The 288358-nt window shown below is 32.6% G+C and overlaps 5 protein-coding genes across 6 annotated transcripts; 1 reads left to right on the forward strand and 4 right to left on the reverse strand.

Annotated features, from left to right (window-relative positions):
- Positions 1–1426: 1426 nt before the first annotated feature.
- Positions 1427–225947, reverse strand: twin (CCR4-NOT transcription complex subunit 6-like twin). Of its 2 annotated transcripts, none has more exons than XM_075295332.1 (7): positions 225445–225947; positions 211363–211491; positions 211097–211283; positions 210790–210965; positions 3057–3125; positions 2668–2980; positions 1427–2595 (listed from the first exon to the last, which is right to left on the reverse strand). In XM_075295332.1, exons 1-7 carry the CDS (start codon positions 225452–225454, stop codon positions 1818–1820), a joined length of 1662 nt encoding a protein of 553 aa, XP_075151447.1. In that variant the 5' UTR covers positions 225455–225947; the 3' UTR covers positions 1427–1817. The 2 variants fall into 2 exon arrangements, with proteins under 2 accessions (XP_075151447.1, XP_075151512.1); XM_075295397.1 differs by lacking the exon at positions 225445–225947 and adding an exon at positions 215583–215613.
- LOC142225444 (uncharacterized) lies at positions 181517–186779 on the reverse strand. The gene has a single exon (XM_075295233.1). The coding sequence runs from the start codon at positions 185163–185165 to the stop codon at positions 182091–182093; it is 3075 nt and encodes a 1024-aa protein (XP_075151348.1). The 5' UTR covers positions 185166–186779; the 3' UTR covers positions 181517–182090.
- Positions 225948–231461: 5514 nt separating the features above from the next.
- Spps (Sp1-like factor for pairing sensitive-silencing) lies at positions 231462–240941 on the reverse strand. The gene is made up of 2 exons (XM_075295505.1): positions 237932–240941; positions 231462–233506 (listed from the first exon to the last, which is right to left on the reverse strand). The coding sequence occupies exons 1-2, from the start codon at positions 240488–240490 to the stop codon at positions 232196–232198; spliced, it is 3870 nt and encodes a 1289-aa protein (XP_075151620.1). The 5' UTR covers positions 240491–240941; the 3' UTR covers positions 231462–232195.
- A 2398-nt stretch (positions 240942–243339) lies between these two features.
- On the reverse strand, positions 243340–245040 carry Cdk8 (cyclin-dependent kinase 8). Its single transcript, XM_075295580.1, has one exon. The coding sequence runs from the start codon at positions 244941–244943 to the stop codon at positions 243543–243545; it is 1401 nt and encodes a 466-aa protein (XP_075151695.1). The 5' UTR covers positions 244944–245040; the 3' UTR covers positions 243340–243542.
- Positions 245041–282836: 37796 nt separating this feature from the next.
- LOC142225823 (metallothionein-2-like) lies at positions 282837–283294 on the forward strand. The gene is made up of 2 exons (XM_075295666.1): positions 282837–282995; positions 283062–283294. Exons 1-2 carry the CDS (start codon positions 282971–282973, stop codon positions 283163–283165), a joined length of 129 nt encoding a protein of 42 aa, XP_075151781.1. The 5' UTR covers positions 282837–282970; the 3' UTR covers positions 283166–283294.
- Positions 283295–288358: the final 5064 nt, after the last annotated feature.

Below are 288358 nucleotides of genomic sequence, written 5' to 3' on the forward strand. Positions count from 1 at the left end.
TGTTTCATAGAGTTTGTTTTTTTTTTTTCTAAATTAATAATCATTAATTTTAGTTAAATCACAATAAAACTTAAACATTTTTTTTTGTTTTGTAAAAATATCCATAACTCATCTCAACTGTTTGTTTTACTATTTTGTTTGTTAGTCTGAATAATGCTAAAGTAGGTAGTTATAGGTTATAGGAAACGTGCTGGGACTTGGAAATATGAAATATATAGGATAATAAATTATTACAATTTCTAGTAGAAGATGAAAAAAAAATCGGCTAAAAGAATATAAATGAACACTTTGTTTTTCGAATAGGTGGAAAAAGATTGTGCAGCAGAAATAGAAAGAAAGAAAATATGCATAGAAAAATATTACTTATCAACTTTGGATATTTAAGGACAAATTTATCTATAAGGATATAATTTTGAAAAGTTTTCTTTTCGAGTACAACTCTTGATGGGGGGATGGATGTATAAATGAAATAGGAAAATATATATTAAAAGAAAAAAATTAAGCAAATTGGAAGCAATTAGAAAATGATTTAGAAATACATATATATAAAATATAGAAGAAAAAAATTTATTAAAAAAAAAAATATTCCAAAAGGAAATTAGAGTAAAGACTTAATATTGCATTTAACAAATTTTAAAGCTTTTAAGAATATGTAAAGTTGGCAATTTTGAAAAAATAGATTTAAAATTATTATTTTCTTTTTGTTTTATTTTTTAATAATTAAAATAGGCTCTATAAGAAATTTGTACAACATCGGCCCCTATTTCGACTTTATTTTATATATTAAAAAAACTGTTTAATGTATGTGACTTTTTTATTGCCATAATTTATGAATTGCCATGATGTCCAAAAACTCTAATTTGGGAAATTAGGGACAAGACTGAAATAAGTTTTTTATCAAAATACCCATAACGGAGATAATTTAATATATTCCCTACCCTTAAGAAAAATATTAAATATTCTTGTTTAATTCTATTGACAGTGTATTGTCCTTAAAAAAACTGATTCATTATATCCTGTATTGAAAAATTTGCCCTAGATGAGTGGGATAAGAGGAAATATGAAAAAATTGTTTTTTTTGTTTTGTATAAAGAAGAAAATTAGAGTAGAGAAACTAAACAATTAAGATTTAAATTGCTACTTTTTGTGTTTTTCTTATGTTTGTTTGTTTTGTTTAATTAATTAAATCTTTAAAACTTAAAAAATAAATTATGTTTTTTGTTGTTTAAAGTTGGATTTTGTTGTTGTTGTGGTTTTGTTGTTTTCCATTATGATCATGACATCAGTTGTTTTTCTTGTTGTTTTATAAAGATTGTTCTTGTGGTCCTTGTGTTGAAGGTGGTTGTTGTTGTATAAGTTGATGTTGTTGTTATTGTTACTAAAATTATTATATTGATGATGATAACGACGACGACGACTATGATGGTGACTGCGACAACATAGAAATATATGATAAAGGCTACAGCGATATGAGCTTTGTCGAAATGATGATGGTGGACAACGACGATGACGGCAGCTTCTCCAGGATGATTACCAGAATCTTGTTGCTCCTTTGATATGGCCATGGCAATTAAACTAAACGATGGGTGTACAAATTTCCCATGATTTTCTCTCCTTTGATTATTCTGGTGGTTATTGTTGACGTTCGGTGTAAGGGAGGTTTGGGAAATGGAAGAGGAGATTTTATTTGTGTTGTTATTGCTATTGCTGGTGGTGATGAGATTGATGTTAGTTGTGTTGCTGGTATAAAAGGCTGTTAATGTTGTTGTTGTGTTTGTCTTACTACTGCTGTTTGCTGCTGTTGCGCCGTTTTATTGCTACCGCCTTGTAATCAAACCATTTGGAGGCAATTGTTGACTTGCCGTATGCATCAGTTCCAATTCCACCAATAGTGGAAAATGATCGGAGGGTATATGGGGATGCGGACAGCCTACTACTTTATTTTCACGTAGCCAATCATTTGATATGGGCCCCAAGAGGCCCAACGGCACCATGCCCGTCTTTGTATAGAATATATAGTCGATGATTCCCTTGAAATCAAATGTATAATTCGTATGCGGCATTATGTCCTCACTGTAGGCCGAGGCCAATTTAAAGGAATGCGTGAATTCAGTGGTATCATTCGAGAGTAAACGTTGCAGGCATGATTTATAGCCCATATCCTTAAAATCACTATGATCCATATTAACACGACCCTTGCTCAAGAATTCAATGACGCCCGAATCGGGCAATGAATTGAAATCACCACACAACAATAGTTGAACACTATTCACATCGTTTTTGTGGCCAGGACGAAAACTGTGACTGGCCTCGTCAATTATGGTTTTCAACTCATTGCTTAACATCATCGTCTGTATAAGTTTGACATCGCAAAATTCCGGATCCCAATGAATGTGAGCGGTGCACACCAATAGGGCTTGTGAGGTTTGTGATACATCCAATTCGGGATCCCAAGCATTCTCTTTTACCTTAAGCAAAGCGGCCAGACCAATATTGTCTTTGGGCATTACACGATTCAACATGTTGTCCGAACCTTCAGCATTAGCCATGGCCAATTGATTGAATTCAATCAAATGCTCCTTAATAAGAGAGAACCTGGAAAATGCAAAAACACAAAAAGAGAACGTTAAAAAACTGGTCAATTTTTTTTACTATTCAACAACTGACTTCAAGGTTCTAAAGAATATAGCACATCCATCCACATATTTACGTTCCACCTCGGACATTGTCTTTGCTCTGGATTTGGGTGAGAAAATACCCTCGTAGCCATCGTTCTTTAGTTCGGGCAAAAAGAAATTGTAAAATTGTTCCGTTTCGATTTCTTGCAAACTTATGATATCTGCCGAATAATGACGTATCTCATCAAGAATAGCCTTTTTGCGATACTCCCAACTAAGTGCCCAGGAGGGACAATAGCCATACATTTGGCGTGTAGCATATTTGTCACACAAGACATTGTAACACATGACAGTGAATAAGCCTAGAAATGTAATTGAAAACAAAAATTTATTAATTCCATTGTCATTCGCGGAATCTTGTAGAGAATTTATACGTACATGCTGGTCTGGTTTTGTTGGGTTTCGCCAAAGGTATCCATGGCCTTTGGGGAGGTGGTGTTACGGTAACTGAAAAAGAAAAAAATAAAATAGATTATAATTCAATAAATAAAACAAAAATATTTTTACAGGATACTTCAAAGAAATAGTAGCGTATTTTCAAAGGAAGTGGAAGCAAGATTCCATTGCGGAGGAAAAAGAACCGATCATGCCCCTATTTTGTTGGTGTCCTGCATCATGTGTAAGGCTTAAGAGAACTTTGAGGGCTTATCGCTTTCTATAACGGAGGGACATGAACTTATACCAATGGATTAGGGTTTCGAAGAACTGAAGTTGGTGGATAATATTGGGTCGAAAGTTACCTATACATATTTACTACACACACAGAAAACAAAGTCCGTTGCTAAACAAACTAAAATTATTAAATTAAAAAAATATATTAAATTAAAATTATTTTTATTACAAAAAAATATTTGTTTGTAGTTAAATTTTATTATTTTCGAAATTTTCCACAGTCCATGAAATTTTTCTTTTTTAAGATTGCCTCAAACAATTTTAGAACTAAACGTGGGTATAAAGTTCAACGCATAAGTTGAGTATGAACTAAAACAGAAGAACATTTTCGTACAAATCAAAAACGTAGGATTTTTTGTCTTTACTTTTTTTTAGTTCATTTTTTTTCTTCTATTAAAGGGTGTAATTTCGTGAATAACAGTTAAAAAGTACACCAGAGCATTACAATTTCTTTGGTTTAACATCTTGTGGACATCTCAAAATGTGGAGTAAATGTAGTTCACGAAGTATTTCATTCTTCCTATAACAGTTTACTTTTATCCCTTTTGCCCTTTGTTATGAAATATTTTATTTAATAACAGATAAACCCTTTTCTCATAACTGATGCAATGTTTGTCTATAAGATTTCTCATTTCCTTTTAAAGGATATGTTAGCATCAAAAGTAAATTTCGTTTGTGTGCAGTTTCGTTCCTCAGAAAAGGAAGCTGTTAAGTGTAGATATTTTTAGTTTAAAAAACATACTTTTCTCCCAAACGAAATTTTAGACCAACGAAAATCGTTTGAAAATATCTTTTCGCGGTGAAAAATTGTATGGAAGATTTGTATTTTTATTATTTTTGTGATAAATATTTACGTCTTTTAAAAGTTATATTCCTTAAAACTCAGATTTCACAAATTAATTTAAATTTAACCTCTTGACCGTACGGAGAATCGAAACGCGGACCATCCCATTTCCCATAAGCCAACATATCCAATGGGTCATGTAGCTCTTATACCCATCAACACACAAATATCGCTACAGCTATCAGCACGCAAATAATGCATACAGCCAAACAGATGTATTTATAGACAAGTAAGGAAAGTCTAAAGTCGTGCGGGGCCGATTATATTATACACTGCACCACTTTGTAGATCTAAATTTTCGATACCATATCACATCCGTCAAATGTGTTGGGGGCTATATATAAAGGTTTGTCCCAAATACATACATTTAAATATCACTCGATCTGGATAGAATTTGATAGACTTCAGCACAAAATCTATAGACTCAAAATTTAAGTCGGAACACAATGTTAGTAAAAAATATCGGAAACATTTAAATCTGAAGCAATTTTAAGGAAACTTCGCAAAAGTTTATTTATGATATATCGCTCGATATATATGTATTAGAAGTTTAGGAAAATTAGAGTCATTTTTACAACTTTTCGACTAAGCAGTGGCAATTTTACAAGGAAAATTCAAATATTTTGACCATTTTTGTTGAAATCAGAAAATCATATATATGGGAGCTATATCTAAATCTGAACCGATTTCAACCAAATTTGGCACGCATAGCTACAATGCTAATTCTACTCCCTGTGCAAAATTTCCTCTAAATCGGAGCAAAAATTGGCCTCTGTGGTCATATGAGTGTAAATCGGGCGAAAGCTATATATGGGAGCTATATCTAAATCTGAACCGATTTCAACCAAATTTGGCACGCATAGCTACAATGCTAATTCTACTCCCTGTGCAAAATTTCAATTAAATCGGAGTAAAAGATTGGCCACTGTGGTCATATGAGTGTAAATCGGGCGAACGATATATATGGGAGCTATATCTAAATCTGAACCGATTTCAATAAAATTTGGCACACTTGACTACACTACTAATTGTACTCTTAGTGCAAAATTTCAACCGAATGGGGGTAAAACTTTGGCTTCTAGGACCGTATTAGTCCATATCGGCCGAAAGATATATATGGGAGCTATATCTAAATCTGAACAGATTTCAATAAAATTTTGCAAACTTGACTATAGTACTAATTGTTCTTCTTGTGTAAAATTTTAACCAAATTAGGGTAAAACTCTGGCTTCTGGGGCCATAAAAGTTCATAACGGGCGATATATATAAATATAAATATAAATAATAAATATAAATAATTAAATAAATATATGGGAGCTATATCTGAATCTAAACCGATTTCTTTTAAAATCAATAGGGTTATATTCTGACCCAAAACACATAATTGTCCAAATTTGAAGTCGGTTGGACTAAAACTGCGACCTAGACTTTGATTACAAAAATGCGTTCACGGACAGACGGACATGCTTATATCGACTCAGGAGCCCACCTTGAGTATTTTTGCCAAAGACACCATGTGTCTATCTCGTCTCCTTCTGGGTGTTGCAAACATATGCACTAACTTATAATACCCTGTTCCACAGTGTGGCGCAGGGTATAAACATTGTATAATGCAAATACAAAGCACATTTAAAGAATCTTCGTTTAAAGAAAACAAACAACTTTAGTTGTAAACGTATTATGATACGTTTCATACAAACGTTTCAACTTTCGGGTCGAACAAGGAACCACAAGGGTGCATGGTTATCATGTCCGCTTTGCATACAAAGGATAATGGGTTCAATCCCACTTTCGACCAAACAACAAACAGTTTTTCGGCGGTGAATAATCCCCTTTCAGCACACAAAGAAAATTTCATTAAAATTCATTAATTTCATTAAACGAAAGTGCAAACTGAGAGTTAAACTTGAGTAAAACATATAATAGGGCAGTACTTATTGATAAGGGAGAAGTTCACCACTTGTGGTATTCTAATCAGTGCTGCCGCTACTACTTCAATCGAAGTATTTTGCTTCATTTTCACAAAATTTACTTCGTCACTCCTTCTTCCAAAAATCTGCTTCACTTTTTGTTCTGCTTCAAATTTTAAAATTTTTCCCCATATACGATGAACATAGCGGTTTTAATCATTGAATATCATATGAAGTATGAGGGCCATATACAATTATGAACTTGATATGGACCAATTTTGTGTGATTGGGGATCGATTTATCTGAGGGCTATATATAACTATAGACCTATATGGACCTAGTTAGACATGGTTGTTAACGGCCATATACTAGCACAATGTACCAAATTTCAACTGACTCGGATGAGGAGAGGAGAGGCTACAAAACCAAATCTCGGGATCGGTTTATATGGGGGCTACATATGATTATGAACTGATATGGACCACTTTTGGCATGATTGTTAAATATCATATACTACCACCACGTAACAAATTTCAACCGAATCGGATGAATTTTGCATCTCCATAAGGCACCGGAGGTCAAATCTGGGGATCGGTTTATAAGGGAGCTATATATAATTATGGACTGATATGAACCAATTCCTGCATGGTTGTTGGATACAATATATTAACACCACGTACCAAATTTCAACTGAATCAGATGAATTTTGCTCTTCCAAGGGGCTCCGGAGATCAAATCTGGGGATCGGTTTATATGGGGGCTATATAAAATTATTAACCGATGTGGACCAATTTTTGCATAGTTGTTAGAGACCATATACTTACACCATATACCAAATTTCTATAATATTTCTAATATTTCGATGTGTTACAAACGGAATAACAAAGTTAATATACCCCCAACCTATTGTGGAGGGTATAATAAAATGAATTCTATTGCTTTGTTTTCAAAAATGAATGCTACTTCAATTTCATTCAATCTACTCCACTTTTTTCCAAAATCTACTTCACTCAATTTTTCACTAGCGGCAGCACTGATTCTAATTATCCAATGTCAAGTTTTTCATTTAAAGTTGATTAATGTCAAAATTCGATTAGTCGATTTTCAAAAGCATTGAAAGTCATTAGTCGAATTGGAAGATTATAAAAAGTTGACATTTTTTGATTTCGACTTTTATATCCCTAATATGTACTAAATTTAAGAAATTCTTAGGATTCGGCTATTTTTTTTTAACCCTGGTAAACCATCCTTATTTTTTGTACACTAACGTCATCCTTCGTCATTTTAACTACGGCTTATTTTAAGGCGCTATAATTTGCATTGTTAGCAAAAATGAGAACCAAAATTTGAGTTTATTTTCTTATTCAATTTACTTTTCATTAATATAAAACAATTCATTCACTGAAAAAAACAGTGAACCCACCAGGAAGAAGAATTTCGGTTAATTTTAGAAAATTTTGAATATTTTTAGAAAATTTTAACTAAACAGTATAACAAACGCTGGCATCACGCCGATGTCATAAAAATAAGTAAATATTTTTCGACAAATTCAAGAAAATTTATTAGACATAATTAAGCTTTTTCACTTGTTAAAGAAAATTTTGTAGTTTGAAGGAAAAAATTGGAGTTCAAAATTGGAAGAATGTCTTTAGTGACATACGAAGTTCATGACACGAATTTAGTTAATCTTTATCCTTCATTTGTGTATATTTTTTCCTCGGTTTTAGTTAATTTAACTAACGTACACAAAAAATTATTAGAGTAGAGGAAACTTTCTCCAAACATAATAATTCCATGAACTAAACGAAAGTTAAATTGGCTTTAGTGAAATAGAGAGTTCACTTTTTTTTAGTGTTGTGAGTCGTGAATAAAATCTGGAGCAACTCTCGTGAATGTGCACCCAAAAAAAGTGAACCCACCGTGGAAGAAAATGTAGGTTTATTTTAGAAAATTTTAACTAAAATAGTTTTCTAATTGCAACATGTTAATACTTTTTGTCAAATTGAAGAAAATTTATTAAAAATAATTAATTTTTTTTTCTGGTGTTTAAGAAAATTTCATATGTTGAAAGAAAAAATTGGATTTAAAAATTGTTAAAATGTCTTTAGCGCTATACGAAGTTCATGACAGATACAATTTTAGTAAAATTTACTCATTTGAGATACTTATGAACACAATTTAAGCAAACTTCTGTCATTTTAGGAAAATATGAACTATTTTATTTTTTAGTAAAATTGTGCACTATATTTGTATACAACTTTTTTTTCTTAGTTTTAGTTAGCAAAAAAATATTCAAATAAGGAACATTTACTCATATTGTGCAAAATTTAACTAAAATCAACTAATCTTCATGAACTACAATAAAGTTCGGTTGGCATTAGAGCCCCTTTTTTCTGGGTGTGCGTGAATGGGACTAAAATAAATATGTCGTGCGTGAGTACTAAAATCGGTTCGTGAATGTGCGTGAATAAAATCACACTCACGAAAAAAATCAAGATTTAACTCTTACTCGTATGTTAACTGAAATTGATTTAGCTGTCGAACTATATTTTATTTATGAATTTTGTTACCTTTGCTCATTCCCTTTTGGAAAATGTCGTGAGTTTCGTGAATTTGTCGTGAGTCACGGGAATTGTCGAGAATCGTGCGTGAGCGTGAGCCTGTAAAAATAGTTCGTGCGTGAGTACTGCTTTTCATTTGGCTTCGTGAATGTGCGTGAGTGTGAGTGAAATTTTACTCACGCGCACACCTCTACTCTAAACAAAGTCACTTGTCACTACTTTATTTGCCCAATGTCCCTATATGAGGACACCCTTTTTTCTTAAAAAAAAGTCAGTTTTTTATTTAAATCGTTTTATGTAGTCGTTACTGAGTTAAGAAAAATCCATAAAATTAATTTTTGTCGGGTAGTTCCATTTTAGGCGTTAATGGGTTAAAACAAAACATAATTTTACCAATTATTTTTTTAATTGTATCAATTTATTTTTTACTTAAATCAATTAGATCAAAATTTTTAATTGACGTTGGTGATTGATACTATCATTTCTTTGATTAAAGAAATTTCAATAAAATTTAATTGATACAATTAGTTTCGTGATTGAAGACAAAAAAAATTGTTTTTCTCTTTACCCTCTTAGTTTCAAATTTTAAGCCTTATGCATTGACATATAACAAATATTTTTATTAAAATGAATTTTTAATTGTTCTTCAATTCTTCAAAAAAAATTGTCTCCTTAAATTAACTAAGCCCTCCTTTGTAGCTGAAACTCATCTAAGGTATTTAATTTACACCAATGTTGAAATGCAAATCACATTCACCTGTGTATTTGTATGCATATCAGAATGTAACCATCTATCAATTTCTATGGAAATATGTATATCAATACAAACGAGTACTCTCTATGATTAAGCATATGAACGTAAACATAATAAAAACAAAATCCAAAGAAAAAAACAAGTACATTAAACCTGTTGTTGTAGACTTTTTATTGATCGTAAATGCAAATGCAAAGCAACAACGAAAACAATCAACAAAACCAAAGTGTTGCTACAACAAAACAACCTGTTTTGTTTTTATCCAATGGACACCTTCCTCCCCACCAAAACAATCCATAAACAAAAAGAGAGCAAGTTGAACACTCCACCCAACTCCCTCTCTCAATCTCTCTGTTTATATTTTTATCGTCATCAAGATTACACAAATGAAAACGACAGTGTTAATCATTGCCTTTTGTTGTTGGTGTTTTATCTCTCCCGTTTTTTGTTTACATTTTGTATTGTAAATATCCAAGAAAATACTACAGTATAATGGGGAAGAAAAAGCGCGTGCGCGAACTGCTATGAATATGAAGTACCTTATAGTTATTGATTGCAACAGCAACAACAACTACCAGGCATTAATATACATATTGGAGTTGTGAATTGCGAAAAGCAATGGGTAGGTAGACGGACCCCCATTTTTTCTGGGAGAAATTATTTGTCAATTCAATGCACGGCTATAAAAAAAAAACAATTATGAATTGATATAGAGTCGAGTGATCCGACATTATAAGGATTATACAATAATAATGACAATGTACTCGAGTACCTCTTAAGTTATATGAGGAATTTTAATTTTTCGTTTACTTTTTTGCAAATTACAACACAACCACAAATTAGTAAAGTAATTCAATTCAAGTGATCATTTGCAATTCACTTTCGTTTAATATTGTATTGAGCAAAATGTATAAGAATTAGCTAAGGTTTATGTTAACCTTTAGCAATTGGTTTTTGAACAATAAGCTTGGAGTGTCGGTAAATTTGTAGGTGTCGGAAAAGACATTCAAAAGTCGCCTTTCGACTGGGGATAGTGATCAGAATCAAAAAGCCGATTATTTGGCTTGTTTAAAATTCATACAAGACGACTATTCGACTATTCGTGTTTTCAGTTTTTATACCCTCCACCATGGGATGGGGGTATATTAACTTTGTCATTCCGTTTGTAACACATCGAAATATTGCTCTAAGACCCCATAAAGTATATATATTCTGGGTCGTGGTGAAATTCTGAGTCGATCTAAGCATGTCCGTCCGTCTGTCCGGCTGTCCGTCCGTCTGTGGAAATCACGCTAACTTCCGAACGAAACTAGCTATCGACTTGAAACTTGACACAAGTAGTTGTTATTGATGTAGGTCGGATGGTATTGAAAATGGGCCATATCGGCCCACGTTTACGTATAGCCCCCATATAAACCGATCCCCAAATTTGGCTTGCGGAGCCTTCCGGAGCAGCAAATTTCATCCGGTCCGGTTGAAATTTGGTACGTGGTCTAAGTATACGGTCTCTAACAACCATGCAAAAATTGGTCCATATCGGTCCATAATTATATATAGCCCCCATATAAACCGATCCCCAGATTTGACCTCCGGAGCCTCTTGGAGGTGCAAAATTCATCCGATCCGGTTGAAATTTGGTACCTGATGTTAGTATACGGTCTCTAACAACCATGCAAAAATTGGTCCATATCGGTCCATAAATATATATAGCTCCCATATAAACCGATCCCCAAATTTGACCTCCGGAGCCTCTTGGAGGAGCAAACTTCATCCTACCCGATTGAAATTTGGTACGTGGTGTTAGTATATGGTCTCTAACAACCATGCAAAAACTGGTCCATATCGGTCCATAATTATATATAGCTCCCATATAAACCGATCCCCAGATTTGACCTCCGGAGCCTCTTGGAGCGGTAAAATTCATCCGATCCGTTTGAAATTGGGTACCTGATGTTAGTATACGGTCTCTAACAAGCATGCAAAAATTGGTCCATATCGGTCCATAATTATATATAGCTCCCATATAAACCGATCCCCAGATATGAACTCTGGAGCCTCTTGGATGAGCAAAATTCATCCGATCCAATTGAAATTTAGTACGTGGTGTTAGTATATGGTCTCTAACAACCATGCAAAAATTGGTCCATATCGGTCCATAATTATATATAGCTCCCATATAAACCGATCCCCAGATTTGACCTCCGGAGCCTCTTGGAGGAGCAAAAGTCATCCGATGCGGTTGAAATTTGGTACATTTCGTTAGTATATGGCCTCTAACAGCCATGTAAAAATTGTCAAATTTTATTACTATAGAAAGTTTTGTCAAAATTTCATTTCTATAGAAAGTTTTGTAAAAAGTTTATTTCTATAGCAATGTTTGTCAACATTTTATTTCCATAGAAAATTTTGTCAAAATTTTATTTCTATAGAAAATTTTGTAAAAAATTTATTGCTATAGAAAATTTTGTCAACATTTTACTTCCATAAAAAATTTTGTCAACATTTTATTTCTATAGAAAATTTTGTCAAGTTTTTATTTCTATAGAAAATTTTGTCAAAATTTTATTTCTATAGAAAATTTTGTCAAACTGAATTATATACGTATTTAATCGGCCTTTTTTTTTTGTTTAATATATACCCCTTATGGACTAACTTACAATTTAGAAGACAGTGTTAAAAAGTTTTACGATACCTTGCCATCGGCAAGTGTTATCGCAACCCAAGTAATTCGATTGTGGATGACAGCCTTTAGTAGAAGTTCCTACGCAATCCATGGTGGAGGGTACATAAGATTCGGCCTGGCCGAACTTACGGCCGGATATACTTGTTTTTTTTTATTTTATATTGTCGTGTTTGAGTATTGACTTCTCCTGAGTGAGGAGTTTCGATTATCACATCGCACCCAGACAAAAATATGCTCAAAATATTTCCATGTAAAAAGTTAATTGGATTTGAAAACATAATCACACATAAAAAATATCACAAAAATGTTTGCAACTACAATTTTAACTGAATATTAAAACATATTGAATTAAAGATTTAATGGATTCAAAAAATTTAAAAATAAAAATTAATCACAAAAATTTTAAAATTTTTTAATTGGATCAATTCATAAGATTCTCTGATTGAATTAAAAATTAATTGGATAAACTAATATCGTGATTGAAGCCAAAAAATATTTTATAAATATTAAAATTTTTTATTGAATTAATCAAACAAAAAAAATAATTGAAAAAGTAAGTAAAAGAAAAAAATAATTGAGAATTGGCAACAAAATCAAAATTTTAATTGGATCGACTAAAACATTTCATGAAACTGTAGACATAAATTAATTTTAATAAAGAATATTTATTTCTAATTAATTCTGTGATTTATACTATCATTTAAATACTAATAATTTAATAGCATCAATTAATTTTGTGATTGTATCCGAAAAAAACAATAAAAACAAGTATATACGGCCGTAAGTTCGGCCAGGCCGAATCTTATGTACCCTCCACCATGGATTGCGTAGGAACTTCTACTAAAGGCTGTCATCCACAATCGAATTACTTGGGTTGCGATAACACTTGCCGATGGCAAGGTATCGTAAAACTTTTTAACACTGTCTTCTAAATTGTAAGTTAGCCCATACGGGGTATATATTAAACAAAAAAAGGCCGATTAAATACGTATATAATATAGTTTGACAAAATTTTCTATAGAAATGAAAACTTGACAAAATTTTCTATAGAAATAAAATGTTGACAAAATTTTCTATGGAAGTAAAATGTTGACAAAATTTTGTATAGAAATAAAATGTTGACAAAATTTTCTACAGAAATAAATTTTTTACAAAATAAAATTTTGACAAAACTTTCTATGGAAATAAAATTTTGACAAACATTTCTATAGAAATAAACGTTTGACAAAACTTTCTATAGAAATGAAATTTTGACACAACTTTCTATAGTAATAAAATTTGACAAAATTTTCTATGGAAATAAAGTTTTAGTAGATTATTTTTGGCGATATGGACCAATTTTTGTGTAATAAGTCATCGGCTATATATAACTAAAGACCGATATTGACCAATTTTTACATGGCTGTTAGAGGCCATATATTGACAAAATGTACCAAATTTCAACCGCATCGGATGACTTTTGCTATATATAATTATGGACCGATATGGACCAATTTTTGCATGGTTGTTAGATACCATATACTAACACCATGTACCAAATTTCAACTGGATCGGATGAATTTCGCTCCTCCAAGAGGCTCCTGAGGTCAAATCTGGGGATCGGTTTATATGGGAGCTATATATAATTATGAACCGATATGGACCAATTTCTGCATGGTTGTTAGAGACTATATACTAACACCACGTACTAAATTTCAATTGGATCGGATGAATTTTGCTCCTCCAAGAGGCTCCGGAGTTCAAATCTGGGGATCGGTTTATATGGGAGCTATATATAATTATGAACCGATATGGACCAATTTTTGCATGTTTTTTAGAGGCCTTATACTAACATCAGGTACCAAATTTCAACAGGATCGGATGAATTTTGCCCCTCCAAGAGGCTCCGGAGGTCAAATCTGGGGATCGGTTTATATGGGGGCTATATATAATTATGGACCGATATGGACCAATTTTTGCATGGTTGTTAGAGACCGTATACTAACATCAGGTACCACATTTCAACCGGATCGGAGGAATTTTTCCCCTCCAAGATGCTCCGGAGGTCAAATCTGGGGATCGGTTTATATGGGGGCTATATATAATTATGGACCGACATGGACCAATTTTTGCATGGGTGTTAGAGACCGTATACTAAGACCACGTACTAAATTTCAACCGGATCGGATGAATTTTGCTCCTCCAAGAGGCTCCGGAGGTCAAATCTGGGGATCGGTTTATATGGGAGCTATATATAATTATGGACCGATATGGACCAATTTTTGCATGGTTGTTAGAGGCCGTATACTAACATCAGGTACCAAATTTCAACCGGATCGGATGAATTTTGCTGCTTCGGGAGGCTCCCCAAGCCAAATTTGGGGATCGGTTTATATGGGGGCTATACGAAAACGTGGTCCGATATGGCCGATTTTCAATACCATCCGACCTACATCAATAACAACTACTTGTGCCAAGTTTCAAGTCGATAGCTTGTTTCGTTCGGAAGTTAGCGTGATTTCCACAGACGGACGGACAGCCGGACAGACGGACGGACGGACGGACATGCTTAGATCGACTCAGAATTTCACCACGACCCAGAATATATATACTTTATGGGGTCTTAGAGCAATATTTCGATGTGTTACAAACGGAATGACAAAGTTAATATACCCCCATCCTATGGTGGAGGGTATAAAAATAAAGAAAGTGAAATTCAATAAACAATTAATTAATTGCCTCAATACCAAATCTTAATTGAGCGTTGCAATCAAACTCAATAAAAATATTAATTGAATAATAAATTAATTTAAAGTGGCAAAGAAATCAATTAATTGTTTAATCAAGTATATTTATTTCTATATATTTATATATATATATAAAAAAAAAATAAAAGAACAAGAGAGTAAAGTAGAAAGTTGGGCGGGGTCGACTATATCATACCCTAAACCACCCCTACTTAATTAGTAAACGTTGTTTGTGGGGTATCAATGGTATAAGTTTGGGAGATAAACCGCATTTCTATATATAAGAACTCTAAGGGTTACATGGTTAGGGAGTTTTATCACAATCTGAAAAGAAACGTCTGCTATTAAGAGCTATAGTGGATTCTGTACATACAGAGTTAGTATGCCACTAATATTGAGTCCATTATGGAAAAAAAGAGGAAATCGCGAAATTAGTGTTGGTAATAAATGAAAATTTGTGAAACTCGAGAATGTAAGAGTTACATGTTCGGATCGGCTAATACTTCAATATTAGAAACATTAATTAATAAATAAGAGTCTTATGGCCAAATTTGGGAAAATCGAGCGATGCATATAACAGTTTGGCTGATAAGTCCCCGGTCTGACACATAGATGGCGTCGCTAGTATTAAATGCATATAATTTTTATATAGTACCAACCTTCAAATGATTCGTGTCAAAATTTGACGTCTCTAAGTCAATTAGTTTGTGAGATAGAGCGTCTTTTGTGAAGCAACTTTTGTTATTGTGATAAAAATGGGAAAAAAGGAATTTCGTGTTTTGATAAAATACTGTTTTCTGAAGGGAAAAATAGGGTGGAAGCAAAAACTTGGCTTGATAATGAGTTTCCGGGCTCTGCCCCAGGGAAATCAACAATAGTTGATTGGTATGCAAAATGCAAGCGTGGTGAAATGAGCACGGAGGACGGTGAACGCAGTGGACGCCCGAAAGAGGTGGTTACCGACGAAAACATCAAAAAAAAAATCCACAAAATGATTTTGAATGACCGTAAAATGAAGTTGATCGAGATAGCAGAGGCCTTAAAGATATCAAAGGAACGTGTTGGTCATATCATTCATCAATATTTGGATATGCGGGAGCTCTGTGCAAAATGGGTGCCGCGCGAGCTCACATTTGACCAAAAACAACAACGTGTTGATGATTCTGAGCGGTGTTTGCAGCTGTTAACTCGTAATACACCCGAGTTTTTCCGTCGATATGTGACAATGGATGAAACATGGCTCCATCACCACACTCCTGAGTCCAATCGACAGTCGGCTGAATGGACAGCGACCGGTGAACCGTCTCCGAAGCGTGGAAAGACTCAAAAGTCCGCTGGCAAAGTAATGACCTCTGTTTTTTGGGATGCGCATGGAATAATTTTTATCGATTATCTTGAGAAGGGAAAAACCATCAACAGTGACTATTATATGTCGTTATTGGAGCGTTTGAAGGTCGAAATCGCGGCAAAACGGCCCCATATGAAGAAGAAAAAATTGTTGTTCCACCAAGACAACGCACCGTGCCACAAGTCATTGAGAACGATGGCAAAAATTCATGAATTGGGCTTCGAATTGCTTCCCCACCCACCGTGTTCTCCAGATCTGGCCCTCAGCGACTTTTTCTTGTTCTCAGACCTCAAAAGGATGCTCGCAGGCAAAAAATTTGGCTGCAATGAAGAGGTGATCGCCGAAACTGAGGTCTATTTTGAGAAAAACTGAAGGAGTACTACCAAAATGGTATCAAAAAATTGGAAGGTAGTTATAATCGTTGCATCGCTCTTGAAGGGAACTATGCTGAATAATAAGAACAAATTTTGACAAATAAATGTGTTTTTCTTTGTTAGACCGGGGACTTATCAGCCAACCTGTTATATGAGAGCTATATCTAAATCTTAACCGATTTGGATGATATTTTCCAGTTTTAGTTGATATTACAGGAGATTACCTTGTGTTGAATTATAGAAAGATGGGTTAATAAATGATCACACTATGGTAAAAAATAAGGTTATACGGGGTAATTCTTCCAAATCGGGCACTACATATATATGGGAGTTATATGTAAAACCGTAAATCCGTGGAGTCACCGTCAAGGCCGTAGTCAGGATTTTAATTCGGGGGGGGTTCAACTTAAAAAAAAATATTCATATAATCTCATGTGTAGAAAATTTTATTTATGCATAGGTATGTATACAATATTTTTATAATATTAAATTGAGCCGACGGGCTTTTTGGGCAGCAAATAAATCAATTACTTTTTCAGTCGGCACATTTATTCGGCAATGAACCGACATTAATGCCAATCCATTGAGTCTACTCTCGCTAGTCGAATTTCTAAGATACGTCTTTAATCTGTTCATTGTTGAAAATGAAAGTTCGGATGAGTACGTAGTAACTGCAGGAATGTAAAATGCAGTACTATAGTACTTTTTTCAATACTTTTTCACCCCGGTCAGTACCGTAGTACCCCCGCGAATGATTTAGTACCTTTTGTGTAGACATTTTTGAGTCGATATCAGATTTATGGTACAATAGCTTTGACAAAATATTTTAATATTTTGAGAAAGTCTTTATCAACCTTATTTGCTAATAGTCTTTTACAAATATGGCAAAACAGACATGTCCATGTGGGAAGAAAATCTCGATTTTGTAAAAGACTAGTCAAAAACAGGATTTTATTGAACTTCAAGAATGTTTTAGTCGAAAAAAGTATGCGATTCTATATTATCGATTTTTTATTTCGGTAGAAAATGTTGTCAAAATTTTATTTCTATATAGAATTTTTGTAAAATTTTATTTTTATAGAAAATTTTGTCAAAATTTTATTTCAATTGAAAATTTTGTACAAATTTTATTTCTATAGGAAATTTTTGCAAAATTTTATTTCTATAGAAAAAATTTTGCAACATTTTTTTTCTACAGATTTTTTTTTTTGCAAAATTTTATTTCTATAGAAAATTTTTGCAACATTTTATTTATACAGAAAATTTTGTCAAAATTTTATTTTCTTTAAAATTTAGTCTCGTGACAATAATTTTCCAGTGAAATTTTTGTTGAAATTTAGTAAAAAGTACCTTTCCGCTCAAAAAATACCTTTTTTGTACTTTCTTAAAAATTGTATTTTCCATCCCTGAGTAACTGGCAAAGTGACCAAAATTTTTAAAAGGATATGCACGTTTGGAAATATCTCTTTATTGCACTCTCCAAGTGCTTCCATCGCTGAAATATGCAGGTTCTTTTCGCAGGTTTTGCGCCATTTCATTTACACATGTGTGTTTGGCTTTTTCGTTGTTGTCGCTATGGCCAAACAAAGCGAGTCATGTTCACAAAAAGAACAACAAACACAAATAAAAAGCAGAAAGACATTTTCCAAAAATGAAATTTGTGGTGCGAGAACAAAAACAATTTGTTTTTTCGACCGTCGTTTGACGGGCTTTTCAACTAGTATTCTATGATTTGTGCAAGTTTTATAGGTAAGCGTTTTTCAAAATAAAACCTCCAGTTTTCCTTCAACATCTTCGATAAGATTTTTCTATGCAGCTAAAAATATATATTTATTTATATAAAAATATTCATTCATTTCGGGGGGGGGGGGGTTTGATCCCCCTCATCACCCCCCTGAATACGGCCTTGGCCACCGTGGTGCAATGGTTAGCATACCCGCCTTGCATACACAAGGTCGTGGGTTCGATTCCTGCTTCGACCGAACACCAAAAAATTTTTCAGCGGTGGATTATCCCACCTCAGAAATGCTGGTGACATTTCTGAGAGTTTCAAAGCTTCTCTAAGTGGTTTCACTGCAATGTGGAAACCAGTTCGGACTCGGCTATAAAAAGGAGGTCCCTTGTCATTGAGCTTAACATGGAATCGGGCAGCTCTCAGTCATAAGAGAGAAGTTCACCAATGTGGTATCACAATGGACTGAATAGTCTAAGTGAGCCTGATACATCGGGCTGCCACCTAACCTAACCTAACCTATATGTAAAACTAAACCGATTTGGATGATATTTTGCACTTATAGTCAGTACTATAGAAGATTAGAGTAAGCAAAATTTGCGATGCATGTATATGGGAGCTATATCTAAATTTGAACCGATTTCAATGAAATTTGGCACACTTAAAGGGTGGTCAATTAGATTACATTGTGGCAAATTTGACGCCGATCGGTTAGTAAATGAATGCAATCTGACCCCATTTATCGAAATCGGGCGATTTTATCCAATAGCGTTCGTGCTTGTGTCAGAAAAACACTCCTTACCAAATTTCATAGAAATAGGTTAATAAATGCGACCGGAATCCTGCGAACACCAATACATGGACGGACGGACCCCAAGGCTAGATCGCCTCAGGAGGTGATTCTGATTCGATCGGTATATATTTCATGGGGTCTAAAATCAATATTTCTAGTAGGCACATTTCTTTGGCAGAACAAAGTTATTATACCCTGACCGCTATGTGGTTTAGGGTATAATAATTTGAAAGTGCCAAAGATATCAATTATTTTTTAATCAAGTATAGTTTTTTTCTAATTATTTCTGTGATTGATATAATTATCAATCACAGAAATTCAATTAAAAAATTAGATCAATGATTGTAGGATTGAATCAGAAGAATCAATCAACAATTACTAAAAAACTGAAAAAAAACTTTAATTGAAGGCTGTGATCAAATTCAATTGCATTTTTAATAGAAACAATTAATAAATTAATTGTAAGTGTCACAGAAATCAATTAATTTCTTTAATCAAGTATATTTATTTATAATTAAAAATGAATTGCATAAATTAATTTTTTGATTGAATAGAACAAAAAAATTCTGTGCATTTCATTTATCTTATCAGTTAATTGCCTTATCATTTAATTGCCCAAAGGCATTTTGAAAACTTAAAATATTTGTTCAAAATATTGTTATACTAGATATAAAAATGCCATAATATATAACGAATAAAAAAAAAATAAACTAATTAGTATGACATTTTGTAGTAACAACCAAAAAAAAAAACTTTCAATCATTCTAATGTTAAGCGATTTGTCAATTATGAATACGGGATAATTTACAAACAGCCATGTGAAGATTTTATGACTTCCTACTTCAACTATTTCACTAAAGCTGGTGGTGGTGGTGGTGGTGGCATTGAATTATGTGAATGTGAGTGCTAATAAATTTAAGGTGTATCCCCGCCATAAAAAATATATACGGACGGTCAACCGGTTATAATAATGTTACCCATTTGTAACAATTTACGATAAGTAGTAAATAAAGCCAGGCCCGAATCGTTAAATTTGTCGAGTGAATCATAATCTAATAGAGTAATGGATTGCGATGAATCTACCAAGGGGAAATGTTTAATTTTATTCTAGTGTATTTACACTGAAAGAACAGTGTAAATACACTAGAATAAAAGAAGGAATTTAACCCTCTAATGCCCCAATTTTTTGCCAGCTGATTAAATTTTCAATGTTAACGACACGAAAGCAAGAAAACTAAACAAGAAAAACTTACACGGTAAAATTCAGTACATGCTGCAAAGCCTCTTGAACAGTTTTAGCTAAGTTTTCTTTTTATTTTACCCATTTTTGTTGTCTTAAGTAAAATTTACATTAAAAGGGAATTTCGTTTCTGTGGATAGTTTTTTTCTTTGGGTGTAGTTGTCTTTATAGTTTAGTATTTGCCTTCGCTTATTTGGATCGTTTGTGATTTGAAACATTCATAATGTTCAGATGATTATCCATACCTATAACACCTTTTACTTTTGCTTCCAATTGAAGTCACATGTACATACGATTAAAAATAACAAATGCAAATAATACGTTTGTATTATAATAATGACATGATATTTATATATGCGGAAAACTTACAGTGATGTGGTCTTTAATTTTAATATTATAAAAATATCAATATCAAAATCATTAAATGGAATGGAATTTTTTAGTTTACCACTTATTTTAAAATCATAATATATTATGATGATAAATACAAATATGGTACTAACTATTAATATTTTAGGGCTAGAAGTTTTTTTGCATTCATAGAAAAAATATCACTAAAATATTTGCAACCATCAGTGAATTTTTAAATTGAACCAATTTTAAATTTTTAATTGGACCAATGAAAAAATTATTGAATGATCCGAAAAAAACTAATTAATCTTTCCAATTAACTCTATGATTTATACTATCATTTCAATTAAAAAATCGATTCAAGCAATCAATCACTGTTGCCAGAGAGATCCCCAAAATATCGAAAGTATATCCCCAATTTGGGGAAAATCCCCTAATCTGACAACACTGCTCGTACCATTGGTACTGGCAGTGTTGCATCGCGTTAAAAAAATGTGGACGAAAAAGCCGGTAACGCCTAGATTTGATTGTAGAAAATTTGCTCGTGAGGCGAACATATCGCAACACATATTTTAAAAACAGCCAGGGGCTCACAGATGCACAAGAAACATTTGAATAGGAAAGAGCCAAGGAGTTGGTTCGCTTGCACGAAAGTGGCCAGATTCCGAATTTGGTTTTCCATTCCAATGCCATTCCAAATAGGAAGTTGAGGGTAACATCTTCCTCACAAGTTGAGGGTAACTCTTCCTCACAAGTTGGGGGTAACTCTTCCTCACTCGATGAGGGTACATTATTTTCCATTATATTTCACAGGTAATGGACACCTTATAATTCACCCAGCCAGCGCCGTGACCGTATTACCGGCGAATCTGTATACATGAACCGTACTATCGATGTATATAGGAACCGCACTACCGATTAAGCTGAATCGCCGCATTACCGTTTGTGATGACCGAACCGTATTACCGATGAAGTTGCAGACACCGATGAAGCTGTAGAGATGACCCGATTTACCGACCTATCTAACTGTTTCCAATTTACCTATCAACTCTACCAGCGATAGCATCTTGATTACCGACATTGACTGTGCAACCGACCGTTATCAAAGTTTACGATCATCTACAAATCGTCACAAAGAAAAGTTCATGATTAACTCGAAATTGTTCAACCCAACAACCAGGACCCGAATCAACACCCGACCGCCTTTGTCTTACGTCTGTTTAATCATTTACCCTAGTCAAGGTTTGTTGGTTCTTAGATCGACCTTGGAAACGACTGAACGTACCTCAGCCCTCCAGACTAAAAAACCACGTTACAGCAGTTTATATTTATAGTTTAATTCAGATTAAATTTAATCATTTTAATTCAATTCAATTCAATCCATTTTAAATTAAATTAAATTAAATTAAATTAAATTAAATTAAATTAAATTAAATTAAATTAAATTAAATTAAATTAAATTAAATTAAATTAAATTAAATTAAATTAAATTAAATTAAATTAAATTAAATTAAATTAAATTAAATTAAATTAAATTAAATTAAATTAAATTAAATTAAATTAAATTAAATTAAATTAAATTAAATTAAATTAAATTAAATTAAATTAAATTAAATTAAATTAAATTAAATTAAATTAAATTAAATTAAATTAAATTAAATTAAATTAAATTAAATTAAATTAAATTAAATTAAAGTAAAATAAATTAAATTAAATTAAATTAAATTAAATTAAATTAAATTAAATTAAATTAAATTAAATTAAATTAAATTAAATTAAATTAAATTAAATTAAATTAAATTAAATTAAATTAAATTAAATTAAATTAAATTAAATTAAATTAAATTAAATTAAATTAAATTAAATTAAATTAAATTAAATTAAATTAAATTAAATTAAATTAAATTAAATTAAATTAAATTAAATTAAATTAAATTAAATTAAATTAAATTAAATTAAATTAAATTAAATTAAATTAAATTAAATTAAATTAAATTAAATTAAAATTAATTAAATTAAATTAAAATTAATTAAAATTAATTTAATTAAATTAAATTAAATTTAGTTTAATTTAATTTAGTTTAGTTTAGTTTAGTTTAGTTTAGTTTAGTTTAATTTAATTTAATTTAATTTAATTTAATAAAATTTAATTAAATTTAATTAAATTTAATTTAATTTAATTTAATTTAATTTAATTTAATTTAATTTAATTTAATATAATATAATTTAAAGTTATATTTAAAATTAAATAAATTGAATTTAAGTAAACTTCACTTAAGATTATTTTATTTCATATAATTGCAATAATTTCACTTTTAAATTATATTTAATGTACATATATATATATTTATATATATATATATATATATATATATATATATATATATATATATATATATATATATATATATATATATATATATATATATATATATATATATATATATATATATATATATATATATATATATATATATATATATATATATATATATATATATATATATATATATATATATATATATATATATATATATATATATATATATATATATATATATATATATATATTTTACATTTATTTTTAATAGAAAAAACTATTTTGTGAGCAAACTTCCTTTCTATATACATATGTATATTACAGATTAATGCATGCAAATACAATTTTGGAGTGCCATTAAAACAATGATTTGTTTAGTTTTATTAAAATGGGCTTTTTGTTTTGTTTTCGCGTCGGTTTGTTGAGGCGGCAGTTTTTAGGTGCTGCTTATACATTTGCCCGTTTTTTTTTTTGGTGGTGCGGGAAAAACTTTCACTTTTAACGAAATAAAACTGATGCATCAGTATGTAAGTTTGTTTCTCTGTAGTTTTTTCCCCCACTTGAGTTGATTTTCGCTGTTGCGATCGCAAATGTAGTTGATCTTGTGATGTTGCGGAGGAGCTGCTCTTGTGGACTTTTCTTTAAAACAAAAGATCAAACCACTAACATGAAACATGATAGTCTGCGTTGTTTTTTTTTTTTTTTTGTTTAAAATGGCAACTATTGTTTTATCATTGTTCATCGTCATTGTTGAGTGTAATTATACAATCATGCACTGGGGGAAAAATTGTGTAAATACGACAAATTTGTTTCAAACAGTTTCCATGGAATATAAGGTAGCGTTGGTAACTAAATTTTTTAAAGTTCCATGGTATCTTTGGACAGGCACTAGTATTAGTTGAACATTCAACTGCTTATCCATCTCTTTGAGAGATGTGCGGCATTCTACGGTAGTTTTCGAGATGCGGATTTGACTGCATCTTGGCTATTATGCTCATGTCTTCAATTTATTTTGTAATGATAGTTATTACTGGATAATTATGTTTCTATTGTCTAAGTGCTCCAAATTGCCATATTTTCTAAACGGCAACCTTCAAACCTATCACTAAATGAGTTAAACTATGAACTTGGTTGTGTTATAAGAAATAAGTTTTTTTTTCTCGGTGTACTTTTTCTGGCTTTTTTTTAATACCAACAAAATTTTACATAATTGATCTTAAGATTAGTTCACAGTAAAAAACAAAATAACTAACAGCTAACCCCCTCTAGGAGTTCACAATGACAAAGTTTTTCTTTTTATTAAAAGTACTACACACGCAGTTTTGTACGTAATTATGTGTTTCTTATAAATTTCGCCTTTTTTAAAAGAAAATTTGCAGTTACTCATAAAAAGGGAAATTCGTATGAACTGTTTGGGGGGCTTGGTTTTTTCTTTTGTTACACACTCCAGGGAGTTGAAGTGGGAGAGAGAGCGTATACAAATAACATCAATTGACTGCAGTAGCATTTCTTAAAGCTAATGGAAAATTGGTTGGCTAGAGTGGATGGTTGGATGACCAATAATTACCATGATAAGTAGCATCATTACCACCAAAATACACTACCACCCGACCATGAGAAAGAATTAATTTCTTAATTACAATTAAAAGTGAGTATAATATTTTTCGAGGCTGATTACTTTCTTGTAATTATTTTCTCATTACTACCATCATATTAGTTTAAATTTAAATGTTTGTCAAAATAGTAAAAACGAAATTTATAGGAAAATTTTGTCAAAATTTTATTTCTATAGACAATTTTGTTAAAATTTCATTTCTATAGAAAATTTTGTTAAAATTTTATTTCTATAGAAAATATTGTCCAAAATGTATTTTTATAGAAAGTTTTTTCAAAATTTTATTTCTATAGAATATTTTGTCAAAAATTTATTTTTATAGAAACTTTTGTCAAAATTTTATTTCTATAGAAAATTTTGTTAAAATTTTATTTCTATAGAAAATTTTGTCAAAAATTTATTTTTATAGAAACTTTTGTTAAAATTTTATTTTTATAGAAACTTTTGTCAAAATTTTATTTTATAGAAAATTTTGTCAAAATTTTATTTCTATAGAACATTTTATCAAAATTTTATTTCTATAGAAATTTTTGTCAAATTTCATTTCTAAAGAAAATGTTGTAAAAATTTTATTTCTATAGAAAATTTGGCCAAAATTTTATTTCTAAGAAAATTTTTTCAAAATTTTATTTCTATAGAAAATTTTTTTCAAAATTTTATTCCTATAGAAAATTTTTTCAAAATTTTATTCCTATAGAAAATTTTTTCAAAATTTTATTTCTATAGAAAATTTTGTCAAAATTTTATTTCTATAGACAATTTTTCAAAATTTTATTTCTATAGACAATTTTTTCAAAATTTTATTTGTATAGAAAATTTTTCAAAATGTTATTTCTATAGAAAATTTTTTCAAAATTTTATTTCTATAGAAAATTTTGTCAAAATTTTATTTCTATAGAAAATTTTTCAAAATTTTATTTCTAGAGAAAATTTTGTCAACATTTTATTTCTATAGAAATTTTTGTCAAAATTTTATTTCTATAGAAAAGTTTGTCAAAATTTTATTTCTATAGAAAATTTTGTCAAAATTTTATTTCTATAGAAAATTTTGTCAACATTTTATTTCTATAGAACATTTTGTCAAAATTTTATTTCTATAGAAAAGTTTGTCAAAATTTTATTTCTATAGAAAATTTTGTCAAAATTTTGTCAAAATTTTATTTCTATAGAAAATTTTGTCAAAATTTTATTTCTATAGAAAATTTTGTCAACATTTTATTTCTATAGAACATTTTGTCAAAATTTTATTTCTATAGAAATTTTAATTCTATAGAAAATTATGTCAAAAATTTATTTCTATAGAAAATTTTGTCAAAATTTTATTTCTATAGAAAATTTTGTCAAAATTTTATTTCTATAGAAAATTTTGTCAAAATTTTATTTCTATCAAAAATTTTAACAAAATTTTATTTCTATAAAAAATTTTGACAAAATTTTATTTCTATAAATAATTTTGACAAAATTTTATTTCTATAAAAAATGTTGACAAAATTTTATTTCTATAGAAAATTTTGTCAAAATTTTTTTTCTATAGAAAAGTTTGTCAACATTTTATTTTTATAGAAAATTTTGTCAAAATTTTGTTTTTGTCTAATTTTGTCAAATTTTATTTTCTATAAAGATAAACTTTTGTCAACATTTTATTTTTTAGACAATTTTGTCAAATTTTATTTTCATAGAATTTTTTTTTTTTCAAAATGTTATCTTTATAGAAAATTTTGTTAAAATTTTAATTTATGTTTTATTTTGTAAAGAAATAAATCTATTCTAGTCAAATATATGGTAATAGTACTATTATGCTTGAGTTCCAGCTAATTCTGCAGAGACCATCTAGAATGACTCTTCTATATGGGTTTTTTTAGGACTAAGTGCTTTGTACTTTATGTACTTAATAAGTACCAAAAAAAAAAACACAAAAATTCAAATTTATAAACGCTCACACAAAAAAATTTTTTTCTGATTCAATCACGAAATTAATTGATCCAATTAATTTTTTAATTGAAATGTCTTCAATCACGAAAATGATAGTATCAATCACAGTTTTAATTGGGCATAGAAAAAATTCTTGATTAAAAAATTAATTGATTTCATTACCAAATATCAATTAATTTTTTAATTGATTCAATTAAAATTTAATTGATGTTGATTGCAAAACTCAATTAATTTATTAATGAAAAAAGGTAACTATTTTCAATTACATTCTGAATTGGCTTAGAATTTTTATTTGGATTAACAATTGATTGTTTGAAAAAAAAAATTTAATTAAAAATTTAAAAAAATGTTCATCGCTTTTTTAACTGACTTAGTCTTCCGAATTTGATTAAAAGTTAATTGTATCAATTAACTTTTTAATTAAAAATTTTAAAATGTTCAATCATTGACTTAATTAACTTAATGTTTCTATCTTGATTAAAAAGTTAATTGTACCAATTAATTTATTAATTGAAAAAAATTTCAACTTCAATTAACTTTTTAATTGGAAATATTTTGGTGATATTTTTTTCTGTGCTGATATGGACTGGTTTAATATTTGAATAAATGAATTTAAAGAAGATTATGGCAATTGCGTAACGGGAGTACCATGATAGTTTGTCTACTCAAAAGGTTCCAAAAAAGGGAAAAAAGTATTAAATTTACCATCCCTGCTGTGTGGCGACCCCCTAGTACCAATTATGATTTATCATATGGAATCCATCCATCCGTTTTGCACAAAAACATTATGAAATTTAAAAATGAAAGTAAAATTTGGGCTAACACGAACAACGCAAAGCCTACACATAATGGTTGCATAGACATATTTCTTTGTCATTAAATATTACATGGGCGTTATGGCGTGAACCCAATTTATAAAAATTAAAAATAAATTACAAAACCAAAACCAAGACATGTGGGGTTGCTCCTTTACAAAACCAAAAGTAAGAGAAATAGAAAAAAAAATTGAGACAGTATTAACATGTGGCGTTGTTTGACAAACATCTATTTTTTGCTTCTGCATTACAAACCAATTGCCAACTTCGAAAGTGTTTGGTGAGACATAAGGCAACAAGCCATTTAAAATATTAAAAAAAAAATCAAATAAAATGTTTAATTTATGATTTCACCGTTTTAAAACGCGTGTAGCCTAATGGGCAATTGGAATTGGGGTTGATCAGAGTATTAAACTAAAAAAAATAAAGCTAAATACTCGATATTACCTTCATCTTCTCCTTGCTTTCTTAACTCGCCATGGCTCCGCTTAAAATTAATTGATGTGTATTTTTTTTGTCATGGACATGGCTAGTAGTCAGAAAGATATGACTTAAGTAGTTGGGAGTTAAACAACTACCATGGTCAAAACTTTGCATTAGGCCTAAAAACATTTGACTTTGTTTGTTTTTTTCCTATGAAATTTTAAGTTTAAACTAGCCATTAACTTAACGACAGAGAACTTAACTGCCTTCAAATACAAATCATGTCGATTTTTTTCGTTTTAAAACAAATAATATCAAGGTTTGGATAAGAGCAACCAACCGGCCACTAGACGCACTCTGTCTGACATAACAAATTAGAAAAACAAAAGCGAACAAATTTTTTTCAAGAAAAAAAAATAACAAAATTAAATCTAAATACGAGGTCTTACTATGATTCCAATCACACTCTAAAGGAGAATATTTCATTATGAAGCAGAAGTAGTACCGGCAATAACCTTAAAACAATTTGAATGTTGTTTCATTCAGTATTTTCTACACTAAAAAAATCTTTGATACAAAGTTTTGAATCATCCGTTAAGGATTTTGGGATTTTTTTTATTATAAACATTTAAAAAAATACATTTTTTACGAAGCTATCTGAATCTAGGCTCTGCAAAAATAAAAATTAAGATACAGATCTCATTTATCAATTTCCATTCTACCCATGCGATATGTTAAAAGAGTAAAACAAAAATAACAAATACTTCAAACCAAAAAAGTTTCCTTATTAAAAAACCCCAGATGCAATATTAAAAAAGTTACAATATATTTTTTTATAAATAAAATTTTAACATATATTCAATAAAAATAAAACTTTGGCTACATTTTTTATCAAAGTCAAATTTTGACAAAGGTTAGGTTAGGTTAGGTTAAAGTGGCAGCCCGATTAAGATTCAGGCTCACTTAGACTATTCAGTCCATTGTGATACCACATTAACTAAAAGTACCTATTACATATGGGCACTTCTAGTTTTAACCGCTGAACCTTCTTGATTATTTTTCTTTGTTGAACCAACCAGATTGTTCCAAAAATATTAGCAGACTGCTTAAGTTAACGTTTTCCAGATCCGCCAGTAATCTGAAGCTATATGCTCCTAAAAGTTGCTTGCGCTTTACACAAAATGCAGGACACTCACACAAGAGGTGTTTAATTGATTCTTTTTCCTCCGCATCATGACAGCTCATACAATAGTCATTATACTTCGCGCCAATAGTTTTTGCAAAATCTCCTATCAGGCAGCGACCCGTTATAGCAGATATCAGGAGTGATACCTGACGTCTCGAGAACATTAGCATATCTAGTGTGCGGTTTAAGTTGAAATGGGGCCATATTTGCTTGGTGTCGTTACAACCCTTGCAATTCTCCCATCGAACATTTGCCATCATAACAGCCTTCTCACGCAGCATGAGCTTGCAGGTAGCTAGGGGCATACCAACAAATTCTAGTTCCCCTGGAATATGTAAGGTAGTCCCTAGCCTTGCCAACTCATCCGCTTCGCAGTTCCCCGGAATGTTCCTATGGCCAGGCACCCATATTAGGTGAATATTGTACTGCTCAGCCATCTCATTGAGAGATTTGCGGCAATCAATGGCCGTTTTCGAGTTGAGGAACACAGAGTCCAAGGATTTTATTGCAGGTTGACTGTCTGAGTATATATTAATGCCCACATTTTTTGGAACATTACTTCTCAGCCAATTCGCCACCTCTCTTATTGCTAATATTTCAGCCTGAAAAACACTACAGTGATTAGGTAATCTTTTCGATATTTGAAGTTCCAGATCATTAGAATATACTCCGAAACCCACTTGTCCATCCAATTTGGAGCCATCAGTGTAGAAATCTATATATTCTTTATTCCCCGGGGTATGTGTGCACCACGCCTCACTGTTGGGGATTAGAGTCTCAAACTTTTTGTCGAAAAGTGGACTCGCCAAAGTGTAATCCACTACGTTAGGCACATCTGACATTATTTTGAGGACAGAACTGTGACCGTAACCATTTTCCGACCACAGCGATAGCTCGCGCAACCGCACAGCCGTTGTTGCAGCTGACTGTTTGGCCAAAATGTCTAAAGGCAATAGATGCAGTATGACATTAAGGGAGTTTGTTCCTGTCTTGCTGAATGCACCTGAGATACACAAGCACGCCATACGCTGAACTTTGTCTAAACTTGTCGGCTGGTGAAGTGCCGGCCACCAGACTACAACACCATATAGCATTATAGGTCTAACCACTGCCGTGTATAGCCAATGTACAATTTTTGGTTTTAGTCCCCACTTTTTCCCTATTGCCTTTTTGCACGAGTATAAAGCTACCGTTGCTTTCCTCGCCCTTTCTTCAATATTAAGCTTAAAGTTCAGCTTCCTGTCCAAAATAACGCCAAGGTATTTTGCACACTCCCTAAAGGGAATTTCAATACCCCCTAAGGAAATGGGCCTAACCGTGGGAGTTTTGCGATCTTTGCAGTACATGACTAATTCTGTCTTTGCAGGATTTACCCCAAGACCATTGTCTTTCGCCCATTTCTCAGTCATCCGGAGGGCCCTCTGAATAATATCTCTGATTGTGGATGGGAATTTTCCCCTGACTGCCAGAGCCACATCATCTGCGTATGCCACCACTTTTATCCTTTCTTTTTCTAGAGTAACCAGAAGGCTATTTATAGCAACATTCCAAAGAAGAGGTGATAGGACTCCTCCTTGGGGAGTGCCTCTGTTCACATACCTTTGTATGTTTGCTTGTCCTAGTGTGGCTGAAATACGTCTCTTCATTAGCAGTTCGTCTAACAGCCTGAGTATACATGGATCAACATTCAGAGTTGTCAGTCCATTTAATATCGAGCTCGGATGGACATTATTGAACGCCCCTTCGATGTCTAGAAACGCCACGATTGTGTATTCTTTGACAGATAGTGAGCTTTCAATAAAGCTGACTAGTTCATGTAGTGCGGTCTCAGTAGACCTGCCCTTCGAGTATGCATGCTGTCGTTTCGAGAACAAACTTGAATCGATGCTAGTTCTAAGATAAATATCTATCATCCTCTCCAGAGTCTTAAGTAGGAATGAGGATAAGCTGATTGGTCGGAAATCCTTCGCCCTCGAGTGAGAGGCTTTTCCCGCTTTAGGTATGAAAACGACTTTTGTTTCCCTCCACTTTCCTGGGATATATGATAAGTTGATACATCCTTTATATATCACCGACAACCAGGGGATAATTTTGTCAGTTACAGCTTGTAACTCCGCCGGAGTAATTCCATCAGGTCCAGGGGATTTGAATGGTCCAAAGCTATTTAGCGCCCATCTTATTCTAGTTTCCGATACAATTTCCTCGACAGGAAACGACCGCTGAGCAACTGTGGCACCGCCAGTACATGGTTCAACCGTCTGATTTCCAGGAAAATGTGTGTCCAATAGTACCTCCAGCGTCTCCTTACTGGACGTTGTCCAATTGCCCTCCGATGTTTTAATGAAACCTGGAGCGGAGTTGGTGGATGCTAGAACCTTCCGTAGTCTGGAAGCCTCGGACGTATTCTCAATACTGCTGCAGTAAGCATTCCAAGAGTTATGCTGAGCCTTTCTCAGTTCTCGCTTGTATCCTCTCAGATTCTTCTTGTAAGCGTCCCAGTCCTCAGGGGCTCTGGTGGACTTTGCCTTGTTAAAGAGCTTCCTGCAGGATTTCCTCATATTACTTAATTCCGTAGACCACCATGGTGGTCGATGTTTCCCCCTTGGCTTTCCTCTAGGGCATGCAGCTTTCAGTGAGATGTTGAAGGCCTTAGTAATCCGCTCCACTGCGTGTTCGATATCTTGCACATTTCTCATATTTGTCTCTGTTATTTCCGGTATCATCATATTGAACGATTCCCTATACCTATTCCAGTCAGCTTTCCTAACATTTGGCGGAAATATGATCTTGGTGATATGAACATCAAATTTGAAACTGATGTAGCGATGATCTGAGAAGCTGTGTTCACTTAAAACCTGCCACTCAGATATCATTTCATTCAGTTCTTGCGAGGCCAAGGTGATGTCCAAAACCTCTTGCCTGTTTTTAGTGACAAAGGTTGGGACATCTCCCTTGTTGCAAACTACCAGATTAGTACGCAAAATAAACTCTATTAGCGACTCTCCCCTTGCATTAGTATCACTACTTCCCCATATACTATGATGCGCATTCGCATCGCATCCCATAATGAGTTTCGTCTTTGTTTTCAGTGACTCCTCCACTAAGGTCTTAACGGCATATGGAGGCATCTCCCTGTCATGTCCCATGTAGACCGAAGATACCCAATATTTGCATTTGGCTATTTCTAAACTTGCAACGACAGTGTCTGTATTGCACATTGAAGGAAGCAGAAACAAGTTGAGCTCGTTTTTAGCAACTATACAGGCTCGATTTACATCATTACCAGTATACTGCATTAGTTTGAACCCCGGAGTACTTAATTCACATATTTTGTTTCTATAAACATATGGTTCTTGAATAAGAACTATGTCTATGTCCCCTTTCATCAGGAGAACTTTTAAGGCAGCACATGCAGCCTTACAATGATGAAGATTTATCTGGAGGATCCGTAGGACCATCGAGATTTTCAACAACCGTCACATCAGCCGTTTCAATCGAGTCATCAAGAATGTCCTCTTCAGAGATATCGGTGACTCTCGCAATAGCCATAGGTTCAACTTTGGTGAGTTCTGAGGCAGTAGAAGCCTCCTCACGCATACGGTATCTATCCATGTCTTCAAATGTCTTGGTATCCCCCTCGACTTCGCAAGAGGATCCGCTTACTTCTGATTCAGACAGAGGCTTGTCCATTTCTGAATCCTTTAGCTGATCGTTTTTATACACCTTCATTTGGATATAATGAAAGCCATAACATACACGGCCCTGGGACTTTGCTAGATGTGGCAAAGACTGAGTGTTCAATATAAACACTGCATGCCGTCTTGGCCCATCCACTTCATCCAAACGGCCAACCTTCCAATCAGCTGTTGGAAGATCTGGATTGCATTGTTTCAGTCTATTTAAAATAGATTCAGGGTCAGGAGGGTTTGCAGGTATCCACGCATGTGCTCTTGGTCTAGCCGGTATGTCTTTCTTCTCGACTAACTCTAGAGCAGCTCCTTCCCAAACTTCACCAATTAGTATCAGAGCAGCTTTAAAACATTCTATAGACCTCTGGTCCTCAAATGCGACTAGCTTAAATCGTCCTTGATACCAACCAGCCTCTTGGTGTCGAGGATCTGGGCCGGGAAACTTTTCCAGCACCTGTGAGTAGACGCCAGACAAAGCATTCTCAATTTCCCCCCATTTTTGCTTTGGAACCATACCGTCCAATGCTCCTTTATTTATGATAGCCATCACAAGGCTGTCTTTAGCAACTGAGGCAAACGATCGTTGATCCCTTTTGGAGGATGGCAGCTCATCCGGTGATCGTTCCCTTTTTCCAGCCTCAAGAATTCCTTGAGCCCATTTTAAGGAATCGCTTTGTTTAGCCGACAACGTGCTTGGGTCGACTGATCCTAATTTCTTTAGGATAAACAAAGCATTTCTGCGTTCTTTGAATCTCTTTCGTGAGGGATTACCTCCTTTTGATGCCGTTACCTTGGAAAAGGTCCGACTTGTCAAATTGTCGCCACCTGTCGACCCGTCTACAGGTCGACTAATTGGGCCTAACTCTTGGTCATTGCCCAAATTTATAACTCCAGTCGATACCCGTCCACTGGGCCCTGAAGTTAGCAACCCAGTGGATGTCTTTGAATTTCTCTGCATGGTGGTCTAATATCCCACCACACTTGAAATTCGTAGTAGGTACTTATTACGATGATTTTATCCGCTATTAAAAAACACGTCCGTTCCGTTCGACGGTTGAACAATTTTGACAAAGTTTTCTATAGAAATAAATTTTGACAAAATTTTCTATAGAAATAAAATTTTTGACATAAGTTTCTATAGAAATAAAATTTTGACATTTTCTATAGAAATAAAATTTTGACAAAATTTTCTATAGAAATAAAATTTTGACAACATTTTCTATAGAAACAAAATTTAGACAAAATTTTCTATAGAAATAAAATTTTGACAAAATTTTCTATAGAAATAAAATTTTTACAAAATTTTCTATAGAAATAAAATTTTGACAAAAATTTTAATCGAAATTAAATTTTGATAAAATTTTCTATAACAATAAAATTTTGACAAAATTTTCTATATAAACAAAATAGACAAAATTTTCTATGTAAATAAAATTTTGACAAAATTTTCTATAAAAATATAATTTTGACAAAACTTTCTATAGAAATAACATTTTTGACATAAATTTCTATAGAAAAATAAATTTTTGACAAAATTTCTATAAAACTAAAATTTTGACAAAATTTTCTATAAAAATAAAATTTTGACAAAATTTTCTATAAAAATAAAATTTTGACAAAAATTTCTATAGAAATAAAATTTTGACAAAATTTTCTATAAAAATAAAATTTTGACAAAATTTTCTATAGAAATAAAATCTTGACAAAATTTTCTATAAAAATAAAATTTTGACAAAAATTTCTATAGAAATAAAATTTTGACAAAATTTTCTATAAAAATAAAATTTTGACAAAATTTTCTATAGAAATAAAATTTTGGCAAAATTTTCTATAGAAATAAAATTTTGACAAAATTTTCTATAAAAATAAAATTTTGACAAAATTTTCTATAGAAATAAAATTTTGACAAAATTTTCTATAGAAATAAAATTTTGACAAAATTTTCTATAGAAATAAAATTTTGACAAAAATTTTAATCGAAATTAAATTTTGATAAAATTTTCTATAACAATAAAATTTTGACAAAATTTTCTATATAAACAAAATAGACACAATTTTCTATGTAAATGAAATTTTGACAAAATTGTCTATAAAAATAAAATTTTGACAAAATTTTCTATAGAAATAAAATCTTGACAAAATTTTCTATAAAAATAAAATTTTGACAAAATTTTCTATAAAAATAAAATTTTCTATAGAAATAACATTTTCTATAGAAATAAAATTTTGACAAAATTTTCTATAGAAATAAAATTTTGGCAAAAATTTTAATCGAAATTAAATTTTGATAAAATTTTCTATAACAATAAAATTTTGACAAAATTTTCTATATAAACAAAATAGACACAATTTTCTATGTAAATGAAATTTTGACAAAATTGTCTATAAAAATAAAATTTTGACAAAATTTTCTATAGAAATAAAATCTTGACAAAATTTTCTATAAAAATAAAATTTTGACAAAATTTTCTATAAAAATAAAATTTTCTATAGAAATAACATTTTCTATAGAAATAAAATTTTGACAAAATTTTCTATAGAAATAAAATTTTGGCAAAATTTTCTATAGAAATAAAATTTTGACAAAATTTTCTATAAAAATAAAATTTTGACAAAATTTTCTATAGAAATAAAATTTTGACAAAATTTTCTATAGAAATAAAATTTTGACAAAAATTTTAATCGAAATTAAATTTTGATAAAATTTTCTATAACAATAAAATTTTGACAAAATTTTCTATATAAACAAAATAGACAAAATTTTCTATGTAAATGAAATTTTGACAAAATTGTCTATAAAAATAAAATTTTGACAAAATTTTCTATAGAAATAAAATCTTGACAAAATTTTCTATAAAAATAAAATTTTGACAAAATTTTCTATAAAAATAAAATTTTGACATAATTTTCTATAGAAATAAAATCTTGACAAAATTTTCTATAAAAATAAAATTTTGACAAAAATTTCTATAGAAATAAAATTTTGACAAAAATTTCTTTAGAAATAAAATTTTGACAAAATTTTCTATAAAAATAAAATTTTGACAAAATTTTCTATAAAAATAAAATTTCGACAAAATTTTCTATAGAAATAAAATTTTGACAAAATTTTCTATAGAAATAAAATTTTGACAACATTTTCTATAGAAACAAAATTTAGACAAAATTTTCTATAGAAATAAAATTTTGACAAAATTTTCTATAGAAATAAAATTTTTACAAAATTTTCTATAGAAATAAAATTTTGACAAAAATTTTAATCGAAATTAAATTTTGATAAAATTTTCTATAACAATAAAATTTTGACAAAATTTTCTATATAAACAAAATAGACAAAATTTTCTATGTAAATAAAATTTTGACAAAATTTTCTATAAAAATATAATTTTGACAAAACTTTCTATAGAAATAACATTTTTGACATAAATTTCTATAGAAAAATAAATTTTTGACAAAATTTCTATAAAACTAAAATTTTGACAAAATTTTCTATAAAAATAAAATTTTGACAAAATTTTCTATAAAAATAAAATTTTGACAAAAATTTCTATAGAAATAAAATTTTGACAAAATTTTCTATAAAAATAAAATTTTGACAAAATTTTCTATAGAAATAAAATCTTGACAAAATTTTCTATAAAAATAAAATTTTGACAAAAATTTCTATAGAAATAAAATTTTGACAAAATTTTCTATAAAAATAAAATTTTGACAAAATTTTCTATAGAAATAAAATTTTGGCAAAATTTTCTATAGAAATAAAATTTTGACAAAATTTTCTATAAAAATAAAATTTTGACAAAATTTTCTATAGAAATAAAATTTTGACAAAATTTTCTATAGAAATAAAATTTTGACAAAATTTTCTATAGAAATAAAATTTTGACAAAAATTTTAATCGAAATTAAATTTTGATAAAATTTTCTATAACAATAAAATTTTGACAAAATTTTCTATATAAACAAAATAGACACAATTTTCTATGTAAATGAAATTTTGACAAAATTGTCTATAAAAATAAAATTTTGACAAAATTTTCTATAGAAATAAAATCTTGACAAAATTTTCTATAAAAATAAAATTTTGACAAAATTTTCTATAAAAATAAAATTTTCTATAGAAATAACATTTTCTATAGAAATAAAATTTTGACAAAATTTTCTATAGAAATAAAATATTGGCAAAATTTTCTATAGAAATAAAATTTTGACAAAATTTTCTATAAAAATAAAATTTTGACAAAATTTTCTATAGAAATAAAATTTTGACAAAATTTTCTATAGAAATAAAATTTTGACAAAAATTTTAATCGAAATTAAATTTTGATAAAATTTTCTATAACAATAAAATTTTGACAAAATTTTCTATATAAACAAAATAGACAAAATTTTCTATGTAAATGAAATTTTGACAAAATTGTCTATAAAAATAAAATTTTGACAAAATTTTCTATAGAAATAAAATCTTGACAAAATTTTCTATAAAAATAAAATTTTGACAAAATTTTCTATAAAAATAAAATTTTGACATAATTTTCTATAGAAATAAAATCTTGACAAAATTTTCTATAAAAATAAAATTTTGACAAAAATTTCTATAGAAATAAAATTTTGACAAAAATTTCTATAGAAATAAAATTTTGACAAAATTTTCTATAAAAATAAAATTTTGACAAAATTTTCTATAAAAATAAAATTTCGACAAAATTTTCTATAGAAATAAAATTTTGACAAAATTTTCTATAGAAATTAATATTGACAAAATTTTTTATAGAAATAAAATTTTGACAAAATTTTCATAGAAATAAAATTGTGACAAAATTGTCTATAGATATAAAACAAAGTTTAATTTAACTCGATAGAAAATTTCCTATAGAAATAAAATCTTGATTTTTAATATTTGTAATTTAATTAATTTTTTATAGAAATTTTAGATTTTTCTCAAAATTTAATTTGTTTTTTATAAAAAAAATTGACAACATTTTCTAAAATTTGACAAAATTTTCTATAAAATTAAATTTTTTTATATAAAACTAAAATTTTTACAAAATTTTGTATACAAATAAAATTTTAACAAATTTTTCTATAGAAATAAAATCTTGATTTTTAATCTTTAATTTAGGTCAATATTTTTCTCAATGTAGAAGATGCGACCAGAAAAAATTACTGTACAATGAAAAAAAATTAATGTGATACAAATAATTCCATGTCATCTAAACTTTTGTTAATTAATTGAATTAAAAAATATATTTATTTAAGAAATTCTCTTAATTTTTTAATAAAAACAACAATCAATCTCCTAAAACTAAAGTAAAGATATTTCAAAACAAGATACATTTTTTTGTGAATCAATGGCGATTGCTAAAGTTCGGAGCTTTTATCTTAAAAAATGTTTTAGATAAAATAATGCTTGTGAAATTTTCGTAATAAGAAAGTATTTTAGTTATTTGGACGAGGAACAAATGTTTAGTCCATAAATCCAATTCATATCTTTTCTACAATTTGAATGCAATGATTTGAATGCATAAATTGATTAAAATTTTATTAATTTAAAAATATGTAAATAATACTGGTTGAAAATGCAATGCAAGTTGCATGCAATCCAGTTAGTGTGTATGAGTGGTGCGCCCCTTCAAGTTAATATGGTAATAACGTTATTGGTTCACCACCTGACCACTTCATTGTAAAAACAAGGACAGTCAGACTGACAGAACAGATTTGATTACGATACCAACCGTCACAATCAACGCCAACCACCTTCAACTAATTCGGTTTCTTTGGCTGACAATAAATGTTGGTTAAGCGCGTGTTCGCACTTTCAAAGCCTGAAGCACCTTTTAAGCCATATTTCTGTTTCTGTTTTGTGTAACAACAACAACAATAATAATGATGGTCAAATGCCTGAAATCTAAAAACCCAATTGGAATGGTGCACCGAAGTGCATGCGTGAGTGCGTGTATCGAACACCCCCTTGAGTAAACCATGCACTTTAGGACTAATGCAGCTTTCTGCCCATTCCGATGGCAGTTGAAAGTGTGGGCCGCCTATAGAGGTGCTGGCATTTTTTGGCTTTAATATCTATTGGGTCTATAGGCTAACATGTTATCTAATGGCAATAATTGTCCATTCAAAACTGGCAGCAATGAAAAAATTGAAATATGTATTATCAATTTCCAGGTTAACACAAAGTGGCAGGAACAATGGGATATTTTTTGAATTTCTTACAAAAAAATTGTTTTTTGTTTTGTTTCTATAAAAATTTTTTTGTTTCTATAAAAATGCAAATTTGATAAAATTTTCTATAAAAATGCAAATAGGCTTATATTTTCTATAAAAAAGAAAATTGTACAAAATTTTCTACAAACAATACATTTTTGACAAAATTTTCTATGAAAAAGAACATGTTACAAAATATTCTATAAAAATTAATTTTTTGCAAAATTTTCTATAAAAATTATATCTTGACAAAATTTTCTATAAAAATACAATTTTGACAAAATTTTTTATAGATAAAAATTTGACAAAAAATGTTCTATAAGAATAAAATGCTGACAAATTTTCTATAAAAATAAAATTTTGACAAAATTTTCTATAAAAATACAATTTTGACAAAATTTTCTATAAACAAAAATACAATTTTGAAAAAAATAAAAATAAAATTTTGACAAAATTTTCTAAAAACGAATTTTTTGACTACATTTTCTATGAAAATAGAATTTTGACAAAACGTTCTATAAAAATAAAATTTTTACAACATTTTTTATGAAAATAGAATTTTGACAAAACGTTCTATAAAAATAAAATTTTGACAAATTTTTATAAAAATAAAAATTTGGAAAAAATTTCTATAAAAATAAAATTTTGACAAAATTTTTTTATAAAAATAAAATTTTGACAAAATTTTTTATAAAAAAATTTATAAAAAAAATTCTTTAATAATAATAAAATTTTGACAAAATTTCTATAAAAATAAAATTTTGACTAAATTACTTTACATATATAAAAATAAAAATTTGAAAAGATTTTCTTTAAAAATAAAATTTTGATAACAATTTGTATAGAAATATAATTTTGACAAATTTTTCAATAGAAATACAATTTTGAGAAATTTTTCCATAGAAATAAAATTTTGAATAAATTTTCTATAGAAATAAAATTTTGAATAAATTTTCTATAGAAACAATAGAAATAAAATTTTGAAAAAATTTTCTTTAAAAATAAAATTTTGATAACAATTTCTGTAGAAATAAATGCAAATTTGATAAAATTTTCTATAAAAATGCAAATAGGCATATATTTTCTATAAAAAAGAAAATTGTACAAAATTTTCTACAAACAATAAAATTTTGACAAAATTTTCTAAGAAAAAGAACATGTTACAAAATATTCTATAAAAATATTTTTTTTGCAAAATTTTCTATAAAAATTATATCTTGACAAAATTTTCTATAAAAATACAATTTTGACAAAATTTTTTATAGATAAAAATTTGACAAAAATTTTTCTATAAGAATAAAATGCTGACAAACGTTCTATAAAAATAAAATTTTGACAAATTGTTATAAAAATTTGTAAAAAATTTCTATAAAAATAAAATGTTGGCATTTATATAAAATTTTCTATAAAAATAAAATTTTGACAAAATTTTTTTATAAAAATAAAATTTGACAAAATTTTTTATAAAAAAAAATTATAAAAAAATTCTTTAATAATAATAAAATTTTGACAAAATTTCTATAAAAATAAAATTTTGACTAAATTACTTTACATATATAAAAATAAAAATTTGAAAAGATTTTCGTTAAAAATAAAATTTTGATAACAATTAACAACAATATTGAAATAAAAATAACAATATAGAAATAAAATTTTGACAAATTTTTCCATAGAAATACAATTTTGAGAAATTTTTCCATAGAAATAAAATTTTGATTAAATTTTCTATAGAAATAAAATTTTGAAAAAAATTTCTTTAAAAATAAAATTTTGATAACAATTTCTATAGAAATAAAATTTTGATAAATTTTTCCATAGAAATACAATTTTGAGAAATTTTTCCATAGAAATACAATTTTGATTAAATATTCTATAGAAATAAAATTTTGATTAAATTTTCTATAGAAATAAAATTTTGCCTAATTTCCAATAAAAATACTATTTTGAATCACTTTTCTATAAAAATACAATTTTCACAATATTTTCTATAAAAATAAAATGTTGACAAAATTTGCTATAAAAATAAAATTTTGACAAAATTTTCTATAAAAATAAAACGTTAACAAAATTTTCTATAGAAATAAAATTTTGACAAAATGTTCAATAAAAATAAAATTTTGACAAAAACTCTATAGAAATAAAATGTTCACAAAATGTTCTATAAAATAAAATTTTGAAAGAAAAAATCTATAAAAATGATGCAACTATTAATGCATGATGCCGGCGCCAACTACCAGCATGTAAGCATTATGATTACTACACACAATAAATTTTTTTTCTGATTCAATCACGAAAATAATTGATCCAATTAATTTTTTAATTGAAATGTCTTCAATCACAGAAATGATAGTATCAATTAAAAAATTAATTGATCCAATTAAAAATTAATTAATACTATTAATTTTTGTGATTGATTTTAGTTTCAATTAAAATATTTGTTGAATCAATTAAATTCTTAATTGAATATTTTTTAAAACTCAATTAAAATTTTAATTGGAAAATTTTTCGTGATATTTTTTCTGATTCAATCACGCAATTAATTGATCCAATTAATTTTTTAATTGAAATGTCTTCAATCATAGAAATGATTGTATCAATTAAAAAATTAATTGAAAGTCAATTAAACAATTATATGATCCAATTAAAAAATTAATTGATACTATTAATTTTTGTGATTGATTTTTGTTTCAATTAAAAAATTTGTTGAATCAATTAAATTTTTAATTGAATATTTTTTAAAACTCAATTAAAATTTTAATTGGAAAAATGTTGGTGAAATTTGTTTTCTGTGTACTGCTAGTGGTTACCCAGTAGTATTCTCCACATATTAACGATGCCACTTTTGATTTTATCATATCCACTTTTCTCCAAGTGTGTCTGTTTTCGAGGCTATTTTAATGACATTTTTTTCGGGGGATTGAGATTTGCGATTGAGCCATTGTAAGTAAGTAAATCTCCTTTTTGTTTTGAAGAGACCTCCCCCTCTTTGGTACGATTTTAATTCGTCTTGAGGTTTTCAAGACGTGACTGGCGGTTTGTCAACTTAAGTTTGGATTACATTTGTGGCTTAACCACCTTACTAGGTTTCTTTTTGTTACGGTTGTTGTGAATGAGTGTGCGCGGTTTCGTTTTGGCTTTTTTTGGAAGAGGGAAGTTTTGGTCTGTTGTAACGTTGCATACAAATCAAAATTAAAATTAAGCTAAATTCGAAATGTTACTATAGGAGGTTGTACAGAGAGCAACGGGTGACGACGATGGTATGGATGTGTGGTGGGGCCCCACTGAGGTATAATGTGTCAGCTGGGCGAATCGGGTCTAATTTCAGTTTCGGTTTTTGAGGTTTTGTTGTGATATTTGAATTTCACTTTCTTTTTCGTTACGCTTGCCTAACTTGCAAAGCTGAAAATATGTTTGCGTATTTTTTCATGCCCAATGCCCAAACATAGGTCAAACATTAAAAAAAGAGTGGATAGTAGTTTCAGCAGGAAAGTGGAACGAAAACCACACATATGGGGAAATGTTACATATTTTGCGAGTATGATTGAAAATTCCTCAATTTTTTATTTGAAATAGGACTAAACTGTTGTTTGTAATTAATATCTATTACTCTGAAATATACTTCATAAAAGTAGAATTAAAATTCAATAATTAAGATCGATATGTGTATCCTAATCTTATCCAGCATACAAAAAAAAATACTCTCCTCCGGTACGAAATTTTGGACAAACGAAGAGGTACTTCGTTTGTCCAAAATTTCAATAAACTATTTTCTTTTAGAGCAAATAAACCAGAATTTGCGATTAGCGATTCGACGATTGTTTCTAAATGTTTTTATTTGTTTAAAAAAAAATTGAGTTTTTGTCAACGATTTCGTTCTTCACAGAAGAAATCTCTTCCTTGTGTAGATTTAAAGCTAGATAGCTTCATTAGCTCGGAAACAATACCAATATCCTTAAGGAAAGGTCAACATCTTTAAAGCCAATTAGTTACAATTGTTGCAGCATACACTAAAACAAGTTTAATTTAATCCAAAGATTTCGACCTTCCCAAAGATGCTGCTTCTTTAAAATAAAAAAATTTTTTAAGTAGCTACACTGAAAAAATATTGACCTAATATGAAAGATTATGCAATCTAAATTTTAAGATCCGCAATTTACGCAATATTAAGGACATTTGTTTCTTAATAAAGAAATTTTAATTAAAAGAAAGTTCATAATCTTTGCTTTATAAAAGGTTTTTTCCAATTCAGAGCACGAATCTTTTCTTTACTTTAAGGAATATTGGCCTTATTTCAAGACAATATTGACCTAAAATGAAAGAAATTGCCATCTATACAATTTACACCCCTATTATATCAGGCCCTGGGTAATACGAGCATAGGGTCGAAGGTAGTCAGCCCCTGTCGTAGAGAGCTTACGGTTCTTACTGAACAGCATAATGTAACTCTGTGCTGGGTAACTGGACATTATGGCATAACTGGGAATGAAGAGGCAGATCTACTGCTAAGGAAGGCGCAGGTGGCACGGATAACGTCATTACGGACGTTTTTCCTCCACTTTCTTTATTAATTTACAGGATCAATAGCAAATATGAAGATTTATGGAAGAGACAATGGGCTTCTACTATAGGCTGTGAACAAACGAAACTGATATGGGACAAGTATAATATTAGGATCTTGATGTCATTGCAAAGAGAGGATGTGAGGGCGATAACAGGCATCATAACAGGACACAACGCTCTGGGAAAACACATGGTAAGGATCGGTCCAGCGAATGATGATATGTGTAGGTAGTGTCTGGACCCCAAGGCTACGGAAGATTCATTTCACTTCCTGTGCCACACTGAAAAAAAAGCATACTCTGTTTCAAAGATTTTGTCTTTACTTTAAAAAATTTGGTGTTGATTCCGAGCCAAAGAAGCGGAGAATACAAGTAAGGATACTTTTAAGACACAATTCTCTTTTAAATTTAGGTTTTGTGTACTTGCTTCTAGGAAGCAAATTTTAATTTTTCGCTTTCTCAGCTTTTTTTCTTCATATGCTATCAAAGTCCTTTAAAAAGGAGTTAACGGCAACTTTATTTTCCAAATTAGGACTCGACTTCCAGTAGAAATTATGCTATGTTTGAAGTAAAAAACTTCTTTAAAATAAAGTTTTGAAAAACATGTCCTATATTTGAACGATTTTTTGCTTTGTAGTCAAGATGCAAAAAGACAACAAATTTAAAGACAATTTCATTAAATTTAAAGAATTTTTCTGAATTATTAAAGTCAAGTTGACCTTGGCCTATAAATTTTTTCTTTCATGTTAAGATACCCATTTTTAAGTCAAATCACTTAATTATAAGGACAATACGACTTCATTGAAAAGTTTATCGACTTTTGGACAAGGAAAATAACTTTATTTTAGAAAAATGCGTCTTCTATGCCAAGCAAAATTTGTATTCGTATTTTAAAGACATGAAATCTTTGACCTCACGACAATATTTTTTTCAGTGCAGTGTCCAGCACTATCTTTCAGAAGAAACAAGATACTGGGCTCTTATTTCTTTCAGACAATGACCGACTTGCGAGAATGCAGTCTGAGGAGTATTCTCGCCTTCATCAAGGCATCGGGGTGGAGGACCTACGGGGCATCCAAAGACACATTATCATAGAATGGGCTCATTTCGGCCGGAGCGAGACAGACACGAAGAGGAAGATGGAAAGAAGTCTGCGGAAATCTTAAATCTGTAGATTTTCACCCGAGAAGTAAAATCTGGACATTTTACATTGAGTTTCAAGCAATTTTCATGATCAGTGCGCCTTCTATACCCTCAAGAAGTGAAGTCGGTCTATATGGAGGCATTACCAAAAGGACCGATAAAAACTTAATCCGATACATGTTTTTGTGAGCCTAAAATACCAGAATATTTAAAATTTCAAGCAAATCGGATAAAAACTACGGTTTCTAGAAACCCAAGAAGTTAAATCGGGAGATCGTTATTATGGGGGCTATACTAAAATATGGACCGATATTCACCGTTTTCGGCACACCTCTTTATGGCCCGAAAATACCTCTAGATTTCCAATTTCAGGCAAATTGGATAAAAACTCCAGATTCTAGAAGCCCAAGAAGTAAAATCGGGATATCGGTCTATATGGGGGCTATATCAAAACATGGACCGATACTCACCATTTCTCGTAAACCTCTTTATGGTCCTAAAATACCTATAAATTTCCAATTTCAGGCAAATTGTATATAAACTACGGATTCTATAAACCCAAGATGTAAAATCGGGAGATCGGTCTATATGGGGGCTATACCAAAACATGGAACGATACGGACCATTTTCGGCACACATTTTGATGGTCCTCAAGTACCTCAAGCAAATTGTATAAAAACTACGGTTTCTATAAGCCCAAGACCCCAAATCGGGAGGTCGGTTTATATGGGGACCATACCAAAACATGGACCGATGCTCACCATTTTTGGCACACCTCTTTACGGTTCTAAAGTACCTCTCGATATCCAATTTCAGGTAAATTTAAGAAGTAAATCGGGAGATCGGTCTATATGGGGGCTATACCAAAATATGGACCGATACCCACAATTTTTGGCACACGTATTTGTGGTCCTACAATACCTCTAGATTTCCAATTTCAGGTAAATTGAATAAAAACTGCGGTTTCTATAAGCCCAAGAAGTAAAATCGGGAGATCGGTCTATATGGGGGCTATACCAAAACATGAACCGATACTCACCATTTTTGGCACACCTCTTTATGGTCATAAAATACCTCTAGATTTAAAATTTCAGGCAAATTGGATAAAAACTACGATTTCTATAAGCCCAAGACCGCAAATCGGGAGGTCGGTTTATATGGGGACTATATTAAAACCTGGACCGATATAGCCCATCTTCGAACTTGGCCTGCCTGCAGACAAAAGACGAGTTTGAGCAAAATTTCAGCACGATTGCTTCATTATTGAAGACTGTATCGTGATTACAACAGACAGACGGACATCGTTATATCGTTTTATCGGGCATCGTTATATCGTTATATCGTATTTATACCCTGCTCCACAGTGTGGCGCAGGGTATAAATACGTGATATTAAATATTACGCAATCTACATTTAGGATGTGCAATTTAAAAACTATTAAGGACAAATTTCTTTAAAATAATGATAGTTTAATTAAAATAAAGTTAATTATCGCATGTTCAAAGACAAAAGCAAATATTCCTTAAAGTAAAGAAACACATTTTTGATTTAAAGAAATCGCCACTAAAATAACTGAAATATTGAATCTTTATGGTGGGTATTAAGTTCGAGTTTAGCCGCTAAAATCGTCATTTTTTCACGATTACTTTTCTTTAATAATCCATTTTAAGGAATACAAACTTTGTGAAAATTTGCTTTGGGATATTCCCCATCAAGTTATAATGAAATCTGCAACAAATATGTATAATTTTATGGCTTTTTTTACTGATTTAGTTTTCATTTTAGTGAAATTTAGCGGCTAAACTCGAACTTAATACTCACCTTTAGATTTAAGATAAAAAACGCTTCAAATACACGCTCACAAAAAATCGCTTCTGTAACATATACTCCCAAACATATTTTGCTTCAAGCATATATATTTTTGGGTATTGCCCAAACATTTATATGTTTGATCTCTTCCAATATATAATATGTTTGAAAGCATATTGGTCTAAACAATATATGTTTGGATAGTCTAAGTTCCAAACATTTTGTATTTTTGCATCCAAATTCAATAATGTTGTCTTCCAAAAAACAATATGTTATTATGTGAACATATAATATGTTTGGAAGCATTTTGCACCCAAAAATATTATATGCTTAAAAAAATTCTCCCAAACAATATTGTGCTCAAAATTTTATTTATTTATATATTTACAATCATAATGAATTATGAAAATAACAGGTAATATAGGTGCTAACAACATAGGTTTTCGACCTGAATGCTCAAAATTTTGTTTCTGCCTAATTGTATATTCCCCCACATCTTTCTCACTTCCACGAGATTTTTTAGTTCTTAGCACCTTTTTCTGTAATACAAACATTGTAGAAGAAATTATTCAATTGTATGATTTTTTTTTATTTTAATTTTACCTTTTGCCGGACGGGGATTCGAACAGCGGACCACACAGTTTGTAAGGATCAAAGAAGTAGCTGATCAATTGCCCAAGGAAAAATAAAATGTTAATTTTGTAATAACAAGCAACAACCACCAACTTAATTCAATATCGCTCCCTGTTAAATAGCGCGCCAAGCTACTAAACACATATATGTTTATAGGCTATTTCTAAATTAATATATGTTTGCATCCAAGCATATTATATTTACAAACATTTTATGTCCCAAACATAATATGTTCTAACATATTAACATATATGTTCCAAACATGTTATGCTAGTTTATGAACATTATATGCTTGCACTCAAAAATATTGTGTTTAAAAATTTGTGTTCCAACATATAATGTTTATAGCCAAACACATGAACAGCAGTCTTTTTCATCCGTGTATAAGTTAAGATTTATTTTGAGGATTTAGCGTCTTTGGTTTAATTTTTTTTGGCATTTGGATAGCTTTATAAATATGCCGTCCTAATTTTAATTTTATTGATCCTAGATTTAACCCTCTAATGCCCAAGCCTGCCTTTAGGCGGGTTTCATTTTATAAGGAAGCTTTTAGTAAAACACACCTTAAGACAACAAAAATGGGTAAAATAAAAAGAAAACTTAGTTGCAACTGTTCAAGAGGCTTTACAGCATATACTGAATTTTACCGTATACATATTTCTTGTTTACTTTTCTTGCTTTCGTGTCGTTAACATTGAAAATTTAATCAGCTGGCAAAAAAATTGGGGCATTATGTTAGATGGTTAAAGGTTGATAGGTCCCTAAAAAATATCTTTACATTAAAGAAGCCGCAAGTTTTGGCTGGGAATCAATATCAAAATTCTAAAGATCGGTTAAATTCTTTGGATCCAAGTAAACTTTTTGTTTTGAGTGTAAGGGAAGGTCAAAATCTGTGGATCCAGGCACAGATTATTGACTGCAGATCAAATTTATAGTCATAATGTGTAATTATTTAGCTATAATAAATTAGCATTATTATGTCAAAATTATGAACTTGTTACCAATTAGCAATGGTGTTCTTCACGGTAGATTAACTTTCTTTAATTATGTTGACTTTGCCATTATAACATTATTTTTATAATTAATATTTTAATTGAATATTCCGTAAAACACAATTAAGTTTTAAGTTTTATTTTTTTTTTGTTAAAACAAAATAGGCAACATATTCTTCATATTACTTTTGTTTTTTTTTTTATCTTGTCAAAGGGGACTGGATATGTACCCTGCTTTAGTAGTAACATCTGTTTATTATTGTATAATTATGACATTAACTATAACAATGCTTTAAAGCTAATTTGATCTTAATCCATTCATCGTTTGTCTAGTCTCTCTCTCTCTATGGGTTAATTAAAAAACAAAAACTACAATCCATTGGCAAGACACGAGTATGCAAACATTCAATGAACGTTGTAGTCTCATTTGAAGAGAGAAAGTACTTTAAATTAGTTCAAATATCCACAACAAACATCCTACATACAAACAAACATACTTTTGCTGTTATGATTATTAAAGATGGGGAAAAAAGTTCAAATCATAAGACCAAATAAGCCAGCTACAGCAACATTGGTGATTGAGGGTCTCCTACGTAAAAAAAGAAAAAAAAAAGCCATCCAACAAAAACTACACACTCCTCTCCACTAAGTTCAAAGAAAGATCTATCCAAATGAAGTGATTTGGATTTTCATAAAAACACAATCATAAAAAGAAAAAACAATCATAACCAACCGTTTGCTTTGTGACAACAAACATTAGAGATATCAGTTGGGAGAACAATATCTGGTCGATTATATTTGGAGAATTTTGATGGATTTTTATCTATATAAATATACACAAAATAGGTACAAAAAATATTTAGAAGTCCCCAAATGTTCAAATTCTTCTCACCAATAACATACATCTAAAAGTGAGGTACCCTTATATTACCTACGAGGGTTAACTTTTATCTTTTTGAATTGGGTAAGCCCAGTATTGCAATCTCCCAATTGACACACGTAGAGAAGCTATATGATAACCCTCCAATCATGTTACAAGAGCAACATGTTATTTTTGTACGGACGTTTTGACATACGAGCGAAATTCAACTCGACCAAAAAAAAAATGGAATTAAATTGTGAACATTTTCATGCGAATATTTTTTACAACTTTGAACGAGGATTAACTCAACCACAGTGCATCGATGAATTAAATTCAATTTTTAGGGATATAGCTCCCTCAAGGATGGCATGGAATGGTGAAGTCAACCGATGTCTTAATTCACTCAAAAACGAATTTTGTAAAGATTATGCACAATAAGTTGTTGTTCCGGAAACCATTGATGATGTTGAAGATCGCCATGTGATCTATCGTGAAGTTGAGGCAACCTTAGGTATTAGTGGAATATAGCATGAAATCAAAAAAATGTTTAGCGGGTCCACGGTTGCCACAGAAGGTAGAATTCTACCAAAAATGGTAGATTTTTTACTGTTTGGTAGAATTCTTGACGTTCTGGTAGATTGTTCAAAATATTTCTCTCCCACGAAGAGACACATCACAAATTCTATAAAATAAAATTTTGACAAAATTTTCTATAAAAATAAAATTTTGAAAAAATTTTCTAGAAATAAAATTTTGATGAAATGTTCTATAGAAATAAAATTTTGACAAAATTTTCTATAGAAATAAATTTTGACAAAATTTTCTATAGAAATAAAATTTTGACAATATATTCTATAGAAATAAAATTTTGACAAAATTTTCTATAGAAATAAAATTTTGACAAAATTCTCTATAAAAATAAAATTTTGACAAAATTTTCTATAGAAATACAATTTTGACAAAATTTTCCATAGAAATAAAATTTTGAAAAAAAATTTATAGAAATAAATTTGACAAAATTTTCTATATAAACAAGTAAGGAAAGTCTAAAGTCGGGCGGGGCCGACTATATTATACCCTGCACCACTTTGTAGATCTAAATTTTCGATATCATACCACATCCGTCAATTGTGTTGGGTGTTATATAAAAGGTTTGTCCCAAATACATACATTTTAATATCTCTCGATCTGGACAGAATTTGATAGACTTCTACAAATTCTATAGACTCAAAATTTAAGTCGGCTAATGCACTAGGGTGGAACACAATGTTAGTAAAAAAATATGGGAAACAATTAAATCTGAAGCAATTTTAAGGAAACTTCGCAAAAGTTTATTTATGATTTATCGCTCGATATATATGTATTAGAAGTTTAGGAAAATTAGAGTCATTTGTACAACTTTTCGACTAAGCAGTGGCGATTTAACAAGGGAAATGTTGGTATTTTGACCATTTTTGTCGAAATCAGAAAAACATATATATGGGACCTATATCTAAATCTTAACCGATTTCAATCAAATTTGGCACACATGACTATATTACTAATTGTACTCCTAGTGCAAAATTTCAACCAAATTGGGCCAAAACTCTGGCTTCTGGGGGCCATATAAGTCGATATCGGGCGAAAAATATATATGGAAGCTATATCTAAATCTGAACCGATTTCAATCAAATTTGGCACACATGACTATTCTACCAATTGTACTCCTTGTGCAAAATTTCAAGCTAATCGGGATAAAACTCTGGCTTCTGGGTCCATATAAGTGCATATCGGGCGAAAGATATATATGGGAGCTATATCTAAATCTGAATCGATTTCAATCAAATTTGGCAGGCATAGCTACAATGCTAAATCTACACTCTGTGCAAAATTTCAACCAAATTGGGCCAAAACTCTGGCTTTTAGGACCATATTAGTCCATATCGGGCGAAAGATATATATGGGAGCTATATCTAAATCTGAACCGATTTCAATCAAATTTTGCACACATGACTATACGACTAAGTGTTATGTTTGTACAAAATTTCAAGCAAATTGGTATAAAACTCTGGCTGCTGGGACCATATTAGTGCATATCGGGCGAAAGATATATATGGGAGCTACATCTAAATCTGAACCGATTTCTTCCTAAATCAATAGGGTTCTATTCTGACCCAAATTAGGAACATGTGCCAAATTTGAAGGCGATTGGACTTAAATTGCGACCTAGACTTTGATCACAAAAATGTGTTCACAGACAGACGGACGGACGGACAGACGGACATGGTTATATCGACTCAGGGACTCACCCTGAGCATTATTGCCAAAGACACCATGTGTCTATCTCGTCTCCTTCTGGGTGTTACAAACATATGCACTAACTTATAATACCCTGTTCCACAGTGTGGCGCAGGGTATAAAAAAATTGATAAAATTTTCTATAGAAATAAAAGTTTGACAAAATATATATAGAAATAAAATTGTGAAATTTTTTTAAAAAATTTTATTTCTATGGAAATAAAATTTAGACAAAATTTTGTATAGAAATAAAATTTTGTCAAAATTTTCTACATATATTTTTCAATGGTAAAAAAATGCTTCAAAAATACGATCGCAGTGCTTCGAAGTACATCTATGTGACAGGAGATGAATCGTGGATTGACGCGTATGAGCCCGAAAGTAGCAACAGACGGCTGTTCGATCTCTGAAGAAGCGGTTGATGCGTTCAGAATGCATGTTTTAGAGATACCTCAATCAGAGTGACAAAAGTGCTTCAACAATTGGCTCAACACATGCAAAAAGTGTATAGTTCTTAATGGGGAATAGTTAAAAAAATAAACAATAACAATAAATCTCGAAATATAAATAGCAACTAACGTATATACAGATTTTAATTGTAAAGGGCCTAGATTGAAAGCTATTAAGCTCCCTAAACAATGTCTTTATTTTAAAGAATCAGCATCTTAGGTTCGAAGTCAATACCAAGGTCAAAATCTTTGAAGTCAAGTAAACTTCTTTTGGGTGCAGTGACAACATTTTATGTTCCTTAAAAAAGTCGGATTTGATCCAGTGCAACTTTCGTTTGTTTCGAAAAATTTTCCATTTTTTGAATGTCCGCATATGACAACCCTAAAAAAAGACAACATCAACTAGCTAACATTAGCGAGTGAGCAGTTTGCCACTCATTTCTTCTTCACAATGGATGGGGAAAAGAAATAGTCAACCTTTCAACCTACGCTGCAATAAATTTTTCTAATAAACATAAATATCAAACATTTGAAATGACAGCTTCAAAAAGTAAAAATTAAAAGAAAGCTAAACAACAAACAAAATTCAGGGTGATCTCGGTGGGAGGACTAGACTAGGAAGGTAAACAGATGGATGGATGTATGGAGGAACCGACAGACAGACAACTTATGGACCGTTTAAATATGATACGATTTTGTTGTCAGGCGTTCATGGTGTTTGATGGCGGTGGAGGTGGTGGTATTGGTGCCATAACGCAGTACATTACCAGTGTTAAAAGAGAAGAGAAGGGACCCCCAAAACGCAACTAGGCAATCAAAGATAGATCGAGGCACATAATACCTCCAACTATAAAGCCTTTTTGCCTTCTCCTATAACTTGGTTTGTTACCCAAGCAAATGGGTGAATGTAAACAGAAAGTTCGAACACCCGCGCTTTCTTTACGACAGCCACTCGACAACACAAACAATTGGGGAATGGGCCAGCCTTCACTCTGGATGCACACATATCATACAAATGAAATCTTTTTGTTGTTTGGAGTTTTTTTTTTTTGGAGTTTGATGACTTCTATGTTTGGTCGGGCTAATGCATTTTTCTCTTGCCCTGCCCCTGTAGGGCTTACAGATGATTGCTGTCTGTAAAATGTGTCCAATATGTAGCGATCTGTATCGAATCAAATGAAATGAACTGCATTTTGAATATGAATAGTGAGTGTGGGTGGGTGGAATATTATATATGAAAAAAAAAATGAAAGTTTTTCTAAACTCAATGCTATAACAATATCAAATTTCGTACGGGAGGAGCTTTTCGTATTATGGGACCTTTACATTAAGATCCCCAAGATATATGCGATTGAAATAAATATGGACAACAATTTTACAAAATTTATATTTTTGCCGTAAATAAAAACATTTTTGTTATAAAACCAAAATAAATTTCGTTTATATCCAGCTTTTTTTTCTTTTCTAAAGATTGAATATGAAGTATAATACACACAGAAAAAGTACACCGAAAATTTTTATATCCGATTTAAATTTATTTTACATCATGAAAACTTGTTGATCTTAGTTCATTTTTTCCAAATGTGAGAAATTATTTTTATTTATTTATTTTCCTTACTTTAATGACGTGAACTAGTAAAAGTAGTACACAATTTTACTAAATATAAAAAAGATCGTATGTTCTTAAAATGGGTAAAGTGTGATTAAAATGAATTTATAAGTTCCCCAAAATTGATTAATTTTTCTTAAATTATGTCTATATTGAACTTCAGATAGCCATTTTAATAATTTTTAATTCAGTTTTTTTTCTTCCAAAATATATTTTCTTCAATTTGACAAAAATATTAACTTATTTGTATCAAGTTGCATTTACTAAAATATTTTAGTTAAAATTTTCTAATATAAACCTCTATTTTTCATGATAGGTTCACTTTTTTCTGGGTGTATGGTACTATATAATGTCACAAATCCTAAATTTAATGTTTCGAAAGTGTACGAAAAAATTTTGGAATATATTGAAAAATTACATTACGATAGTTGCCTCTTATTTGGCCGCTATTGCAAAATGTTCTATAAAGAAATTAAAATTTTGAGAAAATTTCATAGAGAAACAAAATTTTGATCAAATTTTCGATAGAAATAAAATTGTGACAAAATTTTCTATAGAAGTAAAATTTTGCCAAAACTTCTATATAAAATAAAATTTTGACAAAATTTACTATAGAAATAAAATTTGGCAAAATTTTCTATAGAAACAAAATTTTTACAAAATTTTTCTATAGAAATAAAATTTTGACAAAATTTTCTACAGAAATAAAATTTTGAAAAAATGTTCTACAGAAATAAAATTTTGAAAAAATTTTCTATAGAAATAAAATTTTGACAAAATTTTCTATAGAAATAAAATTTTGGCAAAATATTCTATAGAAATAAAATTTTGACAAAATTTTCTACAGAAATAAAATTTTGAAAAAATTTTCTATAGAGATAAAGTTTTGAAAAAATTTTCTATAGAAATAAAATTTTGACAAAATTTTTTACAGAAATAAAATTTTGAAAAAATTTTCTATAGAAATAAAATTTTGACATTTTCTATAGCAATAAAATTTGACAACATTTTCTACAGAAATAAAATTTTGACATTTTCTATAGAAATAAAATTGTGACAAAATTTTCTATAGAAATAAAATTTTAAAAAAATTTTCTATAGAAATAAAATTTTGACAAAATTTTCTATAGAAATAAAATTTTGACAAAATATTCTATAGAAATAAAATTTTGAAAAAAAATTTTCTATAGAGATGAAATTTTGAAAAAAATTTTCTATAGAAATAAAATTTTGACAAAATTTTCTACAGAAATAAAATTTTGAAAAAAATTTCTATAGAGATAAAATAATGACAAATTTGTTAGTGGAAAAAAAATTTTGACAAAATTGTGTGTAAAAATAAAATTTTGGCAAAATTTTCTATAGAAATACAATTTTGACAAAATTTTTATAGAAATACAATTTTGACAAAATACTCTAGAGAAATAAAATTTTGACAACATTTTCTATAGAAATAAAATTGAGACACAATTTTCTATTTAAATAAAATTTTGACAAAATTTTCTACAGAAGTAAAATTTTGACAAAATTTTCTATAGAAATAAAATTTGCACAAAATTTTCTATAGAAATGAAATTTTGACAAAATTTTCTATAAAAGTAAAATTTTGACAAAATTTTCTATAGAAATAAAATTTTGACAACTATTGAACTATTGAAATAAAACTTTGACAATTTTTTTTTATAGAAATAAAATTTTGTATCGAAATAAAATTTTGACAAAATTTTCTATAGAAATAAAATTTTGCCAAAATTTTCTATAGAAATAAAATTTTGCCAAAATTTTCTATAGAAATAAAATCTTGACAAAATTTTCTAAAGAAATAAAATTTTGACAAAATTTTCTATAGAAATAAAATTTTGACAAAATTTTCTATAGAAATAAAATTTTGACAAAATTTTCTAAAGAAATAAAATTTTCGTTTTGTTTTGTTATTGTTGGTTTGTGCTTCAATCATATTTGTTGTTTTGATCTCAGCTTAAAAACTATTGCGTTGACTAAACTACAAGAGTAGCTTAACCAACAGAGAAAAAGAATGTTTATCAAATTTATTTGGGCAAATCCCTATAGACTGCAAGATGGTTGGATGGACGCACGTTTCGGAATTACCACATACCTCATCAGCATCCTCTACTTGCAGCAAAACTTTCAACCAATTATCAGACGGACGAAACAACACGTACACTGAAGTGACAGCCGCTGGCCGATGAGTTAGACCCATCGGTTCAATGCGGTACAGAGAATCCGACGCCGTGGGCAAGTGCAGCCGCCTTAATTCCTACTTATCAGTGATTAATAGCAGCGTAGCTGACGTATGTCCAATTTGCAACCAAGGGCCACACGACACGCGTCATCTTTCTCTTGCCCTGCTAAACCAACCAGACTTACCACCAGATCACTCTGGACGCACTCCACCTTAGTGGCAGAGTTCCTCGATCTGGCCACAAGCTGAAGTACCAGAGCGTATAACATAAAAATGGATGAAATCACAATAAACTGTTACAACAACAACAACCAATTATCAGAACAAATTCTGGTAGTTCACGAAACCCAAAGTGAACCACACTTGAACCTTCTGAAAAAAGGTTTATTATAGACGGCTTTTGCCGAAATAAATCTTTGTACAAACATTTCTCTTTTCCTTTGCCACCTTCAAATCATCGATTTGAGTGCAGTTGGCTGTGTTTATTTTTCAGCGTGCTTCCTCTTACTTCATTCGTTTTGCTTTGTTATTGTTGGTTTGTACTTCAATCAAAAAATAATAAAATGTTGCCAAAAATAATAAAATTTTGACAAAATTTTGCATAGAAATAAAATTTTCATAAAATTTTTTATAGAAATAAAATTTTTGCAAAATTTTCTAAAGAAAGACAAAATTTTTGGGGAGTTGAACCCGCCTTCAGGTTAGTAAAGCCTATTTAACTTTAATTTTGTTTATGACAATTCTCATGTTTTAGACAGAATTTTCACAATATGAGAAAGATTCCTTGACTTTAATAAATTCTTGTCTACGTCAATTAAATGAACTATACAAGAGAAAAAATAAAAATAAAATAATATTTTTTGAGTGTATACACGGATGAAAAAGACTGTTTTTCATATGTTTGGCTATAAACATTATATGTTTGGAACACAAATTTTTAAACACAATATTTTTGAGTGCAAGCATATAATGTTCATAAACTAGCATAACATGTTTGGGACATATATGTTAATATGTTAGAACATATTATGTTTGGGACATAAAATGTTTGTAAATATAATATGCTTGGATGCAAACATATATTAATTTAGAAATAGCCTATAAACATATATGTGTTTAGTAGCTTGGAGCGCTATTTAACAGGGAGCGATATTGAATTAAGTTGGTGGTTGTTGCTTGTTATTACAAAATTAACATTTTATTTTTCCTTGGGCAATTGATCAGCTACTTCTTTGATCCTTACAAACTGTGTGGTCCGCTGTTCGAATCCCCGTCCGGCAAAAGGTAAAATTAAAGTAAAAAAAAAAAATCATACAATTGAATAATTTCTTCTACAATGTTTGTATTACAGAAAAAGGTGCTAAGAACTAAAAAATCTCGTGGAAGTGAGAAAGATGTCGGGGAATATACAATTGGGCAGAAACAAAATTTTGAGCATTCAGGTCGAAAACCTATGTTGTTAGCACCTATATTACCTGTTTATTTTCATAATTCATTATGATTGTAAATATATAAATAAATAAATAAAATTTTGAGCACAATATTGTTTGGGAGAATTTTTTTTAAGCATATAATATTTTTGGGTGCAAAATGCTTCCAAACATATTATATGTTCACATAATAACATATTGTTTTTTGGAAGACAACATATTGAATTTGGATGCAAAAATACAAAATGTTTGGAACTTAGACTACCCAAACATATATTGTTTAGACCAATATGCTTTCAAACATATTATATATTGGAAGAGATCAAACATATAAATGTTTGTGCAATACCCAAAAATGTATATGCTTGAAGCAAAATATGTTTGGGAGTATATGTTACAGAAGCGATTTTTTGTGAGCGTGTAGTAAGTCCATATTTCTGAGTGTAGCTTTTTGGGTTATGAGGAAAACTTTCCTCCTTCTTATCTATTTTTTTTTTTTTTTTCAATTTATAAGTTGAGCTGACAGAGTATTTTTTTTTTTCACTCTTGATCAATTACCTCGGACACAAATTGGTGAAGAATGAAAGCCTATATCTATAGCACATATCGTTCCATGGAGGAGTATGTAATTGGAAACTATGGATAAAAGAATTTATTTTACAATTGACCTAAATCTACTGACATTTAAATCTGCCTTATCCCGAATTAATGGAATGGGTAAATTGAAATTTCAACTACAATGATTGATCGTATATGACATTCGTGTAATTTGTTGAAGATTTTCAATTTCCCCCAAATTGAAATGGAAAACGATGTAAAGAAAATTTGTCGTTATCCATGAAGACTTTGAGGCTCATATAAATTAAAGCGAAGTCAATTCTCAAATTGACAAAAACAAATAAACAAAAAGGCCAAAACAATAAATTAAAGTTCATACGAATATGGATAGATGGGCTCGGATTGCATTGCATTGAATGGGATTGGTTTGGTTTGGAATGGATTGAATTGCATCCATTGGCGGTAGTAGTTGTAGTGATGGCCATGCTGGTAATGTTAGTGATCGTTGTCATCATCAACATCGCCATCGTCGCCGTTGTCATGGTATTATAAAAATAAACATTAGAGGGGGGCCACAAAAAACAAAAAAAAAACGACAAAAACTAAAAGCTATTATTATTTTTACCCCCCAGTTGTTTAGCGAAACAACAAAACCAAAATAGATGCATTGGAGCGAAGCGAAAAACAAAAAATAAAAAACAAAATAATAATAATAATGATCGGAGGGAAAAATGCCGTATAACTGGTTTCTTCTTTGCGCATGTGCAACAGCAGCGTTACCACCATTAATGCTGTGAATTATCAACAACGCTAACTTAACGACTGTTTCCATTACATTACAGTGCAATGCCATTAATTCAATTTGCAGATCAAGAAGACGGACTTTTAAATTTGTGGTCGCCTCTATTTTATTTGAAACACAATTTTTTTTTATTTTTTGCTAAGTAACATATTTGCCTGCCAATAAATGACATTAAAACTTTGAACAGAAATGAAGTAAATTTGTGTAAAATATTAGTCATAGAAACGTGAGAAAATTATTAACTTCATAGGAACTAAATGTGTTGGATTTAAGATCTTTATTTCAAGGTAAGGCAGTAGTGGACCCATAACACAATAATAACATTTTATATTGAAAATCATGTCAATTGGACCACGAACGTATTATGGAATCAGTGTTCCATGAAATTTTCAAAAAAACCGTAGAATTATTTTTTTAAAGGCTGCTCAGAATTAGGACTTGTTCGAACTCAAAGAATCATCACAGCACTGTCTCTCTCTCTCTCTCATTATCGCAGAGAAGCAACATGTGCCAATGTAAAATAATGAAAAAAAAAACCAAAATCGGTTCAGATTTAAATATAGTCCCCATATACGCTAATAGAAAAAATACTTTCCAAAATCGTGAACGGACGGTAACAAAATGAAACGGAAACGTTCACGAAAAATCAAAACGGAATGGTCATGGTTTCGTCAACGGCGTTTACGATTTCGCCAACGGATTTCGTTCTTATGGCAACTTCGTGGGTGATGCAATGAGCAAAGGCGACTGTTAGCGCGTATGGAGCAGACAATTCAGGTTCGAGTCACGCTCAGAGAATGAAGCCGACCCATTTTTGTCGGCGGCGGCTGACACTAAAGTTTTACCTCTGGCGGCGGCGGCTTGACGGCTAAGCCGATATAAATTTGTCCATTCGGCGGCGCACAATCATCCATTATAAAATCAATCTGAAGTTATTCGAATGGTAATGAGATTAGTTGTACAACAAATCTTATAATCAAATTTACATTTAGTTAAAAATTTCTGAGCTAAATATTTCCAAAAATGTTATAGCAGTTTGAAATTGATTGATTGTGGGTGGAAGGTTCAACATTTTGGCAAAAATACTACAATTATTATTATATTTTTCAGATTTAAATCGATATTTTTGATTAATTGGCGGCTTAAATTGAGTCGAGATGAGTCGACATATTCGGCGGCGGCGTCGACTGGCAAAAAATGATCGGCGGCGACTGAAATCAGCGGCGCGACTCGGCGGCTTCATTCTCTGGTCACGCTAGCGGATTTTGTTGTTGTTGTTTTGACAACGCATGGTGTCATTTTATCGTTGTCAGATATTTATTTTAAAAAGGCTGCTCAGAAAAAGGACTTGTTCGAAGTCAAAGAATCATCACAACACTGTCTCTCTCTCATCATCATCGCAGAGAAGCAACATGTAACAATGTAAAATAATGAAAAAAAATACCAAAATCGGTTCAGATTTAAATATAGTCCCCACATACGCTAATAGCAAAAATACTTTTCAAAATTGTGAACGGACGATAAAAAAATGAAACTGAAACCTTCACGAAAAATCAAAACGGAATGGTCACGGTTTCGTCAACGGGCGTTCACGATTTCATGAACAGCTTTCGTTTTTCTTTTGCCATGAAAAGTCTTAAAATATTCGTTAGACATTCTTATGGCAACTCCGTGGGTGATGCAATACGCATAGGCGACTGTTAGCGCGTATGGAGCAGACAATTCAGGTTCGAGACACGCTAGCGGATTTTGTTGTTGTTTTGACAACGCATGGTGTCATTTTAGCGTTGTCAGATTGGCACCGTCTGTTCTCCGTTTGACACCACATATGTGTTGATTCACTTTCATGAACGGATCGTTTTGAAATAAGCACACCGTTCATGATTTTTTTATGGATGTATATGTTTGACCGATGGGGAGAAATGAGGCCCACATTTAGATCAGGGTTGGCCTGTCACAAACTGTGACTTTTTCGACATACATTTGCGACGGTATAATACGTATGTCGCAAAAGTCGTAAACCTACTGTAGAAAACCAAATTTTGAATAGAAGAAATCCTGAACATTTTTTAATTTAGTTTGACAGCATTCGCTGTGAGTTTCTGCAGAAATTTGTGAAAGTTTTCCCATGGTCAAGCCTATTTTCTTAGGTGGTATCGAAATTCCCGTTGGTGAGTGTGCAAAATACCTTGGGGTTATATTGGACAGAAGACTGAACTTAAAGCTAAGAAAGGACGAGAAAATCCACGGTTACCCTGTACTCGTGCAAAAGGCAATAGGGAAAATGTGGGGACTAAAACCGAAAATTGTGAACATTCCTAAGAATTGCAAATTCTTCGCACATAACATCGTCTGGGATATCATCGAATTCGCTGCCTAGCTGGCGCGACTAAAGTATTTTGAGTTTGCGACTTTTGTTACTTTTTCCACATTTACGACGCGTATGTGACGTTTACAACTTTGCGACAGTCGCAAACCTAAAAATGTTTGATACAGACCATCTCTGATTTAGATGAGACATAGATTAGGCTTTAGATTTAAATAATTCTGATGTTTTGTAATTAATCTTGACGGAGCTCAAGGCTTTAGTAGGTTTTAATTTTAAACCTAGAGATTTTGTGGGAGTGCAAAAAAATCCAAATCGGTTCAGATTAAAATATATGTATATGGGAATATAAACCTTTGTATATATTTACCAACGCATTTGAAGAATATGAGGTTGTATTGAAAATTTTGATCTATCAAGTGGTTTAGGGTCACGGCCCGACTTTAGATTTTCTGTACTTGTTTTTATCCGGCAAGTTCGCTTCCCCCCCTTTTACACATATACGCAAAAAAAAATAATTCTTTCCTCCCAAACGAAATTTTAGACTAACAAATATCGTTTCCCATTTGCTTTTCGCTGTAAGGAAATTTGGAAGACAAGTATATACTTTTTGTGATAAATTTTGATTCTTATACAGGATACAAAAACAATTTCATAAAGTAACAGGTTGGCTGATAAGTCCCCGGTCTGACACATAGATTGCGTCGCTAGTATTAAATGCATACTATTTTTATATAGTACCAACCTTCAAATAATTCGTGTCAAAATTTGACGTCTGTAAGTCAATTAGTTTGTGAGATAGAGCGTCTTTTGTGAAGCAACTTTTGTTATTGTGAAAAAAATGGAAAAAAAATTTCGTGTTTTGATAAAATACTGTTTTCTGAAGGAAAAAAAAATACGGTGGAAGCAAAAACTTGGATTGATAATGAGTTTCCGGACTCTGTCCCAGGGAAATCAACAATAATTGATTGGTATGCAAAATTCAAGCGTGGTGAAATGAGCACGGAGGACGGTGAACGCAGTGGACGTCCGAAAGAGGTGGTTACCGACGAAAACATCAAAAAAATCCACAAAATGATTTTGAATGACCGTAAAATGAAGTTGATCGAGATAGCAGAGGCCTTAAAGATACAAAGGAACTTGTTGGTCATATCATTCATCAATATTTGGATATGCGGAAGCTCTGTGCAAAATGGGTGCCGCGCGAGCTCACATTTGACCAAAAACAACAACGTGTTGATGATTCTGCAGCTGTTAACTCGTAATACACCCGAGTTTTTCCGTCGTTATGTGACATTGGATGAAACATGGCTCCATCACTACACTCCTGAGTCCAATCGACAGTCGGCTGAGTGGACAGCGACCGGTGAACCGTCTCCGAAGCGTGGAAAGACTCAAAAGTCCGCTGGCAAAGTAATGGCCTTTGTTGTTTTGGATGCGCATGGAATAATTTTTATCGATTATCTTGAGAAGGGAAAAACTATCAACAGTGTGGCGTTACTGGAGCGTTTGAAGGTCGAAATCGCGGCAAAACGGCCCCATATGAAGAAGAAACAAGTATATACAGCAGTAAGTTCGGCCGGGCCGAATCTTAAATACCCACCACCATGAACCAAATATTAGGATTTCCTTTGAAATTTCAGGAGGGCTTGAGGACTTGAGGACACTTCCCGAAGATAAATTTAAACATTTTACCTATGAAGACTATATCAGATTCTGGATTTATAAGAACCATTTTTGTTTGATTTTTAGAGGAATCATTAACATCTCTTGTAAGTGTGCAAGAAAATTATAAAATAACGTCTTGATTTGAAATTTTAAATCTGTAGATTTTCACCCGAAAAATAAAATCTGGAAATTTTACATTGAGTTTCAATCAATTTTCATGATCAGTGCGCCTTCTATACTCACAAGAAGTGAAATTGGTCTATATGGAGGCATTACCAAATGGACCGATAAAAACTTAATCCGATACACGTTTTTGTGAGCCTTAAATACGAGAATATTTACAATTTCAGGCAAATCGGATAAAAACTACGGTTTCTAGAAACCTAAGGAGTTAAATCGGGAAATCGTTCTTATGGGGGCTATACTAAAATACCGACCGATACTAACCGTTTTCGGCACACCTCTTTATGGCCCAAAAATACCTCTAGATTTCCAATTTCAGGCAAATTGGATAAAAACTACGGTTTCTATAAGCCCAAGAAGTAAAATCGGGAGGTCGGTTTATATGGGGGCTATACCAAAACATGGACCGACACTCACCATTTTTGGCACACCTCTTCAAGGTCCCAAAATATCTCTAGATTTTTAATTTCGCGCAAATTGGATGAAAACTACGGTTTCTATAAGCGAAAGACCCAAAATCGGGAGGTCGGTTTATATGGGGGCTATAACAAACCATGGACCGACACTCACCATTTTTGGCACACCTCTTCAAGGTCCCAAAATACCACTAGATTTTCAATTTCGCGCAAATTGGATGAAAACTACGGTTTCTATAAGCGAAAGACCCCAAATCGGGAGGTCGGTTTATATGGGGGCTATACCAAAACATGGACCGACACTCACCATTTTTGGCACACCTCTTCAAGGTCCCAAAATATCTCTAGATTTTCAATTTCGCGCAAATTGGATGAAAACTACGGTTTCTATAAGCGAAAGACCCCAAATCGGGAGGTCGGTTTATATGGGGGCTATACCAAAACATGGCTCGATATAGCCCATCTTCGAACTTGACCTGCGCGCAGACAAAAGACGATTTTGTGCCAAATTTCAGGACGATAGCTCCATTATTGAATGCTGTAGCGTGATTACAACAGACAGCCAGACAGACAGACAGACGGACAGACGGACATGCTTATATCGTCTTAGAATTTCTCCCTGATCAAGAATATATATACTTTATATAGTCGGAAATCGATATTTCGATGCGTTACAAACGGAATGACAAACTTATTATACTCCGTCACCATTCTATGGTGGTGGGTATAAAAAGTGTTGTTCCACCAAGACAATGCACCGTGCCACAAGTCATTGAGAACGATGGCAAAAATTCATGAATTGGGCTTCGAAATGCTTACCCACCCACCGTATTCTCCAGATCTGGCCCCCAGCGACTTTTTTTTATTCTCAGACCTCAAAAGGATGCTCGCAGGGAAAAACTTTGGCTGCAATGAAGAGGTGATCGCCGAAACTGAGGCCTATTTTGAGGCAAAACCGAAGGATTACTACCAAAATGGTATCAAACAATTGAAAGTTCGTTATAATCGTTGTATCGCTCTTGAAGGGAACTATGTTGAATAATAAAAACGAATTTTGACAAAAAAATGTGTTTTTCTTTGTTAGACCGGGGACTTATCAGCCAACCTGTTATAACCCAAAAAAAAAATATTTTGTGGCACATCTTTCCCACTTTAACGAGTTTTTTTTTTTTATTGTTAGCACCTTTTTCTGTAATACAAACAATTTAGAAGAAATTATTCGATTTTATATTTTTTTTCAATTTTCACCTTTCCCGTGGACGGAGAATCGAATCGAGGACCATACAGTTTGTAAGCCAACACACTATCCACTGGGCTGCGTAGCTGTTATTGTTATCGACAGACAACCATCGCTATTGCCAACAACGCCCAAGCAACGCAAACAGTCAAGCTGTTATATTTATAAAGCATAGTTTTGGGCGCCCACGAGCCGATGTAAAGAAACTTTATTTGACAGAAACATACATTTAGTTGGTCACCGTGGAGCAATGGTTAGCATGTCAGCCAGCATGCAAAGGGTCATGGATTCCTCCCTGCTTCGACCGAACACCAAAAGTTTGTTTTTTACACATATTTTTACATATATTCCAAAAATGTTCGGAAGATTCCGAAAAGATGTTTGACATTACATACTACTATATTAATTGTTTACCATGAAACTTCAAAATGTCTCTTATTATTAAAGACTTAAAATCAGAAAAGAACAGTGCTTGATATAAATTAATATAAACGAAATTTTTGTAACAAAAAATTGTTTTCCTAATAAAAGTTTGAATTTTTCGAAGAAATTAAAAAAACTCTAACAAAAAAAAAATATGTTTTCGATACACGTTTTTTACTTTGTGTGTAGACTTGTGTGATGATTATTTAACATTTTTCGCATTATACTAATTTCTTTCGCCGTCATTTGTCACCAACTCTTTGAAATAATTTACAAAATTTGTTAAATGAATATGAACTTACCTACATGGACGAATAATGGAGTAATATGAAAATAGAAGAGAAGATAAATGTTAGAAAAATATTTTACAAAATGATATTGGATAAATCAAAAAAAAAAAAAAGAAATCTTCTATATTATTGATCTAAAAATAAAATCTGGCAGCACAAAAATATAGAATAGAGCAGACGTTCACCGCAAAAAAAAAAAAATTGTCAGTATATATGTATATACCAACATTAAATGGACAAGAAGTGAATTATTTCTCGTTTTTATTTCCAAATGAAGTACGGAAATCTTTCAGATGGTTTCTAAATCTTTGGGTTACAGTTAACTTTGTTGCGTGTGAACTATTTTAGTGAAAATATTCATGGTCATGGTTTAATCGTTACATGGTCATAGAAATCACGACCCTACATAATTCTGAAATCTTTTTGGGATACGTAAATTTATTATTTATTACTGCTATCAGTTTTTTTTTTTCATTTCGAAATTAAAATATGTAAAATATGAAGTAATTTCTTTTTTTTTTTGTTGTCTTCCCTTCATTTGTTGAGGTAGAAGAATAATGAATGTTGTTAATGTTAACACCATTAATAACATCATTTACTTAATGTGAGAACTCGTTGATTTATTAAGCTAGTTCCATATATAAACATTTTTGAATCGTTGAGTAATGGGGAATATAATCAAATATCAGATGATTATATCTAACCAGAGATTCATAGGGGCTTCTGTTCTTATTTTTTATACCCTCCACCATAGGATGGGGGGTATATTAACTTTGTCATTCCGTTTGTAACACATCGAAATATTGATCTAAGACCCCATAAAGTATATATATTCTGGGTCGTGGTGAAATTCTGTGTCGATCTGAGCATGTCCGTCCGTCCGTCCGTCCGTCCGTCCGTCCGTCTGTTGAAATCACGCTAACTTCCGAACGAAACAAGCTATCGACTTGAAACTTGGCACAAGTAGTTGCTATTGATGTAGGTCGGATGGTATTGAAAATGGGCCATATCGGTCCACTTTTACGTATAGCCCCCATATAAACGGACCCCCAAATTTGGCTTGCGAGGCCTCTAAGAGAAGCAAATTTCATCCGATCCGGCTGAAATTTGGTACATGGTGTTATTATATGGTCTCTAACAACCATGCAAAAATTGGTCCATATCGGTCCATAAATATATATAGCGCCCATATAAACCGATCCCCCGATTTGGCTTGCAGACCCTCTAAGAGCAACAATTTTCATCCGATCCGGCTGAAATTTGGTACATGGTGTAAGTATATGGTCTCTAACAACCATGCAAAAATTGGTCCATATCGGTCCATAATTATATATAGCCCCCATATAAACCGATCCCCCGATTTGGCTTGCAGACCCTCTAAGAGCAACAAATTTCATCCGATCCGGCTGAAATTTGGTACATGGCGTTAGTATATGGTCTTTAACAACCATGCAAAAATTGGTCCATATCGGTCCATAATTATATATAGCCCCCATATAAACCGATCCCCCGATTTGGCTTGCAGACCCTCTAAGAGCAACAATTTTCATCCGATCCGGCTGAAATTTGGTACATGGCGTAAGTATATGGTCTCTAACAACCATGCAAAAATTGGTCCATATCGGTCCATAATTATATATAGCCTCCATATAAACCGATCACCAGATTTGACCTCCGGAGCCTCTTGGAAGACCAAAATTCATCTGATTCAGTTGAAATTTGGTACGTGATGTTAATATATGGCCTCAAACACTCATGCAAAAATTGGTCGATATCGGTCCATAATTATATATAGGCGCCATATAAACCGATCCCCAGAGTTGACCTCCGGAGCACCTTGGAAGAGCAAAATTCTTCCCATTCGGTTGAAACTTGGTACGTAATGTTAGTATAGCGTATCCAACAACCATGCAGGAATTGGTTCCTCTCAGTCCATAATAATATATAGCTCCCATATAAACCGATCCCCAGATTTGACCTCCGGTGCCTTTTGGAGAAGCAAAATTCATCCGATCTGGTTGAAATTTGGTACGTGGTGGTAGTATATGATATTTAACAACCATGTGGGTTGAAATTTGTGGATGGCAGTCTTTCGTAGAAGTTTCTACGCAATCCATGGTGGAGGGTACATAAGATTCGGCCTGGCCGAACTTACGGCCGTATATACTTGTTTTTCTTTAGAAAAGATTTCAATCAAAAACAAAACAAAAAAAAAAAAAACAAAAAAACAAGATGGATGAGATGAATATTAAAAAACTCTTACATCCCATCCATCCATCGTTATGATAGTTCGTTCATTCAACTGTGAATATTATAATTAATAAAAACAATAACCTATTAAATTTCATGATGGGAGCTTTAGAGAATTTTGGGTAATAAAAAACTGTTGAATTGCTGTTATTATCTATTCGCAAATAGTGGCGTTAATATATGTATATCAAAAATATATGTATGTTTTCCCATCAAACGTTGAATTAAAGACCAGATAGTTTGTTAAAATATGATTGTAAAGAAATAAAAAATAAGAATTGAAAAAAAGTCCCAAACATTTTGTCTTTAATTAAATTATTATGATATTGATTCGAACTACAAAACCGAGAAATTGAACTTGATTCTAGGACACAAATCGATTTTCTCATGTAATATCAAATGTAATGCAATTTTAAACTCCATTTTTATCCTTAAAACTACGAAATTTTCTTTAACAAGTGAAGACAAATAATTATGTCTAATAAATTTCCTTAAATTTATAGAAAAATATTTACTTAGTTTTGCGAAATCGGCATGCGTTTGTAATACAGTTTAGTTAAATCTTTCTAAAATTAAAAAAGAACATTAAACCAAATAACAGGTTGTCTGATAAGTCCCCGGTCTGACACATACACGGATGAAAAAGACTGTTTTTCATATGTTTGGCTATAAACATTATATGTTTGGAACACAAATTTTTAAACGCAATATTTTTGAGTGCAAGCATATAATGTTCATAAACTAGCATAACATGTTTGGGACATATATGTTAATATGTTAGAACATATTATGTTTGGGACATAAAATGTTTGTAAATATAATATGCTTGGATGCAAACATATATTAATTTAGAAATAGCCTATAAACATATATGTGTTTAGTAGCTTGGAGCGCTATTTAACACGGAGCGATATTGAATTAAGTTGGTGGTGGTTGCTTGTTATTACAAAATTAACATTTTATTTTCCCTTGGGCATTTGATCAGCTACTTCTTTGATCCTTACAAACTGTGTGGTCCGCTGTTCGAATCCCCGTCCGGCAAAAGGTAAAATTAAAATAAAAAAATCATAAAATTGAATAATTTCTTCTACAATGTTTGTATTACAGAAAAATGTGCTAAGAACTAAAAAATCTCGTGGAAGTGAGAAAGATGTGAGGGAATATACAATTAGGCAGAAACAAAATTTTGAGCATTCAGGTCGAAAACCTATGTTGTTAGCACCTATATTAGCTGTTTTTTTCATAATTCATTATGATTGTAAATATATAAATAAATAAATAAAATTTTGAGCACAATATTGATTGGGAAAATTTTTTGTTAAGCATATAATATTTTTGGGTGCAAAATGCTTCCAAACATATTATATGTTCACATAATAACATATTATTTTTGGAAGACAACATTATTGAATTTGGGTGCAAAAATACAAAATGTTTGGAACTTAGACTACCCAAACATATATTGTTTAGACCAATATGCTTTCAAACATATTATATATTGGAAGAGATCAAACATATAAATGTTTGGGCAATACCCAAAAATGTATATGCTTGAAGCAAAATATGTTTGGGAGTATATGTTACAGAAGCGATTTTTTGTGAGCGTGTAGATGGCGTCGCTAGTATTAAATGCATATTATTTTTATATAGTACAAACCTTCAAATGATTCGTGCCAAAATTTGACGTCTGTAAGTCAATTAGTTTGTGAGATAGAGCTTCTTTTGTGAAGCAACTTTTGTTATTGTGAAAAAATTAAAAAAAAGGAATTTCGTGTTTTGATAAAATACTGTTTTCTGAAGGGCAAAAATACGGTGGAAGCAAAAACTTGGCCTGATAATGAGTTTACGGACTCTGCCCCAGGGAAATCAACAATAATTGATTGGTATGCAAAATTCAAGCGTGGTGAAATGAGCACGGAAGACGGTGAACGCAGTGGACGCCCGAAAGAGGTGGTTATCGACGAAAACATCAAAAATATGCACAAAATGATTTTGAATGACCGTAAAATGAAGTTGATCGAGGTAGCAGAGGCCTTAAAGGAACGTGTTGGTCATATCATTCATCAATATTTGGATATGCGGAAGCTCTGTGCAAAATGGGTGCCGCGCGAGTTCACATTTGACCAAAAACAACGTGTTGATGATTCTGAGCGGTGTTTGCAGCTGTTAACTCGTAATACACCCGAGTTTTTCCGTCGATATGTGACAATGGATGAAACATGGCTGCATCACTAAACTCCTGAGTCCAATCGACAGTCGGCTGAGTGGACAGCGACCGGTGACCGGTCTCCGAAGCGTGGAAAAACTCAAAAGTCCGCTGGCAAAGTAATGGCCTCTGTTTTTTGGGATGCGCATGGAATAATTTTTATCGATTATCTTGAGAAGGGAAAAACCATCAACATTGACTATTATATTGCGTTATTGGAGCGTTTGAAGGTCGAAATCGCGGCAAAACGGCCCCATATGAAGAAGAAAAAATGTGGTGTTTCACCAAGCCAACGCACCATGCCACAAGTCATTGAGAACGATGGCAAAAATTCATGAATTGGGCTTCGAATTGCTTCCCCACCCACCGTATTTACCAGATCTGGTCCCCAGCGACTTTTTCTTATTCTCAGACCTCAAAAGGATGCTCGCAGGGAAAAAATTTGGCTGCAATGAAGAGGTGATCGCCGAAACTGAGGCCTATTTTGAGGCAAAACCGAAGGAGTACTACCAAAATGGTATCAAAAAATTGGAAGGTCGTTATAATCGTTGTATCGCTCTTGACAAAAAAATGTGTGTTTCTTTGTTAGACCGGGAACTTATCACTTAAAATATATATATATATATATATATATATATATATATATATATATATATATATATATATATATATATATATATATATATATATATATATATATATATATATATATATATATATATATATATATATATATATATATATATATATATATATATATATATATATATATATATATATATATTTTTTTTTTAATATATTATTAATAAGAACTTGAGCTTCAAAAAAAAAACACCTGAATATGATTTTATCACTACGAAAATTATTAAGAAACTAACTCCAACATCATTACGAAAATTTTTATACATAATAAATGCGTGTTTTCGTTTGAGATACGTTCCCCTGGAATGGAAAATTGCTGAAGTAATAGTAATTACCAAACCTGGAAAACCTCCAAACGAAACAACGTCGTATAGGCTATATCAATTCTACCAATCTTGTCCAAAATATTTGAAAAACTTTTGCTGAAAAGACTTCAACTAATGATCTCACGAAGAGAACTGATTCCAAGTCATCAATTTGGATTCAGGAATAAACATTCTAATGTACAACAAGTCCATCGTATAATTGATGTTGCAGAAAAGGCAATTGATGGCAAAAACGTTTGTTCGGTTGTCTTTGTAGACATAGGTCAAGCTTTTGATAAAGTATGGCACAAAGGCCATACGGCTATGGCTATTCAAACTCTACAATGATTTTCCAAAAGAATACTATGAAATTTTGAAATCATATCTTGAGAATAGACACTTTCGAGTCAAAATAGAGAATCAATATTCAGATCTAAATCCAATTGAAGCACGAGTTCCAATTGAAGCATGAAAGAGCACGTGAAGAAGAAAAATAAAGAGATGAAAATAAAATGTGGCCAAATTTTTTGGATTCTCACCGACAATAGAGTATCTACTGAAAATAAATTATTGCTCTACAACCAAATTAAAAAGCCAATATGGACTTATGGTATACAACATTGGGGTTGCGCTGCACAAAACGACATTGAAAAAATACAAAAGACGCAGAATCAAATTTTTCGCACTATAGTGAATGCACCGTGGTACGTTAGAAATAGTGAACGGCACAGAGACCTCAATATAAAAACAATTATTGAGGATATATCCCTCAACGCCCAGAAGCATGCAGCTAATCTACACACGCATGTGAACTCTGACCTGAAGGATATTTTCAATGGCTATGTAACGTCAAGAAGACTTTTAAGGACTGTCCCCATGGACCTAGCCAACTAATTCAGAAAATTGTAAAACTAGAGTGTAATTATTGAATTATTCCTGAACCATGTGCTTGCTAATGTTAAATTATAGTGATAAGCTGTATATAATGATAATCTAAAATTACTAGATGGTTTTTACTCAGTTGTAGTAAATTGAAATAAATAATAAAAAAAAATATATATATATTTTTATTATAAAAATTATTTGCATTACATTAATTAAACTAAACTAAATTATGTACATGATTAGTTAGGTTAGGTTAGGTTAGGTGGCAGCCCGATTTATCAGGCTCACTTAGACTATTCAGTCCATTGTGATACCACATTGGTGAACTTCTCTCTTAAAGGGTGATACGGTCAAAATTTGGTCAAGGGAATACGCGTGTAAATCGGTGAAATCGTTTATTTAAAAAATCAAATTAAATTTCTTTTTCATGTTCAATTAGTATAAAATTCAGGAAAAATATTCAGTTAGGCTTTCGCTTTTCCAAATCCGAATTGCCGGGCCTCACGCTTGACACCTGCCATCAGATTTTGTACAACCACCTTGTCCACCTTCTTCGCCGCAGAAAGCCAGTTTGCCTTGAACTGCTGCTCGTCCTTAGCAGTTTTTTTGGTCTTCTTTAGGTTCCGCTTGACAATAGCCCAGTATTTCTCAATTGGGCGGAGCTATGGCGTGTTGGGAGGGTTCTTGTCCTTGGGAACCACCTGCACGTTGTTGGCGGCGTACCACTCCATGGCCTTTTGTTTCTTCAGGAAAGGCAGCAGACGTTAATTCAAACACTCTTTCACGTACATTTCTTGGTTGCTTTTCAAGCCACAGGTACAGATGGCTTGCCAACCCAGATATTTCTTTGCGAACTTTGACAGTTTTATGTGCTTGAAAATATCTGCTACCTTTCCCCTTCCTTTTGCCGTATAAAACTCCTGTCCCGGAAGCTGCTTATAGTCGGCTTTGACGTAGGTTTCGTCGTCCATTACCACGCAGTCAAACTTCGTCAGCATCGTCGTGTACAGCCTCCGGGATCGCGCTTTGGCCGTCGTACTTTGTTTATCATCGCGATTTGGAGTCACTACCTTCTGGTAAGTCGATAGTCCGGCTCGTTTTTTGGCTCGATGCACGGTTGTAGACGATACACCCATCTCGGAGAGAGAGGTTAGGGTTTCGCTTGAAACTACCGGCAACTCTCTTTGTCGTCTCAGCGGCTTCCGTTTTTCGATTTCCCCCCGATCCAGACTTCCCGGCTGTCAACAAACGTTCCCCAAACACTTTAATTACATTTGTAACGGTTGATTTGGCAACTTTAAGCGATTTTGCCAGCTTTGCGTGCGAGTAGCTCGGATTTTCGCGATGCGCGAGCAAAATTTTGACACGCTGCTCTTCTTGCTTGGACGGCATTTTGACAACTGAAGAGTGAATTCCAAAATCAAAATAGGAGCAACATTCTACACACACACACCTTCAAAATGAGGGGTGTTCAGGTTTTTTAAATACAAAATTGAAAGAAATACGTCAAGTTTATATTGACCAAATTTTGACCGTATCACCCTTTATCACGGAGTGCTGCCCGATTCCATGTTAAGCTCAATGACAAAGGACCTCCTTTTTACAGCCGAGTCTGAACGGCGTTTCACATTGCATTGAAACCCTCAGAAATGTCACCAGCATAACTGAGGTGGAATAATCCACCGTTGAACAACTTTTTGGTGTTCGTTCAAAGCAGGAATCGAACCCACTTGTGTATGCAAGGCGGGCATCCCAGCAAAAAAAATTGGAAGTTGTTCCACAAACATTTCTTTTAAAGCCCATCCCAGAATCCCCCAATGATTTTTTTCCACTTCCGATGCAGTCCTTCTGGACAAGTACACAAACATTTCTTCTAAAGCGCATCTTGGGATCCCCCAATGATTTTTTTCTACTTCCGATGCAGTCCTTGTGGACAAGTATTAGAAAGAACGCAATCAGGCCATTTTAAGTGCAAATTTTGGACAATAAAATTTTACAAAATAATAGAAAACTAATAAAAAAACAAAAAATTAATAAAAAAGTAAAAAAATAATAATAATAAAAAATGTTATCTCCGCTGGGATTTGAACCTGTGTCGTTTGACTTTTTCGCTTCCATGGAAGTTCTTTTGAGAAGGTTTTGCAAATTACGAGAATTTTTTTTTTTTTGATTTTTAATGGAAAAAATATATTTATACGAAAATATATGCCGAAAATAGAAAATAAAAACGATGCATAGCATAAAAAAATATTTTTTTACAAAAATATTTGATAAAAAAATTGCCGCTGGTGAGATTTGAACCTGCGTTTCTTATTTTTGCGTTCATACTAATAAAGAACATATCGAGAAGCAATTAGAATGTTATTCCTTGGTGTCGTATTACGATCATATCACAAACATTTGAATTGACCTTTCGACGCTTTATGTTCAATGGCGTTTGTGGTAGAGTGTGCTAAGGCGTTCTGTTATGGTGCCAGCAAACCCAGGTTCAATCCCTGGTCGGAGCGAAAAAGTTTTTCAAATTGTAAAAATTAGATAATAGAAAAATAATAGTGTAATAAAACATATGGATAAAAGAAAAAGTGAAATTGGTTGAAAAAAAATTTTTTTTTCGCCTTTTAAATTTCTTCATTCAAATTAACTTCCAGGGCACAACTTCTAAAGCAATGCAAAGGATCCAAAAAGGGAGTACTTCCGTCCTATGACAAGCCCATGTAAAATTCATTGGAGATGATCCAAGTTTGCACTACTTCCGGATCACAGATTGGGGATCCAAACTACTTTTTTGGAAGCTCTTTTTTTGCTGGGATGCTAACCATTGCACCACGGTGGCTCTCTACATGATTAGTTACATAGTATTCTTTTAACGTATTTTTAGTGATGAGCATGCCCACTTGTTTTATTTCCACCAAAATTTAGGTTATCTTTTAATCAAATAAATCTTCTTGTTATATTTTTACATGGAGTAAATTATCTTCAGTGGAACCAGTTTTTTTTATGTCAACCGATTCTGTAGGTTTGGTTTTTTTTTTTACTATGACGAAATATATAAAAAATATAATAAAATGAACTACATTTCAGTTATTTTAGATACAGTATCTGTGTGTATGTATTTGTGACACAATACTCGTATTACCTAATTGTGTAATTGGATTTGACCAAACCAAAATGACTTCAAAAAAAAAAAAAAACAAAAAGTGAACATTGTGCTATATTTTGTCATTATTAGTATTATCTTGAACGAACGACGAACCAACTACACTGAAAAAAAAGCATACTCGGTTCCAACGATTTTGTCTTTACTTTAAAAAATTTGGTATTGATTCCGAGCCAAAGAAGCGGAGAATACAAGTAAGGATACTTTTAAGACACAATTCTCTTTGAAATTTAGGTTTTGTGAACTTGTTTCTAGGAAGCAAATTTTAATTTTTCGCTTTCTCAGCTTTTTTTCTTCATATGCTATCAAAGTCCTTTAAAAACGAGTTGACGGCAACTTTATTTTCCAAATTAGGACTCGACTTCCAGTAGAAATTATGCTATGTTTGAAGTAAAAAAACTTCCTTAAAATAAAGTTTTGAAAAACATGTCCTATATCGTTCAAGATTTTTTGCTTTGTAGTCAAGATGCAAAAAGACAACAAATTTAAAGACAATTTCATTAAATTTAAAGAATTTTTCTGAATTATTAAAGTCAAGTTGACCTTAGCCTATAAATTTTTTCTTTCATGTTAAGATACCCATTTTTAAGTCAAATCACTTAATTATAAGGACAATACGACTTCATTGAAAAGTTTATCGACTTTTGGAGAAGGAAACTAACTTTATTTTAGAGAAATGCGTCTTCTATGCTAAACAAATTTTGTATTCGTATTTTAAAGACATGAAATCTTTGACCTCACGACAATATTTTTTTCAGTGTATGACGATGAAGAAGTCATCATCAACATCAACATCATCCACATTGTCATATTGATGTCATGATGTTGATAATGATGAAAAAGATCATGGTAGATTTGCCATAGTGGTCTGAGCGGAAAGATCAACAATAGTGATTTATCAACAAAATATCACCGTAATAATGATCTATGCTTTTATTTTGTTAAAGCCTTTATGAAATGAAGAATACCCCCCGACAAAAAAAAACGAACTAAAATAAAATAAATCGAATATGAAAAAAAAAACATAACTACAAAAATAAAGCAAACCCTCAGACCTAAATAATCAAGATAATACCGTTGTTGTCCATTTTCTTTCGATGGACAAATAATTTATTTATGTTCGTCCGGTTTTTTTTTTTTATTTTAAAATTTTTTATATGTTTTTTTTTTAATATACAAAAGCATATCGCATCATCTTTTCTTCGAAACATAAAATGAAAGACTTTTCTTGTTAACCTTACTTTTTAGATAACTTCCTTTGTTTTCTTGATTTTATTTGTGAAGAGTTTTTTTCTCTCTATTATCTCTTAACTATTTTATTTGTTCATAATTAGTTTAAAGTTTGTTTTTTTTGTGGTGCTTCCTCCTCCTTTTCCATTCATTGGTAAACGTAACAATTATGGCAAAAATTGGACCCCTAACTGGGTTATATTAATGATTGCATTTGTGGGTAATTGAATATGGTTTTCTTCAAGTTTATTTTGTTTACATGATGACCTTGATTTTGTTTTTTGTACTAAATTTTTGAAAACAAAGTTAGATATTCATTATATTTAGGACAAATGAGGTAATATATTTTTCGTCAGTGAACTTATAAACAAAGAAAATGTCGTTATGTAAATGAAAATATTAGTAACGAAGCAGTTTCATTGAAACAATGAAAATATACACTGATGAATAAGTTGACTTAACCGACATTATTTTATTTAAATTTAAGGGAGCAGAATTTACTCTAACTTACAAGCAAAAAAAAAAACGTTTGGAAAACGTGTACCGAAAACGTTTTTCTTTTGTTAGAGTTTTTTGAATTGCTTCGAATATTTTAAACTTTTATCACCAAAAAAATTCGTTTGTTACAAAATTTTTATTTTTTCCATAAAAAAAAAATTATTTTTGAAACAACAACACAATCCGTTTCGTTTATATCAAACACTGTTCCTTTGTGACTTTAGGTCTTTAATAAGACACATTTTACAGTTCAAAATTTAATATCGTACAATGTAATGTTCAACATTTTTTCGGAATCTTCCGAACATATCTGGAATATATGTAAAAAAAAACAAAAAAAACTTTGGTCGAAGCAGGGATCGAACCCACGACCCTTGGCATGTAAGTCAGACGTAGCAACCACTGCTCCACGGTGCCAAACTAACTGTATGTTTCTGTTAAATAAACTTTGTTTATTCGGCTCGTGGGCGCCGCAAGCTATGCTATATAAATATAACTTATATGGATAATTATCTATTGATGACCATAACAGGTACATAGCTCAGTGGTTAGTGTGTTGGTCCGCGATTCGATTCTCCGTCCAGGCGAAAGGTAAAAAAATTTAAAAATTTATAAAATCGTATAATTTCTTCTACATTGTTGGTATTACAGGAAAAGGTGTTAAGTACTAAAAAACCTCGTGGATGTGAGAAAGATGTGAGGGAAAATGCAATTAGCAAGAAAACTTTTTTTTTTCGAGTTAGCCTTTATGAAATTGTTTTACATCCTGGAAAAGAATAAACGTTTATCACAAAAAGTATATACTTTTCTTCCAAATACACTTCCTTACAGCGAAAAGCAAATTAGAAACGAACTTTGTTTGTCTAAAATTTCGTTTGGGAGGAAAGAATTATTTTTTTGCGTGTAAGGACAAGCTTGCTAAAATCAAAGATTATAGAAGAGGAAGATGGGAGATTGGCTACTGAGCACATCAAACCATTTACCACATTAGTTTAATACTCGAACCAAACGCGTATACGACAAGTATTGACATAGCATTAAAATGCAAATAAACAGAAATTAAGAGCACGAAATAAATTTCCATAAAGGGGAAAATTTAATTTTTTTTTGTTGTTGCCTAAAATTTAACATTGTTTCATTAAGAAAATTAAATTTTTCATTTAAAAAATAAAAACTAAAAACAACTAAAAGATTACAAACATGTATTAAACTAATCTGGTAAATGCAACATTTGGTATGACGCAGGGCAATTTCCTATCTTCCTCGAGTTTATTGTCTTTGGCTAAAATGATTTGTAATTTAATATATAATTGTTCTTGAAATTTTCTTATTTCTGTTAATATCAAATATTTTTTTATACCCTCCACCATAGGATTGGGGTATATTAACTATACCCCAATCCTATGGTGGAGGGTAACACATTGTAACACATCGAAATATTGCTCTAAGACCCCATAAAGTATATATATTCTGGGTCGTGGTGAAATTCTGAGTCGATCTGAGCATGTCCGTCCGTCCGTCTGTTGAAATCACGCTAACTTCCGAACGAAACAAGCTATCGACTTAAAACTTGGCACAAGTAGTTGTTATTGATGTAGGTCGGATGGTATTGCAAATGGGCCATATCGGTCCACTTTTACGTATAGCCCTCATATAAACGGACCCCCAAATTTGGCTTGCGGGGACTCTAAGAGAAGCAAATTTCATCCGATCCGGCTGAAATTTGGTACATGGTGTCAGCATATGATCTGTAACAACCATGCAAAAATTGGTCCACATCGGCCCATAATTATATATAGCCCCCATATAAACCGATCCCCCGATTTGGCTTGCGGATCTTCTAAGAGAAACAAATTTCATCCGATCCGGCTGAAATTTGGTACATGGTGTTAGTATATGGTCTCTAACAACCATGCAAAAATTGGTCCACATCGGTCCATAATTATATATAGCCCCATATAAACCGATCCCCCGATTTGGCTTGCGGAGCCACAAAGAGAAGCAAATTTCATCTGATCCGGCTGAAATTTGGTACATTGTGTTAGTATATGGTCTCTAATAGAGGTCTGCACAATTCCATTTGTAAATGCAGAGTACACGTGTACTTGCTACATGAGTACTTCTATTTGAGAGAGCCGCAAAACAATTGGTACACATTTTGATGAACACCAAAAGCCACGAGTAACTTCTTGTTGCTACTCTGATATCTTCGCTACCAACAAACACATATTCCTCTTTCTGTCTTATTGAAGTGTACTCAGAGCGATCACGTCGAGTATGTTGCGAGAACAAAACTTTATAGAGTACTCCATGTACCACGTGCAGTTTCAGAAATACAAAAAAAAAGCAGTTACTCTCCATAATATATGTTTTCGGTTTGTTATAAAGAACGGCAAACGTTAAGGTAAGTGTGTGACATACATAAATATATGAAATATGTGACATACATACATATCTATGATTAATAATAATGGAAAGTTTTGCTTCGCACATAACTGAGAAATACTTGTGGTACCACGTGAAGTGAAGAGAATCCATGTTGTACTTTTTGTCAAGCACTTGCATTTTTATTGTTCCTTTTTTTCGGAACACATATTGTTTCGGATAAGTACTTGGTGGTATTTGACAAGCAAGTGTTCTCTTAACTTCACTACTTGCGCTCTGAGAGAAAGACAGTGTATGTACTATATTCGACAGCGAATTGCATACATGTAGTGAAAAGTTATTCGATGCAGACCTCTAGTCTCTAACGACCATGCAAAAAATGGTCCACATCGGTGCATAATTACGTGGTGTTAATATATGGCCGCAAACACCCATGCAAAAATTGGTCGAAATCGGTCCATTATTATATATAGCCCCCATATAAACCGATCCCCAGATTTGACCTCCAGAGCCCCTTGGAAGAGCAAAATTCATCCGATTCGGTTGAAATTTGGTACGTCATGTTAGTATATGTTATCCAACAACCATGCAGGAATTGTCCCATATAAACCGATCCCCAGATTTGACCTCCGGTGCCTTTTGGAGAAGCAAAATTCATCCGATCTGGTTGAAATTTGATACGTGGTGGTAGTAACAGGTTGGCTGATAAGTCCCCGGTCTAACAAAGAAAAACACATTTTTTTGTCAAAATTCGTTTTTATTATTCAACATAGTTCCCTTCAAGGGCGATACAACGATTATAACGACCTTCCAATTTTTTGATACCATTTTGGTAGTACTCCTTCGGTTTTGCCTCAAAATAGGCCTCAGTTTCGGCGATCATCTATTCATTGCAGGCAAATTTTTTCCCTGCGAGCATCCTTTTGAGGTCTGAGAACAAGAAAAGTCGCTGGGGGCCAGATCTGGAGAATACAGTCGGTGGGGAAGCAATTCGAAGCCCAATTCATGAATTTTTGCCATCGTTCTCAATGACTTGTGGCACGGTGCGTTGTCTTGGTGGAACAACACTTTTTTTTTCTTTATATGGGGCCGTTGTGCTGCGATTTCGTCCTTCAAACGCTCCAATAACGGCATATAATAGTCACTGTTGATGGTTTTTTCCCTTCTCAAGATAATCGATAAAAATTATTCCATGCGCATCCCAAAAAATAGAGGCTATTACCTTGCCAGCGGACTTTTGGGTCTTTCCACGCTTCGGAGACGGTCGCTGTCCACTCAGCCGACTGCCGATTGGACTCAGGATTGTAGTGATGGAGCCATGTTTCATCCATAGTCACATATCGACGGAAAATCTCGGGTGTATTACGAGTTAACAGCTGCAAACACCGCTCAGAATCATCAACACGTTGTTGTTTTTGGTCAAATGTGAGTTCGGGCGTCACCTATTTTGCACAGAGCTTCCGCATATCCAAATATTGATGAATGATATGACCAACGCGTTCCTTTGATATCTTTAAGGCCTCTGCTATCTCGATCAACTTCATTTTACGGTCATTCAAAATCATTTTGTGGATTTTTTTTATATTTTCGTCGGTAACCACCTCTTTCGGGCGTCCACTGCGTTCACCGTCTTCCGTGCTCATTTCACCACGCTTTAATTTTGCATACCAATCAATTATTGTTGATTTCCCTGGGGCAGAGTCCGGAAACTTATTATCAAGCCAAGTTTTTGCTTCCACGGTATTTTTTCCCTTCAGAAAACAGTATTTTATCAAAACACAAAATTCCTTTTTTTCCATTTTTTCACAATAACAAAAGTTGCTTCACAAAAAACGCTCTATCTCACAAACTAATTGACTTACAGACGTCAAATTTTTTCACGAATCATTTGTATTGTTGGTACTATATAAAAATAATATGCATTTAATACTAGCGACGCCATCTATGTGTCAGACCGGGGACTTATCAGCCAACCTGTTATTTCTTCGCTGATATGATGGACTCTATATCTGTTTAAAGGAGTGAAGTGACATAGATAGTGCTCCACAGTATATTCATCCTCAAAATACGACTTACATGAACCATCATCCACGGTTCAGCGATACGAATTGGACTATATAGAATGGAAGAGCGTTCATACTCCTTAGACTATCCAGCCCAAAATACCGCACTGACATTATAATTAACCTAATTCATCCTAAGTGCTAGGCTATTGAATACGTTTTTTTAAGACAATTGATGGAATCTCTCATTTCTTTGTGTGTCGTACTTCAACTTTGTTGTCTTTGAAATGTGCATATTGGAATCATAGGAATATCGTACTTCATAGAAATTTCCGAAGGGCTTTTATTATTTTTACTATCGTCAAATATTCCTTGTTACAGGGTATTCGTTAAACAGAGTTTCGACTGTATATTCTAGATCAGGGAGAAATTCTAAGACGATATAACCATGTCCGTCTGTCTGTTGTAATCACGTTACAGCTTTCAATAATGTCGTTATCGTCGTGCAATTTGGCACAGATTCGTTTTTTGTTTGTAGGCAGATCATTTTCGATGATAGGCTATATCGGGTTAGGTTTTGATATAGTCCCCATACCGATCTCCCGATTTTACTTCTTGGGCTTCTAGAAACTGTATTTTCTATTCGATTTGCCAGAAATTTGAAATCTAGGTATTTTAGGACCACAAATATGTGTGCCGGTCCATGTTTTCGTATAGCCCCAATATAGACCGATCTTAAGATTTTACTTCTTGGACTTCTAGAAGCCACAGTTTCCCTGAAATTGGAAATTTAAAGGTATTTTAGGTGTATCGAATATGGTGTTCATCAGTCTTTGGGTTACGGTGGTTTCCGAAAAAAAGTACAATTTCCAGCTTTTAGTTCTTCTTATCATTTGAATAATGGAGGTAAAAATCTAAAAAGTTTAGATTTCAAATCAAGGCGTTACTTAATTATTTTCTTGCACACTTACTCGAAATGTTTATGGTTCCTCCAAAACTTCAAACAAAAATGGTTCTTACAAATCCAGAATCTTATCTAGTCATCATTGGTGGAATCTTTAAATTTCTCTCCGGGGAGCGTACTGGTTGAACTGATCTGCTGGGGAGAATATCTGTCATCAAACCCCACTGAAATTCTAAATATTATCCAGTAACCCGCTACGACGAAGAGTTTTCAAAGGAATCTATTATATTTGAAGATTACGAATTGCTTTCTTTAAATTCTTTTTTTATACCCACCACCATAGAATGGTGACGGGGGTATAATAACTTTGTCATTCCGTTTGTAACACATCGAAATATCGATTTCCGGCCATATAAAGTATATATATTCTTGATCAGGGAGAAATTCTAAGACGATATAACCATGTCCGTCTGTCTGGCTGTCTGTCAGTCTGTCTGTTGTAATCACGCTACAGTCTTCAATAATGAAGCATCGTGCTGAAATTTTGCACAAACTCGTCTTTTGTCTGCAGGCAGGTCAAGTTCGCAGATTATCACAATGGACTGAATAGTCTAAGTGAGCCTGATACATCGGGTTGCCACCTAAGTTCGAAGATGGGCTATATCGGTCCAGGTTTTGATATAGTCCCCTTATAAACTGACCTCCCGATTTGGGGTCTTGGCTTATAGAAATTGTAGTTTTTATCCAATTTGCCTAAAATTTGAAATCTAGAGGTATTTTATGACCATAAAGAGGTGTGCCAAAAATGGTGAGTATCGGTCAATGTTTTGGTATAGCCCCCTTATAGACCGATCTCCCGATTTTACTTCTTGAGCTTATAGAAACCGTAGTTTTTATCCAATTTGCCTGAAATTGGAAATCTATAGGTATTTTTGGACCATAAAGAGGTGTGCCAAAATTTTTGAGTATCGGTCCATATTTTAGTATAGCCCACATATAGACCGATCTCCCGTTTTTATTTCTTAAGCTTCTAGAATCCGCAGTTTTTATTCAATTTAACTGAAATTGGAAATCGAGAGGTACTTTACAACCATAAAAAGGTGTGCCGAAAATGGTGAGTATCGGTTCATGTTTTGGTATGGTCCCCATATAAACCGACCTCCCGATTTGGGGTCTTGGGCTTATAGAAACCGTAGTTTTTATCCAATTTGCCTGAAATTGGAAATCTACATGTATTTTAGAACCATAAAGAGGTGTGCCGCAAATAGTGAGTATTGGTCCATATTTTGGTAAAGCCCCCATATAGACCGTTTTCCCGATTTTACTTCTTGGGCTTCTAGAATCCAAAGTTTTTATCCTATTTGCCTGAAATTGGAAATCTAGAGGTATTTTCGGGCCATAAAGAGGTGTGCCGAAAACGGAGAGTGTCGGTCCATATTTTAGTATAGCCCCCATAAAAACGATCTCCCGATTTAACTCCTTGGGTTTCTAGAAACCGTAATTTTTATCCGATTTGCCGGAAATTGTAAATATTCTGGTATTTTAGGCTCACAAAAACGTGTATCGGATTAAGTTTTTATCGGTCCATTTGGTAATGCCTCCATATAGACCGATCTCACTTCTTGAGGGTATAGAAGGAAATGGAAATTGCTTGAAACTCAATGTAAAATTTCCAGATTTTACTTCTCGGGTGAAAATCTAAAGATTTAAGATTTGTAATCAAAACGTTATTTTATAATTTTCTTGCACACCTGCAAGAGATGTTAATGATTCCTCTAAAACTCAAACAAAAATGGTTCTTATAAATCCAGAATTTGATATAGTCTTCATAGGTAAAATGTTTAAATTTATCTTCGGGAAGTGTACTGGTTGAACTGCTCTGCTTGATCTGTCCTTAATCCTCCCTGAAATTTCAAAGTCCGACTGAACATAGGTTAGGTGGCAGCCCGATGTATCAGGCTCACTTAGACTATTCAGTCCATTGTGATACCGCATTGGTGAACTGCTCTCTTATCACTGAGTGCTGCCCGATTCCATGTTAAGCTCAATGACAAGGGACCTCCTTTTTATAGCCGAGTCCGAACGGCGTTCCACATTGCAGTGAAACAGCTTAGAGAAACTTTGAAACTCTCAGAAATGTCACCAGCATTACTGAGGTTGGAGAATCCACAGCTGAAAAACTTTTTTGGTGTTCGGTCGAAGCAGGAATCGAACCCACGACCTTGTGTATGCAAGGCGGGCATGCTAACCATTGCTCCCCCGACTGAACTTGCTGCTGTATATAAAGAGTGGTTAAATTGTAAGGGCCGATGTTGAATGTGAACCACACCTAAACGCCAAGTTTTTTTCCGAATTTTATTTGACATTTCTCTATTTCAGACTTACTCAATTTGAACCATGGAGAGATACACAATCCAACAACGTGTTAAATGGTTCCAAGAAATGGCAACAGTGGATGATTAATTTCCGAAAAAATCATCTTCAGTGATGAGGCACATTTTCACCTCAGTGGATTCGTCAATAAACAGAATTGGCGCATTTGGGCGAATGAGAATCCAAGAGTGATTGTCGAAAAACCAATGCACCCACAAAGAAAGACTGTTTGGTGCGGTTTATGGGCTGGCGGCATCATCGGGCCGTATTTTTTCCAAAATGAGGCCGGTCAGGCAGTTACTGTGAATGGTGTTCGCTATCGTGAGATGATAACGAACTTTTTATGGCCCAAATTGGAAGATATGGATGTGGACGATATGTGGTTTCAGCAGGACGGTGCCACTTGCCACACAGCTAACGAAACAATGGCTCTTTGCGCAACAAATTCAATGGCCGTGTTATCTCACGTAATGGCGATGTCAATCGGCCGCCAAGATCATGTGATTTGACACCGTTCGACTTTTTTCTTTGGGGTTATTTGAAAGAAAAGGTGTACGTCGGATGAGATAATTCGGCACATTAACGGCATAGAACCTCCATTATGCCTCAGCGTCATCGAAAATTTGAACCATCGGATGAAGGTGTGCCACAGAGGTCGCGGCGCCCATTTGACCGATATTTTGTTCCATACATAATTAAGTAATACCAATATATCATAATAAAATAAAATTACAATAATTTCCTAAATAGTTTGTGTTTTATTCAAAATCAACATCGGCCCTTGAAATTTTAACCACCCTTTATATGTTTATATTAAAGAAATATAACCATAAGCGTAGGAAGGCCTCTGGGGAGGGGGCTTAGACCCCCCCAGAAAAATTTTAGCCCCCCCCCAGAATTTGAAACTCTATTTATGATTTTACATTTATCAATAAATGTCAATAGTTTTTTTAATTTTTATAAAAATTAAACAAGTATATACAATCGCACAAAGTCCCGCTAAAGACTTTCATGAACAATCGAATGTTTGAAGTCAGATATTTATGAAATAAAGCTGTGGTTGAACTTATGATTGACTTAGTTTAGTCAATTTAATTTAAAAAATAGTAATTGATATTATTATCAATTCTTTCATAAATTAATATCTTAATAACGCTGCGAAAAAGCGTCACCAAAAAAGTAGTGAAAATGTTCTTTTTGTGTCTAGAAGTGGTGCAAAATTGGCGGAGAAGCAATGAATATAATATGAGCTTGTAATGTCCACCGTTTCAACAGCCGTTGCAATGAATTTGCATCACTTCTTAAGGTGAGATCCGAATTCAGTGTTTTGAATGTGAATTAAAAAATTTTGTGATATTTTCCCAAACAAATAATTTTTATACTGTTTTTATGACTTTTAATGCATTCTGACGCTTGTTTGAAACGTTCTTCCTCGAGTAATAAAATTATCGATTTTTCTATAATGGATTTAGCAGTTTTGTGGTAAATTGGTACAAATTTTAAATAATTTGTACCAATTTGTTTATTCTTACTCTTTTTTAAACTATTTGAAAAAAAGAAAACAAAAAATTACACATTAAAATATGAAAAAATGAAGTAAAAAAACTTCCTGTGTAGTTAAAATAATTGAGGACATTTTTGGAAGTACTTTTAAAGTTGTGCCTTTAGAACAACTCACAACTTTTTTGCTGGGAAAAGTGTGGAACTACTTTTATTTGCTTTATTATAAATTAATTGTCGAGTTATTTTGATGCCTAATTTTTTATTCAATTTTATGAAATAAAACTTTAATTGAACCTATAAGTTCAGTCTATAAATTTTTATCTAGGGGGGCTATAGCCCCCCCTAGGAAAATTGTCTAGCTACGCTAATGAATATAACCTTAATAATGTGAAAATTTCGTATCCCAAAATTTAGGTTCACATTAGGACAATATATTATTTAAAATTTTGTTTGAATTTGAAACATTTCCCCCATATAAGATAGCTTAATTGTTAAGCTTTACATTTCACAACCGATAATAATATTTCCCCTTGTGAAGGCAAATATACTTTCCTCTTCACCTAAAAGATTCCCATCAATTGGTTAGCCAATATTTATTGTGAGAAAATACCCATCGATCATGTTTCCTCATATTAATGTCGAAAGATTTAAGCCGGAATTGATCTAATTATTCGCCTCAGTAAATGTGTGGCAATGCATCGTTGCATTTGTGGCTAATTAGACTACATTTGTACATCATTTGAGATCTCAAGCAAATAAACTGTTCTTAATGACTTCTCCAATAAATAAAGCACTTGGAAAACAATACCGAAGGTGAAGTGGTTTTTCTGTTGCTCGTTTGTTGTCTCTGTTTTTTTTTGTCTGTTTTCGAACTAATGGCTCCTACACCCATAATAAGAACGAAACTGAAAATGCCACACATTTTTTTATGTCTTTATGGGGGTTTCTTTCTGTTTTTGTTCGTTTTGTTGTTAAAAGGCAAAGTTGACGATGATTTCGAAATTTTGTAATTTTTCCAGCAAGTTTTCGAAAACAAAACCAAAATAGATTCAAACAACGTAAAGTATCTCCCATATTTTCTGGTTGAGGGAAGTGCAAACAAAAATTAAACCTAAAGCCAAACAATAAACTCAACTCCACCAATAAGCTCCAAGACACACACACAACTCGATCAAGTTGGCTCTAATGGTTGGTTTTGCTTTGGGAGTCTTAATATCAAAATGTGGAAAATAGAAGAAGTCAAACTAAAAGCGAAATGCAGCTAGCCAATCGGTTCAACCTAAAAATCATCAGCTTCCAACCAGAGAGTGTGTGTTTATGTCTTTACCTTATAAAAAAATCTACCTACCATCTATACATCTCTCCTCTTTCTGCCATCGCCACCAAATTTTCCAAGAAGATTTTGTAAAATGTCAAACAGTTAAGAATCTAACGGCTTCAAACCTAATTTGAGAAAATACCACAATTAAGTCATTGTGTTTTCCTTAAAAGCTGTTCAAACAAAAGTCTGAAACTTCAAATGCGGCACCGTGGTTTTCATTCAGAATAATGGTCATATTTTACCAAAATTAATGAAACCCTCAGTCCAATGAAACACAGTGGAATGGGATACACAGAAAAAAATTTCCGTAGTTAAACTAATGCTAAATTTAACTTATTTTTATTGGAAAAAAATTATTTGCTTGTAGTTAAATTTTATTATTTTTATCGAAATTTTCCACAGCTTAAGGAAATCTTACTTTTTTTTAAGTATGTCTCAAAAATTTTATGAACTAAACGCGAGTATAAAGTTCAATGACCCTACACATAAGTTCAATATGAACTAAAACAAATGAAAATTTACGTACGATTCCCAAAAAATAGTAAAAATTAACTACTGTATGGTTAGAATGGTCATGATTTGGCGCCAATGATTTTCTTCTTTACTTTTAGTTAATTTTTTCTTCTATGCGATGATGTAATTTCGTGAACTACAGTTAAAAAGTACAACAGGGCATTAAAAAAGTTCAACAGGGCATTAAAATTTCCTGGTTTTAACAACGCTTTGTGGAAATATCAAAACGTGGAGTAAAATTTAGTTCAATTTTCGTTCGTGGTAGTTCATTCTTCCTATGAAACAGTTCACTTTTTTTTTCGGTGTACAAAAACTAGTCCCATTTTCCAATGTCGGCCGTATATGCTTTCCAAATCCCAAATATGTTAGAACATATGGATGCAAATATATAGTAAATTTAGATTTTTTATAAACATGTATATATTTAGAAATGTCAGAGAGAGAGAGAGCGCGAGAGAAAATAGATGAAAAAGATAAAAATGACGATGGTGATAGATAACGAGAGACTTGTAAATATTTGTAAAAAAATTAAAACAAATAAAACTGTAGGCTACTTAGTAAACGTTCATTATTGCGTATCGACTTACATATTTTGTATATAAACACAAAATGTTTTTTTCAGATTCAATCACGAAATTAATTGATCCAATTAATTTTTTAATTGAAATGACTTCAATCACAGAAATGATAGTATCAATTAAAAATTAATTGATCCAATAAAAAAATTAATTGATACTATTAATTTTATTAATTGATTTTTGTTTCAATTAAAAAATTTTAATTGGAAAAATGTTCGTGAATTTTTTTTTCTGTGTAAATAAATGTTTGGGATATAATATTAAAATAAATTACAAACATTGTATGTTTTTATTTGTATACCAACATAATTATATTTAACACATTTTGCTGCAAGTCAACAAATGGTTAGAAGTGGAATTAACTATTTGGAGTCCTAAAAAATCAATACCCAAATCATATTTCATATAGTTCATGTATTTCATATTTTGATATATTTATTGACATAATAGTACAAAAAGACTGAACTTATATAATGTTCTACAATCATTAGTGCAATGACAAAATTTTTGGATCCGGACATGCCTTTTTTTCGGATTCAATCACGAAATTAATTGATCCAAATAATTTTTTAATTGAAATGTCTTCACTAAGTTCGGCCGGGCCGAATCTTAAATACCCACCACCATGAACCAAATATTAGGGTTTCCTTTGAAATTTCAGGAGGGCTTGAGGTCTTGAGGACACTTCCCGAATATAATTTTAAAGATTTCCCCTATGAGGACTATATCAGATTCTGGATTTATAAGAACCATTTTTGTTCGAGATTTAGAGAAATCACTAACATCTCTTGTAAGTGTGTGAAAAATTATAAAATAACGTCTTGATTTGAAATCTTAAATGTGTAGAAGTAAAATCTGGAAATTTTACATTGATGGTGATTTCGATTGGGAAAAAAGGTGCAACATTCTCCAAATTGATTGCAAACTATGAAGGACACTGTCATAGATTTTTGATCCTGTATCTCTCACAATATTATGAGTTAACAATAACTTTGGAATGACTCTGTCATTTGAGCGAAAATACAACGAGGGAAGAAGTAGTGTAACACCAGGGCAACATATTTTTTGCGAAACGAAAACGCCCTGAGTTTCAAGCAATTTTCATGATCAGTGCGCCTTCTACACCCTCAAGAAGTGAAGTCGGTCTATATGGATGCATTACCAAATGGACCGATAAAAACTTAATCCGATACACGTTGTTGTGAGCCTAAAATATCACAATATTTACAATTTCAGGCAAATCAGATAAAAACTACGGTTTCTAGAAACCCAAGGAGTTAAATCGGGAGATCGTTCTTATGGGGGCTATACTAAAATATGGACCGATACTCAGCGTTTTCGGCACACCTCTTTATGACCCGAAAATACCTCTAGATTTCCAATTTCAGGCATATAGGATAAAAACTTCGGATTCTAGAAGCCCAAGAAGTAAAATCGGGAAATCGGTCTATATGGGGGCTATACCAAAATATGGACCGATACTCACCATTTTCGGCACACCTCTTTATGGTTCTAAAATACCTCTAGATTTCCAATTTCAGACAAATTGGATAAAAACTACGGTTTCTATAAGCCCAAGACCCCAAATCGGGAGGTCGTTTTATATGGGGACCATACCAAAACATGGACCGATACTCACAATTTTTGGCACACGTATTTGTGGTCCTACAATACCTCTAGATTTCCAATTTCAGGTAAATTGAATAAAAACTGCGGTTTCTATACGCCTAAGAAGTAAAATCGGGAGATCGGTCTATATGGGGGCTATTCCATAACATGGACCGATACTCACCATTTTTGGCACACCTCTTTATGGTCGTAAAATACCTCTAGATTTCAAATTTCAGGCAAATTGGATAAAAACTACGATTTGTATAAGCCCAAGACCCCAAATCGGGAGGTCGGTTTATATGGGGACTATATCAAAACCTGGACCGATAAAGCCCATCTTCGAACTTGACCTGCCTGCAGACAAAAGACGACTTTGTGCAAAATTTCAGCACGATTGCTTCATTATTGAAGACTGTAGCGTGATTACAACAGACAGACAGCCAGACAGACAGCCAGATAGATAGACAGACGGACATCGTTATATCGTCTTAGAATTTCTCCCTGATCAAGAATATATATACTTTATATAGTCGGAAATCGATATTTCGATGTGTTACAAACGGAATGACAAACTTATTATACCCCCGTCACCATTCTATGGTGGTGGCTGTAAAAATAATTGATAACAGGTTGGCTGATAAGTCCCCGGTCTGACACATAGATGGCGTCGCTAGTATTAAATGCATATTATTTTTATATAATACCAACCTTCAAATGATTCGTGTCACAATTTGACGTCTCTAAGTCAATTAGTTTGTGAGATAGAGCGTCTTTTGTGAAGCAACTTTTGTTATTGTGAAAAAAAAGGAATTTCGTGTTTTGATAAAATACTGTTTTCTGAAGGGAAAAAATACGGTGGAAGCAAAAACTTGGCTTGATAATGAGTTTCCGGACTCTGCCCCAGTGAAATCAACAATAATTGATTGGTATGTAAAATTCAATGTGGTGAAATGAGTACGGAGGACGGTGAACGCAGTGGACGCCCGAAAGAGGTGGTTACCGAGGTGGAAAACATCAAAAAAATCCACAAAATGATTTTGAATGACCGTAAAATGAAGTTGATCGAGATAGCAGAGGCCTTAAAGATATCAAAGGAACGTGTTGCTCATATCATTCATCAATATTTGGATATGCGGAAGCTCTGTGCAAAATATGTGCCGCACGAGCTCACATTTGACCAAAAATAACAACGTGTTGATGATTCTGAGCGGAGTTTGCAGCTGTTAACTCGTAATACACCCGAGTTTTTCCGTCCATATGTGACAATGGATGAAAGAAACATGGCTCCTGAGTCCAATCGACAGTCGGTTGAGTGGACAGCGACCGGTGAACCGTCTCCGAAGCGTGGAAAGACTCAAAAGTCCGCTGGCAAAGTAATGGCCTCTGTTTTTTGGGATGAGCATGGAATAATTTTTATCGATTATCTTGAGAAGGGAAAAACCATCAACAGTGACTATTATATGGCGTTATTGGAGCTTTTGAAGGTCGAAATCACGGCAAAACGACCCCATATGAAGAAGAAAAAAGTGTTGTTCCACCAAGACAACACACCGTGCCACAAGTCATTCAGAAGCAGTGACGGTTTAACAAGGAAAAAGTTGGTATTTTGACCATTTTTGTCGAAATCAGAAAAACATATATAGCTATATCTAAATCTGAACCGATTTCAAAAAAATTTGGCACACATGACTATATTACTAATTGTACTCCTACTGCAAAATTTCAACCAAAGTGGGCCAAAACTCTGGCTTCTAGGGCCATATAAGTCCATATCGGGCGAAAAATATATATGGGAGCTACATCTAAATCTCAATCGATTTTCGATGGAAGCTATATCTAAATCTGAACCGATTTCAATAAAATTTTGCACACTTGACTATACGACTAAGTGTTATGTTTGTACATAATTTCAAGCAAATCGGTATAAAACTCTGGCTTCTGGGTCCATATAAGTGCATATCGGGCGAAAGATATATATGGGAGCTATATCTAAATCTCAATCGATTTCTTCCTAAATCAATAGGGTTCTATTCTGAGCCAAAACACATACTTGCACCAAATTTGAAGTCGATTGGACTAAACTGCGACCTAGACTTTGATTACAAAAAGTGTTCACAGACAGACGGACATGGCTATATCGACTTAGGGACCCACCCTGAGCATTATTGCCAAAGACACCATGTGTCTATCTCGTCTCCTTCTGGGTGTTACAAACATATGCACTAACTTATAATACCCTGTTCCACAGTGTGGCGCAGGGTATATTTAATTGATACTATTAATTCTATTAATTGATTTTTGTTTCAATTAAAAAATGTGTTGAATCTATTAAATTTTTAATTGAATATTTTTTAAAACTCAATTAAAATTTTAATGGGAAAAATGTAGGTGATTTTTTTTTCTGTGTAAATAAATGTTTGGGTGCAATATAAAAACGATAGGCGAATACTAGTTTACGTGTATTTCTTAAGGGAAGACCAAAATCCGTGGCGGAATACACTGACGGCAAATTAAAGTCTATTCTAATTCCTTAGCGTAAAATGGTATAGTTTTTCCATCGCTTATCAAATTTTTGAACTCACCACTTAGGCATTGTTACTGCCAGACCACATGGACATTCTTTTGTCTTCCAATAGATATTACATGTTTTTTATTCAACTCCAACACATTAAATATTGAAAAAATCATGCTACATTGACATTAAAAACCCTCGAAATCAGAAAAAAGAGAAAATTTTTGACAATAACAAACTATGCTGAAAAAAAAGTAATTTTAATCATAAAATTTTCTTCTTGTATAAAAATTATAAAAATTACATAACAAAGACAGCAACAAACAAAAATCTTAATGTCAATAATTTAATACAGTTACAAAACCCTCTCCATTGAAAATATTAACCATTTATGCCATTAATATTTGTATAGTATATTGCAAATTACATGAATTTTATTTATGTCATCTGCAACTAAACCACAAAATTATGTTGCCAAAAAGCTAATTTGCCGTTAAGTACCCGCATTAGTCATCATCACCATCATCGTTATCATCATCACAATGATCGTCGTCATTACACCGCACAATGAGATTAGTAAAACAAAGCCAAAAAATATATTATAAAGTTCGCAAATCGTCGTCATTGTGGCAACACCATTAAAATGTAAACGTAATACTTCCACTAACCAACCAGTCTAACTGACTGACACCAATAATAATTACAGCTAATGTCGTCGTCCATTTTAAACGTGTGTTGCAGCACCATATTATAATAATAATTTTATATTTCAAAATATCCAAGACAAGACAAATAACAAATTATTGTTCAAATCTTCATAATTTCGGTAGTAGTGAACAAAACAATAGCAAAAAAAAAAAAAATAATAAAAATAAAAATGTGGTAAATGTCAGATTTTCAAATAGCCAACCTACAATGCTTGGATGTGGAAGGATGGATTGATAAAAAAAAAACACAGATAGTGAAGATAAAAACGATGGGCCGATTTTTTTTACACCCTCCACCATAGGATGGGAGGTATATTAACTTTGTCATTCCGTTTGTAACACATCGAAATAAGACCCCATAAAGTATATATATTTTGGGTCGTGGTGAAATTCTGAGTCGATCTAAGCATGTCCGTCCGTCCATCTGTCCGTTCGTCTGTCTGTGGAAAATATGCTAACTTCCGAACGAAACAAGCTATCGACTTGAAACTTGGAATAAGTAGTTGTTGTTGATGTAGGTCGGATGGTATTGCAAATGGGCCATATTGGATCACTTTTACATATAGCCCCCATATAAACCGACCCCCAGACGCTCCGCAACTCTTAGAGACGCAAATTTCATCCGATCCGGTTGTAATTTGGTACGTGGTGCTAGTATATAGTATCTAACAGGCGTGCAAAAATTGCTTTATATCGGTCCATAATTCTATATAGCCCCCATATAAACCGATCCCCAGATTTGACCTCCGAAGCCTCGTGGAGGAGCAAAATTCATCCGATCCGGTTGAAATTTGGTACGTGGTGGAAGTATATGGTCTCTAACAACCACACAAAAATTGGTCCATAATTATATATAGTCCCCATATAAACCGATCCCCAGATTTGGTTTTGGAACCTCTTGGAGGAGCAAATTTCACCCAATTTAGTTGAAATTTGGCACATTGTGCTAGTATATGGCCGCTAACAACCATACCAAACTAGGTTCATATCGGTCTGTAGTTATATATAGCCCTCAGATAAACCGACCTCCAATCACACCAAAATTGGTCCATATCCCCAAAAATATTCTACCAAAATTTTATTTCTATAGAAAATTTTGTCACAATTGTATTTGTCAAAATTTTATTGCTATATAAAATTTTGTCAAAATTTTATTTCTATAGAAAATTTTGTCAAAATTTTATTTCTATCGAAAATTTTGTCAAAATTTTTTTTTCTATAGAAAATTTTATCAAATTTTTTTTTCTATAGAAAATTTTATCAAAATTTTATTTCTATAGAAAATTTTGTCAAAATTTTATTTCTATAGAAAATTTTGTCAAAATTTTATTTCTATAGAAAATTTTGTCAAAATTTTATTTCTATAGAAAATTTTGTCAAAATTTTATTTCTATAGAAAATTTTGTCAAAATTTTATTTCTATAGAAAATTTTGTCAAAATTTTATTTCTATAGAAAATTTTGTCAAAATTTTATTTCTATAGAAAATTCTGTCAAAATTTTATTTCTATAGAAAATTTTGTCAAAATTTTATGTCTATAGAAAATTTTGTCAAAATTTTATTTCTATACACAATTTTGTCAAAATTGTATTTCTATAGAAAATTTTGTCAAAATTTTATTTCTATAGAAAATTTTGTCAAAATTTTATTTCTATAGAAAATTTTGTCAAAATTGTATTTCCATAAAAAATTTTGTCAAAATTTTATTTCTATAGAACATTTTGTCAACATTTTATTTCTATAGAAAATTTTGTCAACATTTTATTTCTATAGAAAATTTTATCAAAATTTTATTTCTATAGACAATTTTGTCAAAATTTTATTTCTATAGAAAACTTTGTCAAAATTTTATTTCTATAGAAAATTTTGTCAAAATTTTATTTCTATAGAAAATGATGTCAAAATTTTATTTCTATAGAAAAGTTTGTCAAAATTTTATTTCTATAGAAAATTTTGTCAAAATTTTTTTCTATAGAAAATTTTGTCAAAATTTTATTTCTATAGAAAATTTTGTCAAAATTTTATTTCTATAGAAAATTTTGCCAAAATTTTATTTCTATAGAAAATTTTGTCAAAATTTTATTCCTATAGAAAATTTTGTCAAAATTTTATTTCTATAGAAAATTTTGTCAAAATTTTATTTCTATAGAAAATTTTGTCAAAATTTTATTTCTATAGAAAATTTTGTCAAAATTTTATTTCTATACACAATTTTGTCAAAATTGTATTTCTATAGAAAATTTTATTTCTATAGAACATTTTGTCAACATTTTATTTCTATAGAAAATTTTGTCAAAATTTTATTTCTATAGAAAATTTTATTTCTATAGAAAATTTTGTCAAAATTTTATTTCTATAGAAAATTTTGTCAAAATTTTATTTCTATAGAAAATTTTGTCAAAATTTTATTTCTATAGAAAATTTTGTCAAAATTTTATTTTTATACACAATTTTGTCAAAATTGTATTTCTATAGAAAATTTTGTCAAAATTTTATTTCTATAGAACATTTTGTCAACATTTAATTTCTATAAAAATTTTTTCAAACTGAATCAAAATTTTATTTCTATAGAAAATTTTGTCAAAATTTTATTTCTATAGAAAATTTTGTCAAATTTTTTTTCTATAGAAAATTTTGTCAAAATTTTATTTCTATAAAAAATGTTGTCAAAATTTTATTTATATAGAAAATTTTGTCAAAATTTTGTTTCTATAGAAAATTTTGTCAAAATTTTATTTCTATAGAAAGTTTTGTCAAAATTTTATTTCTATAGAAAATTTTGTCAAAATTTTATTTCTATAGAAAATTTTGTCAAAATTTTATTTCTATAGAAAATTTTGTCAAAATTTTATTTCTATAGAAAATTTTGTCAAAATTTTATTTCTATAGAAAATTTTGTCAAAATTTTATTTCTATAGAAAATTTTGTCAAAATTTTATTTCTATAGAATATTTTGTCAAAATTTTATTTCTATAGAAAATTTTGTCAAAATTTTATTTCTATAGAAAATTTTTTCAAAATTTTATTTCTATAGAAAAATTTTGTCAAAATGTTATTTCTATAGAAAATGTAACTGAATTATATACGTATTTAATCGGCCTTTTTTTGTTTAAGAAGACGGCAAGTACCCAAGTAATTCGATTCTGGATGACAGTCATTAGTAGAAGTTTCTATGCAATCCATGGTGGAGGGTACATAAAATTCGGCCTGGCCGAACTTACGGCCGTATATATTTTTTTTTCATGATATGTCGATCGAATATTATGACGAATATGGGTAGCTAGCCCCATTTACGATAAAAATTTGGGTTTTAGGTTTTTTTTTGTGTCAGTTTGACTGGTTTCTTTTTAATGACTTTGTACTTTTCACAGTTCCAACTCGATCGTCATTGTTGTCTTCTTTTTCGTCTTCTCTTCCATCTTTTCGTTTTTGGCTGACTTCTTATATATTTTACAAAATACAACAAAAATGTTTGTGTGTTAACGGTTATGATGTGTTACGAAATTTTTGTATGATATTAGTGGCAACATTTTTACTGGGTTATTGTGACGGTTTCATTGTTTGGGTTATTTTAAATGGTCATGGCATCTGATGGCAGCCTATTTCAGTTGCTGCTAAACTTTTGAGTTCAAATTTAATGTTTTTGTTATGATCTTCTGTGGTCCCTTTCTTAGTCTTGTACATGTTAGTGTTAATTTCTAAATAAGAACTAATTTTCACCATTAATTCCGGTTTTAATGGTCTGGTGTGTTTGGAATCATTTAGGTTAGGGGACCACAATTGCCTTACATAAAAAAACAAAAACAACAATAAAGCCCATATCAGTCGGTTAGACCGATGACTATTCACTGAGGAGTTTTATGATCCCTGTGTACAGATACAATTATTTATGATACAAGTCAATATTTGCGATGTGATTTAGAAAATTAAACAAAATTTATAGTTGTTAAAATTTATAATTGACATATTTAGCAAGATGTTATAAACTCGTGATAAAAAGGACTATTTAACTAAACATTCTATTTTTATGATAGAAACATATACTATCAATTTTGTCTTATTTTTCTAAATCATAAAGTTTTTTTGTTTATAATGAAGTTCTCTGCATTCATTCATGGAATTAACTAATGCAGCACAAACACCATAGCTAAAAAAAAAAAAAACAATTATATACAGCAGTAAGTTTGGCTGGGCCGAATCTTAAATACCCACCACCATAAATCAAATATAATAGTTTCCTTTGACGAATATTCTCCAAAGCAGATCAGTTCAACCAGTACACTTCCCGAAGATAAATTTAAAGATTTTACCTATGAAGGATAGATCAGATTCTGGATTTCTAAGAAACATTTTTGTTTGAGTTTTAGAGGAATCATTAACATCTCTGGTAAGTGTGCAAGAAAATGATGAAATAACGTCTTTATTTGAAATCTAGAATCTGTAGAAATCGGTCTAACAGGTTGGCTGATAAGTCCCCGGTCTGATACATAGATGGCGTCGCTAGTATTAAATTTTTATATAGTACCAACCTTCAAATGATTCGTGTCAAAATTTGACTTCTGTAAGTCAATTAGTTTGTGAGATAGAGCGTCTTTTGTGAAGCAACTTTTGTTATTGCGAAAAAAATGGAAAAAAAAGGAATTTCGTTGGCTTGATAATGAGGCTTGATAATGAGCTTCCGGACTCTGTCCCAGGGAAATCAACAATAATTGATTGGTATGCAAAATTCAAGCGTGGTGAAATGAGCACGGAGGACGTTGAACGCAGTGGACGCCCGAATGAGGTGGTTACCGACGAAAACATAAAAAAAAATCACAAAATGATTTTAAATGACCGTAAAATTAAGTTGATCGAGATAGCAGAGGCCTTAAAGATATCAAAGGAACGTGTTGGTCATATCATTCATCGATATTTGGATATGCGGAAGCTCTGTGCAAAATGGGTGCCGCGCGAGCTCACTTTTGACCAAAAACAACAATGTGTTGATGATTCTGAGCGGTGTTTGCAGCTGTTAACTCGTAATACACCCGAGTTTTTCCGTCGATATGTGACAATGGATGAAACATGGCTCCATCACTGCACTCCTGAGTCCAATCGACAGTCGGCTGAGTGGACAGCGACCGGTGAACCGTCTCCGAAGCGTAGAAAGACTCAAAAATCCGCTGGCAAAGAAATGGCCTCTGTTTTTTTTTATTTTGATCGATTATCTTGAGAAGGGAAAAACCAACAACAGTGACTATTATATGGCGTTATTGGAGCGTTTGAAGGTCGAAATCGCGGCAAAACGGCCCCATATGAAGAAGAAACAAGCATATACGGCCGTAAGTACCCTATACTAACATCACGTACCAAATTTCAACCGAATGGGAAGAATTTTGCTTTTCCAAGGTGCTCCGGAGGTCAAATCTGGGGATCGGTTTATATGGGGCCTATATACAATTATGCACCGATATCGACCAATTTGTGCATGGGTGTTTGAGGTCATATATTAACATCACGTACCAAATTTCAACTGAATCAGATTAATTTTGGTCTAAGAAGCTCCGGAGGTCAATCTGGTGATCGGTTTATATGGGGGCTATATATAATTATGGACCGATATGGACCAATTTTTGCATGGTTGTCAGAGACCATATACTAACACCATGTACCAAATTTCAGCCGGATCGGATGAAATTTGCTTCTCTTAGAGGCTCCGCAAGCCAAATCGGGGGATCGGTTTATATGGGGGCTATATATAATTATGGACCGATGTGAACCAATTTTTGCATGGTTGTTAGAGACCATATACCTACACCATGTACCAAATTTCAACCGGATCGGATGAAATTTTCTTCTCTTAGAGGCTCAGCAAGCCAAATCGGAGGATCGGTTTATATAGGGGCTATATATAATTATGGACCGATATGGACCAATTTTTGCATGGTTGTTAGAGACCATATACTAACACCATGTACCAAATTTCAGCCGGATCGGATGAAATTTGCTTCTCTTAGAGGTCTCGCAAGCCAAATTTGGGGGTCCGTTTATATGGGGGCTATACGAAAAAGTGGACCGATATGGCCCATTTGCAATACCATCCGACCTACATCAATAACAAATACTTGTGCCAAGTTTCAAGTCGATAGCCTGTTTCGTTCGGAAGTTAGCGTGATTTCAACAGACGGACGGACGGACGGACATGCTCAGATCGACTCAGAATTTCACCACGACCCAGAATATATATACTTTATGGGGTCTTAGAGCAATATTTCGATGTGTTACAAACGGAATGACAAAGTTAATATACCCCCCATCCTATTGTGGAGGGTATAAAAAGTGTTGTTCCACCAAGACAACGCATCGTGCCACAAGTCATTGAGAACGATGGCAAAAATTCATGAATTGGGCTTCAAATTGCTTCCCCACCCACGGTATTCTCCAGATCTGGCCCCCAGCGACTTTTTCTTGTTTTCAGACCTCAAAAGGATGCTCGCAGGGAAAAAATTTGGCTGCAAAGAAGAGGTGATCGCCGAAACTGAGGCCTATTTTGAGATAAACCGAAGGAGTACTACCAAAATGGTATCAAAAAATTGGAAGGTCGTTATAATCGTTGTATCGATCTTGAAGGGAACTATGTTGAATGATAAAAACGAATTTTGACAAAAAAATGTGTTTTTCTTTGTTAGACCGGGGACTTATCAGCCAGCCTGTTATATGGAGGCCTTACCAAATGGACCCATAAAAACTAAATCCGGTACACGTTTTTGTGAGTCTAAAATACCAGTAGGGAGCCACCGTGGTGCAATGGTTAGCATGCCCGTCTGGCATACACAAGGTCGTGGGTTCCATTCCAGCTTCGACCGAACATCAAAAAGTTTTTCAGCGATAGATTATCTCACCTCAGTAATGCTGGTGACATTTCTGAGGGTTTCAAAGCTACTCTAAGTGGTTTCACTGCAATGTGGAATGCCGTTCGGACTCGGCTATAAAAAGGGGGCCCTTTTCATTGAGCTTAACATGGAATCGGGCAGCACTCAGTCATAAGAGAGAAGTTCACCAATGTGGTATCACAATGGACTGAATAGTCTTAGTGAGCCTGATACATCGGGTTGTCACCTAACCTAACCTAAACTAAGGTCATAGGTAGTCAACCGCTGTCGTAGAGAACTCAAGGTTCTCACTGAACAGCTGGGTACTAATAGGATAATAGGAAATGATGGAAAAGACGCTGGGTCTCTTCGGATGGTGCCAAGCAAACCAAGTTGAAATGAGACGAAAAGAACCGAAGGAACTGCGAAATTTCAACGTCGATGAAGAGAGAGGAATTACGGCCATTGATTGGCATCATAAAAGGAAATAACACACTTGGGAAACACATGGTAAGAATAGGACTTAAAGACGATGATATCTGTAGATGGTGCCTGGACCACTTCGTGTGCCAGTGTCAGCATTATCCTTTAGAAGAAACAAGATAATGGGCTCCTTCTTCTTTCAGGCTCTCACTGATCTGCGATAGTGCAGGTTAAGGAACATATTTGCATTCATCAGGGCCTCTGGTTGGTTGTTCTGAGATTTCATTCAAAGAAAATGAGCAGGTAGAAGTTCTGGAACAAAGCGGACTGCATCGGAGGGAAGAAGATGGAAAGATCACATCGAGGAATCACAATGGACCTATACTGGTCTAAGTGGACAACAATTCAATTCAATTCATCTACAACCTAACCTAATATTAATTTTATTAGTTCTAGATTTAAATCTGGCTTTAAATCTAGGACCAATAAAATTAATATTAGATTAGGTTGTAGATGAATTGAATTGAATTGTTGTCCTAAAAAATTTCTTTATTTTAAAGAAGCCGCATCTTTGGCTCGGAATCAATACACAAAATCCTTAAGGGAAGGTCAAAATCTTTGGATCCAAGCAAACTTTTTGTTTTTGAGTGTAAGTCACGTTCCTTTCAATCTTTTCTATAATGTCATAGTTTTTTGCACAGTGGTTCCAAATCGCTTTTTTGGAAATTATTCTGCATCGTTTGAACGGATAAAGATATCAACATAATAGATATGTATGAGAGCTATGTAAATCTAAACCGATTTCCACCAAATTTAGCATACTTGTCTATACTACTATTTAGACTCATCGTGCAAAATTGTAAGCAAATCAACGTAAAACTCTGGCTTCTGGGGCCAAAATGCTGGAACACCTGATTTTTCAAGTATTTTATATGGCCCCAAAAACCAGAGTGATTTGCTTTAAATTTTGCACGAGGCTTTTACAACGCAGCAAAAAAGCGTCGCCAAAAAAGTAGTGAAAATGTTCTTTTTGGATTCGGAAGTGGTACAAAATTGGCGCAGAAGCGATGATTTTAACATGGTCTTGTCATAGGACGGATTTCCACCATTTCAACAGCCATTGCACTGAATTTGCATCACTTCTTGAGGTGTGATGCGAATCCAGTGATTTGGATGTGAATAAAGAAATTTTGTGATATTTTGACGAAAAATTAATTTTTAAAAATTTTTTATGATATTTTAATGCATTATAACGCTTTTCTGGAACGTTTGACATCAAATATTTTCAAAAATTCGCAATTTTTCTAGAAAGGATTTAGCATTTTTTTTCGGCAAAATTTAAATAATTTGCACTATTTTATTATTTTTTAATCTGTTTTTAACCCATTTGAAACAATAAAATTTTAAATTTCCCATTAAAAATATGAAAAAAGCGAGTTATAAAAAATTGACTCAAATGAACTTCCTGTGCAGTTAAAATAAAGAACAGTTGTGCCTTAAGAAGAATTTCCAAATTTTTTTGTGGCGAATATCTTTCCAACAAAAAAAAATCATCGAAATCGGTTCATAATTGCGGATATAGCAGCTAAAACAAAATTTCATACACCCGAGGTGACCAACTTTCAACGCCAACAGGTCAGCCCGTGGACCAACTTTTAGCTTTAACACAAAGAAAAAATTATGTTGATATCTTTATCCGTTCAAAAGTTCGAAAATTTTATTGGTGTATTGAGTGACATTCTTCCCTCTTATAGAACAAAAAAAAAACAATTATTCTTCATTATATTCACTGATTTTTGAATAGCCATAAGTATTCTAAAATAAAATTTAAAAAAACGCCATTTTCACAATTACTTTTCTTTAATAATACAAAAATATAAACTTTGTTAAAAGTTGTTTTGGGCTATTCCCCCATTAAGTTCTAATACAATTTGCATCAATGAGGTATAATTTTATATCGATTTTACTTATTTATTTTTAATTTTAGCGGCTAAACTCGAATTTAGTGCCCATCTTCTACCTAAATTTATTTTAATGGTGGGTTCAGTTTTTTTTGTGATACCAATCCATTAGCCATCGGTGATCATGTTTCATAGTGCTATAAGAGCTGACCAAAAATTGTTTAATTTTCTTCCCCACTTTAATATTTCGAGGACAATTGCTATAAAGCGCCGAACACATGTTTTGATGAAAATAGATCAAATTGAACTTAATTTTATTTATTTCCGCATTACGACATAAAAATTATAATTAAAATAAAACCCATTATTCTTGGCATGCTTAAAACAATATCGAACGAATATATCTTTTGTTTGCCCATTTGGTAACACACAAAAGCTTTTCGATCTTTGCCTGAGGGGGATACACGACAACAAATTATCAAAATATATTTGCTTGGCTTCTTGCCTATTGAACCACTTATTAAAAATCGTCCAATTTAGAAGAAAAACAAAAACTATCAAAAAAAAGGTTCAGTACTTCTCATTGGTAAATTGAGGCATTCTGACGTCCGTCCGGCTTACTTAAATGCTTAATGTGTGATTTTATATCGTAAATGATTTTTGGTTCGTATTTACCATTTGCCATTTCCAAACAAACCATTTACGGAAGTGGCGATAACTACACCAAATAATGCCATAAAGCCCATAGTGGTAACAATGACAAAACAAGAGTTTTGGGTAGTATCATCAAGGTTAGATGATGGAGGGGGTAGAGTAAACGAATTTGTATGGCTGTCGTTTAGCTGAAATCAGTTCCAGTATTATTTACTAAATTTTTTTTTCAGATTTTATTTTTTTTCTTACGTATTTGCGGCACGCTTTTTTTGACCCTCCAATTTCGCTGTGTTACTTGAAATTCTAGTCTGTGCTTATTATATGAAACGATATTATTAAATTTGATATATTTATTTTTTCCGCATTCACTTTGATTTTATATATCCTACGCCACTACAGTGGCTCAGAGTTAGATTGTGGGACAAAAAAGGTATTGGCTAACAGGCCATCGGTCCAAAATAATTCTCCTTATTAATTTAACAAAGTCCATTCGTCCGATTATTATTAATATTAGGTCCAGTAGGACACGAAATTTTCGTGACACGCGGGAATTACGTGAGTCGTGAATGAAATTCAAACTAAATCAGATTTTGTTCGTGAGCGTGCGTGAATAAAATGTACTCAAATTCACGCTTACGAAAAAATACGTTTACGATTCATATTCACGATAAAATTAACGGTAAACAAATATATACAGTAGTAAGTCCGGCCGGGCCAAATCTTAAATACCCACAACTATGGATCAAATATAATAGTTTACTTTGAAAACTCTTCGTCGAAGCGCAGGAGCCACCGCGGTGCCTTGCATACACAAGGTCGTGGGTTCGATTCCTGCTTAGACCGAACACCAAAAAGTTTTTCAGCGGTGGATTATACCACCTCAGTAATGCTGGTGACATTTCTGAGGGTTTCATAGCTACTCTAAGTGGTTTCACTGCAATGTGGAATGCCGTTCGGACTCGGCTATAAAAAGTAGGTACCTTGTCATTGAGCTTAACATGGAATCGGGCAGCACTCAGTGATAAGAGAGAAGTTCACCAATGTGGTATCACAATGGACTGAATAGTCTAAGTGAGCCTGATATCACAATGGACTGAAGTGAGCCTGAATCTTAATCGGGCTGCCACTTTAACCTAAGTGAGCCTGATACATCAGGATGCCACCTAACCTAACCTAACCTTCGTCGTAGGCGGTTACTTGATAATAAAGGGTGATACGGTCAAAATTTGGTCAAGGGAAAACGCGTGTAAATCGGTGAAATCGTTTATCAAATTAAATTTCTTTTTCAAGTTCAATTAGTATAAAATCCAGGAAAAATATTCAGTTAGCCTTTCGCTTTTCCAAATCCGAATTGCCAGGCCTCACGCTTGACACCTGCCATCAGATTTTGTACAGCCACCTTGTCCACCTTCTTCGCCGCAGAAAGCCAGTTTGCCTTGAACTCCTGCTCGTCCTTAGCAGTTTTTTTTTGTTCTTCTTTAGGTTCCGCTTGACAATAGCCCAGTATTTCGCAATTGGGCGGAGCTCTGGCGTGTTGGGAGGGTTCTTGTCCTTGGGAACCACCTGCACGTTGTTGGCGGCGTACCACTCCATGGCCTTTTTACCGTAATGGCAAGATGCCAAATCCGGCCAAACTTTGCGAACTTTGATAGTTTTATGTGCTTGAAAATATCTGCTACCTTTCCCCTTCCTTTTGCCGTATAAAACTCCTGTCCCGGCAGCTGCTTGTAGTCGGCTTTGACGTAGGTTTGCCTCCGGGATCGCGCTTTGGCCGTCGTATTTTGTTTATCATCGCGATTTGGAGTCACTACCTTCTTGTAAGTCGATAGTCCGGCTCGTTTTTTGGCTCGATGCACGGTTGTAGACGATACACCCAGCTTATTTGCGGCATCTCGGAGAGAGAGGTTAGGGTTTCGCTTGAAACTACCGGCAACTCTCTTTGTCGTCTCAGCGGCTTTCGGTTTTCGATTTCCCACCGATCCAGACTTCCTGGCTGTCGACAAACGTTCCCCAAACACTTTAATTGCATTTGTAACGGTTGATTTGGCAACTTTTAGCGATTTTGCCAGCTTTGCGTGCGAGTAGCTCGGATTTTCGCGATGTGCGAGCAAAATTTTGATACGCTGCTCTTCTTGCTTGGACGGCATTTTGACAACTGAAGAGTGAATTCCAAAATCAAAATAGGAGCAACATTCTACACACACACACCTTCAAAATGAGGGGTGTTCAGGTTTTTTAAATGCAAAATTGAAAGAAATACGTCAAGTTTATATTGACCAAATTTTGACCTTATCACCCTTTATATAGAATTTCAGGAGGTTTGATGACAGATATTCTCCAAGACAGATCAGTGCAACCAGTACGCTTTCCGAAGATAAATTTAAAGATTCTACCTATGAAGACTAGATCAGATTCTGGATTTATACAAACCAATTTTGTTTGAGTTTTAGAGAAATCATAAAAATTTCGTGTAAATGATGAAATAAAGGCTTGATTTGAAATCTTAAATCTGTAGGTTTTTACCGCCATTATTTAAATGATTACGAGGATTAAAATCTGGAAATTTTACTTTCAGTTTCAAACAATGTTTATGATCAGTGCACCTGCTACCTCAAGAATTACCAAATGGACCGGTAAAAATAAATGCGATACAGATTTTTAAGGGACTAAAATACCAGTATATTTACATTTTCGGGCAAATCGGATAAAAACTACGGTTTCTAGAAGCCCAAGGAGTTAATTCGGGAGATCGGTCTATATGGGGGGTATACCAAAACATGGCTCGATACACACCATATTCGGCTGAAATATTTGTGGTCCTAAAATACCTCTAGGTTTCCAATTTCAGGCAAATTGGATAAAAACTACAGATTCTAGCAGCCCAAGAAATATATTCGAGATGTAGGTCTTTATGGAGGCTATACCAAAACATGGACCAATACTCACCATTTTCGACACACCTCTTAATGGTCCTCAAATACCTCTAGAATTCCAATTTCAGAAAAATTGGGTAAAAACTACGGATTGTAGAAGCCTAAGAAGTAAATTTGGGAGATCAGTCTATATGGGGGCTACACTAAAACATGGACCAATTCACCTCATTTCCGACACACCTATTTGTGGTTTCAAAATACCTCTAGATTTTCAATTTCAAGCAAGTCGGATAGAAAATACAGTTTCTAGAAGCCCAAGAAGCAAAATCGGGAATTCGGTCTATATGGGGGGGCTATACCAAAACATGGACCGATACGGGCCATTTTAGACATACCTCTTTGTGGTCCCGAAATACCTCTAGATTTCCAATTTCAGGCAAATCGGATAGTAAATACAGTTTCTAGACGTCCAAGAAGCCGAATCGGGAAATCGGTCTATATGGGGGCTATACCAAAACATGGACCGATAGGCATTAATTTCGGCACACCTTTTGATGGTCCTAAAATACCTCTAGATTTCAGACAAGCGTTAGATTGCATTAAAAATCATAAAAAATTATAAAAATTAATTATTTGTTAAAATACCACAAATTTTTTTAATTCACATCCAAAACAGAATTCGGATCACATTTAAAGAAGTAGTGCATATTCAGTGCAACGGCTGTTGAAATGGTGAACATCCGTCCTATGACAAGCCCATGTTAAGTTCATCGCTTCTGCTCCAGTTTTGCACCACTTCCGGATCCAAAAAGAACATTTTCACTACTTTTTTGGCAACGCTTTTTTTGCTGGTTTTTTTGTAAAGCCCTCCCTCCTCAGAAAAGAAAAAACATATAGTATTTTCGGCGTAAAGTTTCATAAAAAAATATTGTTTGCACAGGGAGCCCCTTGACGGCAGCCAATTTTTCTATCACACTGCAAGTAAAGCATCAATTAATCCTTAGTTGATTTAAAATATTCTTTTTATTACAATAAATTATAATTTTTTATTTATTTATTTTTATTTTCGCGATTTAAACCGGTTTTGAGCAAAAAAAAACCAAAACAGGTTTTTAAAAAAATGCAATTTTCGGATAAACTGAAAGCTGACTTAAAGAAAGGGAGCCACCGTGGTGCAATGGTTAGCATGCCCGCCTTGCATACACAAGGTCGTGGGTTCGATTCCTGCTTCGACCGAACACCAAAAAGTTTTTCAGCGATGCATTATCCCACCTCAGTAAGGCCGGTGGCATTTCTGAGGGTTTCAAAGCTTCTCTAAGTGGTTTCACTGCAATGTGGAACGTCGTTCGGACTCGGCTATAAAAAGGAGGTCCCTTGTCATTGAGCACCTTGTCACAATGGACTGAATAGTCTATGTAAGTCTGATAAATCTGGCTGCCACCTAACCTAACCTAACTTAAAGAAAACGGTTATTTGGACAAGCTAGTGTGGTGGCTTTGAAGGCCATAATTCGTGCCGAAGGTTATTTATTTCCCACATTTTGGCCTTTTGAATAACAAAATTAAAAAACAAGTATATACGGCAGTAAGTTCGGCCAGGCCGAAGCTTATGTACCCTCCATCATTCAACCGGATCGGATGAATTTTGCTCCTGCACGAGGCCGCGGAGGACATATCTGGGGATCGATTTATATGGGAGCTATATATAATTATGGACCGATATGGGCCAATTTTTGCATGGTTGTTAGAGACCATATATTAATACCATGTACCAAATTTCAGGCGGATCGGATGAAATTTGCTTCTCTTAGAGGATCCGCAACCCAAATCTGGGGATCGGTTTATATGGGGGCTATATATAATTATGGACCGATATGGACCAATTTTTGCATGGTTGTTAGATACCATATACCAACACCATGTACCATTTTTCAGCAGGATCGCATGAAATATGCTTCTGTTAGAGGTTCCGCAAGCTAAATCTGGGGGTCCGTTTATATGGGGGCTATACGTAAAAGTGGACCGATATGGCCCATTTGCAATACCATCCGACCTACATCAATAAAAACTACTTGTGCCAAGTTTGAAGTCGATAACTTGTTTCGTTCGGAAGTTAGCATGATTTCAACAGACAGACGGACGGACGGACATGCTTAGATTGACCCAGAATTTCACCACGACCCAGAATATATATACTTTATGGGATCTTAGAGCAATATTTCGATGTTTTACAAAGAGAATGACAAAGTTAATAGACCCCCATCCTATGGTGGAGGGAATAAAAATACAAAAATATTGTGGTTTATTTAGTTACATTACATATCATACACGGATGAAAAAGACTGTTTTTCATATGTTTGGCTATAAACATTATATATTAGGAACACAAATTTTTAAACACAATATTTTTGAGTGCAAGCATATAATGTTCATAAACTAGCATAACATGTTTGGGACATATATGTTAATATGTAAGAACATATTATGTTTGGGACATAAAATGTTTGTAAATATAATATGCTTGGATGCAAACATATATTAATTTAGAAATAGTCTATAAACATATATGTGTTTAGTAGCTTGGAGCGCTATTTAACAGGGAGCGATATTGAATTAAGTTGGTGGTTGTTGCTTGTTATTACAAAATTTACATTTTATTTTTCCTTGGGCAATTGATCAGCTACTTCTTTGATCCTTACAAACTGTGTGGTCCGCTGTTCGAATCCCCGTCCGGCAAAAGGTAAAATTAAAATAAAAAAAAATTGAATAATTTCTTCTACAATGTTTGTATTACAGAAAAAGGTGCTAAGAACTAAAAAATCTCGTGGAAGTGAGAAAGATGTGGGGGAATATACAATTAGGCAGAAACAAAATTTTGAGCATTCAAGTCGAAAACCTATGTTGTTAGCACCTATATTACCTGTTTTTCATAATTCACTATGATTGTAAATATATAAATAAATAAATAAAATTTTGAGCACAATATTGTTTGGGAGAATTTTTTTAAGCATATAATATTTTTGGGTGCAAAATGCTTCCAAACATATTATATGTTCACAAAATAACATATTGTTTTTTGGAAGACAACATTATTGAATTTGGATGCAAAAATACAAAATGTTTGGAACTTAGACTACCCAAACATATATTGTTTAGACCAATATGCTTTCAAACATATTATATATTGGTAGAGATCAAACATATAAATGTTTGGGCAATACCCAAAAATGTATATGCTTGAAGCAAAATATGTTTGGGAGTATATGTTACAGATGCAATTTTTTGTGAGCGTGTACTTTCCAATTGACTTGTGATTTGTTCAAAATTATATTTCATGAAGAGACCAGATACCAAGCTGATCGATGAAAAGGTCTACAAAAAACTCAATGGTCCCAGTGAAAATGCAATAGGTTCAGTGCGAAAAAGGTGTCAAATTAAATGTGTTTTAATCTTCGAGTATAATCACCACAATCATTTTACGTCTCTGCAAATTTAAAAAGCCAAAAAACTGAAATATGACACTCGATTGCATTGAGGCTACATTGCCATTGTTGTTGGCAAGGTTTTCTTCTTTCTTGACCATGATGGGTGGTTGACTCTTTGATTATTGTTGGTTGGGTAAAATAAAAGACCGCTGAAAAACAAGTGAAAGAGTTTTCATTTCCACATTTGGTTCAGAGACCCATTCGATTTTCATTAAATTGTTTCTTTGCCCACAAAAATCAAAAAAAACTCAAGCAGAAACTTATCTAAATACATGGTGTCACTGTTTTGTTTGCATGTGTGTGTGTAGTAAGAGTGATTGTATATAAATGATTTGAACCGGAAAGGGAAGTGTACATAACATAAATCGTGTGGTAGTGGTGTTCCGTCTTTTAGTTCGTATGTGGTATTCACCATTTTTGAAGAAGAGGAACTTGAATTGTTGCACATGGCTGTAAATGCAGAAGTGCCATTTTTATACTCACAATCGCTTAACATGGTACAAAGTTAATTTTATATAATTTATGGAAAATCACATTTTTTTGTTACTCTTTTGTTTTTCGTTATTTAGGGGGCACTTTTCGTATTTCAACTGCTACAATTTTATTGGAGGATAATTTGAAAATTATACAATACCACGATGATTACGACCAGTGAATAAACATAAAATCAACCACTTTTGTTTGTTTTTTTTTTACGGTCGAATTAATGTGGTGTTTTTGCCAAATCAAGAGAGTATCGGTGGTTCACACCAATTGGTAATTTAAAAATAATGAAGCAATTCCAAAAAACAACAAAACAAGATCTATATTTATCGAGGAGATTTATAATTAGAAAATGTCATTGACTTTGGCAGTTTTTTCTTTTGTTATCTTGTAAAATGTAAAACCAATTTGTTTTTATAAATAAATTTAATTCGCTAAATTATTGTGAAGTAGAGTAAGATGTGGATCATAATAAAAAAATAATAACATTAATTTATTTGTATCTAAAGTTTTGGACCTTTAAGGATTTTTGTATTGATTCCAGACATAGATTTTTTTCTTATTTAATAATGATATTTTAAGGAGCTTGAGTCCTACCAAAACTATCATGCGTGAGTGTGAGTAAAATCCCAGGAAAAAAAAATGTTCAAGTTATTCTAAAGGCACAACTTTAAAAACACTTCCAAAAATGTTTTTTTTTTTTATTTTAACAACACAGAAAGTTTTTTAATTAAGTTTTTTTTAACTCGCTTTTTCATATTTTTAATGGGTAATTTTAACTTTTTTTATACCCACCTCCATAGAATGGTGATTGGGGTATAATAAGTTTGTCATTCCGTGTGTAACAAATCGAAATATCGACTTCCGACTATATAAAGTATATATATTCTTGATCAGGGAGAAATTCTAAGACGATATAAGCATGTCCGTCTGTCTGCCTGTCTGTTGTAATCACGCAACAGCCTTCCATAATTGCGCTATCGTCCTGAAATTTGGCACAGATTCGTTTTTTGGTTGCAGGCAGGTCAAGTTCGAAGATGGGCTATATCGGTCCAAGTTTTGATATAGTCCCCATACACGCAAAAAAATAATTCTTTCCTCCCAAACGAAATTTTAGACAAACAAAGTTCGTTTCGCATTTGCTTTTCGCTGTAAGGAAGTGTATTTGGAAGAAAAGTATATACTTTTTGTGATAAACGTTTATTCTTTTCCAGGATGTAAAAACAATTTCATAAAGACTAACTCAAAAAAAAAATTCTGGCTAATTGCATTTTCCCCCACATCTTTCTCACTCCCACGAATATTTTTAGTTCTTAGCACCTTTTTCTGTAATACAAACAATGTAGAAGAAATTATACGATTTTATAAATTTTTAAAATTTTTTTACCTTTCGCCTGGACGGAGAATCGAACCGCGGACCATGCACTTTGTAAGCCAACACACGAACCACTGAGCTATGTACCTGTTATGGTCATCAATAGATAAATATCCATTTAAGTTATATTTATATAGCATAGCTTGCGGCGCCCACGAACCGAATAAACAAAGTTTATTTAACAGAAACAAACATTTAGTTTGGCACCGTGGAGCAGTGGTTGCTACGTCCGACTTGCATGCCAAGGGTCGTGGGTTCGATCCCTGGTCCGACCAAAGTTTTTTGTTTGTTTTTTTTTTTTTTACATATATTCCAGATATGTTCGGAATATTCCGAAAAAAATGTTCCATATTACATTGTAGTATATTAAATTTTGAACTGTAAAATGTGTTTTATTAAAGACCAAAAGTCTGAAAAGAACAGTGTTTGATATAAACGAAATCGACTCTGTTGTTGTTTCAAAAATAACTTTTTTTATTGAAAAAATAAAAACTTTGTAACAAACGAATTTTTTTGGTGATAAAAGTTTAAAATTTTCGAAGCAATTCAAAAAACTCTAACAAAAGAAAAACGTTTTCGGCACAGGTTTTCCAAACGTTTTTTTTTCTTTGCGTGTATAAACCGATTTCACGATTTGGGGTCTTGGGCTTATAAAAAACGTAGTTTTTGTCCAATTAGCCTGAAATTGAAAATCTAGAGGTATTTTAGGACCATAAGTAGGTGTGGCGAAAATGGTCCGTATCGGTCCATGTTTTGGTATAGCCCCCATATAGACCGATCTCCGGATTTTGGTTCTTGAGCGTCTAGAAACTGTATTTGCTATCGGATTTTCCTCAAATTGAAAATCTACAGGCATTTTAGGACCATAAAGAGGTGTGTCGAAAATGGTCGGTATCGGTCCATGTTTTGGTATAGCCCCCATATAGACCCATCTCCCGATTTTTATTCTTTGGCTTCTATAAACTGTATTTATTACCCGATTTGCCTGAAATTGGAAATCTAGAGGTATTTTGGGACCCCAAATATGTGTGCCGAAATTGAGGTATATCGGTCCATTTTTTGGTATAACCCCCATATAGACCGATCTCTCCGTTTTACTTCTTGGGCGTCTAGAGACTATATTTTCTAGCCGATTTGCTTGAAATTGAAAATCTACAGGTATTTTAAGATCACAAATAGGTGTGTCGCAAATGGTGCCTATTGGTCCATATTTCGTTATTGCCCCATTTATAAACCGATCTCCCGACTTTATTTCTTGAGCTTCTAGAATCCGTAGTTTTTATCTAAATTGCCGGAAATTAGAAATATTGACGTATCTTAGGACCATAAAGAGGTGTGTCGAAATGGTCCGTCCGTATCGGTCCATGTTGTGGTATAGCCCCTATATGGACTGATCTCTCGATTTTACTTCTTGGGCTTCTAGAATTCGTAGTTTTCACCAATTCGTCTGAAAGTGGAATTCTAGAGGCATTTGAGGAACATTAAGAGGTGGTGAGTATTGTTCCATGTTTTGGTATAGGCCCCATATAGACCTAACTCCCGAATTTATATCTAGGACTTTAAATCAAGGCGTTATTTCGTCATATACACGATATGTTTATGATTTCTCTAAAACTCAAACAAAATTGGTTCTCATAAATCCAGAATCTGAGCTGGTCTTCATAGGTAGAATCTTTAATTTTTTTCTTCGGGATGCGTACTTGTTGAACTGATTTGCTTGGGAGAAGATTTGTCATCGAACCCCCTAAAATCCTATATATTATCAAGTAACCCGCTACGACGATTAGTTTTCAAAGTAAACTATTATATATGATTCATGGTGGTGGGTATTAAAGATTCGGCCCGGCCGAACTTGCTGCTGTTTATAATTGTTTTGTTTCAAATAGATTAAAAACAGACTAAGAATTAATAAAATGGTACAAATTATTCAAATTCTGTAGGTAAAAATGATAAATCCATTCTAGAAAAATTAAGTCGCATATCTGTTAACTAAAGAAAATTTTCCTTAAAATAAAGAAACATATTTTTGATTTAAAGAAATCGTCCTTAAATTAACTGAAATATTGAATCTTTAAATTTAAGATAAAAACGCTTCAAATATAGGCTAAGACTTATTTTGAGGATTTAGCATCTTTGGTTGACATTTTTTTTTTTTTGAATTAAGAAAACATTTTTACTTTGAGGTATCCGCTATAATTTGGATTTTTAAACTGGCATTTGTTTGTACGTGAATAGCTTTATTAATACACAGCGAAAAGAAAATGAAAATTCGATAAATGAGATCTGTATCCTAATTTTAATTTTATTGGTCCTAGATTTAAGGCCTTAAGAGAAGTTCAAAATCTTCGAATACAAGTAAACTTTTTTTTGAGTGCAGGCAGACTGGTGCACTGTATAAATATTAACGGTTACAGTGGGCGGATCGATCTGAAAATTCCTATGAGCTATTCTGACGTTATATAGAGCATGTTTTCCAAATTTGAAACCTATAAGTGCATTTTTGTAATTTTTGCCTCTGATACCGATCATTTGCCCCATAGTGCAGCGTTAGAATGCATTAAAAATTATAAAACATTTTAAAAATTACGTATTTGGTGAAATATCGGTGAGTTGCCTTAAAAATGTTACATGGTCACCACTAAACAGATCGCATTATCCCACCAAAAACAAGTTTGAAAGTTCTACTAAAGGCACAATTTTAACAGCACTTCCAAAAATGTCCTCCTAAAGATGTTCTTTAGTTTAACTGCAGAGGAAGTTCTATGTCTGGGTGTAAAAATTATATGTTTGGAACTCAAATTTTTTAATACAATATTTTTAAGTGCAAGCATATAATGTTCATAAACTAGCATAAAATGTTTGGGACATATATGTTAGAACATATTATGTTTGGGACATAAACTGTTTGTAAATATAATATGCTTAGTTGCAAACATATATTAATTTAGAAATAGCTTATAAACATATATGTGTTTAGAAAGAGAGACCTAGAGAGTATGCTGCAAGTAAAATAATGGAAGTAACCAATTGGCGCCTTAAAAATATATCCACACAAAGAAAATTTCATTAAAATTTTTTTTTTTCTACCATTGTATGCCCTAAGGTGAAACATAATATGTTTGAACAATACAAACAATATTTTGTTTGGACCAATCCTGAAAATATATATGCTTGAAGCAAAATGTGTTTGGGGTATATGTTACAGAAGCGATTTATTTGAGTTTGTCCTATGACAAACCCATGTCAAATTCATTGCTTCTGCGCCAATTCTGCACCACTTCCAGATCCATAAAGAATATTTTCACTGCTCTTTTGGCGACGCTTCTTTTTTGCTGGGATATTATGTTGCTTTTCGAATATGATCTTGGCAACCATGTTTCTTCACTGCGTGTGTTGATCTTATTAATCTCGATTAGAAAATCGTAGCTTTCTTAGGTGAAAAGCCTTTAGGGCATACCTAGTTGAACTCTGATCTTTTGCGGAAAGTTTCCCTAATGAGTTCGTGAGCTTGGTTTTTCCCTCCCATAGTTTTTTATTTAATTGAACTTTAACCGTAAAACACTTATATGACATACTTAACATTTGTTAAAGAATAACAAAAACAATGATTTTGTCAATATATCTTCAACTTTCTCCATTTCTATCTCGCCCTTTAAATAGGCCTCAGGGGGGATTCTCATACAAAAAAAAACTAAGAACATTCAAAAAATTACAAATGTTGACTAACAAGTAAATTTAAAAAAAAAAAAAATACAGAATTTAAACATAAAATTTAGGTTGCGTGCTGAACTTCATGGTCGATTTTCTTTCATTTTCAGCAAAAAACAAAAAAAAAAAAAACACCAAAAAGAAAAGCAAAAGTTTAAACCATTAAACATTAACAAGTCAAAGTGAGAACTCTTATGGGCCGCTATATAAAATGGTGTTTAGACCCTAAATCTTCGCCTCGTATATGATGAGCGTAGTTTAAATCTCAGTTAAGTAGATCATTTGAATGGAGTGTATGTCAATGGGGAAAATAACATACTTAAGCCATAATAACTAACTTGGCCACAAAATAGCGACCAGAATGAGTAGACTAATTATCACAATTTCCAAATATGGGTTGCCCTACAGGCATGGATATGTGTTTACTTTGTAGTTTTTATGGTTAACGGTAACTGACTAAAACACAGTCTGAGGTAAAATAGAACAAAACTAAAAACCAAGTTTTCAAATCTCCAAAGATGATGGTGACGATGATGATGATGGCCACACAATAACTAAAAGCCCAATTCAAATTGTAAGCACGGTTGCAACAGTTGGTAGAATTCTACCAAAAAATGGCAGCTTTTTTTAATGTATAAAAATAAAATTTTGACAAAATTTTCTATAGAAATAAAATTTTATAAAATTTTCTATAGAAATAAAATTTTGGCAAAATTTTCTATAGAAATAAAATTTTGACAAAATTTTCCATAGAAATAAAATTTTTACATATTTTTCTATAGAAAGAAAATTTTTCAAAAAATTTTCAATAGAAATAAAATTTTGACAAAATTTTCTATAGAATTAAAATTTTGACAAAATTTTCTATAGAAATAAAATTTTGACAAAATTTTCTTTCTATAGAAAAATATGTAAAAATTTTATTTCTATAGAAAATTTTGTTAAAATTTTATTTCTATAGAAAATTTTGTCAAATTTTATTTTTATACATTAAAAAAAGCTGCCATTTTTTGGTAGAATTCTACCAACTGTTGTAACCGTGCTTACAATTTGAATTGGGCTTTTAGTTATTGTGTGGCCATCATCATCATCATTTTGACAAAATTTTCTATAGAAATATAATTTTGAAAAAATTGTTTATAGAAATAAAATTTTTACAAAATTTTCTATACAAATAATATTTTGACAAAATTTTCTATATAAATAAAATTTTGACAAAATTTTCTATAGAAATAAATTTGACATAATTTTCTATAGAAATAAAATTTTGGCAAAATGTTCTAGAAATAAAATGTTCTAGAAAAAAAATTTTCAATAAAAATCAAATGTTGACAAAATTTTCTATAGAAATAAAATTTTGACAAAATTTTCTATACGTTAGAAATAAAATTTTGACAAAATTTTCTATACGTTAGAAATAAAATTTTGACAAAATTTTATACAGAAATAAAATTTTGACAAATTTTTCTATAGAAATAAAATTTTGACAAAATTTTCTATAGCACTACAATTTTGACAAAATTTTCTATAGAAATAAAATTTTGAAAAATTTTTCTATAGAAATAAAATTTTGACAAAATTTTCTATAGAAATACAATTTTGACAAAATTTTCTATAGAAATACAATTTTTACATATTTTTCTATAGAAATAAAATTTTGCAAAAAATGTTCAATAGAAATAAAATTTTGGAAAAAAATCTATAGAAATATAAATAGAAATGACAGTGGCATAGGAAAAGAGATATGTTTGTTTCGAATTTATTTCGGCATAAGCCGGCTATCATACAAAACCTTTTATCGGATGGTTCAAGTGTGGTTCATTGTTGGGTTTAATGAACTGTCTGAATTTATTCTGATAATTGGTTGAAAGTTTTGCTGCAAGTAGAGGATGCTGATGAGGAATGTGGTAATTCCGAAACATGCGTCCATCCAACCATCTTGCAGTCTATAGGGCTTTGCCCAAATAAATTTGACAAACATTCTTTTCCTCTGTTGGTTAAGCTACACTTGTAGTTTAGAACAAGTGTTTAGAACAACAAGAAATAAAATTTTGGAAAAAATTTTCTATAGAAATAAAATTTTGACAAAATTTTCTGTAGAAATAAATTTTGACATATTTTTCTATAAAAATAAAATTTTGGCAAAATGTTCTAGAAACAAAATTTTGACAAAATTTTCTATAGAAATAAAATTTTGACAAAATTTTCTATAGAAATAAAATTTTGACAAAATTTTCTATATGTTAGAAGTAAAATTTTGACAAAATTTTCTATATGTTAGAAATAAAATTTTGACAAAATTTTCTATAGAAATACAATTTTGACAAAATTTTCTATAGAAGTAAAATTTTGACAAAATTTTCTATAGAAATAAAATTTTGATAAAATTTTCTATAGGAATGAAATTTTGCAAAAAATGTTCAATAGCAATAAAATTTTGAAAAAAATTCTATAGAAATAAAATTTTGGAAAAAAAATTTTCTTAGAAATATTTTCACAACATTTTCTATAGCAATAAAATTTTGACAAATTTTTCTATAGAAATAAAATTTTGACAAAATTTTCTACAGAAATAACATTTTGACAAATTTGACACAATTTTCTATAGAAATAAAATTTTTCAAAGAAAATTTCTATAGAAATAAAATTTTAACAAAATTTTCTATAGAAATACAATTTTGACAAAATTTTCTATAGATATAAAATTTTGACAACATTTTCTATAGAAATAAAATTTAGACAAAATTTTATATAGAAATAAAATTTTGACAAAATGTTCTATAGAAATATAATTTTGACAAAATTTTCTGTAGAAATAAAATTTTGACAAAATTTTCTAAAAAAATAAAATTTTGACAAAATTTTCTATAAAAATAAAACTTTGACAAAATTTTCTATAGAACTAAAATGTTGACAAAATTTTCCATAGAAATAAAATTTGTACAAAATTTTCTATAGAAATAAAATTTTGACAAAATTTTCCATAGAAATACAATTTGGCAAAATTTTCTATAGAAATAAAATTTTGAGAAAATTTTCTATAGAAATAAAATTTTGACAAAATTTTCTATAGAAATAAAGTTTTAACAAAATTTTCTATAGAAATAAAATTTTGACAAAATTTTCTATAGAAATAAAATTTTGACAAAATTTTCTATAGAAATAAAATGTTGACAAAAATTTTGATTTTCTATAGAAATAAAATTTTGACAAAATTTTCTATAGAAATAAAATTTTGACAAAATTTTCTATAGAAATAAAATTTTGACAAAATTTTCTATAGAAATAAAATTTTGACAAAATTTTCTATAAAAATAAAAATTTGACAAAATTTTCTATAATAAATAAATAAACAAAATTTTGCAAAACAATTTCTATACATATCAAATTTTGACAAAATTTTCTATACAAATAAAATTTTGACAAAATTTTTTATAGAAATAAAATTTTGACAAAATTTTTTATAGAAATAAAATGAAAAAAAAATTTCTATAGAAATAAAATTTTGTCCAATTTTTCTATAGTAAAAAATGTTGACAAAATTTTCTACAGAAATAAAATTTTGCAAAAAAAAATCTATAGAAGTAAAATTTTAATAAATTTTTTTTGATTCGAGTGGCAACCGTGACTGTGTGCTTAAACCATGCGAATGATCTCGCTAGTCCTCCTTATCTCTTACTTTCAGATCCTGTAATTTCCTTTATCTTACTATCATTCTTTTAAAGTTGTGTAGATGGCTAAAGATCCCCCCACTATCGGTGAGCAAATAGAGAGCTTAGTGGTGGGTATATAAAATAGTAAAATAATTAAAATCATTGGTCCAAAAAAACGTATGTTTGGCGCAGGACTAAATCGTCTTAAGACAAATAATTTGAAAAAGCTAAAAGTCTCACACCAACCCAATAGAACGTGGCCCAACAGCACACCGCCGAGAAATTTGTAAATTCGTAAGCAAAAAAATGCAATAGACACGTTTGGTTTGAAAAATAATCGTGATTTTAGACACGGCTTTAGTAAATGTAATCTCAAAAGCAATATTTATTAGCACATATTTTAACGTAAGAATTTTAAGTATATAACGTACATTTGGAATTTTGTCCTCAATGAAAGTTAATTGGTTACATGACAAACATACAATGAAATTGTAGTAAAAAATTTGCAATTTAATATAAGCTAAATTTTAGTGAAAAAAATGCAATTTAATTTAAGCTAAATGTTCTTGCAAATTTATTCCCATTTTTGGTTTGTTGGGGAAAGCCATGTCTGCCAATGAAGGGAATTTCTTTTCAATAAAATGCTAGATTTTATCTTTAAAACTTTCAAACAAATTCGCTAAGTACTTAACAAACATAACATAAAAATCTTCCCAGGAAAGCATTCGTCGGCAGTATTCAAGTTCATGCCACAATATTTTGACATTTTATGATTTATTAAAGAAAAATAAGAGTCTAAGTGAAAGACTCTTTTTCGTGTCTAGACTTTTCTTTGGTATTAATGATGGAATTGACTTGAAAGAGAAACAGCATCGAGGTCATATTGTTTGCCCATAAGCCATATTACCAGACATCATCATTCAAAATAAAATGACTTAATGGCCGGATGAACGGAAGAAAGGTAATTAATACTGTATTAAATTCGTATAGATTTTCTTTTTGTCTTTAAACTTTTTCTGAGCGAAATCAGGTCAGGAAATGAAAGTGATACCATTTGCGAACTAAATATTCACATATTAGGGAATTAGGTGATGTTAAGTTAGACAGCCGTAATATCTGTTCATTGAGATTTGAGAAAAACGATAGCCCAAAGGACAAAATGTCCTCAATTATCGTTTGACGTTTTGAATATCAGCGTATGCTAAAAATTTGAGGGTAGGTACACAGAAAAAAAATATCACCAAAATATTTCCAATTAAAAAGTAATTGAAGTTGAAAATTTTTTCAATTAATAAATTAATTGATACAATTAACTTTTTAATCATGATAGAAACATTAAGTTAATTAAGTCAATGATTGGAAATTTTAAATTTTTTAATTAAAAAATTAATTGATACAATTAACTTTTTAATCAAATTCGGAAGACTAATTCAGTTAAAAAATGTGCCGATTTTTTTTTTTAATTTTTAATGAAAAATGTATTTCAAACAATCATTTGTTAATCCAAATAAAAACTCTAAGTTTAAGTACAGAGAGTAATTAAAAATAGTTACCTTTTTTAATTAATTGAGTTTTGCAATTTTTTCTATGCCCAATTAAAACTGTGATTGATACTATCATGATTGAAGACATTTCAATTAAAAAATTAATTGGACCAATTAATTTGGTGATTGAATCAGAAAAAAATTTTTTGTGTGTAGAGTACGATCCCGCGACGAAACAAAACTTTTGTAATGGGACGGGCAATTGCTTTTCCGTCCAAAATTTTTATACCCTCCACCATAGAATGGGGGGTATATTAACTTTGTCATTCCGTTTGTAACACATCGAAATATTGCTCTAAGACCCCATAAAGTATATATATTCTGGGTTGTGGTGAAATTCTGAGTCGATCTAAGCAAGTCCGTCCGTCCGTCTGTCTGTCTGTTGAAATCACGCTAACTTCCGAACGAAATAAGCTATCGGTTTGAAACTTCTCATAAGTAGTTGTTATTGATGTAGGTCGGATAGTATTGCAAATGGGCCATATCGGACCACTTTTACGTATAGCCCCATTTAACCGGACCCAAAGATTTGGCTTGCGGAGCCTCTAAGAGAAGCATATTGCATCCGATCTGGCTGAAATTTGGTACATGGTGTAAGTATATGGTTTCTAACAACCATGCACAAATTGGTTGATATCGGTCCATAATTATATATAGCCCCCATATAAACCGATCCCAAGATTTGACCTCCGGAGCCTCTTGGGGGAGCAAAATTCATCCGATCAGGTTGAAATTTGGTACGTGGTGTTAGTATATGGTCTCTAACAACCATGCAAAAATTGATCGATATCGGTTCATAATTATATATAGCCCTCATATAAACCAATCCCCAGATGTGACCTCCGGAGACTCTTGGGGGAGCAAAATTCATCCGATCAGGTTGAAATTTGATACGTGGTGTTAGTATATCCTCTAACAACCATGCAAAAATTGGCCCATATCGGTTCATAATTATATATAGCCCCCATATAAACCAATCCCCAGATGTGACCTCCGGAGCCTCTTGGGGGAGGAAAATTCATCCGATCAGGTTGAAATTTGATACGTGGTGTTAATATATGGTCTCTATGGGTCTTCCCCATACCCGAAGGCAGACAATGAGGTACAAATATGGTACTTGAGGCCTTATCCATACCCGACTTTTTTTTAAGCCTATCGAGCAAAAAAGCTTCGCCAAAAAAGTAGTGAAAATATTCTGTTTGGATCCCGAAGTGGAAGTGCAAAATTAGCGCAGAAGCGATGAATTTAACATGGGCTTGTCATAGGATGGCTGTCCACCATTTCCGTTACACTGAATTTGAATCAATTTTTAGGGTGTAATCTGAATTCAGTGTTTTGGATGTGATTGTAATATTTTGCAAAAAAAAACAAAAATATTAATTTTTATAATTTTCTATGATTTTTAATGCATTCTAACGCTTGCCTGAAACGTTTGTCCTCAAATTTTTCTAGAAAGGATTTAGCATTTTTATCCACAAAATTTGAATAATTTATTCCATTTTATTAATTCTTACTCTGTTTTTAACCTATTTGAAACCAAAAAAAAAGTTAAAATAAGCCATTAAAAATATGGAAAAAGCCAGTTATAAAAAGTTTAATTAAAAGAAATTCCAGCGTACTTAAAATAAAGATCATCTTTGGCAGGACATTTTTGGAAGTGCTTTTAAAGTTGTGCCTTCAGAAGAACTTCCAATTTTAATTTTTTTTGCTAGGATACTTCATTGAATGGGTTAGCAGTGGAACGTCTCTCTTTCTAGAGTTTTGAAAAACTCCTCGTACAATATTTTAATAGTATTAGTTGGATTTTTATATCAGGCTCAGAAGTCGGTGACAAATCTATAGACCATTCTTGGCTGGAGTCCCTTCCACATGCCCGCTTTTTTTACAGATATACTCCTCGAATAACTAAACCGATTTATTATCTGAAGCAAACATACACTCAAAAAAAAGTTTACTTGGAAGTGTAGAATATTGAAATGCCGGAGAAGAACCTATACCACCAATTGAATATCGGCCAAGATATGAAAAAGGGCGCCCGTGTCCACTGAAGCGTCTGCGAAGAAGGAGAGTGACCAATTATGATCAAACGATTCTCACCTAAGAGGAACATGGATGATGAAAAGTTTTTTGCGCCACCTTCATATGCGAACGCACACTCAAAACAATAGTGAGCCGCCAGGAAGGAAACTTTTGGTGAATTTTAGAAAATAAAGAAATTCAAGAAAAATTCTATGTTCCATGTTCAAAACTCCATGAACTAAAATTGAATTAAATTGTCACTAAAGGAATATCTGACTATATGGGGTCTACAGCAAAACATGGACCGATACAAACCATTTTCGACACACTTGTTTATGGACCAAAAATATTTCTAGATTTCCCATTCCACTTGTTTTATGGACAAATCGGATAAAAATCGCAGGAGATCAGGCTATTTCTAAACATGGACCGATTCACACCACATGCGGCACCCTCATGCATAGACCCAAAATACCAGATTTTGAATTTCAGTGAAATCGGATAAAAATTGATATGTGTAGACGCTTAAGAAGTTAAATCGGGAGATCGGTCTATATGGAGGCTATACCAAAACATGGATCGATTCACATCATGTTCTGCACACCTATTTATGGACTTTAAACGCCTCTCATTTTGCCGGAAATCCAAACAAATCGCCGAAGAGAAATAGTACTAAGACATCAACAAAGTGATGAGCTAACGTGTAATCAGCTGTGATGACAGTCAACAGATGTATCATAGTTTTCTTGTGATGTCTTAAGACAATAAATGTAATATGTTATTAAGAGCACCTATATTTTCTCACTTAATGATCTTATGAAACTTACTACAGTATTATCTTCACAAAGGTATTTTTTCCTAGGACTTACCTGATTACATAGAGAATATGCAAGTTTTTCATGAAAGAAAAAAGAAAAAATAATAATTAGTTATAAGGAACATAAAAATATAACGACATATAATTAATAACAATAAGTAGGTACCTATACATACATTGCCCACAAAAATTGTACAATAAATTTGAGTAAAGAAATTTACTAAAAAATGCATTCCATTTAATTAAATTTGCATTTTAATTTAGTTGCATTTGATTCGTAATTAAATATACTACCACCCAGCAAAAAACAAAACACGGCTCCAAAAAAGTAGTGAAAATGTTCTTTTTGAATCCGGAAATGTTACAAAATTGACACAGAAGCGATGAATTTAATTTCTATATTTTTGATGATTTGTTATTAATTCTAACGTTTGTCTGAAACGTTTGACTTCAAAAATTCGCAATATTTCTATAATTGATTTCACATGTTTTTTCGACAAAAATTTAATGTACCATTTTTATTTAATTCTTACTCTGTTTCTAACCTATTTGAAATAAAAAAATTAAAATTACCCACTAAGCCCTTCACTACCGAAGTAAATCTAATGTTAAAAACTTTAAATTTTCTTCTGTTTTTTCTTGTTTCTGTTTTTTCAGCATATAGAACAAGAATTGTAATTTTGAGGACCTACCTCAATTACTTCAAATGCTATATGAGTTTGTTCTGAAAACTTGATTCTTGAATTATGACCAGATGACCTTATGAAAATAAGCGCTTTTTGGCCTATAATATCTTTCGAATTGCGAGAAAAAATAGAAAAAAGAACCCGAAAAAATATCAGCCATAGTTTTTGTATAAATGTCCATTTACTAGAGACAACAGATTGGCTGATAAGTCCCCGATCTAACAAAGAAAAAACACATTTTTTTTGTCAAAATTCGTTTTTATTATTCAACATTCAAGAGCGATACAACGATTATAACGATACCATTTTGGTAGTACTCCTTCGGTTTTGCCTCAAAATAGGTCTCAGTTTCGGCGGTCACCTCTTCATTGCAGCCAAATTTTTTCCCTGTGAGCATCCTTTTGAGGTCTGAGAACAAGAAAAAGTCGTTGGGGGCCAGATCTGGAGAATACGGTGGGTGGGGAAGCAATTCGAAGCCCAATTCATGAATTTTTGCCATCGTTCTCAATGACTTGTGGCACTGTGCGTTGTCTTGGTGGAACAACACTTTTTTCTTCTTCATATGGGGCCGTTTTGAAGTGATTTCGACCTTCAAACGCTCCAATAACGCCATATAATAGTCACTGTTGATGGTTTTTCCCTTCTCAATATAATCGATAAAAATTATTCCATGCGCATCCCAAAACACGGAGCACATTACTTCGCCAGCGGACTTTTGAGTCGTTTCACGCTTCGGAGACGGTTCACCGGTCGCTGTCCACTCAGCCGACTGTCGATTGGACTCAGGAGTGTAGTGATGTTTCATCCATTGTCACATATCCACGGAAAAACTCGGGTGTATTACGAGTTAACAGCTGCAAACACCCCTTAGAATCATCAACACGTTGTTATTTTTGGTCAAATGTGAGATCGCGCGGCACCCATTCCGAGCTTCCGCATATCCAAATATTCATGAAGGTTAGGTTAGGTTAGGTGGCAGCCCGATGTATCAGGCTCACTTAGACTATTCAGTCCATTGTGATACCACATTGGTGAACTTCTCTCTTATCACTGAGTGCTGCCCGATTCCATGTTAAGCTCAATGACAAGGGACCTCCTTTTTATAGCCGAGTCCGAACGGCGTTCCACATTGCAGTGTAACCAATTAGAGAAGCTTTAAAACCCTCAGAAATGTCACCAGCATTACTGAGGTGGGATAATCCACTGCTGAAAAACTTGTTGGTGTTCGGTCGAAGCAGGAATCGAACCCACGACCTTGTGTATGCAAGGCGGGCATGCTAACCATTGCATCACGGTGAATGATATGACCAACACGTTCCTTTGATATCTTTAAGGCCTCTGCTATTTCGATCAACTTAATTTTACGGTCATTCAAAATCATTTTGTGGATTTTTTGATGTTTTCGTCGGTAACCACCTCTTTTGGGCGTCCACTGCGTTCACCGTCCTCCGTGCTCCGTGCTCATTTCACCACGCTTGAATTTTGCATACCAATCAATTATTGTTGATTTCCCTGGGGCAGAGTCCGGAAACCCAAGTTTTTGCGTCCACCGTATTTTTTTCCCTTCAGAAAACAGTATTTTATCAAAAAACGAAATTCCTTTTTTTCCATTTTTTTTCACAATAACAAAAGATGCTTCACAAAAGACGCTCTATCTCACAAACTAATTGACTTACAGACGTCAAATTTTGCCACGAATCATTTGAAGGTTGGTACTATATAAAAATAATATGCATCTGATACTAGCGACGCCATCTATGTGTCAGACCGATAACTTATCAGCCAACCTGTTAAGTGAAATCGCTCTATATGGAGGCCTTACCAAATGGACCGATAAAACTAAATCATATACACTTTGTTATGGGTTTAAAATGCCAGTATATTTTCAATTTGTGGCAAATCGGATAAAAACTATAATTTCTAGAAACCCTAGGAGTTAATTCGGGAGTTCGGTGTAATGGGGGCTATTCCAAAACATGGAAGGATACACACAGTATTCAGCACATCTAATTGTAATTGTAGAATCTAGACCAATTTCAGGCAAATTGGGTAAAACTACGGATTCTAGAAGCCCAAAAAGTAAAATCGGGAGATCGATCTATATGGGGGCTATATCAAAACATGGACCGATACTCACCATTTTCGGCACATCTCTTTATTTTCCTAGAATACCTCTACATTTCCAATTTCAATCAAATTGGATAAAAAATACGGATTCTAGAACCCCAAGAAGAAAAATCGGGAGATCGGTTTATATAGGGGCTATATCAAAACATGGTCCGATAATCACCATTTTCGGCACACCTATTTATGGTCCAAGAATACCCCTAGATTTCCAATTTCAGGCAAATTAGATAAAAACTAAGGATTCTAGAAGCCCAAGAAGTAAAATCGGGGGATCGGTTTATATGGATGCTATATCAAAACATGGTCCGATAATCACCATTTTCGGCACACCAATTTGGGGTCTTAAAATACCTGTAGTTTTTCAATTACAGGCAAATCGGATAGAAAATACACTTTATAGAAGCCCAAGAAGCAAAATCGGGAAATCGGTCCCCAAATCGGAAGGTCGGTTTATATGGGGACTATATCAAAACTTGAACCGATATAGCCCATCTTCGAACTTGACCTGCCTACAAACAGAACACGAATCTGTGCGAAATTTCAGGACGATAGCTCCATTATTGAAGGCTGTAGCGTGATTACAACAGACAGACGGACACACACAAAAAAAAATTTTTTTCTGATTCAATCACGAAATCAATTGATCCAATTAATTTTTTAATTGAAATGTCTTCAATCACAGAAATGATAATATCAATTAAAAAATTAATTGACAGTCAATTAAAAAATTAATTGATCCAATTAAAAAATTAATTGACATTATTAATTTGTGCACACAAAAAAATTTTTTCTGATTCAATCACCAAATTAATTGATCCAATTAATTTTTTAATTGAAATGTCTTCAATCACGAAAATGATAGTATCAATCACAGTTTTAATTGGGCATAGAAAAAATTCTTGATTAAAAAATTAATTGATTTTTTCAGCAAATATCAATCAATTTTTTAATTGATTCAATTAAAAATTTAATTGATGTTGATTGCAAAACTCAATTAATTTATTAATTAAAAAAGGTAACTATTTGTAATTACTTTCTGAATTGGCTTAGAGTTTTTATTTGGATTAACAAATGATTGAAATACATTTTTAATTAAAAATTAAAAAATAAGCACTTTTTTAACTGAATTAGTCTTCCGAATTTGATTAAAAATTTAATTGTATCAATTAATTTTTTAATTAAAAATTTTAAAATTTTCAATCATTGACTTAAATAACTTAATGTTTCTATCATGATTAAAAAGTTAATTGTATCAATTAATTTATTAATTGAAAAAATTTTCAACTTGAATTAACTTTTTAATTGGAAATATTTTGGTGATATTTTTTTCTGTGATGTGATTGATTTTTGTTTCAATTAAAAAATTTGTTGAATCAATTAAATTTTTAATTGAATATTTCTTAAAACTCACTTAAGATTTTAATTGGAAAAATTTTCGTGAATTTTTTTTTCTGTGCAGGCGGACATGTTTATATTGTCTTAGAATTTCGCCCTGATCAAGTATATATATATATACTTTATATAGTCGGAAATCGATATTTCGATGTGTTACAAACGGAATGACAAACTTATTATACCCCCGTCACCATTCTATGGTGGTGGGTACACACAAAAAAAAATTTCTGATTCAATCACGAAATTAATTGATCCAATTAATTTTTTAATTGAAATGTCTTCAATCACAGAAATGATAGTATCAAATAAAAAATTTATTGACAGTCAATTAAATTATTAATTGATCCAATTAAAAAATTAATTGATACTACTAATATGTGTGATTGATTTTTATTTCAATTAAAAATTTTGTTGAATCAATTAAATTTTTAATTGAATATTTTTTAAAACTCCATTAAGATTTTAATGGGATAAGTTTTCGTGAATTTGTTTTCTGTGTATAAAAACTTAAAAAAAAATTAAATTAATAAACTTTCTGTGTAGTTAAAATAAAAACCATTTTTGAGAAGACATTTTTACACATTTTTTGCTGGGCACTTAATTTGATTTATCTTAATTTCTATTCTACAAAATTTTATATAACCTAGTTTAGATACACACAAAAAAATTGCACGAAAATTTTTCCAATTAAAATTTTAATTGAGTTTTAAAAAATATTCAATTAAAAATTTAATTGATTCAACAATTTTTTTAATTGAAACAAAAATCAATCACAAAAATAATAGTATCAATTAATTTTTTAATTGGATCAATTAACTTTTTAATTGACCTTCAATTAATTTTTTAATTGATACTATCATTTCTGTGATTGAAGACATTTCAATTAAAAATTAATTGGATCAATTAATTTCGTGATCGAATCAGAAAAAAAAATTTTTGTGTGTATACGAAATTCACATTAATTCATTTTGAATCATTGAAGTAAACTTAAATGTGACTCTTTTGAAAGATTACAAAATTTACATTTAAATCTCCATTGTAAATTAGATTGCAAATATTTCGATACACGCAATTGCAAATTTATATAGGGAAAGTACAGAGTTAGTGTAGTCAATGAAGCCCTTTTCCATAACATTCAACAATAATATATTTTGATTATAAAACATTTGTCAACCGAAGTAACCCCAAGCAACAATGCAAAATCGGACAGTAAAAAACATGTAAATACTTTCAATTTTAACAGGAAATTGAACGGCATAACAATAAAGAGAAATAATTTCCATCGATGATTTACTTTTTCCAATGAATGGAAAAATATTCATTTGACATGCAATCTTTCGAAATAGAGCATCATTTATCCATTTGTCCGTCCGTCCGTCCACCCATCCATCCATTCAATCGTTTGTATTCAATGAATAGAGGCAACAATATTCATTCGACGAGGTAATCTTTCCAACATCCCAAACGTCTTGCATTGCATTAAACGATCCGTTAATAGATTCACAACAAAATAATAAAGTCAACAATAAAAACAAACCGCTTTTGTTGTTTACGATTTGCGAGGAAATTTACACAGTGAATTTTTATGTTTATTTTAGAGATATGCAAGACTCCGTTGTAGATTTGCGAACTCAAAATGAAATGATTTTTTGGAAAATATTTTTAAAACGAAAAAAAAAACTAAATAAATTCGTAAAACTTTAATTTTAATATGAAGCATTACACTAAACATTAGTTGTAACAAGTTGGCTGATAAGTCCCCGGTCTAACAAAGAAAAACACTTTTTTTTTTGTCAAAATTCGTTTTTATTATTCAACATAGTTCCCTTCAAGAGTGATACAACGATTATAACGACCTTCCAATTTGTTGATACCATTTTGGTAGTACTACTTCGGTTTTGCCTCAAAATAGGCCTCAGTTTCGGCGATCACCTCTTCATTGCAGCCAAATTTTTTCCCTGCGAGCATCCTTTTGAGGTCTGAGAACAAGAAAAACTCGCTGGGGGCCAGATCTGGAGAATACGGTGGGTGGGGAAGCAATTCGAAGCCCAACTCATGAATTTTTGCCATCGTTCTCAATGACATGTGGTACGGTCCGTTGTCTTGGTGGAACAACACTTTTTTCTTTTTCATATGTGGCCGTTTTGCCTCGATTTCGACCTTCAAACGCTCCAATAACGCCATATAATAGTCACTGTTGATGGTTTTTCCCTTCTCAAGACACTCGATAAAAATTATTCCATGCGCATCCCGAAAAAAAGAGGCCATTACTTTGCCAGCGGACTTTTGTGTCTTTCCACGCTTCGGAGACGGTTCACCGGTCGCTGTCCACTCAGCCGACTGTCGATTGGACTCAGGTGTGTAGTGATGGAGCCATCTTTCATCCATTGTCACTTATCGACGGAAAAATTCGGGTGTATTACGAGTTAACAGCTGCAAACACCGCTCAGAATCACCAACACGTTGTTGTTTTTGGTCAAATGTGAGCTCGCGCGGCACCCATTTTGCACAGAGCTTCCGCATATCCAAATATTGATGAATGATATGACCAACACGTTTCTTTGATATCTTTAAGGGCTCTGCTATCTCGATCAACTTCATTTTATGGTCATTCAAAATCATTTTGTGGATTTTTTTGATGTTTTCGTCGGTAACCACCTCTTTCGGGCGTCCACTGCGTTCACCGTCCTTCGTGATCATTTCACCACGCTTGAATTTTGCATACCAATCAATTATTGTTGATTTCCCTGGGGCAGAGTCCGGAAACTCATTATCAAGCCAAGTTTTTTTGCTTCCACCGTATTTTTCCCCTTCAGAAAACAGTATTTTATCAAAACACGAAATTCCTTTTTTTTATTTTTTCACAATAACAAAAGTTGCTTCACAAAAGACGCTCTATCTCACAAACTAATTGACTTACAGACGTCAAATTTTGACACGAATCATTTTAAGGTTGGTACTATATAAAAATAATATGCATTTAATACTAGCGACGCCATCTATGTGTCAGACCGGGGACTTATCAGCCAACCTGTTAAATGAAGAATTGAAACACAGAGTAGCTGACACGAAGTTTTGCCAATTGTTTCATTTACAGAGCATTATATTGTTTACAAGCCACCAAAAGTATTTGTACCTGATTTTACAAAAATATTCAATTTTAAAAAATATTCAATTAAAAATTTAATTGATTCAACAAATTTTTTAATTGAAATAAAAATCAATCACACAAATTAATAGTATCAATTAAATATTTAATTGCATCAATTAATTTTTTAATTGACTGTCAATTAATTTTTTAATTGATACTATCAATTCTGTGATTGAAGACATTTCAATTAAAAAATTAATTGGATCAATTAATTTCGTAATTGAATCAGAAAAAAAATTTTTTGTGTGTATCTAAAATGAAGGTTGTATTTGCACTGAAAAAAGCATGTCCATTTCCAAAGGTATTGTCTTTACACTAAAGATTTTGGTATTGATTACGAGGCTAAGAAGCGGAGAATGGAAGTAAGGATATTTTTAAGATACAATTAAAAATGTGAGTTTAGCGCACTTGTTTTTAGGAAACAAATTTTAATTTATTGATGTACAATTTTTTTCTTCTTGTCCCTTGTTAACGAAAACATAAATATCCACATTTGTACTTGACTTCAAGTAGAAATCGGGCTATGTTTCAAGTAAAAAATTTTAATATAAAGTATTGCAAAACACCTCCTATATTTGAACGTTTGATTGATTTGTAGTAAAGATACAAAAAAAAATCAACTAATTTGAATTATTTTTGATTGAAAATTTTTCAAAACTATTAGAGCCAAGTTGACCTTAGTCAAACAAAAATTTCTTGCATGGAAGGACGCGTAGTTTTAAGTCAAATCACTTATCTATAAAGACAAAACGACTTAATTGAAATGTTTAGCGTCTTTTGGACAATGAAAAAATGAAGAAATGTGTCGTCTCATTTGTATTTTAAGGGTATCACATCTTTGACCTCACGACAATATTTTTTTCAGTGTTTGTTATTATGTGCACATTTTTTTGTAATGTATTAAAATAGAAAAACAAATTTTGGATCCGGATATAATTTTTTCCCCAGTGCAGTTTTTGAATAAATTTTCACACCACTGTAAATCTGCAAAATGTAAACATTTATTTTACAACCGAAAGCCAGCATAGTAAACATTTTTCTTTTCACGGAAAAAGTTTAACTTTTCCTTTAACATCCATCATATACAACTTCATGAAGCTATTGAAAAGAAAATCAAACAACGACGAATAACATAACTATGGATGTGCCAATGACAATTTTATTTGTTAGGTTAACAACGAATTTTAAATACTTTACACACTTACAAAAAAATGTGATTTCTTAATTAAAATAAAAAAAAAAAAACTTTAAAACAAAAAAAAATAAATAAATAAAAAAAAATTTTCTTAATTTCAAAAAAAAAAAAAAAAAAAAAAACTTTAAAACAAAAAAAAATAAAAAGTAAATTTTTTCCTATATTGGAAGCTTTTTTATCTAAAGATCTAAAAATTCAATATGTCAGTTAAAGGCTATTTCTTTAAATAAAAAAATGGTTTTCTTTACTTTAAGGAAATTCGATACATTTTAGAGGCAGATTTTTTCTAGAGACGTAGAACTTTAGTTCACTTTTGCAAACGTTAGGCAAGAGGGCAGCTTTTCCTCCCAGCCAGATATTAAAAAAATCTGGTACCCTATATTAAACCCAACAAAAAAAGCGTTGCCAAAAAAGTAGTGAAAATGTTCTTTTTGGATCCGGAAGTGGTGCAAAATTGACACAGAAGCGATGAATTTAACATGGGCTTGTCATAGGACGGAAGTCATCCATTTCAACAGCCGTGTCACTGAATTTGCAACACTTCTCCAGGTGTGATCCGAATTTAATGTTTTTAATGTAAATTAAAAAATTCTGTGATATTTTATCAAGTAAATAATTTTTATAATTTTTTATAATTTTTAATGGATTCTAACGCTTGTCGGAAACGTTTGACCTCAAATAATTTCAAAAATTCAAAAATTTTCAGATTGGATTTAGCATTTTTGTCGACAAAATGTAAATAATTTGTACCATTTTGTGAATTCTTACTCTGTTTTTAACCTATTTGAAACAAAAAAAAGTTAAAATTATCCATTAAAAGTATGAAAAAAACAAATTATAAAAAATCGAATTAAAAGAACTTCCTGGGTAGTTAAAATAAAGAACATCGTTGGGAGTGCATCTTCTGGAAGTGCTTTTAAAGTTGTGCCTTTGGAAGAACTTTCAAATTTTTTTGCTGAGAATTTAACAGCCTCCTCCCAAGTCCACAGAAAAAAATTCAAGAACATTTTTCCAATCAAAGTCTTAATTACGTTTCAAAATATACCCAATTAAAATTTTAATAAAGTGTGATACGGTCAAAATTTGGTCAAGGGAAAACGCGTGTAAATCGGTGAAATCGTTTATTTAAAAAATCAAATTAAATTTCTTTTTCAAGTTCAATTAGTATAAAATTCAGGAAAAATATTCAGTTAGGCTTTCGCTTTTCCAAATCCGAATTGCCGGGCCTCACGCTTGACACCTGCCATCAGATTTTGTACAGCCACCTTGTCCACCTTCTTCGCCGCAGAAAGCCAGTTTGTCTTGAACTGCTGCTCGTCCTTAGCAGCTTTTTTGGTCTTCTTTAGGTTCCGCTTAACAATAGCCCAGTATTTCTCAATTGGGCGGAGCTCTGGCGTGCTGGGAGGGTTCTTGTCCTTGGGAACCACCTGCACGTTGTTGGCGGCGTACCACTCCATGGCCTTTTTACCGTAATGGCAAGATGCCAAATCCGACCAAAACAGTACGGAACAACCGTGTTTCTTCAGGAAAGACAGCAGACGTTTATTCAAACATTCTTTCACGTAAATTTCTTGGTTGACAGTCCCGGAAGCTATGAAAATGCTGCTTTTCAAGCCACAGGTACAGATGGCTTGCCAAACCAGATATTTCTTTGCGAACTTTGACAGTTTTATGTGCTTGAAAATATCTGCTACCTTTCCCCTTCCTTTTGCCGTATAAAACTCCTGTCCCGGAAGCTGCTTGTAGTCGGCTTTGACGTAGGTTTCGTCGTCCATTACCACGCAGTCAAACTTCGTCAGCATCGTCGTGTACAGCCTCCGGGATCGCGCTTTGGCCGTCGTATTTTGTTTATAATCGCGATTTGGAGTCAATACCTTCTTGTAAGTCGATAGTCCGGCTCGTTTTTTGGCTCGATGCATGGTTGTAGACGATACACTCAGCTTATTTGTGGCATCTCGGAGAGAGAGAGGTTAGGGTTTCACTTGAAACTACCGGCAACTCTCTTTGTCGTCTCAGTGGCTTCCGGTTTTCGATTTCCCCCCGATCCAGACTTCCTGGCTGTCGACAAACGTTCCCCAAAAACTTTAATTACATTTGTAACGGTTGATTTGGCAACTTTTAGCGATTTTGCCAGATTTGCGTGCGAGTAGCTCGGATTTTCGCGATGCGCGAGCAAAATTTTGATACGCTGCTCTTCTTGCTTGGACGGCATTTTGACAACTGAAGAGTGAATTCCAAAATCAAAATAGGAGAAACATTCTACACACACACACCTTCAAAATGAGGGGTGTTCAGGTTTTTTAAATGCAAAATTGAAAGAAATACGTCAAGTTTTTATATTTTTATCAAGTCTTATCACATAATGGATGGAAAAGATCCAATTAATTAATTGATAATAATTTTATATTTCTAAATTAATTAATTAAGAAAAGTAACCATGAAAAACAGCTGGGTTTCAGCTTGAAAAATGAACATAGTACTCAGTTTTAGTAATAACATATGGGAAACATTTAAACCTGAAGCAATTTTAAGGAAACTTCGCAAAAATTTATTTGATTTATCGCTCGATATATATGTATTAGAAGTTTAGGAAAATTAGAGTCATTTTTACAACTTTTCGACTAAGCAGTGGCGATTTAACAAGGAAAATGTTGGTATTTTGATCATTTTTGTCGAAATCAGAAAAACATATATATGGGAGATATATCTAAATCTGAACCGATGTCAACCAAATTTGGCACGCATAGCTACAATGCTAATTCTACTCCCTGTGCAAAATTTCAACTAAATCGGAGTTAAAAATTGGCCTCTGTGGTCATATGAGTGTAAATCGGGCGAAAGCTATATATGGGAGCTATATCTAAATCTGAACCGATTTCAACCAAATTTGGCTCGCATAGCAACAATGCTAATTCTACTCCCTGTGCAAAATTTCAACTAAATCGGAGCAAAAAATTGGCCTCTGTGGTCATATGAGTGTAAATCGGCCGAAAGCTATATATTGGAGCTCTATCTAAATCTGAACCGATTTCAACCAAATTTGGCACGCATAGCTACAATGCTAATTCTACTCTATGTGCAAAATTTCAACTAAATCGGAGCAAAAAATTGGCCTCTGTGGTCATATGAGTGTAAATCGGGCGAAAGCTATATATGGGAGCTATATATAGATCTGAACCGATTTCAACCAAATTTGGCACGCACAGCTACAATGCTCCCTGTGCAAAATTTCAACCAAATTGGGGTAAAACTCTGGCTTCTGGAACCGTATTAGTCCATATCGGGCGAAAGATATATGGGAGCTATATCTAAATCTGTACCGATTTCAATAAAATTTGGCACACTTGACTATAGTACTAATTGTTCTTCTTGTGCAAAATTTTAAGCAAAGTAGGGTAAAACTCTGGCTTCTGGGGCCATATAAGTCCATATCGGGCGAAATATATATGGGAGCTATATCTAAATCTGAACCGATTTCTTCCAAAATCAATAGGGTTCTATTCTGAGCCAAAACACATACTTGTGTCAAATTTGAAATTTATTGGACTAAAACTGCGGCCTAGACTTTGATTACAAAAATGTGTTCACAAAAATGTGTGTTGCAAACATATGCACTAACTTATAATACCCTGTTCCACAGTGTGCCGCAGGGTATAAAAATTCGGCTGCCTTGATATTTTTAAGAAGCTACTTAAAACGATAAAGTACAAAAGGATTAACACAAGTGTACAGAAAGAACGAAATTGTTTCATAAAAAGTAAAATGTCTTTTCTTACAAAATACGAACAATTTGAAAGAACTTTTCTTAGTAAAAAGTACGAAATATTTCGTAATTTTAATGAAAAGTTTCTTTGGTTGTAAAACAATGACAAACTTTGTACTTTTAATGAAATATTTCGTTATTTTTATGAATAGAATTCTTTCGGTGTGCAACACAATCGCTTATATTTTGCAAATTTTGCAATTTCGTAAATGTTGCACTTTTTATTAGAATCGAAATCGCCATTAACCTATTTGATCCAATTAGAATGTATTATACAAAGACATAATAAAAATCATTCTAGATTTCCAAATTATTGTTATTAAACTATCTTGCGCCATAATGTAGGGTAGCATTCGTGTAGAAAAATGAAATTCAAGTCATCTATGAATGAGCACCATTAATCATAATTCATTTTGCCAATCGAGTTGTACACAAAGTATAGTGGTGAAAAAACGTCGTACATCCCTCATGCTCAATGGAACTAAACACCATACACCATACAAAACTACCCGGCTAATGATGTTTAAATTACGAAAACGTTAAGGAAGCTTACCATGAAGCCTAAGAATATGGCAAATAAGTTTACTACTCCCAATACTAACAACTGCTAGAGAAGGAAAACTTATTGTAGTTCTTCCATTGACTTGACTGGGATGCATGGTTGAATATTGTAGCTGGCGGCTGATAGGCTAACTTACTAAGTGTCTGGGTGGTTCTTAGTTAAAACATAGAGAGTAAAAACTAACTTCATAAAAAAAGAACGAAGCAAACAAAAATGAAAATCAAGACAAACTAATGAGGCAACATTCAAAACAGCGCCAGCACCATCACCAGCAGCAGCTAGTCATCCAGTCAAAGCAGCAACAACCAACTAAGAAGAGTAGTCTCGATGGTTGCTTGTAGTAAACGACCCAATTAACTACTGACCCAGTGCCGGCATGAAAACAGCACAAAAAGATCTTCTTGCAGCTCACTTAGTTTTGTGTTAAGGAAAGCAAAATACAAAAAAATGAAACGAAACGAAACTTTAAGAAGAAGATTCAGTCAAAGGAAAGAGAGTTTGTTTGCTTGTTTGTTCTTTGGTTTTATTTTAGCAACACCGGCTGGAGTTTGATGTTTGACTTTGTGTCTAGAAGATGGTTAACGTAATGGTAACTTTGACAGACAGAAGAATATCTGCAAAGATAAACACGAATCATAGACCATCATCAACACCTGAGTAGTTCTTCATGGAGAGTATTCTAACCATGATTACTTGATTACTTAAAGGAGATTCATTACAATGCTCTACGACACAACGTAAACATAATTTCTTCATACTAGGGAAGAATTTTCGTAATGAAAATTTTATCGAAAAACTTACAGTGAGGCTTATATGTATTGGAACAAACTTCAAGTTTTAATCATTTCAAAACCGCTCGTTTGACAGCTGGCAGATTTAATTCAGTGACACTATTGTTTACAAGCTTACGAAAGCATTTTGATCTATTGCATTCAGAAATAATAATAATAATTTTGAATAATTTTGAAAACTTGATTTTGGAAGCTTGAAAGCTGAACACATTCTTACTATACATGCCAAATTTGTTCAAACTCGGTTCAGATTTAGATATAGCTCCCATGCTCCCGCTATTAGCAAAAATGGCCAAATTATCCATATTTTCCTTCCCACTGCTAAGTCGAAAATTTTAAAAATTACTCTTATACCTATAATACATATCTGTCGACCCATAAATGCCCATTTTCTCTAAAAAAATGCTTTAGATTTAAATATTTCCCATATTTTTATACCCGCGCCACACTGTGGGACAGGGTATTATAAGTTGCAACATACAGAAGGAGACGAGATAGACATACGGTTGTAACGGAACGAAATACATTTTTGTATTGTATTCGTCCGAACATAGATTTATTTGATTGTGCCTCCTGTTGTTTAATGTATGTGTGTCTTTTATGGCCACATACCCACTGTCCTACTCTCCACATACCCACTGTTATTCAATGAAGTCTGGGTGTGTATGGGAAAAATAATTTATGTGGCAATCTGACTATGAGAAACATTTACTTTTGCTTGCTATGAGCATAATTCTCGTCTACGTTGTGGCGGTGGGAGAATATAAACTCGGTGTTTTTGGATAACGAGAAGGAGTCCCGACAGCCGAAGGGTATTGAACACGACGAGTGGCACGACCGCAGTCAGTTCACACTAAGCGACAGGAACTCTACCACCGCACTAAGTGTTTCGGTATTTAGCTAGCTTCCGCACTAATAGCTTCGGTTATTAGCTTGCTTCCGCACTAATTGTTTCGGTAATTAGATTGCTTCCGCACTAATTGTTTCGGCAATTAGCTTGCTTCCGCACTAATCGTTTCACCGACAATTAGCTTGCTTCCGCACTAATAGCTTCGGCTATTAGCTTGCTTCCGCACTAGTTATTTCGGCAATTAGCTTGCTTCCGCACTAATCGTTTCACCGACGATTAGCTTTCTTCCGCACTAATCGTTTCACCGACAATTAGCTTGCTTCCGCACTAAAAGCTTCGGCTATTAGCTTGCTTCCGCACTAGTAGCTTCGGCTATTAGCTTCCTTCCGCACTAATAGCTCCGGCTATAAGCTTGCTTCCGCACTAGTAGCTTCGGCTATTAGCTTGCTTCCGCACTAATCGTTTCACCGACGGTTAGCTTGCTTCCGCACTAATAGCTTCGGCTATTAGCTTGCTTCCGCACTAGTAGCTTTGGCTATTAGCTTGCTTCCGCACTAATCGTTTCCCGACGATTATCTTGCTTCCGCACTAATAGCTTCGGCTATTAGCTTGCTTGCTTCCACTAGTAGTTTCACAGGTAGTTTGTAGTTTTGTTACTAACCTAACAACGAATCAACACCGAATCACCACATCACCCGGATTGTCAACATTATTACTATCAACGTTGAATCGCCGCATCACCCGAATCATCAACGTTTCGCCGCATCACCCGAATCATCAACATACCGCCGCATCACCCGAATCATCGGCCAACCATCGACAGCCGACCAAACTAACATAACCGACTCATCGACACCGGACAGCCACCGACGGGTGACCAGCAAACCACTGAGCGATGAGCGGCACGTGTTAACGTCGTTTAATCGGGCTCAAATTTTGGCTATCCCAATATCTGGAAAGGGGATTCGTTTTGTGGGGTTAAGGCGAACAAGATTCCGAAATTTTTTTTTGCCCCATATAAGTTGCGGTCATTCTATTGGACACAATAGACGGTTTTTATTGTGGTCAACATGCACTCGGTTTGGCTCGTCACTGTATGTTTCGACCGATATTTACTTATATGACACCAGAAGCCAGAATTGCAGCCTAGTTTGCTTGAAATTTTGCACAAGGAGTACAATTGATAGTGTCGTCAAGTGTGCCGAATTTGGTTCAGATTTAGATATAGCTCCCATATATATCCTTCGCCCGATTTAAACTCATATAACCACAGAGACCAAAGTTTTACTCTGATTTACGTGAAACTTTGCATAGGGAGTAGAATTAACATTGTAGCTATGCATACCAAATTTGGTTGAAATCGGTTCAGAGTTAGATATAGCTCCCATATATATGTGTTTTCTGGCCAAAATACAAACATCATGCTTCTGAAATCGCCACTGCTAAATCGAAAACTTGTAAAAATGTCTCAAATTCCCTATAATTCTAATACACACCTATCGTGCGATCAGAGAATGAAGCCCACCCATTTTTGTCGGCGAAGGCTGACACTTTTTTTGTTGTCTCTGGTGGCGGCGGCTTGACGATATAAATTTGTCTGTTCGGCGGTGGACAATTATCCATTATAAAATCAATTTGAATTTATCCGAATAGTAATGAGATTAGTTGTACAATCAATCTTACAATCACATTTATATTTCATTCAAATTTTCTGAGGTAAATTTTTGCAAAATTATTATAGCAACTTGATATGATGGATTGGGTGGAAAGTTAAACATTTCGACAAAACATACAAAAAAATTATTAATAATTTTCTTTTATGATTTAAATAAATATTTTTGATTAATTGGCGGCTAATTTTGAGTCGAGGTGAGTCGACATATTCGGCGGCAGCTCCGACTGGCAAAAACTGTTCGGCGGCAGCAAAAATCGGAGGCGCGACTCGGCGGTTTCATCCTCTGCATCCGATAAATTATAAATGCGCTTTTGCGAAGATTCTAAAAAATTGCGTCAGATTTAAATGTTTCCCATATTTTTATACCCACCACCATAGAATGGTGACGGGGGTATAAGTTTGTCATTCCGTTTGTAACACATCGAAATATCGATTTCCGAATATATAAAGTATATATATTCTTGATCAGGGAGAAATTCTAAGACGATATAACGATGTCCGTCTGTCTGTTGTAATCACGCTACAGGCTTCAATAATGAAGCAATCGTGCTGAAATTTTGCACAAACTCGTCTTTTGTCTGCAGGCAGGTCAAGTTCGAAGGTGGGCTATATCGGTCAAGGATTTGATATAGTCCCCACATAAACCGACCTGCCGATTATAGAAATCGTAGTTTTTATCCAATTTGCCTGAAATTTGAAATCTAGAGGTATTTTATGGCCATAAAGAGGTGTGCCAAAAATGGTGAATATCCGTCCATGTTTTGGTATAGCCCCCATATAGACCGATCTCCCGATTTTACTTCTTGGGCTTCTAGAATCCGCAGTTTTTATTCAATTTACCTGAAATTGGAAATCTAGAGGTATTGTAGGACCACAAACACGTGTGCCGAAAATTGTGAGTATCGGTCCATGTTTTGGTATGGTCCCCATATAAAACGACCTCCCGATTTGGGGTCTTGGGCTTACAGAAACCGTAGTTTTTATCCAATTTGTCTGAAATGGGAAATCTAGAGGTATTTTAGGCCATAAAGAGGTGTGCCGAAAATGGTGAGTATCGGTCCATATTTTGGTATAGCCCCCATATAGACCGATTTCCCGATTTTACTTCTTGGGCTTCTACAATCGGAAGTTTTTATCCTATTTGCCTGAAATTGGAAATCTAGAGGTATTTTCGGGTCATAAAGAGGAGTGCCGAAAACGGTGAGTATCGGTCCATATTTTAGTATAGCCCCCATAAGAACGATGTCCCGATTTAACTCCTTGGGGTTCTAGAAACCGTAGTTTTTATCTGATTTGCCTGAAATTGTAAATATTCTGGTATTTTAGGCTCACAAAAACGTGTATCGGATTAAGTTTTTATCGGTCCATTTGGTAATGCCTCCATATAGAACGACTTCACTTCTTGAGGGTGTAGAAGGCGCACTGATCATGAAAATTGCTTGAAACTCAATGTAAAATTTCCAGATTTTACTTCTACAGAATTAATATTTCAAATCAAGACGTTATTTTATAATTTTCTTGCACACTTACAAGAGATGTTAATGATTTCTCTAAAACTCAAACAAAAATGGTTCTTATAAATCCAGAATCTGATATAGTCCTCATAGGTGAAATCTTTAAATTTATCTTCGGGAGGTGTCCTCAAGTCCTCAAGCCCTCCTGAAATTTCAAAGGAAACCCTAATATTTGGTTCATGGTGGTGGGTATTTAATATTCGGCCCGGCCGAACTTAGTGCTGTATATACTTGTTTTCACTAACATTGTGTTCCCCCCTATGACATAACCGACTTAAATTTTAATTCTATAGATTTTGTAGAAGACTAACAAATTTTGTCATGATCGAGTCCGATTTAAATGTATGTATATGGGACAAAAACCTTTATATATAGCACCCAACAAATTTGAAGAATTTGAGATGGTATCGAAAATGTGGATCTACAAAGTGATGCAGGGTATATATAATGAATGGTGCACCACGAAATTAGTGGTGCACTCATACTGCATACTGAGTGACAATTTTTTAGAATGCACTGTAGATTTTATTTCATCCATGAAAATTAAAATGTGTCTATTGCCGCCTCTTTGTTTTTCTCTGTAGACTAAAACAATGCTTGTGGTGTTAAGAGATGTGTTTTGAAAGCAAAACCATTTAAGTGGTCGTTTAAGATGTTTATCATAACTGCAAAGAATGAGAGAGTGCCAAGCTAACAGACGGACAAACTACACAGAAAATATTCTCTAGTAAAAAATTATTTATTCAGTCTTTGGTTGCAGTTATTATGGTCGTTAATAGAGGGAAGGAAGTTCGACTTGCGGTACAAAATGCTGAGAACTTTATGTGGCTTCGTTGAAGAGACAAAGCATAGTCGTTGAAACTGTCTCAAATAAACAAAAACAAATGGTGTTAATATTTTTTCTTTTATACTAAAATAAATACCGGTAAAATAGTGGAGTGGAGCCACAGTAGGCAAAATGAAAACAGACCACCACATGTGGTTCAAACGAACAAACAGTAACTACAAATCCAAATTAGATGAAGCGAACTCTTTAATGGCGCTTTTTTTAGCACCTCTCAAACATAATCATCTTTTATTGTAAAAACTTCAAGTTACAAGCATTTGGTGTTCCAATCTATTATTCTTCGTCGACAGTTAAACGTCTTTTGTTTTGTGAATAACATTTCTTTGTCATGAAATCAGGCCTAAGTTTCTATAACAAATTAAATATAAAAGAAATATTTATATTGAAAGAGGTCCCAAACAAATTGAGTAGTCCCAATGTTTTGTACCTCTCAAATACTCTCATTACCCAATAATCTTAGAGGTAAATTTTTTTTCAAAACTAGGTAAACTAATAAATGGATCGTATATAACAAACTCTTTACCAAAAGCTTCTATGTCATTAGCTTTAAAAATACCATATGTCTTGAAAATAATGACTAAACATTTTTTAATACATTTTAGCTATATACTTAATTTATGTTACAAAAAGCATCGATTTTAAGAACGATTTCAGTAATACTGAAGATTTATTTCCGATTGTTTAAAATAAACTCGCCTCAATTCAATGGAAAGATGCTCATTTCAAAGCCCAATCTCCTAACTCTAAGAAAAAAGACCTTCATGGAAAAGTTTATCCTCTTTTAGAGGAGCAAGACTAATGTCTGCAAGATGATGACAAGAATTTCTGCAAAAGAAAATTAGCATGATTTCAACGGAATGACGGGCATTGCTAGATCAACTCAGAATTTAACCACGATCAATAATAAAAAACAGTTTTCCAACAAGACTTGAATCTCCCACCAGAGAACGGCTGCGATCTACCGCAACCTACCAGTGTATTTAGTAAACACCAATATTTGCAATCTTAAAACACCAATTGGTAAAAAAAAAAAATTCAACCACCAATATCCAATGCAACCGACGACTGTCGGTGTTTGTTAGTATGAGTGTTGGTCTCTCGAAAACACCGTAGTAAAGCAATCACACAAATTCGTTACCCATATCTCAGCAGTTTGGTATTCTCTTATTTGGTAGTCTCTCAATTCTCTTGAGCTAATGCCAACTGTTGGTAATTGTGGTTGTTGAGTGCAATCACACTTAAGTACCACACTCGTTTTTTTTACCGAGCGTTGTTACGATGTCGATTGGTTTAAGTTTGCAAGACACTGCATACGAACATTGTTATAACAGGTTGGCTGATAAGTCCCCGGTCTAACAAAGAAAACCACATTTTTTTGTCAAAATTCGTTTTTATTATTCAACATAGTTCCCTTCAAGAGCGATACAACGATTATAACGACCTTCCAATTTTTTGATACCATTTTGGTAGTACTCCTTCGGTTTTGCCTCAAAATAGGTCTCAGTTTGGGCCATCAACTCTTCATTGCAGCCAAATTTTTTTCCTTGTGAGCATCCTTTTGAGGTCTGAGGACAAAAAAAGTCGCTGGGGGCCAGATCTGGAGAATACGGTGGGTGGGGAAGCAATTCGAAGCCCAATTCATGAATTTTTGCCATCGTTCTCAGTGACTTGTGGCACGGTGCGTTGTCTTGGTGGAACAACACTTTTTTCTTCTTCATATGGGGCCGTTTTGCCGCGATTTCGACCTTCAAACGCTCCAATAACGTCATTTAATAGTCACTGTTGATGGTTTTCCCTTCTCAAGATAATCGATAAAAATTATTCCATGCGCATCCCAAAAACCAGAGGCCATTACTTTGCCAGCGCACTTTTCCACGCTTCGAAGACGGTTCAACGGTCGCTGTCCACTCAGCCGACTGTCGATTGGACTCAGGAGTGTAGTGATGGAGCCATGTTTCATCCATTGTCACATATCGACGGAAAAACTCGGGTGTATTACGAGTTAACAGCTGCAGAATCATCAACACGTTGTTGTTTTTGGTCAAATGTGAGCTCGCGCGGACCCATTTTGCACAGAGCTTCCGCATATCCAAATATTGATGAATGATATGACCAACACGTTCCTTTGTATCTTTAAGGCCTCTGCTATCTCGATCAACTTCATTTTACTGTCATTCAAAATCATTTTGTGGATTTTTTTTTTTTTGATGTTTTCGTCGGTAACCACCTCTTTCGGACGTCCACTGCATTCACCGTCCTCCGTGCTCATTTCACCACGCTTGAATTTTGCATACCAATCAATTATTGTTGATTTCCCTGGGACAGAGTCCGGAAACTCATTATCAAGCCACGTTTTTGCATCCACCGTATTTTTTCCCTTCAGAAAACAGTATTTTATCAAAACACGAAATTCCTTTTTTTCCATTTTTTTCACAATAACAAAAGTTGCTTCACAAAAGACGCTCTATCTCACAAACTAATTGACTTACAGACGTCAAATTTTGACACGAATCATTTGAAGGTTGGTACTATATAAAAAAAAAATTGCATTTAATACTAGCGACGCCATCTATGTGTCAGACCGGTGACTTATCAGCCAACCTGTTATGTTACAGAAGCGATTTTTTTGTTAGGGTGAAAGCTTGGATTTCGATCAATGGCTTTCATATTTCGGATAATTTACGAGGATGTCGTGTTTTTCATCCCCCTTTTTTGGACGCAATGCACCACCGTCAGTATCACGGTAACAAACCATGGTACGAGAATAAGAGATTTACAGTGAAACCTCTCAAACATGGACACTATGAAAAGCTGACTGACACCTTTCAATAGTGAAGTGCTTTCGAGATACGTTTGCTATATTATCACATTAGAATTAACCTCTCATAAGTGGACACCTCCCAAGTATGGACACAATTTAGGCGACCATGGGTGATCCACTGAGAATCTGAGATATTTCACTTTATTCACAATTAAATGCTAGAAGGCTCTAACGCCACTAATAGCCACTTGTAGTTTTCCAGCTTGAATTTCACCACGAATAACTTTATTATCTGAATGAAATAGATCAAAATGCTTTTGTAAGGTTGTAGACAAGCTTCGTTCGTCTGTCAGCTGTCAGACGAACGAATTACAAATGATAGCAACTTTAAGTTGGTTGCAAGACATATCAGCCACACTGTATAACTGAACCTATTTGGTTGGCATTTTCTGGGTGGTCTTATAATCAACCGATTTACTGGAACTCTGGAGGAGACATCGATTAAATTTTTGAGGTAAAAATAGTGCGACTCATAAATTGGTACCCCAATCTATAAATAGAAATTTGCGCGTGAAACCCCAGGTTAGTCGAAGGCGACTGGTTCAAAATTGTTAAAAGTCGACTGTCGAATTTCCCAAAATTCAAAAATTAATCTTTCCTAAATTTTTAAAATCTCGAAAAGTCCACAATTCGTTGTGGTGCTCATGTATTGTACATTAATTTGTGTCGACCCTGCGTGGTTCCCGAAATAAACGCTTAAGAAGCACTGTTAAAGAAAATCAATGAAAGAAAATTTAATGTGCATAACCACGTCAGTTGAGAATACTCGTAAAGTGATAAGGCAAGGTAAGGTAAGCCAAATGTATTTCGAGTTTTTCGTTTTGTCGGTAAGCATTCAGAGAAAATGTGGTTAACGCATAGCGAATGAAGTCATTAATGCATGTTAATGATCTGTTCAAATTAAAATGTTAATTAGTAGTCACTGAGGGGAGGCAAAATGTGATAGTAAAAAAGTTAACCCATTAAAGATAATGAACAACAAATTGATGAACTACATTTGTCGTAAAGCAATTGCCAGAAATACGATAATCTCGAACTACTACTACAAAAAAAATGTATGTCTTATCACTGGCTAATGCATGGGACCTTTTTTTAAAGGCTACCTCCTTTTATGAAAGAAAACATTGAATGTAGAAAAAGTTTAATTTAAATGTTTTTATAAATCATCAAAATAGGGTGAGAAAATTTTATATCAATAGAGTAACACCAAATAATAAAAAAAACAAAAGGGTAAAAATATTGTAGCTCTTGTGACTGCTTATATGAATCCTAATATCAACTGTCATAATTTACTGCTCGAATAAAGAAATTTTATTGAATGGGCGTATCATTCTGTCATTATTATTAATGGATAGCCTATAATTCGAATCACTTCAGATTTCCAAATGTTTGATGGGACCATTTAGAAAAACAAAAATAAAAGATGGTTGGTATATAATTATAGTGTAGAAAGAAATATATTCCATTAGTAAAGAGATGTTGGATAATTACCGGTTTATTGCAAAATACAATCGATAAATCAAATAATCGAAATAAAATTAACGATTGATGTTCCACTATAAACAAATCTATTATTTGAAATAGATTTTGAATACACAAAAAAATACGCCTTGTTAAATTTTGATAAAAATATTTATCAAGAAAATTATTCAAAATTTGATAAAGTTGTACATTGGTAATTTGAATTTCTTTATAGATTTTGTATTCGATAAAAAAAAAGTTGGGATATCAACGACGAAATGTACGAGGATTTTATCAATAATATTTGAAAATACTTTCTGATACTCAATTAGTTGGTCTATAAAAAAATATCTACATACATACATACATCTGCAACAAAACAAAACGTTTGGAAAACGTGTAACAAAAACGTTTTTCTCTTGTTAGATTTTTTTCTTTAATTTCTTCGAAATTTTTAAACTTTTATCACAAAAAAAACAAATCTATTATTTGAAATAGATTTTGAATACACAAAAAAAAAATACGCCTTGTTAAATTTTGATAAAAATATTTATCAAGAAAATTATTCAAAATTTGATAAAGTTGTACATTGGTAATTTGAATTTCTTTATAGATTTTGTATTCGATAAAAAAAGTTGGGATATCAACGGCGAAATATATGAGGATTTTATCAATAATATTTGAAAATACTTTCTGATACTCAATTAGTTGGTCTATAACAAAAAATATCTACATACATAAATCTGCACGCAAAAAAAAACGTTTGGAAAACGTGTAACGAAAACGTTTTTCTCTTGTTAGATTTTTTTCTTTAATTTCTTCGAAATTTTTAAACTTTTATCACAAAAAAAAATTCGTTTGTTAATTTTGTTTTTCAATAAAAAAAATATTATTTTTGAACCAACAACACAGTCCATTTCGTTTATATCAAGCACTGGTCTTTTGGGACTTTAAGTCTTTAATACGAGGCGGTTCGGAAGCTTCTTAGCCTATCAATCAAAGAGAATAAAGGGTGGTCAATATAAACTTGACGCATTTCTTTAAATTTTGCATTTAAAAAACCTGAACACCCCTCATTTTGAAGGTGTGTGTGTGTGTAGAATGTTGCTCCTATTTTGATTTTGGATTTCACTCTTCAGTTGTCAAAATGCCGTCCAAGCAAGAAGAGCAGCGTATCAAAATTTTGCTCGCGCATCGCGAAAATCCGAGCTACCCGCACGCAAAGCTGGCAAAATCGCTAAAAGTTGCCAAATCAACCGTTACAAATGTAATTAAAGTGTTTGGGGAACGTTTGTCGACAGCCAGGAAGTCTGGATCGGGGGGAAATCGAAAATCGGAAGCCGCTGAGACGACAAAGAGAGTTGCCGGTAGTTTCAAGCGAAACCCTAACCTCTATCTCCGAGATGCCGCAAATAAGTTGGGTGTATCGTCTACAACCGTGCATCGAGCCAAAAAACGAGCCGGACTATCGACTTACAAGAAGGTAGTGACTCCAAATCGCGATGATAAACAAAATACGACAGCCAAAGCGCGATCCCGGAGGCTGTACACGACGATGCTGACGAAGTTTGACTGCGTGGTAATGGACGACGAAACCTACGTCAAAGCCGACTACAAGCAGCTTCCGGGACAGGAGTTTTATACGGCAAAAGGAAGGGGAAAGGTAGCAGATATTTTCAAGCACATAAAACTGTCAAAGTTCGCAAAGAAATATCTGGTTTGGCAAGCCATCAGTACCTGTGGCTTGAAAAGCAGCATTTTCATAGCTTCCGGGACTGTCAACCAAGAAATTTACGTGAAAGAGTGTTTGAATAAACGCCTGCTGCCTTTCCTGAAGAAACACGGTTGTTCCGTACTGTTTTGGCCGGATTTGGCATCTTGCCATTACGGTAAAAAGGCCATGGAGTGATACGCCGCCAATAACGTGCAGGTGGTTCCCAAGGACAAGAACCCTCCCAACACGCCAGAGCTCCGCCCAATTGAGAAATACTGGGCTATTGTCAAGCGGAACCTAAAGAAGACTAAAAAAACTGCTAAGGACTAGCAGCAGTTCAAGGCAAACTAGCTTTCTGCGGCGAAGAAGGTGGACAAGGTGGCTGTACAAAATCTGATGGCAGGTGTCAAGCGTGAGGCCCGGCAATTCGGATTTGGAAAAGCAAAAGCCTAACTGAATATTTTTCCTGAATTTTATACTAATTGAACTTGAAAAAGAAATGTAATTTGATTTTTTAAATAAACGATTTCACCGATTTACATGCGTTTTCCCTTGACGAAATTTTGACCGTATCACCCTTTATGCAATGAAGACAAAAAATATTTCTTTGAAAAATCGAATATAATATCGATGTCTACATTCCAAAGTACGCTAAGTCTAAAAAGTGAATTTTACAGGAAACAAGTTCAAAGTTTCTTTTTTGAAATTTCTTAAAACCCGTATAACATAGAAATTCCCTTTTTCGGTCTTAAATCATATTTTTAATAATTTTTTTATTTTATATTTTTTTATGTACGAACTCAAAATAGTGATAATAGAACAGGGCTAAAAATGACTTAGACCATTTCAGACCGAACAAAGCTTTTTGCCCTTTTTGGATTGGACATTTTTTAAAACTTTAGTCACAGGCTAAGTACAATATTAACCATAACGTTTGATAGAAATGTCCAATAAATTTGAACTTTTGATAGGATACAATTCACATCAATCCGAATAAAAAACAGAGAACTCCATCAAAACATGCTAAGTCGACTTAGCGTTCTCTGGAATGAGGGCATCGATATTTACTATTATTTTGATTGAATAAAATTGAACAGTTGCAATTCCGATATATAAAAGTTAACCTTAATGCAATACACCAAAAAAAAACTTTGAAAATAATAACTCCCACAAAATCTAAGATTCTAAAGCAAACTTTTCCCAAATATAACAGTTGTCATATAATCTTTACTTAATGTTATTATAAATATATGGTAATTTATTTTCTGTTTCTGTTTGCATAATGAATTGTACTAATAAAATATGCACAAATTTTTGATAATTAAATGTACCCATTAAAAGTAAAACGTTTCTGAATGGAAACATTTTTTTATTTTAATGTTATTTTAATGGTTATTAAAATAGAAGATTTGTTTAACTCTGACCTCCAAATACAATTTTTTTCTCACAATATAATATCGAATGAAAAAAAAAAGTTTACTAATTGACGTCTACATTTTTCGATGATTTTATGTTAATCTTTTGTATAAAAAATAATTTAAACGGAATAGAAAATTAAATATTTAAATATGAAATAAAATTATATAAATTAAAAAATATTTTTGCATATGGAGAGAACTCCTACACCCTCAAAAAAATCGCTTCTGTAACATATACCCCAAACACATTTTGCTTCAAGCATATATATTTTCAGGATTGGTCCAAACAAAATATTGTTTGTATTATTCAAACGTATTATGTTTCACCTTAGGGCATACACTGGTAGAAAAAAATTTGAATGAAATTTTCTTTTTGGGGATATATTAAGGCGCCAATTGGTTAAACGAATTTTGACAAAAAAATGTATTTTTCTTTGTTAGACCGGGGACTTATCAGCCAACCTGTTATGAATTTTTGGTTTATATTAATTCGTTTTATCAATTTAGAAAATTGAATTAGAAAAGAAACTCAATTTTGGTTCTCATTTTTGCTCACGATGCAAATTATGGCATCTTGAAATAAGCCGTAGTCAAAATGACGAAGGATGACGTTGGTGTACAAAAAATAAGGATGACTTTCCAAGGTTCAAGTTGATTACATATTAATGTCTAGATTCTGATATATTAAACGAAGGTAATAAGCTTTGGTTCAAAGAAAACTTGTTTGAATGTAACCTAAGGTGTATGTTAAATGTCAAATTGTTACATGTTAATTAAAAAATTTCACTTTTTTTGAGAAAGAAAAGTTAACACAATTCAAGAAAAAGATTCTAATTATCACTCAAACAACTTTTCCTTTTAGCATCTTCCCACAAACGATATACTGTGATGGCATAGAAAACCCATAGATATTACAACTATACAAAACAAACAATAAATAATAAATAAAAAAAATAATCATAAAACTAAATAATAAAATAAAATAAATCAACAGCACCAACAAACACAAACTCGATGAAAGGAAAATAAGTCGACAAATAAAAAAAACACAAAATAAAACTCCAAAGTGAATTCCGGTCACGTATATGACGGTAGCCTCATACCTACAAATCTAACTTACAAGTCACGACCGATCACAGCTCCACCACCACCTCCTCCAACAACAACTTGAAGAAATGAAGTGTGAATTTAAGAAAAAATAAAAGCTAAAAAACTATATAAATATTTTATTTTATATTAAATCAGGTATATAATTCCCACGCACAAGACGAGACGAAATAAGAAACTTGAAAAATGTCAGCTAAAATAAAATCAACAGAGGAAAACCTAAAGATAGACAAATGGACCGACGAAACATCAGACAGATGGATTCCCACTACAAAACAATCTCACAAATAAAATGACAAAAAATTAACAACGACGACAAGACGATAAAGAAAAACTTTAACAACAAAATCTAATGAATGACTAACGAAAACATGTTGAGGTAGTCTGAGAGGACAAATAAATAATCGGTCATACGAATTGGACGGATAGTCGAATTAAGGTTAAATAAATTTAAAAAACTGTAGTTTTAGTTTTTTCCCCTTCACAAAACTTGAACAGTTATTTGACATTTTTCTACTACTTTTTAATCAATTTTTTGTTGTTCTGTTTTACTAATTTTTGTATTACTATCTAATATATGTCTATGGCAGATAACCCCAGTTGATAAATAATATTTATGGTTATTCAATTTAGACAATATGAGAAAAAAAAACGAGATAGAGAATTTTCAATATAAGGTTGTAATGAAGGTAACAGGAAACGGAAACTAATCAATTTGTTGAGACATTTCTCAATTGCATTGATACACGGATGAAAAAGACTGTTTTTCATATGTTTGGCTATAAACATTATATGTTTGGAACACAAATTTTTAAACACAATATTTTTGAGTGCAAGCATATAATGTTCATAAACTAGTATAACATGTTTGGGACATATATGTTAATATGTTAGAACATATTATGTTTGGGACATAAAATGTTTGTAAATATAATATGCTTGGATGCAAACATATATTAATTTAGAAATAGCCTATAAACATATATGTGTTTAGTAGCTTGGAGCGCTATTTAACAGGGAGCGATATTGAATTAAGTTGGTGGTTGTTGCTTGTTATTACAAAATTAACATTTTATTTTTCCTTGGGCAATTGATCAGCTACTTCTTTGATCCTTACAAACTGTGTGGTCCGCTGTTCGAATCCCCGTCCGGCAAAAGGTAAAATTAAAATAAATACAAAAATCATACAATTGAATAATTTCTTCTACAATGTTTGTATTACAGAAAAAGGTGCTAAGAAATAAAAGATCTCGTGGAAGTGAAAAAGATGTGGGGGAATATACAATTAGGCAGAAACAAAATTTTGAGCATTCAGGTCGAAAACCTATGTTGTTAGCACCTATATTACCTGTTTATTTTCATAATTCATTATGATTGTAAATATATAAATAAATAAATAAAATTTTGAGCACAATATTGTTTGGGAGTTTTTTTTTAAGCATATAATATTTTTGGGTGCAAAATGCTTCCAAACATATTATATGTTCACATAATAACATATTGTTTTTTGGAAGACAACATTATTGAATTTGGATGCAAAAATACAAAATGTTTGGAACTTAGACTACCCAAACATATATTGTTTAGACCAATATGCTTTCAAATATATTATATATTGGTAGAGATCAAACATATAAATGTTTGGGCAATACCCAAAAATGTATATGCTTGAAGCAAAATATGTTTGGGAGTATATGTTACAGAAGCGATTTTTTGTGTGGGTGTAATCAAACGATAAATCTTTTAGACTGGTTTTCAAATATATTAATATAGATTTATGACATATGTCAATATATCATTTAATTAATTTATTTGAAACTTTTTTAATGTCCTTTTACCAAACATAATAATATAACTAATATGAATGATTATTGTAGGACACACAAAATTGAGGACAAAATTTCTTCAAAATAAATAAATCAAAAATTGACATAACCTAATATAACAGGTTGGCTAATAAGTCCCCGGTCTGACACATAGATGGCGTCGCTAGTATTAAATGCATATTATTTGTATATAGTACCAACCTTCAAATGATTCGTGTCAAAATTTGACGTCTGTAAGTCAATTAGTTTGTGAGATAGAGCTTCTTTTGTGAAGCAACTTTTGTTATTGTGAAAAAAATGGAAAAAACAGGAATTTCGTGTTTTGATAAAATACTGTTTTCTGAAGGGGAAAAAAATACGTTGGAAGCAAAAACTTGGCTTGATAATGAGTTTCCGGACTCTGCCCCAGGGAAATCAACAATAATTGATTGGTATGCAAAATTCAAGCGTGGTGAAATGAGCACGGAGGACGGTGAACGCAGTGGACGCCCGAAAGAAGTGGTTACCGACGAAAACATCAAAAAAAATGATTTTGAATGACCGTAAACTGAAGTTGATCGAGATAGCAGAGGCCTTAAAGATATCAAAGGAACGTGTTGGTCATATCATTCATGAATATTTGGATATGCGGATGCTCTGTGCAAAATGGGTGCATGACTACATGGCTCCATCACTACACTCCAGAGTCCAATCGACAATCGGCTGAGTGGACAGCGACCGGTGAACCGTATCCGAAGCGTGGGAAGACTCAAAAGTCCGCTGGCAAAGTAATGGCCTCTTTTTTTGGGATGCGCATGGAATAAAAACCATCAACAGTGACTATTATATGGCGCTATTGGAGCGTTTGAAGGTCGAAATCGCGGCAACACGGCCCCATATGAAGAAGAAACAAGTATATACGGCCGTAAGTTCGGCCAGGCCGAATCTTATGTAGCCTCCACCATGGATTGCGTAGAAACTTCTACGAAAGACTGTCATCCACAATCAAATTACTTGGGTTGTGTTATCTTAAAACTTCTTAACATCGTTTTCTAAATTGTAAGTTAGTCCATACGTAGGATGGTAGAAAAAGTTTCGTTATATTAATGAAATGTGTCATTAAAATTGAGCCAATGAAACAAATTCATTGATATAACGAAATTTTTCGTTATTGTAACGAATTCTCTCTTAGTCAACGAAACGTTTCGTACTATTAACGAATACTTTCATTATCTTAATGAAAATGTTTCGTTGTATCAATGAAAAATTTTCGTTGGCTCAATTTTAATGAAATTTTCTTTGTGTGTGGAGATCGGTTTATATGGGGGCTATATATAATTATGGACCGATGTAAACCAATTTTTTCAAGGGTATGTGAGGCCACATATTAACACCACGTACCAAATTTCAGCCGGATCGGATGAAATTTGCTTCTCTTAGAGGCTCCGCAAGCCAAATCGGGGGATCGGTTTACATGGGGGCTATATATAATTATGGACCGATGTGCACCAATTTTTGCATGATTGTTAAAAAACCATATACTAACATCATGTACCAAATTTCAGTCGGATCGGATGAAATTTGCTACTCTTAGAGGCTCAGCAAGCCAAATCGGGGGATCGGTTTATATGGGGGCTATATATAATTATGGACCGATGTGGACCAATTTTTGCATGGTTGTTAAAAACCATATGCTAACATCATGTACCAAATTTCAGCAGGATCGGATGAAATTTGCTTCTCTTAGAGGCTCAGCAAGCCAAATCGGGGGACCGGTTATATGGGGGCTATATGTAATTATGGACCGATGTGGACCAATTTTTGCATGGTTGTTAGAGACCATATACTAACACCATGTACCAAATTTCAGCCGGATCGGATCAAATTTGCTTCTCTTAGAGCAATCGCAGGCCAAATTTGTGGGTCCGTTTATATGGGGGCTATACGTAAAAGTGGACGGATATGGTCCATTTGCAATACCATCCGACCTACATCAATAACAACTACTTGTGCCATGTTCAAAGCCTATAGCTTGTTTCGTTCGGAAGTTAGCGTAATTTCAACAGACGGACGGACGGACTTTATGGGGTCTTAAAACAATATTTCGATGTGTTACAAACGGAATGACAAAGTTAATATACCCCCCATCCTATGGTGGAGGGTATAAAAAATGTTGTTCCACCAAGACAACGCACCGTGCCACAAGTCATTGAGAACGATGGCAAAAATTTATGAATTGGGCTTCGAATTGCTTCCCCACCCATCGTATTCTCCAGATCTGGCCCCCAGCGACTTTTTCTTGTTCTCAGACCTCAAAAGGATGCTCGCAGGGAAAAAATTTGGCTGCAATGAAGAGGTGATCGCCGAAACTGAGGCCTATTTTGAGGCAAAACCAAGGAGTACTACCAAAATGGTATCAAAAAATTGGAAGGTCGTTATAATCGTTGTATCGCTCTTGAAGGGAACTATGTTGAATAATAAAAACGAATTTTGACAAAAAATGTGTTTTTCTTTGTTAGACCGGGGACTTATCAGGCAACCTGTTAATTGACGTCCAAAAACAGCAACAACAACAGAAATTGTAGCCAAAGTGCATGATATGGTATTAAATGATCGACGAATAAAAGTGCGTGAAATTGCTAATACCATGGGCATCTCAAATGATCGAGTCCATTTAATTTTCCATGAAGAACTACAGATGAAAAAGCTTTCTGCAAGGTGGGTGCCGCATTTGTTAACAGTCGATCAAAAACGCATAAGAATGAACATTTCTCAAGCTTGTTTGGATCAAGCGAAATAAAATGGATTTTAAGCGTAGTTTCATAACTGTTAATGAGACCTGGAACCCCCACTATACTCCAGAGACAAAAAAAAACAATCCAAACAATGGACTGAAGCTGGAGGAAGTGAGTGCCCCAAAGAAGGCAAAAACAATCAATCGGCTGGTAAGGTTATGGCAACGGTTTTTGGGACTTCAAAGGTATTTTATTGATTGACTATCTGCAAAAGGGTAAAACAATAAATTCAGAGTACTATTGCAACCTTTTGGATTAATTAAATGTGCAAATTCGAGAAAAACGTCCTGGCTTACAACACAAAAAAATAATTTTGCATCAAGACAACGCACCAGCGCACAAGAGTGGTTTAACAATGGCTAAAATCAACGAATTAAAGTACGAGTGGCTTGACCACTCACCTTATTCCCCTGATTTAGCTCCCAGTGGTTTTTATTTGTTCCCAAATCAAAAAAAAAAATCCTTGCTGGCAAGCGTTTTACCTCAAATGAAGATGCAATTACAGTTGTAAACCACTATTTTGAAGACCTTGAGGAAAACTATTTTAATCAAGGGATAGAATTGCTAGAAAAGCGTTGGACTATTTAAGTGTATTGAAGTTTCAGGAGATGATATTGAAAAATACAAGTATATACGGCCGTAAGTTCGGCCAGGCCGAATCTTATGTACCCTCCACCATGGATTGCGTAGAAACTTCTACGAAAGACTGTCATCCACAATCGAATTACTTGGGTTGTGTTATCTTAAAACTTCTTAACATCATTTTCTAAATTGTGAGTTAGTCCATACGTGGTATGTATTAGAAAATACGTAGAGAGCCAGAATTGAAATATGGGGGTCGCTTATATGGGGGCTATATACAATTATGAACTTGATATGGACCAATTTTTGTGTGATTGGAGATCGATTTATCTGATGGCTATATATAACTATAGACCGATATGGACCTAGATAGGCATGGTTGTTAACGGCCATATTCTAGCACAATGTACCAAATTTCAACTGACTCGTATGAAATTTGCTCCTCCAAGAGGCTCGAAAACCAAATCTCGGGATCGGTTTATATGGGGGCTATATATGATTATGGACTGATATGGACCACTTTTGGCATAGTTGTTAAATATAATATACTACCACCACGTACCAAATTTCAACCGAATCGGATGAATTTTGGTCTTCCAAGAGGCTCCGGAGGTCAAATCTGGTGATCGGTTTATATGGGGGCTATATATAATTATGGACCGATGTGGACCAATTTTTGCATGGTTGTTAGAAACCATATACTAACACCATGTACCAAATTTCAGCCGGATCGGATGAAATGTGCTTCTCTTAGAGGCCTCGCAAGCCAAATCGGGGGATCGGTTTATATGGGGGCTATATATAATTATGGACCGATGTGGACCAATATTTGCATGGTTGTTAGAGACCATATACTAACACCATGTACCAAATTTCAGCCGGATCGGATGAAATTTGCTTCTCTTAGAGGCCTCGGACCCCTCAAATTTGGGGGTCCGTTTATATGGGGGCTATACGTAAAAGTGGACCGATATGGCCCATTTGCAATACCATCCGACCTACATCAATAACAACTACTTTTGCCAAGTTTCAAGTCGATAGCTTGTAGGGCATCGGATGTTGTGGATTTCCAAAAAAATAAAAACCTACCTTTAAATTAATGAAAGCAAAAAATTAAATTTAATTTTTTTTTGTATTATAACAATTTTCATATTTTATTAAATGTTCTTCAATTTTCGATCACTAAAACATACAACTTAAAACTAATACAAATAAATAATGCTTCGTAAAAAAATATATGTATAGATATATATAAATGTATATGTATATGAAAAATAAGATCATGATTTGTAATTTGCATGATGCTATGGGTTTGTTATTTATGCATAAAAAAGTCTATAATTAAATATACACGACGACAACGAAATATGAAATGAAACCATCTCCCAAAAAAAAGAAAGTAAAATAAAAAATGCTTGGACAAAAAAAAGAAACAAACTATATCGTTAACTTATTTTAAAACAATTGTAAAGGTTTACTTTTAACTCTGCATTAATATAAACTAGAAAAAAAAACAACAACATATATAAAACTAAAAGCCAAATTGTAAAACTAAGAAAAAAAAATCTATGTTCCGAGGAACATGCTGATCGTGTGAACATTCAAGTTGCATGCCACCACATGCGAAGTTGCACCACATATATAGTTAAGCCATCTTAGCAAACGAGTCAGCCAACTAGCCGAAAAGGAGTAACAACAATCTTTCAGAGAATTATCATAGTACCTCCACAATCACCGCTCACATTCATTGTATTGAAAACGACAAAAAAAAGATTATGGCGGGTAAAGAAAAACAATGCATGTTTTTAAAACCATGGACCAAACTGCAACCACCACTTGATATAATGCAACCAAGATATTTTGGCCAGATCATGGGCCTTCATTGAAGCTCATAGTGAGTACAACACAAAAAAAGGAGAGTGCATACGCAAACAATCGCATTTTACCTAGAGCTGGTACCATGGTAATACCAAAAAACACAGAGAAAATATTTTGTAATGTCATTTGCTAAATGGGAATTGTAATCGAAATCCTAAGTTCCCACATATTTGACATTTGACAAAAATCCTGAAAGTCTAAACACAAAATTAATTGAATTGAATTGGATTTTAAAATCCTCATCTTTAGAGATAACCAATTTTTTTCATATATTTTATTTTAAAAGACGATTAGTCAGTTGTTCATATATTTGATTTTAAAAGCCGATTAGTCGGGTTTGAAATAAAATAAAAATCCTTGTCATTTTCACAAACGAGTTCAAAATTGATTAAAAATCTAATTTCAGATTTGAAGAACCTATAAAAATCGATTAGAGAATTTTGAAAATTATTTAAAATTGATACATTTTCAAATATTTGGAAAATCGGTGATTTCTATATTTAAAACTGAGTTGACGATCAAAAAAGAATTGAAAATTTCTTTTTGGAATATCAATTTCAGATTTTGAGAACTAATAAAAATCGATTAGAAAATTTGGAAAATTATTTAAAATCGATAAATTTTCAGACATCTGGAAAATCGATATTTAGTTAAATTCGATAAGTTTTCAGACCTATGGAAAATCGATAGCGCGATTATAAGAACATTCTAACTTTGAGAAACGGCTTAACGATTACAAGAGTTGAAAATTTCAGATTTGAAAATCAATTTCAGATTTTGTGACCTAATAAAAAATCGATTAGTGAATTTTTAAAATTAATTAAAATCATAGGTTTGAAAATCGATTGGGCGATTACGAGAATTTTATAAATCGACGTAATGATTTTTTCGATTAGCGGTTAGGTTTAGGTTAAGTGACAGCCCGATGAATCAGGCTCACTTACACTATTCAGTTCATTGTGATACCACAGTGGTGAACTTCTCTCTTATCACAGAGTGCTGCCCGATTTCATGTTAAGCTCAATGACAAGAGACCTCCTTTTTATAGCCGAGTCCGTTCTACATTGCAGTGAAACCACTTAGAGAAGCTTTGAAATAGGTGTGCACGTGACACGAAATTGTCGTGACTCACGAAATTTTCACGCGTAAGTCGTGAGTCACGCTCATTGCAACGGCGTGATAGTGCGTGAGCGTGATTAACAAACCAAAATGTCGTGCGTGAGTCACGAAAATATTATCTTTGTGAGTGTGCATGAGTAAAGATTTACGCTCACGAAAGTAATCCCGCTCACCAACATAAAACGCTGAAGAGTTAAATTCATTTACAATTTTAGTCACACTTGGGATGTTAAAAGTGTAATAACGCTCTCGATTTTAATATTGATCATGTTTTCAGACACGTCACTAAGGTAAATTACTCAAAAAATTGTTCGTGAGTCACGATATTTTTCGTGAGTCACGGTATTTTTCGTGAGTCACGGTATTTTTCGTGAGTCACGACATTTTCGTGCGTGAGTACAAATTTTCTTTTCGTGAGTGTGCGTGAGTCATACCAAGCAATATCGTGCCTGAGTGTGCGTGAGTAAGATTTTTCCGTCGTGAGTGTGCGTGAGCAAACTTTGAAACACTCAGAATTGTCACCAGCACTACTGAGGTGGGATAATCCACCGCTGAAAAACGTTTTGGTGTTCGGTCGTAACAGTAATCGAAACCACGACTTTGTGTATGCAAGGCGGGCATGCTAACCATTGCACCACGGTGACTCCCTTAAGGTGGCTTTTTGGCAATTTAAAAAAAAAAAACATAATCGGCCTGGAAAAGTTTTAAAAATCTATAGAACTAAGACTTTCAAAAGTTGTTATCGATTGTATCGTTTATCGTTAGAATGAAGCATAATAAAAAATCGAAGGCTCGAAAACAATTTTATCGATTGTGAATATCGATTAGCCAGTTTTGAAAACAAATTAATTTCGATAAGTATATTTAGAAAGCTATTTACTACGGTCGATATGAAAATTTCTAATAATAAATGAAATCGATTAGACATTTCTACGATACCTAAAAAAAAATCGATTATACGACTTTAAAAACGTCCTCGACATACGAAAATACCCTTTTTTATAAAATATTGTTTTTATGAGTAAAAAAAAAAGCTTTTGAATTATCGGCTTCGTAAAGGTCTGAACATCGATTGGACAATTTTGAGGACTTCGAGAACTGATATCGACTCCATTCGACTTTCAGGCCAACGATTTCTTGACTCTTCCGATAATTTAAAACTGAAAATTTTACCTTTAACGATAATCGAATTTTAACGATTCGTTTATAACTATATAAATCGATTTCTTGACTCTTTCTATAATTTAAAACTGAAAGTTTTGACTTAAACGATAATCGAATTTTAACGATACGTTTAGGACTATATAAAACGATTTTGAATTATTTATAAGTACATTTTTTAAGTCCCCCGAAGGTCATTAAACCGAATTCGAAGGCCACAAAACGTAGACTAATATTTTTCGAACTTGTAGATATTCATGTTAATGTTTGTTTTATAATTTAGACGATTTCAAAAAATTGTAAAATTTTTGAATAATCCGGTTCGTAAAGGTCTGAATATCTATAGGACAATTATGAGGACTTCAAGAAGTGATATCAATTTCTATATATTTTTATGAAATGTCGATTAGTCCCTAGTCAACTTCGAGGCAAAAAAGATTCCTTAGCTCTTCCGATAAATGAAAATTGAAAATTTCAACTTTAAAGAATATTGAATTTTGACGATTCTGAATTGTTTAGGACAATAGAAATCGATTTTGATTTAAAACGGAAATCGATAAGTAGATTTTTTAAGATCTCAGAAGGTTATTAAATTCGAAAGAAACAAAACATAGACTTGTCTATATTAAATTTTATGTTTAATTTAGACTACTATTGTTAAAATAGACTATCGATATCGATATTTTTCGATTAGACAAAAGTCAGTAAAAATGTATTTGTTTATCTTTTTTTTACTGTATTGACATTTCAGACTTTTTTTTTTGACACATTTTTCGATTCTGAATTGTTTAGGACAATAGAAATCGATTTTGATTTAAAACGGAAATCGACAAGTAGATTTTTTAAGATCTCAGAAGGTTATTGAACCGATTTCGAAAGGAACAAAACATAGACTTGTCTATATTAAATTTTATGTTTAATTTAGACTACTATTTCTAAAATCGACTACGATATCGATATTTTTCGATTAGACAAAAGTCAGTAAAAATGTATTTGTTTATCGTTTTTTACTGTCTGACATTTCAGACTTTTTTTGACACATGTCAACGATTTTTTAACACCGAAAATCGATAAGTCGCTTTTTAAGACATAAAAAAATCGATTACTTGATTTTGGAAAAATAAATCCAAAAAATTGTTTAATTGATTTGGAATATAAGAAAAAAAAAGAAAAATTTTCGATTTTTAAAATAGATATAGAGACAATTCATTGACTTCAGAATCATGATTTTCTTGGCACATATCAGTGATTTTTAACATCGAAAATCGATAACTCGATTTTTAAGATAGAAAAAAAATCGATTGAACGAAAAATGGTTTAGTCGATTTAGAAGGAAAATTTGTCGATTTTTAGAATAGATATAGAGACAATTACTAGAAATCTTCTCAAAATGGTGTAAAATTCGATTACCCGAAAATATATTTATTGTAGAAATTCGATTTGAAGGTCGAAAATCGATATGATTTTTAATTTTTTAGGAAAAAAACTATTATTTAAAATGGAAATGTAAAGAGAACACTAAAGATTAAAAATAAATTCAGTTAGAGGATTTTTAAGTTAGAAAAAACGATAAATCAATTTTTAAGACGCGAAAATGATTGATTTTAAAAATAAAAAATCGATTGTTTCATTTTGGAGATAAAGAAGATTAAATGACATTAACCGTCAATTAAAGTGAAATTGAAGACCTTAAAAATTATATATTTTTTTAATATCGCAAAATACATAAAATTCAAAAATCGATTTTTAAGAGAACACTAAAATTTACTTGATTTGCCGTCATTTTCATGAAGCTCCGTTGGTGCTACGTTAGCTAACGAACTTTTATCTGTCACCTTGCCTATATATTCCTTATGTTAGTTAAGAACTTAACTGGTGAAATTTTTCAGTTAAAGTTAACCGAAGGGAAGATATTGACAATTTATTTTCTGTTAACTGGCAGTTTAAGTCTAACGGAGTTACATGAAAATGGCAGTTAAAAAATAAAAATAAATCAATTTGAAGATTAAAAAAAAAAAAAAACAAAAAACGATTAATCACTTTTTAAGAGGCAAATATTTTTGATTTTAAAAATAAAATTATCGATTTTTAGATTTTGGATATAGAAAAGATTAGTCGTAGTACTTTTGCGTATTTCAAAGTATGTTTTTTTTAAATTTTCTTTTAATATCACAAAATTCATAACACGATTCAAAAATCGATTTTATGTTTTATATGTTTTTAAAAATAAAACAAATTCATTGTTCCGTTTATGTATTTCAAAGTCAATATTTCAAGGCATTAAAAACCAATTAACTAAATTGAAGAACTTAAAATATACCTTTCACGTCACAAAATCCATAATATGATTAAAAAATCTATGGTAACTTTTAGGTTTTTTTTATAAAAAGAAATCAAAACTATTGGAATACATTTTAGTATAACAAAGTCTACGAAATATTCCTCAAAATGTGTTTTCTCTCAATGCATTAAATTATTTAGCTGCTAGTAGAGACTGACTCAACTGACTCAAAGGCTGGTGGTTTGTTGGGACTGTTCATGTTGGAAATCTGTGACATTTTCACTGATTTACTTCTTTTTGTATTGTGTTTTGTTTTCGCAAGAAATCATTAATTAAATATTGTTGAATAAAACAAACACATAAAATCAAATCAAATCTTGTAAAACAAAAAACAAAATCAACTCCCAACAAGCTGGCACACAAATAAAGAAACATAGTAAATCAGAGGCGAAATCTTAAATCTTTCGATTGTTTTGTATTTCTGTTTTCAGGCCATTCTTTTTTCTTCTTCTTCTTCAACAACAATTTCAACTTCATTTTGCAACTTATAACATAGCACAAGGTTGGTAACTCAAGTGTTCACACAAAACTAATATGTAGGCTCTAATTTAAATACAAAAAAAAATTAATAATAACACAATAGAAGGCTATGGATTCTAAAGTAAAAAGAATAACCCAATCGAAAAAAACCTACTATATACGCAAAGGTAGCTTTAGCATAAAAATGTAATAAAATCTATGCGTATTCATTTCATGATATTAGAATACAGCCTGTATTTGTAATCTACCAAAATATTAAAAAAAAAAAACTTTAAATAAAAACTGTAAAATGTATATGTACCATAGAGACAACTTAATTTATTTTTAATTAAAAAAAAACTTAAATATTTACATAGGAACCTGGAATTTTATTTTATTTTTATAGGAAGAAGATTGAATGAATGTGAAAAAATACTAAAAAACAAAAAAAAAAAAAACAAACAATAATGTATGATCACTAAAAACTAATTTTTGAATATGATGTTAGCAATCATTTAATACTTGTAGAGAGCATTAGATGAATGCAGAGAAAATGAACTTTATTAGAAGGAAAAATCTGTTGATCACATCAAAATGAATGAAACTATGAAATTTAATCAATCGTCAATTGGATTGTGTCCCTATTAAACAGTGTTGCCATTATGATACTATTATAGCAATGCTCGCGCTTTTTTACAATATGACACTTTTGTGCCACTTTTTTTATTGATCCCTTATATGCCATACCTTTCATATTTTTGTGCCACTTTTTTGTTTAACTTGGCAAATTGTATTATTGTTCTTTCCTTAACACTTTTTTACCTTTAATCAAAAGATATTTTATATAAAGGGTGGTTAAATTGTAAGTGCAGATGTTGAATGTGAACCACACCTTAACGCCAAGTTTTTTTCCGAATTTTATTTGACATTTCTCTATTTCAGACTTACTCAATTTGAACCATGGAGTTATACACAATCCAACAACGTGTTAAATGGTTCCAAGAAATGGCAACAGTGGATGATCAATTTTCGAAGAAAATCATCTTCAGTGATGAGGCACATTTTCACCTCAGTGGATTCGTCAATAAACAGAATTGCCGTATTTGGGCGAATGAGAATCCAAGAGTGATTGTCGAAAAACCAATGCACCCACAAAGAGTGACTGTTTGGTGCAGTTTAGGGTTTGGCGGCATCATCGGGCCGTATTTTTTTCCAAAATGAGGCCGGTCAGGCAGTTACTGTGAATGGTGTTCGCTATCGTGAGATGATAATGAACTTTTTATGGCCCGAATTGGAAGATATGGATGTGGACGATATGTGGATTCAGCAGGACGGTGTCACTTGCCACACAGCTAACGAAACAATGGCTCTTTTGTGCAACAAATTCAATGGCCGTCATCGAAAAACCAATGCACCCACAAAGAGTGACTGTTTGGTGCGGTTTATCGGCTGGCGGCATCATCGGGCCGTATTTTTTCCAAAATGAGGCCGGTCAGGCTGTTACTGTGAATGGTGTTCGCTATCGTGAGATGATAACGAACTTTTTATGACCCGAATTGGAAGATATGGATGTGACAATAAGTGGTTTCAGCAGGACGGTGCCACTTGCCACACAGCTAACGAAACAATGGCTCTTTTGCGCAATAAATTCAATGGCCGTGTTATCTCACGTAATGGCGATGTCAATTGGCCGCCAAGATCATGTGATTTGACACCGTTGGACTTTTTTCTTTGGGGTTATTTGAAAAAAAAGTGTACGTCGATAAGCCAGCAACAATTCAAGAGCTAAAGGATGAGATAATTCGGCACATTAACGGCATAGAACCTCCATTATGCCTCAGCGTCATCGAAAATTTGGACCATCGGATGAAAGTGTGCCGCGGCGCCGATATTTTGTTCCATACATAATTGAGTAATACCAATATATCATAATAAAATAAAATTACAATAATTTCCTAAATAGTTTGTGTTTTATTCAAAATCAACATCGGCCCTTGAAATTTTAACCACCCTTTACCATACAACTTTAGAAAATATACGTATATTTTATTGGCAAATTTTTTTCTGAAATGTAATTTGGCATTACTTATCGCTACTATTAACGATGCCCACTGTAAAGGGTGATACGGTCAAAATTTGGTCAATATAAACTTGACGTATTTCTTTCAATTTTGCATTTAAAAAACCTGAACACCCCTCATTTTGAAGGAGTGTGTGTGTAGAATGTTGCTCCTATTTTGATTTTGGAATTCACTCTTCAGTTGTCAAAATGCCGTCCAAGCAAGAAGAGCAGCGTATCACAATTTTGCTTGCGCATCGCGAAAATCCGAGCTACTCGCACGCAAAGCTGGCAAAATCGCCAAAAGTTGCCAAATCAACCGTTACAAATGTAATTAAAGTGTTTGGGGAACGTTTGTCGACAGCCAGGAAGTCTGGATCGGGGGGAAATCGAAAACCGGAAGCCGCTGAGACGACAAAGAGAGTTGCCGGTAGTTTCAAGCGAAACCCTAACCTCTCTCTCCGAGATGCCGCAAATAAGCTGGGTGTATCGTCTACAACCGTGCATCGAGCCAAAAAACGAGCCGGACTATCGACTTACAAGAAGGTAGTGACTCCAAATCGCGATGATAAACAATATACGACGGCCAAAGTGCGATCCCGGAGGCTGTACACGACGATGCTGACGAAGTTTGACGGCGTGGTAATGGACGACGAAACCTACGTTAAAGCCGACTACAAGCAGCTTCCGTGACAGGAGTTTTATACGGCAAAAGGTAGGGGAAAGGTAGCAGATATTTTCAAGCACATAAAACTGTCACAGTTCGCAAAGAAATATCTGGTTTGGCAAGCCATCTGTACCTGTGGCTTGAAAAGCAGTATTTTCATAGCTTCCGGGACTGTCAACCAAGAAATTTACGTGAAAGAGTGTTTGAATAAACGTCTGCTGCCTTTCCTGAAGAAACACGGTTGTTCCGTACTGTTTTGGCCGGATTTGGCATCTTGCCATTACGGTAAAAAGGCCATGGAGTGGTACGCCGCCAACAACGTGCAGGTGGTTCCCAAGGACAAGAACCCTCCCAACACGCCAGAGCTCCGCCCAATTGAGAAATACTGCGCTATTGTCAAGCGGAACCTAAAGAAGACCAAAAAAACTGCTAACGACGAGCAGAAGTTCAAGGCAAACTGGCTTTCTGCGGCGAAGAAGGTGAACAAGGTGGCTGTACAAAATCTGATGGCAGGTGTCAAGCGTGAGGCCCGGCAATTCGGATTTGGAAAAGCGAAAGCCTAACTGAATATTTTTCCTGAATTTTATACTAATTGAACTTGAAAAAGAAATTTAATTTGATTTTTTAAATAAACGATTTCACCGATTTACATGCGTTTTCCCTTGACCAAATTTTGACCGTATCACCCTTTAGAGCTGAACCCGGAAGTCAAGATATGATTTTGATTACCGGTATTAATAGAATCACTTTTTGCCTACACCGGTAAGTTATTATTTTTGAATCCCAGGTAATACTGCAAGTAGTACCTTTTTGATTACCGGTATTACAGAAAGAATCACTAGTGCTTACCCAGTTTTTGCTGGGTAAATGAGTGCAGAGAACATGAACTTTATTAGAAGGAAAAAATCAGTTGATCACATCAAAATGAATAAAATTATGAAATTTAATCAATCGTCAATTGGTTTGTGTCCCTTTTAAACAGTGTTGCCATTGTGATAATATTATAGCAATGCTGTCGCTTTTTCACAGGATGACACCTTTGTGCCACTTTTTTTATTGTTTCCTTATATGCCATACTGTTCATATTTTTATGCCACTTTTTTTGTTTAAATTGGAAACTTTTTTTATAATTTTTCTTTCCTTAACATGTTTTTTTTTTATTTAAGTAATGCTATTTAAAAAATCAAAAGATGTTTTTATATATTATATATTTTTCATAAGCCCTTAATCAAAGTTTTTTTTTTGTTTTTCTCCTATCACTTTAAAGTTCAAGTAGTTTCTCTTCTCCAATAGGAAGAAGTAGAAAATAAAATAGATTGTTTGATTTATTGTTTCCAATTAACGCATTGTTAGCCATGTGATTGAAAGCCATGTGCCATGACCAATGTCAATTATAGTCTAATCCATAAAATGTTATTATTGTAAAATTTTCAAGCGTAGTTAATTTTCCATCCATAATAATAATAATAAAAAAAATTGTGTAAGATATGATTTAGTCAGTCAATATCTTATGGATGATTAACAAAAACCGTTAACCATCAAGTTTTAAGTTCGTTTTTTTTCTTTGATTTTGATTTCTCTACTCCATGTAATTTCTATTGTATTTGGTTAACTAAAAATAATGATTATGCCTAATTTACCGAATAATGTAACGAATGCATTTATTCACTATACATAGTACACTGAAAAAAATATTGTCGTGAGGCCAAAGATTTCATGTTCTTAAAATACGAATGCAAATTTTGCTTAGCGTAGAAAGCGCATTTCTCTAATATAAAATTTTTTCCTTGTCCAAAAGTCGATAAACTTTTCAATGAAGTCCTGTTGTCCTTATAATTAAGTTATTGGGCTTAAAAATGGGTATCATAACATGAAAGAAAAACCGTTTGGGCTAAGGTCAACTTGACTTTAATAATTCAGAAAAATTCTTTAAAATTAATGAAATTGTCTTTATTAAATTTGTTGTCTTTTTGCATCTTGACTACAAAGAAAAAAAATCGTTCAAAAATAGGACATGTTTTTCAACACCTGACGTTTTTTACTTGAAACATAGCATATTTTCTACTGGAAGTCATGTCTGAATTTGGAAAATAAAGTTATCGTTAACTCGTTTTTAAAGGACTTTGATAGCATATGAAGAAACAAAGCTGAAAAAGCGTAAAATTAAAATTTGCTTCCTAGAGTCAAGCACATAACACCCAAATTTAAAAGAGAATTGTGTCTTAAAAGTATCCTTTCTTGAATTTTCCGCTTCTTTGGCTCGGAATCAATACCAAAATTGTTAAATTCAAGACAAAACCTTTGGAACCGGGCATGCTTTTTTTTCAGTGTTGTATACTAAATTTGATAATTACAAAGAAGATGATTAGATTAGAAAATAGCACAGCGGGTTTATATTTTTGTGTGATTTTTTTTATGAAATTTAATGAACATACATTTTTTGAAAAAAATATTTCACAAAGGTTGAAAGCCTTTCTTTTTAATTTGAAAATTTTAATATCAATAATGAAAATTGATATTTCGAAATCTTGAAACCCTACCCTCCAGTTCAAGTAAAAAAGTTTAACTTTCAAAAATTTTAAAATTCGGATAAATTTCTTTTGAAAAAGATATAAATTAAGATTATATTTAACCCTTTCACTTTTGAAAAAGTAGAAAAATGGTCTAAAAATTTGGTATTTTGCATTATTATAGAAATTGATAAAAATGCACGCCAAACAACAGCGTTGCCGCTGAAAAAGAGCCAAATTTTAATTTTGTGGGAAAAGAACATACACTGAAAAAAATATTGTCGTGAGGTCAAAGATTTCATATCTTTAAAATACGAATGTAAATTTTGCGTAGCATAGAAGACGCATTTCTCTAGTATAAAGTTTTTTTCCATGACCAAAGGTCGATAAACTTTTCAAAATTTGCTATGGAAATACGAATTTTACAAGGTTTTGTAACAAAGTAAAATTTAGAAAAAAATGTAAATAATATTAATTTAATTTGGAAAAAATGGTCCGCTGTTACGAATTTTGGTCCAATTTTGGAAAATTGTTGGTCCAAAATAAGAATTCATTGTGGCAACGCTGCCCCGAAATGACAATCAATAACGCCAATTCTTCTAAATAAATATGTATGCTGATTTTTATTTTTATTACAAGCTTACTTAATTTTTTTAATTTTGGATATATTTTATTATATGAATAAGAGGGTTATAAAAAAGTGACACAAGTGACTAAAAAGTGGCAATAAATTGTAAAAAGCGACACAATAAAGTCTCAACTTACTATCACAACGGCAACACTAATTAAGTGGTAATACTATCCAATTTAAAATTAATTGAATTAATAACTTAATAGCGATGATTTTTTGCTAGATTAAAAAATGTATTGATTACAAAAATTCATTGATCAAGCAAATAAGTGTCGAAGAAATTTAAAGTTAAATTAAATAAATGTTTGTTCCAATTATTTTTTTAATGGTCGAGACAATTCCAAAAAAAATTAAAAATATCAAATATTTTTATAATAAAAACCTTGGTAATATTAAGGTATTTCCAAAGAAAAATTTCTCTTGGAGAGTTTGAAAAAAGCTCCAATTTTGAAAAAAAAGAACCCAAAATGTCGAAAAAAATTAACAAAAAAAAAAGTAATAATGAAAAAAGTCGATTTTATGTATAAATTCAAACTTTTTGCCTTGCAAACATGACAAATAAATTATAATAAAATAAGAATAAGAATGAAATAAGATGTAATATCAAATTCAAATGTGCTTTGCAAAAAAACTCTACCTTATTTTAGAATATACTTTCTTTATCATTTTTGTTTTGATTTTTTATGTCATTAAAATGCTATGTAATCTTAAAACAAAAACATACACCTACCTATCGTACATACATTAACAATTAACCCTTTCTTTATGTTAATATTTTCAACCCGGCCTTACAAACAGTTAAATAAGGTATTTATAATTAATGTTTATGCCATGTAATTGCAATAAGTCTAGTGAAAACCTTATTAACCTCAACGTAAAAACAACAACAGTTTACAAATATATAATAAAAAAAATATGAGACCTTTCTCTTGGATCAAAAGAAAAATATGAAATTATTAAACAAAAAAAAATTACACTTATAACTATAGAGGGAGATATATAAGATCACTTGATAGCAGAGGGGAGGGGGGGCTATTAATGAGAATCCACCCAAATCTACCATCGTCTTTGTCTAAGGCCAACAGAGGAGTTAAATGTTAATAAACAATTTCATTACATTTCACTTTTTGTTAATAATAACAACAACAACAAGAAGTAAAATGAAATTACTTGAAAAATGGAAAAGCTATGATTACATACTTGGCCATGGCACATGGCCACATAATGAAAATTATGATTACTTTTTGTGTGGGGGAAAGTGATTGGGAGAGGGGTATTATGAAAATTTGATTTCAATTATAAAACTAATTAGTTAGCTATTTATGCTTGATTGCAATAATTATAATAATCAGTAGCTTAAAAAAAATATATAACTGCTAAAATATAATGTAAAAAATTTTATGCATAAATAACAAACTTTTGAAAACTCCTTGTCAGTGGTGGAGATGTTTTCGTATAAAGAGATATTTAATTTCTTTTAAATCTCCTTATTTTAAATAATTACATTTTTCAATTTCAGAAAATTTCCTTTTTCATAATATTTCATAATATTTTCAAATTATTTTTTGGAAAAAGTAACCAAATTTCCTGAATCAATTGTATGTACTACATTATTTTATTTTAATTTTATAATAATTTTAAAATCCTTATTGTATACATAAACAACAAAATTTTTATAATGTCCTTATTGATTATTAAAATTATTTATTTATTTAAAATCATAATAAATTATGAAAATAAATACAAATAAAATTAAAATACATCTCCAATTTTATGAAAAATTTTGGAAATCTCCAAATTGATATTTTATTTACTGTAATTGAATTTCTAAATGATTTTTTTTTTTTTCTAAAAACTTCTCAAATCTTCAAAAACACAAAAAATCAAAATTTGCTGAATAAATTAAATTACAATCTTTTTATGTATATTTTTTTAATTTGACTAAAATCCATTCCAAAATGTCGTCACATGTAAGCCTCAAACAAGTTTAAAATTTGAAAAATGTTTTCTATAAAAAAAGAGTCCTCATTCTCTTGGAGAAATTATAAAGTCTCCAATTGTCGAACCAACTTTTTGGAGGTTTTTTTTAATCTTCCTAGAACATTTCATGAAGGCCAACAGAAAAATTCAATCATATTCCGATTTAATTCAAAAGTGGAGAGTAATTTCTAAAAGTCGTCACTTGTAAGTCTTAAAATATCTAGTCATAACTCTTTGGAGAATTCATTTTCTCCCTTTTTTGTCTTACAGTCTTACAATTGTAGAAAAATTTTCAATCGAACACCACATGAAGGCCAATAGGAAAATCAAATCATATCAATGAGACCCTTTTGTTTCAGTCCAAATGTGGAGATTTAAAAAAATACAAAATTTGAAAAATGTTTTCAACAATGTATTCACTCTTTTGGAAAATTTATGAAGTATTTACTTTTCGCACAAACTTTTTGGAGACTTTTTAATCTGTCAATTTAATTAATCCGAACAGGAACAATTACTCATCAATCTATGAGAGCCTCTCGATTAAATCCAAGAGTGGAGACTAAAAAGCTTTAACTTTTTTGGGGAATTTATATAGTCTCCACTTTTGGAAGTCTTACATATGTACAAACTTTTCCCCCGTAGAGACCAACAGGAAAATACCGTCATATCAAAGAGAGCCTTCCGATTCAATTCAAAAGTGGAGACTTAAAAACTCCAAAGTATCCACTTTTCCCACAAACTTTTTGGAGACTTTTTAATCTGTCAATTTAATCAATCCGAACAGGAATAATCAATCATCAATCTGTGAAAGCCTCTCGATTTAATCCAAGAGTGGAGACTAAAAAGTTTTAACTCTTTTGGGGAATTTATACAGTCTCCACATTTGGAAGTCTTACAAATGTATAAACTTTCCCCACGTAAAGGCCAACAGGAAAATACCGTCATATCAACGAGAGCCTTCCGTTTCAATTCAAAAGTGGAGACTTAAAAACTCCAAAAATTCGTCACTTCTAAGACTTAAAAAAAGTCCAGAATTTGAAAAATATCTTCTTTGGAGAAATTATAAAGCCTCTACTTTGAAGACTCACAAATGTATCATTTTTAACCCTCTAATGCCCAATCCCGCCTTTAGACGTGCTTCATTAAATCAAGAAGCTTTTAGTAAAACACACCTTAATACAACAAAAATGGGTAAAATAAAAAGAAAACTTAGTTAAAAATGTTCAAGAGGCTTTGCAGCATATACTGAATTTCACCGTATAAATTTTTCTTGATTTTGTCTCGTTAACATTGAATATTTAATCAGCTGGCAAAAAATTGGGGCATTAGAGGGTTAAGGTCCCTCGAATATTCCATGAAGGTTAACAGGAAAACTCCATCATATCAATAAAAACCAATATTCTATGTTTTAAATGTAAACGTGGAGACTTAAAACCTCAAAAAATTTTTCACTTCTAAGGCTTAAATGGGCCATGAATTTAAAAAATATCTAGTCTTAACTTTTTTGGAGAAATTATAAAGTCTCCACTTTTTTGGAGATTTACAAATGCTTACAGAATTTGAAAAATGCCTTCTTTGGAGAAATTATAAGGTCTCCACTTTTTGAAGACTCACAAATGTACCACGATTTCGATATTTTTTAAGGTCCATCGAATATTTCATGAAGGTTAACAGGAAAACTCCATCATATCAATAAAAGCCACTATTCTATGTTTTATATGTAAAAGTGGAGACTTAAAACCTCCAAAAAAATTGTTACTTCTAAGATTTAAATGGGTCATGCATTTAAAAAATATCTAGTGTTAACTTTTTTGGAGAAATTATATAGTCTCCACTTTTTGGAGACTTACAAATGCTTAAATTTTTGACAGACTTTATGATCTCCCTCGAATATCTGATGAAAGTTAACAGGAAAACTCTATCATATCAATGAAAGCTACCCGATTCTGGGTCCATCTGAAGGTTGAGGGTCATATCGAGGCACATAATTCTCCACTATTATTAAATGCAAAAGTGGAGAGTAAAAATTTTCTCTTAAAACAAAACAAGAATCAAAAAAATAGTCTTAACTCTTTTGGAGAATTTATAAAGTCTCCACTTTTTGAAAGCTTACATATGTACAAACGCTTTAGAAACTTTTTTAATCTTCCTCCAATATCATATGAGGGTTAACAGGAAAACTCCATCATATGAAAACAAAAAGTCCCCCCGATTATGTGCCCATTTGAAGGAGGAGGGCCATACCGAGGTACATACATTTCCACGTAAAAGTGGAAATTACAAAACTTTAATAATAGGTCACTTGTATGCCTTAAAAGAGACCAGAAGAAATCCAGACCAGAAAATATGTGTATCTTTGGAGAATTTATATGGTCTCCACTTTTTGAAGAATTGCAAACGTGCAAAATTTTTGAAAACTTTTTTAAATCTCCCTCGACTACCCTATTAAGGCTAACAGGACAGTTCCATTATATCAGTGAGAGTCATTCGATTCTTTGTCCCTCTAAAAGAGGAGGACTGTGACGAGGGACATAATTGTAGCCTATTCTATGTGGACAATTATATCCAAAAGTGGAGACTAAAAAACTTTAAAAATCTGTCACTTGTTAGACCTAAAAAAAGTTCAGAATTGGTTGAATCTTTAAAGTCTCTACATTTTTAAGACTTACAAATGTACAAACATTTTGGAGACATTTTAAATCTCCCTCGGACATCTTATGAAGGTTTACAGGAAAATTGAGAGATATAATCTTCCACTATTCTATATATTTTTTTGTAAGTTAATACGAAGTACATAAACTTTTTTGAATAAAGCAAAATTCCTCATTTTGGATATAGTATGGAAGTTTTCTCATTTTGGAGACTTTTGTTCTTATGTTGGAATTGTTCAAAATATCGATATTTTATATTGGATTTTTTAATGTTTTTGGAGATTTGGGATTTTTTGAAAAGATGTGTTTGAAAACAGTCAAACATTTGCCCCTTTTTGGTAACTTTTAAATGTCTTCAACTCTTTCTTGTATTGTTAATAGAGGTGTGCACGTGACACGAAATTGTCGTGACTCACGAAAATTTTCGTGACTCACGCGTGAGTCGTGAGTCACGCTCATGGCAACGGCGTGAGTGTGCGTGAGCGTGATTAACAAACCAAAATGTCGTGCGTGAGCGTGAGTCACGAAAATATTATCTTCGTGAGTGTGCGTGAGTAAAGATTTACGCTCACGAAAATAATCCTGCTCACCAACATAAAACGCTTAAGAGTTAAATTCATTTACAATTTTAGTGACACTTGGGATGTTAAGAGTGTAATAACGCTCTCGATTTTAATAATGCTCATGTTTTCAGACGCGTCGCTAAGGTAAATTACTCAAAAAATTGTTCGTGAGTCACGACATTTTTCGTGAGTCACGATATTTTTCGTGAGTCACGGTATTTTTCGTGAGTCACGACATTTTCGTGCGTGAGTGTGCGTGAATACAAATTTTCTTTTCGTGAGTGTGCGTGAGCGTGAGTCCTACCAAACAATATCGTGCGTGAGTGTGCGTGAGTAAGATTTTTCCGTCGTGAGTGTGCGTGAGCGTGAGTAAAATATTACTCACGTGCACACCTCTAATTGTTAACAATTTTTCATCCTTTTGGAGATGTAATGAAAATTTCATTTTTTGGAGAAATTTTTAGAAATTTTGGGTATGTTGGTTTGTTCAAATTTTAAATTTGTCTAAAATATTTCTTTTTTATATATTCGAAAGATTTATTAATTAATTAGAGATTACTTAAAACTGTTTGGAGAATTTCGAAACTTATCCTAGGAAATTTATCATTTTTTTATAGTTTTACAAAAAAATAAGATTTCATAAGAATTTTTAACAAGATATTGTTGAAAGTAAAATTACTACAATATTTATTTGTTTATCTTAAACTCAAAATAAAAAAAAAAACTAAAGAAAAATATAAATGTGTTTTAAGACCATCCACATCGAGTTTATAGTAATGACAAAAAAATTGGTGTAACAAAAACAAAAAACCATAAATTTGCATACATCTGGTGATGGTGGACAATTGGGAGAATGGCAGACTACCACGAAGCTATCTTGGAAAATGCTTATGGTCATGCATATACTCAAAAGATGTCTTTATGCTTGGTTGTTGGCTAGTTGATGAAGAAACCGGCATGCATCGTCATTGCTGTATGGGGGAAACATGCATGAGTGGCCGCCGCTCTAGCTGTGTCTAAAAACAACCGGCTGACTTGGCTTATGGAGCTCCCCAAGTCTCTTGTTGGTTCTGTGTTTTTTTTTTTTTTAGTTTTTTTGCTTGTGCATATGTTAAAAGCACCAACTCCAAATGCTAGACATGGATGGGTTTAAGCGATCGTTATGTCTCGATGTCCAGTCATTGGATAAGTAAGTACTTTATGAAGAGTGAAAGTGAAAGTTTAGCTTTTTTAGCTGCTGCTGCTGCTGCCGCGGCTGCTGTTTTTGGGTTTCTTTGCTGATTTGTTTAGAGAATGACTGAATTGTTCGATGGTTGGTTGGACGATCGTTTGTTGTGGTGAATAGCGGGACTGACGGACGGTCGAACATGCTGATTTAGTTTGTGTTAATATTCCCGCTGGGTTTTGGATTTGCTGGCTTGCTGCGATTGTTTTTTTTTTTTTTGCTGGGGTTTTATTTCAAAATCGCGTTGTTTTTTTGTAGATTTGTTTTGTCCCATTGGCATAAACAATGTAAGCCAGAGTTTTTTTGTAAACATTTCAGGTTTTTAGGTCTTTTCCAAGTTGTTGTCTAAGGTTGCAGCAATGTAGCCAAATTTAAACATTTCGTTTGGTGATTGCGGTGATTTGGTTCGCTTGGTAGATTCGTTAGTGGTTCGGCATCGGCCATGGTGTCGAAACTACCCACAAAACAAAAAAAAAAAAAAACAAAAAATAACCGTTGCACGTCATTTAAAAATCAATTAAACGGAAACAGGAAATCATAACAGCAACAGACGTTTGCTGTAACTTAAAAAAACAAATCATTTGTGTTGGGTTTTGTTTGGCGTTTTTTTTTTTTTTTTTGATGATGATGTTATGGGCTGGTATGGTATGGAGTACCAATTGCCCAAGCGTTTTATCCATAATGATGATCTTGGTAGGGTATCTCTGCTCAACTCGTCGTTTACTTTTGTTGTTAATATGATTTTTTTTGGGGGATTTTGTTTGCTTGTAAAAAGGTTTTAAAACTTAATGATGGTTTTTTTATTATCTTCACATTTTTTTCTCAAGATTATGCAATATTGAGGATTTTTTTTTTTAATAAATAAATAATGTCTGTGTTTTGTGCGGTTTAGTTTTTTTTTTTCTTCTTTCTTTTTTATATTTATTATCTTCTTCTTTTGTTTCGTAGTTGTGAAAATAATGCGTTGGGTTGGTTTTCATTAACACTTGTATTGAGGTCACAGTGTCGTAATCAATTTCTTTTATTTTTTGGAAGAGGGCTTCAAGAAAAATTATTTCAAGCAGAATAGGGCCGCTTACCGTGAAAATGTTGATGAGATCGATAATGATGTTGTTGATTAACTGATGAATCCATTAAAAATATTATAGGGTTTCATTTTGATTATGGAGGGGTATTGAAAGAAATACTGTTTTTTTTTTAATAAATTTTAATGGCTAATTTCTGATCTTTTATGTAACTGCTTTGAGGTGTTTGGTAATTTCCCAACTGGAGATTAAACAAATTTAAGGGCATTACGAGATATAACAAAATATGCAGCTAGTTTGTTTGTTTTTGTAGATGTAACTTTTTTCTATGGAAGCCCGAATTGACAAACACCACATTTTGCAATTTCCTAAATTTTTATTATATATTTTTAGTTTTTAACTTTCTGGTATTTATAGAACATAGTTTTTTTTTAATCTTCGGTTTGAATTTTAGATTTTGAAGAAGTTTATATTTCTGTGATGGGATATAATCCATCGCTGAAAAACTTTTTGGTGTTTGATCAAAACTGGGATTAAACCCATAACCCTTTGTGTGCACGAAAAATACTTGGCATTTTTATTCTCAGCGATTTCCGAAAAATACTGGTATTGGTGTCTTGTGCTACAAAAGATCTTAGTGCAATTATTGGCAAATTTTTATTTTCCGAATGGCTTGGGATATATTTAGGAAATCAAACTTCATTTTAAATTCCTCAAATGTAGACTTGCAATAAGATCATATTTGAACCACTTGTATTTCTTATTCTACAGCTACGATTTCCAAAAAAATACTGGTATTGTCTTCTGCTACAAAAGATCTTAGTGCAATTACTGGTAATTTTGTATTAACCGGCTGGCTTGGGGTATTTTAATAAAATTTTATTTCATTTTAATTTCTTCAAATGTAGTCTAGCAATAGAATCCTATTTCAAATACCGGTATTTTTTTTTATTCTACAGCAACGATTTCCGAAAAATGCTGGTAGTGTCGTATTCTGCTACAAAGGATCTTAGTGCAATTACTGGCAATTTATTATTTTCCGAATGGCTTGGGATATGTTTAGGAAGTGTAACTTCATTTTAAATTCTTCAAATGTAGACTGCAATAAGATCCTATTTCAAATACTGGTATTTTCTTTATTCTACAGCTACGATTTCCAAAAAATTCTGGTATTATCTTCTGCTACAAAAGATCTTAGTCCAATCATAGGTAATTAGTTATTCTCCAGCTGCCTTATTGTTAGGAAATTTCATTTAATTTTAATTTCTTCAAATGTAGACCTGCAATAAGATCCTATTTCAAATACTGGTATTTTTTATTCTGCAGCAACGATTTCCGAAAAATACTGGTATTGTCGTCTTCTGCTACAAAATATCTAAGTGCAATTAGTGGCAATTTTTTATTTTCCGGCTGGCTTGGGATATTTTTAGGAAATTTAATTTCATTGTAAATTCCTCAAATGTAGACTTGCAATAAAATCCTATTTCAAATACTGGTATTTTTTTATTCTACAGCAACAATTTCCGAAAAATACTGGTAGTGTCGTATTCTGCTACAAAAGATATTATTGCAATTACTGGTAATTTTGTATTTACCGACTGGCTTTGGATATGTTTAGGAAATTTAATTTCATTTTGAATTCTTCAAATGTAGATTTGCAATAAGATCCTATTTCAAATTCTGGTATTTTTTATTCTGCAGCAACGATTTCCGAAAAATACTGGTATTGTCGTCTTCTGCTACAAAAGATCTAAGTGCAATTAGTGGCATTTTTTTATTTTCCGGCTGACTTGGGATATGTTTAGGAAATTTAACTTCATTGTAAATTCCTCAAATATAGAGTTGCAATAAGATCCCATTTCAAATACTGGTAATTTTGTATTTACCGGTTGGCTTGGGATATTTTTATAAAATTTTATTTCATTTTAATTTCTTCAAATGTAGACTTGCAATAAAATCCTATTTGAAATACCAGTATTTTTTATTCTACAGCTACGATTTCCAAAAAATACTGGTAGCGTCGTATTCTGCTACAAAAGGGCCGGAAAATATTTTTTTATTTTCCGGCTGGCTTAGGATATTTTTAGGAAATTTAATTTCATTTTAATTTCTTCAAATGTAGACTTGCAATAAAATCCTATTTTAAATACTGGTAATTTTGTATTTACCGACTGGCTGGGATATTTTTATAAAATTTTATTACATTTTAATTTCTTCAAATGTAGACTTGCAATAAAATCCTATTTCACATTCTGGTATTTTTTTATTCTACAGCAGCAATTTCCGAAAAATACTGGTAGTGTCGTATTCTGCTACAAAATATCTTATTGCAATTACTGATAATTTTGATTTCTTCAAATGTAGACTTGCAATAAAATCCTATTTCAAGTACTGGTATTTTTTATTCTACAGCAACAATTTCCGAAAAATACTGGTAGTGTCGTACTCTGCTACAAAAGGGCCGGAAAATATTTTTTTTATTTTCCGGCTGGCTTAGGATATTTTTAGGAAATTTAATTTCATTTTAATTTCTTCAAATGTAGACTTGCAATAAAATCCTATTTCAAATACTGGTAATTTTGTATTTACCGACTGGCTTAGGATATTTTTAGGAAATTTAATTACATTTTAATTTCTTCAAATGTAGACTTGCAATAAAATCCTATTTCACATTCTGGTATTTTTTTATTCTACAGCAACAATTTCCGAAAAATACTGGTAGTGTCGTATTCTGCTACAAAAAATCTTATTGCAATTACTGGTAATTTTGTATTTACCGGCTGGCTTTGGATATTTTTAGGAAATTCACTTTCATTTTAAATTTCTCAAATGTAGAGTTGCAATAAGATCCTATTTCAAATACTGGTATTTTTTTTATTCTGCAGTAACGATTTCCGAGAAAATACTTGTATTGTCGTCTTCTGCTACAAAAGATCTAAGCACAATTAGTGGCAATTTTTTAGTTTCCGGCTGGCTTGGGAAATTTAATTTTTTTATTCTCCGGCTGGCTTGGGCTTCTTGTTATATATGTAAAGTTTATCTTCCAATCTCGACTTGCTATTAATAATCATATCTCCCTAAAAAATACTGGTATCTTTGAATATTGCTTCAAAAGCATGTCGAACCGTATTTAATGTCTCAACTCTTATACTTTTTTTTTTTTTTTGCTTTTCACAATTTTGATATTTTTAAATTGTTTCCTTAAAAATACTGGTATTTTTTAGCAATTCTTTGGAATATCTCCCAGACATGATGAAAATCAATTTCTGAAGGTTATTGTTTTATGAAGTTCCTAGTTGCAAAATTCAGCATATTTAATTGTTAATCCAAGATTTTTTTGATTTTGGGGCCTACTTAAAAATACTGGCATTTCTGTGTACTGTTTTTAATATTCTTGAAATCAATTTTCTCTCGAAGAACTATGCATTTCTTTAATATAATTTATGCATTAATCTTGCTGCCAACATATGGTGGTTCTTGATTTCTACTTTGGCTGCTTGGCTGCTTTTGAAAAAATACTGTTTTTTTTTATTCCATAGAAATATATTGAATCACTGGATCGATTTTTATTTTTTTAATTGTTATGATGCTTTTAACGAGAATGACAAGGGATTTTTGATGTAAACATCATAGGATTTTAACTTGATCTGACGTTATTAGGATTTTATTACGTTTATAAAATCACGATTTCGTGCATGAGTTGAGAAAATTGATTGTTTTTCTTTATGTTGTGTTTACATCCATCGGAGATTATGTATACATCGGTTGACTATTCATGGATTTATTGCTTTATATTCATATTAGAAAAAAAAACAATTTTGAGTTTCCCAAAATATCAAAACGAAGATATGAAAATACTGGGTTTTTCTTTAACTGCATTCTTCATTACAAAAAAAACCATATTTTTTTAACAAATGGGGTAAATTATTATGTGATTACTGGATATATCTGACATTCCTTAGATTATAGATTTATTTTTTGTAAATTTCGGCATCCTTATATTTTTGTGAAATACATCTCATTGCTTTACTGTCGATGTATTTTTTTGATTACAAAAAAAACCTTGCTCTTTTCACTATTTATCTTCTGCTTCGGGAATTATATCTTCTGTTATGAAAAATAGCGGTTTCTCTTAATAGTGCTTCCGTAATCGTTATCTTAGAATACCATATCCCATAGGTTTTTCCAAACAATTGTTGCAATTTCGTCGTTGAAATCCTGGAGTTATGACTGGTATGGCTATGGCAAATTCATATTTCTCACATCGTTTCAAATTTCCTCAATATAAAAAGCATTAGCCAACGTTTACTTCAGATAAATAATTGATGGGTTTGTCGCATGGATTATTCATCATCAACAGGAACATTCAAGTTTCTATTTATTTCAAATAAATATTAGTAACATTTAAGAAGGTTAGCTTGCTATGTGTACTTCAATTTGTCGTATACTTTTTCACTTCAATTGTGAGTCACGTAATATGATGATGCACGAACCTCAGTAGTATCATTGTTTCATTAGCAATTCTCATACGATTTTGTTTAAACACAATTAATTTAATTGTTTAATAATTATTTTGTAATCGTATTACTTCATCATTAAGATTGATTTCAGGTTGATAGCACAACACGTGATGCCAAAACATGATTTAATTTTTTTCTTTTGTTTACTGCATGAATCAATATTGGATTTATTTGGGATTATTCAATTCCTCATTTTCAAAAAAAAAATACTGGTTTGGAAATTCTCCACGATGATAAATTTTATTGTGAATTAAATAAATCTTTCCGGTATTAAGTCAGAGTGAATTTTAAAATTAGATGATTTTCCTGTATTTAAAAATACAATTTTTTTTTGGTTTGGAGTTAATGATGTTCTTTTTGAATATTACAGCATTATGTAGAGCTTGGCAATTGTGGTATTGTAGAATATCTCAATTTCTACCATTTATCTTCTATTGAAATGTGGACATTTATAAAGATTTATTACAGAAGTTCTTGTGTTATTGATGAATTTAATAGGCAGCAAATATTCCTATTTAATTTTCTTAACAAATGATTTTCCCCATTATTTAACATTATTAATGAAGCAGGTTCCCCAAGCACTCAGGACTTCATTATTATTTATTTTACAGGTATTGTAACTTCCGCATTTCTTGACATTCTCTATGCAATTGGGCAATTTTTTTCAGGAATTCGGAATAACATCCTGCCAGTAATTTTGATTATTTTAGAAAGTCAATATTCTTCCATTCTTCCAATGGTTTAATTTTTGTATTATTTATTGATTTTTCCCAGTATTTTTTATTTTGTTGATTTTCAAAATACAATTGATAGTTATTTAAAGCTCGTCATTTTTTTTTTTTTAGATTTTCGAATTACGATTTGTTCTAGTTTACAAAAAATTGTCACAAATGGAAGATAAACTGATCCGAGGTTAACCATTATTTTTGTAGCTTCTGCAAACAGAAAACTTGAACCGTAGAAATTTTTTTGTGTTTTTTTTTTTTTTTTTTTTGAATTCTAATTAATTTTTGTTTACAAAGATTCCGTATTTTTCATAATAGTTTTTTTGAAGATTTTGCATTCATATCGCTTACTAATATTTTATTATATTTTCAGAAATTTAATTTCCCAGTATTTTTTATATTTTTTTTATTTAAGCCGTACATTTTTGTTTTTATTTAAGCCGTCACCTTTTTTAAATTTTTAATTACTTGTTTTAATTTTTATAATTTTCTTTTGGTTGTTAATATAGTAGAATCAAAAGTTTGGTATTTATAATTTGAGAAAAGCTGTTGAAAATTTTATATCGCACTTGCTTTTCAACATAGAATTTGCGGTAAAATGCCATTATTTTTAATTAGTAGTCGCCTTTTTTGTTTTCCAGTATTTTTAATTTTATTTTCATTATGAAGGGTTTGCGATATATAACTTTTACGAACACTGATAGAAGCTGTTGAAAATTTCGTGGGTCTATTGCTTTTTACGATAGCTTGCTGAATTTAGAGTACAATATCAGTATTTTTAAAAACAAATATTCAATTTATTGTTCTAGCTTTTTTATAGTATTTTTGCTTATGAAAAGCTTTTAGAATTATTTTTATTTTAAGCCATTTCACTATTATTGATTCGTAGTATGGTGCTCAGTATTTTATAAAATTAGTTTTTAGTTTTTCAAAATGTATCTCTCATCGAACATTCCACTGTTATACTGGTTATAGTTGCACAAAATTTTTACATCGTTCACTTCTTTTTGTTTATGATAATGAACTTTTTTATTTTTCATCATTCTCATCACAAGCAAACCGTTTTACTTCTGCATATTCATATATACCGGTATTTTTCATTTTTTTTTCTTGTTTTATTTTGATAAAAAAAGAAACGCAGCTATTATATTCATACGAAAAATCAAATTAATTTTTACATATTTTTTTTTATGTATTCCTTTAAGGACCCAGCTTCCGTTTCTGCATGTGTAAACATTTCCCCGTATTTTTTTATTGATTAGTTTAGGAAGCTGTAGTAATTTTGTATTTTCCTACTAGCCAGAAAAATATACCATAGCATTTTCCATATCAATTTCTACGCAGATTTCTCTTGTCACTAACACCATTTGTTGCAAATTTCATCAAATTTGTTTCGTTATTCTCTGATTTTAATTTTTAACATATATTATTGATTCTGTATTTTTTTTTTAATTTATTCTTTAATTAATCTCAGATTTTGCTTCGATTTCTCTAATTTTATCACTAATTTTGAGTTTAAGATAATTTTTAAAGATATTTTTGTTTTCAATACTATATTTTTTCTTTTTTAATTTTATTCTATAATAATTAAATTTAAATAATAACATTTAGTAGACACTTTCTTTTCATTTCCTCGTAATAAATTGAATATATAATAAATTACAAAATATTTAAATATTTTCGATAATCTAATTTAATTTTTATATATGGACCCAAATATTTGTTTTTGTATTTCGAATAGTTTGTAAGAATGCAAATCTTACTTTTGGGATTGAGAAATAACAGCATAATCCTTAACAAAAATCTGGCTTCCATTCCCAGTATTTATCATTAAGAGTAGAAGATTTCATTATATTACCACCACCTTTAAAATAGTCCCATCGATTTTTGGCCTTATTGAGATTTAATTATACCGCCACAGTCACAAACTGCATCCCAGTATTTTTTGCCATAGGCCATTAGGTGATTTTCTTTTGTTTTTCCACATTTTTGTCAATAAAAACGATTATTTAACATGTATAGTTGTGGTTTATAAAGAATACTGGTTTTTCATAAAAACCAGTATTTTTCGTAGTCAGCCTTTCTCTATTATTTTGACGAGTTTTCTTTCATTATTCAATAAATAATTTAATTTTTGTCCAGGGCTTTTTAGAATACTGGGTTTTTTTCTCCTATTGTTAGCTCGCCATTCTTTTATGATTTCAATTTCCCTTTTCATGTTAAGAAATTGTTGAAAATACAGTTTTTAATGGTCCCACGGATTCCATAAATGATGACAACGACGATGCAGTTGATGCATTTGTTGAATGATTCGTTATTGTGCTTGCCAGTGATGAGGAGGAGTTGGAGGCGTTGGAGGAAGTGGATGTTGCAACAGATAATTGCTCATTGTTATTTCCCAATTTTTGTTTCTGGGCTTGCTGCTGTTGATGCCACATCAAATCGAAACAATTGCTGAAAAATTGTTGATCATGCTGTTGCACCATTAGTTGTGGAGGTTGATGATTTGTCAGTGGATTTAGTGGTGGAGCTGATGATTGTTGCAGGGCCAGGTTATTGAACTGCTGCTGCTGCTGTTGCTGTTGGTGATGTGATTTCTGTTCTGTCTCAAAAATTTTGTGCTCACTTGGGATTTGATTGTTATTCAAATCCAACAAAAACGAATCCAAGGTGGGTGCTGCTGTAGTGAATTTTTTACTGCCTCCTCCTGGAGACAATATGGGAGCTGCTTTTGATGCTGGGCATGTTAGAAAATTCGTTGCTGTGAACTTAGCTGTGGGCGAGGATGATTCTGATGAATGTATGCCGCCATTACCACTTAAAAGCAAAGACTTTAGTGAGCCAGAGGAGGATTCGTTTAGGCAGGAATTTTTGTTTGTGCCCAATCCATGATTTGCAGCTGCTGCAATATGCAAATGATCAAAATTGAAAACTAAATCATCGCCTCCATTGATATGAGCACTCTCGATGCCACTATCATTGGAAAAGTCTCCAGCACCACAAGATGAATTTGCCGAAGATGATGAGGATGACGATGCGGAACTTGCGGAAAATGAAGACAAGGAATTGCAGGAAGACAATGTCAACTCATTGCTTTCGTTGGTGGAGCAGCAAGTTTCAATCAACTTCTGGGAGATTTCATTTATGGAACGTGTTAGTAAGGTTTCAGCAGTCTCGGGCAAAAGCACCAAAGGAGATGGCGGTGATGGATGATTGAGTATCAATGGAGTTGCCATTGTATCCACATCTAGAGGATTTATCAGATTGTTGTTGTTGTTTGCACATGATTTGAATAAATCGTTGGAAAAATTTATTCCACCCAAAATATCATGGGCATATGAATTTAATTCACTCGTTCCAGGATCCTTGGAGGAATGCAGTACACCACCATTGTTGAAACTCAAATCCTTATTGTTATGCCTCTTCGAGCCTATAACTCCCACAATTTCCGCTCTACTTTTAGTCCATGCCAATGGATCTTCCTTCTCTTGTGGTGATTCTAAATCAGCAGTTTCACTTAGAGAACCAGTGCCACTGGTCGAAGAACTTGAAGAATCAGATAAAGATCTACGCAAAGGATAATCCCATATGGATTTCAAAGGATCACAATCATTACAAAAGCAAATACCATGATTTATATCGCTACCCAGGCATGTTTGTTTTGTCCCCATCTTGGATTTATTCGGGGTCAAATTAAAGCTGGGATTGATTTTATCGTCACTCCCAGATTCTAGACGATTTCTCTCTTCATGTAAGTTTGATATTTGGGAAAATTTCTGTAAACACTTTAGAAGATCCTCCGAGGATTTGAAGGCTTTCATAGACGAGGACGTTGAGGATGATGTACTAATGTTGTTGTGGATTTTATCGCTGGTCATGGGAGCTGTTAAGGTCGCCAGCTTATTGGCATCCATTTTCAAATATACAGCATTAACCAGATTATTCGGAGGTTTTCTATCCTTCTTTCTTCGTTTTCGAGGCTTTATTATACGAGGCAAACAGGTTTCATTGCTATTGGATGAATCGCCACCATTAGAGGAATTTGAATTATCATTTTCCTTACTCGCCGCAGCGGCTGCTGCTGCCTTTAATTTCTGTTGCTCTAGATTTTCCTTGGACCTCGAAGAAGATAGGGCAGCAGGAGCTGAATTTTGATAACGTAGAGGTGTCCTTAATTTATCATTCTTATTAGGGTATTGCATTGCAGCCTGGTGGTTAGCTGTTGATCCTGGATGGGGAGTTGCAATCTGTTGTTGTTGTTGTGCCATCGATCCTCCTGCGGTAACTCTCTGTTTATATAGACCTTGTCCTTGCCAATATTCTCCTGGTTTTTGTTGTTTATTAATCATAAGTGGGGCTCCTTGGACATGAGCAGCTGCATATTGAGCTGCTGCATAGGAAGTAGAGACCGAAGTTGAAGCTACCATGTTCGACCAGTTCTTCCCTGGTGGTGAATGGGATTGTTTACGCGAAATCCTTTGCCTTTGCCCTGGAGTTAAATGGGCACTGGCGTTGGATATTAAAGGTATACCAGCACATTCATTGATTCTTTGTTGATTAACAGCTGACAATGGAGGAAGTTTAGCATAATTGGGTGGAGGCATTGTCATACGTTCACCGTTTCCTGGACCAGGACCAGCTAAATTTTGTTGTGAAGGTGGTGGTTGTGGGACATAAGGTCCCAAAGAATGTTGCAGCTGCTGCTGATGAAGATGCTGCTGCTGCTGCACTTGTGATGGGTGTTGGGATGGAAGATGTGTTGATCCTCCTACACCACCGGGCGGAGGACCATGGTGCCCAAAATGCCTTGGGGGTCCCGGTGGTAAAAACTGACCACGATTATTTTGTATATTCATATGAGAATTTTGTCCCATTGGTATTCCTCCTGGCTGATTGGGATATGGACCACCTGAACCATTCATTGCGTGAGGGCCCCATCCCATATGTGGTCCCGGTGGATGAGGAGGTGCCATATTTGGATGGTGATTAACATGACTGGGGCCCTGATGTTGATGAGAATGGGGATGATAATTTCCTGGCTGTATTTGATGCTGATGATGGGAATGCGGATGCTGTGGATGATGATGCTGCTGTTGCTGCTGGTGATGGGAATTTGTCGAAGACTGTGGCGGCTGTTGAACTGGTGGTGCTAATCCTTGTTGCACATATGCTGCTGGTGGTGGTGGTAGTAAATGAGAACTATTAGATGCTCCCAATAGGTTAGTGTCTAAGGTACCATATTGCTGTGATGTTTGATGCTGCGAATGCTGTTGTTGGCCTATATTGGGTCTCATAATCCTCGTCGTTGTTGTTATACGGCGTTGCAAGTAACATAAGCTTGCCGAGCGTAACAAACATTAATTTTTAATTTTTTGTGTAAAAAAACTTTAATTTTTTTATTATTTTCAAAAATAACGGGTTTTTTCATAAAACCAGTATTTTAACCACTATTTATATTTTTCCTTGAATTTGTCGACATAAATATTTAAATTCTTTCCTCTTAAATTTTTTCGTTTTTTTTTATCACATTTGCACTAAGATTTTTTCTTTTATTATTATTATTTTATTTTTATTTTTTTTTTTTTTTTGAGAAATTTCTTTTCAATTTTCTTCTCTTTTTCTTCTTCGTGTATTCAATTTTTTAAATTTATTTTCCAAACAGAAAGTCCATTTATAAATGCGGATCTGTGCACAAAACGGATTTCAAGCGTAACTTAGCAAAAGCAAACGTTCAGCGAAAATATAAAAAAACATACGGCTCGACGACTTTTTTGTTAAACGCGAAAGTTGTTTGGAATTTTCTTTTCGTTTTCCGTTTTCTTTTTTTTTCACTCTCTTGTTACGATCACACGGCTAACTGCACCTCTCACTTCAATTCAATGGTAGTGGCTTTCAATACGTGCAAATATCAGTGTTTTCTGAGGAAGGAGAAAGAATGATGCGGAGCTGCTTTAATGGAAACCGTCTCGTATAACCGTATTCGAGCCAGACTTGTGGCAGACTAAAAATTCATTTTCAATTAATACAGCTGCCAGCCAGAGCCAAAAACCAAGTCTCACTCACAACAGCTGAAGAAGAAGAAGTTGTACGGCAACCACACAACAAAGCAGCAGCAACAAAAAAAGCTTTTGTTATAACCATGGTTTAATAATAACAGAGCACACAAGCACTGAAGAAATCACGCAAACAAAACAACAAAATCCAACCAACGGCACATTACACGAGACCTGTGACAGCAGCAGCAGCGGCAGAGACGAGTTGAACGAGCACATGGCGTCAAGCGTAGAGACCGCGTTACAAGAAAAGCTGGTTTAACAGCATGCATTTTGTTGTGGTTAGTTTTACTTTTGTTTTTCATAACAAACTCTGAGATACTGTAAAAATAACATAAATATCTCTCTCGCTCTCTCTCTCTCTCCGTCTCTGTGTGCTTTCAAACTCATTCTCTCATTTCATAAGGTGAAAGAAAATAAATTTGATCTTATAGCAAGTAGCCCCCCTTAACGTATACTCAATGTAAAATAACATACGCCCTCTCATCCCAGCATTAGCTCTTTTTTTCATAGTTTCTCTTATTGTTAAACATTTATCCTAGCCCCAAACCATTTAATCTTTTGTTCAAACCTAAACATAATGTTTGCTCGAAATCTGGTTGTGTCTTTTATTATGCCCATTGTCGACAATTGCAACCATTAGAAGTTGAAAAAAAAATATTTAATTACAATTGAATATGCTTTAAATCCATCAGAAGTTTTACTATTGTCGTTGCTGTTGTTGTGTATTCATGTCGAGGCCGATTAGTTCTTATTCATGTTGCCTTGATGGAGAGATAGATTTAATATGCATGTGAAAGGGTAGGGGGCTATTTGCGAGTTTTTTTCTGAGGTATTCTAAACGAGATCGGTTTAATAAGTTAAAGATATAAATTAGTAAATATTTCAATGATGGCTCTTTGACCAAGTGTGACCCTATTTCAAATTTGTTACACCAAAAATAATACTTTTCTTTTTTCACACACAGAGAAGTACTATGATCAACGCAAACATGTTTTTAGAGCACAAAATTTTATTTCTATAGAAATTTTTTTCCGAATTTTATTTCTATAGAAAATGTTCTCAAAATTCTATTGTTATAGAAAATTTTATCAAATTTTTATTTCTATTTCAATATTTTGTCAAAATATTATTTCTATAGAAAAATTTGTCACAATTTTATTTTTATAGAAAAATTTGGCAAAATTGTATTTTTATAGAAAATTTTGTCAATATTTTATTTCAATAGATAATTTTGTCAAAATTTTATTTCTATAGAAGATTTTGGCACATTTTTATTTCTATAGAAGATTTTGCCAAATTTTATTTCTATAGAATTTATTTCTACAGAAAATTTTGTCAAAATTCTATTTTTATAGAAAATTTTATGAAATTTTTATTTCTATAAAAAATTTTATCAAAATAGTATTTCTATAAAAAAATTTTATCAAAATATTATTTCTATAGAAAATTTTGTTAAAATTTTATTTCTATAGAAAATTTTGTCAAAATCTTATTTCTATAGAAAATTTTGTCAAAATTTTATTTCTAGAAAATTTTGGCAAAATTTTATTTCCACAGAAAGTTCGGTCAAAATTTTATTCCCACAGAAATATCTATCGAAATTTTATTCCCACAGAAAATTTTGGCAAAATTTTATTTCGATAGAAAATTTTGGCAAAATTTTATTTCTATAGAAAATTTTGCAAAATTTTATTTCTATAGAAAAATTTATCAAAATATTAATTTCTATAAAAAATTTTGTCAAAATTTTATTTCTATAGAAAATTTTGGTAAAATATTAATTTCTATAGAAAATTTTTGCAAAATTTTATTCCCACAGAAAATTTTGTCAAAATTTTATTCCCAAAGAAAAGTCTGTAAAAAATTTTATTCGCACAGAAAATTATGTCAAAATTTTATTCCCACAGAAAATTTTGTCAAATATTTATTTCTATAGAAAATTTTGTCAAAATTTTATTCGTATTGAAAATTTTGTCAAAATTTTATTTCGATAAAAAATTTTGTCAACATTTTATTTCTATAGGGTTAAAAATGGATTAGGAAGTAATTTATGCTGTATTTTCAGTGTGGCAAAATTTTATTCTCACAGAAAATTCTGTCAAAATTTTTTTCCCACAGAAAATTTTGGCAAAATGTTATTTCTATAGAAAAATTTGGCAAAATTTTATTTCTATAGAAAATTTTGGCAAAATTTTATTTCTATAGAAAATTTTGTCACAATATTATTTCTATAGAAAAATTTGTCAAAATTTAATTTTGTATAGAAAATTTTGGCAAAATTTTATTTCTATAGAAAAATTTTGGCAAAATTTTATTTCTATAGAAAATTTTGGCAAAATTTTATTCCCACAGAAAATTTTGTCAAAATTTTATTCCCACGGAAAATTCTGTCAAAATTTTATTCCCACAGAAAGTTCTGTCAAAATTTTATTCCCACAGAAAATTCTATCAAAATTTTATTCCCACAGAAAATTTTGGCAAAATTTTATTTCTATAGAAAATTTTGGCAAAGTTTTATTTCTATAGAAAATATTGTCAAAATTTTATTTCTATAGAAAAATTTATCAAAATATTAATTTCTATAGGAAATTTTGTCAAAATTTTATTTCTATAGAAATTTTTTGCAAAATCTTATTCCCACAGAAAATTTTGTCAAAATTTTATTCCCAAAGAAAAGTCTGTCAAAAATTTTATTCGCACAGAAAATTATGTCAAAATTTTATTCCCACAGAAAATTTTGTTAAATATTTATTTCTATAAAAAATTTTGTCAAAATTTTATTCCTATTGAAAATTTTGTCAAAATTTTATTTCGATAAGAAATTTTGTCAACATTTTATTTCTATAGGGTTGAAAATGGATTAGGAAGTAATTTATGCTGTATTTTCAGTGTGGCAAAATTTTATTCTCACAGAAAATTCTGTCAAAATTTTATTCCCCCAGAAAATTTTGGCAAAATGTTATTTCTATAGAAAAATTTTGCCAAATTTTATTTCTATAGAAAATTTTGGCAAAATTTTATTTCTATAGAAAATTTTGGCAAAATTTTATTTCTATAGAAAATTTTGGCAAAATTTTATTTCTATAGAAAATTTTGTCACAATATTATTTCTATAGAAAAATTTTTCAAAATTTAATTTTGTATAGAAAATTTTGGCAAAATTTTATTTCTATAGAAAAATTTTGGCAAAATTTTATTTCTATAGAAAATTTTGGCAAAATTTTATTCCCACAGAAAATTTTGTCAAAATTTTATTCCCACGGAAAATTCTGTCAAAATTTTATTCCCACAGAAAGTTCTGTCAAAATTTTATTACCACAGAAAATTCTATCAAAATTTTATTCCCACAGAAAATTTTGGCAACATTTTATTTCGATAGAAAATTTTGCCAAAATTTTATTTCTATAGAAAAATTTGGCAAAATTTTATTTCGATAGCAAATTTTGGCAAAGTTTTATTTCTATAGAAAATATTGTAAAAATTTTATTTCTATAGAAAAATTTGTCAAAATATTAATTTCTATAGAAAATTTTGTCAAATTTTTATTTCTATAGAAAATTTTGTCAAAATTTTCTATAGAAATAATTTTGCAAAATCTTATTCCCACAGAAAATTTTGTCAAAATTTTATTCCCAAAGAAGTCTGTCAAAAATTTTATTCGCACAGAAAATTCTGTCAAAATTTTATTCCCACAGACAATTTGTCAAATATTTATTTCTATAGAAAATTTTGCCAAAATGTTATTCCTATTGAAAATTTTGTCAAAATTTTATTTCTATAAGAAATTTTGTAAAAAATTTATTTCTATAGGGTTAAAAATGGATTATGAAGTAATTTATGCTGTATTTTCAGTGTTTTACTAATAGAATATTAATACAGTTAATGTGCTCGCTTTTTCAAACGAGATTTTGTATATTTTGTTATGAAGTTCTACAAATCCGGGTCCGAGTTTTGTAACGGAAACCGGTTAACCGATTAACAGGTGTCGGTTTTTGTTTTGCTAACCGTTCCACCATGGTGACTACCTTACAAAAATTTCCTTCACTATAAAACAATTTTCTGGGGTACATACATAAATGAATCTCAGATTACAGTTGATTTCGTTATATTAAATATCAACAATGAAAAATTCGTGTCCATCTACAATTAATAATTTGACATCGTCACATAATAATCGTCTTTAAAGGTTTGAAAACATTAAAAAAAAAAAATTGAAACCATTACCCTCTCAATAATAATGTTTGCTTGTCGTGAATGATTCTTATTAAAGCGATATCATACAAATCTAAGTTCCATTCAAGCGCCGACATTAATGTTACCACTATCTATCCATCCGGCCGCGCTCTAAGTCAATACGCGGTGCTTATGGGTTCTTGTCATTCATGGTGCTTAATGGTGTTTGGCGCTTTTGGCGTTGCAAGAAATCGAAAACCTACAGCCAAAATCAAGACCCCAATACCACCACCAACAAGCACCTCTGACCAAGCAAGCACAAATACACGCACCACCGATTTGGATGATTTAAATAAAGATTTGATAGCAACTTGTAATTTTTGCCATTTGCTGTTGGTGATACTTCAGTTTGAAGTACAGAAGATTGCAGATTTCCATGAGAAGTGAAGTTTGGTGCTTGCTTTGAAGGTCATTCCATCAATGGTGTTGTCGTGGTGATGGTGGTCGTTGTCTTCGTATTACATATTTCAATAACTCCAACCATAGACCAACGACATTATTACTGACCTGAGTCTGACGACGACTTGGCGCTTGTTAAATGATTAGTCAGAATTTTCTGAGCTGGCCCATATGAAATTAAAATTCAAATATTGACAAGTAGCTTTTATTGCGAATTGTTGGGCCCCTTCCTGTTACATTGGTAAATGCATTTGGTTAATGTGATAAGATACCATTAATTTTGAAAATGAAGTCAAAATTTTATTTCTGTAAAAAATTTTGTCAAAATTTTATTTGTATAGAACATTTTGTCAAAATTTTATTTCTATAGAAAATTTTGTCAAAATTTTATTTCTATAGAAAATTTTGTCAAAATTTTATTTCTATAGAAAATTTTGTCAAAATTTTATTTCTATAGAAAATTTTGTCAAAATTTTATTTCTATAGAAAATTTTGTCAAAATTTTATTTCTATAGAAATTTTTGTCAAAATTTTATTTCTATAGAAAATTTTGTAAAAATTTTATTTCTATAGAAAATTTTGTAAAAATTTAATTTCTATAAAATTTCTATAGTACCTCTTAGTTGGAGAGGAATATTTATCAAAATCTACCAAAACATCAAGAATTCTACCCAAACAGTAAAGAATCTTAATTTTTTTGGTAGAATTCTACCAACTGTGCCAACCGTGCCCTAAGGCGAATTTCGTGAGGTAGTCAAAATCAGTTGTTGTTCCGCAAACCATTGATGCTTTGCACCAACTGATATTTCACGATCGTCTTGTAGCCTATCGTGAAATTGAGACAACCTTACACTGTTAGAAAAATATGTTTTTCATATGTTCCGATATAAACAAAATGTGTTTCGGGCACAATTTTTAAACACAATATATTTAAGTGCAAACATGTAATGTTCCTAAACTAACACAAAATGTTTGGGACACATATGTTAATATGTTAGAATATATTATGTTTGGGGCATGAATGTTTCATAAAAATAATATGTGTGAATGTAAACATATATAAATTTACAAATTTCGAGTAAACATATATATGTTGTGATACTTTATTCAGAGAGCGACAGAGAGAGAGAGTTAGTATAGAGAAAGAAATAGATATGGAAACCGGGAGGGTTGAATAAAAATATCAACATAACACAGCGAGAGAATGAAATGAGAGCAATTTCTGTGAATGTATGTTGTTTCGGAAAACTGTTTTATAATAAGGCCAAAAATTTGGTATTAAATATTATTTAATTTGAATAGTAGAATGAGTATTCGGAATAAAGAGAATAGATATTCGGAACCAAGAGAATAGACATTTGAAAAAAAACAGCATATTTGTATTACAGAAAAAGATGCGAAGAACTCAAAAATTTCGTGGAAGTGAAAATTATGTGAGGGAATGAACATATCTTCTTTGGGGAATTCTTCCAAGCATATACTATTCTTGGACTCAAAATGCTTCCAAACATATAATATGGTCACATAAAACAAACATATTAATGTTTCGGCGGTATCCAATAATATATGTGCTTCCTGCAAAATATGTTTGGAACATATGTTAGAGAAGCAATTTTTTTTGAGGGTGTAGGTATTAGCATACATTCAATAATGCATGAACATTTGATCCTCAAAGGAATTTGATCGCGTTGGATCCAACACAATCGCTAAAAAAGGCTCATGTCGATTAGTTCGATTGGTTCGAAAGAAATGCTCCATAACACATCTATGACATGGTGATGAATCGTGGATTTACGCGTTAAGCCCGAAAGTAAACAGCAGTCGTCAGTGTGGGTGTTTCAAGATGAGCCAAAAAAGTTACTCGCTCACAAAGAACTTCCAAGTAAATAATCGGCTGTTTTCTTTTTTAATCTGGACATGTCGCAACCACGGTTGCCACTCGAGCCAAAAATAATCTGCCCAAATTTTCCCAAAAAAAAAACTACGAAATAAACAGATTAAGGTCTTTTTGGCAAAATTTTATTTCTATAGAACATTTTGTCAAAATTTTAATACTTTTTATACCCTGTGCCACACTGTGGAACAGGGTATTATAAGTTAGTGCATATGTTTGTAACACCCAGAAGGAGATGAGATAGACACATGGTGTCTTTGGCAATAATGCTCAGGGTGGGTCCCTGAGTCGATATAACCATGTCCGTCTGTCTGTCCGTCCGTCCGTCTGTCTGTGAACACATTTTTGTAATCAAAGTCTAGGTCGCAATTTAAGTCCAATCGCCTTCAAATTTGGCACATGTTCCTAATTTGGGTCAGAATAGAAACCTATTGATTTTGGAAGAAATCGGTTCAGATTTAGATATAGCTCCCATATATATCTTTCGCCCGATATGCACTAATATGGACCCAGCAGCCAGAGATTTATACCGATTTGCTTGAAATTTTGTACAAACATACCACTTAGTCGTATAGTCAAGTATGCAAAATTTGATTGAAATCGGTTCAGATTTAGATATAGCTCCCATATATATCATTCGCCCGATATGGACTTATATGGCCCCAGAAGCCAGATTTTAGGCCAAATTTGGTTGAAATTTTGCACTAGGAGTACAATTAGTAATATAGTCATGTGTGCCAAATTTGATTGAAATCGGTTCAGATTTAGATATAGCCTCCATATATATTTTTCGCCCGATATGGACTTATATGGCCCCAGAAGCCAGATTTTAGGCCAAATTTGGTTGAAATTTTGCACTAGGAGTACAATTAGTAATATAGTCAAGTGTGCAAAATTTGATTGAAATCGGTTCAGATTTAGATATAGCTCCCATATATATCTTTCGCCCGATATGGACTAATATGGTCCTAAAAGCCAGAGTTTTGGCCCAATTTGGTTAAAATTTTTCACAGGGAGTACAATTGGTAGTATAGTCATGTGTGCCAAATTTGATTGAATTCGGTTCAGATTTAGATATAGCTCCCATATATATGTTTTTCTGATTTCGACAAAAATGGTCAAAAAAAGTCTATCACATTCTGTCCAAATCGAGTGATATTTAAATGTATGTATTTGGGACAAACCTTTATATATAGCACCCAACACATTTGACGGATGTGATATGGTATCGAAAATTTAGATCTACAAAGTGGTGCAGGGTATAATATAGTCGGCCCCGCCCGACTTTAGACTTTCCTTACTTGTTTTTATATCAAAATTTTATTTCTATAGAAAATTTAATTTTCTAATAATTGAAGAGGACTATTTCTCAAAATCAACCAAAACATCAAAAATTCTTCCAATCTACCAAACAGTAAAAAAAAAACTCTACCATTTCAGGTAGAATTCTACCAACTCTGACAACCATAGCTGCAACGCAGAAAAGTCAATTCTAAGTGGTACACAACCATTTGCTTGCCAGATGTCTTCCAAGAAATCAAGAAAACCAACTGCCGAAGATGGACATTCTTCACCACGACAATGCGAGAACGCTCACACATCGGCTCAAACAATTGCATTTTTGAACATTCAAAAAATCGATCGGTCGGGTCATCGACGGTATAGTCCTGACTTATAACCAAATGACTTCTTTTTATTACCGTACGTAAAAAAATAAAATGAGAGCTCAACGTTTTTTGACACCTGAGGAAGCGGTTGATGCGTTGAAAATGCATGTCTTGTAGGTACCTCAATCAGAGTGGCAAAACTACTTCGGCAATTGGGTCAAACACATACAACAATGTATTGATCTTAGGTTAGGTTTAGTGGCAGCCCGTGATTTCAGGCTCATTTAGTCTATTCAGTCCATTGTGATACCACAGTGGTGAACTTCTCTCTTATCACTAAGCTCAATGATAAGGGACCTCCTTTTTATAGCCGAGTCCGAACGGCGTTCCACATTGCAGTGAAACCACTTAGAGAAGCTTTGAAACACTCAGAAATGTCACCAGCATAGGGATCTATAGTACAAACCAATAATCGATTTTTCGACTTTTCGATTGTTGACTTTTAATCAAAAATCGATTTTCGATTATTTGTACCATTCAAAATTCGAATATTCGATTTTTCGTAATCGAATTTCATAGAAATATTGATTATACAAAATATTAGATTTTATGAAATCTATTTTGTTTTTGCGAGTTGGAGAGAAATGCAAAAATTAGTATTCTAGTCAAACATGTTAATTTTTATACCCTAAACCAGATAGTGGTCATTTTTTAATTTGTTTAATATATTTTTAAAATGTTAAGTATACAATTTTTAACATGTACGTTAGATTTCTCCAAATAAACTCAAGGAAATTGAAAACACAAAGGATTCATTTAAACCAATTTGATATTTAACTTAATCAAATCAATATTTTTTATTCTTATTGGTAATAGAATTCTATAAATAAAAATGAAGAAATGTCTCGGTATTTTTCAATTAAATTGAAACCAATGAATATTAAAACGGAAAACACTAGTCAAAATTAAAAATTAGATGAAAATCTAAAATCGATTTTGCGATTATTTTTAGGTTAATGATCGATTTCGATTTTTTTAGATTTTCATGCCAAAATTCGAATAATCGATTAATCGATTTTCGATTTATAGATCCCTACACCAGCATTACTGAGGTGGTGTATTGATCTTAATGGGGAATATTTTTGAAAAACAATAAAGCTATTTTCAATTATATATAATCCCGAAAGTCAACCCTGGCATTTCGTCATAACTCAGAAAGATAACATTCTAATCGATCTAGCGAATAAAAGGAGAATTTGTTTTAATTACCCAGCAAGAAAAAAGCGTCGCCTAAAAAGTAATGAAAATGATCTTTTTGGATCCGGCAGTGGTGCAATATTGACGCAGAAGCGATGAATTTAACATGTCATAGGACGGAAGTCCTCCATTTCAACAGCCGTTGCACTGAATTTGCATCACTTCTTTAGGTGTGATGTTTTTGCCAAACTGTGCTATTTTTTCAAATAAATAATTTTTAATGGATTCTAACGCTTGTCGGAAACGTTGGACCTCAAATATTTTCAAAAATTTAATATTTTTCAGATCGGATTTAGGATTTTTTTTGATAAAATTTAAATAATTTGTACTATTTTATGAATTCTTACTCTGGTTTTAACCTATTTGAAACAAAAAAAGTTAAAAGTACCCATTAAAAATATGAAAAAAACATGTTATAAAAAATTGAACGAAAAGAACTTCCTGTGTAGTTAAAATAAAGAACATCAATGGGAGTACATCTTCTGGGAGTGCCTTTAAAGTTGTGCCTTTGAAAGAACTTCCAAAATTTTTTTTTGCTGGGTAGTCATTGCCGAAACGATTAGAGTATGAAATTGGCAGGCATTATTGACTCAAAATTCGATTAAAACAAATTTGCTAACTTCCAATTCGAAAATTGAAATGTTGGCCCAACAAAAGTTGGACCATAAAAGTGACAACTAAAACTGAACAAAATGTTTTCCTGTTTTCTTATTAGGATATCATGCCAATGCAATGAAAACCATTTTTTGTTTTTTTTTTTTATTAATTCCACAAATTATTTGCTATCAATAAAATGGCAACAACTTACAAATGAAATGTTACTTGAAATTGCATTAACATTATTTCCAACGATCATTTTGATTTCACCTATATGCTGAATGAGTTTTTCCTACATTAAAAGAAAAAACGAAATCGAACACCGACATTAAAATCTACCACAACACAAAACAACATTCCCTGAAACAAAAATTCAACAAAAATACTTGAATTTGCAATGAAAGTGAGGCCAATTGAACCGCCAGAGACAGAGGCAACAGCAATAACAAATTACTTCCTCCCACATAATAGTTAAGGAGTGCAGCAGCAGCAAACAACATAAAAAGTTATTACCACCAACTGGTCATCGACGAATGAATCTCTTGGTGCCAGGCACACACAGTAGCCAAAACTGTTGATTTTTATTTTCATTTAATGTTAAAATATCTTGGAAAAGCGAAACAAAACAAAAAAAAAACCAGGCTCCCATAATTTTTTTTCTTCTGCTTCTTTCATTCAGATGATTCCATCCTCCTTGTTGGCTTTATTTGAATCACATGTTGCACTGCAATAACTACCCGAAAAAAACACATTGGCCAATACAAATGGGCCCAGTAATAATATTGGAGTTGCAGCAAGCATCTTGTTTGGTGGCAAATGGGTCTTTGGCAATGTCTCCGTGGAACCAACTCTAAGGAGTAGCATCATGGCAAGACCAAATTGCTTAAAAGAAAAATAAAGCGGTTTCTTGGGTTGTTTCGTTTGTTGGCGTTTTGTATTTTACAGCAAACTTGTTGAAGCGGTAATGCAACACTACTCTCAACACTTTTACAGTCATCTACAAGTCCGTCTATCTCTCTTTTCGTCTGACTATTCACATCATAGTGGACTTTGCCATCATCCATCCATGCGGCATTTTTTTTTTTGTTTTTTAAGGCAAAAGGAAAGAAGAAATGAAGTTAACCAAGATGTTAATGTAAAGTTAATGATGCTGCGAATTAAAAACGAGGGGTTTGCACCAAGAGTTTGAAGTTCATACCCATAAAATTTGTTTTCAATACATTTAAGTCACGAATCTTTAGAATTTGCACCCCTTCATTAAAGTCGTATATTTGTGAAGTAAGTCAAATTTCCCTTAAAGAAAAAAATAAAATTTTTATAAAAAAAAAAAAATATCATGAAGTTAACTAAAATTTGGGAGTATTTTTCCGTCTCAATAATTCTGGTGAATGTTTGAAAGCTTCTCTAAGTGGTTTCACTGCCATGTGGACCCAACTACCAAACTATCAACTTCATCAACTCTGATCTTCACGTACGTCCCTATCGCAATGTCCTTCGGAAAGGGGCCCACGTAAGATATTGCAATAATACTTTTACTATTGCATTGCAAGCCACCACATGCTGCCGATGGCTTTGCTTCTCCGTCTTCCGTTTATGATGATGACGATGACGACAATGGAAAAAAGAGGAAACTTTCTCTTTTTTGCAGTTAAATTTTATTTGCACTTATTGTTGTTGTTATGATTTTTGTTGCACATCAATAGCACATGGCTGTTGTTATGCCGGCTTGTCTCATTTTAACTAAAATACTATGGTCAATTGGAAAACTCCTTTAGCGCAAAGTCTTTTAGTTTTTAGTCATCAGCAAATGATTTTCTGACCAACATCATCAAATGTCTGCAAGCTGTTTTTGGTGATAGTCTCTATAGCATCTGGTGTTGGCGGCTAGTCATTATTGTGCTTTATATTGTTGATGAACGAATGCTATAAGGCTCCTGTATTGCTAAAATAAGCAAATGATTATGATCATGATGATGATCATATTGTAATGTAAACCAGGGTTGCCACAGTTTTCTCTAGAAATAAAATTTTGACAAAATTTTCTATAGAAATACAATTTTGACAACATATTCTATAGAAATGATATTTTGACAAAATTTTCTATAGAAATAAAATTTTGACAAAATTTTCTAAAGAAATAAACTTTTGAAATTTTTTTTTATGGAAATAAAATTTTAACAAAATTTTCTATAGAAATAAAATTTTCTACAGAAATAAAATTTTGATAAAATTTTCTATAGAAATAAAATTTTGTCAAAATTTTCTATAGAAATAAAATTTTCACAAAATTTTCTATAGAAATAAAATTTTTACAACATTTTCTAAAGAAATAAAAAAGATAGAAATAAAATTTCGGAAAAAATTTTCTATAGAAGTAAAGTTTGAACAAAGTTTTCTTAGCTGATGGTCTTAGCAGCCAATGCTAATTTTCTTTTTTATCATACATTTACTGTATGATAAAAATAAACAATAAATAAATAAATAACAAAATTTTCTATAGAAATAAAATTTTGGCAAATTTATCTATAGAAATAAAATTTTGACAAAATTTTCTATAGAAATTAAATTTTCACAAAATTTTCTATAGAAAAAAATTTTCAAAAAATTTTCTATAGAAATAAACTTTTGACAAAATTTTCTATAGAAATAAAATTTAGAAAAAAAAATTCTTTAGAAATAAAATTTTGACAAAATTTTCTATAGAAATAAATTTTTGACAAAATTTTCTATAGAAATAAAATTTTGACAAAATTTTCTATAGAAATAAAATTTTGACAAAATTTTCTATAGAAATAAAATTTTGACGAAATTTTCTATAGAAATAAAATTTTTACAAAATTTTCTATAGATACAAAATTTTGACAACATTTTCTATAGAAATAAAATTTTGACAAAATTTTCTATAGAAAAAAATTTTTAAATTTTCACAAAATTTTCTATAGAAATAAAATTTTGACAAAATTTTCTATAGGAATAACATTTTGACAAAATTTTCTATAGAAATAAAATTTTGACAAAATTTTCTATAGAAATAAAATTTTGACAAAATTTTCTATAGAAATAAAATTTTGACAAAATTTTCTATAGAAATAAAATTTTGACGAAATTTTCTATAGAAATAAAATTTTTACAAAATTTTCTATAGATACAAAATTTTGACAACATTTTCTATAGAAATAAAATTTTGACAAAATTTTCTATAGAAAAAAATTTTTAAATTTTCACAAAATTTTCTATAGAAATAAAATTTTGACAAAATTTTCTATAGGAATAAAATTTTGACGAAATTTTCTATATAAATAAAATTTTGACAAAATTTTTTATAGAAATAAATCTTTGACAAAATTTTCTATAGAAAAAAAAAATTTGGCAAAATTATCTATAGAAATAAAATTTTGACAAAATTTTCTATAGGAATAACATTTTGACAAAATTTTCTATAGAAATAAAATTTTGACAAAATTTTCTATAGAAATAAAATTTTGACGAAATTTTCTATATAAATAAAATTTTGACAAAATTTTTTATAGAAATAAATCTTTGACAAAATTTTCTATAGAAATAAAATTTTTACAAAATTTTCTATAGAAAAAAAAAAATTTGGCAAAATTATCTATAGAAATAAAATTTTGACAAAATTTTCTATAGGAATAACATTTTGACAAAATTTTCTATAGAAATAAAATTTTGACAAAATTTTCTATAGAAATAAAATTTTGACGAAATTTTCTATAGAAATAAAATTTTGACAAAATTTTTTATAGAAATAAATTTTTGACAAAATTTTCTATAGAAATAAAATTTTGACAAAATTTTCTATAGAAATAAACTTTTGAAACAATTTTTTATGGAAATAAAATATTAACAAAATTTTCTATAGAAATAAAATGTTCACAAAATTTTCTATAGAAATAAAATTTTGACAAAATTTTCTATAGAAATAAAATTTTGGCAAAATTATCTATAGAAATAATATTTTGACAAAATTTTCTATAGAAATAAAATTTTGGCAAAATTATCTATAGAATTAAAATTATGACAAAATTGTCTATAGAAAGACCATTTTTACAAAATTTTCTATAGAAATAAAATTTTGACGAAATTTTCTATAGAAATAAAATGTTGACAACATTTTTTATAGAAATAAATTTTTGACAAAATTTTCTATAGAAATAAAATTTTTACAAAATTTTCTATAGAAATAAAATTTTTACAAAATTTTCTATAGAAATAAACTTTTGAAAAATTTTTTATTTCTATAAAATTTTGACAAAATTTTTTATAGAAATAAAATTTTGACGAAATTTTCTATAGAAATAAAATTTTGGCAAAATTTTTTATAGAAATAAATCTTTGACAATATTTTCTATAGAAATAAAATTTTTACAAAATTTTCTATAGAAAAAAAAATTTGGCAAAATTTTCTATAGAAATAAAATTTTGACAAAATTTTCTATAGAAACAAAATTTTGCAAAAATTATCTATAGAAATAACATTTTGACAATAAAATTTTGATAAAATTTTCTATAATAAAAATTTTGGACAAAATTTTTTTCTATAGAAAGGAAATATTGACAAAATTTTCTAAAGAAATGAAATTATATATAGAAATAAAATTTTGACAAAACTTTCTATAGGAATACAATTTTGACAAAATTTTCTATAGAAATTTTAACAAATTTTTCTATAGAAATAATATTTTAAAAAATTTTTTATAGAAATAAAATTTCGACGAATTTTCTATAGAAATAAAATTTTGACAAAATTTTCTATAGAAATAAAATTTTTTAAAAAATTTCTATAAAAATAAAATTTTGAAAAAAATTTCTATTTTGACAAAATTTTTCTTTTTGTAGTTTTGTGGTAAAATTTTCTTCAAATTTTGGTATACTATTTGTTGCTCGAGTGGCAACCGTGAATGTGAACTGTTCCAAGCCACCACTTCAACACTATCATAATTGGACATGTCTTTTCAAAATTTCATATTTAGCTTGATGTTATATTGAATACCTTTGCTGTGCACCAAACTAAAACGAAATGTTGCCTTTGAAGGCGTTTTATTTTTTCTTAAATTGTATTTAAAATACCACTTTAGTCAACAAAAAGCTTTAAAAGCTTTCATATAACCTAGAGGAAAATACTATCGAACTCGCGCTATACGCGAGAACCAAGCAGTAATCTTTGAAAATTCGACAGTAGATAATAGTAGCCTAGTTAGTTGAATGGGGATGACTAACCAAGATGTTTTAGTGATTCCATCCTGGCCTCTATGTAATCTGATCTTGAATGGCTGTCATAACATCAAACAGCTTAGGAGAGTTGATTCAAAGGCGCAATTTATGTCTAGAGCTTGCTTTTACCATAGCAAACAAATAAATGAAATCAATATGGACGAGAACTTGGCCGACCCGAATTTTATTTGCCCTCCATCATGCCTCAAATACCAAGGAATCAAATAAAGACTTTGGGCAATGCTGACATAGGGTCTAAGGTAGTTAGCCGCTGTCGTAGTGAGTTCAAGGTTCTCATTAAACAGCATAATGTAATGTGTGCTGTGTACCTTGATCGATCTCCTTGCGCATATTTTTCAGCTGTCTTCATATATGTACAGGATTCATGTCAAATATGATTAACTATGACGAGGACTTTGGGTCATTTCGGAAGGTTGCAAGCAAACCAAGTTGATATGGGACGAAGAGAACCGAAGGAATTGAAAAAATCGTTGATGAACAGACACAAATTGATATTTTTTTTATTAGCCTCATAACTGGGTATAAAACAATTTTGTCAAAATTTTATTTCTGTAGACAATTTTGTCAAAATTTTATTTCTATAGACAATTTTGTCAAAAATTTATTACTGTAGAAATTTTTCTCAAAATTTCATTTCTATAGAAAATTTTGTCAAAATTTTATTTCTATAGAAAATTTTTTTCTATAGACAATTTTGTCAAAATTTTATTTCTATAGAAAATTTTGTCTTTTTTTTTTGCTATAGACAATTTTCTCAAAAATGTATTTCTATAGAAAATTTTGTCAAAATTTATTTCTAAAGAAAATTTTGTCAAAATTTTATTTCTATAGAAAATTTTGTCAAAATTTTATTTCTATAGAAAATTTTGTTAAAATTTTATTTCTATAGAAAATTTTGTTAAAATTTTATTTCTATAGAAAATTTTGTCAACATTTTATTTCTATAGAAAATTTTGTCAAAATTTTATTTCCATAGAAAATTTTGTCAAAATTTTTTTTCTGTAGAATTTTTTCTCAAAATTGTATTTCTATAGAAAATTTTGTCAAAATTTTATTTCTATAGAAAATTTTGTCAAAATTTTATTTCTATAGAAAACTTTGTAAAAATTTTATTTCTATAGAAAATTTTGTCAAAATTTTATTTCTATAGAAATGTTGTCAAAATTTTATTTCTATAGAAAATTTTGTCAAAATTTTATTTCTATAGAAAATTTTGTCAAAATTTTATTTCTATAGAATATTTTGTCAAAATTTTATTTCTATAGAAAATTTTGTCAAAATTTTATTTCTATAGAAAATTTTGTCAAAATTTTATTTCTATAGAAAATTTTTTCAAAATTTTATTTCTATAGAAAATTTTGTCAAAATTTCATTTCTATAGAAAATTTTGTCAACATTTTATTTCTATAGAAAATTTTGCCAAAATTTTATTTCTATAGAAAATTTTGTCAAAATTTTATTTCTATAGAAGATTTTGTCAAAATTTTATTTCTATAGAAATTTGTCAAATTTTTATTTCTATAGAAAATTTTGTCAAAAATTTATTTCTATAGAAAATTTTGTCACAATTTTATTTCTATAGAAAAATTTGTCAAAATTTTATTACCGTAGAAATGTTGTCAAAATTTTATTTCTATAGAAAATTTTGTCAAAATTTTATTTCTATAGAAAATTTTGTCAAAATTTTATTTCTATAGAAAATTTTGTCAAAATTTTATTTCTATAGAAAATTTTGTCAAAAATTTATTTCTATAGAAAATTTTGTCACAATTTTATTTCTATAGAAAAATTTTTCAAAATTTTATTACCGTAGAAATGTTGTCAAAATTTTATTTCTATAGAAAATTTTGTCAAAATTTTATTTCTATAGAAAATTTTGTCAAAATTTTATTTCTATAGAATATTTTGTCAAAATTTTATTTCTATAGAAAATTTTGTCAAAATTTTATTTCTATAGAAAATTTTGTCAAAATTTTATTTCTATAGAAAATTTTGTCAAAATTTTATTTCTATAGACAATTTTGTCAAAATTTTATTTTTATAGACAATTTTGTCAAAAATTTATTACTGTAGAAATTTTTCTCAAAATTCCATTTCTATAGAAAATTTTGTCAAAATTTTATTTCTAAAGAAAATTTTGTCATTTTTTTTTTTTTGCTATAGACAATTTTCTCAAAATTGTATTTCTATAGAAAATTTTGTCAAAATGTTATTTCTGTAGAATTTTTTCTCAAAATTGTAGTTCTATAGAAATTTTTGTCAAAATTTTATTTCTATAGAAAATTTTGTCACAATTTTATTTCTATAGAAAATTTTGTCAAAATTTTATTTCTATAGAAAATTTTGTCAAAATTTTATTTCTATAGAAAATGTTGTCAAAATTTTATTTCTATAGAAAATTTTGTCAAAATTTTATTTCTATAGAAAATTTTCCCAATTTTTTTTTTCTACAGAAAATTTTCCCAAACTATTATTTCTACAGAAAATTTTCCCAAACTATTATTTCTATAGAAAATTTTGTCAAAATTTTATTTCTATAGAAAATTTTGTCAAAATTTTATTTCTATAGAAAAATTTATAAAAATTTTATTTCTATAGAAAATTTTGTAAAAATTTTATTTCTATAGAAAATTTTGTCAAAATTTTATTTCTATAGAAAATTTTGTCAAAATTTTATTTCTATAGAAAATTTTGTCAAAATTTTATTTCTATAGAAAATGTTGTCAAAATTTTATTTCTATAGAAAATTTTGTCAAAATTTTATTTCTATAGAAAATTTTCCCAATTTTTTTTTTCTACAGAAAATTTTCCCAAACTATTATTTCTACAGAAAATTTTCCCAAACTATTATTTCTATAGAAAATTTTGTCAAAATTTTATTTCTATAGAAAATTTTGTCAAAATTTTATTTCTATAGAAAAATTTATAAAAATTTTATTTCTATAGAAAATTTTGTAAAAATTTTATTTCTATAGAAAATTTTGCCAAAATTTTATTTCTATAGAAAATTTTGTCAAAATTTTATTTCTATAGAAGATTTTGTCAAAATTTTATTTCTATAGAAATTTGTCAAATTTTTATTTCTATAGAAAAATGTCTCAAAATTAAATGGAAGTGCCTCTTAGTTGGAGTGGGAATATTTTGCAAAATCTATCAAAACTTTCAATCTACCAAACTGTACAAAATCTACCATTTTTGGTATGTCAAAACGTTCTGAGTACTTATAAAAAAATGTCAAGGTTTACATTAGAGATATATTTCAAAATGATCAAACATGCATAAACATTATGAGGTCTTAGGTTAGGTATAGTGGCAGACCGGTACTTCAGACTCACACTATTCAGCTATTACGATACCACAGTTGATGAGGTCTTGGAACAACATCTCCCTGCGTTACAAACAAATTGACAATGTTAGCATAGCATATAATCTATGTACCACCTCCAAGGAGATGAAAACAAACAATTTCGTTTTCATTTCACTTTAACCGAGAAAATTGCATTTTATTGAAGCGACAGCAATTTAATCGATTTAAACTTGATGACTCCACCGCACTATTGGTATTCGATTCCAATCCTTCGTTACGACATGCCTTTCTTTCTACAAGACCAACAGATAAACATTCACTCCTGCAAAAACACAAAATTCAACAGCAACAACATTTCTTCGGCATCTTCATCCATCCAAACGGCTCTCTATGTAGCCGTTGCTGTTGTCATCGTTGTCGATGGTTGTAGCAACCTCATCATACACTCCAGTTTGGAAATTGTTGTTGTTCGTTGCCATCAAATGCCATAGCTTTGCCATTTCTTTTATGATAGGGAGAGTTTGTAAATAATGATTTACGAGATCATCAAACACAAGCGGGGAATTTCATCTTCAGGTTCAGGTACCATTATTGCTCCCCCACCAACGTTTTTGGTTCGTATCGTTGCTAGATGTAGCAAAACAGCACAGCAAATACCTCGTGCCGCTTGATCTATTGTTGCTGGACCATTGCTGTTGTTTGCTGTCGTTGATTATCAATTATTTGATCTTTTCATGTTATTTATGGTGGCGGTAATTTGATTAAATGTATCCCATAGATTTCATATCAAAAGAAGAAAGCGAAATTTATCACAACTGCCTTAACAATCAGTCCATGGCCTGTCTTGCTCCTCCTGATGGAGCGCCATGATTATGCCTATTGTCATAAAGTAATCACAAATTGTAGATGCCACAGAAAGAAATAGGCATGTGCACAACTTTCAATATCATATCACAAACTTGAACTTTAGTTAGAAAAAGGGTAAATTGATATAAATAAAATTAATTTTAATGTTATATACATATTACTAGCTAACCCGGCCGCTTCGCTGTGTCTTGCGATGGAACATTTTGCGTTAACTTAGTCAACCTTATTCTTCACATAATACTTCAAGCATTGAGTCAAGATAACTCTTCCGAAAAAATTCGAAAGGATTTGAACCAATATAAAGAGGTGGGTCAGGGAAATCCCCTTACACACAAAAAAAAAATTTTCTGATTCAATCACGAAATTAATTGATCCAATTAATTTTTTAATTGAAATGTCTTCAATCACGAAAATGATAGTATCAATCAGAGTTTTAATTGGGCATAGAAAAAATTATTGATTAAAAAATTAATTGATTTCATTACCAAATTTCAATTAATTTTTTAATTGATTTAATTAAAAATTTAATTGATGTTGATTGCAAAACTCAATTAATTTATTAATTAAAAAAGGTAACTATTTTCAATTACATTTTGAATTGGCTTAGAATTTTTATATGGATTAATAATTGATTGTTTGAAAAAAAAAAAAAAATTAATTAAAAATTTAAAAAAAATGTTCATCACTTTTTTAACTGACTTAGTCTTCCGAATTTGATTAAAAAGTTAATTGTGTCAATTAATTTTTTAATTAAAAATTTTAAAATTTTCAATCATTGACTTAATTAACTTAATGTTTCTATCATGATTAAAAAGTTAATTGTATCAATTAATTTATTAATTGAAAAAAATTTCAACTTCAATTAACTTTTTAATTGGAAATATTTTGGTGATATTTTTTTCTGTGTACTGACACAAAAACTGTAGTCCTACTTTTTCACACCATGGTTTCCACACACATGTCCTTTAACATATATTTCAAACAAATCGGATAATTTGCTTACTGTGAATATCTTTACAAAACGTCAGGGAGAGGGTTGTCCCTTTTCATTTTTTTAATTATGTACTGTATTCAAGTCATGTGAATTTCATGCATCGTTTGTCAAGGGGAAATTAAGCATCATATTTCGCCCGCCTAATAAATCGGAAAAATTTCTTAGAAAATCGAGCATAAAAAGAATGAAACATGCATTTCCCGAAGGTATACCCGAAATCGAAGCATTCACTACGTTGCCTGTCAAATTAAATTTTTTACTTACGTCTCACATGAAGCCAGTGAAAATATCATAAAATTAAACTTTCCCGCCAGATATCGAAAAATCATGTACCCTGTAGAGCTCGACCGAAGCATCGGCTTCGGTATTCGGCCAAAAATCGATAATCGGCCACGAATCGGCCTTCGGCGTCAAGAGGCCGATTAACCGAAGCCGAAGCTTTTTGAATAATTTATTTGATATTGAATTGCCCATGTGTTTAATTTCTCTCAGTCAAAACACCCAGTACAAATAAAACGTAAAAAAATTATTTAAAATATCCTTTTTTGTCATTATAATATCAAACTACTGGACTGAAATACCTTTTATTGTTGTATTCATGCATTTGTTGAAAAAATATTCTAATATTGAACTATAAAACACACCAAATTTCTATAATTAAATTTGAGGAAAATAATCGGCTTCGTCTTCGGCCTATTATTGCTTTGTTTGCCGAACATCGGCTTCGGCCAAAAAAAAACCATTTCGTTCGAGCTCTAGTACCCTGCCTGTAATTTAATCACCTCCCACCCTAGAAAAATAAAAAAAGTGGTTACCTCCCTCAACCTTCCACGAAAATTAAAAAAAAAAATCGGGGCAAAGAGGAGGTCCCCCTGCCCAAGCAAATATCCAAAAATCTAACACACCATATTTTTGTAATACCCTATACAAAAGACGATTTGTAAATTTCAAGTAAACCTCTCCCTGACCAAATATCGAAAATTAAAGTAGCGGATATTAATTTCATAACTTCCCCTATATTCTCAGTAAATTTCAGCTAAATCGAGGAAATGTAACTTTTTCACTGTACTTTAAAAAAGTCGGGCAAAGGGGAGGTCTACCTCCAGTATCAAATATCGAAATATAGGAGGATCCCTGTAAATTTCAAGCAAATAAGACAACAAAAGCCCAATTTTCAAAAATTAGGGTAAAGGAGAAGTCCCCCTTCCCGTCCAAATTTTAAAAAAAAATTAAGTACCCCATATTAACTTTATGACCTCCCCCCACGTCCTCTGTAAATTTCAAGTTAATCGGAGAAGTTTACTTTGTTTACTGTGCTTTAAAAAAAAGTCGGCCAAAGGTGAGGTCATTCCCCTTCAAATATCGAAAATAAAGTAGCGGATCTTTGTTTAGATGCCACTTCAGTCTTCTCTGAATATTTTAAGTAAATCGGAGAGCTTTGGTCCAATTTTCAAAAAGTCATGCAAGGGCAGGTTATCCTCCCCGTCCAAATATTAAAAAATTAGGTATCCCATATAAATTTTATAACCTCCCCTCAAGTCCTCTGTAAATTTCAAGTAAATCGGAGAAGTTGTTCACACTACTTCGAAAAAAGTCGATCATGGGAGAGGACTACTTCCCCCATCAAATATTAAAAAATACGCCACCCCTAGGTTAGATTAGGTTAGATGGCAGTCCGATGTATCAGGCTCACTTAGACTATTCAGTCCATTGTGATACCACATTGGTGAACTTCTCTCTTATCACTGAGTGCTGCCCGATTCCATGTTAAGCTCAATGACAAGGGACCTCGTTTTTATAGCCGAGTCCGAACGGCGTTCCACATTGCAGTGAAACCACTTAGAGAAGCTTTGAATCCCTCAGAAATGTCACCAGCATTACTGAGGTTGGAGAATCCACCGCTGAAAAACTTTTTGGTGTTTGGTCGAAGCCACGACCTTGTGTATGCAAGGCGGGCATGCTAACCATTACACCACGGTGGCTCCCTTGGACGTCACCTCTAATATTCACTAAAAATTTGAAACAAATCGGGGAACTTTGGTCCAATTTTCCCCGACCAAATATCAAAAGAAAAAAAAATATGATCAAAAATACCAAAATGACGTTCTCTTAAAATTTCAAGTAAATCTCCCGAGCTTACCCGGAACATAAAAATAAACAAACAAATAAACAAACCACTAAGATTTTATATAGTATATATAGATTTCCATTTATGTCAGATAAAATTAATGATCATTACAACTTTGGATTGAAAAGTGGTCCTTTCCCCAAAGTCCAAAGTCAACATTTTCAAAATTTTAAAAATAACAAGTATAGACGGCCGTAAGTTCGGCCAGGCCGAAGCTTATGTACCCTTCGGCCGTAGAAACTTCTACTGAAGCCGATTGCAAGGTATCGTAAAACTTCCTAACACCGTAATATATACCACATAGTCCATACGTGGTATATATTAAACTAAAAAAGGCCGATTAAATACGTATATAATTAAGTTAAAAGTTTCTATAGAAATAAAATTTTTACAAAATAAAAATTTGACAACATTTTCTATAGAAGTAAAATTTTGACAACATTTTCTATAAAATAAAATTAGGAAAAATTTTTCTATAGAAATAAAATTTTGACAAAATTTTCTATAGAAATAAAATTTTGGTAGATTATTTTTGGCTCGAGTGGCAACCATGATTATGAACCGATATGGACCAATTTTTGTGTGATTGGGGATCGGCTATATATAACTATAGACCGATATGGACCAATTTTGGCATCGTTATTAGCGGCCTTATACTAACACCACGTTGCAAATTTCAACCGGATCGGATGAATTTTGCTCCTCCAAGAGGCTCCGGAGATCAAATCTGGGGAACGGTTTATATGGGGCTATATATAATTATGGACCGATATGGACCAATTCTTGCATGGTTGTTAGAGACCATATACTAACACCACGTACAAAATTTCAACCGGATCGGATGAATTTTGCTCCTCTAAGAGGCTCCGGAGGTCAAATCTGGGGATCGGCTTATATGGGGGCTATATATAGTTATGGGTCGATGTGGACCAATTTTTGCATGGTCATTAAAAAACATATACCAACACCATGTACCAAATTTCAGCCGGATCGGATGAAATTTCCTTCTCTTAGAGGCTCCGCAAGCCAAATCGGGGGATCGGTTTATATGGGGGCTATATATAATTATGGACCGATGTGGACCAATTTTTGCATGGTCATTAAAAAACATATACTAACACCATGTACCAAATTTCAGCCGGATCGGATGAAATTTGCTTCTCTTAGAGCAATCGCAAGCCAAATTTGGGGGTCCGTTTATATGGGGGCTATACGTAAAAGTAGACCGATATGGATCAATTTTTGCATGGTTGTTAGAGACCATATTCCAACATCATGTACCAAATTTCAGCCGGATCGGATGAAATTTGCTTCTCTTAGAGCAATCGCAAGCCAAATTTGGGGGTCCGTTTATATGGGGGCTATACGTAAAAGTAGACCGATATGGATCAATTTTTGCATGGTTGTTAGAGACCATATTCCAACATCATGTACCAAATTTCAGACGGATCGGATGAAATTTGCTTCTCTTAGAGCAATCGCAAGCCAAATTTGGGGATCCGTTTATATGGGGGCTATACGTAAAAGTGGACCGATATGGCCCATTTCCAATACCATCCGACCTACATCAATAACAACTACTTGTGCCAAGTTTCAAGTCGATAGCTTGTTTCGTTCGGAAGTTAGCGTGATTTCAACAGACGGACGGACGGACATGCTCAGATCGACTCAGAATTTCACCACGACCCAGAATATATGTACTTTATGGGGTCTTAGAGCAATATTTCTACGTGTTACAAACGGAATGACAAAGTTAATATACCCCCATCCTATGGTGGAGGGTATAAAAATTCAACTTTTACAAACTCGAATATTGGAAAGTCGACTTTTTTAAAATCTGAAAATGTGTACAATTTAACTTTTGCAAAAATCGAATATTCAAATGTTGACATTTGCAAATTTCTAAATATTTGAAAATCGATTTTTTTACAATTCGGAAAATTAGTAGATGTATGAATAATAGCATTTTCACCTAGGTAAAATCCAATCCATATATTACTATTTATTTTTAAACTTTACTATTCCATATGAGCCGTAACGTTTTTTATAAAGATAGCATTTTAGGACTGATCATAAGTACAAAAAATATTTTTTTTTTTTAATTGAATCAATTAATTTTTTAATTGACTGTCAATTAATTTTTTAATTGATACTATAATTTCTGTGATTGATTCAATTAAAAAATTAATTGAATCAATTAATTTTGTGATTGAATCAGAAAAAAAAATTTTTGTGTGTATATTTGAAAAGAACCCCCCAAAAATCTCTTAATCTTATGCGGCCTGATTCTATTTATATGTATGTAATAATGAAAAACTGTACTTACTTGACAAATTATCCAGCATATATGTTAACAGCTTTTGTGTACCATTAGGTTCATTGTAGATGGATAGAAATTCCTTTTGTAATGGATTGCCCATTAAACCCAGAACATGCAGATGAAATAGTTTGCCAATTTCATATGGCAATACACGGAGAAAATTATTGTTTAATAAAAGTTCTCTGAAAAGAAGACGAAATGAAAACGATATTACTTGAATTGTAAAATTTAAAAATCAATTCTGTGGATGTTAAAATGAAAACGAAATTGCAAATATGCTCTATGGCAAGGATTAAAAAAAATGGATACTCACCTTAACTGTATTAGTTCACCCAATTCGGCTGGTAGACTACGCAACTTATTACTTGATACATCTAATGTGCGTAGATTAACCAATAGGCCAATATCAGCTGGTAAACGCAACAAATGATTATCATTTAAATATAGAGCTGTTAAATGGTCAAATTCCCACAAAGAAGGACTAATGTTACGGACGCAACCTGTGCAATAACAATAACAAAAAGAATAAAAATAGTTAGAAATTTATAAACAATTTTTATGGTTAATCTGTATGCTTACCAGTTATTTCAATGCCTGTCCAATTGGATTTTTTACCAGCAGCTACATCTTCGGGACTCATAAAGATCTGTTGTCTACGATTTGAACTTTCATACTTGTCCTTGTTACGAGACATTTTATATAGGTTGCCTAAAGTTGATGGTGAGATGACATACAAATGCATATTAGCGAGATACTACATTAAAGCTACAGATAAAGAGCATTGATGTGAAATGTCTGAGCTACAGTTAAATGCAAAGCGGTTTGAGGAATGGCGATTTGAGATTGCTCAAAAAATTTCGTTGCTGAAGAAAATTTTAAAAGCTGTTTGCAAAATATAAAAGCCTTCTGTAAATCTTTTGTGGAATAATTAATGTGCGTAATGGCGAGGTTTTAGGTGCATGGAAAAGCATTAGCCGCATGAAAACCATAGCTAGCATGTTTAATGATAATGGAAAAAGTACAGTAAACTATAATTAAGAAGAAGCATATTGGAACTATTGCATTTCATATGATATCATGTAATGGAATCTGATCGACTTTAAGATGGCAAAGTCGAGTACAATCTTAATCATATCATCGTATCATTTTGGGACATAGACCATGCCGTGGTGCCTACTTAGTAGATCCATTTAGAGCTAAAGATGGTAACCGTGTCGAGAGGACAGGCATTTAAGCTAATTTAGATCTAATTTGAAAAAAAGGAAATTTCACAATTACATATGTTAGAAAAATTGCAATATGCATAATGAAATCTCTAAGATTTTGGGAGGTATCCACTTATGAGCGGTTCATTTCAATGTGATAATTTACGATGAAGGTTATGTCCTATTGAGATAAGTCCGTTTTTCATAGTGTCCAAGTTTGAGAGCTTTCACTTTAGTTTTAGTTGGTCACTGTTTAGGTTTTTATATTACATTGATCGGTTGCGGTAGATCGCAGCCGTTCTCTGTTCTATACCTAACGTAACCCAGTGCTAGGGAGCCACCGTGGTGCAATGGTTAGCATGCCCGCCTTGCATACCCAGGGTCGTCGGTCGAACCCAGTTTCGAACGCACACCAAAAATTTGTATCCCCTCTGAGTGTTTCAAAGCTTCTCTAAATTGTTTCACCGCAATGTGGAAAGCCGTTCGGACTAGGCTATAAAAAGTAGGTCCCTTGTCATTGAGCTAAACATAGAATCGGGCAGCACTCAGTGAGAAGAGAGAAGTTCACCACTGTGGTATCACAATGGACTGCATAGTCTAAGTGAGCCTGAAATATCGGATTGCCACTAACCTGATCTAGTGCTACAGAAGATTAAATTCTGCTCACATTGAGTAAGATCGCTTAATAAATAAAAAAACGGACATATAACAGGTTGGCTGATAAGTCCCCGGTCTGACACATAGATGGCGTCGCTAGTATTAAATGCATATAATTTTTATATAGTACCAACCTTCAAATGATTCGTGTCAAAATTTGACATCTCTAAGTCAATTAGTTTTTGAGATAGAGCGTCTTTTGTGAAGCAACTTTTGTTATTGTGAAAAAAATGGAAAAAAGGAATTTCGTGTTTTGCTTTTCTGAAGGGAAAAAATACGGTGGAAGCAAAAACTTGGCTTGATAATGAGTTTCCGGACTCTGCCCCAGGGAAATCAACAATAATTGATTGGAATGCAAAATTGAAGCGTGGTGAAATGAGCACGGCGGACGGTGAACGCAGTGGAAAACATAAAAAAAATCCACAAAATGATTTTGAATGACCGTAAAATGAAGTTGGTCGAGATAGCAGAGGCCTTAGAGATATGAAAGGAACGTTTTGGTCATATCATTCATCAATATTTGGATATGCGGAAGCTCTGTGCAAAATGGGTGCCGCGCGAGCTGACATTTGACCAAAAACAACAACATGTTGATGATTCTGAGCGGTGTTTGCAGCTGTTAACTCGTAATACACCCGAATTTTTCCGTCGATATGTGACAATGGATGAAACATGGCTCCATCACTACACTCCTGAGTCCAATCGACAATCGGCTGAGTGGACAGCGACCGGTGAACCGTCTCCGAAGCGCGGAAAGACTCAAAAGTCCGCTGGCAAAATAATGGCCTCTATTTTTTGGGATGCGCATGGAAGAATTTTTATCGAGTATCTTGAGAAGGGAAACCCCATCAACAGTGACTATTATATAGCGTTATTGGAGCGTTTGAAGGTCGAAATCGCGGCAAAACGGCCCCATATGAAGAAGAAAAGTGTTTTTCCACCAAGACAACGCACCGTGCCACAAGTCATTGAGAACGATGGCAAAAATTCATGAATTGGCCTTCGAATTGCTTCCCCACCCACCGTATTCTCCAGATCTGGCCCCAGCGACTTTTCCTTGTTCTCAGACCTCAAAAGGATGCTCGCAGGGAAAAAATTTGGCTGCAATGAAGAGGCGATCGCCGAAACTGAGGCCGAAGGAGTACTACCAAAATGGTATCAAAAAAATTGGAAGGTCGTTATAATCGTTGTATCGCTCTTGAAGGGAACTATGTTGAATAATAAAAAAGAATTTTGACAAAAAAATGTGTTTTTCTTTGTTAGACCGGGGACTTATCAGCCAACCTGTCATATGGGAGCTATAACTAAATCTGAACCGATTTCAATGAAATTATGCATGCTTGAAGAGTACTATAAAAAAAACTACGTGTTTGTAAATAAGCGCAATGTGACCCCATTTGTCGAATTCGGGTGATACATATATATGGGAGCTATATCTAAATCTGATCCAATTTTTTCCCAATTCAATAGCGTTCGTGCCAAAAATTTTACCAAAGTCGGTTATTAATTGCGACCGGAGTCCTGCGAACAATAAATATATGGACGAATGGAAGGACACTAGGGGCTAGATCAACAGATCAAGAGCAGAGAATGGAGCCGCCGAGCCGCTTCGCCGACCATTATTTCCAGTCGACGCCGAATATGTCGACTCATCTCGGCCAATTCATCAAAAATATCAGTTTAAATCAGAAAAAAATTATTAATAATTGTCGTATTTCTTGCCAAAATTTCGAACCTTTCTTCACAGTCAATCAACCAGAAAAAAATTTCACGAAAATTTTTCTAATTAAAATCTTAATTGAGTTTTAAAAAATATTCAATTAATAATTTAATTGATTCAACAAATTTTTTATTTGAAACAAAAATCAATCACACAAATTAATAGCATCAATTAATTTTTTAATTGGATCAATTAATTTTTTAACTAACTGTCAATTAATTTTTTAATACTATAATTTCTGTGATTGAAGACATTTCCATTAAAAAATTAATTAGATCTATTAATTTCGAGATTGAATTAAAAAAAATATGTTCAATTTCAAGCTGCTATAATAATTTTGCAAAAATTTAGTTGAGAAAATTTGAATGTAAGATTAGTTGTACAACTAATCTCATTAACAATCGAACACGTCATATTGATTTTATAATGGATGATTGTCCGCTACCTAATAGACATATTTATATCGGCCGGCCGCCAGAAGCAAAAATTTAGTGTTAGCCCCCGCCGACAAAAATGGGTCGGCTTCATTCTCTGATCAGGAGGAGCTTCCGAATCGATCGGCGGTATATTTTATGGGGTCTCAAATCAATATTTCTGATAGGCACATTTTTTGCAGATGAAAGTTATTATAACCTCACCACTATGTGTTTTTGGGTATAAATATAGTTGCGTGAACTGGTGAATAGGTGTCAGCTATCCTATAAACAATTGCTTTGATCAGAAAATGAATACAATATTCTCTTAAATATAATTGAACTCAGACGTGCGTTCGATACAATCCGCTTTTGGAATGCAATTAGTGTTCAACCCAGCAGTGTTTTATGATTTGCTACTCCTTGTAGATTGATTCATTTATAAAAACATACTTCCCATATAGTTTCTACTCACACATATATTACCAGAATATCATTCCAAACCGTTTTGCATTTTACAGGAGCACATAGATAACTTTGTTAGTAAATTAAATGTATATTCATTTATAAAAAACAAAAGGAAAAATGGAATTATTTGTAAAACAACATTGAAAAATATTAAGTTTACAAAATATTTTGTAACATAGTATTAGAACGAATTAAATTAATTGAGTAATCAAAATATTATCCAAAAGTTAATTTTATTTAAATATAATGTATAACAAAAATTGTTTTTTTTTTATAATCATATAGTATGCATATACATATATACTTGTACGTTGTTATGATATAATAAATTATAACCTTTCATAATAACCGCCTGATGATAAGCGTCTCTGCAAAAGAATATTAATAAAGTTTTTGATTGATTGATTAATATTATAGGAAAAATATCATAATGGTGAAATATAGTATTGTAGATTCAGGCTTAAATTGTGTAACATCAAGTTGGATTTTCCGATTTAAATATATTTGAGTTTTATTTTTTTTTTTTTGAAAATTGTTCAATATATACTGTTGGGATGATGAGCGAGCAAATGGATATTGTGATGATAATGATGATAAAAATGTCTCATGTGTGTGTATGTGCGTTTGTTTGCTGATGATAGAAAAAGAAAATAGAATATTCTAATATTAAATATGAAATTAAATAATCTGTCATACTTATAACACCTAAAATGCAAATAATATCTATAAAGAAAATTCAAAAATACGGCATATATTTTAAAAAGTTTAATATAGAAATTCAAGAAGAGTAAAAAATATAAATAAATAAAATATAATGTGGTGGAAAATAAATCTGTGTATGAATATTTGTTTCAGCGCCACCTATATATGAGAAAATGAGTTACGTACGAATAAAAAAATGTTGCGATACAACCCTCAATACAAATTGGCACCAAAATTTTAACCAACTATACACTGAAACAATAGCTTTTGTATATTCACAAAATGTCCCTCAATCATTATTTTCCTAACCACACTAATAACATATAAAACGAACTTTTTATTAAATGTCCTTATGGATAATGAATTCAATTGGAATTAATTTTTTTTAGCAAAAGATGGAATGGTGGCAATTCTAAACTGTACATTCGTAAACCAGAACAACGGGAATATATTGTTAATTATTTAAAATACTTAGTAATATATTACAAGGGTGTGAAGATAAATTCGCGAGTTAAATTCGTGGTTTGCGTCTCGGCTAAGCAAAATTCAAATTTGTGGAACGAATTTAACTTTGTGGGACGAATTTAACTTGTGGAACGCATTCCAAAAAAATAGTTTTTCTTAAAAAGAAATAAATTAATGGTGGAAAAACTGCCAAACACCGTCAGTTATTTTATGTGTAGTCATACTATGCATTGGTGGTTTTATATCGTCGAAAAATTTATCCATAAGAGATAACCACTAATAATTCTAAAGTCGTATAAAAATGTCAATATATCCTGAAGAAATGGACATAAGATATTAAAATACAATAATAAAAACATCTAAGGGGTACCAAAATAAGATTCTTAAATAACTTCAAAAATCTCGTGCACAGTATTTGAGATATAGTGTCATCAGATATCGGCTATATATAGCCCCGATATTAAATCGCCTATACCTAAGGAACCATTTGAGAGGAATTGACCAGACAAAATGCCAGTGGTAGGTATTGGCCTGCACCAAAAACCAAAATTAAAAAATCAAAATTTTCATGTAGGGTATTTGAGATATAGCGTCATCGATATCGGCTATATAGTCCCGATATTGGATCTCCTATATCTACGAAACCATTTGAGAGGAATTGACCAGACCAAATGCCAGTAATAGATAGTGGTTATTGAAAAAAATCAAAATTAGAAATTTTAAAGTCCCATGTACAGTTTTTGAGCTATATTGTCGCCAGATATCGGTTATATATAGCTCCGATATTGGATCTCCTATATCTAAGAAACCATTTGAAACATATATTGGTTACTACAAAAAATCAAACCAAATGCCAGTAATAGATAGTGGTTATTGAAAAAAATCAAAATTAGAAATTTTAAAGTACCATGTACAGTTTTTGAGCTATATTGTCGCCAGATATCGGTTATATATAGCCCTGATATTGGATCTCCTATATCTAAGAAATCATTTGGGAGGAATTGACCAGACCAAATGCAACTAATAGATATTGGTGACTACAAAAAATCAAAATTAAAAAATAAAAAGTCTCATGTACAACAGTTTTTGAGTTATATTATCGCCAGATATCGGCTGTATATAGCCCAAATGGTTTCTTAGATATAGGAGATCCAATATCAGGGCTATATATAGCCGATACACAGAAAAAAATATAACCAAAATATTTCCAATTAAAACGTTAATTGAGGTTGAAAATTCTTTCAATTAATAAATTAATTGATACAATTAAGTTTTTAATCATGATAGAAACATTAAGTTAATTAAGTCAATGATTGAAATTTTTAAAATGTTTAATTAAAAAATTAATTGATACAATTAACTTTTTAATCAAATTCGGAAGACTAATTCAGTTAAAAAAGTGCTGATTTTTTTTTTTTACTTTTTTAATTAAAAATGTATTTCAAACAATCATTTGTTAATCCAAATAAAAACTCTAAGCCAATCTAACTAAGTAATTAAAAATAGTTACCTTTTTTAATTAATAAATTAATTGTGTTTTGCAATCAACATCAATTAAATTTTAATTGAATCAATTAAAAAATTAATTGAATTTTGCTGAAAAAATCAATTAATTTTTTAATCAAGAATTTTTTCTATGCCCAATTAAAACTGTGATTGATACTATCATTTTCGTGATTGAAGACATTTCAATTAAAAAATTAATTGGATCAATTAATTTGGTGATTGAATCAGAGAAAAATTTTTTTGTGTGTATCTGGCGATAATATAGCTCAAAAACTGTACATGAGACTTTTTATTTTTTAATTTTGATTTTTTGTAGTAACCAATATATGTTTCTTGCATTTGGTCTGGTCAATTCCTCTCAAATGGTTTCGTAGATATAGGAGATCCAATATCGGGACTATATAGCCGATATCGGTGACGCTATATCTCAAATACCCTACATGAAAATTTTGATTTTTTAATTTTGGTTTTTGGTGCAGGCCAATACCTACCACTGGCATTTTGTCTGGTCAATTCCTCTCAAATGGTTCCTTAGGTATAGGCGATTTAATATCGGGGCTATATATAGCCGATATCTGATGACACTATATCTCAAATACTGTGCACGAGATTTTTGAAGTTATTTAAGAATCCTATTTTGGTACCCCTTAGATGTTTTTATTATTGTATTTTAATATCTTATTTCCATTACTTCAGGATGTATTGACATTTTTATACGACTTTAGAATTATTAGCGGTTATCTCTTATGGATAAATTTTTCGACGATATAAAACCACCAATGCATAGTATGACTACACATAAAATAACTGACGGTGTTTGGCAGTTTTCCACCACAAATTTGCCTCTTTTTAAGAAAAACTATTTTTTGGAATGCGTTCCACAAGTTAATTTCGTCCCACAAAGTTAAATTCGTTCCACAAATTTGAATTTTGCTTAGCCGAGACACAAACCACGAATTTAACTCGCGAATTTATCTTCACACCCTTATATATTACTACTTTTTATTTTGCATGAAAAGTCAAGTACTTTTTGTTTTTACAAAGCGACTGCTACACATCACGTATTCGCATACAAAGACCAAGTAGTTGGCTCGTTGGTTTGTACGAGAACTCTGAAAGAGATAATGTCTAAAGGGCTTTAAATTATTTGCTTTTTTCTGTCCCCTTACGAGGATTGCCTTTTTTATTACGGGATTAGTTAACTAAAACAAATATTAATCACGGAAAATCGCTTTATTGTTTTTCGAAATATTCCCCACTTTTGCATGCGTTTGAACCAATAGTCGAAGCACTTTTGCCACTCTGATTGAGGTATCTTCAAAACGTGCATTCTAAACGCATCAACAGCTGCTTCAGGTGTCGAAAAATGTTGACCTCTCATTTTATATTTTATTCGGATATTTACTGTTTCGAAACACCGTGTTCGTATTTTGGAGAATTTCTTTCCATTAATCGAAAAGAGCGATTGACAAATTGTGAAGGATCCAACGCGAACACATTTTTTTGACGGTCAAATGTTCACACAATATTGAATATATGCTGGTCCTACTAATGTCTAATATTAGTTGGCGCACAGCATTAATGGTTTCCGGAACAACGACCCATTTTGAACGACTTTCACGAAATTTGTCTTGGAGTGAACTATGATCTCAGTTGAATTGACCATACCATCGATAAACACTGATCCTTGACAGAGCTTCATCGTCAAAAATTGTATTAAAGTTCATCGATGCACTGTTGCTGAGTGCATCGATGAACTTTATTAAATTTTTGGTGATAATGATCCGTCAAGGAGCAATCGCGATGCTTCGAAACACGTCTATGACCTTACGTGTGGATTTACGAGTACGAGCCCTAAAATAACACCAGTATAGGTGTTTCAAGAAGAGCCAAATCCAACAAAACCACTTCCAAACTAATGATCGCCTGTTTTTTTTTTTTTTTTTTTTTTGAAAAACTGGACATGTCACAATCGTACCACCAGAAAAACGCAAAACATTCAATTCTGAGTTGAAAAGATCAATTCTGAGTTGGATGGTCCTCGTGGCGCTTGACCTATCGAAAGCCTTCGATACGGTCAACCATGCCACATTATTCGTGTCGTAGGTGGAATTCAGGGACAAGAAGTCTAAACCCCATAGAGTTAAACAGGGAGTTGCCCTGGGCGGGGTGATATCTCCGCCACTGTTTAACCTCTACCTGTCCTCGATTCCATGGACGGCGGAAGTACGCAGTCAGTTGAATGTCAGAGTCGATGGCGAAACAATTCCGACAACAAATTACCCCAAGATTCTTGGGGTCACATTCGACAGCGTTTATAAGTCGTCCGCCCATGCCACTGCAATTTGTGATAAGCTCCGCGGTAGAAACAAGGTCCTCAAGTCGCTTGCCGGCAGCACTTGGGGTGCGGACAAAGAAACCTTGTTAACTACATATAAGGCAATTGGCCGGTCAGTGGTAAACTATGCAGCGCCAGTGTGGACACCTCAAACGAGCGATACGCAGTGGAATAACATACATACCTGTCAGAACGCTGCCCTTAGAACCACAACAGGATGTCTCCGCAGTACACCCCTCGATCACCTTTATGCGGAGATCAAGATCATCCCAGTGCGTCGACACAATTACATGTTGTCAAAGCAGTACCTCTTGGGTTGCCATCAAAGTTGTCATCCGAATCACCATCTTGTGGATAGACAACCTCCACCCAGGAATGTAAGGGTTGATCTTCACCTTCTAGAGCCCGAGATCCAGCGTTACAAAAGAGAGCCTCTAGATCAGGCAGCATACCAGACAGGTCTGAACAGGATTCATGAGGATACTGTAGCTGAAGCGGTGAGAAGCTACAAGGTTAATCCTTTTCTCGGAGTCCGACCGCCGCCCATAGCACCGGAGTAGAGAGACCTCCCACGGCAGACAAGGGTAGTTTTGGCCCAACTAAGATCCAAAGCGAACACATTTTTTGACGGTCAAATGTTCACGCTATATTGAATGTATGCTGGTCCTACTTATCCCTAATATTAGTTGGCGCACAGCATTAATGGTTTCCGGAACAACAACTCATTTTGGACGACCTTCACGAAATTCGCCTTGGAGTGAACTATGATCTCAGTTGAATTGACCATACCGTCGATAAACACTGGTCCTTGACAAAGCTTCATCGTCAAAAATTGTATTGAAGTTCATCGATGCTGAGTTAATCTAACAACAGTGCATCGATGAACTTTATTAAATTTTTGGCGATAATTATCCGTCAAGGAACAATCGCGATGCTTCGAAACACGTCTACGACTTTACGTGTGGATTTACGAGTACGAGCCCTAAAATAAAAAGCAGTCTCCTGTATAGGTGTTTCAAGAAGAGCCAAATCCAACAAAATCACTTCCAAACTAATGAGTGCCTGTTTTTTTTTTTTTTTTTGGGAAAAACTGGACATGTTAAAATCTTTCGTTGAGCTTGAACCCAGCTTTCATAAACACTAAAGTCCTCATTAAGAAAAAAATTGTGAAAAGCAAAAATTTGAAAATACTTGTTCAACATATTTTTACAACGGGTCCACTGTACCAAAACTAAACCGCGTGTAAAAAAAAATATTTTGAAATTTGCGCTTTTCACAAATTAATTTCTAATACAGATTTTATTGGTTATGAAAGCTCAGCTCAAGCCCTTTCCAAAGAACCTAGTAACAGGTTGGCTGATAAGTCCCCGATCTGACACATAGATGGCGTCGCTAGTATTAAGTCAATTAGTTTGTGAGATAGAGCGTCTTTTGTGAATTAACTTTTTTTTTGTGAAAAAATGGAAAAAAAGGAATTTCGTGTTTTGATAAAATACTGTTTTCTGAAGGGGAAAAATACGGTGAAAGCAAAAACTTGGCTTGATAATGAGTTTCCGGAATCTGCCCCAGGCAAATCAACAATAAATGATTGGTATGCAAAATTCAAGCGTGGTGAAATGAGCACGGAGTACAGTGAACGCAGTACACGCCCGAAAGAGATGGTTACTGACGAAAACATCAAAAAAAATCCACAAAATAATTTTGAATGACCGTAAAATGAAGTTGATCGAGATAGCAGAGGCCTTAAAGATATCAAAGGAACGTGTTTGTCATATTATTCATCAATATTTTGATATGCGGAAGCTCTGTGCAAAATGGGTGCCGCGCGAGCTCACACTTGACCAAAAACAACAACGTGTTGATGATTCTGAGCGGTGTTCGCAGCTGCTAACTCGTAATACACCCGAGTTTTTCCGTCGATATGTGACAAAGGATGAAACATGGCTCCATCACTACACTCCTGAGTCGAATCGACAGTCGGCTGAGTGGCCAGCGACCGGTGATCCGTCTCCGAAGCGTGGAAAGACTCCGCTGGCAAAGTAATGGCCTCTGTTTTTTGGGATGCGCATGGAATAATTTTTTATCGATTATCTTGAGAAGGGGAAAACCATCAACAGTGACTATTATATGGCGTTATTGGATCGTTTGAAGTTCGAAATCGCGGCAAACCGGCCCCATATGAAGAAGAAAAAAGTGGTGTTTCACCAAGACAACGCACAGTGCCACAAGTCATTGCGAACGATAGCAAAAATTCATGAATTGGGCTTCGAATAGCTTCCCACCCACTGCATTCTCCAGATCTGGCCCCCAGCGACTTTTTCTTTTTCTCAGACCTCATAAGGATTCTCACAAGGAAAAAATTTGGCTGCAATGAAGAGGTGATCGCCGAAACTGAGACCTCGTTTGAGGCAAAACCGAAGGAGTACTACCAAAATGGTATCAAAAAATTGGAAGGTCATTATAATCGTTGTATCGCTCTTGAAGAGACTATGTTGAATAATAAAAACGAATTTTGACAAAAAAAATGTGTTTTGCTTTGTTAGACCGGGGACTTATCTGCCAACCTGTTATCTGTACTAAACACGACCAAGCTTTTGGATAATAAGCCTAATACTAAAAATCCAAATTCAAATTTCAAAACCTAAATTCGAATTTGAAAAATAAAATTCGTATGGAAGGTGCTGGTCTCCGCTTAGTTTCATTTTTTTTTTTTTTTTGTGCCGCAAATTTAAAATTAGATGTTATCTCCACACATCTGTTGTCAAACCCGTATCACCAATAGAATTATGATTTAAGGCTCACTTAGACTATTCAATTTGGGTTGACAACCGAGGTCGGAATGGGCAGGATTGTAGGCTTTTGGTCCAATCGAAAAAACAACAAAACATATTTGGTACTAAGAATTCTTAGTTTTAATCTAGAGACACCAGATTATAGGTGGTACAGCGCCCATCTGGTCTCTCTATTACAACTCTTGACTGGTAGTAAGAAATTGCCTTCTGAACCGAGCCTACATCTAGGTTGCCCTTATTCCATTATAAATGCATATGCAAGTACCTTGGAAGGTAATTTCCTTAACGTGACATTATTGAGACGAGTATATCACTAGTCTGGATGAATCCGAAGCACAGCCATTGGGATAGACAGCGCAGCGTTTATCCCTATTTGGTGTTTTCGCCATTGGATTGGAGATTAGTCTTAAGATCATCTCCTTATATTTTGCCATCATGCTACAAGCTAATGTCTTCATGATTTGGAAAAGGCTGTCATACACAAACTAACTGACCAAAAAGCCCAGTTTAAGCAGCGATAATAGAATAAAATTGAAACGCTCGGTCATAAGTACTTATGTCAAGCCAAGACGTTTGACGTCAATATGATTCTGACAACTGATCTTGGTATTGAACTCTAGTTTCACATCATTTGTCCAATTCTTATGGTTCATGTTGACATTTGAATTCCAGCATTGAATGAGTCTACGCGCATTTTGTCTGGTTTACAAAAACATCCTTGCCCTCCTCTTTATAGGAGTGCGAATGGTTTTAAATGTTTCAGATTCGTAAGTTTGACCACCGTCACTTATGGATATTTTTGACCTCAATTTCCTTGATTACTTCTTGTTTGACCTCCCACAACCACATTTTAATCTGGCCGCAACGTTTTTTCTTTGGTGATTAACCACAGAACAAAAAGCAATTATTCCGCACACTCAATAGAGAAAATATTAAATACTGGTAGCCACTGGTGCACATAAAAACAATGACGTTGTTTCATCATAGCCGATGTCACCCACCGACGCGCTTTTTTTTCTCAAACTATGCGATGCTGGTAGACGCAACACATTGCTCCTGCTTGACTTGTATGGCAGAATGTAAATATACGAAAAACCGTATAACACACCAAATGAAATGTAAAAAATGGAATCATCATTTAAGTAAAATTATGCCATAGGCAAGTGTAGATGATGGTTATCTACAAATACTATATTGCAAGCATAGATAAGGCACAAAGTAGCAATGAAATAAAACATTCTAGCAACAAAGTAATGCCAAAACAAGCAACAAACAACATTTAAGGCAACTAGCAATGTAAATTGGAGAACGAAAAAAAAAACTACAAAAAAATGAGACATAAATAAAAACCAAGAATAGATCAAAGGAGGCGCAATACCGAATATATTGCACCCTATATAATTGGTCAATCTAGTGGGGGCTATATCAAAAATACAACCGATGTGAACCATTCCCGGAAGATATATATTGTTAATAAAATCTAACATATCATTATAAATTTCGGCTAAATCGCTCCAAATTGGTAGGTATAATTCTCTCAAGAAACAAAATCGAGAATATGAGGCTATATGAAAGCGATTATGGTTACAGTCCATTTCCAAATGTAAACATTTTTTGTAATGCACTTCAATCTTCCAATTGAGTATTATGTCGGTCATATTTGTGCATCATTCATTTTAGGTCCGTATGGGTCATTTCAGGTGGTATGCACGCAATTTCGAAATACATCATTTCTCGACATAAATTTCTCCCAAAACTGGTCAACTCAAAAACTAACGTTTAGCACGAGATTTCTAGCACCACTCGTCTAATACACTCGCCGCAGACACAACATATAGATGGAAAAAATGGCAATGACTAGGTCAACTTATAAAGGCCTCGATAATAAAGTCTATAGTCATTGGAATCTGATTCAAATATGTATATTTATTGGTTACAAACTTTTAGTCATTATTAATATAAACACCCTCTAATGGGTAGGGTATAAAAACAAACCAAGTAGCGCGAATTTCAGGTCGGCTGGTCTTATTGGAAATCAGCAAACAAACAAAACAAAAAGGGAAATACAATCAAAGACCATTAATAAAGAAACGCAACGCACACACACACACACACATGCAACAATAAAAAACAAAAGGCAAAGTCAAAGTGAAATTTTAATAGCAGCACAAGCAAGGGCTAAAGGTATAGGAAAGGAGTTCCTCAACATCGAAACGATCAAAAAAAAATACACCAAATAAAGACAAAATGGAGATGTATGAATTATTTGTTGTTCTCCTTGGGAGAAATATGTTGAGGTGTGTATTTTTTTCTTTTTTATGCGACTCTTCAACAGCAGACAGAAAATACAACATAAGTTAATGCACAATTACTTATAAACAAACTATATGCAAACCTGGCTGCATCCAACAACAATAAATTTTACCAGATAAATTTTCTCTAAAATTAGGTCTTTTTTGATAATACCGAACAACAAAAAAAATTGTTTTGTACACTATTATTTCTGAAAATCTTTGCACTACACAAATCACACACGCATATAATTTTTCATGTAAGTCGTCGTCCGATTTATTAAGCTATTTCTATTTTTTAGGGATGCTTTTTCTTTTTTTTTTTTTTTGTTTTTCAGCGTTACAAATTTTTTGATATTTTTCGGCAATATGGAGAAATACGCGACGATGATGACGACTACGGGGGGATTGCACTTTTGTTTTGTTTGTTATATTGATTTTTGTATTTGAGATTATTTCTTATTATTTGCAGTTGATCATCACTTCATGCAAATCCGTATTTAATGTTTTCTAATTAATATACTTTGTTTATTATTATAAAATGTAATTTTCTCCGTTTGTTGCTCCCCAACAACTTCAACTTAACCACACTTTTTCACTCTCTCTTCATATATTCGCAACAGAAAATGAAGCCGTGTCATCGTTTTGTTAACGGCGTTACATTTAACGCCTTCAGTGACAACGACGGCTAATCAATCGTTGAAATGATATTTGAAATCTAGAAATTTCTGAATAGATTACAGCAAATAAATTAATAGTTTCGAAATATTGACATTTAAATTTGCTTTTTTCGTATAAAAAAGGCGATATTTCTAAAACCAGGAGTGATTGGCATATACAAACAAAAAAAAGGTGAGTACAAAGTTCGAGTTTAGCCGCTAAAATCAAAAATAAATCATTAAAAAGGTATAGAATTAGAAGTCTTTGATGCAAATTTTAATATAACTTGATGGGGAATAACTCAAAGTAACTTTCTATAAAGTTTTTATTCTTTAAAATGGATTAGTAAAGAAAAATAATCATGAAAAACGATTTTAGCGGATAAACTCGAACTTAATACCCACTTTTGGAAATTGGAAAGATTAATTGAATATTTTCCAATATAAACTTTACAGTGAAAGTTTATAAAATCAAAACTAAATCAGAAAAAAAAAATAATAAAATTATATATTCTTGTTGCTAATTTTATTATAACTTGATGGGGAATGATCCAATGCAAAAATTAAAAATGTTAACTTTCGGTGAAATGGTTGAACGATCCAATATATTGATTGCAAAACATTTAATATTTCTAAATTATTTGATTGAAAAAAATTAACTGTGAGAATAAGCTGGTTTTCAGCTTGAAAACTGAACATAGTACATATAATTGAATAAAAATAAATAAATTAAAATCAAAATAAAATTATTTTATAAAAAACATTGTGAAATATTCAATTTTCTTCAAAATTATGACAGAAAAGTGTAGAAAACAATGCTCGTCATAATTTATGGTAAGAATTACTTGAATTATTCCGTAACCTATTTCAAAGAAAACATGGATAAAATGTTTCACTTTTAAGGTGGGTATTAAGTTCGAGTTTTTTCACTAAAGTGAAAACTAAATCAGTAAGAAAAGGCATAAAATTATACATATTTGTTGCACATTTTATTATAACTTGATGGGGAATAGCCCAGAGCAAGTTTTCACAAAGTTTGTATTCCTTAAAAAGTATTATTAAAGAAAAGTAATCGTGAAAAAATGGCAATTTTAGCGGCTAAACTCGAACTTAATACTCACCTTTACTGTTAATCAAAATGGCAATATGGCGACTGAAATTGTTGTTTTTGTAATTCTGACACTACCTTCCATAATAATATGCGTTGTTTGAATCAATTAATTTTAAAAGATGAAATTGTAAACATTCAATGATTTCAAACTTTTTCCATCCAAGGTTTAACAAGATTGGATTAAATTATAATTGTCGTCCTATATATGTTTTTACACTTTTAGAGTTTTGGTGGAACTCCACAATTAAAAATGACACTTTTAATTGAGATTTTTAATTATGAAAAATTTATAACCGGCCTAAAATATACGAAGTATGAATTTTGGCTCAGTTCTACAGCGAATTGAGTAGATTTTAAGAGTATCAGTTCCGGATTATGGTGAATGTGATTTAGCAAAGTAAAGCTGTACATACAATTTTGGTTTCCACTAGTGAAAAATAAAATTAGAGACAATTTCTCATATCCAAAACGAGTGATTTCGTTCGACAAGGATGCCCAAAACAACTCAATTTTCAAAGGAAAATCAGCTGTTTTTGGCATTTCAGCCAAACGAAATCGGTCGTATCGGATATGAGAAATTGGATGTTAGTACCGTTCCATTATATGGTTTATTAAAACCTTTAAAAAGCCATAATCTTATGTACTCTACATCATATATTGAGATCAAATTATTATTGCTACGAGTTTAAGGCCGGTATGCACCTCTAGCGAAATTTTCGGTAGCAAAAATTTATTTAAGTCTACAACAAAAAAACAGGGCTGTGTACACAAATTTTAAACCAGCTAATCGCTTTTAAAAATTGTTAATATATGTTCCAAATATTCCTCAAATAAATTGTTTATTATGTACAGACCTTTTAAAACTTTTACGCACACAATGATTGTAATAAATGAAATGTTTGCTGCCATAATATGCTTTTGACAACCCTGTTATTTTCATTAGAGGTGCGTACCAGCTTACGAAATTGAACGCTACCGAAAATTTCGTTAGCATAAATAGCAATGCATTTCTTATGGGAATGAAATTTTTCGCTAGAGGTGCATACCGGCCTTTAGGGTAAAAAATAAAGAGATATTTGCTATTTTTGCGTTGGATTATCATTTTTTAGTAGTATAGCGATCTGATCCGTAATTCGTAGGGCTATATACATATGTAGATATCTAATTTTAAGAGTTTAAGGTAAGCATTAAGGATTGTGCAATTCTGCTTTGAATTTATGTATCTTTTAGTAGAATGAATTGTAGTCTGTGTAATTTTGTTATAATTGGCCATGGGGCTTTGAAATTACAAAAAAAGTATGAATATGAAAAAAAAGGAAAAATTTTATTTGCAGCTCTTATACTACGTCCCCATTATTCTCGAAATCTCCTTTTTGACGTATGAAATCTCGCTTTTGAAAAGTTATATGGTGTCGTATGAAAACGGTATTTGAGCGGCCCATAACGCCGTTGAATTGGTGACTTGGTAGTAAAAATAAATTTTGTTTTTCTCATTCCCTTTGCAGCGTTTTCTTTATAAATATAATATCCTACAGATGTCGCCTTTGTTGATGAATGTACAGTGGTTTGAAGGTATGACTCTCGCTATGTACTAAAACTGAAAATATAAAATGTACATGAAAATATTGCTACCCCAGGTAATATTTAATTAAATAAGTCTTATTGTAATAAATTAACAAAGATGAATAATAAAAACAATGGAATATCTGAAACATTTTATGTCATTTTATGAAAGGTTATATATATTTTTGTTTGCTGAGTTTGGCCATTGACATCAAGATTTTCACATTAAAGATGGTACTATATTGAGTTTAGGCGCCGACAACCAGTTCTTTTTCAATATTATTTTTTTTTGAATCAATTATTTTAAAAAGACGATATACTATCTGAACCATAATGTTTTGAAAAAAAAAAATATATATAAATAGAAAAGTTTTCATATTTGTATAATTACAACTATTAATTTATAGTTTTGTTGGAAAAAAATTCTATGAGTGCCGCTTTTTCATTTCTTTTTTTTATTTGTTTATAGTAATCAGTTTTTAAACATACTTACTAAGTTTAATACCAGTTTTGACATAAATTCTGACAAAGTACAAAACCCCATAAAAAAAAAACAAAAATATTATTTAAAATTTCTTTATAAGTATTATATATTTCGTTTTAGTTTAATTTCCATGAAATATGATATAAGAAATTCACTTACGCATTTTGCGTGTGAAATGTGCATAAAATACTTTCGTAATAGCTACATATGTATATGCTTTTTATTATTTTCTATATATCTAACAACCAAATGGCGTTGGATTAGTTTTGAATAAATTCTTCAATATTCTCTGCTAGTCGAATTTTCAATTCTTTTTTTTTTGTCATTGAAAAAATATAACATTTACTTATTTTTAAAACATAAAAATGATAATAATAAATAAACATAAGTACAGAAAAAGCACATATGCTAATATTAAATGTATTTATTTAATTTATTTCATACATATAAAACACCATTGTGACTGTTATACTAAATATACAATACTACTATATATGCTAATATAAGAAAATGTATGTAATAAAAATTGTATATACATCATAAACATTTTATAAACAATTTACATTACGAGTATTTACAAATATTAAATATTAATATGAATATGAATACATATACGAAAGTACTTTAAAAGTACTATTTTTTAAGTTATTAGTTTATTTTACTTATAAATTAATATCTACTATGTATTATTATTATTAGTATATAGAAAAAGTTTACTTATACTAATTTTACATTAATACTTTTGTTTTAGAAAATAAATTGGTTAAAAGACTTTGAAGTCATCTATTTATCTAACATTATATTTTTTATTCGATTAAAATATTTTCTTTTAATTTTTAGATATATTACTTACATGATCGAATTTTTCTTATTTATGTACATCATAGTAATTTTCTAAAATGAAAATTAAACATCCGCCATATCGATTCACTATTTTCAACAAATTGAATGATATGATCAATAAAATAAAATATACATTTACATTAATTTTTATGGCAAACCAAGTCGGTCAAAAAAATTGACAAAAAGTGTACAGCCCGAACATACATACTCGTGTATAAATATTTTTACGTATGTTTGTTGCCGCATTGGATAATTTTGAATTCCTCGTTTTTCACCCAGAAAAAATGTATTGGTCTCTCCAACGGGGAAAACAATATAGACGAAAGATACAATTTATCCATGGTTTGTTTTTCACAAAATACATATACGGAAGAGGTTGACTTTTCCATTCATATTTGGAAAGCCGATTTTTACACATATTGACTTCTTAAATATTTTCAGAAAACTCGAATTTTTGATCTCGTATTATTTGATTAACCATTGTTTCAATTTGCAATCGAACTAGTCACTGAAAGTTATTTCGATTAATAGAACGACTACTTCAGGGGAAATCGCTATTCTAAAGACGATAAACAGGTCCGAACGTGGCGAAATTTCATATTGGTTAGTAGTTGAAAGAACGAATTTTATTGGCTGAAGGAACAAATATGAATTGAGGCATTTAATTGGCATTATAACTGGGCATAACACACTTGGGAAAGATATGGTAAGAATATGCCTTAAATATGGTGACATTTCCAGATGGTGTCTGGATCCGGATTATCCTTTAGAAGAAACAAGACATTGGATACTTTTTCTTTCAAGTGCTTGCCGATCAGCGGGAGTGTAGCTTAAGGGACAGCCTCTGGTTCGATGTTTTAAGCAACTTTAAGGAAGACTTATAAAAGTTATCCTTAATGTTCTTGAGCGACTTTAAAGTGACCATCTGACGAAGAAATTGGGAAAATTACTTCGAGGAATCAGTCTGGACCTATAGTGGTCTAAATGGAAATAAATTCGATTCAAGAATTATGGACATCCTCTACAACCTAACCCAAATAAATAGCTTCATGATGTATTGTAAGCTTTTGTTTTTTTTTTTACATAAAGCGCATATAAATTAGCAAAACACTTAAAGCGGTCCTGCCAATCTTCTATGTGGGCTTGTCTCAGGGGGGGGGGGGGGGGGCTTTTATTCGCTAGTGTCTGTTGAGTGATTATATGACAGTGAACGTGCTCCAAAATGGATATTCGATAAGAGGACAGCCTATCGCCTCAGAGGACTTTTAAAACGTCTGCATATCTTTGCTGCACATACCAACCAATGTGTTTAGATGTTTGTTTGTTAAGATAGCAAATCAAGTACAACTATAACATTAGAGGGAACAGAACTTTATGTCTCAACATTCCATGTAGGGTTGTCTACCAGTCCTATAGTTAGTAAGGTGCAGCAATTCATCTGTATGTCATCAGCTCTAATGGTTTTATTATATTTTGGTAGATCACTGATAACACTTCTGCCGACAGACTAGAACCCATGCGCATTAGTTTACATAAATAACAGCAAACAATGTTTGAACAAAGCAACCTATGCTGGTGACAATTTGGTAATATCAAAGAATCTATGAAATGAATAAACATTGGACACCATTTGCAATCAATTTTCTATTCTGTAGTTATCCCATCACTTGGTTGACGCATGGCTGTAGTGTATGTCTGCTCTGATTACCCACATTTGCACGTAATGGAATCTGTCCACTTGTATTCGTAAATAAAATTGTGGCATTTTTAGCGGAGAAGTGCGCGAACTGAACAGAAAATTAAATGTGTCTTTGGTATAAATCCAATGGTGAGGAATTGGCCAAAACAATTGCCATGGAAAAATCAAGTGTTAACGTGAATATTGAAACTTGATAATTGGTGCAAAAACATTCCCGAAATCTTATGAAATATTCCTGAAAGTATAATTACACTTCAATAATACAAGAGGGATTTTTAGATATGCTCAATGATACAAAAGACCTGTTTCAAATGATCCTGTCCATAAATGACTTCTCTAATTGTGTAAGATCTGATAGCAGTTTGGGATTGGGGAAATATTAAAAATAAACATTGCGTGTGTAATTTTCCACAAAGATACGGCCATCTTCTTATGATCCACATTTTCATCAGAAGTCATCAAACATGTATTGCTCAATTAGCATATCTATATCCTGCTAGTTGGAATTTTCCGGATATTCATTGATCGAAATGGTCATTTTCTCCTCATCATCACCACTATCTTCGTCATCGTCCATCTCATCGTCGTCTTCATCATCTTCACCATAACTATCGGTATGGTTGGATATATCATTGTCATGCATCATAAGTCCACCTCCGCCTCCCGACGTATTTGTCATTGTGATGCTACCATCCAATGAAGTTAATGAAGTATTACCCATACCAGTTGAACCGGCAACTGTTCCTGTTGCTTGCATATGATGACCACCAGCTCGTTGCTGTTGTAAATCTATGGTTACCATATTTTCCATATCATGAATGGCGTTTTCACCGCCAGGTTCTTGTTTGATATTTTCCTGCTTGATATTCTGTTGCAATTCCATTAGCTCCAATGCTCCTCGGGATTTGTAATGGGTTTTGATATGCTTGGATAAATGATCGGAACGCATGAATTTCTTATTACATTCGGGACATTGAAAACGTTTCTCGCCGGTATGTGTACGCCTATGACGTTGTAACTCATCGGAGCGGGTAAAGCGTTTACCACAGAACAACCAAGAGCAAACAAAGGGTCTTTCGCCTGTATGCCATCGAAGATGGGCTCTCAAGTGGGATGTTTTACCGTAGACCTTATTACATCCGGGTATGTGGCAAATGTGTTGCTTCTTACGATCCGATTTATTTTCACCATCAACACAATTCGGACAGGTGCAAGCTACACGTTTTAGCCTTGGCTTCATGCTAAGATTTCCCGGATCGTTGAGATTAATATTTACATTGACCGAGGTCTGTGAAGGCGGGGGCAGCGATAATGAGGCTGTTGTTGGCGGTCCCAATGGCTGCGATGCACTGGTTGCTTGATTGTTACTATTAAGGGTAGATTGCAGCTGACCTGTGGAATTATTAGCGGCAGTTGTTGTTGCTATTGTTATTTGTGCCCCACCTATATTACTGGTCACCGATGATGTGGAGGTTTGTGGCTGATGTTGTTGTTGCTGCTGCTGCTGTTGTTGTGGTTGATTGACCAATGTGGTTCTTCCCAAAGGAATGGTAAACTGATGTTGTTGGGGTTGGTGTTGTTGTGTTTGAACTTGAACTGGTTGCTGGAGATTTGTAGTAATGGGCGTTATTTGCAAGGAAGCTGGCAAAGTTACTGGTATTCCCATATTATCGATGGTTGAGACGATATGTTGCTGTTGAGATTGCTGTTGGAATTGTTGCTGCTGTTGCTGTTGGAATTGTTGTTGCTGCTGCTGCTGCTGTTGTTGTTGGATTTGTTGTAATTGCGCCTGTTGTTGCTGCTGTACCTGTAAGGATGCGTAGACTGTAGTTTAACAGTGTGTCAAGGGAAAGATCATTCATTAAAATTTGTTCGTCTTCAAGGATTTTGTTTTAATTGTTGTTGTTGTTTTATTTGTGCTATAATTTCAAAGAAGCCACCATCACCAAATTTTATTATGAATGGAATGAAATGCTATAACAATCCAAGAGAATCAAACTTTTATGGAATGAAAGAATTTTTGATTCATTGGAATGTTTTTTTGGATTTTTATTTGCTACTTGGATATGAAAGCATGAAAGTTAAAGCATTATGTAAGAAATTTTAAGCATTACTATTGAAACAAGTCAATGATTGCAACAACATAAGATTGAAAATGAAATAGATATTTATTATGTATTTAATGATTCGCTCAAATTAAAATGTGTTAAGAAAAAACTTTTCTAATAAAAAATAAAAGAAGTGTGAACAATTTACGGAATACCTTTTTTAGAGAAATTTTACAAGGCTGAAATATTAAAAAATTGCATAGTTGCTTAAGCACCATTAGCATTGGAGCCACGATTGCCAAGATATCTAACCAAATTAAAAAAAATACCAAAACCATACACAAATAAAAAAAATCTTATTGAAGAGTTTAATCAAATTTTGATTGTTGGTGTAGAAAAAAATATGTCAATGCATATTAGAAAAGTATAGGGATCCATTTCTTGGGAGCCTTGCGATAAAATATTGCCTAGTATTTTTCAAAAAAAGCATTACGGAGATATAAAAGTTGAAAGAAAAATTAATTTTGTAAGTTTTCCCCTAATTTTTTATTGAAATCCGTAATATTAAATAGCATCACATCTGAATAACTAAAACGAAATTCAATGCAAAAAATATGATTTCCGCCCCATGTAAAATTCATGGCTTCTGAGCAAATTTTGCACCACTTCCGGATTCCTTTTTTGGCTTTAATTATTTCTGTTTTTGGTATATTACCAATACACACACTTCGTACCTCTCACCTCTTTGGAGGAAGTTGCTAGCTAAGCCAATGTTTAACTGACAATTGTGACAAATAATACTAGAATTTCAAAATAAAATTAATTAAAAAAAAAAAACAATAATAATAATAATAAAATATTTTAATATTAAATGAGCTTTAAAATGACGACTGAAAAATTTCGAAAGATTATCCTCATAAAATAAAATCTCCAAAATGATGAACGGATGACAGTAAATTGAAATAAAATAAAGTAGGAAGCATTATACAGTTATCAGCTTAACATGGATATAATATTATTTGCGAATTCTTTGGTATAATAAAACTCATTACAATGTGGATACCTCGCGAACTGAATTATACAAAATTATTCCGATTAAATTTATAATTGAAATTAAAAAAAATCATAAAAAAGTTATTGATTCAATTAATTTTTTAATTAAAACAAAAATCAATCACAGCAATTAGTTCTTCAACTGTATCAATAAAACTTCTACGGCCATTTTCATGTATCTCCGTTAGCCTTTAACTTCCAGTTAACAGAAAGTAAAATCGAAATATCTTCTCTCCGGTAAACTTTTACTGAAAAATTTTTAGCAGTTAAGTTCCTAACTGACATATGGAATATATAGACAAGATGATAGACATGTCCATAGCACGGTTTAAAAGTTCGTTAGCTAACGGAGCTTCTTGTTTCGTGTTTGATCAAATCTAACGACAAGTTCATGATTCATATCAAAGTCGGAAGGTGCATCGACATATCATAAAGGAAGGCAGGCGTATGATTTCACTGCGAAGTTCACGTCGCTTCCATTCGAATGGTCTGTACGGGAAGAAACCGCTCCAATGCGTCAATTTTGGGATACACATTGATTTATTTCATCGATTTACTTCCACATCCACCATTTTTACTAGGTCTGGCGGCCAGTGATTCTATACTATATACTGGAAATTATAAACTAACAATTCGACAGTTGTGAAAATTATTATGTTTTTAAACAACTTCCAAAAATCTGTATAAAAATGTCTTATATCAATCTAAAATCCTATATATGTATATAGCCAATTTCCAGATTTGATGACGGTATAATAAAAAATACCTAGCAGGATTGGTCCAAATGTAATATAATCTCCATACAAAATCTGATTTCGAAATGTTTTATTGGGTAAAACTCTTGAAATTTTCCAAGAATACACGTATAGTGTTAGATTAAGTGGCAGCCCGATGTATCAGGCTCACTTATGTCGATTTCGATTGTGAAAAAAGGTGCAACATTCTCGAAATTGATTGCAAAATATCAAGGACACTATCTTAGATTTTGGATCCGGTATCCCTTACAATATTATGAATTAACAATAACTTTGGAATGACAATATCATTTGGGCGAAAAAACAATGAGGGAAAAAGTAGTGTAACACCAAGGCAACATATTTTTTTGCGAAACGAAAACGCCCCTAGACTATTCAGTCCATTGTGATACCACATGGTGAACTTCTCTCTTATCACTGAGTGCTGCCCGATTCCATGTTAAGCTCAATGACAAGGGACCTACTTTTTATAGCCGAGTCCGAACGGCGTTCCACATTGTTGTGAAACCACTTAGAGAAGCTTTGAAACACTCAGAAATGTCACCAGCATTACTGAGGTGGAATAATCAACCGCTGAAAAACTATTTGGTGTTAGGTCGAAGCAGGAATCGAACCCACGACCTTGTTTATGCAAGGCGGGCATGCTAACCATTGCACCACGGTAGCTCCCACGTATAGTGTTGCTACATTTCGAAAAAAAAATTGTAGTTGAATTAAACATAAACAAATTTAGATACACAACCACTGCTGTGTAATGGTTACCATGTCCGCTTTGCCTACTAAAGGCCACTTTTCAGTGGTAGTTTATTTCCTCTCATTATTGGTGATATTACTGAGTGTTTCCAAAATACCTTCACAAACAGTGTGTCACGCCATTTAAACTCGATTATAAAAACTGAGCTTAAAATCCAGCAGCACTAGTGTTTGCGAGAGAAGTTCGATGTGGTATCACAATCGACCTGGATACTACACAGAAAAAAATTTCACGAACATTTTTATAATTAAAATTTTAATTGAGTTTTAAAAAATATTCAATTAAAAATTTAATTGAATCAACAAATTTTTTAATTGAAACAAAAATCAATCAAAAAATTAATAGTATTAATTAATTTTTTAATTGGATCAATTAATTTTTTAATTGATACTATAATTTCTGTGATTGAAACATTTCAATTAAAAAATCAATTGGAACAATTAATTTCGTGATTGAATCAGAAAAAAAATTTTGTGTGTATGGAAGGGCAAACATTTTGCGTTGTACGAATTCTAAAAAAAAATTTTCGCATATACAAGAAATTAAATTTAATATGTGCAAAATAAAAGAGTGTGTCTCCATAAAGAATGAAAAAATGTGTTAATTGCAAAATTGAAAATAATTTCTCCAAAATATCTAGAACCGCAAATTATTTCAGTATAGCAAAAATTCTCTCATAGTCCAATATCATGCCGTTCGGATATAAGAAAGTCGGGCGAAAATTTCGCCATTTTTGTTGAAACTTTTCTATGGTTGCGAAACCATAACACCACTGAACAAATATCTAAAGTTTTTCAGAGGAAAAATGTTACATTCATATTAAACAATATACCAATATCCATGTAGTAGGTCCAGATATAGCTCCCATAAAATAAAAAAAAGTGTTGAAGAAGCAATTATCTAAAAACTGGGTGAAATATATTAATTGGACATAGTCCAAGAATAGTATATCAATACTCAATGCTCCGGGGAACCAGCCCAGGAACCTTCTTCAATTATACATTTGGATGGATAAAGAAAACTGTTTAAAAATATTTAAAATCGCTTTTAGGAGCATCAACTTGTTTTTGACTAAGGATGGATGGAATAACGATAAAATTCCAGTATCAAATCTCCAATATTCTCCATAATACAAAATGTAATATTCACATTGCCATTTTAGATAGAAATAGTAATTAGAACTCCCCATCCGTGATGCTGCAATGATGTTATTCGATATGCACTGATGTTTCCCATATCACATAAATCTCACGCATACAATTTCATTATAATCATTTTATTTAACTTAAATAAAAAAAATTGCACTAACATAACGAAATAGTAAAAAAAAAAAGAAATTATGGTAAAACTAAGGCCTATTCGATGCTTTCTCCGATCTTATTCCAATATAATTAAATGATGATTGGTTGACTTTGTCTTTGTAATGAAATCTGGAGAATAGCTAGCGGGAGTCGGTTCGCCATAAAAATTTCCAATTGAATTTTCAAATGTACGACCGATTGCCGGCGGGTTTAAAACAAATCCATTCGAAACGACTTCCGCAAATATACTATGTATGTTTTGTATATCGTATTTTGCTGGATAGATTCTAATTATTTTATTCGCTGCTTTTTAGTTCTCACCTGGACTGTGGTGGCCTGGGGCATTAACCATTTAATCTGAGTACTGCTCACGGCTTGATTATTGATCGTATTCGCTGTTGAATTGGAGCCGGCATCTGGAGGTTCCTGTTTAATGTTCGTAATAAGAGTTTGGCCGATTTGTGTGGGCGACTGGGGTTCCTGTTTGGGCTGTTGCAGCGATGTTATGGCGGCAGCTGTAGTCGTACTGGTCGGTGTATTCTGTTGAGCTTGATTTAGGTGGTGGTGGGTGTGTTGTTGATTGGATGTCGTATGAGTGCTTCCGGGTGACTGGGAAGGTGGCTGAGAAACCGTTATTGCATTTGTCGCTGGCGACGTATTCATATTTGATGTGGCCACCACCTGTTGGAGAGTTGTGGTAGGTGTTGACCCACTACCACTAGGATTGGTTGTCGATGTTGGCTGTGATGACTGTGGCGAAGGCTGTGTAGTTGTCGTTGTGGCCGATTGTGCGGGTTGCGGTGTTTGTGGTGCTGATTGATTTTGATTTTGCGTTAACGACTGGGGTGAAGAGTGCTGATGCTGAGCCGTTAGAATGTGTTGTATATTCGCCGCTTGCAAATTGGCTGGCATTTGATGAGCTTGTATGATTTGGACCTGACCAATTCCTGGTATATTTTGTATTGGTAATGCCTGTAGGCCAGGCATTTGCTGGAATTGTATGAGATTTGTTGTTGTTGCCGTTTGGGGTGCAGCAGGACCGGAAGGAGATACTCCACTATTGTTGGCAGTGTTGACCACCGTCGTTGTTGGATTTGTTTGTTGTGCAGGGGTGGCATTTCCCGTTTGACTTGCATTGATATTGGCACGTTGGAATTGGGCTGGTATGACAGTTACTTGCTGTCCTTGAGCATTTGTTATAGTTATTGGCTGATTGGTGGGAATTTGTGCTCCAGACTCATTAGCCGAATTAATGGCTTGAATAATCTGTTGTTGCTGCAATTGTTGTTGCAACTGATGCTGTTGTTGCTGCTGTTGCTGGGCTGCGGCAGCCTGTTGTTGCTGTACTTGCTGTTGTTGCACTTGATGTTGTTGGGCAGCATTTTGAATGTGGATTATATTGGCATTGGTGGGTAATTGCTGATATGAAGTAAGGGCATTAAGAGGAGCCAATTGGACCTGTTGTATTTGCCCACTAGGTGTAACTATCTGGGCAATTTGTGTATACTGTGGGATGATTTGAGGCATGGTCATGTGTTGGGTGGTGGGCATGAGATTTGTTGCCGAAATTCCACCAGCTCCTCCACCTGTCAGCTGTTGGACGGGTACATGAACTGTTTGATAGATGGTTTGTCCATTAGCGGTTTGTATGGGAACTTGGACTGCCACAGTTGTAGTGGTTTGTTGTAAAGTAGGCTGCGGCAGAGCAGCCGCTGGAGCCTGTTGAAGTGCTGGAGGAAATTGGACAATTTGTTGTAGCTGTGATGCTGTTCCAGCTGTACCTGCCTGGTGAGTGGGCCCCGCCTGGCGTATTTGTATATTTTGCAAGGTCTGACCATTTTCCAATTTTATTGAAGCGTTTCCACCTGCCCCAGCTAAAAGTTGTTGTAAATTTCCCAATAGTCCATTTGCTGCTGCTACGGAGGTCGGTATTTGAATGTTAGTACCGGGAATTGTTATGGTACTGGGTAGCGTCGTTGTAGTGGTAGTCGAACCTCCCGTATTGGCAGTGTTTCCCGATGGTACAGAATTATTTTGTGCATTTGCCGCGGCATTAGAAACTTGACCTGCGTTTGTATTGTTACCGCCAGCGGTATTGGATACTTGTTGTTGTTGTTGCTGCTGCTGCTGCACGGCTTGTGCTTGCGCCTGCTGGACTTGGGCTTGTAATTGGGACTGGTGTTGTTGTTGCTGCTGTTGTTGCAGTAATTGTTGCAATGATGGAGCAGTCGTAATCGGTATTTGAATATTCGTACCCGGAATGGTAAACATAGTCTGTTGTTGCTGTTGCTCCCCAGCCGTCGCGGAAGCGAAGCCAGCAGGCAATTGTATTGTCTGGCCAAGACCCTGTATAAACTGTGTTCCTGGTTGCAATTGTACCGTCTGGGGAGCTGCTTGAGGTGCCCGTACTATCTGGCCATTGGGTGTCAAAAACATTTGTTGACCATTTATGTTCACTGGTTGGGCAGCTGCTGCCGCCAATTGCGCATTGAAATTCGGAATAAATATGGCTTCCTGACCATCGATATTCACAGTTTGCATAGGCTGGACAATTTGAAACATATTTTGCGGCATAGTTTGTGTTTGGGGCTGGGCACTTGTATGTTGCTGGGAAGAAGCCGCTTGAAGAAATTGCTGGGGCAATTGTTGCAGATTTATGATCTGGGACAAGGGAATTTGATTAGGCTGTAGGGTTGTTGTCGTTGTTGTTCCCGTCAATTGCGGCTGTCCGGTTGCAGCATTGATAAATGTCGCTTTGGGCTGGGTAGCAGCAGAGGCGGCAGCAAGTTGAGTTTGATGTACATGTTGTTGCTGGCCCGGATTATTTTGCACATTTACCTGTGACTGTGCCTGTTGTTGTTGTGATGGCATTTTGTTCATGAGATTAATTTTAAAAATATCCAAAAACACGTAATATTTGATTGGAACTCGTTAACCACAGTTTAATAGTGATTCTTCGAGCAGGAGAAAGCTTCCAAATTTTATTTATTTATATTTTATTGTTGAACGCCATAGTTGCTAGTCTCCGCTTTTGCATTTTTCTTAATCCTCCTCTTTCACTAATTTCATGTATAACACACACACGCACACATACACAAACGGTTTTTTTCTTTTCTTCTACGTATTTTTGCCTCTCAATGAATTACTTTGTACAGACGGCTGGCTGGTTATGCTGCTATTAATCCATCGTAATCCGCTTGCAATGCCTTAACTTGATAATTTTCTAATAATATATTAAATCTACATTCATTTTTCTACTAAAAAAATACACTCAATTTACAAAAAAATACGGAGCACAAAGTGAAACTTGCCAGCGGTAATGTAATTCACTTCAAAATGGAGATGTGAAACAGGGATGATAATACAGTGTGGTCTCTAAATAGATGCGTATGAGCGTGCCGTACTTTAAATAAACTCAGGACGTTTTTGTACTACTACGCAGTCATATTATAAAACGTTCGCACTTCGATGAAGAAGAAAGAGTAAAGAAGCCCCACGCATATCCCCCAAATAGCCAAAATTGAGAAATTGAATTGAAAGACCAATCGAAGAAATTCAAAATAAAATGGATCCTGTGGGGGAGATGTCACCAGAAATCCTGCAAATAAATTCGAGTATCCAAAGAACTCTTTTTAGTAGACACCGCAAATCAATTTGCTTGAACTGCCGATAATCTGTCGAAGAAGTAACTGTTTGCTGAAATAGCAAACATTGTCTGCTATTTTATAAACTCGATTGCCCTTGAATATGTTTTAGTTTGGCTGGAGCAAAAAAAAAAAATAGTTTATTTGCCCAAAAACAGAATATTTCTCAAATTAAAGCATAACAATAACCAAAATGTTTTCTGATGTTGTCCGTTAGAATACTAAGTACAAGTATGAAAATATAAAGTATAACACATGCTTGTGAGGAAAATACCATTATTCTCATAGCCAAATAAGCTTCTATACTTTGATTCATTCATTCATGCATTGTCGTAGCTAAAAAACTTTAAACATTTTGAAAAATTGGGAGGTAAAATAAAAATTAAAGGCCCAGCTTCAGCTCATTTCAAATTCCACCAAAAGAAGTAATGAAATATCTCTTAATTTAATTTAATCTAATTTAATTTATTTATTATCATATGTAACAAGCCTTACAAAAAGCCTTCTTTGAATTACTTAAGTCAACATTTTAAAAACTATTCAAACAATTCTCTTAATTCTAACATTTATATAAAATACAAAGATTATAAATAACTTAAACAACTACCCCCAATTTCCATGAAGCTCCGTTAGTGATCCGTTAGTTAATGAAATTTTAAACCATACTATGGACATGTCTGTCATCTTGCCTATATATTCCACATGCCAGTTGGAAATTTAACTGTTGAAAAATTTTCAGTTTAAAGTTAACCGGAAAAAGTTATTTGCAATTTACTTTCCGTTAACTGGCAGTTAAAGTCTAACGGAGCTACATGAAAATGGCCGTACAAATTGTAACGGTCTTAACACTAACAACAAGACTTATTAGTACGTATAATACATTTTTCTAATTAACAATAATACAACAATAACAGGATACTACTCTGTTATAATACATAATAAAATTAAAATTATTTGGACACATATTACAAAATATAAATATAAATTATATAATAAAAATACCTAGGGATGTGTATGGAAAAATTGTAATTTATTAATTGTCAATTTTCCTTAATAAACAATAAAAAATAAGCTCTTGGTGCCGGTCTATCCACCCGTATTAAAGAGAGAATCCTCTGAAAAATAGCAAACAATGGCTACACACAAAAAAATTTCTCGAAAATTTTTCCAATTAAAATTTTAATTGAGTTTTAAAAAATATTCAATTAAAAATTTGATTGATTCAACAAATTTTTTAATTGAAACAAAAATCAATCACAAAAATAATTGTATCAATTAATTTTTTAATTGGATTAATTAACTTTTTAATTGACCTTCAATTAATTTTTTAATTGATACTATCATTTCTGTGATTGAAGGCATTTCAATTAAAAATTAATTGGATCAATTAATTTCGTGATTGAATCAGAAAAAAAATTTTTTATGTGTAGGTTGGATAAATCCTTCAAAGACATTGTGACAATTCAGAACTTCATGAAATGGAGCTTTATGTGCACATATTTAAATAAAATGTGGCTAAGGGATTTCACAATCTACTAAAGTTTGGTAAGTAGAAAGTTCAAAAAATATTTACAATAGGAAGAGGCCAATAAGGAGCCTATTTAACGTTTTGTATTAGCCTTGTCCTCCTCAGTTTAAGCGTACATAGGGAACCAAATTCGAATGTTCCAGGGCCACCTATTCCACCACATCGTCTATCTCAAATGAGAGTGCCCAGAAATATACTGAAGTTCAATTTGTTGAATGGACTTCTTCAGCAGTTAAACATTTTGAATTCATCTTTGACCATTTTTTTCAAACATGGCTGGGCCTTTCTGTAGCACTTGTTTTTTTAAAAGAAATATCTTACACTGTTTGTGTTTACAAGGGTGTCTCCTGGGAACTATGTAAAATGATAATGATATGATATATGTATAATAATGTATAATTACGAAATTCGTTTTCTAATGGTCTGAATGGGATAACGTGTAATAAGCCTCTCCCATTATCAACGATATTTTTTCCTATGTGCGCTCTTGAAACATCATTCGGTATTTAGATGTGCCTCGGCTGATTTTTAAAAAATTATTTAACAAATCAAAAAAATTAAATAGTAATAGTAGTAATATATTTGTTTTCTTATATCTACCCTTTAAGTCTTATCGGTAACTTCTTTAGGATATAAGTATGTATAAATATAGTGGATATTGGTAAACTTATTGCTAGAATTGAAATGCAAAATATGACTACTCTGAAATTATAAAAAAAAGAAACACAATGAAAAAAAAAACACAGTGCAAAATAGATTTTTAAAAACGTTGTTGGAAATTTTGTTGTTGTTGCTGTTGGTTTTGTTGTTGTTGTTGATTGAACATCATTTGTTGCTGTTGTTGCTGCTGCTGTTGTTGTTGCTGTTGTTGATGGTGGAAATCTTGTTGGTTTGGTTGTGTCAGACGAACTCGTTTTGAATTAGGTTCACCTTGCACTTGTCCCTGTTGTTGCCCTTGGGCTTGCTGCTGGGCTGCCGCCTGTTGTTGCTGCTGTTGTTGTTGGGCAGCTGCTTGTTGTTGTTGTTGCTGCTGTTGTTGTTGCTGTTGACGTTTATCGGATTTGTCCTCCTGATCATCATCCGTGAGAAATTCTCTTTTTGGATATGGTATAGGGCAACCGGCGAAAACATCTTGCGTTGGTAATGGCTCCTCTTGAAAATATGAATCTTGCATAGCCACCTCAGAAGTAATCCGCTTATTAGGATCCATTAAAAGTAACTTCTGCAATAAATGGAAAGCCTTGCTATCTGGTTTGATTTTATGACGATCCATATATTTTGCCAGCGAGCATGTGGAATATGAGGACCGTTTAAAGTCCTTGGTTAGAGTGTGATGTTCAGGCATTTTCTTAATATCCTCCCAGTCTTTGTCCTGTGGAAAGCCCATAACATTAAAAATGCGATCTAACTGGTCATGATGGTAAGGATTGCTGGTTTTAATATCCTCTTGCCGGCAATGGAAAATGGGTTCCGATGTTAGTAATTCAGCAAATATACAGCCAATCGCCCATATATCAATAGCTTTGGTGTAGTGCCGTGCTCCCAAAAGTAGTTCGGGAGCACGATACCAAAATGTCACCACCACAGGATCCAAGTCAGCAAGTGGTTTCAATGGTGAATTAAAAAGTCTGGCAAATCCCATATCCGCTATTTTCACTCGACCTCTTTCGGGGCCATCTCCCATCACCAATATATTTGCTGGCTTAAGATCTCGATGCAAAACCCAGTTGCTATGCAAATAATGTATGCCATCTAGAATCTGATACAGTAGACTTTTTACCATACCCCTGGGTACCACCACTTGTTTTTTAGCTGCTTTCGCTGCTCTATGGAATTTAATGATATGCCACAAATCATGCTCTGCATAGTCGATCAATAGGAAAACTTTGCGGTCTGTGTGTGACAAGAAGACTCTTATAAGTGTTATCACATTTTGATGTTTTAATTCCCGCAACAGGGCTATTTCCCTACATGCCGACATGGATAGACCAGTGCCATCGATTTGTTTAAGGGCATACTCTTTTCCATCTGACGTTTCCTTCCATTTGGCCTTGTATACATGACCATAAGTGCCGCGTCCAACTTTACAGCCTTCATAATTGAATAGGTCCTCAACTTTTGTTCGTTCTTTTTGGGTTTTCATTTTGAAATCGTAGTCCATTGTCGTAAATTTTGCAAAAAAAAACTTTCAATTGATGGTTTGCAATTCAATAAATTTGTTTACCTATGCGGCTAGCCAATTACAAGGCAAGAATAGTGAAAATGTAGCGTAACGTAATATATAATCAGCTGTTTCAATGGTAATGATTACAGTGTTACCATGTATTCAAGATGAAACATCTAAACACAGTGTTGCCATTTTGGTGCTTTTAGCACCAAATTTAGTGCTTTTTGATTTCTAAAAAGCACCAAATTGCCTTTTTGGTGCCTTTTCAAAAAAAGCACCAACTTGGTGCTTTCTGGTAGAGGTGTGCGCGTGACACGAAATTCTCGTGACACGCGTCATTCACGCGTGAATCACGTGAGTCGTGAATAAAATCCAAAGCAACTCTCGTGATTGTGCGTGAATGGGACTAAAATAAATATGTCGTGCGTGAGAAATAAAATCGGTTCGTGAATAAAATTTCTGCAAAATCATGCTCACGAAAAAAAACTCAAGATTTAATCCATACTCGTATGTTAACTGAAATTAATTTATCTCTCGAACTATATTTTATTTTTGAATTTTGTTACCTCTGCTGATTTCCGCTTGGAAAATGTCGTGAGTCTCGTGAATCACGTGAATTGTCATGAACCGTGCGTGAATACTGACTTTCATTTCGTGATTGTGCGTGAGTGGGATTGGCTACCACACGAATCGTGCGTGAGCGTGCGTGAATAAATATTTTTCTTCGCGAATGTGCGTGAGTGTGAGTGAAATTTCAGTCACGCGCACACCTCTACTTTCTGGCATTTTCATTTAGTGCTTTTTTTATTTTGAACAGTATTAAGTTTAATAGATACAAAAATTTTGATAAGACTTTCAAGAGCCGAAGAAACTCAAATTTATTGCCAAATATAGAATTTGATTGTTATGAAGTTGGTATTGATTATGTTTTAAGTAATATTGTCATTTAGGGTATTCTGTAGGAAAGTCGAGCGATGAGTGTCGAATTTTTGAATTTGGTAAAGATGTCATTAAAAACATTAGTATTAAATCCACATAAGCACGCACAACTGAAATAAGCAATAGACTCTAGAGGTGTGCGCGTGAGGGATTTTTCACGCACGCTCACGCACGCTCACAAATTCAAAATGTCATTCACGCACGATCACGCAGCCTTTTTTAGAATTGCTCACGCTCACGCACGCTCACGAACGAATACGTAACATTCACGCACGATCACGCACGCCCGTTTTTTAATTGCTCACACTCACGAATGAATTCGTAATATTCACGCACGATCACGCACGCCCGTTTTTGAATTGCTCACACTCACGCACGCTCACGAATAAATTCGTAACATTCACGCACGAAGGTTTTTATTGATTCACGCTCACGCACGTTCACGAACCAAAAACCTGCAAAGATAAACACTCACGATTGCAGAATAGTGACTACCGCACGCTCACGACGGGAAATATCAACTCACGAACAACAAACTTATTCACGCACACTCACGATTCGAAAAAACTACTCACGCACGTTCACGAACAACAAACTCATTCACGCACACTCACGATTCGAAAAAAACTACTCACGCACGTTCACGAACAATGAAACGTACTTCCACACACCCACGATTCATAAAAAAACTATTCACGCACGCTCACGATGTAAAATGCAACTCACGCACGTTCACGATTCATAAAAACTATTCACGCACGCTCACGATGTAAAATCAACTCACGCTCGTTCACGACTATTATACTTACAAAACTTAAAAACTTACTCACTCTCGCTTGTGATACAAATGAGCTACCCACACAAATTCGCCAAATTATTACTAATTAAAAATCTGAAGTTGAAAACGTACTCAATTAAAAAAAATCACAGATACAATTAACATTTTAATCAAATCAAAATATAAACTCAATTAAAATTTGAATTGATTTTGTCCGAAAAACTTAATTAATTTTTAATTGAGGCAATCAATGATTTATAGTGTTATTGTTTACTTATTTTATTTTTTATTATATTATAATTACATATATTATAATTATACTATATAGAATTATTTTTTCAGATCTAACCCAAAATTTAATGAACCAATGAAACCAATTATTTCCGAAAATTGTTAATTTTATATTTGGAAGTATGTTTTCAATTTAAAAATGTAAAAATGTTCAATCATTATCTTAGTTGGCTTTATTATTTATTTTGATTAACAAGTTAATTTTATAAGTTAATTAATTAATTGATTACGTTTTCAATTCCAATCAACTTTTCAATTGGAAATATTTTACTGATATTTTTTCGTGTAAAGAAAAAATCCAACTATAATATAATCAGAAAGCACATAAGAAAGTGTAAACTCTTGTAAAGTTACCTTCATCGAAGAAACCAATAATTATAAATAAATAAAAAATACAATAAATAATTATTGCCTCAATTAAAAAATTAAGTTTCGACCACAACCAATTAAGTAATTCATTGAAAGTGCTGGAAGAAATCAATTATTGTTTAATCAAATAAGGCTTCTTGTTTCTTATTAATTCTGTGATTGATATCTAATCTGTGGCAATATCTAAAAATAAAATGCTGCTTATGTTTAAAAATGTAGTCAAAGATCATATAATACATGAAATTATAATACTATGAAACAATTGACTTCGTTATAAAGAATAGCGATAGATATGGCTTTTTTTTTTGCTGCAGAAAATGTCTTGAATGCATAGAAAACTATCTTTCGTCCGAATGGTTGTCCTCGACATATCTAGCAAGTAAACCAGGCCCAAAATTACGTTAAATTGTGTGTGTTGTTGCATTTTCCCTAAATCATACCATTCAAAGCAGATCATATTACTAGTGCGGTTAAAATGGGAGCTATATATAACTAAGGACCCATATGGAAATTTGCTCTTCCGGAAGCCAAATATGGGGGACCATTTGTAATACCATCCACCTACATAAATAACAACTACTTATACCAAGTTTTATATCGATAGCTTGTTTCGTTCGGAAATTTGGTTTCAACATGCGGACCGGAATGACGACGTCAGTTATACCCCAACACATTATTCAGAATTTTTTTAGTGTGGTTTATAAAAAACAACAAGAAAGATGTTTGGTTAGTAGGTTAAAAACTCAGGGGTATGTAAACTTGTGTAAGACTGTGTACATGTTTAAAAATTTTAGTAAAATATACTTGAGTAAATCTTACTTTTTAAAGCTAATTATTAAAAAATAAATTTTAGCTGCGAAACATGAATAATGAAAATGTTGTTTTTAATAAAATCTAGTATGAAGTCCAATACAATTTCTAATTTTTAGTATTTCAGATACTCCATACATACTTTTTATCGTGAGCAAGACATTTTTGTAAATATAAAATTTGTCGTGAGCGTAACTAGGTTCGTGAACGTGTCATTTCTCGTGAGGCTGAATTAATTCGTGAATGTGAATTTTTTCGTGAACGTGAATTTCATCGTGAGCGTGAATTTTTCGTGAATGTGAGTTTCTTCGTGAACGTGAATTTTCTCTTGAGAGTGAATTTTTCGTGAACGTGAATGTCATCGTGAGTGTGAAGTTTTCGTGAATGTGAATTTCTTCGTAAACGTGAATTTCTTCGTGAGCGTGAATTTTGTCGTGAGCGTGAATTTTTCGTGAATGTGAATTTTTTCGTGAACGTGAATTTTGTCGTGAGCGTGATTTTGAAAAAAATTTACTCACGCACATTCACGAACAGAATTTGATGTTCACGCACGATCACGCACGACACATTTTTGTTCAGTCCCATTCACGCACATTCACGTGATTTGGTCAAAATTTCATTCACGAATCACGTGACTCACGCGTGAATCACGCGTGTCACGAAAACTTCGTGTCACGCGCACACCTCTAATAGACTCCTTCCATATATTAATATTTTGAAAGTTGAAAAACATCACTGATCAAAATGAATTGGATGAAAGCATTAAAACTGATGAAGGTGTATACTTGAATAGCGGTTCATAATGGTGAGTACAAAATTTGAGTTTTGCGCTAAAGTGAAAACTATATCAGTAAAAATGGGCATAAAATTATGCATATTTGCTGCAAATTTTATTATAACTTGATGGGGAGTAGCCAAAAGCAATTTTTCACAAAGTTTGTATTCCTTAAAATGGTTTATTAAAGGAAAGTAATTGTGAAAAAAATTACTATTTTAGCGGCTAATAATACCCACCTTAACTTCTTGAAATTCAATTCACAAAAGTTCTATAATACATCTTCGGAAGGTTTTTTTTTAGTAGAGCATTTTCGATTTTGTGGTGGAAGGTGGTATGTTAGAATTTATAATATTTTGTTTGGTGCTTTTTGGCCTTGGGGAGTTGGCAACACTGTCTAAACAAATAAAAATGGGAATAAAATTCTATTATATTTACTAATACTACGTTCGCACTAGACACGAAATGTCTCTATTTAGAACCAAAATCTCTTTACAAATCTTAAGTGTTCGGACTGGCAAAATAACGCGATTTCGTAGATTTGAGGATTTGTTTGTAAATATATCAATACAAACACAAACACATTCATCTACAAGGAAAATTGGGGCAGGAATTTTTAGTACTAAAACCACAGTTGCACAAGGCAGTATAGGGGATTTTGAAAGAGATTTTGTTGAAATCCTCTACGAGCCAGCCGATATTTGCCTATTGCAAATCTACTGAGATATAGGAGGATTTTGGCCAAAATCCTCGTTTACGAGGATTTCGTGTATTTTGATACCATAAGAAATACATGGCAAAACCGTGTGATTGACTTGCAAATGAAATTTCCGCTAAAGGTGCATACCGTGCCTACCCTGCCAGCATTTCAAAGTTAAATAAATAATAAATAGAAATTAAGTGCTGAAGATACGCGCTTAAAATTGTGAAATGTATATTAGTAAATAATTTTCGACTTTCCAAATGGAATAAAGTGCCTCCATCAAGATTAAACACTGATAGATGCTGGAGCATCAGCCGAATATAGCAGAATTGCAACTTACAGAACAAAATAATTCCTTTTTAAGGAATTATGTTCCATGTATTTTTAATCGTATAAATGTTATACCTGGAATAATTTATAAATTATTATTCAAATTAATAAACATCTAAACAATCGTATTTTACTTGACCACAATGATTCTTTTACAACTATCTTAAAATGCACTTTATCTAACAAGTTGAAGGGGCTCTTATTGGCGTCGTTTTAAATTTATCTAAAAAGGCACCTAATAATTCCACTCATGTGATACTTTTTTTAGTAACTTGGCGTGGTGCAACTTCTCAATAGTGGCGGAACATTTGGGACTAGTTTTGCATATCGTATATGATTGTTTTCGACGTGGTGGGGATTCTCAGAAGTGTCGTCAAATTCCTAAAATGTTGGCAGGGCTTTTGGGTTAATGTATAAGATTAACCCATCCAAAAGTACGACATCACTTTAGTAGAACAACAGATTGAAAAAAGAATTCGCGTGAACTCCTGAATGAGTGAAACAGTATTCACTAGATCCTGGAACAGTATTCACTAGATCCCGCTGCATAGTCTGCATCTCAAGTACGGCATCTTTGGAAAATAGATGTATTTGATAGAAAAAATACGAAAAACAAAAACCCATTTTAAATTCGCAGGTCTCAATACGCCATCTAGTAAAAACCTAACGAACTTTCATAAGTGCTACCAAGTTTGCGGTAGGTTTAAAGCCACACTAAATAGTAGAAAATATCAAAGACAAAGATGCAAATTTCCTAAAGATGCCTTACTTCAGATGTAGAATGTGAACAATAGGGGACTCTAGTGAATACGGTTCCAAACTTTCACTCATTGGAAAAATTAATTTCTGAACATGTCAGGAACGAAATTTTTACGTCTTTCAAATTAATACCTCCACGAGCGCTTCATCTCGAGATATATTGGAATCCTATATATTGGAATTTCATATTTTTGAAGAAAAAACAAGTATATACGGCCGTAAGTTCGGCCAGGCCGAATCTTATGTACCCTTCACCATGGATTGCGTAGAAACTTCTATGAAAGACTGTCATCCACAATCGAATTACTTGGGTTGTGGTATCTTAAAACTTCTTAACATCGTTTTTAAATTGTGAGTTAGTCCATACGTGATAGAGAGCCAGAATTGAAATATGGGGGTCGCTTATATGGGGGCTATATACAATTATGAACTTGATATGGACTAATTATTTTTGTGATTGCACGCTCACAAAAAATCGCTTCTGTAACATATACTCCCAAACATATTTTGCTTCAAGCATATACATTTTTGGCTATTGCCCAAACATTTATATGTTTCATCTCTTCCAATATATAATATGTTTGAAAGCATATTGGTCTAAACAATATATGTTTGGGTAGTCAATTTCCAAACATTTTGTATTTTTGCATCCAAATTCAATAATGTTGTCTTCCAAAAAACAATATGTTATTATGTGAACATATAATATGTTTGGAAGCATTTTGCACCCAAAAATATTATATGCTTAAAAAAATTCTCCCAAACAATATTGTGCTCAAAATTTTACTTATTTATTTATATATTTACAATCATAATGAATTATGAAAATAAACAGGTAATATAGGTGCTAACAACATAGGTTTTCGACCTGAATGCTCAAAATTTTGTTTCTGCCCAATTGTATATTCCCCGACATCTTTCTCACTTCCACGAGATTTTTTAGTTCTTAGCACCTTTTTCTGTAATACAAACATTGTAGAAGAAATTATTCAATTTTATGATTTTTTTATTTTAATTTTACCTTTTGCCGGACGGGGATTCGAACAGCGGACCACACAGTTTGTAAGGATCAAAGAAGTTGCTGATCAATTGCCCAAGGAAAAATAAAATGTTAATTTTGTAATAACAAGCAACAACCACCAACTTAATTCAATATCGCTCCCTGTTAAATAGCGCTCCAATCTACTAAACACATATATGTTTATAGGCTATTTCTAAATTAATATATGTTTGCATTCAAGCATATTATATTTACATACATTTTATGTCCCAAACATTATATGTTCTAACATATTAACATATATGTCCCAAACATGTTATGCTAGTTTATGAACATTATATGCTTGCACTCAAAAATATTGTGTTTAAAAATTTGTGTTCCAAACATATAATGTTTATAGCCAAACATATGAAAAACAGTCTTTTTCAACCGTGTGGGCATCGATTTATCTGAGGGCTATATACAACTATAGACCGATATGGACCTAGCTAGGCATGGTTGTTAACGGCCATATACTAGCACAATGTACCAAATTTCAACTGACTCGGATGAAATTTGCTCCTCCAAGAGGCTCCAAAACCAAATCTCGGGATAGGTTTATATGAGGTCTATATATGATTATGGAATGATATGGACCACTTTTGGCATGGCTGTTAAATATCATATAACATACTACCACCACGTACCAAATTTAAACCAGATCGGATGAATTTTGCTTCTATAAAAGGCACCGTAGGTCAAATCTGGGGATCGGTTTATATGGGTGCTATATAAAATTATGGACTAATATGAACCAATTCCTGCATGGTTGTTGGATAACATATACTAACATCACGTACCAAATTTCAACCGAATCGTATGAATTTTGCTCTTCCAAGGGGCTCCGGAAGTCAAATCTGGGGATCGGTTTATATGGGGGCTATATAAAATTATGGACCGGTGTGAACCATTTTTTGCATGGTAATTATAGACCATATACTAACACCATGTACTAAATTTCTGCCGGATCGGATGAAATTTGCTTCTCTTAGAGGCTCCGCAAGCCAAATCGGGGGATCGGTTCATATGGGGGCTATATATAATTATGGACCGAAGTGGACCAATTTTTGCATGGTTTTTAGAGATCATATGCTGACACCATGTACCAAATTTCAGCCGGATCGGATGAAATTTGCTTCTCTTAGAGTTCCCGCAATTCAAATTTGGAGGTCCGTTTATGTGGGGGCTATACGTAAAAGTGGACCGATATGGCCCATTTGCAATACCATCCGACCTACATCAATAACAACTACTTGTGCCAAGTTTCAAGTCGATAGCTTGTTTCGGTCGGAAGTTAGCGTGATTTCAACAGACGGACGGACGGACGGACATGCTCAGATCGACTCAGAATTTCACCACGACCCAGAATATATATATACTTTACGGGGTCTTAGAGCAATATTTCGATGTGTTACAAACGGAATGACAAAGTTAATATACTCCCATCCTATGGTGGAGGGTATAAAAAATGGAATTAAAAATTGTTAAAATGGCTTTAGCGCTATGTGAAGAAATTTGAGAAACTCATGAACTAGGTTTCAGCAAACTTCACCATTTTTAGGAAAATATGAACTATTTTAATATTTGGTAAAATTACTTCATTATACCCGTCACCACTACTGTGGTACAGGGTATAATAAGTTTGTGCATTTGTATGTAACGCCAAGAAGCAAAAGTCGGAGACCCATCGTTTAGTATACCGATCGTCTTAGAATTAAATTCTGAGTCGATTTAGCGATGTCCGTCTGTCTGTCCGTCTGTCTGTCTGTCTGTTGGTGTATTTTTGTGTGCAAGGTACAGCTCGCAGTTTTAGGCCGATTGTCCTAAAATTTGGTATAGGGTCCTGCTTCGGCTCAAAGGCGATCCCTATTGATTTTGGAAAAAATCGGTTCAGATTTAGATATAGCTGCCATATATATTTTTCACCGATCTGGTCATTATTGGCGTGTATATCAACCGATCTTCCTCAAATTCCGTACATCCGAATATTTTATGAGTCTCGAAAAACTTGCAAAATATCATCCAAATCGGTTCAGATTTAGATATAGCTCCAATATATAGATTTCGGCCGATTTACACTTATATGACCACAGAGGCCAATTTTTTGCTCCGATTTAGTTGAAATTTTTCACAGGGAGTAGAATTAGCATTATAGCTATGCGTGTCCAATTTGGTTGAAATCGGTTCAGATTTAGATATAGCTCCCATATATAGATTTCACCCGATTTACACTCATATGACCACAGAGGCCAATTTTTAACTCCGATTTAGTTGAAATTTTGCACAGGGAGTAGAATTAGCATTGTAGCTATGCGTGCCAAATTTGGTTGACATCGGTTCAGATTTAGCTCCCATATATATGTTTTTCTGATTTCGACAAAAATGGTCAAAATACCAACATTTTCCTTGTGAAATCGCCACTGCTTAGTCGAAAAGTTGTAAAAATGGCTCTAATTTTGCTAAACTTCTAATACATATATATCGAGCAATAAATCATATATAAACTTTTGTGAAGTTTCCTTAAAATTGCTTCAGATTTAAATGTTTCCAATATTTTGTTACTAACATTGTGTTCCACCCTAGTGCAAATTCAAATTCTGTCCAGATCGAGTGATATTTAAATGTATGTATTTGGGACAAACCTTTATATATAGCCCCCAACACATTTGACGGATGTGATATGGTATCGAAAATTTAGATCTACAAAGTAGTGCAGGGTATAATATTGTCGGCCCCGCCCGACTTTAGACTTTCCTTACTTGTTTTTATAATTTTTTTTTCTCATTTTTAGGAAAATATGAACTATTTTAATATTTGGTAAAATTACTTCATTTTTATAAAACTTTTTTTTCTCATTTTAGCTCACATCATTAAAGTAAGCAAAAAATAATTAAAACAAGACATATTTTCTCACATTTGGCAAAATCGAACTAAACTCAACTAATTTCCACGAACTAAAATTAAGTTAAATGGGCTATAAAAAGTTGTTCTTGTTTCGTTCGGAATTTAGCATGATTTTTCACAGACGGACGGACAGACATTGCTAGAACGACTCAGAATTTCACCACGACCCAGATTATATATACTTTATGGAGTATGAGACCAATATGGTGGAGGATATAAAAACTATGTTCCAAAATCATGTACGGTCGCCAACAACGGTTAAGTTAGGTTAGGTAAGGTGGCAGCCCGATGTATCAGGCTCACTAAGACTATTCAGTCCATTGTGGTATCACACAGTGTTGAACTTCTCTCTTAGCACTGAGTGCTGCCCGATTCCATGTAAAAGCTTATAGTCGTGTTCTAACGGCGTTCCACATTGCAGTGAAACCATTTAGAGAAGCTTTGAAACACTCAGAAATGTCACCTGCATTACTGAGGTGAGATAGTCCACCGCTGAAGAACTTTCTGGTGTTCGGTCGAAGCAGGAATCGAACCCACGACCTTGTATATGCAAAGCGGGCATGCTAACCATTGCACCACGGTAACAAAATGAAACGGCAACGAAAAACGGAATGTTCACGGTTACGTCCATGGACATTCACGATTTCATGAACGGCGTTCGTTTTTCTTTGGCCATGAAAAGTCTTGATGTGCTAAGGTGCGGAAGAAATAATGAACTATTTTGTAAGAAATACCAATTTAGTAAATCTTTATGCTTAATTTGTGTATATTTTTCCCCGTTTTTTAGTTAATTTAACTAACGTACGCAAAAAAATTATTAGAGTAAAGGAAACTTTCTCCAAACATAATAACTCCATGAACTAAAATAAAGTTAAATTGGCTTTAGTGAAATAGAGGGTTCACTTTTTTGAGTGCAGTTTCTTGGTAGCGGAAATAATTCTCCATTTCAGATGGAGAACAGACAGTTTCACTTTTATGAACGGATCGTTTGGAAATGTGAACGCCGTTCATAAGTTTTTCTATGGTGTTCACTCAACAAAAGTTACAATTTGACCTTCACAATGATGCTGCTTCTTTAACCTTTAACTGGGTACGTGGTGGTAAAATTTACCACCTCGAACACTCGTTTACATATATTTTATAAAAGACCTGTGAAATAAAGTATATGTTAATCATTGAAAGAACATATAATATTTTGAAATATTGTTTTATTTTCGTTAAACACAATGTTTACTAATCAACAAATATAATAATGATACAAGAAAACCATTTTTTTACAGAAAAAATATTAATGTAAAAGAGGGGGTAAAATTTACCACACGTCGCAAATTACGCAAAAAAATTTCACCTCACCGGTTAAAGGTTAAAATCTAGGATCAAATATTTTATGAAATATGGCACAGACTTCATTTCTTTCTCGTAGCCTACATTTGACGCGTTTTTATACCCTCCACCATAGGATGGGGGTATATTAACTTTGTCATTCCGTTTGTAACACATCGAAATATTGCTCTTAGACCCCATAAAGTACATATATTCTGGGTCGTGGTGAAATTCTGAGTCGATCTGAGCATGTCCGTCCGTCCGTCTGTTGAAATCACGCTAACTTCCGAACGAAACAAGCTATCGACTTGAAACTTGGCACAAGTAGTTGGTATTGATGTAGGTCGAATGGTATTGCAAATGGGCCATATCGGTCCACTTTTACCTATAGCCCCATATAAACGGACACCCAAATTTGGCTTGCGGGGGCTCTAAGAGAAGCAAATTTCATCCGATCCGGCTGAAATTTGGTGCATGGTGTAAGTATATGGTCTCTAACAACTATGCAAAAATTGGTCCACATCGGTCAATAATTATATACAGCCCCCATATAAACCGATCCCCCGATTTGGCTTGCGGGGACTCTAAGCGAAGCAAATTTCATCCGATACGGCTGAAATTTGGTACATGGTGTAAGTATATGGTCTCTAAGAACTATGCAAAAATTGGTCCACATCGGTCAATAATTATATACAGCCCCCATATAAACCGATCCCCAGATTTGGCTTGCGGAGCCTCTAAGAGAAGCAAATTTGATCCGATCCGGCTGAAATTTGGTACATGGTGTTAGTGTATGGTCTCTAATGACCATGGAAAAATGGTCCACATCGGTCCATAATTGTATATAGCCCCCATATAAACCAATCCCCCGATTTGGCTTGCGGAGCCTCTAAGAGAAGCAAATTTGATCCGATCCGGCTGAAATTTGGTACATGGTGTTAGTATATGGTCTCTAATAACTATGAAAAAATTGGTCCACATCGGTCAATAATTATATATAGCCCCCATATAAACCGATCCGCCGATTTGGCTTGCGGACCCTCTAAGCGAAGCAAATTTCATCCGATCCGGCTGAAATTTGGTACATGGTGTAAGTATATGGTCTCTAACAACTAGGCAAAAATTGGTTCACATCGGTTCATAATTATATATAGCCCTCATAGAAACCGATCCCCCGATTTGGCTTGCGGAGCCTCTAAGAGAAGCAAATTTGATCCGATCCGGCTGAAATTTGGTACATGGTGTTAGTATATGGTCTCTAATGACCATGCAAAAAATGGTCCACCACCATAATTATATATAGCCCCCATATAAACCGATCACCAGATTTGAACTCCGGAGCCTCTTGGAAGAGCAAAATTCATCTGATTCAGTTGAAATTTGGTACGTGGTGTTAATATATGGCCTCAAACATCCATGCGAAAATTGGTCGAAATCGGTCCATAATTATATATAGCCCCCATATAAACCGATCCCCAGATTTGACCTCCGGAGCCCCGTGGAAGAGCAAATTCATCCGAATCGGTTGAGATTTGGTACGTGAATTGGAATTGGTTCATATCAGTCCATAATTATATATAGCCCCCATATAAACTGATCCCCAGATTTGACCTCCGGTGCCTTTTGGAGAAGCAAAATTCATCCGATCTGGTTCAAATTTGCTACGTGGTGGTAGTGTATGACATTTAACAACCATGCCAAAAGTGGTCCATATCACTCCATAATCATATATAGCCCCCATATAAACCGATCCCGACATTTGGTTTTGGAGCCTCTTGGAGGAGCAAATTTCATTCGAGTCAGTTGAAATTTGGTACATTGTGCTATTATATGGCCGTTAAAAACCATGCCCAACTAGGTCCATATCTTATGAACTTGATTGGTCCATATCAAGTTCATAAGTCACAATTCAGAAAACGTCACAATTTAGAAAACGATGTTAAGAAGTTTTAAGATACCACAACCCAAGTAATTCGATTGTGGATGACAGTCTTTCGTAGATGTTTCTACGCAATCCATGGTGGAGGTAAGACTCAGCCTGGCCGATCTTACGACCGTATATACTTGTTTATTTTTATACCCTAAACCACATAGTGGTCAGGGTATAATAAGTTTGATCGGCCAAAAAATGTGCCTACCAGAAATATTGATTTTAGACCCCATAAAATATATACCGATCGACTCAGAATCACCTCCTGAGTCGATCTAGCGCTTGGTGTCCGTCCGTCCGTCTGTCCGTCCGTCTGTCCATGTATTTGTTGTTCACAGGATTCCGGTCGCAATTATTAACCGATTTTGATGAAATTTGGTACAGGGAGTTTTTTGGGAACAAGGACGAACGCTATTGAATTTGGAAGAAATCGGATCAAATTTAGATATAGCTCCCATATATATGTATCGCCCGATTTCGACAAATGGGATCACGTTGCGTTTGTTTTCAAACGGATAGTCACCAAACTTGGCAAAAAGTAATCTTTTTCATCGTTCTTCAAGTCTGCAAAATTTCATCTAAATCGGTTCAGATTTAGATATAGCTCCCATATATATGTATCGCCCGATTTTCCCAAATTTGGCCATAAAAACCTTATTTATTAAGCGATCTTACTCAAACTTGGCTTAATTTAATCTTTTATGGTACTGACAATATGTGCCAAAAATAATCGAAATCGGTTCAGATTTAGATATAGCTCCCATATATATGTACCGCCCGATTTTTCTAAATTTGGCCATAAAACCCTTATTTAGCAACCGATCTTACTCAAATTTGGCTAAATATAGTCTTCTATAGCACTAACTATATGTGCAAAAAATCATCGAAATCGGTTCAGATTTAGCTATAGCTCCCATATATATGTACCGCCCGATTTTTCTAAATATGGCCATAAAACCCATATTTAGCAACCGATCTTACTCAAATTTGGCTAAATATAGTCTTCTATAGCACTAACTATATGTGCAAAATTTCATTGAAATCGGTTCAGATTTAGATATAGCTCCCATATATGTATCGCCCGATTTTGAAAAATTCGCCCCTAATAACCTTATGTTTGACCATACAGACCTCATTTCTTAACTGATCTTACTCAAATCTTGCACAAGGTAACCTTTTGTGGTATTTATCAAACCCGCAAAATATTATGCAAATTGGTTCAGATTTACATATAGCTTCCATATATATGCATCGTTCGATTTTCCCAAATTTGACCATAATACTCTTATTTATTAACCAATGTTACTCAAATTTCAAATTTTGATGTACTGGCCGATCGTATTTGTACGTACTTGTAGCTCTTACATAAGAATATTGCTCAATTTTTACAAATTTGGATTTATTACCCACACTAATTGAACGATTTTCTCTTTTTTAATAATGGGCTCAATATTAGTGGTATACTAACTCCTTAGGTGCAATATCAACTACAGCCAGTGTTGCTAGAAGTAGGGGAAATTCTCAATATATAGGGGTTTTCTAATATTTAGCGTCTTGTAGGCACGTTGGACCACAATGTAGGGACATTTTCACTCAACACAATTTGTAATAATTTTTACATTTTCTCTAGGAAATTAGAAGCCGGCAAGGCTTGATCTTTAACAATGTGTGGTAACAACAGTTACCACTCGTCCAAAAAGAAATCTAAAAAAAATTTGAAGATTACCACAAATTACCACAAATTTACCAAACAAATATTTCTATAGAAATTTTTGTCAAAACTTTATTCCTGTAGAAAATTTTGTCAACATTTTATTTCTACACAGAAAAAAAAGTGTCTCGTAAATTTAAGTAGATTTTTACAATAATTTATTACAAGAATTTTCCAGAATTTTAGTTCATTTTTCGTATCTTTAACGAAAATTAACTACTCGAAAGGAAATTTTACAAATTTTAAGTAGCAATCGTTTAGTTCATAGCCTACAAAATACGATGGAAATTTCCTTAAAAATTTTCTTAACTGGTAGTTAAAAATTCTTTCGTCATACTATAAAACTACTTATGAAATGTAAAATACTTTCTAAATAATAAGTGTAATTTACTATAAAGAGTTTTTGTATGAGAAAATATTTTTTGACGAAAATTGAACTTGAAAGTGGATAGCAATTTCTTACTGGCAATTCCTATAGTTAATAATAGTTGGTACAACATTTCTCAATGAAATATTTTTAGTTCACATGTAATTAAATTTATAGACATTTTCGTCAAAAATGGGTAGATATCATTTCATGAAGTTTTTGCTAATTTTAAGTTAAACGTTTCATCGTTCTTATACTGATATGCATTTAAGAGTATTGTTTTTAGAGTAAATTGTGGACAGATGCGATGAACTAATCAGTGTTGTCAATTTGGTGCTTTTAGCACCAAATTTAGTGCTTTTTGATTTCTAAAAAGCACCAAATTGCCTTTTTGGTGCCTTTTCAAAAAAAGCACCAACTTGGTGCTTTCTGGCATTTTCATTTAGTGCTTTTGGTGTTTTTTTTTTTTATTTTGAACAGTATTAAGTAATTGATACACAAATTTTGATTAGACTTTCAAGAGCTGAAGAAACTCAAATTTATTGCCAAATATAGAATTTGATTGTTATGAAGTTGGTATTGATTAATTTTTTATTAATATTGTTATTTAGGGTATTCTGTAGGAAAGTCGAACGATGAGTGCCGAATTTTTGAATTTGGTAAAGATTTCATTAAAAACGTTTGTATTAAATTCACAACTGAAATATTATATATATATATTAATATTTAATATTTTGAAAGTTGAAAAACATCACTGATCAAAATGAATTGGACGAAAGCATTAAAACTGATCAAGGTGTATACTAGAATAGCGTTTCATAATGGTGAGTACTAAGTTTGAGTTTTGCCGCAAAAGTGAAAACTATATCAGTAAAAAAAGGCATAAAATTATGCATATTTGCTGCAAATTTTATTATAACTTGATGGGGTATAGCCAAAAGCAAATTTTCACAAAGTTTGTATTCCTTAAAATGAATTATTAAAGAAAAGTAATAGTGAAAAATGACTATTTGAGCAGCTAAACTCGATCTTAATACCCACCTTAACTTCATAAAATTCAATTCACAAAAGTTCTATAATACATCTTCGGAAGTTTTTATACCCACCACCATAGGATGGGGGGTATATTAACTTTGTCATTCCGTTTGTAACACATCGAAATATTGCTCTAAGACCCCATAAAGTATATATATTCTGGGTCGTGGTGAAATTCTGAGTCGATCTGAGCATGTCCGTCCGTCCGTCCGTCCGTCCGTCCGTCCGTCCGTCCGTCCGTCCGTCCGTCTGTTGAAATCACGCTAACTTCCGAACGAAACAAGCTATCGACTTGAAACTTGGCACAAGTAGTTGTTATTGATGTAGGTCGGATGGTATTGCAAATGGGCCATATCGGTCCACTTTTACGTATAGCCCCCATATAAACGGACCCCAAAATTTGGCTTGCGAGGCCTCTCAGAGAAGCAAATTTCATCCGATCCGGCTGAAATTTGGTACATGGTGTTAGTATATGGTCTCTAACAATCATGCAAAAATTGGTCCACATCGGTCCATAATTATATATAGCCCCCATATAAACCGATCCCCCGATTTGGCTTGCGAGGCCCCTAAGAGAAGCAAATTTCATCCGATCCGGCTGAAATTTGGTACATGGTGTCAGTATATGGTCTCTAACAACCATGAAAAAATTGGTCCACATCGGTCCATAATTATATATAGCCCCCATATAAACCGATCCTCCGATTTGGCTTGCGAGGCCTCTAAGAGAAGCAAATTTCATCCGATCCGGCTGAAATTTGGTACATAGTGTTAGTATATGGTCTCGAACAACCATGCAAAAATTGGTCCACATCGGTCCATAATTATATATAGCCCCCATATAAACCGATCCCCCGATTTGGCTTGCGAGGCCTCTAAGAGAAGCAAATTTCATCCGATATGGCTGAAATTTGGTACGTGATGTTAGTATATGGTCTCTAACAACCATGCAAGAATTGGTCCACATCGGCTCATAATTATGTATAGCCCCCATATAAACCGATCACCAGATTTGACCTCCGGAAACTCTTGGAAGACCAAAATTCATCTGATTCAGTTGAAATTTAGTACGTGGTGTTAATAAATGGCCTCAAACTCCCATGCAAAAATTGGTCGATATCGGTCCATAATTATATATAGGCCCCATATAAACCGATCCCCAGATTTGACCTCCTGAGCCCCTTGGAAGAGCAAAATACTTCCCATTCGGTTGAAATTTGGTACGTGATGTTAGTATATGGTATCCAACAACCATGCAGGAATAAGAAGTTTTAAGATACCACAACCCAAGTAATTCGTTGTGGATGACAGTCTTTCGTAGAAGTTTCTACGCAATCCATGGTGGTGGGTACATAAGATTCGGCCTGGCCGAACTTGCGGCCGTATATACTTGTTTTTTTTTTTTTTTTTTTTTTTTTTTTTTTTTTTTAGTAGTAGCATTTAATTTTCGATTTTGTGGTGGAAGGTGGTATGTTAGAATTTATAATATATTTTTGGTGCTTTTTGGCCTTGGGGAGTTGGCAACACTGGAACTAATGCATAGTACAGAGATCTTTCTCGTCAAAGTGGGATATGTTTAATGTAAAGATGATGTTACTTGAAATTTTTTTGAGAGTGAGAGCGTGCAATGCAATAATGAGAAATGGTAGGGAGTGATGGGGATGTTGTGTTTGTTCTTTCAGTGGTTTGTGTGTGTGTGTGTGTTTATTATTCGAGAATGGATTATTTGGCTGGGTGAGGTGTTGTTTTCAATGAAGGCACATGTGTTTTTGTTGTTGCAGAAATGTTTTGGCTTTGCTTGGTTTTGTTTGGCATGCTTCAGTTGTATAGTTGGCGTTGGCGTGGGCTGTTGCACCTTTTTAGCAAGTATGTAACAAGGGAATATAAAGGTATGAAATATTTTGGTTTTTTTGAGACATATTGGTGTTTGTTTATGAAAACTTTTATATGAAAGTTATTAATATTTTAGCGATGAGGTGTACAATGGCGAAGTGATGATCGGTAGCTTAGAAAAAATTTATTAAGAATGTTCAATATTTAGGAAAAAATGCTGAAATGGAAAGTATATTGAAATTGTTTTATCTAATTTAATTTTTATTTTTCAATGTAAAAAATAAATATTCAATTTCAGAGTAACTCCAGATGAATTTGAAAAATTGTTTGTTACACCTCAGCGTATAGTTTAATTATAAATAGGTAAGTGTTCTTTTTTCAATGTGGGTTTCTTTTAAAAAATAATATTCTTTATGTATATTATTATTTGCTAATTATTATTATTATTTTTTAACCAGTTTCATGTTTTTCTTTGTTGTAAAAAAATATTTAATTTAAGAGCAACCCCAGATGGATTTTTTATATTTCTCCTCAGGGTATAATTTAATAGAGAAGTGGTAAGTTTTCTTTTAAAAATTGGCTTTCTTTTCACTAGAATATTTACGTTTTTATGACCTTTTTATTATCAAAATTACATGTTTTTAATACCTTATTTTAGTATTACTTTAATCAAATATTTTTGGAAACCAATTTAATATTTTTAATGTAAAAAACAAATATCTAATTTCAGAACAACAATTTGGAAACATTTTTATGAATTGATAAGCTTTCTTTAACATTTTTTAACCAGAATATTTACTTTTTTTATGCATATTATTTCTTTAATTAAATTTTTTGGAAACCAATTTAATGTTTTTTATTTAATGTAAAAAATAAATATTTAATTTCAGAGTAACCCCAAATGAATTTCGATAACTTTTTAACCTCAGCGTACAATGTAATAGAGAATTGGTAAGTTTTAAATTAAAACTTTGGCTTTCTTTTAACAAGAACATTTATTGTATTATGTCCTTCACATCGATAACAACACAATTTTATGAGTTAATATATTACTTAATTCATTATTTCTCTAATTGTTTCAGGTACAAACTTTATGAGGTACGTTTATCTAAGAAAAGTTGAATTCCTTACACCATTTAATAAAATGCCCCCAAATATGGTAAGTTACAAGCTAATTTAAAGAGATTAAAAATTATATTTTATTACATGTTAATTTTTAACAATTTTCATTATTCCTTCCATTTTTTTTTTCAGCAAGATATGTGAATATACTAACGATGAATAAAAAACTAAGGAAAAGTCAAAGTGTCCAAATAGCGAGTTAAAATAAACTACTTTCTTGTTCCACGTGGTCATAATTTTTATTCACAAAAACATTGTATTAAGAACTTTCATCATAAGTTTTTATAATAAAGTACTTTTGCTTAAAGAAAGTTTAATTTTATTGTATGAAAATTTTCATAATAGTAAAAGGGTTTGTTGTTCCTTTAATTATTTAATTTCTCTGTACTGTGGAATGATTGATTTAAAAATAGTTTAGTCGTCGACATTTTAAAGAGACTGTTAACCAATTTTTATTATCGGGTTTCCCAAAAAATAAGCAAGTAAACCAAAATAATACTGACTTTTTAACTTGGTAGGGGTATATATTTCTTATGGTGTTGTAAAAATGAACTAAAATACAATGTTATAGATTAACTAAAATTTAAGAGAATTATAAACTAGACAAGTTGAAAAAAATCTTAAGGGCTAAATCATGGTCAATATTACTACAGTTTAGTTCATTTTGCAATGGAAAAGGGTTCACTGTTTTTTCAGTGTATAGAAAATTTTGTCAAAATTGTATTTCTATAGAAATTTTTTTCAAAATATTATTTCTATAAACAAATTTTCTCAAAATTTTATTTCCATGGCATTTTTTCTCAAAATTTTATTTCTATAGAATTTAGTGTCAAAATTTTATTTCTATACAGAAATTTCTCACAAAAATTTGTTTATAGAAACTTTTTCCAAAATTTTATTTTTATAGAGATTTAACAAAAAAAAAAAAAAAATCACGATTTTGGTTAGAATTCTACCAACTGTGGCAACCGTGGTGGTAATACAATTTTATATTCTAAGTTATATGTTATACGTTGCATATTCATGTTTTAGGATAATAAAGTACTTAGAACCATTTTTGTTTTATACAATTTTTTAAATTTAACGAAAAATATAGTAGGGAAAATTGTTTGGGAATGTATGGGAAAGTAGGGAACTTTTTTTGTCCTTCTAGGGTAAACCGAACATTTTCCGTGGCAACATTGACTATGAGCTATAGTCATATTGACACAAAGCACCCATAGACATGTACCCCTTAATTTTCTTAAATATGCAACTGCGGTTTATCTCCCAGACCTATATGTTACCCCACAAATGCTTGTGATTACTAATTCTGTAATGGTGGTTTAGGGTATGATATAGTCGGCCCCGCCCGACTTTCTACTTTACTTACTTGTTAATCCAAAGATTAAATACCTCAGCCAATGTAAGGATTATTTCTTTAATTCAACAAATCGAAAGGAAAATTGGTTTACCTCAAAGACATACGACTTTAAATGTAGGCCTCAATTTCCGATTTAAATAGCAGCATATGAATAAAGCACTATTGCAAATGAATTAAAATAATCAAAATGACTTTCTAACGAGTGGAAAATGTACTTAGGGGGATTAGATCCACCATGTCCACACACCAAAGGAAACTCCCGTTTAAATGAAAAACAACCAAGACATTGAAAAACAATTACATGGTGATGTTGTTAACAGTCACCAATGCCATAAGCATTATTATGCCATGAAAAAATGGAGAAGCCTCAGTTGGAGTTCCTATGGCCTCCATTCCGAAATCACACCATACATACCGAGAGAGACGTTATGGCCCTAATGCTCATCTGTGCATAAAATCAATGCTAAAATATGCAAATTTTCCGGTGGGATATTCCCATCAAAATGAAAAAAAAAAACACACACACACAACTTAGAAGAGAAAAAACTGCGACAATATCAATTTTACAATAAACTCCTTGAGACTACTTCTATACTAAAAGAAAAAAAAAGTGATGATGGTGTAGCAGAAGAGGGAGATAAACAAACTTTTCCCATTTTTTCTTGCTTCCTGCTGTCAAAAATTACTCTCCATAGTGTCGTTAACAAGCCAAGGCAACAAGCCTGCCTGCCCTCTAAAAGTGGTTGGCAATATAGCGGTATTGATAATAGCAGCAACGGAACAAAAAAAAAAAAAATCAGCAACATAAAAATGTCTTCAGTTAACAAAAGCTATACACTGAAAGAAATAATTTTTATAAATAATACAAATATTTGACGATCATAATATCGTTGATAATGAATTCATATAGATTAAGAAAAAGGGCTCCAAGCTCTACCATTGTTTCTCGCTTTTGATCATATCTCTAAAAACATTTTCATTGACTTTTTTACAAGGATTTTTTCCCGGTGTGCTGTTTCCATTATATTGGATTCAGTTAATAGCTTTAAATATCTACATAACAATAAGAAGCAACAAATAACTGAAATAACATTAACCTCAACACCTCTGTTCTTCATAGAAGATTTTTTCATGGAGAAAATTGGCTTTTACTCTGGGGGAACAAAAACGACATGAAAATTGTAATAACGGGATAAATAATTTTCGATATACGTTGTGATGGAGTTTTTATAAGGAAATATTAATATAACATATCAGTGATGGCAGCTTGAATATATTTTCATATCAATTATAAGGGACCTCTTTCTGATAGCATTCAATCCTGTTTGTGAGGCCTAACTTCACAGAAAAAACTATCACTAAAATATTTCCAATTAAAAAGTTGGAAATACAATACAATTAAAGTTTTAATCAAGGTAGAAACATTAAAATAATGAAAAATTAATTGATACAATTAACATTTTAATAAAACTTGGAAGACTAAGTCATTTAAAAAAAGTGATGGATTTTTTTTTAATTTTTAACAATCATTTTTCCAATCAAACTAAAAACAGTAAGTCATTTAAGAAAGTAATTAAAATACTTACGTTTTTAATGAAAAAAAATTAAATGAGTTTTGCAATCAACATCAATTAAAGTTTTTATTGAATCAATTAAAAAATTAATTGAAATTTTTTAATGGAATCATTAATTATTCAATCAAGTATTTTTTTAAATCAAATTAAAACTGTGATTGATACTATCATTTTCGTGATTGAAGACATTTCAATTAAAAAATTAATTGGATCAATTAATTTCGTGATTGAATCCCAACCAGAGAATGAAGCCGACCCATTTTTGTCGGCGGCGGCTAACACTAAATTTTTGCCCCCGGCGGCGGCGCTTGACGGCTAAGCCGATAAAAAATTGTCTGTTCGGCGGCGCAAAATTATCTATTAAAAAATCAATTTGAAGTTTTCCGAATTGTAATGAGATTAGTTGTACAACCAATCTTACAATCAAATTTACATTTCATTGAAATTTTTTGAGCTAAATTTTTGTAAAACTATTATAGAAACTTGATACTAATTGATTGAAAGTGGAAAGTTCAAAACTTTGGCAAAAACTATAACAAATATTATTAAATTTTTCTGATATAAATCAATATTTTAGATTAATTGGCGGCTAAATTTGAGTCGAGTTGAGTCGACATATTCGGCTGCGGCGTCGACTGCTAAAAACGGGTCGGCGACGGCTAAAATCGACGGCGCGACTCGGCGGCTTCATTCTCTGTTCCCAACAGAAGCAGCAATATTCGCAGACCAGCGTGATGGGATTCGTTGGACTAACTCTGCAGATCTTAGAAGCAAGGATATTAATTTGAAGTCCAGCGAAAGACCTCCTAAGTAGTAAGGATGGCAGGATTTCATTAAATTATGGGGACGTGAAGGTGAACGATCGAAAGAAGAGCGCGAAGTTCTTCAACCAGCATTTTATACATAAAGGGTGGTTAAAAATTCAAGGGCCGATGTTGATTTTGAATAAAACACAAACTATTTAGGAAATTATTGTAGTTTTATTTTATTATGATATATTGGTATTACTCAATTATGTATGGAACAAAATATCGGCCAAATGGGCGCCGCGACCGCGGTGGCACACCTTCATCCGATGGTCCAAATTTTCGATGACGCTGAGGCATAATGGAGGTTCTATGCCGTTAATGTGCCGAATTATCTCATCCTTTAGCTCTTGAATTGTTGCTGGCTTATCGACGTACACCTTTTCTTTCAAATAACCCCAAAGAAAAAAGTCCAACGGTGTCAAATCACATGATCTTGGCGGCCAATTGACATCACCATTACGTGAGATAACACGGCCATTGAATTTGTTGCGCAAAAGAGCCATTGTTTCGTTAGCTGTGTGGCAAGTGGCACCGTCCCGCTGAAACCACATATCGTCCACATCCATATCTTCCAATTCGGGCCATAAAAAGTTCGTTATCATCATTTACAGTAACTGCCTGACCGGCCTCATTTTGAAAAAAATACAGCCCGATGATGCCGCCAGCCCATAAACCGCACCAAACAGTCACTCTTTGTGGGTGCATTGGTTTTTCGACAATCACTCTTGGATTCTAATTCGCCCAAATGCGGCAATTCTGTTTATTGACGAATCCACTGAGGTGAAAATGTGCCTCATCACTGAAGATGATTTTCTTCGAAAATTGATCATCCACTGTTGCCATTTCTTGGAACCATTCTGCCCATTCACGACGTCCATGGTTCAAATTGAGTAAGTCTGAAATAAAGAAAAGACGAATAAAATTCGGAAAAAACCTTGGCGTTTAGGTGTGGTCCATATTCAACATCGTCCCTTACAATTTCACCACCCTTTAGTAAGTAAACTACAAAGTTGGGCGGGGCCGACTATATCATACCCTAAACCATCCCTACTGAATTAGTAAACATGAGCATTTATGGTATAGGTTTGGGAGATAAACCGCATTTCCATATTTAAGAACATTAAGGGCTACATGTTTATGGAAGTTTTATCACAATATCTGATATTAGCTATAGTTGATTTTGCACCTACATACTCGTACATACAAAAAAATTTTCTAATTCAATCACGCAATTAATTGATCCAATTAATTTTTTAATTGAAATGTCTTCAGTCACAGAAATGATAGTATCAATTAAAAAATTAATTGACAGTTAATTAGAACAATTAATTGACACTATTAATTTGTGTGATTGATTTTTATTTTAATTTAAAAAATTTTGCGTATTTGGAAAACGGTTTTTATAAATGAGATTTTTTTTCAAAAATTACAACAAAAGTATTGAAAGTTTTTATTAAATCAGTTGTAGTACATATCAAATAAAATATTTGTGGAAGTCAAATCTTAGAATCGCAAAAAAAACAAGTGAGAAATTTTTAAAATTGAAAAGTTGCCTGTGGCCAACTTTGGTCAATTGTGGTAGTAAAATTACATATTTTTGGACAGGGGACCTTTCTCTCCTGATGAACTTCTTCTTATTGCTGAGTGTGTCCCGATAGTGTGCTAGGCATTATGAAAAATAAATAACTTTTGAGTGTTCGGCCGAATCTGACCTATGGCCCTTTGTATACATTTGGGTCCGTTGTAATATACAATGTTGGCATAACATATTTGATTATTGCTTAAAAATAAATCAAATAATATTAGTTCGATTTTTGGTGCACTCATGTTTATAAAAACAGTTCAGAACCTACCACTTTATTCACTGCGACATCTCTGTGAGGTTCTAAGTAGACAAAGCATCCTGGAGATATATCATTAAATCCGATTGGAGTGTGGTACGTACATATGATTATTTGTGCCCTATATAATATACCCAACATAAATGATCCACTTCAATATCGTGACCTATATTTTACTTACGTCCATTAATTACAGTCGGTCATCATCAAAAGAATACTTTGGACTGCATTGTGGATGCCAATAAAATTTGCATTGGCTTAAAAATCGTCCATTGTGATGTTTAATTTGAAAGAAAAACTATCTCTTTGAGCACCAAATAATTAACAACAAATAAGTAAAGTCTAAAGTCGGGCGGGGCCGATTATATTATACCCTTCACCCCTATGCAGGCCAAATTTTGTGTTACCATCTCAACTACTTCACATTTGCTGGAAGCTATATAAAGGAGACAATTTTTTGCTTCTAAAAAGTCTCTAGAATTAAAATTTAAATCGGCTAACGCTATCCAGTTAATTGTAGGAAACTTCTATTGAAAATGGGTCTAAAATGTGTAACAGTCTACTATATTTCCCTAACTCTGGTGTACGTATATATGGGAGCTATATACAATCTGAACCGATTTTGACTAAATTTGACATGTATAGTTAGAATAATAATTCTGCTATCTATGCGGAATTTCACGTAAATGGGAGTATAACTTTGGACCCCCTGGTCATATGAGTGCAAATCGGACGGAAGATACACGCAGAGAAGGAATATGATCACCTCAAACATGTTTCAAGAGCAAAATGTTATTTTTGTATGGTGATCATGTAACATGTTTGTCACTAAAATGTTATTTTCTCGTCAAATATAACCTGCTTGCCGAAATCAGATACATGATTTTCGAGAAAATAACATGGTTGCGAAAACCATGTTACATGGTCACCACCCAAAAATAACATTTTGCTCTTAAAACATGTTTGAGGTGATCATATTCCTTCTCTGGGTGTATATATGGCAGCCATATCTAAATCTGAACCGATTTCAACTAAATTTGGCACAATAACCGATACTACTAAACGTACTCCTTGTGCGAAATTTGAGGCCATATAAGTTCAAATCGGACGAAAGATATATATGGGAGCTATATCTAAATCTGAATCGATGTTGACCATATTTGGCACATACAATAGTATCGTTAAAAGTACCGCTTGTGCAAAATTTGAAGTAAGTCAGGGCAAAACTCTGGCTTTTGAGACTATATAAGTCCAAATCGGGCGAAAGATATATATGTGAGCTATATCTAGGTTAGTTAGGTTAGGTTATGTGGCAGCCCGATGTATCAGGCTCACTTAGACTATTCAGTCCATTGTGATACTACAGTGGTGTACTTCTCTCTTATCACTGAGTGCTGCCCGATTCCATGTTAAGCTCAATGACAAGGGACCTCCTTTTTATAGCCGAGTCCGAACGGCGTTCCACATTCTAGTGAAACCACTTAGAGAAGCTTTGAAACCCTCAGAAATGTCACCAGCATTACTGAGGTGGGATAATCCACCGCTGAAAAACTTTTTGGTGTTCGGTCGTAGCAGGAATCGAACCCACGACCTTGTGTATGCAAGGCGGGCATGCTAACCATTGCACAACGGTGGCTCCCGAGCTATATCTAAATCTGAACCGATTTTAACAAAATTTGACACACTTAACGATACTATTAAACGTAACCCTTGTACAAAATTTGAAACAAATCACGGCAAAACTCTGGCTTTTGTGGCCATATAAGTTCAAATCGGACGAAAGATATATATATATGGGAGCTATATCTAAATTTGAACCGATTTCAATCAAATTTACCAAGCATTGGTAGAATGTCAATTCTACCCTCTGTGCAAAATTTCACGAAGATCGGCAGTAATCTTTGGCCTCTGTGGTCATATGAGTCTAAATCGGACGAAAGATATATATGGAAACTATATCTAAATCTGAACCGATTTGGTTGATATTTTACAAGATTTTCGAGATACAGAAACTATTTGGATGTACGGTATTTCAAGAAAATCGGTTGATAAACACGCTAACTATGACCAAATCGGGGATAAAGATATATGGCAGCTATATCTAAATATGAACCGATTTTTTCCAAAACCAATAGCGATTGTCTCTGTCCCAAGAAACGGCCCTATGCCAAATTTGAGGATGATCGGACTTAAATTGCGAGCTGTACTTTGTGCACAAAATTACATATACAGACAGACAGACGGACAGACATACAGACGGACATCGCTAAATCGACTCAGAATTTAATTCTAAACCGATCGGTCTATGACCACTATTTCGTGGCGTTACATACAAATGCACTAACTTATTATACCCCGTACCACAGTAGTGTGAAGGGTATAAAAAGTGATGGATTTGTTTTTTTTTTTTAATTTTTAACAATCATTTTTTCAATTAAACTAAAAACAGTAAGTCATTTAAGAAAGTAATTAAAAATAGTTACGTTTTTAATGAAAAACAAGTAAGGAAAGTCTAAAGTCGGGCGGTGCCGACTATATTATACCCTGCACCACTTTGTAGATCCAAATTTTCGATACAATATCACATCCGTCAAATGTGTTGGGGGCTATATATAAAGGTTTGTCCCAAATACATACATTTAAATATCACTCGATCTGGACAGAATTTGCTAGACTTCTACAAAATCTACAGACTCAAAATTTAAGTCGGCTAATGCACTAGGGTGGAACACAATGTTAGTAAAAAAATATGGGAAACATTTAAATCTGAAGCAATTTTAAGGAAACTTCGCAAAAGTTTATTTATGATTTATCGCTCGATATACATGTATTAGAAGTTTAGGAAAATTAGAGTCATTTTTACAACTTTTCGACTAAACAGTGGCGATTTTACAAGGAAAATGTTGGTATTTTGACCATTTTTGTCGAAATCAGAAAAACATATATATGGGAGCTATATCTAAATCTGAACCGATTTCAACCAAATTTGGCACGCATAGCTACAATGCTAATTCTACTCTCTGTGCAAAATTTTAACTAAATCGGAGCAAAAAATTTGCACCTGTGGTCATATGAGTGTAAATCGGGCGAAAGCTATATATGGGAGCTATATCTAAATCTGAACCGTGCGTGCCAAATTTGGTTGAAAATTTGGCACGCATAGCTACAATGCTAATTCTACTCCCTGTGCAAAATTTAAAATAAATCGGAGTTAAAAATTTGCCTCTGTGGTCATATGAGTGTAAATCGGGCGAAAGCTATATATGGGAGATATATCTAAATCTGAACCGATTTCAACCAAATTTGGCACGCATATCCACAATGCTAATTCTACTCCCTGTGCAAAATTTCAACTAAATCGGAGCAAAAAAATGGTCTCTGTGGTCATATGAGTGTAAATCGGGCGAAAGCTATATATGGGAGATATATCTAAATCTGAACCGATTTCAACCAAATTTGGCACGCATCGCTGCAATGCTAATTCTACTCCCAGTGCAAAATTTCAACTAAATCGGAGCTAAAGATTGGCCTCTGTGGTCATATGAGTGTAAATCGGGCGAACGATATATATGGGAGCTATATCTAAATCTGAACCGATTTCAATAAAATTTTGCACACTTGACTACACTGTTAATTCTACTCCCTGTGCAAAATTTCAACCTAATTGGGGTAAAACTCTGACTTCTGGGAGCGTATTAGTGCATATCGGGCGAAAGACATATACGGGAGCTATATCTAAATCTGAACCTATTTCAATGAAATTTGGCACAATTGACTATAGTACTAATTGTTCTTCTTGTGCAAAATTTTAGGCCAATTAGGGTAAAACTCTGGCTTCTGGGGCCATATAAGTCCATATCGGGCGAAATATATATATGGGAGCTATATCTAAATCTGAACCAATTTCTTCCAAAATCAATAGGGATCTATTCTGAGCCAAAACACATACTTGTGCCAAATTTGAAGTCGATTGGACTAAAACTGCGACCTAGACTTTGATTACAAAATGTGTTCACGGACAGACGGACAGACGGACATGGCTATATCGACTGAGGAGCCCACCCTGACCATTTTTGCCAAAGACACCATGTGTCTATCTCGTCTCCTTCTGGGTGTTGCAAACATATGCACTAACTTATAATACCCTGTTCCACAGTGTGGGGCAGGGTATAATTAATTGAGTTTTGCAATCAACATCAAATAATTTGTAATTGAATCAATTAAAAAATTAACTGAAATTTGTTAATGTTATCAATTAATTTTTTAATCAAGTATTTTTTTTAAGTCCAATTAAAACTGTGTATATATTATACTATAATTTTCGTGATTGAAGACATTACAATTAAAAAATAAATTAATCACTTCGTGATTTATGTTTATATTATAAAATTATTTATGTATGTTTATACTCGACTCCACGTTCTTCTTTTGTTAGAGTTTTTGAATTCCTTCCAAATTTTAAAGTTTTGTACCAAAAACAGTTTTTTGTTACAAAATTGTTATTTTTGCAATAAAAAAATAATGTTTTATCCAAAAATCAGTCAATTTCGTTTATATCAAGCACTGTTACTGACTATCAATCTTTAATAACCCACATTGTTCGGTCGGAGCAGGGATTGAACCCACGACCCTTTGCATGCAAGGCAGACATGCTAAACACTGCTCCACGTGGCAAACAAATGTATGTTTCTGTTAAATAATGTTATGTTTGCATGGGATCGTGGGCGCTGCTATGCTATGCTATATAAATGTAACTTATAACGATAATTATCTGCTGGTGACCATAACAGCTACGTAGCCCAGTGGATAGTGTGTTGGCTTACAAACTGTATGGTCCTCGGTTCGATTCTCAGTGCAGGCGAAAGGTAAAATTTAAAAAATTTATAAAAGTGAATAATTTCTTCAACATTATTTGTATTACAGAAAAAGGTGCCAAGAACAAATATATTTCGTGGAAGTGAAAATAACGAGTATGTTAGGGAATGAGTACAACCGTCTTTGAGAAAAATTCTTCCAAGCATATAATATTTTTGGGGTCAAAATGCTTCCAAACATATAATATGTTCATATAAAAAAAAACATATTAATGTTTCGGCTGTATCCAATAATATATGTGCTTCCTGCAAAATATGTTTGGAACATATGTTTAAGAAGCGATTTTTTTGAGGGTGTCTAGAAACAAAATTTGAACAAAATTTTCTATAGAAATAAAATTTTGACAAAATGAAAGAAGAAATGAAATTTTCACAACATTTTTCTATAGAAATGAAATTTTGGCCAATTTTCCTATAGAAGTGAAATTTTGGCCAAATTTCCTATAGAAATGAAATTTTGACTAAATTTCCTATAGAAATGAAAATTTGAATAAATTTTCTATAGAAGTGAAATTTTGACTAAATTTCCTATTGAAATGAAAAATTGTCAAAATTTTCTATAGAAATTAAAATTTGTCAAAATTTTCTATAGAAATATATTTTTGACAAAATTTTCTATAGAAATATCGAAGTATAATTTTGGAAAAATTTTAACTTTCAAATGATATTAATTTAATTTTGAAAAATGGTCCGCTGGTACGAATTTTGGTCCAATTTTGGAAAAATGTTGGTCCACTTCCACCAGAGGTGCCAGAACACCTGGAACTACATTAGCGGAAACTGGTAGTTAGCAGTCCCCCAGGGCTTGAAGAAAATCGCAATCTGAATTAGCGAATGAAGCCGACCCATTTCTGTTGGCGGCGGCTGACATAAATCGGCAGCGAACTATTTATTATTCGTTATAAAATCAAATGAAGGTTATCCGAATTGTTATGAGATAAGTCGTACAACCAATGTTACAATCGAATATACATTTCATTCATATCTTCTAAGCGATATAGCAATTTCATATTGATTGTGGGTGGAAAGTTCAAAATTTTGGCAGAAAATACAACAATGGTAAATATTTTTTTTTATTTAGATAAATATTTGAAATTAATTGCCGGCAATATTTGAGTCTAGATGAGTCGACTTATTCGGCAGCGGCGTTGACTGGCAAAAATTGAGTTTGACATTGACGGGGACGTCATTGACTCATTCCAAGACGAAGGTAGTGGGGGGTATAAAAACAAAAATAATGAAAATGCGATATTTGCCTCATAACCGAATTGAAAGTAATATCTTATCATTTGGACAACAACACATTTGTTAACATAGCTCTGTTTATTTAATGCGAGGGCTATTGTCGATCATAAAAACAAAAATACTCAACTGTTTTTATCTGTTTGTAGGCCCAACAAAAACATTTTTTCTTTCGAGTGCAAACTACGCACAGTGGGGATAATTGTACCATAAAGCAGGGGCTGAGACCTATTGGAATGGGTTCTCGACGGGACAACCCAAAGTCGGTAACTGGTCATTTTCGTGCCAACTCCTTGGCTCTTTCCAGTCTAATTTTTTTTGTTCAGCAGTGAGATCTTGCACTTTTTGGAACTTCAATAGCTTTAGTCGAAACTCATTTTTCAATATATGTTGCTCCCGTTCAGCCCATATCAGCTATACTGTATATGCATATCCCTTCATTCAAATATTGTACCAACACTGAAAAAACAGTGAACCCACCAGGAAGAAAAATTTCGTTTAATTTTAGAAAATTTTGAATATTTTTAGAAAATTTTAACTAAACAGTATAACAAACGCTGGCATCACGCCGATGTCATAAAAGTAAGTAAATATTTTTCGACAAAATCAAGAAAATTTATTAGACATAATTAAGTTTTTTCACTTGTTAAAAAAAATTTTGTAGTTTGAAGGAAAAACTTGGAGTTCAAAATAGCAAGAATGTCTTTAGTGACATACGAAGTTCATGATGAATGCATTTGTAGTAAAATTTACAAATTTAAAGAAATATTGGACTATTTTATGGAAGACACGAATTTATTTAATCTTTATCCTTCATTTGTGTATATTTTTTTCCTCGGTTTTACTTAATTTAACTAACGTACACAAAAAATTATTACAGTAGAGGAAACTTTCTCCAAACATAATAATTCCATGAACTAAAATAAAGTTAAATTGGCTTTAGTGAAATAGAGAGTTCACTTTTTTTTGAGTGAAGAAATTAAGTATTAAGTGGACAATATTTTCTAGACTTCCACAAAATCGATAGACCTTAAATTGAATTCGGCTGGAGCGGAACACAATGTTAGTAAAAAAATAAGATCCGGCCTGGCCGTAAGTTCGGCCAGGCCGGATCTTATGTTATGTACATGGATTGAGTAGAAACTTCTACTAAAGACTGTCATCCACAATCGAATGACTTGAGTTGTAGTAATACTTGCCGATGAGCAGTCCATCTTAAAACTTCTTAACATCGTCCTCTAAATTGTAAGTTAGTCCATACGTGGTATATAGTAGAAAAAAAAAGATTAAATACGTGTATTTAATCTGTTTAATCTGACCCGGTATATGGTATGCAGAGAATTGCTCAAATAAATACCAACGGATATGAAGTTTTGCGCGGTAATTAAAGAGCCGAATTCAAATATGGGGTTTGCTTTATAAGGGGCCTATATACAATTACAAACCGATATGGACCAATTTTTGTGTGCAATGAAAAAAATATTGTCGTGAGGTCAAAGATTTCATGTCTTTAAAATATGAATACAAATTTTGCTTAGCATAGAAGACGCATTTCTCTAAAATAAAGTTATTTTCCTTGTCCAAAAGTCGATAATCTTTTCAATGAAGTCGTATTGTCCTTATAATTAAGTGATTTGACTTAAAAATGGGTATCTTAACATGAAAGCAAAAATGTATAGGCTAAGGTCAACTTGACTTTAATAATTCAGAAAAATTCTTTAAATTTAATGAAATTGTCTTTTAATTTTTTGTCTTTTGGCATCTTGACTACAAAGCAAAAAATCTTTCAAATATAGGACATGTTTTTCAAAACTTTATTTTAAAGAAGTTTTTTACTTCAAACATAGCATAATTTCTACTGGAAGTCGAGTCTTAATTTGGAAAATAAAGTTGCCGTTAACTCGTTTTTAAAGGACTTTGATAGCATATGAAGAAAAAAAGCTGAGAAAGCGAAAAATTAAAATTTGCTTCCAAGAAGCAAGTACACAACACCCAAACTTAAAAGAGAATTGTGTCTTAAAAGTATCCTTACTTGTATTCTCCGCTTCTTTGGCTCGGAATCAATACCAAATTTTTTAAATTAAAGACAAAATCTTTGGAACCGGGTATGCTTTTTTTCAGTGTGATTGGAGATAGGTTTATCTGGGGCTATATATATATATAACTATAGACCGATATGGACCAATTTTGGCATAGTTGTTAGCGTCCATAGCACAATGTACAACATTTCAACCGAATCGGATCGGTTCCTCCAAGAAGCTCCGGTGGTAAAGTCTGGGGATCGGTTTATATGGGGACAATATATAATTATGAACCGATATGGACCAATTTTTGCATGGTTGTTAAAGACAATATACTAAAGCCATATACCAAATTTTAACCGGATCGGATGAATTTTGCTCTTCCATGAGGCTCCGGTGGTCAAATCTGGGGATCGGTTTATATGGGGGCTATATATAATTTTAGACCGATATGAACCAATTTTTGCATGGTTGATAGAGACTATATACTAAATCCAGGTGCCAAATTTCAACCGGATTGGATGAAATTTGCTCTTCCAAGAGGCTCCGTACGTCAAATCTCGAAATCGGTTTATATGGGTGCTATATATAATTATAGACCGAAATAGATAAATTTCTGCGTGTTTATTAGAGACTATATACTAGAACCACGTGTCCATTTTCAACCAGATCGGATGAATTTTGCTCCTCCAAGAGCCTCCGGAGGTCAAATCTGAGGGTCGGTTTATATGGGGGCTATATAATTATGGACCGATATGGACCAAGTTTTGCTTGATTGTTGCAGACCATATACTAACACAACGTACCAAATTCCAACCCGATCGGATGAGTTTTGCTCCTCTATTTATATGGGGGCTATACGTACAAGTGGTCCAATATGGCCCATTTGCAATGTTACCATCCGACCTACATCAATAACAACTACTTATGCCAAGTTTCAAGTCGATAGCTTGTTTCGTTCGAAAGTTAGCGTGATTTCAAAAGACGGACGGATATGCTTAGATCGACTCAGATTTTTACCACGACCCAGAATATATATACTTTATGGGGTCTTAGAGCAATATTTCGATGTGTTACAAACGGAATGACAAAGTTAATATACACGCAAAAAAATAATTCTTTCCTCCCAAACGAAATTTTAGACAAAGTTCTTTTTTCATTTGCTTTTCGCTGTAAGTAAGTGTATTTGGAAGAAAAGTATGTACTGTTTGTGATAAACGTTTATTCTTTTCCAGGATGTAAAAACAATTTCATAAAGACTAACTCAAAAACAAAAACATTGTTTTCTTGCTAATTGCATTTTCCCTCACATCTTTCTCACATCCTCAAGTTTTTTTAGTTCTTAACAGCTTTTCCTGTAATACCAACAATGTAGAAGAAATTATACGATTTTATAAATTTTTAAAGTTTTTTTTTTACCTTTCGCCTGGATGGAGAATCGAACCGCAGACCATGCACTTTGTAAGCCAACACACTAACCACTGAGCTATGTACCTGTTATCAATAGATAATCAATATCAATAGATAAAATCAATAGATAATTATCCATATAAGTTTATTTATATAGCATAGTTTTCGGCGCCCACGAGCCGAATAAACAAAGTTTATTTAACAGAAACAAACAGTTAGTTTGCCACCGTGGAGCAGTGGTTGCTACGTCTGACTTGCATGCCAAGGGTCGTGGGTTCGATCCCTGCTTCGACCAAAGCTTTTTTTTATTTTATTTTTTTTTTACATATATTGCAGATATGTTCGGAAGATCCCGAAAAAATGTTGAACATTACATTGTACTATATTAAATTTTGAACTGTAAAATGTGTCTTATTAAAGACCTAAAGTCACATAAGAACAGTGTTTGATATAAACGAAATGGACTGTGTTGTTGTTTCAAAAATATTTTTTTTTATTGAAAAAATAAACATTTTGTAACAAACGAATTTTTTTGGTGATAAAAGTTTAAAATTTTCGAAGCAATTCAAAAAACTCTAACAAAAGAAAAACGTTTTCGGTACACGTTTTACAAACGTTTTTTTTTTCTTTGCGTGTACCCCCCATCCTATGGTGGAGGGTATAATATGGCAAACATTTAAATCTGAACCAATTTTGAGGCAACTTCGCAAACAAGTATTTTTGATTTATCGGTCGATAGATATGTATTAGAAGTATAAGAAAATTGGAGTCATTTGTACAGTGTTTTCAACTTAACGGTTGGGATTTTACAAAGAAAATGTGGGCATTGTGGCCATTTTTGCCTAAATCGGAAAAACATATATATGGAAGCTATATCTAAATCTGAACCGATTTCAACCACATTTGGCAAGCATAGTTAGAATATTAATTCTACTCCCTGTGCAAAATTTCACATAAATTTTGGTCTCTGTGGTCATATTAGTATAAATCGGGCGAAAGATATATATGGGAGCTATATCTAAATGTGAACCGATTTAAATACAAATTAGCACACTTGACTATACTACTAATTTTACTCCTTGTGCAAAATTTCAAGCTAATAGGGGTAAAACGCTGGCTTCTGGGGCCATATAAGTGTATATCGGGCGAAAGATATATATGGGAACTATATTTAAATCTGAACCGATTTCTTCCAAAATCAATGGGGTTCTATTCTGACCCAAAACAGAAGCTTGTGCCAAATTTGAAGTCGATTGAACTAAAACTGTAACCTAGACTTTGATCACAAAAATGTGTTCGCAGACAGACGGACAAACGGACAGACGGATATGGCTAGATTGACTCAGAGGCCCACCCTGAGCATTGTTTCCAAAGACTCCATTTGTCTATCTCGTCTCCTTCTGGATGTTGGAAACATATACACGAATTTATAATACCCAGTTCCGCAGTGTGACACAGGCTAAAATGAGTTTTGCGTACTTGTCTCTACACATCAAAAATTATTTTCTGATTCAATCACGAAATTAATTAATCCAATTATTTTTATACCCTCCACCATAGGATGGGTCGATCTGAGCATGTCCGTCCGTCTGTTGAAATCACGCTAACTTCCGAACGAAACAAGCTATCAACTTGAAACTTGGCACAAGTAGTTGTTATTGATGTAGGTCGGATGGTATTGCAAATGGGCCATATCGGTCCACTTTTACGTATAGCCCCCATATAAACGTACCCCCAAATTTGGCTTGCGATTGCTCTAAGAGAAGCAAATTTCATCCGATCCGGCTGAAATTTGGTACATGGTCTTAGTATATGGTCTCTAACAACAATGCAAAAATTGGTCCATATCGGTCCATAATTACATATAGCCCCCATATAAACCGATCCCCCGATTTGGTTTGCGGAACCTCTAAGAGAACCAAATTTCATCCGAACCGGCTGAAATTTGGTACATGGTGTTAGTATATGGTCTGTAACAACCATGCATAAATTGGTCCACATCGGTCCATAATTATATATAGCCCCCATATAAGCCGATCCCAAGATTTGACCACCAAAGCCTCTTAGAGGAGCAAAATTCATCCGATCCGGTTGAAATTGGGTACGTGGTGTCAGTATATGGTCTTTAACAACCATGCAAGAATTGGTCCATATCGGTCCATAATTATATATAGCCCCCATATAAATCTATCCCCAGATTTTCGGTCTATAGTTATATATAGGCGATCCCCAATCACACAAAAATTGGTCCTTATTGGTTCATGGTTGCCACTCGAGCCAAAAATAATCTACCAAAATTTTATTTTTATAGAAAACATTGTCAAAATGTTATTTCTATAGAAAATTTTGTGAAAATTTTATTTCTATAGAAAATTTTGTCAAAATTTTATTTCTATAGAACATTTTGTCAAAATTTTGTCAACATTTTATTTCTATAGAAAATTTTGTCAGAATTTTATTTCTATAGAAAATTTTATCCAAATTTTATTTCTATAGAAAATTTTTTCCAAATTTTACTTCTATAGAAAATGTTGTCAAAATTTTATTTTGTCAAAATTTTATTTCTATAGAAACTTTAAACTTAATTATATACGTATTTAATCGGCCTTTTTTAGATTAATATAACCACGTATGGACTATGTGGTATATATTACGGTGTTAGGAAGTTTTGAGATACCTTGCCATCGGCAAGTGTTACCGCAACCCAAGTAATTCGATTGTGGATGACAGTCTTCAGTAGAAGTTTCTACGCAATCCATGACTTTCAATTAAAAATTAATTGAAAGTCAATTAAAAAATTAATTGATCCAATTAAAAAAGTAATTGATACTATTAATTTATGTGATTGATTTTTGTTTCAATTAAAAAAATTGTTGAATCAATCACATTTTGAATTGAATATTTTTTTAAACTAAATTAAAATTTTAATTGGAAAAATTTTTGTGATTTTTTTTTTCTGTGTAGGAAACAAATTTTAATTTATTCGTTTTCTCAACTTTTTTCTTCATGTGCTATTAAAATCCTTTCAATTGTTTTAAAGACAGCATAAAATTCCAAATTCAGATTAGTCTTCAAGTAGAAATTATGAAATGTTTAAAATAAACCTTAACATATCATATTTTTGAAGGCTTTTTTGCTTTGTAGTCAAGATGCAAAATGACAACAAACGAAATTTGCTTCCATGTTAAGATATCCATTTTTATGTCGAATCACTAGCAATAAGGACAAGACGACTTCATTGAAAAGTATCGACTTCTGAATAAGGAAAAAAACTTTATATCAGAGAAATTCGACTTCTAATCTAAGCAAAATTTGAATTCGTATGTTAAGGACATGAAATCATTGGCCTCGTGACAATATTTTTTTCAGTACGAGACCATCCTCCATCTTTTCTACACTGACAAAAATGCTCGAATGCAAAGATGTAATATGGTTAAAATTTAAAAAAATAAAAATAATTATATTTTTCCCATATTTTATAAACTCCCCCCACTGTGCATCTAAAGCGCGATAAACTCAGTTATCAATTGAAGACGTAGAATAGATGAGTGCAAAAAAAGTTTGCACGATTCTTGTCAAAACATTGCAGTACTCAAATAAACTCAAGACGATGCACACGGTGATGAAGTATTCAAGACCAAAGGAAATTTTCTGAATTTTCTAGAAGTCGCAAAATAACACTCTGTCAAGTGCACACGGCACTAATGGGATTATAACCAAAGTAGCATAGTGCAACATCCATTGGAGGACAGTATATAAAACTCTGGTCTGATATGTGGAATAATCAATCAAAGTTTGAGAACCAAACAGAGTTTTAAGTCAAAAATTTATATTTTTTGTTAAATACAAATCACAACGAATTAAACAAAATGCCTTGCAAAGGATGTGGTAATGGTGAGTGAACAAGAACAATTTCTAAATGAATCCAAGGATCAATAAAGTAAAATTTCCTTTTTTTAGATTGCAAATGCACAGCCCAAAAATGTGGTGATAATTGTGCCTGTGACCAAAATTGTCATTGTCCATGCAAAACCGGCTCCAAGGAGGAGTGTTGCAAGAAATGAGTGAAGTGAAGACAGAAAAACGGATCTTCGAAATAGATGTTTGACTTGGAATATTCATCCTGGAATTTTGAATAAAATATGTTATAATAAAATCTGGGGAATTCCCAAATAGGAAAATCCCTCTTGAAATTCCTTATGTGTTTAAATCGTTTAAAACTCGTTTTATCAAATTTACCCCCATTTTCATAAAGCTCCGTTAGTGTTCCGTTAACTAACCAACTTTTAAACTGTATTATGGAAGAAGCTGTCATCTTGCATATATATTCCATATGCCAGTTAGGAACTTAACTGACGAAAAATTTTCAGTTAAAGTTAAATGGAGAGAAGATATTTGCAATTTACTTTCTGTTAACTGGCAGTTAAAGCCTAACGGAGCCACATGAAAATGGCCGCTAATTGGGATTTTTTTAAGAATCTATATAGAAAAAAATTTTCCTAACAACGAAGACTAGATTAGGTTAGCTATAGTGGCAGCTCGATATTTCAGCCTCACTTACACTATTCAGTCAATTGTAACCTACATTTTAGGATAAAACATTTATAATGAACAGACACTGAAAAAATTTATCTACTATAAAAGATTATGGAATGCAAATTTTAGGTTTTATAAAAAGCTTCGAATTACTAATTTTTTTTTATAACAAATAAAGTGGAATTTACACAGTATTAAGGACGAATTTGAAATAAAGAAATTAAAAGAAAGTTTATAATTGTTTTTAAATCATTTTGTTTCTAAAAATTGTTCACTAAATGTATAATACGAATATTTAAAAAAAAAGTTTCTTGGATTTAAATAGAATGTTAAATTTACGGTTTATGTCAAATATCAAGACAATTGGAGTAAAGTCTCATTGAATCTTGGTGGTAAAATGTAGATACTTTAGCTATTTTCTCCCCATCGAACTTATAAGGGACTATATTTAAATATCAATATTAAGTATAAAATATTATGTGCACTCTCTGTGCCAATTTTCAGAATTTTTGGTTAAAACTTTGGCCTCCGTAGTCATATGACTCTAAATCGGACGAAAGATATATGTATATATATATATATATATATATATATATATATATATATATATATATATATATATATATATATATATATATATATATATATATATATATATATATATATATATATATATATATATATATATATATATATATATATATGTATATATATATATATATATATATATATATATATATATGGGAGATATATCTAAATCTGAAGCGATTACTTCCAAAATCAACACAGTTCTATTCTGACCCAAAATATATACTAGTGCCAAATTTGAAGTCGATTGGATTAAAACTGTAACCTAGTCTTTGATCACAATACTGTTTTCATAGACAGGCGGACGGCATCATGTGTCTTAGCTCGTCTCATTCTAGGTGTTGCAAACATATGCACTAAAATCCACAGTGGGAAAAAATGTGTGCCTACTTCTTTTAAACATATGTTAGTGAGCCACATTGCGAGTGACACTTTTAGAAATTCTCAACGGAAACGCTGATTGCGTGAAGCGATAATATCGATCATGCACACAATATTAAAGGGTGATACGGTCAAAATTTGGTCAAGGGAAAACGCGTGTAAATCGATGAAATCGTTTATTTAAAAAATCAAATTAAATTTCTTTTTCAAGTTCAATTAGTATAAAATTCAGGAAAAATATTCAGTTAGGCTTTTGCTTTTCCAAATCCGAATTGCCGGGCCTCACGCTTGACACCTGCCATCAGATTTTGTACAGCCACCTTGTCCACCTTCTTCGCCGCAGAAAGCCAATTTGTCTTGAACTGCTGCTCGTCCTTGGGTTCTTGTCCTTGGGAACCACCTGCACGTTGTTGGAGGCGTACCACTCCATGGCCTTTTTACCGTAATGGTAAGATGTCAAATCCGGCCAAAACAGTACGGAACAACCGTGTTTCTTCAGGAAAGGCAGCAGACGTTTATTCAAACACTCTTTCACGTAAATTTCTTGGTTGACAATCCCGGAAGCTCTGAAAATGCTGTTTTTCAAGCCACAGGTACAGATGGCTTGCCAAACCATATATTTCTTTGCGAACTTTGACAGTTTTATGTGCTTGAAAATATCTGCTACCTTTCCCCTTCCTTTTGCCGTATAAAACTCCTGTCCCGGAAGCTGCTTGTAGTCGGCTTTGACGTAGGTTTCGTCGTCCATTACCACGCAGTCAAACTTCGTCAGCATCGTCGTGTACAGCCTCCGGGATCGCGTTTTGGCCGTCGTATTTTGTTTATCATCGGGATTTGGAGTCACTACCTTCTTGTAAGTCGATAGTCCGGCTCGGTTTTTGGCTCGATGCACCCAGCTTATTTGCGGCATCTAGGAGAGAGAGGTTAGGGTTTCGCTTAAAACTACCGGCAACTCTCTTTGTCGTCTCAGCGGCTTCCGGTTTTCGATTTCCCCCCGATCCAGACTTCCTGGCTGTCGACAAACGTTCCCCAAACACTTTAATTACATTTGTAACGGTTGATTAGACAACTTTTAGCGATTTTGCCAGCTTTGCGTGCGAGTAGCTCGGATTTTCGCGATGCGCGAGCAAAATTTTGATACGCTGCTCTTCTTGCTTGGACGGCATTTTGTCAACTAAAGAGTGAATTCCAAAATCAAAATAGGAGCAACACACACACCTTCAAAATGAGGGATGTTCAGGTTTTTTAAATGCAAAATTGAAAGAAATACGTCAAGTTTATATTGACCAAATTTTGACCGTATCACCCTTTATACCCTCCACCATAGGAGGGGGGGTATATTATTATCTAAGAATGTCCGTCCGTCCGTTGAAATCACGCTAACTTCCGAACGAAACAAGCTATCAACTTGAAAGTTGTTATTGATGTTGGTCGGATGGTATTGCAAATGGCCCATTTTGGACCGCTTTTACGTATAGCCCCCATATAAACCGACCCCCAGATTTGGCTTTCCGGAACCTCTCAGAGAAGCCATATTTATCCGATCCGGTTGAAATTTGGTACGTGGTGTTAGTATATGCTCTCTAACAACCATGCAAGAATTAGTCCACATCGGTCCATAATTATGTATAGCCCCCATATAAACCGATCCCCAGATTTGACCTCCGGAGCTTCTTGGAGGAGCAAAATTCATCCGATCCGATTGAAACTTGGTACGTGGTGTTAGTATATGGTATCTAACAACCATGAACAAAGTGGTCTATATGGGTCCATAATTACATATAGCCCCCATATAAACCGGTCCCCAAATTTGGCCTCCGGAACCTTTTGAAGAAGCAATTCATTCGATCCGGTTGGAATTTGGTACGTGGTGTTAGTATATGGTATTTAACAACCATGCCGAAATTGGTCCATATCGGTCAATAATTATATATAGCCATCATATAACCGCAGATTTGGTTTTGGAGCCTCTTGGAGGAGCAATTCATTCGATCCGGTTGGAATTTGGTACGTGGTGTTAGTATATGGTATTTAACAACCATGTCGAAATTGGTCCATATCGGTCTATATATAACCCTCAGCTAAACCGATCCCCAATCATACAAAAATTGGTCCATATCGGTTCATAATTGTATAAAACCCCCATATAAATCGACCCCCACATTTCAATTCTGGCTATCTAATTACCGCGCAAAAGTCCATATCGGTTCGAAATTATTTGTAGACTTACCCACATATTTATTTTTGATTAAAATTTATTTCAAGCAATCCATTGTTTATCATTTCAATTACCTTTTTAATTAAAAAATTAATTGAGTTTTGCAATCAACATCAGTTAAATTTTTAATTGAATCAATTAAAAAATTAATTGAAATTTGCTAATGAAATCAATTAATTTTTTTTATTCCCAATTGAAACTGTAATCATTTTCGTGATTGAAGATATTTCAATTAAAAAATTAATTGGATCTATTAATTTCGTGAATGAATCAGAAGAAAAATTTCTGTATGATTAGTATATCCTCGATTACATATACTGTATCCCTATTAGTCCAATTTCTGCCTTAAAATATCTCTGTTATAAGGTATGTTGTATGATTTCAAATACGAAATCTTTTTAAAGAACGCCAACATTATAATCATCTAAAATGTATCGAATTAAATTTATTTTGTATAGAATGTAAATAACCCCATAAATGCACCATATTATGTGTTAGTTTTGATATGTCAATTTTTAAATTATTTAAGACCATCATATCCTGTAATATCCTATTTCATGGTTTTATGTTGTTCCTCTTTCATCTCTGCAAGAAATTTATGTGTGATATCTCGTCTTTTTAGGCAAACAAAGAGGTTTCTCCTAGTTCATGTGTTTTTTTTCGTGCTATACCAAAACTGAGGAAATGACATTTTATGGCAAATACTCTTCTGTTGGTTTACACACTCGGTGTGTTTCATATGCCCATCCATTTTCAAACTGCACCCAAACCGAGGAGTATAGAAGTAGAAGAGCCTACTGCAGTTGATATACCAAACATTAACTTCAAAAACCTTCTATAAGCCTTAAAGTGTGCATAAAGATGGGCGGGCGAAAGCAAAAGCAAAAGAAAAGAGAAAATGAAGGTTGCTATTCGAAGAGACAGGTGCAGGGAGTTAGAGGAAGGAGTAAAATATTGCAATGCCAATGTTAAAATTTTCACATCGAAATGTCGATCAGGCTGAAATATTAAGACAATCTAATAATGTTCGTCTGGATTTTTTATGGGGGTGTAATTTAGACATATTGTGTTGAAATTTTGGAAGTTTCTGTTTTGTTTTGTCTGTAGTTCGGTCAAATTTGAAGAAGTAGCACCTGTATAGTCCCTATATAAACCGTTATCGGGATACTACACACAACGTATATTTATACCCTAAACCACATAGTGGGCAGGGTATAATAAGTTTGATCGGCCAAAAAATGTGCCTACCAGAAATATTGATTTTAGACCCCATAAAATATATACCGATCGACTCAGAATCACCTCCTGAGTCGATCTAGCCCTTGTTGTCCGTCCGTCTGTCCATGTATTTGTTGTTCACAGGACTTCGGTCGCAATTATTAACCGATTTTGATGATATTTGGTACAGGGTGTTTTTTGGACACAAGGACGAACGCTATTTGAATTTAGAAGAAATCGGATCTAATTTATATATAACATAGCTCCCATATATATGTATCGCCCGATTTCGTCAAATGGGGTTACGTTGCGCTTT

The sequence above is a fragment of the Haematobia irritans genome, chromosome 1, assembly GCF_050003625.1.
Source record: "Haematobia irritans isolate KBUSLIRL chromosome 1, ASM5000362v1, whole genome shotgun sequence".
NCBI lineage: Eukaryota > Metazoa > Arthropoda > Insecta > Diptera > Muscidae > Haematobia > Haematobia irritans.

Coding starts and splice junctions, on each gene's coding strand:
- Cdk8 (XM_075295580.1), bottom strand. CDS start 244,943: ATGGACTACGATTTCAAAATGAAAACCCAAAAAGAACGAACAAAAGTT.
- LOC142225444 (XM_075295233.1), bottom strand. CDS start 185,165: ATGAGACCCAATATAGGCCAACAACAGCATTCGCAGCATCAAACATCA.
- Spps (XM_075295505.1), bottom strand. CDS start 240,490: ATGAACAAAATGCCATCACAACAACAACAGGCACAGTCACAGGTAAAT. Junction 233,507..237,931: donor CCCAGGCCACCACAGTCCAG/GTGAGAACTAAA, acceptor GCATCCTTACAG/GTACAGCAGCAACAACAGGC.
- LOC142225823 (XM_075295666.1), top strand. CDS start 282,971: ATGCCTTGCAAAGGATGTGGTAATG. Junction 282,996..283,061: donor TTGCAAAGGATGTGGTAATG/GTGAGTGAACAA, acceptor TCCTTTTTTTAG/ATTGCAAATGCACAGCCCAA.
- twin (XM_075295332.1), bottom strand. Junction 210,966..211,096: donor GGTGAACTAATACAGTTAAG/GTGAGTATCCAT, acceptor TCTTCTTTTCAG/AGAACTTTTATTAAACAATA. Junction 3,126..210,789: donor TATGCTGGATAATTTGTCAA/GTAAGTACAGTT, acceptor TTTCTTTTTCAG/TTACCGTAACACCACCTCCC.